Source organism: Gymnoscopelus microlampas (genome assembly GCF_963454915.1).
Source record: "Gymnoscopelus microlampas genome assembly, chromosome: 2".
NCBI lineage: Eukaryota > Metazoa > Chordata > Actinopteri > Myctophiformes > Myctophidae > Gymnoscopelus > Gymnoscopelus microlampas.
In genome coordinates, this window is record NC_139939.1 from 13,160,495 (window position 1) to 13,399,788 (window position 239,294).

Genomic DNA, 239,294 nt, shown 5'->3' on the forward strand with positions numbered 1-239,294 from the left:
CCAAGAGATCCTGAAAATCAGTGCTTATATTGTTTAGTTACAGAACTGTAAGGGTCCATTTGGTGGCCACTGGAATATTTGATCTTAAGTATTATGCATTTATATCTTCATTTCCCTCCCCCCTTTACAGGTTTCTTTCTTTGTCATTCATCACCTTGTTCCAGTGAGTACCAACAACTTAAAACACAATAACACAACCACACATCTTTAACTCACAGCAAATACATGACAGAAATTGGAATAATGTGTGTTCAGTGTTGGACAAACTAAACAAATGTAGCACTCTATTCTACTAAGTTATTCTTTATTAAAGCTATCTTACAAAATAAGTAGCTACACTTCTATTTGACTCTGAGTGATTGAATGAAACACAGAAATGTAAATGCTACAAATGGATGCACGTGGATAATTCTCTATGAATACCAACTGTACTCAACTCATTTGGTGTGCTGTTGAAGATGTATTGATGTAGCTTTTATCAACCTGGTGAAGAAAATAGATAGAAACTTGAAAGCTACATCATTCTGAAAATAGTTGTAAAGGTTTTGAATGCCAGACTCTCACTTACATATGTTTTTAATTAAAACATTTGAGTACTTTATCCACCACTGGTTCTACACACCCTGCTTTCAAGTTTAGTCCCATTGTCATACAAAGTGTTTTGTTTTGTGCAGCCATTGTTCTGCAACCTGTTAAGTACTGGGAGCTGATGGTACTGTAGGTGTTGCACGCTATATGAGCAAATCAAATAACAGCATTTATTTTAATTTTATTTATTATTATTTTCTAATCAAACTGATCCCAATCCTGTTTTTTGTTTTGATCCAGATTTGAGTAGGTTTTCCTGATCTCATCAGATATCAGAGTGCTCCCAATCCTGTTTTTTGGTTTTGAACTACCCAAAATCCAATCTAGATAGGGATTAAAAGTTTTTAACTTAATGAGAATTAACACTTTACCCAATTTTATTGTAGGGTTTTATCTTAAATAGCTGATCTAAAAGCTCACAACACATTGCTATGCAACATGTTGTGAGCTTGACGATCTGCTATTTCTGAATAGCAAATTAATATAATTTGGGGTCCTTGACATTAAACATTTACGGTGCCACAGCCAGAAGAGTGTATTTGGTTCCTTCTGTACATTCTTACAATTATTATGAATAAATACATTGTGTAAAATTCTGGTTATTTTCTTTGTCTCAACAGTTCCAAAAATGACACGACCGAAGAAAAAGACATGTCCCAAATGCCAAGCCAATATGGAGGCCAGGAGGATGTCCTGTGGGACATGTTATTCTCTCCAATCAAAACCAGCAGTGGCTGCCAAAGTACTCAAGTATGGCCCAGAGTGGGCCAAAAGAATTGTTAAAGACAAGAATGTGTCTCGCCAAGTGGACAATATGTGCAGTAAGTAAAACTATACATAGATCCTTCTAAAAAACATGTAAAAGTTGTAAGAAAATATATATTTTTACCTTGATGATTATCATATCAATACAGCTCATGAATAAATCTCAAAATATTAGAATATTACATAAGACCAATCATATAAACAATTTATAATATAGAAATATCAACCATCTTCAAGGTATGTTAATTTATGGACTCAATACAGTATTTTTAGGTTGGCTCAGACAGGGTGCCTTTTTTCCATGTGAATAATCGCATCCTGTGTGCAGTGGCCTTTATAGTGTCCCCCCCCCCAGCTGTCAGCTTATTACATGGTCTTAGCTAGGTAGATAGGTACTTTATTCTTCCCCGAGGGGAAAGGCAGCTCTCATAGAGACATCAATAAAAACACATTAGATGAAACAAAAAAAATGAATAATAAATAAATATGCATCTAAGCATCGTCAACCTACAATATTAAGAAGACAGACCAAACACTACTCAAGAGTCCGATGGCTTGCATCCCACATCCCCCATCCTAATCAGCCTGATCAAGCCAACCAGATGAGGACTTGTACAGTCTTATTGCTGCAGGCAGAAAATATCTCCTATAGCGCTCCTTCTTGCAACTTGGGACTGACTGTTACATGTAACAGTCTGTTGCTGAAGGAGCTTTTCTGCCCTGCCACAGTAGTAGGGAAGGAGAGGGATTGTCCATGATGGCCACAGTATCCAAAGTGGTACCGAGGACAGAACCAGCTTGATTCAGCCTCCTGCTGTCGCCTTCCTTGATACTACCCCTCCAACATACCGCCGCATACAGTACTGCGCTGGCCACTACTGATTGATAGAACATGTTCAGCAGAGTCCTACACACCAAAGGAGCTGAGCCACCTCAGGAAGTAAATCTGCCCCCCGCCCTTCTTGTATAGGACATCTGTGTTCCCAGTACAGTCAAGTTTATTGTCCAATTGCATGCCCAGATGCTCTGGACTACCTCCACATCTCCCTCGATGGAAATGGGAGACAATGGGGGAGCCACCATCTTCCTAAAATGCACCACCATCTGCTTTATTTGGCAATTTTAGTAACAGGTGGTTCTGTTTGCACCACCTGACAAAGCTGTTCACCAGTCCTCTGTACTCCATCTCTTAACCTCTACTGACACATGCCACAATAGCTGAATCATATTCTGCATATTTCTGCAAAGGACAAGTTGCTGGACTTATATACTTGGCTGTCCTGTATATTGCTATTCTGTGTTAAATGTTTGTTTTTATGTGAATATAAATGAATGTGTTAGTGTCATCCACATTGGCTTTTAAATGTTTTTATTTTATTTGTTTTTGTGAGCTTGCAGATCTGGTATTTTCTGCATCCAAGTATGTCATATGTTGTAGTATAAATGAGGCTTTTAAGAGTTTCAGAAATGAATGACTTAGACGTGTTCCCAGAGAACATATAGGTTATCCCGGTCTGAATGGGTTGTGTACATTCATTGAAATTAGCCAAACTATAATTATTGTCAGCGAAGATTTGTAGTGTAGAGTGGCAACAGGAGGGGGCCTAGTATAGAGCACTTTGGAATCAACTAAGTATAGGTTTTTTTTTTTTTAACTCAATTTTTATTGGAACAAAACATTTTCAAAAGACAGATACACATACTTGAAATAAAAAAACAAACAGAAAAACAGTACTAAAACACAAGAAACTAAGTATAGGTTTTAAGTGGTTAGGCACTTAAACCCTATATACTTTGTTGACTGGAGTCCCCCATGGATTTGTACTTGTTCCCTTTACACCCAATCACTACAGCATCACTAAAGACACATAGATTTGGCTAATTTGCCCAATTTTTGTCCACAGCTAGGCGTTTATCTTGTGCTGCTTGTTGTGACTCTGGCATAGTTGTACAACTTAACAGCATTACCCCACATTGTCATTGTTTTATAGTAAGACATTATGATGTCACGTGAAGGCTTGACCAATCATGGAGACACCTAGCCTGGGATCCAGCCTGATTCGCTACGTTCGGCGGACTTTTTTCTCTCTCTCCGCTTATCAGTCTGGAATGCCTCCTATCTCCAAGGGAGGCGGGACATGACAAACGTTTCGAGTCGTGCCGTGGCTTCTGATTGGTCTGTGGTGCGGGGCGGGACAAAAAAAACAGTGGGATCGTTGTGATTCGTCATTCGTTTGAACAACATCCAATCAGCAACGACGTTGCCTAACGTAACATATGTAGTTCCAGTGTAGTTCTGCAAAACGAGTCAATGGGGTGCGTTCCAGACTGAGAAGCGAAGAGAGAAAAAAAAGTCCGCCGAACGTAGCGAAGCAGGCTGGATACCAGGCTAGGAGACACCACCCTTTTCCCCTCTGATGGGCTATGGGCATAAACAGCCCCTCTCTGATTGGCTATGGGCATAAACACAGATGCATAGAGATTCAGAAAATGTATAGATAGATGTAAAATACTGCTGACATTTACAAAGCATCATGGCTTAATGAACTTGTCTTTTCATCCTTCAAGTTTACAAGAAATGTTCCCAGATGAAAAGGTCCCAGGTCTACCCATATAAGGAGATAACAGGGAGAAGGACAAATGAGGTAAAAAAATATAGAACCCTATCTGTCTGTGTGTGTCTCTCTCTCTCTCTCTCTACACACACACACACACACACACACACACACACACACACACACACACAGGCTACATACACACACATAGGGGACATTTCTGTTTGGTCGATTATTGCTCTATTGTAACAAAGGTTCTTGGCAATAACTGTTATACCGTTGGGACGCATGTTTATTTACTATTTAAATGGTTCCCCATTTGTAGTGAAGATGCAATTATGGGATGAGCATTTATGGGTTGTGGCCACTAAAAATGTGACAAATCAGTCAGGGGGTCAGGGTTCCTACAAGGGTTTATTAAAACAACCCACTGTTCCAGTAAGTTAACTTCACGTCACCAGGCTTTCTGCTTTTCAATAGTGTGAGGAACTGTGAGGTCATTTTACTGCTCAGTGCTCAGATCCTGTTCAGACTACTTTAACCAGTAATTTGCACAAACCAGTTCTACACAAAGAGAGGCCGTTTCTGTACCCGCTCTAGACTCCAAAAAGTCCTGATGCTATCGCACATCACAATGGTTTGATGTGCAGATGGCGATTTAATAGACATCGTCCAAGGCTAATAGTCTCACAGTGTATAGATAAAGGAAGCAGGGAGAGTATTGGAGCAAAGGTCTGACCTGCCCAGGAATCAACCTGGGGACTCAGTGTCAGGCGGTAGTATTTCCCATAACCACTTGGCTGTCGGCCCCACAGAACCATGTTAATTTGTATATTTGTCTTAAGGCTGATCATGACTGAGACAAGCAAAGGTACTAAAAATAATGGTATACCTTACCCAGTGATTTCTTATACTGTGTGTGTGTGTGTGTGTGTGTGTGTGTGTGTGTGTGTGTGTGTGTGTGTGTGTGTGTGTGTGTGTGTGTGTGTGTGTGTGTGTGTGTGTGTGTGTGTGTGTGTGTGTGTGTGTGTGTGTGTGTGTGTTTTTTTAGGGCAACAAAGAAGTGTTGGTGCATTGGGCGCCTTGTCCTGCATGGTAAGACATTTTTGATATTATTCAATTGACACTATTTGCCCTACCAGAGGCAGTTGTTTCTGGTTGATCCCACAATTCTTTCTTCCCTCTCAAATTTGCCTTACTATTTAGGAAGGTTACACCTCATCTGTGTGGTGTTGCAGACCTGCCGATGGCCCACATTTTCACATCAAAGTACGCTGGTACAACGTGTCCAGTTAAAGTAGGCAAAATGAAAAGCTGACGACCTAACTTCCAGGTGCTTTTATCTCTCTCCCTCACTCTCTGCTGTGTGCAGCTGTGTGCTGTTCAGCGTAGAGCTTAAGATCTCAGCCCGAGGCCGACGGGTCTGCGCGGCGAGGGCTGGGCCGGGCCCAATTGGTCACGTATTTGTCGGGCATTGGGTTGGGTCACTTTTTGCCAGATCTGAAAGGTATGGCCTACACGAGCCTTTGTCACCATTTTGTCCATACATGGTATGTCTGGTTGTGGTTATGTTTCTTCTGCATGAATAAATAGGCACAGACTACATGGTATGTCTGGTTGTGGTTAGGTTTCTTTGTCGGGTTGTGGTTAGGTTTCATCTGCATGAATAAATAGGCACAGACTACTCATGACATCACTATTATGTTACAAGTATAAATACAGATGGTATATATAAAACGTAAGACAAATATTTCAATTAGACCTTCAATGTCAAATATCCTGAAATATCGATCAATTACATTTTATTATCCATAAATTAGGGTTCCCCCTATCAGTATATCGAACAAAGTTCGATTCATTTAGCAAACCTTGCCGATGGAGTCCATTAAGAGGAAGAGGAAAAGAGAGATAGAACAGGGTACCTCCTTGACTGATGTTGATGTTGATTTGGTCTACCTCCCTAACGTCAAGGAAAAGCACCTTGATTTCTCTGAGATGAAAGGCGAAAGACGGAAAGACGAAAGTGAGGGAGACTTCACTTTCGTCTTGAGGGAGACTTTCGTCTCCCTCACTAACGAAAAGCACCTTATGTGAAGTCCGGCTTAGGTCTGGCAGAACCAGGTCTCCTGGTCTTGTTTTTATCAGGCAGGCAAGCGCAGCGCGGTATCATGATGTCTCTGTGACTATGTAAGCTGCGCTCATAACTGTGGCTGTGAGTTATGAGCTACTTGATACAGTTGAGCATGTGTGACTGTGTGTGCTGTGGCGCAACAGTTGAGCGTGTGTGTATGTGGCGGTGGCCGCTGTGGCGTCTGCATGCATGCAGTGCCCAAGTGGAGCGGAGGACATTGTTGAAACCATCCACGGTCACTTTTGTATATCCTAATAATATTATAGACGTGTGAACTTTGTAGCTATAATAGCCTGTACACCTGTTGCCTGATTTAGCGGCGGCCGTCAGCCGTGTTCTCCAGCGAGGCTCCGATGTTTATTGTTCCTTAATTAGGACGGTGCTTGCTACAAGCTGGGTTTTTGTTTATATATAAAGACAGTTGGAAAAGGGTAGAATGACTCTGTTCTTCGAATCACCAATATGTAATGACAAAAATATAAGGCTGCATGCAACAATTATACTTCTTTAGAATGTCAGGCTTCGGGCTGTGTTGGGCTCCAATTGTCAATTATGTATCGTTTCTGTCGGGCTGGGTTGGGCTGGGCTCACATATTTAGGCCCGATTAAAGCTCTAGCTCAGCGTATGGGCTTGATTGGCAGCTGCAGTCCACCGGCCTCAGCAGTTGAATTGGAAGCTTCTGTGTAATTTGCTTGTACAGCTTGAATGTACAGGAAGGTTACAAAATTCACATTGTTGGATTCTAGTAATTAATGACTGTTAGTCGACTAATGTTGTTAATGACTTCTCTTTCAGACTTCAGATATGGACTGTCTGTCACCAGTACTAGAGTAAATTGTTTTATGAGGAACTAATCTAAATTCACATCAGTCAAAATCAAAATAATGAAATTACCAGAAGTGGAATGTTGGCCGCTATGCTTCTTGTCTTATCTTTTTTACATGTAGGCATTAGGCAATAGACATACATGTGCATTAGGGCTGCATGATACTGATGCAAACACTTTTTCCCCTCGACACCAAATCTCGTCACCAAAAATTGATAATCTACAAACTCACGTCACGTCTCAGTGCGAGGCATTGTGAGGTTGTAGATCTTCTCTTAGAATGTTTCAGGTGGTTAATATAAAAATAAAAGGTGTCCCAGTGCCCCTTTTGAAGACCCATGGGATAAATGAATTTCTCTAAATAATGTATTTATACTTTACAGTGACAAAATCTGGGAAGACACATGGGAACCAGCCAAGAAGTTTCCAGAGGACAGGGCCAACCAGTAACCTCACGCCTAAAGGGTACGGTCCGATGAAAGTATGGCTGCCAGCTGATAACCCTCCCCGTATCCGCCTTCGTCTCACCCGATTGGACAGAGGTGGAAAACCAGCATCTACGCCATACTTTGAAACCACTACATCTCAGAGGACAATATTGTACTTTTACTTTGTGTTAATATTTATTTTGGAGATTTTGTTTATTATTAGAAAACATACATTAACCACTTCAGCCTTATTTCGGCCATTTGAAAATAGTCGATCTACAAGCTCACAATGGGTTGCGATGCGACACATTGTGATCTGTCTTGTAGATCTGCTATTTTCATATTACATTTGGAAACTTGAAATGGGACATTCTGCAAGATGAGCACTTTTAGTTTTGGAATACTTTGGAATACATGCCAATGCTTTTGCACTATTACTCAAGTCACATTTAACAGAGTATATTTCTACATTGCTGTATTGATTCTTTTACTTAAGTGAAACGTGAGTTCTTCCACTGCCTATTTTGTTCTGTGCAATATGTTTTCTTTGTTTCTTTCTTTGGTGTCATTAAAAGCCTTTTGCACTTTGAATGTTGTTTCTTCCAAGATGTCAATCTATACCAATCAACAGTGATATTAACTGTCTTTTGTCAATGAATGAATGTATCCTAGATATACTGGATATGAGCCAGATACTGTAAGTAGGCAATACAGTGTCAGCTGCAGATAGACTATACAACTGTATGGACAGTTGTTTATTCAGACTCATTATCCAAGAAAACATATGTTTTACAAAATGAAATGAAGGTGATGCAAGGAGATACACACTTTTGATAATACATCATTTGCCAACCATGGAAACAATGAGAATTTAAAGCCATACACCCAATAACTTAATGGTTCAGACAATGATGATAGTTATCTATAAGAGGCTATGCATCATATGCCACTCATCTAGACTGTGGCAAAACAAAGCATCATGAAGCTGGAGTTTGGAAGCGCTTGTTTGGAAAATCCTCCTAACTCCTCACTCCTACTGACTCCTCATACCCTCTTTTGTGTGTAGACTGCTAGCCATGCATGAAAATCAATGTTATTTCTATATTCCTGAGGGGTTAACGTGTAGACAATAAACTGAATGGGATCCAGGATTTGAAGCCTGGAGAAGAGGAAGATGCCTCAACAAGTGTTACAGAGAATGACCTGTTTGACAGATTTGTTTTGCATCATAGCCCACAAACAAACAAGGAACAGACTGAGAGGTGTTCGGACCTTTTTGATAAAAGGTAAAATGATTGTCATTTTAAAGCCCAAACCACACCAATGATTTGCGATGCAACTCCTTGCAACTAAACAGTTTTATGGACATGTCACACCAATGCAACTCCTTGGAACTGCCATTGGGGATAATGGTTGCGAGCAGTTGCAAGTAGTTGCATGAAACCGTTTGGTTGCAAGGAGTTGCATCATGCTAGCCAGGGGAATGAGGCTTAGGCTTAGGTAACCCTAACCTAACCCTAAACTACGTATCAGCTCCAACATGTAGTTTTCCTAATTGTAATGGATGACTATGTAAGTAAGGCACACATCAATATCTCAAACACATTTGGTTACTAAATAATTCCTGAAACATCTGTTTGACTGATTTTATCTAGGATGGCTCTGAAATGGTCTGAGAATGTATGACTGTTAGACTCATAGCTTGGAAGGAGATGGACATTAAACTTTGTCATAGGTCAACAGCAAATCCATAATTTGAAAGGCCTTGCCCTACATAGAAACATATTTCATTGTAAATATTATGGGTTGTTCCTGCTCATCACAGGTGCCCTTTGAACATTGTTCAAAGGGCAATAGACGATCTACAAGATCACAACGGGTTGCCGATGCTACTCATTTGAGCTTGTGTGAATCGGTTATTTCAGGCACAGTCCTATGTGTTATTATGGATCCCATCAACGTTATAGGATAGACCCGCCTCACCTGTGTCTTGATTGGCTCCTTGGCAGGCCTAGTTGTACTGAGGTTAGGGTTATGGTAAGGTTTAGGCATAGTCTTACTGAGGTTAAGGGTTAAGGTGCAGGTCAAGGGTATGCTTGTGACATCATTGTACCTGGAAGTTATGCATGAACGTCTATTGAGTGGCAAAATACAGCGTCAGTAGGAGTTTCCCAATGAGCTCTTCCAAACTCCAATGCTTCATGATGCTTTATGTTTTGGCACTCAGTGTAGATGAGTGGCATATGATGCCTACCCTTTATTACTTTTTTAAAAATTATTTGTTTTTGGGCTTTTATGCCTTTATTGATAGGACAGTATAGGCTGACAGGAAATGGGGAGAGAGATGGGGGGCGACACACAGCAAAGGCCGCCAGGATCGGGACTCCAACCCGCGACACGCTGCCAGGCATCAGAGCCTATGTGGTATGCACCTGGACCGCTAAGCCAGCACGCACCCCATACCCTCTATTACTTTATTAGTCTATTACACTATTACACTACTACACTATTACACTATTACACTAACCTTGGTGTCATGTTTGACACAGAGCTGTATTTTGACATTCCCAGGCCCCATGTGGCCAGCTTTCTGATACTCATTACTTTCATATACACCCACCTTGGTAACACTTGCTATGCATAATGTCTTATAACAGGGGTCTTCAACGTTTTCATCCCAAGGACCCCCTAGCTGAGAGAGAGATGAAGCAGGGACCTCCATACATTGCATACAATTGTGTTGCAGATTAAACGTTTTCATAGATTTCATAGATAGCTTCATTGACTATCATCAGTGCTGTGTAAATTAATATTTTTGGTTCATTTCATACATTTAACCACTTAAACATTCAATACTTGGTACTTGATTTGCTTCTTTTGCCCTCGACACCAAACCACTTTGCCGAAAATAGCCGATCTACAAGCTCACAACGCCTTGCAGCGTGAGGCGTTGTGAGCATGTAGATCTGCTATTTTCAGCTAATGTTCATAAGAATAGAGATGCTAGGGTTCAGGTTATTAATGTAAAAAAAAAAGATCCTATCACAAAGATTTGCCGGACCCCCTGGAGTAACTCTGAGGACACACTAGGGGTCCCGGGCCCCTTTATAAGACCCCTGTCTTATAAGCATAGTTATAATGCATTATAATCTGCTTATGAGTGCTACTATACTATTACACTGTACTATTACAGATTCATGGAATGTATTGTTGTAGTATATTCCCACTGCCAGCTAAAGCCAGTAATCACCTTTAAATGTAATATTTTGGCATCATGTGGTAATAGGCTGGTCTACAATGATTCACATAAAATATGTTTATTGTGCTCCAGAAATGTCCCAACTCTCCACCTTGAATGTCCACACATTTTGTCCTTCAGCTAGTGGGAATGAAAGCATGACTTGCGGTTTTGTATGAACAAAAATGTTCTGTGAACAAAATGCTTCATAAGAACATTCAACGGACATTTACTGAAAAATGTATTACTTGCATAGAATACAAACAATACACAAAGGCATTTCCTGGTGTTCTATAAGTAGCTTTAACTATCTTTTAATCAGAATCAGTGTTATTGGCACATTACATCAGTTACATCATTACGTCAGTTGCCCAGAGGCAGCACAGTCAGCCAGCAGTTACAAGATGACAGATACACAACAAGGACTGTCAGATACAGCAATAGAGATGAATACATTCCAGAAGGACCAATATAAGGAGGAGGCAATGGAATAACAAGGAAGGTTTAACTGCCTTTTATTAAGGTGCAGAGAACTATATATCAGACAGCATTTCCGTGTGAATCACACCTTCATATGGTCCAGAAGTACCATCAATAATAAACAGTATACAATATATACAAACATGTACCCTGCAAAACACAGATCACATTCGCACAATGGAAAAGAAGCCCCTGGGCCTTTTTATTTAATTTTTTTGTCATTACATTAGCATAAACGTACTGTACTGCCTGTACTGTTAAAAGTATTAACAGGAAAAGGGACCACTTCACCCATTCATACAAACATACAAACACTTCAGAAGCATTTCACCTGCCCCCGCTACTGTTCTCACAAAGACACAAAGGGACCCGCACACAGAACACATTCAAATGCATACTTCCCATTTTCTCAAATTCTAAGCCTGTGCACTAAAAAGGTCTGGCACAGACATTATCCTCTCAAACATCAAATGCGTAAATGTATGAAGCAGTCAGGATGTAACCATGTCCATTATGGTCATATAGTGGCCTACCTGCAGCACACACTGTGCAATCGACATACGTTTGTACTATAGCACAAAACACTGGTCAGTGGTCAGCATGCAAGCTGATGTAACAAGTTTTGGTGAACGGTTACGGAAAGCAAAAAAACGTTGTCATCCTGTACAACCAACCATCCAAAATATATTTTGGGTATATGGAATGTGTTCCAGGGCCACAAGAAAACTACACATTTGGCCCACAGGACTCCAGTTCTATAGACGGGTTTCATGTTTGTAAACATTGAGAGGATATGACCGCGCAGAGGAGGGGGTAAGCCTATGGGTGCGTTTGGAAATTACGCACCGGAGCACACTCGCCTATTAGTTTGTATTGGCCAGTGCGCTCACTGCCGCTCAGGGCTGTATTTTCGAACGCGCCTTTCCCCCAGGCATGCGCAGATTGCGCATTCTATGTTTACTATGATATCATGCTCTTGAAATATATATCTTATTTCAGGGGTTGACACTAAGGTGTCAGAGGCATTTGCCTGTCGGGCAAGGACAGGTCATGTTCTACTTTCCCAAAGGTCATTATGGAATGATACGTAACATTTTGATTACCGTTCATTTTTTACTTTCTGGGGCTGTGCGATAACAAATGTCATACCTCAATCTTTAAGCAAAATACATACATAGCTATGACTATGGGTTCACACTTGCCATTTTATATTTTTAAGTGTAGCAACAGTGAGAACAGCACATTATAGGCAAACAGTGCTCTTATTTTACATTCCACAGACCAGAAGAAAGAGTGCTCTGGCCACGTTCAGGTGTTTAGGCAGATATTGTGATGATTCCGTTGGCGTCCGCTCTCAAACAGCGGAGAGGGGACGTGCTCTCTGCATCCTCATACGTTCTTCATAAATGGTTGGATTGTGTTCCTTGCTGAGGGCCAGAGTCAATGGCCTCCTCTCTCCTTCTCCTACCCCATGCTCCATCTGACACAACACAGCCCTGCTGTCCCCAGTCGGGCAACCTGAAAGCAAACTCCACCTGACAGAAAGTTTTATTTACCTGCCAGGGGCAGTTTAGTAGTCCGCAAAGGGGAACAATCCACACAAATCGTGGTAATCCAACATTGGGAAAGTAGTCCATCAAAGTGGTCCAGTGTGGCTGTAAAAAAAGGCCTGTAGGTAGGAGTGGTTGAGAGAGAGCGAGATAGACATGACCAGAGGAGAGCCAAATGAAATGGTCTGCAATGGTTGCCTATTCCAATTCGTCCTCAGACATGTCTGAGTCACTGTCATCATCATCAGCATCATCTGTGTTGTCCAAAAAGGTGACGTTCTCTGCATCAGTTCATCAACTTGCATGTAATGTTCCCATGCCAGCATCATCCCTTTTCGGTTTTCCCACTGCTTACGGAGGATTATGCACTGCAGTCCTTTCAGACCCTCGAAACTTAGTTTCCACGGTGAGCCTTGGGGTAGAACACAAGACAAAACCTGTGTTAGTAACAGTCATCAGTGGTATGTATTATATTCATGAAATATTGTAACACTTGCTATGCATCCCATGCCTATAATGTGTTATAAACATACTTATACAGTTGTAAGTATAGCACTCATGAATAATGCCTTATAACAATAACAATAACACATTAGAGATTTGTATAATGACGTATAAGGCCATGTAAAATTAATTGGAGTAAGCTTCTAAAACTATAGTTACAGTTATAAGCAATCATAACTGCAATCATAAACCATTGTATGATGACACTTCCTAAGAATCCCATCTTAATTCTCATAGTAGTAATGCTTTATAATCACGCTTATAATGCATTATAATATTTGTTAAAATCCATTATACTGTCATAACTGTCTATGCAAGATCATAGAGACCTATAATACTTGACCTTAAGTCACCTTATAAGGGCCGATGCGTACTCCACTTTTAGAGCAGAGTTAAAATCGGTTTGGCTCTGTCCAAACAACGTCATTCAGAGGTTCGAAGGGTGCTGCCGAGATGTTGTGACACCCGAAACGAACCGATTTAAACTCGGCTCTAAAAGTGGAATATGCATCAGCCCCAAGTCATCATGTAATGCTATTTGTGTTATGATAACTGTTAAAATGCATTAAGATTATTTTGTGGGTGTTTATTATTATAATTATACAGTGTTATACGCAGATTAGAATATATTAGAAGTATGTTTATAATGAATTATAGACATGGAATGCATAGCAGTTGTTACAAAAATAATTTATTGCAAATACATACTCATTGGCCCAGAAGAAAAACTGCACGACAGCTCCTTCAGGTCATGGTCATACGCTGAAAGACTTTTCCAGTGATGTTCCATCTCAGTCACCAGGATTTTCTTCTCCTCTGTGAGTCGCCTTCCTGCCATGATGACGTCATAACGCCCGTCTCTTTGTTCTGAGATCGACAGAATCTGGAATGCATTTATGACAAAGATTCACAGGGAAAATGAGCAGTGTTAGCCACTTAGACACTTGTAAACACACCACTCAAAGTTGCCTCTCCCAAACTCAACAAGCAAGTGTGTATATTATGTGGAATTATGGGTCAGATTTGTTGGAAGCAGTCAACAGACTAGTGTACATACCACTGTGATGAAGCTGCCATGGCCATGCTGTATCAACAGATATGATGGTTTCCATGCTCAGGTGTTCTGCGCTAGGAACCAACCTGTTGTACTGTTCTACAACAGAAGCTAGGATCTCCTTCTCCTTCCTCATCTGTCGAAGGATCCTGGCACGAGCTTTTGTTCCGTCAGTGTCTTTATGCAGACGCTGAGACCTCCTTTTGAGCCCAAGCACCAGCATCTCTATCCTATTGGCCAAGGCATCAGGCTCATCAGCAGTAGTTGTTGGTGCTGCAGAAGAGAGGAAATAGGTGGGTACAAAACCACAGTATAAGACACAAGGATTAGGAACCCAATGTCAGTGAACTCCAGGTAACGTGACCATATCACCCCCATCTTAGCTGTCTTCACTGGTTACCCGTTCGATTTTAAGTTTTGACTTATAACTTTTAAAGCTGTCAGCAAATAATATGTGCATTAACAATAATCAATTCCTCACCTTCTGCCCACTCCTTCACCCAATCCTCCAACTGGCTCTCTGACACTGCTAATTCCACCTTTAGGGATTCCAGGTTCTGCTGTTGGCTTTGAAGACCTTTAACGGCCTACAATGACAAAGAATCAAAGACAAGAAAACAAATGTTGTCTCATACACGTAAAATACTGCCACATGTAATATTAAAAATCTTAAAGAACATCACTGATATCATTACCTTCTGATATTGGCGAGACAGCGATGTGGCTCAAACTGTACAACTTCCCACTGAAAGTAGCTCTTCTGGAAGGCATCTGTTGAGATCTTCCCTGTCTATTTCAAAATAAGGATATCAACAGTTTATAATGGGCAGGCAATAAATAAGAAACAAATTCAATGCACATGACAAAAAGAAAAAATATATACTGTTGGCTAACTAAATTAAATACTCACACGGCCAAAGTGAACAGTTCGCTGATCAAGCATTCTTAAAAATGCCTGGCAGGACAGTCCTGGTGCAGCCATCTTCATTTTCTCAAATGAGAAAAATATATCTGTGGCATAAACTGTTGCGAAATTAAGTGTAGCAGGCCAGCAGTTACTGCAAATGAGATCGTCCACTCCAGCAGTCCAAGTGGCTTGGCATGACTCGCAACTCAGGTCAGGCATGCTGAGATCATATCGCCCTAGAAAATCAAAGACACGCACACTGTAATGTAAAACCTAGCATGGCATAAATTAGTCAATAGGCATACGTTTGATTTCATAAATACACCTATGACAAGCCTTGTGGGTAAGTAAAAATACCAAGTAAAAATATATTTTTAAGATGCTTTAAAAAAAAAAAAAATCCTTACCATCCATTGTGATCACAGCAACAGCCTTTCCTGGGTTGACCCTCAATGCCTCCGATGCACAACCACAGATATTTGCAGGTATCCGCACAGGTACAAAGCACTCTGAAAAAGATCATTTGTGTCCAATAGGAAATAGAACATTACGATTGCTGGAACCACTTGAAGAGACTGAAAGAAGAGTGAGAAAGGTTAAAAAGATTCCATGACCGTAAGACAGGACAAAAAAATGCATTGTTTAGTGGTCAAAGTAATGAGATTAATGAGTCAGAGAGGATATGATATGGTGTACTCACAAACAAGAACTTACCACAACGGCAATGAGCCTCATCTACAATGCAGGTGGTTGGAGGCAAAGGCTGGAAGAACCCTGCATTCATGGCATCCCTGTTGTGCATCACGTTTCTAGTGTCTGTGTGCGTTTTGATGTCACATTCGGCACACAGGAATGGCCGTGGTTCACAGCCATGACAGCAGACAGCAGCTGGACTGATGGCACACTGTTGGCACATGTGTGTGCCTACATGTGCCCTCGCTGCAACACGGTTAATCAGCCAGGGTCTCTCTGCCCGCCATCTCTCTAAAAGAGAGTGGTTCCGCGTACTCCAGTCGGAGGAAGCCTGGAGAGGAGCTGGGGTTGGTGCTTCCTCGATGTCAGCCGATGCAACGCTCAGGGAGTGCTGGAGCTCTTGTATGAAACGCTCTGTTAAGATAGTATGGGATATTGAAAAACAACATTAGGTTATGTTTTACATTTACAATATAAAAAGTATAATAATGGCTGTGAAAAGGTTAGTTGCACATTTATTCTGGTAAATGTGCAATACAAACATATAATTAACATTCAAACTCATTGACAGATTATTAGAATATATCATGAACATATTGCTTTGCACTAATGAAATACACACCAACGGCATTTGGAGCAAAGGAGACCTCAGCATTAGTGTCAGGAAAATCGTTGGGAGGAACAGGTTTCTGACCACAACCACCTGGATGAGCCTTCCGACTTGGACCAGCTACAACAGGAAAAAAAAAACACTGTCATCAACATTTACTCTCTCCTCAACATTTACTCACTGGCCTGGCATGTGCACTTAAGCCTTTCCAAATTGTCTAGAATGCCGCAGCATGATTGGTCTTCAACCAGCCAAAAATGGCACGTCGCTCTGGATTAAGAGCATCTGCTAAATGCATGAATTGTAAAAACTATAACTAACTATATAACTACACTATCCTATTTGCTGTAACACTAGTGTCAGCCTGGTTATTATCATGAGGACTATTAGACTTTTCCCAAACCATAACGTGGACAGTTCAGTCGCCTATGAATATGCAATCAAATAGGAATGATTGCTGTAGGTTGATTTAAAAAAATGTCTAGCTGTCCATTGGCAAGGCACTCAGGACATCTTTTTTAAAGGAAGCCTTATCAAGTTAAATGTTGTTATATCCACAGTGATTTTCAATGTTTATTACATTCACACACATCAACACAGACGGCAAAGCAAGGCACCAATCTGCTCATCAGGAGCAGTTAGGGGTTCAGTGTCTTGCCCAAAGTCAAGTGGACACTTCACATGCTCTGAAAATGTATGCGATCCACACATATGACCACTGAACATGGCAGCTGAGATAGGCTGCCGGGTTTAGTGGTCAGATGGGTGGATCGCAAAAGCTTTTGAAATTTTAAAGTGGATTTTATAATCGGCCTCAGGTCTAAATGAGTTAATGGTATAACAATACTGACCCTGATTTCTGGTTGATCCTGGCAGGGATGACATTTCTATTGCTGTCTCTCTTTTTCCACCTTACGGTTGGTCCAGGTGCCTTTGCCTTCTTCGCTGGAGTTGGTGGTGCTCTCCATTGTGACTCTGGAGGAATCAAGGCATTTAGACTTCTGGCCACAGCTGCCGCTTTTGCGGCATTTAAACTCCTTTCAAGTTCCGTAACCATGGCTTTTGGATCACTCATGGTGACGGGTAACAACAAATAACAGACAAAGACAATGATAAGACAAACAAGGGTAAACACACACACACACACACACACACACACACACACACACACACACACACACACTAAGAGAAAGGTGTGGGGGGGGGGGGGGGGGGGGGGGGGGGGCGAGAGAGAGAGAGAGAGAGAGTGCGAGAGAGAGAGAGAGTGGCTCTTAAAAGTGCCTTTTGGGTTGTTTGTTTGTTTGTTTGTTTGTTTAGGAGAGTTTGGTTGGAAGGATCTGTAAGAGAAAGCAACATATTCAGAATTACAATGAACAAAAGGAGAAACAGCCCTAAACCAGATATACAGAATCTTATACTTGCCCAAAAACACATCACGATACCTTTAATAGCTGCATACACTGAAATCCTGAGATAAACTCTGAGAGTGTACAGAACCGAATAGAACAGGGGTCTTCAACGTTTTCAGGCCAAGGACCCCCTAGCTGAGAGAGAGATGAAGCAGGGACCCCCTCTATATTGTATAAAATTGTGTTTCAGATTAAACTTTTTTGGTTTACTTTGTCTGCTTTTTCCCCCTCTATACATATAGCCTCTTTGCCAAAAAATAGCCGATCTACAAGCTCTCAAGCGCGAGGCGTTGAGAGCTTGTAGATCTGCTATTTTCGGCTAATGTTCCCCTCAGAAAAGGAATTATAGGGTTCAAGTGGTTAATGTAAAAAAAAATCCTATCACACAAAGATTTGGCGGACCCCCCTATAGTAGCTCTAAGGACCCCCTGTTGAAGACCCCTGGAATAGACCCTTATAGACCATATCCACACAGCGGCCATATTGCCAATGAAATGCCACCCCAGTTGCCACAGCAACGCAATGTTAAATTCCAAAATGGCCGCCGTGTGAATATGGACTATGGCAGTGGTTCTGGTTCTGGCTAAGCTCACAACACGTCACATCGCAATGCTTTGTGAGCTTTTTGATCAGCTACTTTCGAATATCCAAACAACAACAACATTAACATCATAATACATTTAAATTAAGTGATTAAATAGTTCCTGTTTTAAAAAAATCTTTATTTAACTCCTGGTACCAGCTTTATAGTTGAATCCTCTGCCCCCCGCCCCCACCCATCTTCTCTTATTCAACTGACCTTTATCCCAACATGTTTTGCATTGCACCTCTGTATGGTATATATAATATGACTGTTCAATTGAGTACAATGGACCAAAATGTAAACAAGCCCCTGGGGCTTATTGTGTTCATATTTTAGCATAACATTTGACTGTACTACTAGTACTGATTGATTAATTGATTTAATACTTTATTAGCAGTACAGGACAGTAAAGTTCTATAGGATTTAAACCACAAGAAAGCACTATGGCTCAATAGGATCCTTTTGTATTCTATTCATAATAAAACATCCATTTGTACACTCAGAATGGGAAACACAAACAATGATTACATTTCGTTTTGCCTTTAGTGTTGTGCAAACAAACATGGCATATAGAATACATAACTACACACAAATGAAGAGGGACACACACAAATAGCCGAGCTCATGTTGTTGTGTTTGTTTGTTATGGCTTGTTAGCTTAGGGATATGTCCACTGTAAAACAGTTTTAAACTTATACAGACCAACCAACTTGCTACTGTACACACCCTAACATGTTAGCAACAACCCTGTGTTGTGGTTCTATGATTTAGTGGTGGTGGGGGTGCAGATTTAACATGTGTTTCTATTAAATAAATGAAAAAGTAACAAGACTTCACTTACCGCGATGTAGTTGAAAAACAATGCAATGCATCATGGGAGGCATAGACGCACATATGCATACCAGTGTTGCCAGGTATGCTTATTATAATTTCCCCAAAAAATGAATTTGAAAATAGCAGATCTACAAGCTCACAACGCGTCGCATCACGACACGTTGTGAGCTTGTAGATCTACTATTTTCAAGCAGCTGACGTATATGTTTGAAGTGCTCATGAGTCATGTGGCCCATAGTTGCTTCTTTTGGGCTTGTTTTCCTAGACCAGTGGTTGCTTGTTTCTCTCACAAAATCTGGCAACACTGGTAATGACGTTTTTGCTGCACAACTGCCCCTCAATATGATTGTTTACGTCCTAAATGTTACAAAAAACATGAAATCGTTTTGAGAAAAAATAAATGCTGCTATTTGTTTCTAAGCGACTGCAAAAGACTGCTGCTATTTGTTTCAAAAAGCTTTAAAAGAAGGCCAGAACCTTTACAGAACGTGAAATGTGCCTATAACCACATTTCCGGTTCAGAACGGATACGGAAACGTTATGTTTGTTTTCATGTATGTGGACGTGGTGAACATCCGGATGCAGTAGGCGGGATTTTATGAGTGCTAGGAATCAAGAAATTACAAATAATTATTTATTGCTAGAATTGTTCATACATTAGGCATTTAAGTGCCAGAATAATTGATTAGTGGACAAGCAGATCATTTATATAGATCTATTAGATTAAAATAAATAGTTTTGATCGGATCTTTACTACTGTCAATCAAGTCATACGGAAGTAATCTGACGTGACGTCACGGGTATACAAAAGTTAAATAAAAGTGTCGTTCTCAACAAATACTCATCGAAAAATGACCAAACTAGTATGTAAATACTCAGAATATTTACAGGTTTTTGTGGGTGGTGGCGTGTGGTCTGGTGCATTTCAAACAAGCTTCTTAGCGCACGTTTTGAAATGCCAATGCATTATCAATGGCCCGCCTGTGACGGCGCAATGTGTCGTCTTTGGACCTCAATGAATGTCTATGAGTGACCGTGGAAGGCACATAATTACGTCGCTGGCGTCCAGCGACGGCATTCGGCTCCGTCGCGGGGTTCTGACAAAAAGGCAACCGGCTACGTTTTCGGAGTGAGACCGTGTTGCAACGGATTCCCAGCCGCTAAATGGCACATTCTCACAAGGAGGCAGAGCATTTAAAGGGGAAGACCACTCATTTTCAACATTGAACTATGTCTTTAATACACCCGTATGTCACTGATCACATGACCTCAATCAATTATCCTTTTCTAGGCAACACAGAAGGGGGGGAGGGGGTGCTTTTTTTTATTTCCACACAACAGCTCTAAGATGTATTAAAGACATAGTCCAATGTTGAAAATGAGTGGTCTTTCCCTTTAAGTTTCAGGCACCTCAACTGTGGAACCTTCTCCCAGTTTCCGTCTGTGAAGCAGACCCACTGTGTATTTAAGACTAGATTAAAAACCTTTCTTTGATAAAGCCTACAGCTAGATTGATTTTCTCAGTTATAAAAGTCACTTTGCAAAGTTAATTAAAAAGTCAAAAACTAAGCAAACAAAAAACATTAAAAGTAAAGGGGGGAGGGGACCTACTCCCCTCTCCCTCTCCACCTCCCTCCCCATCCCCTCCCCTCTTCCTTCCATCCACTTCCTCTCTCTTCTCCTCCTCCCTTTGGTTGTGTGGGTTCATGTCTCATCTTATCTTACTATTATAATTAAAATGCCCACGCCGTGGTATTCGTCAGGGGTGGGCCAGCACACGAGACCTCCAATAGCCTCCAAACTTGCCACAGAATATTGATCAGTGCTCAGGTAAAAGGTAAAAGTAGCAATACCACAATGCAGAAATAATACTCTGCTACAAGTAAAAGGCCTTTGTTCAAAACGTTACTTGAGTAAAAGTACAAAATCAAAATATACTTGAAGTACCAAAAGTAAAAGTACAAAAATTGAAATAGTTGGAAAATAGCTTATGTATAGAATAGGGCTAAAGTGGTTAATGTATGTTTTATAATATAATCATTTATATAGTAAGTAAAGTTTTCAAATAATTGTAGTGGGGTAAAAGTATAATATTTGCTTCTGAGATGTTGTGGAGAAGTAAAAGTACTGAAAATTTGATATACTCCAGAAAAGTAAAGAAAATACCTCAAGATTGTACTTAAGTACAGTACTTGAGTATGACCCCATACAGGGACATCTGCTGTGGACCAAAAATAGTGAACATTGTGTTACCTAGCACGCCGACCTAGTCGTTTTTTCGTGCCAAAGAACCACCACATTAATACTAGTTATGTAGTCCAGGGGTCTTCAACCGGGGGTCCGGGACCCCTAGGGGGTCCTCAGAGTTACTACAGGGGGTCCGCCAAATCTTTGCGTGATTGGATTATTATTTTTACATTAACCAACCCTATTAGTATCCCTGTTCTGAAGAGCGAGGCGTTGTGAGCTTGTAGACCTGCTATTTTTGGCAAAGAGGTTTGGTGTTGGTCTATGAAATCTATGAAAATACAATTTGATACAATATGTAGTGGGGGTCCCTGCTTCATCTCTCTTTCAGCTAGGGGGTCTTTGGGCTTAAAACGTTGAAGACCCCTGCTGTAGTCCATACCTGGGGATGGTGCACACTAGAAGTAGTGATGTGTTATCAGCTACCCAAAGCAGTAGGCATGCAGCGGGAGTTCAGCACTTTATCAAATTAAATACGTATTTTTTTGAGGCAGGTGGGCACGGACCCCCAGTGAGGTCTCTGGACCCCTGTAGGGGTTCACTGAGCTAAGGTCTTTGTGCTAATAAGACGACAGCCGTGTGTTCCTCTGCCTCGATCTGTGCTCTGCACACGCACACACACACACACGCACACGGACGCACGCACGCACGCACGCACGCGCACACACACACACACACACACACACACACACACTAGGGTTTATCTGTAAGCATTTAATTGCAACAATTCACTCTGAACTCTAATCGTATACACATATCTCAGTCCCCCCTTATTTCAACTTCGGAAACCTCTGCCAATGACACAAAACAGCATTATTTATTTTGTATCCAGGATAATTAGATACAAGGGGATGTTTTTGAAATATTAATTAAACCTTTTAATTAATACCCAACAACAAGTTAGGTCATCTTTAGATTTATAGGTTTAACACATTCATATTTTTACAAGAGTAAAGCAGATCCTAATAGTGGTGGATATTCAATTATGATGCTTAAGAATACGATGTTTTAATAATTTGTTTCGCAGGTAAAAGTATTGAAGGAAATAATTTAAACCTAATATAATTTCAACATGATTTTCAGAATAGCAATAATCCAAATAATTCAAATTCCAGAGATCAATTCAGTCCTAATTCAGTCTAAATGATCACAAACATAATAACAATAAATAGTAAGAAAATAAAATGAAAATTGAATGAAATGATGTTGTAGTGAGAAGAAGGAATTATTGAATAACCTGTGTAGTTAATGAGACTTGTATTCCTTGTGTTTTAAGGCTATTTATATTCATGTATTTACTGTATGTTTAGTTAGGTATTTATTATAATGTCTTAGAACAACCCTGTGAATGGTGCAGTAATGGTATAGTCCAGACTGATTAGCTTCAGCTGGGTATAAAAGGCAGCTGCCATTTCAGCTGAGAGGAGAGATGAGGGTGAGAAGCCAAATGCTACCAGGTCTGGGTGTTTTCTCCTAAATGTCTGTCATGTTTTGTGAATAAATACACCTACAGGTTAAATCCTACTCCAGGCCTCTGTACTGATTCCAGCCGCTAAGACGGTCTTCTTCACAATTCTTATTACCCTCTCAAAGGTTAGAGATGCACAAAAAGGTTGATCATTCCCCTTCATACATCTATACAGAATTAAAATGGTTAATTCCGGGGGCTTTCTCTGTCAGATAAGGGCAGGAGGTTAAGCCCAATGTCTCCCCAAAATGAGGCGGTATACGTTTATCAGATTATCCTGAGTCATGTTCACTCATTTTGTGGTTGTTTGAGAGTTCAGTCAACTTCTGTTTTTGATGTTTGTCACACCTTTTGGGTTAGGGTGTGTGTGTGTGTGTGTGTGTGTGTGTGTGTGTGTGTGTGTGTGTGTGTGTGTGTGTGTGTGTGTGTGTGTGTGTGTGTGTGTGTGTGTGTGTGTGTGTGTGTGTGTGTGTGTGTGTGTGTGTGTGTGTGTGTGTGTGTGTGTGTGTGTGTCCTGGGCATGACGTTAAACTGCCCCGTTGTAACTACCATCGTCAATGTAGTAGGTGCAGTGGATGCATTTGCAACTTCTGTGGACAATGTAGCTTGCGTACAAGAAGGCACTACTCACCGGTGGAATCTACCAGCCGGCGCTACCTAACGGCCAGGTGGGACTTCCAGGCCCATGAGAACAACAACAGAGAGCGCTTTAACACCAAGCAGCAGTGCAAGACTAAGAACTTTGTTTCCTCTGGTGATCCAGCCTTGGACCTAACCACGGACTGGTCGTTGGAGGGTTTCGACAACTTGGGATGCCCAAAGACGAGGCAGAAAGGCTGGCACAAGTATTGTGCTGTCTCTGCTGCCATGTATGGCAGCGCCCCATGGAGTGCTGAGTTTCACGCGTGTTGTATCATGAGGACATATATCCATGAGTTTGTGAATGTAACCTCTAGCTGCACCTAAATAGTTGTGCCCCTGTATGCTTTCCCTGTGTGTGGACATACATAAATTGTTACTGTGTGTGTGTGTGTGTGTGTGTGTGTGTGTGTGTGTGTGTGTGTGTGTGTGTGTGTGTGTGTGTGTGTGTGTGTGTGTGTGTGTGTGTGTGTGTGTGTGTGTTTGAGCTTATAAGCAGAGTTTATGAGCAAAGCTGTTCTATACTCTTTTTCTTTTCATTCTTCTCTTCTTTACCCCTCGTTTAGCACGCCCGATAGGTCCAAATGGAGCCCTCAAATCCCCTGCCCTGGGCTGGAATTTGTCATAATGTAGCCAAGGTAGCAAAGGTTAAGGGAAGCAGGGTTGAAAGGCTGATCTTAAAGCCACGTCTTTCAACACTGTATTGACATATTTTGCTGGGGATGCCCTGGAACCCTCGCAAGGAACCTCGGGGTCCCTGCCGGACCCCACTTCGAGAACTTTACATATCTCTGCTGTCGGGCAGAAATCAGCTAACTCCAAAATATTAATTGTTCAGGAAATGAAAAAACAAAAACCATACATTTCTAAAACAAATACTGCCGCATCAAAGTTGGTATTGTGACTTTATATATTGTCAGATACTTGCATGTGTCATTATATTATCACCACTTTAGCAGCTCTGTGTCTGTGAGTCTGTGTGCTACGGAGAGGAGAGGGGGTGGAGCTGGGTGGCTTGACCAACAGTTTGGGGATGTAATGGAGTTGGGAGATTTTGTCAGAAGCGCTTTTTAATACTTTTCATTGGTTAAATTTTTTTAAAACGTGTTCAATAGCGTTGATTTATGAAAAAAAAAAGACGCTGAAAATGGAGTTGGCTGGTTCCCGCCCGACAGCGACAATATTAAATATTTATAACGTATTATGTATTATACGTATTATATATTGCATTACTTCAGTCATTCTTTTTTAAAGCTCTGCATATCGTATCTGTTGGGTGGAAACCAAAAATGTTACTTTTCAGGATTCAAATTCAAAAATAGCAAAAGTGGCACATCTACAAAGTCAAAACACTCTGTTACTTTTGATGCTTTTGTGTGACGCTGTAGTATGATTGTTCATTTTCGGAAAAAAAACACCAAAAGTTATATTATTGAGATAGGAGGTTTCTGCCCGATAGCAACAATACTTATTTTTTTACCAAGTTTAACCAAAGTTGGTTTGTAGACAGTCTCTGTTTGTTTTTCTTCAGGTTGAAGATAAAGCTTCTGAATATGAATTGAGACATCAAGTGAAACCAGTCGGGAACTGCTTTGGCACACAGAGCAGCTGCAGAGCGGAAGATAAACAACAACTATTTGTTTTTCCTTTTCGTTTGACTTCAATGACTTCTGTCATTGCTTTGTCAGTATCTGACAATGCGTAAAGTAACAATACCAACTTTGTTGAGGCAGTATTGATTGTGTTGGTTTGTTTTTTTCAATTCCTGATAAGGACATAGTTTGTTTCTGGCCGACAGCAGAGATATACTAAAAGTAGCAAGTAGTCACATCCAGTGGTGTAAAGCAGGGGTCTTCAACAGGGGGTCCGGGACCCCTAGGGGGTCCTCAGAGTTACTACAGGGGGTCCGCCAAATATTTGTGTGATGTGATTTATTTTTTTTACATTAACCACTCGAACCCTAGCATCCCTTTTCTGGCGAGAACTTTAGCCAAAAAATAGCAGATCTACAAGCTCACAACGCCTCGCGCTGCGAGGCGTTGTGAGCTTGTATATCGGCTATTTCTTGGCAAAGAGGTGTTTGGTGTAGAGGGAAAAAAGAGCAGACCAAGTAAACAAAAAAACTGAAACACAATTGTATACAATATAGAGGGGGGTCCCTGCTTCATCTCTCTCTCAGCTAGGGGTCCTTGGCCTGAAAACGTTGAAGACCCCTGGTGTAAAGTAGGCCTAAAGTAAAGAAGAGGCAGAGAGACTTTCACTTCTACTCCACTACATCCCAGCGACAAATACTGTACTTTTACTGAACTACAATCATTTGAACACTTTAGTTACTACGTTACTTTGTAGATTTTGATTATTATTACAAAACATACAGTAACCACTTCAGCCCTATATTTAAACTTTGGCTATTTGAAAATAGCCGATCTACAAGCTCAGTGTTTTGAGCCCAGTAGGCTAGTGCTGATAAGTCTCTCATTTTTGTCGTAAATAATGACTTGGACAGTTAGCCAAGTGGTGTTTTTGATTGGGAACACAGTGAGGGTGACAGAAAAACTTCCTACGGTACAATTCTGGCCATTTGTTCCTGTTCTACACATGAAAAACCGGGAGGGACTGTGTAACAGATGTAACCTTAATAAGGCATAAGGGTCACTTTCTTGTACGAGTGATAGCAAAAATAGCCGACCTACAAGGTCACAACGCATTACATTGCGACGCATTGTGAGCTGTAGACTTGAAAATGTTCGACTTTTTTTCTTTTCTTTTTTTGAAAACTTATTTTGTGAAACATTTAATCTATGACATGTAGATGAAAATAGTTCATTTTCATGAACATTGTTTGTGGCACGTTTGGAACAACGGTTGGCCCGTGACCCTTGGGGCGTGCATGTGGCGTCCGCCATTCAATGTCCGCTGTCCATGGTCCACGGGCGAAGTGGGGTTCCAGGGGTGGGGGGTGGGGGGGTTCCAGGGGGTCCCCATCCAAATGTGTTAAAATAGCATCACAATAATTTTACCTTTTGGATATTCAAAAATAGCAGATATACAAGCATCGAGTGCCACACTATGAACTTGTAGATCTGCTATTTTTGAAAAATCATGAAGATTTGTGCAAATCTTTGAATATAATATTTTTTACAGCGAACATTTGTAACTCAAATCTTTCCTTCTGGGGGGGTCCCTGGAACAAAATATTTTGACATGGGGGTCCGCGGCCAAATACATATCATTTTGGGGGTCCTTGACATGAAAAAGTTTGAGAACCACTGCTCTAGACAATTTTAATATAGGAAGGATTTAGGGGTTCATTTAAGGGTTTTACAGTGTAATAAAACCCCAGTAAGTAGTAATAAGCCTTTCCGAGCCATGTCAGGCCCATAGGTCAGGAGCCTATATCCTGTTTCAGCTTGATGTACGAGTGCACCCCCTCGACATGACGCTAGTATGTCCCCAATCCAACCCTTGATGCTGAGTACCAAGCAGGGAGGCACTGGGTCCCATTGTTATATAGCCTTTGGTATGACCCGACCGGGGATCGAACCCTAACCTGGACACTCTACCCACAAGGCCACTGAAACCCCAACTGCACATCATTTGGTACATGGCCTCTGGTGGTGCAGGGCATGACACACAGAGAGACACAAGGGGGGTAGGAGGGAGTGAAATTAAAAAGAAAGAAAAAAGAAAGAAAGAAAGACTAGACAAGAGGCAGAGGGACGAAAGAACCCAATCACAGTATAATGGTTGTCATTAAAGTGTCTCTGGGTACAGCGCCAAATCATCCCTGGACAATATGGTTTCAGGTCTGCAGGGATCCACTGACAAAACACTTCACTGCCCAATATGGGACAGCATTGGTAGCTATTACATATAGTACCTCTATCACCCACAGGATTGGAGTCAGCATGAGGGTCATGCTGTGTGTGTGTGTGTGTGTGTGTGTGTGTGTGTGTGTGTGTGTGTGTGTGTGTGTGTGTGTGTGTGTGTGTGTGTGTGCGTGCGTGCGTGCGTGCGTGCGTGTCTATAACACACACACAATCACCCTCTACCCCACAGCATGCAAGGTTATTATAAGTTTTGCATTTAACTCCAACAGGCTGGAACGGCCGGGAGGCGGGGATTATGTTTTACAAGCCTGTCCGTCTGTGTGTCTCTGTGTCTTTGTGTGCCTGTGAACGGCTAATCTCAGGCACGGCTGGACCCATCGGCGTGAACCTTATTTGTATGCGCATCCCCGGTGTAAGGGAGAACCCGAACCTCCACTTTTTCAAATCGGCCTCATGGTGGGCAGCTATGGGCAGCTACGAAGAGGATGAAAAATGGGACGGTCCAATTGGTCCAGACAACATGGTAGTGGAGGTGTGGAACTGTTTAGGAGAGACAGCGGTGGGGTTCTTCACTAGACTGTTCCACACAGTCTTGGAAAGCGATTGACAGAGCACTGGGTAGGCAACGCGGCTTGGTGGAGCTCTGCTCTCTGAGGAGCACACTTTTGTAGTTTATGTATATTTTGTTTTTACTTTGTTTTCAATCTCACAGGTTTCCATGGAGTGTTATGCAAGGGATAATTGACGGCGAGCCGGTTATTGTTAACAACAACAATTATTCGCCATCAATTATCCAGCTTATTACACGACTACTTAATATATTTATTAATAAATTGACCCAAAAGTAACAACAAAACAAAGTATTTCCTTTCTTATGGTTATAAAAGTATTCCATTAATGTCAGGTGCGGCCGTCCATCCAGCGCAACATGGTCGCCTCGGAAAACAACAGGAAGTGTTGATCAAATAGAAAACATTTTCGGCTACTGCATTGTCTATTTCTCGCTTCAAATGTTTTCAAAAACATTTGAAGCGATGTTTAGTTGTAAATGTGTTTGTTTTGCGTTTGGCACAAAATCAAGCAGCGCAGCCAGGTGTTCTGAGCCTTTGATTAGACAGAGGCCTGTTATTGAGCTCAGCGGTCATTATCCAGAAATAATACGCCACTGAATTCAGTCATTGACCAATCAGAATCAAGCATTCAACCAAGCCATGTAATAATTATGTTTATTTTGTTTTGACTTGTTTTCCATCTCGCAGCTTTCCATGGACTGTTGTTACAGACCCCCAGCTGCAGATCTAGAGTGTGATTGCGGACCGGGCCTCTACAGTACATGGACCACGACTGTGAATTGCTACTACATTATACTATACCACTATACTGTATATTATCTTAACATTCATATACTATACCATTATATACTATCTAACATTACTGTTATACTATATATTATTATATTCTATCTTACACTATTATATTTATTATTATTGTTATTGCTACTACTTGTGTTTGCTTGTATCTCCCTCTCTGTCTCTTTCTCTGTCTCTCTTTCTCTCAATTCAATTCAATTCAAAGGGCTTTATTGGCATGAGAAAACATATGTTAACATTGCCAAAGCAAAAGTGGAGCAATACAATCGAAACTAAATAATGTATGTATAATTGAAAGGGAATATAAATGATGTGTACACAGAGCTGTTACATTGCAACTGAGGCAAATCTAACTTACAAAACCATAAGAATTGTGCATTTGCTGTCAGGATTAGTTGGCCTACAGTATCCGCATAGGAAAGGTTAGCTTGAGATAAGCTGTTGTAAGGTTTGGTCAGATAGCTTTCCTTTTGCTTCTTTATAGTTTGGTTTAGTCCAGTGTGTTTTCTGTCTCGTGGCTCTGCTTGTGTTTGCGTTCCAGGACCAGCTGGCTGAGGGAGCATCTCTCTAGAGTTTCTCTGTGTGTGAGCTGTGAGTGCCTTGTTATGGAGTGCATCTGGGTCACTTTCTTTTAGGTGGTTATACAATTTAAATGCTCTCCTTTTTTATTTTGATTATGAGTGGGTATCGTCCTGATTCTGCCCTGCATGGATTATTTGGGGTTTTCGGCTGGATCCGGAGAATGGATTTGCAGAATTCTGCGTGTAGGGGCTCAATTTGGTGTTTATCCAATTTTTCAAGTTCTTGGTTTGAAAATGGTCCCCAGATCTCACAACCATAGAGGGAAATTGGTTCTATCACAGAGTCCAGTATTTTAAGCCAGGTTTTAATTAGGATGTCTATTTTGATGTTTCTTTTGATGGCATAGAAAGCCCTTCTTGAAAGTCCTTTACAGCTTGGTTGACATTTCCTGTGCTGCTGATGTTTAGGCAGAGGTAGGTATAGTTTTTTTTAATTGTTCTAATTGCTGGTTTTGCCGGCTGGATATTTTTTTAGAAATATCATGATTTTAGTCTTGGTCAAGTTCACTGTCAGGGCCCAGGCTGGGATAATGTTGTGCACGAAATCAGGTTGCTGCTGTAGTCCTTCCTTGGTTGGAGATAGCAGCAGCAGATCATCTGCAAAAAGTAATTTATTGCGACCGTAGGTCGCACTTACTACAGAAAGCTGCTCCAGGTGTCCGTCCGTCACTCCGTCACTCCGTCACACACGTCACACTTTTGCCCTGCTCATATCTCCGCACCCATTGCCCCGATCCATGCCACATTTTGCACACACACTCCTTACCTGCCAAACTACACCCTCCAAGGACCCCCAGCTGCCTCGGGGACCCCCAAGTGTAAAAAATGAGCACATGTGGACAAATTACCAAATGACCACCCCAACGGGGCTGCTCACGGGGCATTCCCGGGGACCACCCACTCCTGGTGCTCCAGAACGGATGCAAAAGTGGTGGCGCCCCCAGTGGAGGACCCCCTGCCACTGCAGCTCACATACACGTTTTCTGCCCACATAAACGCCACCATGTCACAGCTAACCCCACATTTAGACCACCAAACAAAACTATCCATTGCCCACACAACTAGGAACCAATCGCCGTTACAGCCCTCTTCTGTATACATGTGACCTACGGTCGCTTATCTCCCGATTAGGGAGTCTTACTGGTAATACATTTAGAATTCTGTGATTGATGATCATGCAGAGGATTTTTCCGAGGTTGCTGTTTACACAGATCTCCATATATCGTTTGTGCCTGTGTGGATTATTATGTGACGGTCAGCAGCTCCATTGCACGTTTGGTTTTTGGGCACCTGATATATTCAACTCTGTGCTTTGGGAAGAGCTTTCTTGTAGAAAGCTCTTCTTTGTAGATTTTTATTATTATTACTAAACATACATTAACCACTTCTCTATATATTTCGGCTATTTGAAAATAGCCGATCTACACGCTCACAACTAGCTGTGAGCTTGTAGATCTGCTATTTTGAAAAGATTTGTATACATTTTGAAAACTTGAAATGGGACATTCTGCGTAATGAGTACTTTTACTTTTGGTATATTTTGATGCCAATACTTTTGTACTTTTACTCAAGTAAATTCTGAATACCAGACTTTTACTTGTAACAGTATTTCTACATTGCAGTATTGATACTTTTACTTAAGTAACAAAAGTGAGTACTTTTTCCACCACTGCCCATTTCAGACCATCAGGAGTACAATTTGTGGATTTTGTGGCTGGCTGATTTCTGGAGGTGTGGTAGTGGGGGAGGGTTGGGGTGAGGGCTCTTCAGATTGAGAGGTTTCTTGGAAAAGCTCTTGGCTTGGAGGTGCCTCTGATTGGTAGAGGCTGCCATCTGGGTCTTTTTCTGCTGTCTCTACTCTTTCCTGCTGATCGCTGGTTAGAAATCTTGCCTCTCTCTCTCACTCTCTTTCGCCCACCCTAGAGCCTGTGTCTGCCTGACGTTTCTTCCAGTTAAGGGGGAGTTTTTCGTTGCAAATTGCTTGCTCAGGGTGGGACAATGTCGGGTCTTGAGACAACTTGTTGTGATTTGACTAATTTTTAAAGTGGTTTTGCTAGTTTAGTGCTGTTTTTATTTTGTGAAAAGGCTTAGTTTTAGTTGTGTTTATTAGGTTTAGTGTTTTTTGTAATATAGGATGTTTGTCAAGGGTGAGATTCAAAAAGGTCAGAAACAGTACTGTGTAATAAAAACCTCATTCCGTTTAAAAAATAAACGCACACACATATTCACAGTTAAACCTGTTTTCGATTTCATACTCACCGAATATGTATGACAAAAATTTGGATCAGGCTTTCATCACAGGATTAATAATCTCTGTTGAAACCTAAAGTGTAGATTAGAACCTCTCTGGATCGTATTTCACTCTAGCTCAGTGGTTTTCTATAGCTCTAGCTTTTCTGGATCAGGGCCCGCTTGAAAATCTCGAAAAGCGTTTGCGGCCCACCCACCTGACCACTCAACACTGCAGCCGATAGTGGTCAGATGGGTGGGCCGCGTGCTTTTTCAGAGCATGTTTGTTTCGATGATCAATCAATCGATTGTGTTCCTGCTTGGATCGATGGAACTAATGGCGTAAACACCATTAGTTACTTCAACAAAGCTGTGAATGACCTGAGAGAAAAGACAAGAAGGGGCATCTATGCCATCAAAATGTTAACTTTAAGCAAAAAATCTGGTTAATGTTGGTTCTAGTCTCCTCCTGAGACCAGATGGAGATAATTCACTACGTGACAAGACTGCACTTCTGGACACGTCTGGCCCAGACAGACTAGATTGGTGGAGGATAAGCCCCAACAATGCTGGATGAAGAAGAAACCAAACAACAAAAAGGACGAATTGATTTCGTCAGGGATGATGAGCTAGAGCAGCTGTGGGCCAGGGACCCACATTAAGACTTTATTTACTTATTTACTATCGACGTATCGACATGAATGTAAAAAAAAAAATGTCAATAAAACGATGAGGAGGAGTTTAAAGTAAACTTACTTTAAGCTCCTATTCATCGTTTTATAGAAATATATTTCTATACCCATCTAGTCTGTCTGGGCCAGACGTGTCCAGAGTGACGTGCAGTCTTGTCACGTAGTGAATTATCTCCATCTGGCCTCAGGAGGAGACTAGAACCAACATTAACCAGATTTTTAGCTTAGCGTTCCTTTTGATGGCATAGAAAGCCCTTCTTGCCTTTTCTCTCAGGTCGTTCACAGCTTTGTTGAAGTTTCCTGTACTACTGATGTTTAGGATGCTTGTGACATAGTATTTCTATATTGTCGTATTGCTACTTTTGCTTAAAATGAGTGGTTGTGGTCTAGTGTGCACTCTCTCTCTCTCTCTTTCTCTCTCTCTCGCTCTCTCTCACTCTCTCTCTCTCTCTCTCTCTCTCTCTTTCTGTCTCTCACGCACGCACACACACACACTCTGAGCCCCTCCACACACACACACAAACAAACACACTCTGAACCCCCGCCCACCATTGTTTGAAAAAATAGTCAATTTGAGCAGGAGGCAAACGAGTATTATATGTCACCTCTCAGGTGACCTGTGTATTGTTGTGCACACAGACACTTGCTACTAGATGTCTGCTTTCATCATGTGCTGGCATTGATACAACACAGCCATGTTTTATTCATTCACGTTTTTGTGCATGTTTGTGTGTGTGTGTGTGTGTGTGTGTGTGTGTGTGTGTGTGTGTGTGTGTGTGTGTGTCTCTGTGTGTGCGTGTGTGCATGCATGCGTGCGTGCGAGCAAGTGCACGTCCCCACACACTAATATCCCAACATTCTGCGGTCAAACATTAGCAGTCTGTGCTGTAACGCGGACTTTAAAACCTTTTCACGTGAGAAACAAACATGGTTAGAAGAACATTCAATAAAAACAGTAGACGCAGTGTGACAGCCCTGTTGTATTCTCCTCTTTTAAACAGAACAACCACAGACAGACACAAACAGTTTGTATAGCAGTCATTGAAGCTCTTGTGGCGCAATCAGCCTGTAAACATTGAAGGACCTATACCGCTACCATTCATTCCAAGGAACCGTGACAAGCGGCTAGCAGCAGCCCCGAGAATAAACGCTCGCTCAATCACTGCTCCACCTATGTAGCTCTAAGAAGCATCAGATTGACTGGTGTGAGCAGAAGCTCAACGACCGCCTGTCCTGAAGTATCATGCTATAATGGCAGACATGGTGAGGACACGTCGGGGAGAGAGGGAGAGATGGTGTTATCAAAGTAATGTAAAAGCCAGAAATAATGGCTTGAAAATGGGACTATGAGCCGTCAGTTACAAACTGTGAAGCAGCCAGTAATGGACAAAGCACTACAATACTTGAGTCAAAGTAGATATACTCCTGGTCAAATATTATTCAACCACAAGTGAAAGTTGCACAGTCAAATTTGTACTTGAGTTAAAGTATGTGAGTACTTTTTTAAATACTTGTATGCAGGGGTACATACACAAAGTACAAAGTACTCTTTTATATCAATGCGTTGCTCTGGGCCAAATTTTTTTTTTACGATTTTCCAGAAAGTTTCCAAAAAGATCAATAATAGTGAAAATAACAGATCGAGTCGCATTGCGACAAGTTTTGAGATTTGCTATTTTCACTGTTTGAAACAGTGAATGGTTAATTCATAATGTACCCGTTCTCCAAATGTAGTGGAGTCAAAAGTACACTGAGTCCTGGGTTCTCATGGCTCAATAGCAGCCCTGTGAGGGCTGTTTTTGTTTGTACATTTTTCATCCTTCGATTTATTTCAATGATGATATACCAACCAAAGAAAAAACCCTTCTTTAACAGTCGTCTAGCCTTGACGAACTTGCAGGATTATGCAAAGGCTAAAATGTAACTTAGATAGCATGTTATGTAGACAGATGCCAGGTCATTGTTGACCTGGCATCATATGGTGTGTAGGTTCTGGGTTTACGTATGTATTAGTTATTATTAGATTATTGGTTTACTTATGTAGTACTTTATTATTAGATTAATATGTTTATGTATTTGATGTATTATGCGTATTATGATGTATTATCTCGTGTCCTTGCTTACTCTAAATCGCTCTGGATTAAGAGCGTCTGCTAAATGCCTAAACTGTAAACTGTAAACAGTAAACCATGGTAAAAATGGATGTAAAATTTGGTTTAATTCCTGGAATCGATCTGCGTCACTGCGTGCCACACGATCTTATATATCTGCTATTTTTGAACATTTTTGAAAAATCTTGAAAGTGTTTGAAACATTTTGGCACAAAACCTTTTCAGATGGAGTTCCACGGCCAAATATATATGGGGGTCATTGGTACGAAAACGTTTGTGAACCACTGATCTATGTTGTCTTTTAATGTTTAGAGTTTAAAGAAAAATGTCTTTCTCCCCGCGAGAAATGTGTAATTTGTGTTCAAGTGCAACTGTATAACAGAAACAGGTGTTCTACAAAATCACCACCCATTTGTCATTCGCAACGTATAGCTTGTCATTCCATCATTCGCATCTACACGTATCACTGAATCGGTAGTGTTGGTAATGCTTGTCTACAAACATATTTCCTCTGTGGTAAGGTAACTGCTCTGCTCTCATGAGTATTTTATATCAGTGCAGTAAAAAAAAACAGACATGTTGCTGGGTCACAGCGCTGTCCTTCGGCAGTGGTGCTGAACCATTCGCCAAATCAATGCATGTAGAGTGACGATGTGTGCTGTCGTTGGTCTCTTAACTCGCAAACTGTTTTCTTTTTTTGTGAGTGTGTCCTTCAGGAGAAGCTTGTCTCGCGTCTCAATGTGACAATTTGTGTTTACGACAGGATATAAGAGTGAATTTTAAAACGATTTGATCATGAGGGCCCCTCGAGCGTGCTCTGACCCCTCTGTGCTGAGCATCTAGCTCTGCCCCTGCCTTCAGGGCCCACTAATTGAATCCCTCAGAGCAGTGGTTCTCAAAGTGAAGGGATTCTACGGGGTTTGAAGGGATTCTAATATAAATGGGGTCTGACGGGTCCATTTTGGTTCCATTTGTACACTCTCAGAGTTATAGGGGTCCTTGAAATTTCAATGTACCCGGGAAACCCTTAGAGGTTGCTGTCGCTTCCCCACTGATCAGTCACACAGGCTCGTTGCATCTGTGGTTCCATTCTCGCTGATGAATCCAGTGTTCTGCGGTGCTTAAAACCCATTCAAACCGGGAAAGCATCTGTGTCATTTCAGATTTTTGCGTTGGCTGTTGAAAAATAGCAGATGTACAAGCTCACAGCGCGGCACGCTTGTACATCTGCTATTTTTGAACATTTCTGAAAAATCTTAAAAGTGTGAGAACTACTGATTCAGAAGGCATTCGTAGAATCGGCCTCATGTCTTAATGGGTTAGAGGCTGGTCATGTGTGCTCTCTCATCGTTATCGTCAGTGTCTCCCACTACAGAGAAGGCCTGTGATGATTTGCTTCTATGCTGGGGAACTGCGGAGAGGAGGCCATCGTCCACGGTGAGTACGCCGCTGCTGCTGCTGCCGCCCGACAGAGCGTCTATTTTGCCCCCCGAATGCCTCCTCAAAGGCAACATGTTGATTTCCACTGACTCTATCCTTAAAGGCATTGAGCCCATTTTGACGTTCACGGAGAGTCTCCTCGTCGGCACGAAACCCGTGCTGTGCGCGGAGGAATACTGGAGGGCGTGGAGGTGGCCGTCGGCCACCAAGGAGGTGTCGCACACGCTGGGGTTGGACCTGTACCAGTCCGACATGCTGAGGTCCGAATCGTCGTCGTCGCAGTCGACGCCGTCGCCAAGAGACGGTCCCAGTCTCAGCCCGAGCGTCTGGCCCGCGGCCAGGTTCAGCAGCCGCGGAGTGGTTACCAGGGAGGCGGAGGCTGCCACCGTGGCTGCAGCTATACCGTGGTGCTGGGCAGCGCCTGGCCCCTTAGTGGCAGCAACGGATCCTGCGATTAGGGGTGCAACAATTAATCGAACCAATCTATTTAAGATATAAACAATATATATTAAGTCATTATAGGCAAGAAAAGTAACAAAGAAATGTCAAAACGTTTCAAAAATAGTGAAAATAGGCTATTTTCACTATTTTTGCGCGACAAAGTATAAAATTACGCTTGAGTGGTTGATCAAATCATTGAAATGCCCACCAAAAAAAGAAGCTTCTCGATTTTTCAATTCATTGAAAAAGTTATTGATTGAACAATCGCTAACAAAATAACGGATAGTTGCTTGCAGCATAGATACCTTGATACCTCATTGGCCTCTGCAGTTCATTGGAGCGATCTGTATCGCGGCCGCCATTTGGGAGAAGGCAAGCTTCCTGGCTACCGGCCCAATCACAGCGCGTCTTTTCCGGGACTTGGCAGAATCTATTTGTATAAAAATATCCTGTTATATTTCTATACAACTAGATTCTGCCAAGTCCCGGAAAAGACGCGCCGTGATTGGCCAGTAGTTTGTCTTCTCCAAAATGGCGCCCGAGATACAGACGCCTCAGAGCCGGAGGAGGCGTCTATACCTTTATATGTCTATGGCTTGCAGCCCCACCTGTGATGTCTGTCGTCGCTGTTGTGCTGGCGAAAGAGGAGGAGCCGAAGAGAGCGGCGACCTTCTGGCAATAGCGGGTCCGGATCCCCTTGGCCGAGCGGTATACGTCCCCGATGAAGCAGTAGCAGATGGGGTTGAGGCTGGAGTTGGTCAGACCCAGCCACTGAGCGAAGCAATGTGTCTGCAGGAGCCAATCCGGCGGGCTGTGCTCGAGGTCGAGCCAAAGGTCGGCCACGTAGAGGGGCAGCCAGGAGATGGCGAACAGCAGCACCAAGCACACCACCATTTTAGCGATCTTCTGGCGCATCTTGAGGCGGGAGGCGTGCAGCGCTTGGCTGCGGGGGTCGAGGTCGGAGAAAGCCGATCTCTTCCCACCCCAGAGCCGCCTGCCCGTCAGGAAGCTGATGGCGAGGTTAAAGGTCACTGGCAGACAGTAGAGTGCCACAAACAGAACCACATTGTACCTGTTGGACAGATGAAGACACACGGTAAAGAACACACAACTGTATTTATTCGCTATTACAGATCATCCATCAGGCAAGGTTGTTTTTTTGTTGGTATGGGCTCTGCAAGAGGATAGCCATCTTTAAGAGGGTTAACAGCGTCAACTTTCTTGTGTACAGTGCCAGTAGACCCACCTAGTGGAGGTACCTACCCAAGTACCTCCACTTGAATTTTTATAATTGTTTATACTTTTTCAGTCATACACCTAGATATGCCATAGAGCAGTGGTTCCCAAACTTTTTAGCCCCCAAAAGAGAAATTAACTTGCTTTTTTACTTTTTTACATTTCTTAAATATATATATTTTTAAATGGAAGACACAAAAAAGGGGATATTTACTCGCGACCCTTAAAAATTGGTCCGCGACCCTTAAAAATTGGTCCGCGACCCAAACATGAGTCCCGACCCACTGTTTGGGAAACAGTGTCATAGAGGACTGTCACAGGCTGGCCACATGTTGCCACGCCGTGTGATTTTGAGATCTAAATGATTCAATTCCTTTCTTTCTTTCTTACTTGAATATTACCTGCATTGATGGTGAGGAAAATGAAAGAGAATTGGGAATTGACAGATGTAGTCGTTGACTGTGGGCTCTGCTAAATCTGTGTTTGTCTTTAGAAGCATGAACAAGGAATGGACATGACATCATTCTAACAAGACTCATCGATCTAAGACATCTGAGGAATCATAGATAAATTGTCCCGGATGACATAGCTTCATTTGCAGAGCACTTTTTCAAAGAACAGACACAAACTGCTTCACAGACAATAAAACTGTCAGGATATGCATTTCTGTGTCTTGTTTTGAAGTGTTTCTGGTTCTTATTTTGTAGTTTTGTTCTATTGTTCCTGTCCGCCCCTGTAGTACTGTACCTGCCTTGTCTAACCTGTCTTGTGATTTGTCTGTGTTTCCACCTGTGTCCTCTTAGTCCTCGAGCCTATCCCAGTGTTGATTGTCAGTTGAGTCCACCTGTGTCCTTATCCCTGAGTCTATTTAAACCCTGTGTTTCAGTGTGTTCCTTGTTAGTTCCTCATATGTCTTCCATGCGTGTTCAGTGTTATTTGCCTGCCTTGTTTATGAGTTTGTTAATAAATTGCTGGATTTGACCTGCCTGCCTTCAGTGTCTGCATTTGGGTCCTCGTTCAACACCTAACCCTGACAAAAACATGTATGTACGCTCTAGCGCTACTGCGCATGTGCACAACTCTATGTATGTTCCCCGCTCCCCCCATTCATTCTTTTCAGTAAACAACCCGGCAACCACAGTACGCAGTGTCTCCGTCTCAGTTAATATATATGTGTATATACGAACCCGATATACTACAGCCGGTATGACAAACAAAAAGCACTGACATTAATTAACCATTAGGTTAAAATCCCCATGAAATTGAAATGGATGTTGCAGAGCTTTTGGAATGCTTTGGGTTTATGGGCATTTATAAAGCATCTGTCTAAACGAGGCCTCATTTATTTTATCGTTCTGGAAAATAAATCTTGATGAGTAAATCTGCCATGTAAATCAAAACAAGTTTTTCTTGGCATTAATCCTGCCTCAATAACCTGTTTTCCTGGAATTAAAGACATTTAACATTTAGCCTAGGGTCCTATAGACCCCTAAACAGACGTCACACTGTATGTGTGCAACCAGTATGCGCAAAATGAAACCCATTCTATCAGGTCTCGCTAGGACACACCTCACCAGCCAACACACAAGAGGGGGTTGGGGTGTGCTGAAACTAGCGCACCCCAAAACAACAGGTTGAGAATTGATTGCGTGAAACAATCACCCATGTGCATCCAGTCTCAATGTTGGTAAACAAATAATTGGTCTATGGGTTGCAACCATCGATTTTCTTCTTAGTAATTCTTATCGATTACTTTTTTTGATTAATCAATTAATCATTTATTTGCACGGTGTTGTGCGACTCATTGAAATCAACTTGATCGATTTTAGATAGCTCTCCTGAAACCTGTAAGCATACATACCCCGTTTTGAGGCGCGATTGAGGCCACACTTCGTGACAAACCAAGATGGCGAGTGTGTCGTCGATTGGAATCTCTTCTCGCCGGTTCATCACGGCGAGCGGCGCGCATATCGCCGACGACACGGTCCACACCACGACGACGGTCACCAGCGTCCGCCGGCGGGTGAACATGGAGCGGGCGCGGAGCGGCGAGCGGACGCTGTAGTAGCGGTTCACGCTGATCACGGTCAGCGTCAGCACGCTGGCCGAGACCGAGACGGCCTGCGTGAAGTGCACGGCGCGGCACATGAAGTCCCCGTACACCCAGGGGGTGTAGATCTTGCTCCCCAGGGTGATGGGCATGCACACGCACACCACGGCCAGGTCGCACACCGCCAGGTTGACCAGGAGGCTCCGCGTGGCGCTGACGCCGGCCAGGCGCCGGCTCCGGCGGTTGGTGAGGACGCGCAGGGACATGAGGTTCCCCACGAAGCCCAGGACGAAGGACAGGCAGTACATGACGGTCAGAGCGATGGTGCCGGGCTCGCCGAGGGTCCAGAGCAGTTCGTTTGGGGGAAAGAGATTGCCAGGGGACAGCGGGGAGGCAGGGGTGGACGGGCGGAGAGAGGGCGGCTGGCGAAGGGATTCGGCTGAGGTTCGGAAGAAGGGGAGAACAGAGGGCAGAGGCTGGTGCAGGGAGGAGGTGGAGGCGGAGGAGGAGGGCGATAGGAGAGAGTTGTGGAAGCCGCTGTGGGTGTGGTTGAATCTCGCCCGAGGGGCGGCGGCGCTGGCGGAGGAGGCATGGTGCCGCAGCAGTGGCGGGAAGCTGGACTGGGCCGAGGCCGTGCCTTGTAACAAGTGTCCCCAGGACATATCCATAGTGCTTCCGGGCCTGGCAGCAGGGAACATTGTCACAGTGGGAGAAACAGCAGGGAGGATGGAGGCAGGAAACGTCTGCAGGGGAAGGATAATGGGGAATTATTCCACCTCTCTTCATTCAGCATTTCATGCATCGGGGGGGTCGAAACTGAAAATTGAAACGGCACTGGGCGCTTAATGAATAAATCAAAAGAAGGATTTGTGTCCATGAGCAGGAATTCCTTTCATTCAATCAACGGGGAAAAAAAATGTCCAAACACCATCCATGTTCCAAAGTCAATATTGTTTGGAGGTTCTTACTGCTGGTTCGTAATCCACCAAGCTGTTGCACTGATGACTAATATGTTGAGTTATGTGACAGTCAGACATCGTAACTTTCGCCAATGGCCTGTGAGTCATCTGGACTGCTTGGCTGTGAACCACTGGTCCCAGTGCAGTCTTTTTATACGCCGTGCTTTTAACATGGTTATATTCCTCTGGGGAGAGAGTGACTCACTGAAGTCACTGATCTGAGTCCAGCTTCTAATAGAATCTCCCTCCTCCAAGGAAGGAAAGCCTGGCGTTGTGTGATCTCTCTCTCTCTCGCACTCCTCTCTAAGCCCTCAGCCCTTCGTCGTGGGAGGGAGTCCTCATCGGATCTGTGAACACAGACAGAAGAGCAGAGCTATCATTACAGCTGTGACCAGGGGCCACCAGGGCCGTCATTTGTGGCAGTGGTGGCTGCCTGGTGGGGGAAAGTACTCACATGTTTCACTTAAGTAAAAGTATCAATACTGCAATGTAGAAATACTACAAGTAAAAGTCTGGCATTCAAAATGTACTTGAAGTACCAAAAGTAGAAAGTACTCGTTATGCAGAATGTTCCATTTCACAAGTTTTCAAAAGTATAAAAAAATCTTTTGAAAATAGTAGATGTGTCGCATCACGACACATTGTGAGCTTGTAGATCGGCTATTTTCAAATAGCTAAAGTTTAAATAAGGCTAAAGTGGTTAATGTATGTTTTGTAATAATAATCAAAATCTACAAAGTAACTAGTGCCTAAAGTTTTCAAATAATTGCAGTGGAGTAAAAGTATAATATTTGCCTCTGAGATGTAGTGGAGTAGAAGTAAAAGTACAGAAAATTGGAAATACTCCAGTATTCAAGTAAAAATCAAGTAAAAATACCTCAAAATTGTACTTAAGTACAGTACTTGAGTAAATGTACTTAGTTACTTTACACCACTGATTTGTGGTTCCAGGGGATGGCAATTGCTAACCTCGCGTCCCCAGACTTTCCACCTCGGAGGAAAGGGTAATTGCGACTTCCAAAGCATTTGTCCATGTGTGGTCTAGCCCTATAAAATTTATGGAATGCATGTGCAAAAGAACATGTTTAAAATATTGATTTGATGCTCATATTAAGTTGTTTTTTATTGTCACATGCATTCCATAAATTCCATAGGGCTATAGACCACACATGGACAAATGACATCATCAACTTGCGATGGGCATTGCCCCTATTGAGTGAAAGATTAACTATTTCTAAAATAAATACAATATAAGGTGTTTTTCATATGCATTTTAGTTATAGAGGACAATTATAATATATTAAGGCATATTTGGTTTAATAGCCAGGGATCATTTTAAGTGGTCACTTGCTTTAGTGTTTTTATGAAATGATGCCTCTGGTTACCACCATCAGTATATGTTTTAAAAGCCTAGCTGAAGAAACAAGCAAACAAAACAACAACAAAAATAACCTTTCCAAAAAAATAAATAATAATAGTAACTAAAAATAAACAATAACATGCTTATGTGATCATTTATTCATGTGCTTGGCCAAGTCACACAAATACATTCCCCCATACAATAGACCACTGTACATGAGATCTGTCCCTTCACATAATGTGTGATGGATATTGCACTGGACATGTACATATCCAGAGGAATGTACTGTACAATAGGCTATAGCTTTGTAGCTCTTGGTGTCAAGCATCCAAAGGCTATTCCACTCACAACATTTTACACAGTATAAATCATATTTAACCCTTCCATTGTCTTAGGGTCATTTTTGACCCGTTTTCAAGTTTAAATAGGTAAAAAAGTACCCTTTACATTTCTTTATTGGAACGAGGCTTCATGATATCCTCAGAAATAGACATTTTAACGCAACAAATTCATTTATCATCGTTTTAATTCATTCTGATGGTCTCTATAAAAGAAAGTGACACTTGTGGTGTAGGGTCCGAAATGACCTGGAAGAGAAGTGTGGCTCAATTCCCCCCAAATTGTCAATAATCAATGTTTACATGTTTGAGAGTGAGAGATACGGTCAAAAATGACCCCTAACACCCCCTAACCCTTTTTAAGTGTGTTCTAATTATTATTCTTAATTATTCTATTATAGCTAGATAACATCATTATCCATTGCCTTCATTATAGGAAATTTAATGTGTGAATTTTAACATTTTCATAATAGAAAACGAGATATATTGAAAGATGAAACCCTATAGCCCTAACCCAACATAATATTTTTGTTGGGTTAAAAAATGCATTGCAAAAAAGCTAAATGATTGAAAATAATCACAGCCCTTTGGGGGAAATTATACAGGGTCAGTTACAGTATGTGTTCTAAGTAGATTTTAATAAATGACAGAATTATTATAGATAATAAAGATTATTTTGCCAATAACAATATCATATTTAACTAACAATCAAAGTTATTTATTTGATTTTACTTTTTACCTGGTCAGCATTAAAATGCATTAGGGTCAGTTACAGTGTAATTGACCCTGTATAATTACCCCATAGGCTGTGATGGTTTTCAATCATTTAGCTTTTTGCATTGTATGCTGACCAGGTTAAAAACAATGTTTTTGTTCAAATCTAATAAGAATCAAAACTGTTATGTGAGTCTAATTAGATTTGAATACATGACGAAATTGTCATTATAAAGATTAGATTGCCAATAACGATATACATTCCAGATGCTGTCTATACCTACCGTTTGAGACGGAAATCATTTCATCCTACAGTGATTTGATCAAAGATCAGGACACAGCCAGGTGCTTTAGCTCTGTGTATTATGCAGCAAAACGATCGTTCTGTTGGCGAGAGAATGCCACCGTGGGAAAGTTCTCTGTGGCAGCTCATCGACCTCAAATGAAGTGAAAAGACGACCATGTATTATTCCTCCTGTCTGAAGACCTGCACCCATGTCACCGATCCTCGTGTAATCTGTTGTGGAAACAGACTCTCTCTCTAGACTCCGCGGTCTGCGCTCCGGAGTCATGCGCGTCCTGGATGCGTCCAGCGCGCACTGCAGGACTGACGGATCATCATCATTCACATTTAAGAGGTGTTGATACTTTTACTTAAGTAAAAATAAGTAAAAGTATCAATACCTACTGCAATGTAGAAATGCTCTGTTACAAGTAAAAGTCCGAAATTCAAAAGTAGAAGTAGCCTATATTGACATCAAAATGTACCAAAAGTAAAAGTACTCCTTTTGCAGAATGTCCCATTTCACAAGTTTTCAAATGTATAAAATGTATTAAAAAAAACATTTGCAAATAGCAGATCTACAAGCTCACAAGGCCTTGCATCCCTATGTGTTGTGAGCTACCAAGTAACTACTATAGACTGACGTTTTCAAATAATTGTATGGAGTATTAATACTTGCCTCTGATATGTAGTGGAATAGAACTGAATAGAAGTAAAAGCACAGATAATTGGAAATAGGCCTACGCCAGTAAAGTAAAAAATACCTCAAAATTGTACTTAAGTACAGTACTTGTGTAAATGTACTTACTACACCACTGACAACATCCATGGGGGAACCATTGCCAAAAATAGCCAATCTACATAGATCGGCTGTTTTTGGAGAAGAGAGAGAGAGAGAGAGAGAGAGAGGGGGGGGGGGTAGTGTGCCAAATTCACTAGACTCTAGACTAGAGACCTGAATTTGGCAACAACAAAAAAAATCCCTCATAAAATAGGGTCGTGGTATAAAAAAGTTTGAGAACCCTCTATAGACCCCTTAACAGACGACGTCACACTGATAAGAACCAGTATGCGTGCAACCAGTATGCGCTAAATGAAACCCATTCTATCAGGTCTCGCCAGGACGTGCCACACTAGCCAACACACAAGAGGGGGTTGGGATGTGCTGAAACCAGCGCACCCCGAAACAACAGGTTGGAAATTGATTGCGTGAAACAATCACCTGCGCATCCAGTCTCAATGTTAGTAAACAATTAATTGGTCTATAGAGGGTGTAGCCCTGAAACATGACTGTCATGATATTGTGGTGGATATGCACACACAGGACAATCATTAAGTACAGTTATAATTCACAATGTTTACATTAGTTTTGTTCCACTTTACCAGAGGCAGTATTTCCTTTAAATGCATAACCTGTGCTGTTACCTTTAAGAGAAAATGCACACCTCCGAGGTGGTGACGTAATTACCTGCGCGACAGGTCTGTTGTTATTTGTTTTTTGTTTGAAATAAACGGAGTGCTACTTGGCTCTTCAAAGAGGAATAAATCTCCGTCGTTTCTCTGCCTGCACTCCTACAATATATGACAGTCATGGATGAACTTCAACCTGGTGTTTGCACTTTCTCTCTTTTTGGCCCATTATCGAGATAAACGTTCACATTTCAAATATAAAGTGCTTACCCCAGGGACACAGATGTTACAATACTGGAGGACGGCCTCTCAAAGCTAGTATGTTCCGCATATTGTTCAATAAAAAGCATTTTAATCCGATCGGTGGCAATTTTCTCCGCATTTTCTCCATTTGCTTTCAACTACGTGATTCGGTTGGGAGGTGTACTGCACTCTAATACATAACTATAAATGGCCACCGATCGGATTACAATGCTTTTCATTGAACAATACGGAAAATACTGTTACCTTTGAGGGCCCGTACAGTATGGTAACATCCGTAGCCATGACGTTAGTACTTTATATTTGAAATATGAACGTTTATGTAGGTGTGCAGGTCAAAAGGGGAGAAAGTGCAAACACCAGGATGAAGTTCATCCATGACGGTCGTGACAGACAGCTAGCTGTCCTCCGCGGCATTTAAATGTGTCTTGAGGGTTTTGTATTGTATAGCTGAAGTAAATTGGACATTGATTTTTATCTAATATAACTGCCTATTAGGCTCACCAAGGACAACACACCATGATGTATGAATATGATCCCAACGGCACGTTGCACTTGATTGATATTCACAGACACACTACTATAAGATACCTCGGAGCAAGGATATCAAATATTTGCCCGGAGACAGTATAGTGAGATATATGGGCTCTGCTGCTCCAGGGAAATATTTGGAGGATTTTTAGCCCCTGACGTGCGTAAACAAACAAAGTGTTTTCTCCTGTCAGAGATAGGCTAAATATGCAGTGGTGTAAAGTTACTAGGCTACATTTACAAGTACTGTAGCCTACTTAAGTACAATTTTGAGGTATTTTTTTACTTTACTGGAGTATTTCCAATTTCCAGTACTTTTACTTCTACTCCACTATATATCTCAGAGGCAAATATTGTACTTTTACTCCACTACAATTATTTGAAAACTTTATAGTGACTAGTTACATTGTAGATTTGATTTATTATTGCAAAAAAAAGAACTACTTTTTTTTAGCCCTATTTAAATTTTACTCAAGTAAAGTACAGATACTCAAAATCATGTACTTAATTACAGTACTCGTAAGTAAATGTACTTCATTACTGTCCACCCCTGCAGCTGATAGTAGATCACAATGAGAATGGATCTCAGTCATTATGAGGAACAAAGCAGAAGATGAGCAATGTGAAGCCACCAGGTTATCAATCTTTCAGACAATATCCTGCTTACTCACCAACCTTCAAAACTAATTCATCATGGTCCTCATTGCTCCATTTCTGCGATATCCTTTTCACTCAATAATTGGCACCAGAACTGAGAGAATGAAAGAAAGTACTAAGAAAAATGGCGTTTGACTACAAATCAAGCCGTAGAAATATGATGGAATCTATAGCCAAGAAGTGGATACAGGTGGTGGCATCTTTATTGACTTTACGTACATGCATATGTATAATTAAAGTATAGGGTAAGTGATATATTTTTTTTTTGTTAAAAAGGGTAAAGTAGGCCTACTATATTCTGATAGTAATTGCTACAGAGCATTTGTTCGGTCACAGGGGTCTCTCCAGCTCTTTAGTAAACAGAATATAGTACATTTTGAGGTATAGGTGACACCATTTAAGCCAATCAGGAGAGAGCACTGAAAATGCATTTTCTGTTTAATAAAGAGCTGGAAAGACATGGGAGACTTTATTTACTGAACAAACACTCTATAGCAATCAGTACTAACAGAATATAGAGCTATTTAACACTTATTTTAACCAAAGTAAATCACTTACCCTACCTTTAAATCTTTATATTTCTGTCAAAAGGATAACACAATAGAGCTTGATAGCTCATTTCCTTTGTGTTCCTTTGAAAAAGGAGTTGCACAGACTTGAAACCTGCTTGTCATAGGTCATCCAGCACCCCACATTGTATTGAGTCCAAGTCACATTAGCAACGTGTTTTTGGGGGGTATGTTCATGTAGATACACTTTTAAATGTACAGTACCTGTTAATAGCTCATGCACCATGCAAATCCAATCCCAGTCTGTCTGTCTGTCTGTCTGTCTGTCTGTCTGTCTGTCTGTCTGTCTGTCTGTCTGTCTCCATCCATCCATCCAGTCATCCATTGTTTAAATGCATTGTAAAGTGTAGATTCATTTGTAAAGTCTAGCCAAAAATAGTCACTGGAGAAAATGTATGGAAACAAACAAACAAAGAAACAAACAAACAAAAAACAGACAAGAAACAGACACATGTACATGCAATTATAAAACCTCTGTTTGAGGAGTAGACTATAAGTGCATAAAGGGACTATGGCTTAAATGTCAGACAGGCCTTTGGGCACATTTGGCATTTTTATGCAACCGGCTCCAGAGCACAATCAGTTCACTTTTCATAGGGCAGATGGGCCCCGGGATTAACAATGTTCTGTACCATATGGTAGAGCATCTGGGGAGCATCTGGGGGAATGTCTCATGGAAGGAGAAGTGAAGGCACTGAGACTGAAACTATCATCCCAAGATACAGTATATGGCTCTAAACCACTGTTTCCCAAACAGTGGGTCGCGTCTAATTTCTCGTTTGGGTCTCGAGCTAAAACGTTTTGGGAACCACAGTTTTAAAGGACCACTTCAGCCATTTTCAACCTATCTTCATATAGGTTGAAAATGGTCCTTACTAATGGTGGTCCTTACTAATGGTCCTTACTAATGGTCATTATAATATGGTACAATTTCTGTCTACTCACTCGTTGTTTCAGAGGGCTGTGGACAGTTCAGAAACCTGCGTACCATTGGCATCATCGGGAGGCAGGTTTGGTCATTTCAAACAGGATTTCAATTAATTTATTTAATTTTGTATTAATGCGAGAACAATTGCTTCTATTATAGCATGCTAACTTTCCAGGAAGAGAAAGCCTGCGGTTTCTAATAGCTTGGATTCCCCAGCGATGTCACTGGTTGGCAGATTTCTGAAGAAACAGACATGTTACCATATTATAATGATGATAATGAAAATGGACTACGTGGTCCTTTACCTACTTACTTTATTTTCCAATGGTGTCCCGCAGAGAAACAGCCTATGATTGTGAGCATGTAGATCAGCTTTTTAAATCTTACAGTACACACCATACACCAGTGTCCCAATAACCCCTGTAGTGTTGCCTTGCCAGGCTGAAGCCAAACAAGGCCACAGACAGATTCTGATTATTATTACAAATCATACAGTAACCACTTCAGTCTTATTTTAACTTTGGCTATTTGAAGTGTGCTGTGCTTTTGGATCTGCTATTTTCAAAGGATTTTGAAAACTTGAAATGGGACATTCTGCATAATGTGTAGGCTATATACTTTGTCTTTTACTTTTGGCACTCTTAGTATATTCTGATGCCAATATACTTTGTATACTTACCCGAGTAAATTTGGAATACCAGACTTTTACTTGTAACAGAGTATTTCTACATTGTGATAAATGTGAGTAAGAAATGTGTGAGTACTTCTTGCATCACTGCAGACCCTAGGGTGTGTTCTTAAAGACCGCATCTCACAGATGCTTCCCCTCTTCCCTTCCCCGTCCATCTGCACCCTCTCTTCTCCCTCCTTCTCCCTCATGTCCCATCAATGCATCTCATTAACGTTGGTTGTATGCAGCCAGTGGTGTAAAGTAACTAAGTACATTTACTGTGCTCAAGTACTGTGCTTAAAGAGGTGGTGCCATGGGTTTGCACTTTTTCTGTTTTTCATGTGTCTATGAGGTTGATAGAACTTCATTAAGCCCCCTGGTGGTGTTTGTATGGTGTTTTATGTCTTCTCTGACTATTTGGAGTTTCTACCTGGAGGCTGAAACCTTGAGGGTCAAACGTGCCAATAGAAAAACAGCGCTTTAGTCACAGAGTAAAATTATACCCTCCCCCTCATTATCATAACACAGCAGGTGTGGGCATGAGGAGGAGGAGGGACTAGGACAGGTGGGTGGTGCTAAGGTGGTGGAGGAGGTGCTAAGGTGAGAACCAGGTATACTTAATGAACTGGAGGCATGTCCACATAAAAACATAATTTTAACACTTTCTGTACACTTTTTTGAAAAAAATCTTCCTCCTAGTATAACATAATACCTGATGATTATGTTTTAGGGGGGGGGGGGATCACTGAAAATCACGGCATCCCGTCTTAAAAGCTGTACAGTGCGGATTTCAAAAAAACAATTTTTAGCAGCCTCTGCTGGTCATTACCGTCACTGCAGGCCGTTTGTTTATTACTGCGTTACCCAGAATTCCATTCGTTTTCACCGGAAGACGGAAGCGTTTCAAAAAGCGTTCTTTTAATTGTTTTATACGATCTGTGGAGCTGTGTTTTCTTTTTCTTTTTTTTTTTCGTTCTTCAAATCATACTATCTGTTAAAATCAGCGTGAGTTTCCTTTTTGTTATTAGCGCGGTAGTTCCTGGCCAAACAGGAAACCGGTGCAGTAGCTCCTGGCCAAACAGGAAACCGGTGCATTTCCGCTTCCATTTTCCGGCCAGATGACGTCATTTTCGCGGGACAGTCAACCCCGACCACGTTCAATAGAAAATATATAAATAAAAGGCTTTCGGGGGTACTTTTTACATTTTTATGCCAATACTTTTGTACTTTCACTCACTTTGTACTTTCATTCCGGGCTTTTACTTAACAGAGTACTTCTACATTGCAGTATTGATACTTTTACTTAAGTAAAGAATTTTAGTACTTTTTCCTCCACTGCCCTCATGTCCCAGTGCATCTCATTAACGTTGTATGCAGTCATATCCCATTAAGGCCTGTCACTAACTGAACCTTCGGGGGAACCCTCTTCCCCAGAGTGTCTGTGCATCTCACTTTGCAGAATTCCATGGACTCGGATCACGGACCCCACGCATACAGATCAAGCATGGAACACGACTGTGGACTGCTATTATGAAAATACTATTTGTGTTATTATAGCATTGCTAGTAGAAGGAAAATGTACTTGGTAATTTGTACTTTTGAATACTTATTTTTTCAAAGCAAGTACTTTGAGTTCACTTGTAGTGGATCTATTTTCTATACTCTAATCAGTTGAGTTCTTTGACCACCACTACTGATTCTCAGTGTGATCTATTATCAGCAGCATACCATTATCGTCTCTCGTTGCATTTCAAGCTTGTAGATTTGATACTTTTGTGTGACGCTGTAGTATGATCAAGTAGGGAATTTATTTACGAAAAAACGCAAAAAGTTAAAATATGGAGATAAGAGGTTTCTGCCCGACAGAAACAATATGTTGTTGGTTGTTACTATTGCCTGTATAACTCTCTCTCTCTCTCTCTCTCTCTCTCTCTCTCTCTCTCTCTCTCTCTCTCTCTCTCTCTCTCTCTCTCTCTCTCTCTGTCTGTCACTCTATCGTGAAGGAGTGTAAATCCCTACTCTCCTTCAAAACCGCTCTAAAAGAGCACTTACAGGTGGCTGCCATTCGAAACTGGGCCCTATAAAAGTCAAAGCCTAGCCCCTAGTTTCAGAAGAGATAATCGCAGGTTCGGGCAGGTGGGTCAACACTTGAAAATAGAAGTATTGTGGTATAGCTCCTGTCTCTGTTCCTCTCTCTCCTCTCTCTTTCTCTCTCTCTCTCGATCTGTCCGTCAGCCCCCGCCTCGCGCCCCTTCTCCTCCCCAATGTGCAGCATATTCTATTCCATAGCTATTCCAGGAATGTCAACAGGCTGGTCCAGGCTCTTATTTTTCAGCAAAACTAAAAAATAAAAGCCTGGAGATCGAGGCTAGTATCATCTCAGTATCATATGAGTATCATGGTCAGTATCATGGTTAGTACAGTATCATGGTCAATAGCTGGTCAATATCTGGTCAGTATGGACATGGTCAGTGTCATGTCAGTATCATGTCAGTATCATATCAGTATTGTGTCAGTATCCTAGGTAACATAGTAACATATTATAACATGTTACTGTCACGATCTGTGACTTGTTCTGTATCCCTGCTCTGTTTTCTTGTGTTCTTTGTTTCTGAGTTATAGTTAGTTTTTTACTTTACGGTTGTGTTCCTTTAATATTGAAGTAATGCATCGTCCTTGTTTCTTAGTTTTAGTAATGGTTTTCCTGGATATTCTAGTTACTGTAACTGTTACCTGTCTTGTCTAACCATAGACTGTAAAAATGAATGGACAAGGTGACGCCATTGGTTTCTAAGGACCGTAAAGGAAGCCGATTGTTCAGGAATTTCGAATCTGCCATCTTTCTATATCGCGTCGTATCTTGTCATATCCTGCGCATGCTATTGGTTAGGTAGCTTGTCAATCAAATCATCCCGCCCCTCCTACAGCATACCCCACTACTTTATCATCAATTCTAAAATAAATGGGACCATACCAAAACGGATATCATGGTGATTGAAAGAAGACTTTAGCGACTGGAAGCATATAGTATTTATGACAATGTTTATTAAGGTAAGAAAATCAAGTCTAAGGTTCGTCAAAAACCTACCCACTTCAATGGAGAAAAAAAAAAGTCTTTCTGACACCAGCAGGGGTAAAACAGCGAACCTACAGGCCATTCATATGAACTTTTACTTCCTATATAGACTCAATTTCAAAGCAGGAAGCTGGGCCCTTGTGTCTAACCAGTCTTGTGATTTGCCAGTGTTTCCCACCTATGTCCTCTTAGTCCCCGAGCCTATCCCAGTGTTGATTGTCATTTGAGTTCACCTGTGTCTAGTTAGTCCTTGTCTCCCCTGTGATTTCAGTATTATGTCAGTTTGTTGTATGAAGTCACTGTGTTCAGTCTAGAGCTTGAATTCCCAGTGCTAGTTTCCTAGTGATTCCTCGTGCCCGTTCCTAGTGTTTCCCTCGTCGCTTTTCTATGAATAAAACCCCTTACATCTGAACAGTCTGGCCTCCGCATCACTGTATGCACTTAGGTCCTTCACTCCTGCCTTGCACCGTGACAGTTACCATGACGACCCTGTGTCAGGGATGTCACATCCACATGCCAACAACGTGTCGCACGTGTTCTGTTTGGCAAGCGACACCGTCGTACGACAGAGTATAAATTAGGCTTTAGTAGCCTTTCCGGAGATGCTTCCACTCATTCAACACCGACACATCAATCTATGTCATCCAAATAAAAAACGTGCATGTCGGAATCCACACCTCATTTGACTGTAGAGTTAATGAAGGAACGTCTAGGATGAGATGAAGAAAATGTGCATTTGAATATACTAAACTGCCCCCCATCCCCCCGCCACCCCTCCCCAGAGAAACTCAGTGCCCCCCTTTACAAAAATATTGCTTCCGGCGCTCCATGAACTTCTCTGTACGCCCCCAGGGGAGCTGTACTGCCCCCGTTGAGAAACAGCGCAGGGAGATTACATACAGCAGTTACATCAATCGTTTCTCTCACACATGCGCACAATTACAAAGGATGAGTAGAAATAGATTAATTGTCCAAATTGTGCCTGCTGAGCACAGCTGAACAGCTGTTACCTTTCCTCGGCTGCTGACCATGGTCCAGTAGCCTGCGCAAATACATACTGTACATTACCAAAGGGAGGAGTGTGTGTGTGTGTGTGTATGTGTGTGTGTGCGTGCGTGCGTGCGTGCGCGCGTGCGTGCGTGCGCGCGTGCGCGTGTGCGTGTGTGTGTGGTGTGTGTGTGTGACATTTATTGGAAATTCTCTCTGTTTCTCTGAAAAGCAATTAAATGGACTCATTACTGCTGTAGGCGGCAACAAGCCAACACTTTGAATTTTTAATAATTAACCTGACTGAGGATAAAAAACATAGTTGACACGATTTAAGCGATTAACGATTTTTAGATTACAGAAATCTGTTTAGAATTACAGTACATGTGCTTCTGGAGACTGGGGACATGTTGTGCACACAAATTGATACAGGACAATATTATCATAATATTGTATTATAAACATGACACAGTAGGCTATGGCTCTGCGGCCCACCACAACACAATACATGTTGCTTCATAATAAACCACCCATCTTATTTACACACCCTGCAAGACCAGATCAATGTATTCTATACAAAACACAATACGATATAATAATACATGAAACGCATCAATATTTGTTCGCATCAATATTCGTTCATTCTTAACCTCCCGGGGGAGAACACTTGGGGTCATGTGGATCGAGTAGGTCTCTCATAGTGTTTCGGGTGGGTCAGGTATTAAAAACCCATCAGGTATTAAAAACCCAGCATCTCTATCGTCCACCCTAGTGCTTCTCAGGTTCTGCCTGAGGTTTCTTAGTTTTTTCTGTTGCCACCGTTACCTGCTCAAGGTGGTTGGCACTGTTGTAAGATGTAACTGAATTGAATTAAAAAGGGCCTTTACTAGGCCTTTAGTACTTGTTGAATACCCTGAAAAAAACGTAAAGATGTCTATAAGTATCGCTACCCCTCTGCTTTTTTAATTGAATGAGGAATAATACATTTGTCCAACCCTGCAGTCTCGTTTTAATTTTAAGCATTCAAGGTTTGTGAGATGGGTCTCCTGTAACAGAGCCACTTGTGCCTTTTTTAACCACTTGAACCCTAGTGTCCCTATTCTGTGCATGTCATAATAGGCCAAAAAAAAAGAAAAGCAGATCTACAAGCTCGGCAAAAAATATATTTTGCGTAGGGTGGGGGGAAAAGAGTGAAAAGGAGTGGAAAAAAGGAAAGGTATGGACAGTATTGTGCGCCTTGTCTGGACACAAGCCTGTTGTCTGTCTGCTTGTTTCACACACACACACACACACACACACACACACACACACACACACACACACACACACACACACACACACACATACACACACACACACACACACACATAGGCTACTCGTCTCTTTTATGAATTTCACTCTCTCTCCCCCGCCGTCGCTCGCTCACTCTGATTACCTGGCTTATCCCTTTTCGCCATCCTCTCATCAGTCGCATGTGATGTGACCTTCATGTTGTGAAGAGAGAGATTCAAGAGGGGGCAAGACAAAAGACACGCATGACTGCTTCTCTCTCTCTTTCTCTCTCTCTCTCTCTCTCTCTCTCTCTCTCTCTCTCTCTCTCTCTCTCTCTTCTCTCTCTCTCTCGTGCATGCACATACGCTATGTGCATGCATATAATATAGGCTACTGTATGTATATGCATAGCATATGTTATACGCATATACTGTATGGAGAGAGAGAGAGAGAGAGAGAGAGAGAGAGAGAGAGAGAGAGAGAGAGAGAGAGAGAGAGAGAAAGAAAGAGAGAAAGAGAGAGGAGGGGGGGGGGAGGTAAGACTTGTCACCCAGCACAGCAGATAACAAAGTCACCTCCCAGTGTGTAGCCTAATTGTTATTTTTGTGACTCCAGTCGTGGCTGGAGGCGTCATGTTCTTGGGTTACCGGGTTCTTATGTTTTGTTTATTTATTTTTGTTCGATTTATTCGCACAATAAATTACTATGTTAAACATAGCAATCAAACATAAGACACGACAAACAAGTACCTTGTGTGCAGTGTGTGTGTGTGTGTGTGTGTGTGTGTGTGTGTGTGTGTGTGAGTGTGAGTGTGAGTGTGCGCGTGAGCGTGTGTGCGTGCGTGCGTGCGTGCGGCTGTGCATGTGTGTGTGCTTGTGTCTGGCTGTCTGCACATGTGTGTCTGTGTGTATGTATGCTGAGATAAGGCTAAATTATTTGGTAGAAGCAAGTGGAGAGGCTTGATTCATCAGGCTGGCCTCAATCTATGTCTAAATTTACTGAGTGAAGATAAGGAGTTGGCAATAAGTATGTGTGTATTCCAGAGTAAAGAACCTCTGTGTTTAATGGAGAACTGGCTATGAGTGGTATGGCTGAAGGGAGGATGGAGATAATTGGATTGTCTAGATTCTTCTGACGATACCAAGTGATCTTGAAACTTTGTTGGTTACTGTATGAATGTGTTCTTTCCCAGACAATTTTTCATCGACTCGGATACCTAGACATTTTGATGGATGAAACTTGATTAATTTTGATCCCACCAACAGAAATCTTAGTTCTATGATGACATTTTTTTTTGTTTTTACTTGCTTTTACACAATAAAGTTGGATATCTTTTGTGATTTTATCTTATTTTCAAGAAACCATTCAGATAGCATAGCTATGCCAGACTTATCTTCCTTAATGAGTGATTAAAAATTATTGTGAGTTAAAATCAAATTTGTATCATCAGCAAACAGAATCGGCGTAAAGGAAGAGGATACAGCAGCCAGGCCATTGATGTAAATAAGAAATAATAGGGGCCAAAGTATAGACCCCTGAGGAACTCCACATGACATCATAACTGGATGAAAAACAACCATTAGCATACACATATTGTTTGTGGTTATAAACAAAACTAACTAGACAGCCATTTAAATGTTATATCTTGAAAACCATAGATATGTAATGTATCAAGTATATAGGTCAGATATGCCAAGAGCTAATTCTTTATTATTAATGGCTGAGTAGATATTTTCAACCAGCTGTAAGAGGGCCATAACGGTGGAGTGATTTTTCTACTGATGCTCACATAAGATATTGTGTTAATTTAAGTGGTGCGATATTCTTTCATAAACCAGTTTTTCTATTATTTCAGGGAAACATGGTAACACTGATATTGGCCTATCTTCTTCTGCATCTACTTTTCCTTTCGGCTGTTCCCTTCAGGGGTCGCCACAGCGAATCATCTGCCTCCATCTCGCCATGTCCTCTGGCTCCTCTTATTGGCCGATAATTATTAAAAAGTCTTAGATCTCCAGATTTATGCAGAGGAATAACTTTGGCTATTTTTAAATAAGTTAATTGAAACCACCCCAGATTGCAGAGATAGGTTGAATATGTGTGCAAGGGGTTTAATAATAGAAGAAGATACTGATTTAATCAATGAAGCACCAATATCATCATGACCAGCTGCTGATATCTTCAAGTTAGAAATTCATTCCACACCTCATTAGTTTCATTAGTATCTTCAAACTGTAAAAGGGTAGGGAAGTTACCCTTAATGTAATCTAAATGATTACTATTGGATATCCCCATATCCTTTGACCAAGATGAACCCATATTTGCAAAAATGTGGGGAATGTACGTATGTTCCAACCACATGAACAAGATATCTTAGGAACGCCTTGAGGGAATTTCATAACATTTGGCACAATTTTAAAAACATTTTCAGAACCCTAACCCTAACAAATCAAGATACTGACGATAGCTGATATACTATAGCCCACAATGCATTGCGATGCGATGAGTTGTGAGCTTGTTGATTGGCTATTTGTGTCATTTGTCGTATGGGCTTAAGTGGTTAAGAAAATACAAATGTAAATATGTAGATACCTACATTTATTTATTTATTTTTTGCACATGCACACATGCACATGCACATGCACATGCACATGCACATGCACATGCACATGCACATGCACATGCACATGCACATGCACATGCACATGCACATGCACTCGCACGCACACGCACACGCACACGCACACGCACACACACACACACACACACACACACAAACACACACACACACACACACACATACACGCATGGATATATGCACTCACTCTTAAGATCACTCATATGTGCACTCACTCATGCAGTCATGTAATTTGATTTCCGCCATAAATTGATTCTCTGAAATGGCATAATGAACCATGCGAGCCGTCAGGATGTGTGTACGAGGCCAATCAATTTAGTGAGCGATGATTAGGTATGCACGATATTGAAAGTTTGGCTGATATCCAACAAACCATTAATTGCATGGTCCAATCGTCTGATACCGATACCAAGTCCCCAGTAGGGTTTACCTTACACCAGTAATTGTGATGCTGGGTGTAGCTGCAGGCTACTAAAAAACAGTGCATTCTTATTGCCTGATTTATTAGGCCTAGTAATGCATTAGTTCAAACAACTTAGGTGACCTTTTTGAAAGCTGGACAACCTACAGCAGACATCTGAAAGCCCTGGGGTAGTACCAACAGTGATGCCTCTGCAGCCCAGGATCACCCAGGAAGATAAGCAAACCAACGTCATTGTCTTGGAGGAAGCATTCCCACAATCACCACAAGCATCACCCGACAGCAGTTGGGATGGACAGGCCACAACATATGCATGCCAAACAAACGCTGTATGGCCCCTGAAGGAATCATGGTCCGTATCATGTCAGTATCATGTCAATATCTGGTCAGTATCATGTCAGTATCACGGTCAGAATCATCGTCTGTATCATGTCAATATCTGGTCAGTATGTCAATATCTGGTCAGTATCATGTCAGTATCACGGTCAGTATCACCCAGGGGTGCAATGCTCACTGGACGGCCTTGCACGCCGTGCCGGAACCTATTTGACTAGGAGCACACGACACGCAGGCACATGCATAGATTTAAAACTACTTTAAATTCGCACCTCAAGGCTCCCGACTCACACCTAGCGAATTAACGGGAATAAGCCTAGATGCATATCCATTGTCCATTGTGTGACTTGCAGTGTAGGTGTTAAGCGACGTGCGCGTCACGTCATTGAAAATAGAGTGCAAGAACATACCAAATGAGCATTGCATGCCTGGTATCATCGTCTGTATCATGTCAATATCTGGTCAGTATCATGTCAATATCTGGTCAGTATCATGTCAATATCTGGTCAGTATCATGTCAGTATCATCGTCTGTATCATGTCAATATCTGGTCAGTATCATGTCAATATCTGGTCAGTATCATGTCAGTATCATCGTCTGTATCATGTCAATATCTGGTCAGTATCATGTCAGTATCATCGTCTGTATCATGTCAATATCTGGTCAGTATCATGTCAGTATCATCGTCTGTATCATCGTCTGTATCATGTCAGTATCACGGTCAGTATCATGTCAGTATCATCGTCTGTATCATGTCAATATCTGGTCAGTATCATGTCAGTATCATCGTCTGTATCATGTCAATATCTGGTCAGTATCATGTCAGTATCATCGTCTGTATCATGTCAATATCTGGTCAGTATCATGTCAGTATCATCGTCTGTATCATGTCAATATCTGGTCAGTATCATGTCAGTATCATCGTCTGTATCATGTCAATATCTGGTCAGTATCATGTCAGTATCATGGTCAGTATCATGTCAGTATCACGGTCAGTATCATGTCAGTATCACGGTCAGTATCATGTCAGTATCATTGTCTGTATCATGTCAGTATAATGGTCAGTAAGCTTGTGAACCTGTAGATTTGCAATTTAAATATTTTTTACGGTTACTTGAGTATATACTTTATCCACCACTGCTAACCCCAAGCCTAACCCTAAACTGAGGTACATAGGGCTGAGGGAACATAGGGCATGACCCCATACAGTATACATTATTGTAAGGATTTTTTTCCACATGCATTTTTTAGTAGTGCCCTTGGGCCTCCCCCACCACCTGCTATCAGCATTACTACTGTATGTATCTCTCAGCATATCTATTTTTCGCTCTCAGTGTCATTCTGTGCCTCAGTGACTCATATCCGTTCTTGATATGAACATGTGTGATGTGTAGCACTTCCCCCTTATCTATGCTGTACATATGTAGTGCATGTGTGTGTAACGCATTCACACATTTGTGTGTGTGTGTGTGTGTGTGTGTGTGTGTGTGTGTGTGTGTGTGTGTGTGTGTGTGTGTGTGTGTGTGTGTGTGTGTGTGTGTGTGTGTGTGTGTGTGTGTGTGTGTGTGTGTGTGTGTGTGTGTTTGTGTGTGTGTTTAGACAGGAAATGAAAGCTTTATAGAATACTCTGCAAGCTACTGCATTATAGCCGTAGGCAACTCTTCGTTCCCGTGCCTCTGCTTTGCTATACAGCATCATAAATGTTTGATTGACTGTATGCTTAAGTGACCTTTCTTCTCGACCTTCCTTGCATAATGTACCTGTGTGTGTGTTTTGTGTGCGCACACACACACACACACACTCAGAGAGAGAGAGTACTACAATGTCTGTCAGCACATAATCCGCTCATATCAATTCCTTATGTGAAAAATGATTTAAAAACATGAATATTCCCATGACAACCACATGCCAATTAAGACAAGAAGAAAATTTAGTTTCTCACTCACTCACACACGCACACGCACGCACGCACGCACGCACGCACGCACGCACACACACACACACACACACACACACACACACACACACACACACACACACACGTTATGGGTTGTTGTGGGAATATTCATGTTTAAAAATTATTCCTGGAATTTATATTAGGGGATTATGTTCCGACATTGTACCCAGCACTTCAGACACAGTCATGTAAAGTAACATTTACTAAAGTACTGTACTTCAGTACAATTTCAAGGTACTTTTATTTTACTTGAGTGTTTCAGTTTCTTTATACTTTATACCTCTACTCCACTACATCTCAGAGGCAAATGTTGTACTTTTTTACTCCACTACATTTATTTGACAGCTTTAGTTACTAGTTACTTTGCAGATTTAGATGATCAAATCTACAAGCTCAAAAATAGCAGATGTACAAGCTCTCAATGTGCAGCGACGTGACGTCAGCTATTTTCCAATAGCCAAATTGGACTTACGTGGTTAATGTCATTTGATCAATACTCCAATAACATGATACATAATGATTCTGAAATGGCCATTCTGCACAATGAGTTCTTAGCCCTGGCTAACCCCAATATAAAAGTGTGTTGCAGTAATCAAGACGGGTGGTAATAATAAAAATGTGAAGAACCTTTTCAAAAGGATATCTTTCAAAAAGATTTTAAAAAAAGGGCCCTAACCTTTGTAGATACAAGCTGGAAGAAAGCATATCAAGGCTCAGTCCTTGACGCAGCCGGCCCGGGTTTTAATCCGACACGAGGTCGTTACTGTGTGTGCCCCCCCCCTCCCCTTCTCTCTCCTGTCATTTCCTGTCTCTCTCCGGTGTTGTTATCAAATAAAGGCCAAGGACCCCTTACCTGAGAGAGAGATGAAGCACGTACCCCCCACTACATATTGTATACAATTATGGGTCGCAGCACAATTTACGGTACACTAATTTGACATAATAAGCCGTTATTACAAATAATGTGTTTCTTATTAGCAATAATATTTTTTTATTATTAAGAAACAAACGTTGATATACCCTCATTTTCCACTATTATCCCTTAATTATGTTCTAATTAGAAATTGAATGAAAAGTATACAAAAGGTGTTATTAGAAATGGTGTTCTCTGCTATTAGACAGAAACAAACACAGTTATACTCTAATTATGGAACATAATTCCTAGGAGTACGTTTCAGGCAATTTAGAGTTGATTGGTAATTTTCGTTTCGGTAAAATTTATTTTACCGAAACGAAAGTTAAATCCGAAAAAATCACTAAGTGTGGAGGCCAAAATCGTCCCCCCAAAAACCTGTTAGGAGTACGTTTCAGGCAATTTAGAGTTGATTGTTAGTATCATTTGTAGTAACTTTTTTTGGTCCCTAACATTCATCGAGCTCTGGACTTAGTAAATTTATTTTTTCACCATTGGGTCACTACCGAAACGAAAGTTGGTCACTACCGAAACGAAAGTTAAATCCGAAAAAATCACTAAGTGTGGAGGCCAAAATCGTCCCCCAAAAAAACTGTTAGGAGTACGTTTCAGGCAATTTAGAGTTGATTGGTAATTTTCGTTTCGGTAAAATTTATTTTACCGAAACGAAAGTTAAATCCCAAAAAATCACTAAGTGTGGAGGCCAAAATCGTCCCCCCAAAAACCTGTTAGGAGTACGTTTCAGGCAATTTAGAGTTGATTGGTAGTACCATTTGTAGTGACTTTTTTTGGTCCTTAACATTCATCGAGCTCTGGACTTAGTAAATTTATTTTTTCACCATTGGGTCACTACCGAAACGAAAGTTGGTCACTACCGAAACGAAAGTTAAATCAGAAAAAATCACTAAGTGTGGAGGCCAAAATCGTCCCCCAAAAAACCTGTTAGGAGTACGTTTCGGGCAATTTAGAGTTGATTGGTAATTTTCGTTTCGGTAAAATTTATTTTACCGAAACGAAAGTTAAATCCCAAAAAATCACTAAGTGTGGAGGCCAAAATCGTCCCCCCAAAAACCTGTTAGGAGTACGTTTCAGGCAATTTAGAGTTGATTGGTAATTTTCGTTTCCGTAAAATTTATTTTACCGAAACGAAAGTTAAATCCCAAAAAATCACTAAGTGTGGAGGCCAAAATCGTCCCCCCAAAAACCTGTTAGGAGTACGTTTCAGGCAATTTAGAGTTGATTGGTAATTTTCGTTTCGGTAAAATTTATTTTACCGAAACGAAAGTTAAATCTGAAAAAATCACTAAGTGTGGAGGCCAAAATCGTCCCCCCAAAAACCTGTTAGGAGTACGTTTCAGGCAATTTAGAGTTGATTGGTAATTTTCGTTTCGGTAATTTTTATTTTACCGAAACGAAAGTTAAATCCCAAAAAATCACTAAGTGTGGAGGCCAAAATCGTCCCCCCAAAAACCTGTTAGGAGTACGTTTCAGGCAATTTAGAGTTGATTGGTAATTTTCGTTTCGGTAAAATTTATTTTACCGAAACGAAAGTTAAATCCCAAAAAATCACTAAGTGTGGAGGCCAAAATCGTCCCCCCAAAAACCTGTTAGGAGTACGTTTCAGGCAATTTAGAGTTGATTGGTAATTTTCGTTTCGGTAAAATTTATTTTACCGAAACGAAAGTTAAATCTGAAAAAATCACTAAGTGTGGAGGCCAAAATCGTCCCCCAAAAAAACTGTTAGGAGTACGTTTCAGGCAATTTAGAGTTGATTGGTAATTTTCGTTTCGGTAAAATTTATTTTACCGAAACGAAAGTTAAATCCCAAAAAATCACTAAGTGTGGAGGCCAAAATCGTCCCCCCAAAAACCTGTTAGGAGTACGTTTCAGGCAATTTAGAGTTGATTGGTAGTACCATTTGTAGTGACTTTTTTTGGTCCTTAACATTCATCGAGCTCTGGACTTAGTAAATTTATTTTTTCACCATTGGGTCACTACCGAAACGAAAGTTGGTCACTACCGAAACGAAAGTTAAATCAGAAAAAATCACTAAGTGTGGAGGCCAAAATCGTCCCCCAAAAAACCTGTTAGGAGTACGTTTCGGGCAATTTAGAGTTGATTGGTAATTTTCGTTTCGGTAAAATTTATTTTACCGAAACGAAAGTTAAATCCCAAAAAATCACTAAGTGTGGAGGCCAAAATCGTCCCCCCAAAAACCTGTTAGGAGTACGTTTCAGGCAATTTAGAGTTGATTGGTAATTTTCGTTTCCGTAAAATTTATTTTACCGAAACGAAAGTTAAATCCCAAAAAATCACTAAGTGTGGAGGCCAAAATCGTCCCCCCAAAAACCTGTTAGGAGTACGTTTCAGGCAATTTAGAGTTGATTGGTAATTTTCGTTTCGGTAAAATTTATTTTACCGAAACGAAAGTTAAATCTGAAAAAATCACTAAGTGTGGAGGCCAAAATCGTCCCCCCAAAAACCTGTTAGGAGTACGTTTCAGGCAATTTAGAGTTGATTGGTAATTTTCGTTTCGGTAATTTTTATTTTACCGAAACGAAAGTTAAATCCCAAGAAATCACTAAGTGTGGAGGCCAAAATCGTCCCCCCAAAAACCTGTTAGGAGTACGTTTCAGGCAATTTAGAGTTGATTGGTAATTTTCGTTTCGGTAAAATTTATTTTACCGAAACGAAAGTTAAATCCCAAAAAATCACTAAGTGTGGAGGCCAAAATCGTCCCCCCAAAAACCTGTTAGGAGTACGTTTCAGGCAATTTAGAGTTGATTGGTAATTTTCGTTTCGGTAAAATTTATTTTACCGAAACGAAAGTTAAATCCGAAAAAATCACTAAGTGTGGAGGCCAAAATCGTCCCCCCAAAAACCTGTTAGGAGTACGTTTCAGGCAATTTAGAGTTGAGTGGTAGTACCATTTGTAGTGACTTTTTTTGGTCCTTGACATTCATCGAGCTCTGGACTTAGTACATTTATTTTTTCACCATTGGGTCACTACCGAAACGAAAGTTGGTCACTACCGAAACGAAAGTTAAATCCCAAAAAATCACTAAGTGTGGAGGCCAAAATCGTCCCCCCAAAAACCTGTTAGGAGTACGTTTCAGGCAATTTAGAGTTGATTGGTAATTTTCGTTTCGGTAAAATTTATTTTACCGAAACGAAAGTTAAATCTGAAAAAATCACTAAGTGTGGAGGCCAAAATCGTCCCCCCAAAAACCTGTTAGGAGTACGTTTCATGCAATTTAGAGTTGATTGGTAATTTTCGTTTCGGTAAAATTTATTTTACCGAAACAAAAGTTAAATCCGAAAAAATCACTAAGTGTGGAGGCCAAAATCGTCCCCCCAAAAACCTGTTAGGAGTACGTTTCAGGCAATTTAGAGTTGATTGGTAGTACCATTTGTAGTGACTTTTTTTGGTCCTTAACATTCATCGAGCTCTGGACTTAGTAAATTTATTTTTTCACCATTGGGTCACTACCGAAACGAAAGTTGGTCACTACCGAAACGAAAGTTAAATCTGAAAAAATCACTAAGTGTGGAGGCCAAAATCGTCCCCCCAAAAACCTGTTAGGAGTACGTTTCAGGCAATTTAGAGTTGATTGGTAATTTTCGTTTCGGTAAAATTTATTTTACAGAAACGAAAGTTAAATCCGAAAAAATCACTAAGTGTGGAGGCCAAAATCGTCCCCCCAAAAACCTGTTAGGAGTACGTTTCAAGCAATTTAGAGTTTATTGGTAGTACCATTTGTAGTGACTTTTTTTGGTCCTTACCATTCATCGAGCTCTGGACTTAGTAAATTTATTTTTTCACCATTGGTGAAATTTTCGGTAAAATTTTCGGTAAAATTTATTTTACCGAAACGAAAGTTAAATCCGAAAAAATCACTAAGTGTGGAGGCCAAAATCGTCCCCCCAAAAACCTGTTAGGAGTACGTTTCAGGCAATTTAGAGTTGATTGGTATTTGTAGTGACTTTTTTTGGTCCTTGACATTCATCGAGCTCTGGACTTAGTACATTTATTTTTTCACCATTGGGTCACTACCGAAACGAAAGTTGGTCACTACCGAAACGAAAGTTAAATCCGAAAAAATCACTAAGTGTGGAGGCCAAAATCGTCCCCCCAAAAACCTGTTAGGAGTACGTTTCAGGCAATTTAGAGTTGATTGGTAATTTTCGTTTTGTTAAAATTTATTTTACCGAAACGAAAGTTAAATCCCAAAAAATCACTAAGTGTGGAGGCCAAAATCGTCCCCCCAAAAACCTGTTAGGAGTACGTTTCAGGCAATTTAGAGTTGATTGGTAATTTTCGTTTCGGTAAAATTTATTTTACCGAAACGAAAGTTAAATCCCCAGAAATCACTAAGTGTGGAGGCCAAAATCGTCCCCCCAAAAACCTGTTAGGAGTACGTTTCAGGCAATTTAGAGTTGATTGGTTATTTTCGTTTCGGTAAAATTTATTTTACCGAAACGAAAGTTAAATCCGAAAAAAAATTTGTTGTCATTTTTCGTCACCAGCATTTTTCGTCATTTTTCGTCACCAGCATTTTTTCGTCACCATCATTTTTCGTCATTTTTCGTCACCAGCATTTTTCGTCACTTTTCGTCACCAGCATTTTTTCGTCACCAGCATTTTTCGTAATTTTTCGTCACCAGCATTTTTTCGTCACCAGCATTTTTTGTCGTTTTTTCGTCACCAGCATTTTTTCGTCACCAGCATTTTTCGTCATTTTTCGTCACCAGATTTTTTTTCGTCACCAGCATTTTTCGTCATTTTTCGTCACCAGCATTTTTCGTCATTTTTCGTCACCAGCATTTTTCGTAATGTTTCGTCACCAGCATTTTTTCGTCACCAGCATTTTTCGTCATTTTTCGTCACCAGAATTTTTTCGTCACCAGCATTTTTCGTAATTTTTCGTCACCAGAATTTTTTCGTCACCAGCATTTTTCGTCATTTTTCGTCACCAGCATTTTTCGTCATTTTTCGTCACCAGCATTTTTTCGTCACCAGCATTTTTTCGTCACCAGCATTTTTCGTCATTTTTCGTCACCAGCATTTTTTCGTCACCAGCATTTTTCGTCATTTTTCGTCACCAGCATTTTTTCGTCACCAGCATTTTTCGTCATTTTTCGTCACCAGCATTTTTTTCGTCACCAGCATTTTTCGTCATTTTTCGTCACCAGCATTTATCGTCACCAGCATCTTTTCGTCACCAGCATTTTTTGTCACCAGCATTTTTTCGTCACCAGCATTTTTTGTCATTTTTCGTCACCAGCATTTTTTCGTCACCAGCATTTTTCGTCATTTTTCGTCACCAGCATTTCTCGTCATTTTTCGTCACCAGCATTTTTTCGTCACCAGCATTTTTTGTCATTTTTCGTCACCAGCATTTTTTCGTCACCAGCATTTTTCGTCATTTTTCGTCACCAGCATTTTTTCGTCACCAGCATTTTTCGTAATTTTTCGTCACCAGCATTTTTTCGTCACCAGCATTTTTCGTCATTTTTCGTCACCAGCATTTTTTGTCATTTTTCGTCACCAGCATTTTTTGTCACTTTTCGTCACCAGCATTTTTCGTCATTTTTTGTCACCAGCATTTTTTCGTCACCATCATTTTTCGTCATTTTTCGTCACCAGCATTTTTCGTCATTTTTCGTCACCAGCATTTTTTCGTCACCATCATTTTTCGTCATTTTTCGTCACCAGCATTTTTTCGTCACCAGCATTTTTTGTCATTTTTCGTCACCAGCATTTTTTCGTCACCAGCATTTTTCGTCATTTTTCGTCACCAGCATTTTTTCGTCACCAGCATTTTTCGTAATTTTTCGTCACCAGCATTTTTTCATCACCAGCATTTTTTCGTCACCAGCATTTTTCGTCATTTTTCGTCACCAGAATTTTTTTCGTCACCAGCATTTTTCGTCATTTTTCGTCACCAGCATTTTTCGTCATTTTTCGTCACCAGCATTTTTCGTCACTTTTCGTCACCAGCATTTTTTCGTCACCAGCATTTTTCGTAATTTTTCGTCACCAGCATTTTTTCGTCACCAGCATTTTTTGTCATTTTTTCGTCACCAGCATTTTTTCGTCACCAGCATTTTTCGTCATTTTTCGTCACCAGAATTTTTTTCGTCACCAGCATTTTTCGTCATTTTTCGTCACCAGCATTTTTCGTCATTTTTCGTCACCAGCATTTTTCGTCATTTTTCGTCACCAGCATTTTTCGTAATGTTTCGTCACCAGCATTTTTTCGTCACCAGCATTTTTCGTCATTTTTCGTCACCAGCATTTTTTCGTCACCAGCATTTTTCGTCATTTTTCGTCACCAGCATTTTTTCGTCACCAGCATTTTTCGTCATTTTTCGTCACCAGCATTTTTTTCGTCACCAGCATTTTTCGTCATTTTTCGTCACCAGCATTTATCGTCACCAGCATCTTTTCGTCACCAGCATTTTTTGTCACCAGCATTTTTTCGTCACCAGCATTTTTTGTCATTTTTCGTCACCAGCATTTTTCGTCATTTTTCGTCACCAGCATTTTTCGTCATTTTTCGTCACCAGCATTTTTTCGTCACCAGCATTTTTTGTCATTTTTCGTCACCAGCATTTTTTCGTCACCAGCATTTTTCGTCATTTTTCGTCACCAGCATTTTTTCGTCACCAGCATTTTTCGTCATTTTTCGTCACCAGCATTTTTTGTCATTTTTCGTCACCAGCATTTTTTCGTCACCAGCATTTTTCGTAATTTTTCGTCACCAGCATTTTTCGTAATTTTTCGTCACCAGCATTTTTCGTAATTTTTCGTCACCAGCATTTTTCGTAATTTTTCGTCACCAGCATTTTTCGTCATTTTTCGTCACCAGCATTTTTCGTCACCAGCATTTTTCGTCATTTTTCGTCACCAGCATTTTTTCGTCACCAGCATTTTTCGTCATTTTTCGTCACCAGCATTTATCGTCACCAGCATTTTTCGTCATTTTTCGTCACCAGCATTTTTCGTCATTTTTCGTCACCAGCATTTTTCGTCATTTTTCGTCACCAGCATTTTTTCGTCACCAGCATTTTTTGTCATTTTTCGTCACCAGCATTTTTTCGTCACCAGCATTTTTTCGTCACCAGCATTTTTTCGTCACCAGCATTTTTCGTCATTTTTCGTCACCAGCATTTTTCGTCATTTTTCGTCACCAGCATTTTTCGTCATTTTTCGTCACCAGCATTTTTTGTCATTTTTCGTCACCAGCATTTTTCGTCACCAGCATTTTTCGTAATTTTTCGTCACCAGCATTTTTCGTAATTTTTCGTCACCAGCATTTTTCGTAATTTTTCGTCACCAGCATTTTTCGTAATTTTTCGTCACCAGCATTTATCGTCACCAGCATCTTTTCGTCACCAGCATTTTTTGTCACCAGCATTTTTTCGTCACCAGCATTTTTTGTCATTTTTCGTCACCAGCATTTTTCGTCATTTTTCGTCACCAGCATTTTTCGTCATTTTTCGTCACCAGCATTTTTTCGTCACCAGCATTTTTTGTCATTTTTCGTCACCAGCATTTTTTCGTCACCAGCATTTTTCGTCATTTTTCGTCACCAGCATTTTTTCGTCACCAGCATTTTTTCGTCACCAGCATTTTTTCGTCACCAGCATTTTTTCGTCACCAGCATTTTTCGTCATTTTTCGTCACCAGCATTTTTTGTCATTTTTCGTCACCAGCATTTTTTGTCATTTTTCGTCACCAGCATTTTTCGTCATTTTTTGTCACCAGCATTTTTTCGTCACCATCATTTTTCGTCATTTTTCGTCACCAGCATTTTTCGTCATTTTTCGTCACCAGCATTTTTTCGTCACCATCATTTTTCGTCATTTTTCGTCACCAGCATTTTTTCGTCACCAGCATTTTTTGTCATTTTTCGTCACCAGCATTTTTTCGTCACCAGCATTTTTCGTCATTTTTCGTCACCAGCATTTTTTCGTCACCAGCATTTTTCGTAATTTTTCGTCACCAGCATTTTTTCATCACCAGCATTTTTCGTCATTTTTCGTCACCAGCATTTTTTCGTCACCAGCATTTTTCGTAATTTTTCGTCACCAGCATTTTTTCGTCACCAGCATTTTTTGTCATTTTTTCGTCACCAGCATTTTTTCGTCACCAGCATTTTTCGTCATTTTTCGTCACCAGAATTTTTTTCGTCACCAGCATTTTTCGTCATTTTTCGTCACCAGCATTTTTCGTCATTTTTCGTCACCAGCATTTTTCGTAATGTTTCGTCACCATCTTTTTTTGTCACCAGCATTTTTCGTCATTTTTCGTCACCAGAATTTTTTCGTCACCAGCATTTTCCGTAATTTTTCGTCACCAGAATTTTTTCGTCACCAGCATTTTTTCGTCACCAGCATTTTTCGTCATTTTTCGTCACCAGCATTTTTTCGTCACCAGCATTTTTCGTCATTTTTCGTCACCAGAATTTATCGTCACCAGCATCTTTTCGTCACCAGCATTTTTCGTCATTTTTTGTCACCAGCATTTTTTCGTCACCAGCATTTTTTGTCATTTTTCGTCACCAGCATTTTTTCGTCACCAGCATTTTTCGTCATTTTTCGTCACCAGCATTTTTCGTCATTTTTCGTCACCAGCATTTTTTCGTCACCAGCATTTTATGTCATTTTTCGTCACCAGCATTTTTCGTCATTTTTCGTCACCAGCATTTTTTCGTCACCAGCATTTTTCGTCATTTTTCGTCACCAGCATTTTTTCGTCACCAGCATTTTTCGTAATTTTTCGTCACCAGCATTTTTTCATCACCAGCATTTTTCGTCATTTTTCGTCACCAGCATTTTTTCGTCACCAGCATTTTTCGTAATTTTTCGTCACCAGCATTTTTTCGTCACCAGCATTTTTTGTCATTTTTTCGTCACCAGCATTTTTTCGTCACCAGCATTTTTCGTCATTTTTCGTCACCAGAATTTTTTTCGTCACCAGCATTTTTCGTCATTTTTCGTCACCAGCATTTTTCGTCATTTTTCGTCACCAGCATTTTTTCGTCACCAGCATTTTTCGTCATTTTTCGTCACCAGCATTTTTTCGTCACCAGCATTTTTCGTAATTTTTCGTCACCAGCATTTTTTCGTCACCAGCATTTTTTGTCATTTTTTCGTCACCAGCATTTTTTCGTCACCAGCATTTTTCGTCATTTTTCGTCACCAGAATTTTTTTCTTCACCAGCATTTTTCGTCATTTTTCGTCACCAGCATTTTTCGTCATTTTTCGTCACCAGCATTTTTCGTAATGTTTCGTCACCATCTTTTTTTGTCACCAGCATTTTTCGTCATTTTTCGTCACCAGAATTTTTTCGTCACCAGCATTTTCCGTAATTTTTCGTCACCAGAATTTTTTCGTCACCAGCATTTTTCGTCATTTTTCGTCACCAGAATTTTTTCGTAACCAGCATTTTTTCGTCACCAGCATTTTTCGTCATTTTTCGTCACCAGCATTTTTTCGTCACCAGCATTTTTCGTCATTTTTCGTCACCAGCATTTTTCGTAATTTTTCGTCACCAGCATTTTTCGTCACCAGCATTTTTTGTCATTTTTCGTCACCAGCATTTTTCGTCATTTTTCGTCACCAGCATTTTTCGTCACCAGCATTTTTCGTCACCAGAATGTTTTCGTCACCAGCATTTTTCGTCATTTTTCGTCACCAGAATTTTTTCGTCACCAGCATTTTTCGTAATTTTTCGTCACCAGCATTTTTTCGTCACCAGCATTTTTCGTCATTTTTCGTCACCAGCATTTTTCGTAATTTTTCGTCACCAGCATTTTTTCGTCACCAGCATTTTTTCGTCACCAGCATTTTTCGTCATTTTTCGTCACCAGAATTTTTTCGTCACCAGCATTTTTCGTCATTTTTCGTCACCAGCATTTTTCGTCACCAGCATTTTTCGTCATTTTTCGTCACCAGCATTTTTTCGTCACCAGCATTTTTCGTCATTTTTCGTCACCAGCATTTATCGTCACCAGCATTTTTCGTCATTTTTCGTCACCAGCATTTTTCGTCATTTTTCGTCACCAGCATTTTTTGTCATTTTTCGTCACCAGCATTTTTTCGTCACCAGCATTTTTCGTCATTTTTCGTCACCATCATTTTTCGTAATTTTTCGTCACCAGCATTTTTCGTCACCAGCATTTTTTGTCATTTTTCGTCACCAGCATTTTTTGTCATTTTTCGTCACCAGCATTTTTCGTCACCAGCATTTTTCGTCACCAGCATTTTTCGTCACCAGCATTTTTCGTCACCAGAATGTTTTCGTCACCAGCATTTTTCGTCATTTTTCGTCACCAGCATTTTTCGTCATTTTTCGTCACCAGCATTTTTTCGTCACCAGCATTTTTCGTCATTTTTCGTCACCAGAATTTTTTCGTCACCAGCATTTTTCGTAATTTTTCGTCACCAGCATTTTTTCGTCACCAGCATTTTTCGTCATTTTTCGTCACCAGCATTTTTCGTAATTTTTCGTCACCAGCATTTTTCGTCACCAGCATTTTTTGTCACTTTTCGTCACCAGCATTTTTTGTCATTTTTCGTCACCAGAATTTTTTCGTCACCAGCATTTTTCGTAATTTTTCGTCACCAGCATTTTTTCGTCACCAGCATTTTTCGTCATTTTTCGTCACCAGCATTTTTCGTCATTTTTCGTCACCAGAATTTTTTCGTCACCAGCATTTTTCGTAATTTTTCGTCACCAGCATTTTTTCGTCACCAGCATTTTTCGTCATTTTTCGTCACCAGCATTTTTCGTAATTTTTCGTCACCAGCATTTTTCGTCACCAGCATTTTTTGTCATTTTTCGTCACCAGCATTTTTTGTCATTTTTCGTCACCAGCATTTTTCGTCGCCAGCATTTTTCGTCACCAGCATTTTTCGTCACCAGAATGTTTTCGTCACCAGCATTTTTCGTCATTTTTCGTCACCAGCATTTTTCGTCATTTTTCGTCACCAGCATTTTTTCGTCACCAGCATTTTTCGTCATTTTTCGTCACCAGAATTTTTTCGTCACCAGCATTTTTCGTAATTTTTCGTCACCAGAATTTTTTCGTCACCAGCATTTTTCGTCACCAGCATTTTTCGTCACCAGCATTTTTCGTCATTTTTCGTCACCAGCATTTTTTCATCACCAGCATTTTTTCGTCACCAGCATTTTTCGTCATTTTTCGTCACCAGCATTTTTTCGTCACCATCATTTTTCGTCATTTTTCGTCACCAGCATTTTTCGTCATTTTTCGTCACCAGCATTTTTCGTCACCAGCATTTTTCGTCATTTTTCGTCACCAGCATTTTTTCGTCACCAGCATTTTTTCGTCACCAGCATTTTTCGTCATTTTTCGTCACCAGAATTTTTTCGTCACCAGCACTTTTCGTAATTTTTCGTCACCAGATTTTTTTCGTCACCAGCATTTTTCGTCATTTTTCGTCACCAGCATTTTTCGTCATTTTTCGTCACCAGCATTTTTCGTCATTTTTCGTCACCAGCATTTTTTCGTCACCAGCATTTTTTGTCATTTTTCGTCACCAGCATTTTTTCGTCACCAGCATTTTTTCGTCACCAGCATTTTTCGTCATTTTTCGTCACCAGCATTTTTCGTCATTTTTCGTCACCAGCATTTTTTCGTCACCAGCATTTTTCGTCATTTTTCGTCACCAGCATTTTTTGTCATTTTTCGTCACCAGCATTTTTTCGTCACCAGCATTTTTCGTCATTTTTCGTCACCAGCATTTTTCGTAATTTTTCGTCACCAGCATTTTTCGTAATTTTTCGTCACCAGCATTTTTCGTAATTTTTCGTCACCAGCATTTTTCGTCATTTTTCGTCACCAGCATTTTTCGTCACCAGCATTTTTCGTCATTTTTCGTCACCAGCATGTTTTCGTCACCAGCATTTTTCGTCATTTTTCGTCACCAGCATTTATCGTCACCAGCATTTTTCGTCACCAGCATTTTTCGTCATTTTTCGTCACCAGCATTTTTCGTCATTTTTCGTCACCAGCATTTTTTCGTCACCAGCATTTTTTGTCATTTTTCGTCACCAGCATTTTTTGTCATTTTTCGTCACCAGCATTTTTCGTCACCAGCATTTTTTCGTCACCAGCATTTTTCGTCATTTTTCGTCACCAGAATGTTTTCGTCACCAGCATTTTTCGTCATTTTTCGTCACCAGCATTTTTCGTCATTTTTCGTCACCAGCATTTTTTCGTCACCAGCATTTTTTCGTCACCAGCATTTTTCGTCATTTTTCGTCACCAGAATTTTTTCGTCACCAGCATTTTTCGTCACCAGCATTTTTCGTCATTTTTCGTCACCAGCATTTTTCGTCATTTTTCGTCACCAGCATTTTTTCGTCACCAGCATTTTTTCGTCACCAGCATTTTTCGTCATTTTTCGTCACCAGCATTTTTTCGTCACCAGCACTTTTCGTAATTTTTCGTCACCAGATTTTTTTCGTCACCAGCATTTTTCGTCATTTTTCGTCACCAGCATTTTTCGTCATTTTTCGTCACCAGAATTTTTTCGTCACCAGCATTTTTCGTAATTTTTCGTCACCAGAATTTTTTCGTCACCAGCATTTTTCGTCATTTTTCGTCACCAGCATTTTTCGTCACCAGCATTTTTCGTCATTTTTCGTCACCAGCATTTTTTCGTCACCAGCATTTTTCGTCATTTTTCGTCACCAGAATTTTTTCGTCACCAGCATTTTTCGTAATTTTTCGTCACCAGCATTTTTTCGTCATTTTTCGTCACCAGCATTTTTCGTAATTTTTCGTCACCAGCATTTTTCGTCACCAGCATTTTTTGTCATTTTTCGTCACCAGCATTTTTTGTCATTTTTCGTCACCAGCATTTTTCGTCACCAGCATTTTTTCGTCACCAGCATTTTTCGTCATTTTTCGTCACCAGAATGTTTTCGTCACCAGCATTTTTCGTCATTTTTCGTCACCAGCATTTTTCGTCATTTTTCGTCACCAGCATTTTTTCGTCACCAGCATTTTTTCGTCACCAGCATTTTTCGTCATTTTTCGTCACCAGAATTTTTTCGTCACCAGCATTTTTCGTAATTTTTCGTCACCAGAATTTTTTCGTCACCAGCATTTTTCGTCACCAGCATTTTTCGTCATTTTTCGTCACCAGCATTTTTTCGTCACCAGCATTTTTTCGTCACCAGCATTTTTCGTCATTTTTCGTCACCAGCATTTTTTCGTCACCATCATTTTTCGTCATTTTTCGTCACCAGCATTTTTCGTCATTTTTCGTCACCAGCATTTTTTCGTCACCAGCATTTTTCGTCATTTTTCGTCACCAGCATTTTTTCGTCACCATCATTTTTCGTCATTTTTCGTCACCAGCATTTTTCGTCATTTTTCGTCACCAGCATTTTTTCGTCACCATCATTTTTCGTCATTTTTCGTCACCAGCATTTTTCGTCATTTTTCGTCACCAGCATTTTTTGTCATTTTTCGTCACCAGCATTTTTTCGTCACCAGCATTATTCGTCATTTTTCGTCACCAGCATTTTTCGTCATTTTTCGTCACCAGCATTTTTTCGTCACCAGCATTTTTTGTCATTTTTCGTCACCAGCATTTTTTCGTCACCAGCATTTTTTCGTCACCAGCATTTTTCGTCATTTTTCGTCACCAGCATTTTTCGTCATTTTTCGTCACCAGCATTTTTTCGTCACCAGCATTTTTCGTCATTTTTCGTCACCAGCATTTTTCGTCATTTTTCGTCACCAGCATTTTTTCGTCACCAGCATTTTTCGTAATTTTTCGTCACCAGCATTTTTTCGTCACCAGCATTTTTTGTCATTTTTCGTCACCAGCATTTTTTCGTCACCAGCATTTTTTCGTCACCAGCATTTTTCGTCATTTTTCGTCACCAGCATTTTTCGTCATTTTTCGTCACCAGCATTTTTTCGTCACCAGCATTTTTCGTCATTTTTCGTCACCAGCATTTTTCGTCATTTTTCGTCACCAGCATTTTTTCGTCACCAGCATTTTTCGTAATTTTTCGTCACCAGCATTTTTCGTCATTTTTCGTCACCAGCATTTTTCGTCACCAGCATTTTTCGTCATTTTTCGTCACCAGCATTTTTTGTCATTTTTCGTCACCAGCATTTTTTCGTCACCAGCATTTTTCGTAATTTTTCGTCACCAGCATTTTTCGTAATTTTTCGTCACCAGCATTTTTCGTAATTTTTCGTCACCAGCATTTTTCGTCACCAGCATTTTTTCGTCACCAGCATTTTTCGTCATTTTTCGTCACCAGAATTTTTTCGTCACCAGCACTTTTCGTAATTTTTCGTCACCAGATTTTTTTCGTCACCAGCATTTTTCGTCATTTTTCGTCACCAGCATTTTTCGTCATTTTTCGTCACCAGAATTTTTTCGTCACCAGCATTTTTCGTAATTTTTCGTCACCAGAATTTTTTCGTCACCAGCATTTTTCGTCATTTTTCGTCACCAGCATTTTTCGTCACCAGCATTTTTCGTCATTTTTCGTCACCAGCATTTTTTCGTCACCAGCATTTTTCGTCATTTTTCGTCACCAGAATTTTTTCGTCACCAGCATTTTTCGTAATTTTTCGTCACCAGCATTTTTTCGTCACCAGCATTTTTCGTCATTTTTCGTCACCAGCATTTTTCGTAATTTTTCGTCACCAGCATTTTTCGTCACCAGCATTTTTTGTCATTTTTCGTCACCAGCATTTTTTGTCATTTTTCGTCACCAGCATTTTTCGTCACCAGCATTTTTTCGTCACCAGCATTTTTCGTCATTTTTCGTCACCAGAATGTTTTCGTCACCAGCATTTTTCGTCATTTTTCGTCACCAGCATTTTTCGTCATTTTTCGTCACCAGCATTTTTTCGTCACCAGCATTTTTTCGTCACCAGCATTTTTCGTCATTTTTCGTCACCAGCATTTTTCGTCATTTTTCGTCACCAGCATTTTTTCGTCACCAGCATTTTTCGTCATTTTTCGTCACCAGCATTTTTCGTCATTTTTCGTCACCAGCATTTTTTCGTCACCAGCATTTTTCGTAATTTTTCGTCACCAGCATTTTTTCGTCACCAGCATTTTTTGTCATTTTTCGTCACCAGCATTTTTTCGTCACCAGCATTTTTTCGTCACCAGCATTTTTCGTCATTTTTCGTCACCAGCATTTTTCGTCATTTTTCGTCACCAGCATTTTTTCGTCACCAGCATTTTTCGTCATTTTTCGTCACCAGCATTTTTCGTCATTTTTCGTCACCAGCATTTTTTCGTCACCAGCATTTTTCGTAATTTTTCGTCACCAGCATTTTTCGTCATTTTTCGTCACCAGCATTTTTCGTCACCAGCATTTTTCGTCATTTTTCGTCACCAGCATTTTTTGTCATTTTTCGTCACCAGCATTTTTTCGTCACCAGCATTTTTCGTAATTTTTCGTCACCAGCATTTTTCGTAATTTTTCGTCACCAGCATTTTTCGTAATTTTTCGTCACCAGCATTTTTCGTAATTTTTCGTCACCAGCATTTTTTCGTCACCAGCATTTTTTGTCATTTTTCGTCACCAGCATTTTTCGTCATTTTTCGTCACCAGCATTTTTTCGTCACCAGCATTTTTTCGTCACCAGCATTTTTCGTCATTTTTCGTCACCAGAATTTTTTCGTCACCAGCACTTTTCGTAATTTTTCGTCACCAGATTTTTTTCGTCACCAGCATTTTTCGTCATTTTTCGTCACCAGCATTTTTCGTCATTTTTCGTCACCAGAATTTTTTCGTCACCAGCATTTTTCGTAATTTTTCGTCACCAGAATTTTTTCGTCACCAGCATTTTTCGTCATTTTTCGTCACCAGCATTTTTCGTCACCAGCATTTTTCGTCATTTTTCGTCACCAGCATTTTTTCGTCACCAGCATTTTTCGTCATTTTTCGTCACCAGCATTTTTTCGTCACCAGCATTTTTCGTCATTTTTCGTCACCAGCATTTTTCGTAATTTTTCGTCACCAGCATTTTTTCGTCACCAGCATTTTTCGTCATTTTTCGTCACCAGCATTTTTCGTAATTTTTCGTCACCAGCATTTTTCGTCACCAGCATTTTTCCGTCACCAGCATTTTTTCGTCACCAGCATTTTTCGTCATTTTTCCTCACCAGCATTTTTCGTCATTTTTCGTCACCAGCATTTTTTCGTCACCAGCATTTTTCGTCATTTTTCGTCACCAGCATTTTTCGTCATTTTTCGTCACCAGCATTTTTTCGTCACCAGCATTTTTCGTAATTTTTCGTCACCAGCATTTTTTCGTCACCAGCATTTTTTGTCATTTTTCGTCACCAGCATTTTTTCGTCACCAGCATTTTTTCGTCACCAGCATTTTTCGTCATTTTTCGTCACCAGCATTTTTCGTCATTTTTCGTCACCAGCATTTTTTCGTCACCAGCATTTTTCGTCATTTTTCGTCACCAGCATTTTTCGTCATTTTTCGTCACCAGCATTTTTTCGTCACCAGCATTTTTCGTCATTTTTCGTCACCAGCATTTTTTGTCATTTTTCGTCACCAGCATTTTTCGTCATTTTTCGTCACCAGCATTTTTTCGTCACCAGCATTTTTCGTCATTTTTCGTCACCAGCATTTTTCGTCATTTTTCGTCACCAGCATTTTTTCGTCACCAGCATTTTTCGTCATTTTTCGTCACCAGCATTTTTTCGTCACCAGCATTTTTCGTCATTTTTCGTCACCAGCATTTTTCGTCATTTTTCGTCACCAGCATTTTTTCGTCACCAGCATTTTTCGTAATTTTTCGTCACCAGCATTTTTCGTCATTTTTCGTCACCAGCATTTTTCGTCACCAGCATTTTTCGTCATTTTTCGTCACCAGCATTTTTTGTCATTTTTCGTCACCAGCATTTTTTCGTCACCAGCATTTTTCGTAATTTTTCGTCACCAGCATTTTTCGTAATTTTTCGTCACCAGCATTTTTCGTAATTTTTCGTCACCAGCATTTTTCGTAATTTTTCGTCACCAGCATTTTTTCGTCACCAGCATTTTTTGTCATTTTTCGTCACCAGCATTTTTCGTCATTTTTCGTCACCAGCATTTTTTCGTCACCAGCATTTTTTCGTCACCAGCATTTTTCGTCATTTTTCGTCACCAGAATTTTTTCGTCACCAGCACTTTTCGTAATTTTTCGTCACCAGATTTTTTTCGTCACCAGCATTTTTCGTCATTTTTCGTCACCAGCATTTTTCGTCATTTTTCGTCACCAGAATTTTTTCGTCACCAGCATTTTTCGTAATTTTTCGTCACCAGAATTTTTTCGTCACCAGCATTTTTCGTCATTTTTCGTCACCAGCATTTTTCGTCATTTTTCGTCACCAGCATTTTTCGTCATTTTTCGTCACCAGAATTTTTTCGTCACCAGCATTTTTCGTCATTTTTCGTCACCAGCATTTTTTCGTCACCAGCATTTTTCGTCACCAGCATTTTTTGTCATTTTTCGTCACCAGCATTTTTTGTCATTTTTCGTCACCAGCATTTTTCGTCGCCAGCATTTTTCGTCACCAGCATTTTTCGTCACCAGAATGTTTTCGTCACCAGCATTTTTCGTCATTTTTCGTCACCAGCATTTTTCGTCATTTTTCGTCACCAGCATTTTTTCGTCACCAGCATTTTTCGTCATTTTTCGTCACCAGAATTTTTTCGTCACCAGCATTTTTCGTAATTTTTCGTCACCAGAATTTTTTCGTCACCAGCATTTTTCGTCACCAGCATTTTTCGTCACCAGCATTTTTCGTCATTTTTCGTCACCAGCATTTTTTCATCACCAGCATTTTTTCGTCACCAGCATTTTTCGTCATTTTTCGTCACCAGCATTTTTTCGTCACCATCATTTTTCGTCATTTTTCGTCACCAGCATTTTTCGTCATTTTTCGTCACCAGCATTTTTCGTCACCAGCATTTTTCGTCATTTTTCGTCACCAGCATTTTTTCGTCACCAGCATTTTTTCGTCACCAGCATTTTTCGTCATTTTTCGTCACCAGAATTTTTTCGTCACCAGCACTTTTCGTAATTTTTCGTCACCAGATTTTTTTCGTCACCAGCATTTTTCGTCATTTTTCGTCACCAGCATTTTTCGTCATTTTTCGTCACCAGCATTTTTCGTCATTTTTCGTCACCAGCATTTTTTCGTCACCAGCATTTTTTGTCATTTTTCGTCACCAGCATTTTTTCGTCACCAGCATTTTTTCGTCACCAGCATTTTTCGTCATTTTTCGTCACCAGCATTTTTCGTCATTTTTCGTCACCAGCATTTTTTCGTCACCAGCATTTTTCGTCATTTTTCGTCACCAGCATTTTTTGTCATTTTTCGTCACCAGCATTTTTTCGTCACCAGCATTTTTCGTCATTTTTCGTCACCAGCATTTTTCGTAATTTTTCGTCACCAGCATTTTTCGTAATTTTTCGTCACCAGCATTTTTCGTAATTTTTCGTCACCAGCATTTTTCGTCATTTTTCGTCACCAGCATTTTTCGTCACCAGCATTTTTCGTCATTTTTCGTCACCAGCATGTTTTCGTCACCAGCATTTTTCGTCATTTTTCGTCACCAGCATTTATCGTCACCAGCATTTTTCGTCACCAGCATTTTTCGTCATTTTTCGTCACCAGCATTTTTCGTCATTTTTCGTCACCAGCATTTTTTCGTCACCAGCATTTTTTGTCATTTTTCGTCACCAGCATTTTTTGTCATTTTTCGTCACCAGCATTTTTCGTCACCAGCATTTTTTCGTCACCAGCATTTTTCGTCATTTTTCGTCACCAGAATGTTTTCGTCACCAGCATTTTTCGTCATTTTTCGTCACCAGCATTTTTCGTCATTTTTCGTCACCAGCATTTTTTCGTCACCAGCATTTTTTCGTCACCAGCATTTTTCGTCATTTTTCGTCACCAGAATTTTTTCGTCACCAGCATTTTTCGTCACCAGCATTTTTCGTCATTTTTCGTCACCAGCATTTTTCGTCATTTTTCGTCACCAGCATTTTTTCGTCACCAGCATTTTTTCGTCACCAGCATTTTTCGTCATTTTTCGTCACCAGCATTTTTTCGTCACCAGCACTTTTCGTAATTTTTCGTCACCAGATTTTTTTCGTCACCAGCATTTTTCGTCATTTTTCGTCACCAGCATTTTTCGTCATTTTTCGTCACCAGAATTTTTTCGTCACCAGCATTTTTCGTAATTTTTCGTCACCAGAATTTTTTCGTCACCAGCATTTTTCGTCATTTTTCGTCACCAGCATTTTTCGTCACCAGCATTTTTCGTCATTTTTCGTCACCAGCATTTTTTCGTCACCAGCATTTTTCGTCATTTTTCGTCACCAGAATTTTTTCGTCACCAGCATTTTTCGTAATTTTTCGTCACCAGCATTTTTTCGTCATTTTTCGTCACCAGCATTTTTCGTAATTTTTCGTCACCAGCATTTTTCGTCACCAGCATTTTTTGTCATTTTTCGTCACCAGCATTTTTTGTCATTTTTCGTCACCAGCATTTTTCGTCACCAGCATTTTTTCGTCACCAGCATTTTTCGTCATTTTTCGTCACCAGAATGTTTTCGTCACCAGCATTTTTCGTCATTTTTCGTCACCAGCATTTTTCGTCATTTTTCGTCACCAGCATTTTTTCGTCACCAGCATTTTTCGTCATTTTTCGTCACCAGAATTTTTTCGTCACCAGCATTTTTCGTAATTTTTCGTCACCAGAATTTTTTCGTCACCAGCATTTTTCGTCACCAGCATTTTTCGTCATTTTTCGTCACCAGCATTTTTTCGTCACCAGCATTTTTTCGTCACCAGCATTTTTCGTCATTTTTCGTCACCAGCATTTTTTCGTCACCATCATTTTTCGTCATTTTTCGTCACCAGCATTTTTCGTCATTTTTCGTCACCAGCATTTTTTCGTCACCAGCATTTTTCGTCATTTTTCGTCACCAGCATTTTTTCGTCACCATCATTTTTCGTCATTTTTCGTCACCAGCATTTTTCGTCATTTTTCGTCACCAGCATTTTTTCGTCACCATCATTTTTCGTCATTTTTCGTCACCAGCATTTTTCGTCATTTTTCGTCACCAGCATTTTTTGTCATTTTTCGTCACCAGCATTTTTTCGTCACCAGCATTATTCGTCATTTTTCGTCACCAGCATTTTTCGTCATTTTTCGTCACCAGCATTTTTTCGTCACCAGCATTTTTTGTCATTTTTCGTCACCAGCATTTTTTCGTCACCAGCATTTTTTCGTCACCAGCATTTTTCGTCATTTTTCGTCACCAGCATTTTTCGTCATTTTTCGTCACCAGCATTTTTTCGTCACCAGCATTTTTCGTCATTTTTCGTCACCAGAATGTTTTCGTCACCAGCATTTTTCGTCATTTTTCGTCACCAGCATTTTTCGTCATTTTTCGTCACCAGCATTTTTTCGTCACCAGCATTTTTTCGTCACCAGCATTTTTCGTCATTTTTCGTCACCAGCATTTTTCGTCATTTTTCGTCACCAGCATTTTTTCGTCACCAGCATTTTTCGTCATTTTTCGTCACCAGCATTTTTCGTCATTTTTCGTCACCAGCATTTTTTCGTCACCAGCATTTTTCGTAATTTTTCGTCACCAGCATTTTTTCGTCACCAGCATTTTTTGTCATTTTTCGTCACCAGCATTTTTTCGTCACCAGCATTTTTTCGTCACCAGCATTTTTCGTCATTTTTCGTCACCAGCATTTTTCGTCATTTTTCGTCACCAGCATTTTTTCGTCACCAGCATTTTTCGTCATTTTTCGTCACCAGCATTTTTCGTCATTTTTCGTCACCAGCATTTTTTCGTCACCAGCATTTTTCGTAATTTTTCGTCACCAGCATTTTTCGTCATTTTTCGTCACCAGCATTTTTCGTCACCAGCATTTTTCGTCATTTTTCGTCACCAGCATTTTTTGTCATTTTTCGTCACCAGCATTTTTTCGTCACCAGCATTATTCGTCATTTTTCGTCACCAGCATTTTTCGTCATTTTTCGTCACCAGCATTTTTTCGTCACCAGCATTTTTTGTCATTTTTCGTCACCAGCATTTTTTCGTCACCAGCATTTTTTCGTCACCAGCATTTTTCGTCATTTTTCGTCACCAGCATTTTTCGTCATTTTTCGTCACCAGCATTTTTTCGTCACCAGCATTTTTCGTCATTTTTCGTCACCAGCATTTTTCGTCATTTTTCGTCACCAGCATTTTTTCGTCACCAGCATTTTTCGTAATTTTTCGTCACCAGCATTTTTTCGTCACCAGCATTTTTTGTCATTTTTCGTCACCAGCATTTTTTCGTCACCAGCATTTTTTCGTCACCAGCATTTTTCGTCATTTTTCGTCACCAGCATTTTTTCGTCACCAGCATTTTTCGTCATTTTTCGTCACCAGCATTTTTCGTCATTTTTCGTCACCAGCATTTTTTCGTCACCAGCATTTTTCGTAATTTTTCGTCACCAGCATTTTTCGTCATTTTTCGTCACCAGCATTTTTCGTCACCAGCATTTTTCGTCATTTTTCGTCACCAGCATTTTTTGTCATTTTTCGTCACCAGCATTTTTTCGTCACCAGCATTTTTCGTAATTTTTCGTCACCAGCATTTTTCGTAATTTTTCGTCACCAGCATTTTTCGTAATTTTTCGTCACCAGCATTTTTCGTCACCAGCATTTTTTCGTCACCAGCATTTTTCGTCATTTTTCGTCACCAGAATTTTTTCGTCACCAGCACTTTTCGTAATTTTTCGTCACCAGATTTTTTTCGTCACCAGCATTTTTCGTCATTTTTCGTCACCAGCATTTTTCGTCATTTTTCGTCACCAGAATTTTTTCGTCACCAGCATTTTTCGTAATTTTTCGTCACCAGAATTTTTTCGTCACCAGCATTTTTCGTCATTTTTCGTCACCAGCATTTTTCGTCACCAGCATTTTTCGTCATTTTTCGTCACCAGCATTTTTTCGTCACCAGCATTTTTCGTCATTTTTCGTCACCAGAATTTTTTCGTCACCAGCATTTTTCGTAATTTTTCGTCACCAGCATTTTTTCGTCACCAGCATTTTTCGTCATTTTTCGTCACCAGCATTTTTCGTAATTTTTCGTCACCAGCATTTTTCGTCACCAGCATTTTTTGTCATTTTTCGTCACCAGCATTTTTTGTCATTTTTCGTCACCAGCATTTTTCGTCACCAGCATTTTTTCGTCACCAGCATTTTTCGTCATTTTTCGTCACCAGAATGTTTTCGTCACCAGCATTTTTCGTCATTTTTCGTCACCAGCATTTTTCGTCATTTTTCGTCACCAGCATTTTTTCGTCACCAGCATTTTTTCGTCACCAGCATTTTTCGTCATTTTTCGTCACCAGCATTTTTCGTCATTTTTCGTCACCAGCATTTTTTCGTCACCAGCATTTTTCGTCATTTTTCGTCACCAGCATTTTTCGTCATTTTTCGTCACCAGCATTTTTTCGTCACCAGCATTTTTCGTAATTTTTCGTCACCAGCATTTTTTCGTCACCAGCATTTTTTGTCATTTTTCGTCACCAGCATTTTTTCGTCACCAGCATTTTTTCGTCACCAGCATTTTTCGTCATTTTTCGTCACCAGCATTTTTCGTCATTTTTCGTCACCAGCATTTTTTCGTCACCAGCATTTTTCGTCATTTTTCGTCACCAGCATTTTTCGTCATTTTTCGTCACCAGCATTTTTTCGTCACCAGCATTTTTCGTAATTTTTCGTCACCAGCATTTTTCGTCATTTTTCGTCACCAGCATTTTTCGTCACCAGCATTTTTCGTCATTTTTCGTCACCAGCATTTTTTGTCATTTTTCGTCACCAGCATTTTTTCGTCACCAGCATTTTTCGTAATTTTTCGTCACCAGCATTTTTCGTAATTTTTCGTCACCAGCATTTTTCGTAATTTTTCGTCACCAGCATTTTTCGTAATTTTTCGTCACCAGCATTTTTTCGTCACCAGCATTTTTTGTCATTTTTCGTCACCAGCATTTTTCGTCATTTTTCGTCACCAGCATTTTTTCGTCACCAGCATTTTTTCGTCACCAGCATTTTTCGTCATTTTTCGTCACCAGAATTTTTTCGTCACCAGCACTTTTCGTAATTTTTCGTCACCAGATTTTTTTCGTCACCAGCATTTTTCGTCATTTTTCGTCACCAGCATTTTTCGTCATTTTTCGTCACCAGAATTTTTTCGTCACCAGCATTTTTCGTAATTTTTCGTCACCAGAATTTTTTCGTCACCAGCATTTTTCGTCATTTTTCGTCACCAGCATTTTTCGTCACCAGCATTTTTCGTCATTTTTCGTCACCAGCATTTTTTCGTCACCAGCATTTTTCGTCATTTTTCGTCACCAGCATTTTTTCGTCACCAGCATTTTTCGTCATTTTTCGTCACCAGCATTTTTCGTAATTTTTCGTCACCAGCATTTTTTCGTCACCAGCATTTTTCGTCATTTTTCGTCACCAGCATTTTTCGTAATTTTTCGTCACCAGCATTTTTCGTCACCAGCATTTTTCCGTCACCAGCATTTTTTCGTCACCAGCATTTTTCGTCATTTTTCCTCACCAGCATTTTTCGTCATTTTTCGTCACCAGCATTTTTTCGTCACCAGCATTTTTCGTCATTTTTCGTCACCAGCATTTTTCGTCATTTTTCGTCACCAGCATTTTTTCGTCACCAGCATTTTTCGTAATTTTTCGTCACCAGCATTTTTTCGTCACCAGCATTTTTTGTCATTTTTCGTCACCAGCATTTTTTCGTCACCAGCATTTTTTCGTCACCAGCATTTTTCGTCATTTTTCGTCACCAGCATTTTTCGTCATTTTTCGTCACCAGCATTTTTTCGTCACCAGCATTTTTCGTCATTTTTCGTCACCAGCATTTTTCGTCATTTTTCGTCACCAGCATTTTTTCGTCACCAGCATTTTTCGTCATTTTTCGTCACCAGCATTTTTTGTCATTTTTCGTCACCAGCATTTTTCGTCATTTTTCGTCACCAGCATTTTTTCGTCACCAGCATTTTTCGTCATTTTTCGTCACCAGCATTTTTCGTCATTTTTCGTCACCAGCATTTTTTCGTCACCAGCATTTTTCGTCATTTTTCGTCACCAGCATTTTTTCGTCACCAGCATTTTTCGTCATTTTTCGTCACCAGCATTTTTCGTCATTTTTCGTCACCAGCATTTTTTCGTCACCAGCATTTTTCGTAATTTTTCGTCACCAGCATTTTTCGTCATTTTTCGTCACCAGCATTTTTCGTCACCAGCATTTTTCGTCATTTTTCGTCACCAGCATTTTTTGTCATTTTTCGTCACCAGCATTTTTTCGTCACCAGCATTTTTCGTAATTTTTCGTCACCAGCATTTTTCGTAATTTTTCGTCACCAGCATTTTTCGTAATTTTTCGTCACCAGCATTTTTCGTAATTTTTCGTCACCAGCATTTTTTCGTCACCAGCATTTTTTGTCATTTTTCGTCACCAGCATTTTTCGTCATTTTTCGTCACCAGCATTTTTTCGTCACCAGCATTTTTTCGTCACCAGCATTTTTCGTCATTTTTCGTCACCAGAATTTTTTCGTCACCAGCACTTTTTCGTCACCAGCATTTTTCGTCATTTTTCGTCACCAGCATTTTTTCGTCACCAGCATTTTTCGTCATTTTTCGTCACCAGCATTTTTCGTCATTTTTCGTCACCAGCATTTTTTCGTCACCAGCATTTTTCGTAATTTTTCGTCACCAGCATTTTTTCGTCACCAGCATTTTTTGTCATTTTTCGTCACCAGCATTTTTTCGTCACCAGCATTTTTTCGTCACCAGCATTTTTCGTCATTTTTCGTCACCAGCATTTTTTCGTCACCAGCATTTTTCGTCATTTTTCGTCACCAGCATTTTTCGTCATTTTTCGTCACCAGCATTTTTTCGTCACCAGCATTTTTCGTAATTTTTCGTCACCAGCATTTTTCGTCATTTTTCGTCACCAGCATTTTTCGTCACCAGCATTTTTCGTCATTTTTCGTCACCAGCATTTTTTGTCATTTTTCGTCACCAGCATTTTTTCGTCACCAGCATTTTTCGTAATTTTTCGTCACCAGCATTTTTCGTAATTTTTCGTCACCAGCATTTTTCGTAATTTTTCGTCACCAGCATTTTTCGTCACCAGCATTTTTTCGTCACCAGCATTTTTCGTCATTTTTCGTCACCAGAATTTTTTCGTCACCAGCACTTTTCGTAATTTTTCGTCACCAGATTTTTTTCGTCACCAGCATTTTTCGTCATTTTTCGTCACCAGCATTTTTCGTCATTTTTCGTCACCAGAATTTTTTCGTCACCAGCATTTTTCGTAATTTTTCGTCACCAGAATTTTTTCGTCACCAGCATTTTTCGTCATTTTTCGTCACCAGCATTTTTCGTCACCAGCATTTTTCGTCATTTTTCGTCACCAGCATTTTTTCGTCACCAGCATTTTTCGTCATTTTTCGTCACCAGAATTTTTTCGTCACCAGCATTTTTCGTAATTTTTCGTCACCAGCATTTTTTCGTCACCAGCATTTTTCGTCATTTTTCGTCACCAGCATTTTTCGTAATTTTTCGTCACCAGCATTTTTCGTCACCAGCATTTTTTGTCATTTTTCGTCACCAGCATTTTTTGTCATTTTTCGTCACCAGCATTTTTCGTCACCAGCATTTTTTCGTCACCAGCATTTTTCGTCATTTTTCGTCACCAGAATGTTTTCGTCACCAGCATTTTTCGTCATTTTTCGTCACCAGCATTTTTCGTCATTTTTCGTCACCAGCATTTTTTCGTCACCAGCATTTTTTCGTCACCAGCATTTTTCGTCATTTTTCGTCACCAGCATTTTTCGTCATTTTTCGTCACCAGCATTTTTTCGTCACCAGCATTTTTCGTCATTTTTCGTCACCAGCATTTTTCGTCATTTTTCGTCACCAGCATTTTTTCGTCACCAGCATTTTTCGTAATTTTTCGTCACCAGCATTTTTTCGTCACCAGCATTTTTTGTCATTTTTCGTCACCAGCATTTTTTCGTCACCAGCATTTTTTCGTCACCAGCATTTTTCGTCATTTTTCGTCACCAGCATTTTTCGTCATTTTTCGTCACCAGCATTTTTTCGTCACCAGCATTTTTCGTCATTTTTCGTCACCAGCATTTTTCGTCATTTTTCGTCACCAGCATTTTTTCGTCACCAGCATTTTTCGTAATTTTTCGTCACCAGCATTTTTCGTCATTTTTCGTCACCAGCATTTTTCGTCACCAGCATTTTTCGTCATTTTTCGTCACCAGCATTTTTTGTCATTTTTCGTCACCAGCATTTTTTCGTCACCAGCATTTTTCGTAATTTTTCGTCACCAGCATTTTTCGTAATTTTTCGTCACCAGCATTTTTCGTAATTTTTCGTCACCAGCATTTTTCGTAATTTTTCGTCACCAGCATTTTTTCGTCACCAGCATTTTTTGTCATTTTTCGTCACCAGCATTTTTCGTCATTTTTCGTCACCAGCATTTTTTCGTCACCAGCATTTTTTCGTCACCAGCATTTTTCGTCATTTTTCGTCACCAGAATTTTTTCGTCACCAGCACTTTTCGTAATTTTTCGTCACCAGATTTTTTTCGTCACCAGCATTTTTCGTCATTTTTCGTCACCAGCATTTTTCGTCATTTTTCGTCACCAGAATTTTTTCGTCACCAGCATTTTTCGTAATTTTTCGTCACCAGAATTTTTTCGTCACCAGCATTTTTCGTCATTTTTCGTCACCAGCATTTTTCGTCACCAGCATTTTTCGTCATTTTTCGTCACCAGCATTTTTTCGTCACCAGCATTTTTCGTCATTTTTCGTCACCAGCATTTTTTCGTCACCAGCATTTTTCGTCATTTTTCGTCACCAGCATTTTTCGTAATTTTTCGTCACCAGCATTTTTTCGTCACCAGCATTTTTCGTCATTTTTCGTCACCAGCATTTTTCGTAATTTTTCGTCACCAGCATTTTTCGTCACCAGCATTTTTCCGTCACCAGCATTTTTTCGTCACCAGCATTTTTCGTCATTTTTCCTCACCAGCATTTTTCGTCATTTTTCGTCACCAGCATTTTTTCGTCACCAGCATTTTTCGTCATTTTTCGTCACCAGCATTTTTCGTCATTTTTCGTCACCAGCATTTTTTCGTCACCAGCATTTTTCGTAATTTTTCGTCACCAGCATTTTTTCGTCACCAGCATTTTTTGTCATTTTTCGTCACCAGCATTTTTTCGTCACCAGCATTTTTTCGTCACCAGCATTTTTCGTCATTTTTCGTCACCAGCATTTTTCGTCATTTTTCGTCACCAGCATTTTTTCGTCACCAGCATTTTTCGTCATTTTTCGTCACCAGCATTTTTCGTCATTTTTCGTCACCAGCATTTTTTCGTCACCAGCATTTTTCGTCATTTTTCGTCACCAGCATTTTTTGTCATTTTTCGTCACCAGCATTTTTCGTCATTTTTCGTCACCAGCATTTTTTCGTCACCAGCATTTTTCGTCATTTTTCGTCACCAGCATTTTTCGTCATTTTTCGTCACCAGCATTTTTTCGTCACCAGCATTTTTCGTCATTTTTCGTCACCAGCATTTTTTCGTCACCAGCATTTTTCGTCATTTTTCGTCACCAGCATTTTTCGTCATTTTTCGTCACCAGCATTTTTTCGTCACCAGCATTTTTCGTAATTTTTCGTCACCAGCATTTTTCGTCATTTTTCGTCACCAGCATTTTTCGTCACCAGCATTTTTCGTCATTTTTCGTCACCAGCATTTTTTGTCATTTTTCGTCACCAGCATTTTTTCGTCACCAGCATTTTTCGTAATTTTTCGTCACCAGCATTTTTCGTAATTTTTCGTCACCAGCATTTTTCGTAATTTTTCGTCACCAGCATTTTTCGTAATTTTTCGTCACCAGCATTTTTTCGTCACCAGCATTTTTTGTCATTTTTCGTCACCAGCATTTTTCGTCATTTTTCGTCACCAGCATTTTTTCGTCACCAGCATTTTTTCGTCACCAGCATTTTTCGTCATTTTTCGTCACCAGAATTTTTTCGTCACCAGCACTTTTCGTAATTTTTCGTCACCAGATTTTTTTCGTCACCAGCATTTTTCGTCATTTTTCGTCACCAGCATTTTTCGTCATTTTTCGTCACCAGAATTTTTTCGTCACCAGCATTTTTCGTAATTTTTCGTCACCAGCATTTTTCGTCATTTTTCGTCACCAGCATTTTTCGTCACCAGCATTTTTCGTCATTTTTCGTCACCAGCATTTTTTGTCATTTTTCGTCACCAGCATTTTTTCGTCACCAGCATTTTTCGTAATTTTTCGTCACCAGCATTTTTCGTAATTTTTCGTCACCAGCATTTTTCGTAATTTTTCGTCACCAGCATTTTTCGTAATTTTTCGTCACCAGCATTTTTTCGTCACCAGCATTTTTTGTCATTTTTCGTCACCAGCATTTTTCGTCATTTTTCGTCACCAGCATTTTTTCGTCACCAGCATTTTTTCGTCACCAGCATTTTTCGTCATTTTTCGTCACCAGAATTTTTTCGTCACCAGCACTTTTCGTAATTTTTCGTCACCAGATTTTTTTCGTCACCAGCATTTTTCGTCATTTTTCGTCACCAGCATTTTTCGTCATTTTTCGTCACCAGAATTTTTTCGTCACCAGCATTTTTCGTAATTTTTCGTCACCAGAATTTTTTCGTCACCAGCATTTTTCGTCATTTTTCGTCACCAGCATTTTTCGTCACCAGCATTTTTCGTCATTTTTCGTCACCAGCATTTTTTCGTCACCAGCATTTTTCGTCATTTTTCGTCACCAGCATTTTTTCGTCACCAGCATTTTTCGTCACCAGCATTTTTTGTCATTTTTCGTCACCAGCATTTTTTGTCATTTTTCGTCACCAGCATTTTTCGTCGCCAGCATTTTTCGTCACCAGCATTTTTCGTCACCAGAATGTTTTCGTCACCAGCATTTTTCGTCATTTTTCGTCACCAGCATTTTTCGTCATTTTTCGTCACCAGCATTTTTTCGTCACCAGCATTTTTCGTCATTTTTCGTCACCAGAATTTTTTCGTCACCAGCATTTTTCGTAATTTTTCGTCACCAGAATTTTTTCGTCACCAGCATTTTTCGTCACCAGCATTTTTCGTCACCAGCATTTTTCGTCATTTTTCGTCACCAGCATTTTTTCATCACCAGCATTTTTTCGTCACCAGCATTTTTCGTCATTTTTCGTCACCAGCATTTTTTCGTCACCATCATTTTTCGTCATTTTTCGTCACCAGCATTTTTCGTCATTTTTCGTCACCAGCATTTTTCGTCACCAGCATTTTTCGTCATTTTTCGTCACCAGCATTTTTTCGTCACCAGCATTTTTTCGTCACCAGCATTTTTCGTCATTTTTCGTCACCAGAATTTTTTCGTCACCAGCACTTTTCGTAATTTTTCGTCACCAGATTTTTTTCGTCACCAGCATTTTTCGTCATTTTTCGTCACCAGCATTTTTCGTCATTTTTCGTCACCAGCATTTTTCGTCATTTTTCGTCACCAGCATTTTTTCGTCACCAGCATTTTTTGTCATTTTTCGTCACCAGCATTTTTTCGTCACCAGCATTTTTTCGTCACCAGCATTTTTCGTCATTTTTCGTCACCAGCATTTTTCGTCATTTTTCGTCACCAGCATTTTTTCGTCACCAGCATTTTTCGTCATTTTTCGTCACCAGCATTTTTTGTCATTTTTCGTCACCAGCATTTTTTCGTCACCAGCATTTTTCGTCATTTTTCGTCACCAGCATTTTTCGTAATTTTTCGTCACCAGCATTTTTCGTAATTTTTCGTCACCAGCATTTTTCGTAATTTTTCGTCACCAGCATTTTTCGTCATTTTTCGTCACCAGCATTTTTCGTCACCAGCATTTTTCGTCATTTTTCGTCACCAGCATGTTTTCGTCACCAGCATTTTTCGTCATTTTTCGTCACCAGCATTTATCGTCACCAGCATTTTTCGTCACCAGCATTTTTCGTCATTTTTCGTCACCAGCATTTTTCGTCATTTTTCGTCACCAGCATTTTTTCGTCACCAGCATTTTTTGTCATTTTTCGTCACCAGCATTTTTTGTCATTTTTCGTCACCAGCATTTTTCGTCACCAGCATTTTTTCGTCACCAGCATTTTTCGTCATTTTTCGTCACCAGAATGTTTTCGTCACCAGCATTTTTCGTCATTTTTCGTCACCAGCATTTTTCGTCATTTTTCGTCACCAGCATTTTTTCGTCACCAGCATTTTTTCGTCACCAGCATTTTTCGTCATTTTTCGTCACCAGAATTTTTTCGTCACCAGCATTTTTCGTCACCAGCATTTTTCGTCATTTTTCGTCACCAGCATTTTTCGTCATTTTTCGTCACCAGCATTTTTTCGTCACCAGCATTTTTTCGTCACCAGCATTTTTCGTCATTTTTCGTCACCAGCATTTTTTCGTCACCAGCACTTTTCGTAATTTTTCGTCACCAGATTTTTTTCGTCACCAGCATTTTTCGTCATTTTTCGTCACCAGCATTTTTCGTCATTTTTCGTCACCAGAATTTTTTCGTCACCAGCATTTTTCGTAATTTTTCGTCACCAGAATTTTTTCGTCACCAGCATTTTTCGTCATTTTTCGTCACCAGCATTTTTCGTCACCAGCATTTTTCGTCATTTTTCGTCACCAGCATTTTTTCGTCACCAGCATTTTTCGTCATTTTTCGTCACCAGAATTTTTTCGTCACCAGCATTTTTCGTAATTTTTCGTCACCAGCATTTTTTCGTCATTTTTCGTCACCAGCATTTTTCGTAATTTTTCGTCACCAGCATTTTTCGTCACCAGCATTTTTTGTCATTTTTCGTCACCAGCATTTTTTGTCATTTTTCGTCACCAGCATTTTTCGTCACCAGCATTTTTTCGTCACCAGCATTTTTCGTCATTTTTCGTCACCAGAATGTTTTCGTCACCAGCATTTTTCGTCATTTTTCGTCACCAGCATTTTTCGTCATTTTTCGTCACCAGCATTTTTTCGTCACCAGCATTTTTCGTCATTTTTCGTCACCAGAATTTTTTCGTCACCAGCATTTTTCGTAATTTTTCGTCACCAGAATTTTTTCGTCACCAGCATTTTTCGTCACCAGCATTTTTCGTCATTTTTCGTCACCAGCATTTTTTCGTCACCAGCATTTTTTCGTCACCAGCATTTTTCGTCATTTTTCGTCACCAGCATTTTTTCGTCACCATCATTTTTCGTCATTTTTCGTCACCAGCATTTTTCGTCATTTTTCGTCACCAGCATTTTTTCGTCACCAGCATTTTTCGTCATTTTTCGTCACCAGCATTTTTTCGTCACCATCATTTTTCGTCATTTTTCGTCACCAGCATTTTTCGTCATTTTTCGTCACCAGCATTTTTTCGTCACCATCATTTTTCGTCATTTTTCGTCACCAGCATTTTTCGTCATTTTTCGTCACCAGCATTTTTTGTCATTTTTCGTCACCAGCATTTTTTCGTCACCAGCATTATTCGTCATTTTTCGTCACCAGCATTTTTCGTCATTTTTCGTCACCAGCATTTTTTCGTCACCAGCATTTTTTGTCATTTTTCGTCACCAGCATTTTTTCGTCACCAGCATTTTTTCGTCACCAGCATTTTTCGTCATTTTTCGTCACCAGCATTTTTCGTCATTTTTCGTCACCAGCATTTTTTCGTCACCAGCATTTTTCGTCATTTTTCGTCACCAGAATGTTTTCGTCACCAGCATTTTTCGTCATTTTTCGTCACCAGCATTTTTCGTCATTTTTCGTCACCAGCATTTTTTCGTCACCAGCATTTTTTCGTCACCAGCATTTTTCGTCATTTTTCGTCACCAGCATTTTTCGTCATTTTTCGTCACCAGCATTTTTTCGTCACCAGCATTTTTCGTCATTTTTCGTCACCAGCATTTTTCGTCATTTTTCGTCACCAGCATTTTTTCGTCACCAGCATTTTTCGTAATTTTTCGTCACCAGCATTTTTTCGTCACCAGCATTTTTTGTCATTTTTCGTCACCAGCATTTTTTCGTCACCAGCATTTTTTCGTCACCAGCATTTTTCGTCATTTTTCGTCACCAGCATTTTTCGTCATTTTTCGTCACCAGCATTTTTTCGTCACCAGCATTTTTCGTCATTTTTCGTCACCAGCATTTTTCGTCATTTTTCGTCACCAGCATTTTTTCGTCACCAGCATTTTTCGTAATTTTTCGTCACCAGCATTTTTCGTCATTTTTCGTCACCAGCATTTTTCGTCACCAGCATTTTTCGTCATTTTTCGTCACCAGCATTTTTTGTCATTTTTCGTCACCAGCATTTTTTCGTCACCAGCATTTTTCGTAATTTTTCGTCACCAGCATTTTTCGTAATTTTTCGTCACCAGCATTTTTCGTAATTTTTCGTCACCAGCATTTTTCGTAATTTTTCGTCACCAGCATTTTTTCGTCACCAGCATTTTTTGTCATTTTTCGTCACCAGCATTTTTCGTCATTTTTCGTCACCAGCATTTTTTCGTCACCAGCATTTTTTCGTCACCAGCATTTTTCGTCATTTTTCGTCACCAGAATTTTTTCGTCACCAGCACTTTTCGTAATTTTTCGTCACCAGATTTTTTTCGTCACCAGCATTTTTCGTCATTTTTCGTCACCAGCATTTTTCGTCATTTTTCGTCACCAGAATTTTTTCGTCACCAGCATTTTTCGTAATTTTTCGTCACCAGAATTTTTTCGTCACCAGCATTTTTCGTCATTTTTCGTCACCAGCATTTTTCGTCACCAGCATTTTTCGTCATTTTTCGTCACCAGCATTTTTTCGTCACCAGCATTTTTCGTCATTTTTCGTCACCAGCATTTTTTCGTCACCAGCATTTTTCGTCATTTTTCGTCACCAGCATTTTTCGTAATTTTTCGTCACCAGCATTTTTTCGTCACCAGCATTTTTCGTCATTTTTCGTCACCAGCATTTTTCGTAATTTTTCGTCACCAGCATTTTTCGTCACCAGCATTTTTCCGTCACCAGCATTTTTTCGTCACCAGCATTTTTCGTCATTTTTCCTCACCAGCATTTTTCGTCATTTTTCGTCACCAGCATTTTTTCGTCACCAGCATTTTTCGTCATTTTTCGTCACCAGCATTTTTCGTCATTTTTCGTCACCAGCATTTTTTCGTCACCAGCATTTTTCGTAATTTTTCGTCACCAGCATTTTTTCGTCACCAGCATTTTTTGTCATTTTTCGTCACCAGCATTTTTTCGTCACCAGCATTTTTTCGTCACCAGCATTTTTCGTCATTTTTCGTCACCAGCATTTTTCGTCATTTTTCGTCACCAGCATTTTTTCGTCACCAGCATTTTTCGTCATTTTTCGTCACCAGCATTTTTCGTCATTTTTCGTCACCAGCATTTTTTCGTCACCAGCATTTTTCGTAATTTTTCGTCACCAGCATTTTTCGTCATTTTTCGTCACCAGCATTTTTCGTCACCAGCATTTTTCGTCATTTTTCGTCACCAGCATTTTTTGTCATTTTTCGTCACCAGCATTTTTTCGTCACCAGCATTTTTCGTAATTTTTCGTCACCAGCATTTTTCGTAATTTTTCGTCACCAGCATTTTTCGTAATTTTTCGTCACCAGCATTTTTCGTAATTTTTCGTCACCAGCATTTTTTCGTCACCAGCATTTTTTGTCATTTTTCGTCACCAGCATTTTTCGTCATTTTTCGTCACCAGCATTTTTTCGTCACCAGCATTTTTTCGTCACCAGCATTTTTCGTCATTTTTCGTCACCAGAATTTTTTCGTCACCAGCACTTTTCGTAATTTTTCGTCACCAGATTTTTTTCGTCACCAGCATTTTTCGTCATTTTTCGTCACCAGCATTTTTCGTCATTTTTCGTCACCAGAATTTTTTCGTCACCAGCATTTTTCGTCATTTTTCGTCACCAGAATTTTTTCGTCACCAGCATTTTTCGTCATTTTTCGTCACCAGCATTTTTCGTCACCAGCATTTTTCGTCATTTTTCGTCACCAGCATTTTTTCGTCACCAGCATTTTTCGTCATTTTTCGTCAGCAGCATTTTTTCGTCACCAGCATTTTTCGTCATTTTTCGTCACCAGCATTTTTCGTAATTTTTCGTCACCAGCATTTTTTCGTCACCAGCATTTTTCGTCATTTTTCGTCACCAGCATTTTTCGTAATTTTTCGTCACCAGCATTTTTCGTCACCAGCATTTTTTGTCATTTTTCGTCACCAGCATTTTTTGTCATTTTTCGTCACCAGCATTTTTCGTCACCAGCATTTTTTCGTCACCAGCATTTTTCGTCATTTTTCGTCACCAGAATGTTTTCGTCACCAGCATTTTTCGTCATTTTTCGTCACCAGCATTTTTCGTCATTTTTCGTCACCAGCATTTTTTCGTCACCAGCATTTTTTCGTCACCAGCATTTTTCGTCATTTTTCGTCACCAGAATTTTTTCGTCACCAGCATTTTTCGTAATTTTTCGTCACCAGAATTTTTTCGTCACCAGCATTTTTCGTCACCAGCATTTTTCGTCATTTTTCGTCACCAGCATTTTTTCGTCACCAGCATTTTTTCGTCACCAGCATTTTTCGTCATTTTTCGTCACCAGCATTTTTTCGTCACCATCATTTTTCGTCATTTTTCGTCACCAGCATTTTTCGTCATTTTTCGTCACCAGCATTTTTTCGTCACCAGCATTTTTCGTCATTTTTCGTCACCAGCATTTTTTCGTCACCATCATTTTTCGTCATTTTTCGTCACCAGCATTTTTCGTCATTTTTCGTCACCAGCATTTTTTCGTCACCATCATTTTTCGTCATTTTTCGTCACCAGCATTTTTCGTCATTTTTCGTCACCAGCATTTTTTGTCATTTTTCGTCACCAGCATTTTTTCGTCACCAGCATTTTTCGTCATTTTTCGTCACCAGCATTTTTCGTCATTTTTCGTCACCAGCATTTTTTCGTCACCAGCATTTTTTGTCATTTTTCGTCACCAGCATTTTTTCGTCACCAGCATTTTTTCGTCACCAGCATTTTTCGTCATTTTTCGTCACCAGCATTTTTCGTCATTTTTCGTCACCAGCATTTTTTCGTCACCAGCATTTTTCGTCATTTTTCGTCACCAGCATTTTTCGTCATTTTTCGTCACCAGCATTTTTTCGTCACCAGCATTTTTCGTAATTTTTCGTCACCAGCATTTTTCGTCATTTTTCGTCACCAGCATTTTTTGTCATTTTTCGTCACCAGCATTTTTCGTCATTTTTCGTCACCAGCATTTTTTCGTCACCAGCATTTTTTCGTCACCAGCATTTTTCGTCATTTTTCGTCACCAGAATTTTTTCGTCACCAGCATTTTTCGTAATTTTTCGTCACCAGAATTTTTTCGTCACCAGCATTTTTCGTCACCAGCATTTTTCGTCATTTTTCGTCACCAGCATTTTTTCGTCACCAGCATTTTTTCGTCACCAGCATTTTTCGTCATTTTTCGTCACCAGCATTTTTTCGTCACCATCATTTTTCGTCATTTTTCGTCACCAGCATTTTTCGTCATTTTTCGTCACCAGCATTTTTTCGTCACCAGCATTTTTCGTCATTTTTCGTCACCAGCATTTTTTCGTCACCATCATTTTTCGTCATTTTTCGTCACCAGCATTTTTCGTCATTTTTCGTCACCAGCATTTTTTCGTCACCATCATTTTTCGTCATTTTTCGTCACCAGCATTTTTTGTCATTTTTCGTCACCAGCATTTTTTCGTCACCAGCATTATTCGTCATTTTTCGTCACCAGCATTTTTCGTCATTTTTCGTCACCAGCATTTTTTCGTCACCAGCATTTTTTGTCATTTTTCGTCACCAGCATTTTTTCGTCACCAGCATTTTTTCGTCACCAGCATTTTTCGTCATTTTTCGTCACCAGCATTTTTCGTCATTTTTCGTCACCAGCATTTTTCGTCATTTTTCGTCACCAGCATTTTTTCGTCACCAGCATTTTTTGTCATTTTTCGTCACCAGCATTTTTTCGTCACCAGCATTTTTCGTCATTTTTCGTCACCAGCATTTTTCGTCATTTTTCGTCACCAGCATTTTTCGTAATTTTTCGTCACCAGCATTTTTTCGTCACCAGCATTTTTTGTCATTTTTCGTCACCAGCATTTTTCGTCATTTTTCGTCACCAGCATTTTTTCGTCACCAGCATTTTTTCGTCACCAGCATTTTTCGTCATTTTTCGTCACCAGAATTTTTTCGTCACCAGCACTTTTTCGTCACCAGCATTTTTCGTCATTTTTCGTCACCAGCATTTTTTCGTCACCAGCATTTTTCGTCATTTTTCGTCACCAGCATTTTTCGTCACCAGCATTTTTTCGTCACCAGCATTTTTCGTCATTTTTCGTCACCAGAATGTTTTCGTCACCAGCATTTTTCGTCATTTTTCGTCACCAGCATTTTTCGTCATTTTTCGTCACCAGCATTTTTTCGTCACCAGCATTTTTTCGTCACCAGCATTTTTCGTCATTTTTCGTTACCAGCATTTTTTCGTCACCAGCATTTTCCGTCATTTTTCGTCACCAGCATTTTTTCGTCACCAGCATTTTTCGTAATTTTTCGTCACCAGCATTTTTCGTCATTTTTCGTCACCAGCATTTTTTCGTCACCAGCATTTTTTCGTCACCAGCATTTTTCGTCATTTTTCGTCACCAGCATTTTTCGTCATTTTTCGTCACCAGCATTTTTTGTCATTTTTCGTCACCAGCATTTTTTCGTCACCAGCATTTTTTGTCATTTTTCGTCACCAGCATTTTTTCGTCACCAGCATTTTTCGTCATTGGTGCGGGTCGCTCAAAGTGGGGTTCGGGGACCCCCAGGTGTCCTTGAGGGTGTTCTAGGGGGTCCCCAGCAAAATGTGTTAATATAGCTTCTAAATAAATAAAATAAATAATACACTTACATTTTACATTTAAAAAAATACATATTTTTGATACATTTACACACCAATCTTGTAATCATATATAGGGGTCCCTGGCAAAACATCTTTACAGTCGGCTGTCCATGACCAATACATATTAACGTGAATCTTGACATGAACAAGTTTGAGATCCACTGCTGTACACCATGATAGGAGATGGGGCCGTAGAGTTCTCCCATCGTGGGGTTTGGAGGTATACGTTTCATTGGAAATAAAGGAGAGATTGAATCTGAGACTTTCCTCTTCTGAACATTTGTCATCGACTGGAGCACAGTACAAGAGCACATAAAGAAAAGAAGGATGACAGTTTTCCTGCCCCTCCACAGCCCCTCTGTGCCAGGGGCCCAACATGACCCACACCCTGCAGCTGAGGGGAGTGGCTGTTGGCACTGTGTGTTGACTGCAAGCTCCTGTTTGGATGTCACTTGATTACAGTGGTGGAAAAAAAAACACTAAAATGTTTTTCTCAAGTAAAAGTATCAATACTGCAATGTAGAAATACTCTGTCACAAGTAAAAGGCTGGAATTTTACATTTACTTGAGTCAAAGTACAAAAGATTTACTTAAAGTACCAAAAGTAAAAGTACTCATTATGCAGAATGTCCCATTTCATGTTTTCAAATGTGTAAAAATCCTTTGAAAATAGCAGATCTACGAGCTCACATGCGTCGCATCGCGACACATTGTGAGCTTGTAGATCGGCTATTTTGAAATGGCTGAAATGTACAGTATATAGAGTTTAAAGTAAATAGAAAATAAAAATAAATAAAGTATATATAATATATAATGTACTGGTTTCTATAGTTTTAGCAATTTCCGCAATCTTTTTTATAGTGGGCGGGGGCATTCGGGCAGGTGGCTAAATAAGTCTTTTTTTACACAATAACCCGACGATTTCTTTATTATTATTTACAGTAGCGCTTCTAAAAATGACATATTTAGCCACCTGCCCGAATGCTCCCGCCCACTGTAAAAAAAGATCGCGAAAAATGCTAAAACTATAGAAAGCAGTAAATGAAAATGTTTTAACACTCATCTTTTATTTACTTGAATTACAAGCTAAAACATAAACCTTGGTTGTAAAAAAACAAAGTTGTCCTTTAATGTGGACTTTCTCCTTACCTGTTGCAAACTACCTGGCTTTCATGAATGCAGACACCAAACAATTACTAGAATCATCATTCATGTTAAGCAAATGATGCGTAAGACATTCGTAAAGAGTATGTAAACCATTTGTGGTGTTAGGGACCAAAAAAGTCACTACAAAGTACTACCAATCAACTCTAAATTGCCTGAAACGTACTCCTAACAGGTTTTTGGGGGGACGATTTTGGCCTCCACACTTAGTGATTATTTCGGATTTAACTTTCGTTTCGGTGGTGACCAACTTTCATTTCGGTAGTTTGATTACAAAATGTAAGTTGTGTAAAAGATAATCTGACTATACTAAGTTGTTATTTGTTTGTTTAAGTCAGGCTATACTCTACTCAGAGTCATAAGTTTACAAAATGTACTAAAGTACAGTGAACGTCTGTGCGGTTTGTCTTCCTCACTGAAAATAACGTACATGTAAACTGATGTCATGTGCAGTTGGGGTGAAGAAACACAACCAGTTCACTCCTAATAATACCTATTTGATTTGACATCCTGACTTGCTGCTGGAGCTTAGGCTTGAACCTGTTACCTGCGGCTCACTAGTCAGTGACTCTATCCATTCACCTACAGCTGTTTCCTTGGAATCTGTGGTTCTGAAACGTTTTGTTGTCAACCCCCCAAATTGACATGTATTTGGGCAGTGGACCCCAATGTGAAAAGATGTAGTGTCAGGGCCCCCCATGAAAAAGATTTATATTTATGCTGTAACACATTTTTTTAGAGTTATTTGTCTTGTTTGTTGTTCAAGTCAAACCACCAGGAAGGCTGTACTTGTCAGCCATCTGTTAGCTCAATGGGTTGAGACGCAGTATTCATGATCCAGAGGCCATGAGTTCAAATCCCATTGATGTCTTTCCTATGATTCTTTCCTTTGCAGACTGGCTTCCAGAAGATCAACTGAAAAGTACCAGGAAGGCTATATTGGTCATCCAACTGTTAGCTCAATGGGTTGAGACGCAGTATACATGATCCAGAGGCCATGAGTTCAAATCCCATTGATGTCTTTCCTTTGATATCCTCAGTGATGCTTCCCTTTGCAGACTAACTTCTAGAAAAACAAGTTAAAACCACCAAGAAACCTGTAACTCTCAGCCAACAGCTTAGCTCAACTGGTAGAGCGTCTGTCCAATAACATGACTTGACCTGACTTGAGTGGGTTCGATTCCCACTCCGAGTCATGTGTCCCCGGTAACTTGGGGCAACGGATAAATTGACTGATATCCTTCGTGATGCTTCCCTTTGCAGAATAACTTCTAGAAAAACAAGTTAAAACCACCAGGAAACCTGTAACTCTCAGCCAACAGCATAGCTCAACTGGTAGAGCGTCTGTCCAATAACATGACTTGACTTGACTTGAGTGGGTTCGATTCCCACTCGAGTCAAGTGTCCCAGGTAACTTGGGGCAACGGATAAATTGACTGATATCCGTAGAATAACTTGTAGGAGTATGCTGGTTCAAATCCAGTACAACCCAGGACCGAGCGGTCCTGGGTTCGATTCCCACTAACGTCAAGTCCCCGGTAAATTGGGGCAGCGGATAAATTGACTGATATCCGTAGAATAACTTGTAGGAGTGTCCTGGTTCAAATCCAGTCAACACCTTAGTAACTGAAACCGAATCTGGCCAATTCGGTCTCAGTTACTGAGATAGATAGAGGGTGTGTAGAGTAGGCGGAGTAGAGTAGTGAGTAGAGTAGTGGTAGAGTAAAGAGGGAATATAGTCGGGGAGTAGGAGTAGGAGTAGGTCCCAGAGTAGTCTATCTCAGTAACTGAGACCGAATTGGCCAGATTCGGTTTCAGTTACTAAGGTGGTGACTGGATTTGAACCAGGACACTCCTACAAGTTATTCTACGGATATCAGTCAATTTATCCGTTGCCCCAAGTTACCGGGGACACTGGCCTCGAGTGGGAATCGAACCCACTCAAGTCAAGTCAAGTCAAGTCATGTTATTGGACAGACGCTCTACCAGTTGAGCTATGCTGTTGGCTGAGAGTTACAGGTTTCCTGGTGGTTTTAACTTGTTTTTCTAGAAGTTATTCTGCAAAGGGAAGCATCACGAAGAATATCAGTCAATTTATCCGTTGCCCCAAGTTACCGGGGACACATGACTCGGAGTGGGAATCGAACCCACTCAAGTCAGGTCAAGTCATGTTATTGGACAGACGCTCTACCAGTTGAGCTAAGCTGTTGGCTGAGAGTTACAGGTTTCTTGGTGGTTTTAACTTGTTTTTCTAGAAGTTAGTCTGCAAAGGGAAGCATCACTAAGGATATCAGTCAATTTATCCGTTGCCTCAAGTTACCGGGGACACTTGACTCGAGTGGGAATCGAACCCACTCAAGTCAAGTCAAGTCATGTTATTGGACAGACGCTCTACCAGTTGAGCTAAGCTGTTGGCTGAGTTACAGGTTTCCTGGTGGTTTTAACTTGTTTTTCTAGAAGTTAGTCTGTAAAGGAAAGCATCACAGTAAAGACACCAGTGGGATTTGAACTCATGGCCTCTGGATCATGTATACTGCGTCTCAACCCATTGAGCTAACAGATGGCTGACAAGTACAGCCTTCCTGGTAGTTTTCAGTTGATCTTCTGGAAGCCAGTCTGCAAAGGAAAGAATCATAGGAAAGACATCAATGGGATTTGAACTCATGGCCTCTGGATCATGAATACTGCGTCTCAACCCATTGAGCTAACAGATGGCTGACAAGTACAGCCTTCCTGGTAGTTTTCAGTTGATCTTCTGGAAGCCAGTCTGCAAAGGAAAGAATTATAGGAAAGACATCAATGGGATTTGAACTCATGGCCTCTGGATCATGTATACTGCGTCTCAACCCATTGAGCTAACAGTTGGATGACAAATATAGCCTTCCTGGTACTTTTCAGTTGATCTTCTGGAAGCCAGTCTGCAAAGGAAAGAATCATAGGAAAGACATCAATGGGATTTGAACTCATGGCCTCTGGATCATGAATACTGCGTCTCAACCCATTGAGCTAACAGATGGCTGACAAGTACAGCCTTCCTGGTGCTTTGACTTGAACAACAAACAAGACAAATAACTTTAAAAAAAAAGTGTTACAGCATAAATATAAATCTTTTTCATGGGGGGCCCTGACACTACATCTTTTCACATTGGGGTCCACTGCCCAAATACATGTCAATTTGGGGGGTTGACAACAAAACGTTTCAGAACCACAGATTCCAAGGAAACAGCTGTAGGTGAATGGATAGAGTCACTGACTAGTGAGCCGCAGGTAACAGGTTCAAGCCTCAGCTACAGCAGCAAGTCAGGATGTCAAATCAAATAGGTATTATTGGGAGTGAAATGGTTGTGTTTCTTCACCCCAACTGCACATGACATCAGTTTACATGTACGTTATTTTCAGTGATTTAGACAAACCGCACAGACGTTCACTGTACTTTAGTACATTTTGTAAACTTATGACTCTGAGTAGAGTATAGCCTGACTTAAACAAACAAATAACAACTTAGTATAGTCAGATTATCTTTTACACAACTTACATTTTGTAATCAAACTACCGAAACGAAAGTTGGTCACCACCGAAACGAAAGTTAAATCCGAAATAATCACTAAGTGTGGAGGCCAAAATTGTCCCCCCAAAAACCTGTTAGGAGTACGTTTCAGGCAATTTAGAGTTGATTGGTAGTACTTTGTAGTGACTTTTTTGGTCCCTAACACCACAAATGGTTTACATACTCTTTACGAATGTCTTACGCATCATTTGCTTAACATGAATGATAATTCTAGTAATTGTTTGGTGTCTGCATTCATGAAAGCCAGGTAGTTTGCAACAGGTAAGGAGAAAGTCCACATTAACAGACAGTCATAAATGATGAACTGTCTTCACTTTACTGTAGGGCACATAATAACATGTACAAAGGATTTATAGATATTTTAGGAATGTTTTACAAAGCATGTTAAACATGAACAAACACATTAACAGACAGTTGTAAATGATGAGCTGTCTTCACTTTACTATAGGGCACATAAAAACATGTACTAAGGATTTATAGATACTTTAGGAATGTTTAACAAAGCATATGTTAAACATGAACAAGCTACCAATAGCTTGTATATATTATGTAACATCAGTTACAAATGATTTAATAATCATTTACAGATGTATTATACATGGCTTATTCATGAAAGTTACTAATACCTTTATAGATGATTTGTAACCGTAATTATAAAGGTTTTAGTAATCATTTACAAATGTCAATAAACAGGTTGTTAATGATTTGTTAATAGTCTACAAACTGCTTATAAACGTTTATAAATGCTTTAGAATGGGTCGTTACAAATGATTTAATAATCTTTTACAGATGTATATAAATGGCTTATTCATGAATAGTTCACTACTTACTAATACTTTACAAATGATTTGTAACTGTAGTTATAAAGGTTTTAGTAATCATTTACGAATGTCAACAAACAGGTTCTTAATGATTTGTTAATAGTCTACAAACTACTTATAAACGTTTATAAATGCTTTATAACGGGTCATTATTGTAAAGTGCTACCCAGCCGGAAACGTACTCCTAACAGGTTTTTGGGGGGACGATTTTGGCCTCCACACTTAGTGATTCTTTGGGATTTAACTTTCGTTTCGGTAAAATAAATTTTACCGAAACGAAAATTACCAATCAACTCTAAATTGCCTGAAACGTACTCCTAACAGGTTTTTGGGGGGACGATTTTGGCCTCTGCACTTAGTGATTTTTTCGGATTTAACTTTCGTTTCGGTAAAATAAATTTTACCGAAACGAAAATTACCAATCAACTCTAAATTGCCTGAAACGTACTCCTAACAGGTTTTTGGGGGGGACGATTTTGGCCTCCACACTTAGTGATTTTTTCGGATTTAACTTTCGTTTCGGTAGTGACCAACTTTCGTTTCGGTAATGACCCAATGGTGAAAAAATAAATTTACTAAGTCCAGAGCTCGATGAATGTTAGGGACCAAAAAAAGTCACTACAAATGGTACTACCAATCAACTCTAAATTGCCTGAAACGTACTCCTAACAGGTTTTAAGGGGGACGATTTTGGCCTCCACACTTTGTGATTTTTTCAGATTTAACTTTCGTTTCGGTAGTGACCAACTTTCGTTTCGGTGGTGACCCAATGGTGAAAAAATAAATTTACTAAGTCCAGAGCTCGATGAATGTTAAGGACCAAAAAAAGTCACTACAAATGGTACTACCAATCAACTCTAAATTGCCTGAAACGTACTCCTAACAGGTTTTTGGGGGGACGATTTTGGCCTCCACACTTAGTGATTTTTTGGGATTTAACTTTCGGAAACGAAAATTACCAATCAACTCTAAATTGCCTGAAACGTACTCCTAACAGGTTTTTGGGGGGACGATTTTGGCCTCCACACTTAGTGATTTTTCCGATTTAACTTTCGTTTCGGTAGTGACCCAATGGTGAGAAAATAAATTTACTAAGTCCAGCGCTCGATGAATGTTAAGGACCAAAAAAAGTCACTACAAATGGTACTACCAATCAACTCTAAACTGCCTGAAACGTACTCCTAACAGGTTTTTGGGGGGACGATTTTGGCCTCCACACTAGGTGATTTTTTCGGATTTAACTTTCGTTTCGGTAAAATACCTTTTACCGAAACGAAAATTACCAATCAACTCTAAATTGCCTGAAACGTACTCCTAACAGGTTTTTGGGGGGACGATTTTGGCCTCCACACTTAGTGATTTTTTGGGATTTAACTTTCGTTAAGGTAAAAGAAATTTTACCGAAACGAAAATTACCAATCAACTCTAAATTGCCTGAAACGTACTCCTAACAGGTTTTTGGGGGGACGATTTTGGCCTCCACACTTAGTGATTTTTTGGGATTTAACTTTCGTTTCGGTAAAATAAATTTTACCGAAACGAAAATTACCAATCAACTCTAAATTGCCTGAAACGTACTCCTAACAGGTTTTTGGGGGGACGATTTTGGCCTCCGCACTTAGTGATTTTTTGGGATTTAACTTTCGTTTCGGTAAAATAAATTTTACCGAAACGAAAATTACCAATCAACTCTAAATTGCCTGAAACGTACTCCTAACAGTTTTTTGGGGGACGATTTTGGCCTCCAGACTTAGTGATTTTTTCGGATTTAACTTTCGTTTCGGTAAAATACATTTTACCGAAACGAAAATTACCAATCAACTCTAAATTGCCTGAAACGTACTCCTAACAGGTTTTTGGGGGGACGATTTTGGCCTCCACACTTAGTGATTTTTCCGATTTAACTTTCGTTTCGGTAGTGACCCAATGGTGAGAAAATAAATTTACTAAGTCCAGCGCTCGATGAATGTTAAGGACCAAAAAAAGTCACTACAAATGGTACTACCAATCAACTCTAAATTGCCTGAAACGTACTCCTAACAGGTTTTTGGGGGGACGATTTTGGCCTCCACACTAGGTGATTTTTTCGGATTTAACTTTCGTTTCGGTAAAATACCTTTTACCGAAACGAAAATTACCAATCAACTCTAAATTGCCTGAAACGTACTCCTAACAGGTTTTTGGGGGGACGATTTTGGCCTCCACACTTAGTGATTTTTTGGGATTTAACTTTCGTTAAGGTAAAAGAAATTTTACCGAAACGAAAATTACCAATCAACTCTAAATTGCCTGAAACGTACTCCTAACAGGTTTTTGGGGGGACGATTTTGGCCTCCACACTTAGTGATTTTTTGGGATTTAACTTTCGTTTCGGTAGTGACACAAAAACGTTTCGGTAGTGACACAATGGTGAAAAAAAAAATACTCCACTACAAAATACTACCAATCAACTCTAAATTGCCTGAAACGTACTCCTAACAGGTTTTTGGGGGGACGATTTTGGCCTCCACACTTAGTGATTTTTTCGGATTTAACTTTTGTTTCGGTAGTGACAAAAACGTTTCGGTAGTGACACAATGGTAAAAAAAAAATATACTCCACTACAAAGTACTACCAATCAACTCTAAATTGCTTGAAACGTACTCTTAACAGGTTTTTGGGGGGACGATTTTGGCCTCCACACTTAGTGATTTTTTCAGATTTAACTTTCGTTTCGGTAGTGACAAACTTTCGTTTCGGTAGTGACACAATGGTGAAAAAATAAATTTACTAAGTCCAGAGCTCGATGAATGTTAGGGACCAAAAAAAGTCACTACAAAGTACTACCAATCAACTCTAAATTGCCTGAAACGTACTCCTAACAGGTTTTTGGGGGGACGATTTTGGCCTCCACACTTGGTGATTTTTTCGGATTTAACTTTCGTTTAGGTAGTGACAAACCTTCGTTTCGGTAGTGACACAATGGTGAAAAATAATTGTAGTGGAGTAAAAGTACAATATTTGCCACTGAGATTTAATGGAGTATAACTAAGTAAAAGTATTGAACATTACCTCCTTCCTCCAAATTGTATAAGTACAGTACTTGAGTACATTTACTTTGTTACTTCCTACCACTAACTACACTTATAAATACACTTTTAACCTGCAATCAGCAGACACCACAGGGAATTGAACCCCATCCCAGTAAACCAGGAGTTCCATACCAGCCTCTTTTGCTTCTTCACTTATATACAGGTTGAAGATAAAGTGTAATCATACTATCTGCACATTTCTAAAGTGACAAGTTAAACTTTTAACATCTTTTTAAAACCTGAAAGAAAATGCGACAAATGTGGAATGTTTTGGAAGTATTTTAAATATACAAGGGGGAGAAAATAAGGGAAATAAAATGAACAGTCCCTTTAGGGTTAAACCCTCAGTCTTTAATGTTTCCTTTTGAGGGACTAAAATGAAGTCGAGGGAGGGACTGGGGGGGCTCAACAGACAATGAGGATGGAGGGAGACACACTTGTTGTTGTGTGTGTGTACATGTTGTAGATCTTCGCGAAAAATAGCAGGTCTACAAGCTCACAACGGTACGAGCTTTTAGCCTTGTAGATCTGATATATCTGATATATTCCCCTTTTAAACCATTCATTTGCATTTCTAATTTATTTGATATGTAAATTATAACCATCCAGGTACTTCTAACTACAACAAACCATTAGCGTCTTAAGACACTCACACCAAATGGTTTTCATGTTACAAAATAAGCAGAATGACCCTTTAATGTCTCACTATGCTGCTGCCTCACTAACCAAGGCTAGCTAGCTAACTAGCTTAGAGCTTAGCATCTTGGTTAGCATTAAACGTAAACATCACTACAACCATGCAGAGTTTCACTAAAGTACATTTAAAACATTAAAACATTAACACAACCACTGGTTGGTTTTATCTGGACTTAAACAAGCAAATAAAGCATGTTATGCTAGCATTAGCAACAGGCTAATGCCTAGTGGTTTCACAACAACACTAAACTGAATTATCATTGGTCTCTGTGGACTCTAATAAGAGAATGTCTCATTAGCTCTTATTAGCTCTGATGTGTTATGGAAATAATCTACAATAAATTATCATTGTGTGTGTGTTTTCATACCAGTAAATAATGTACAATAAATGATTGTGTTTTCATACCAGTAGTTCTTCTTCACAGCAACCAAACAAAACCACCTGGCAGGAAGTGAAGCTTACAGAACAGGAAGCAGTTCACATCAAATCACATCTCTAGTAACCCTATGATCCATAGGGATACACTAACCTACATTATGTTACACATAGCAATACCAGTGGTGGAAAGTAACTATGTACATTTACTCAAGTACTGCGCTTAAGTACAATTTTGAGGTACTTTTACTTTACTGGAGTATTTCCAATTGTCTATGCTTTACTTTACAATTTACATAAAAATGATTTGAAAACTTTAGTTACTAGTTACTTTTCATTATTATTACTAAACATACATTAATCACTTCAGCCCTATATACATTTTGGCCATTTGAAAATAGCCGATCTACAAGCTCGCGATGCGACGCTTTGTGAGCTTGTAGATCTGCTATTTTCAAAAGATTTTTATACATTTTGTATATTTGAAAACTTGTGAAATGGGACATTCTGCACAATGACTACTTTCTACTTTTGGTGCTTTTTTAAGTACACTTTGATACCAATACTTTTACTCAGTAAATGTTGAATTCCGGACTTTTACTCGTAACAGTATTTCTACATTGCAGTATCGATACTTTTAATTAAGTAAAACATTTGAGTACTTTTTCCACCACTGATGATTACTATCAAAAATTCATAATATAGGAAGTCAAATTAAAGGACAACTTTGTTTTTTTTTTACAACCAAGGTTTATGTTTTAGCTTGTAATTAAAGTAAATAAAAGACGTGTTACATTTTTTTAAGCAGCAGCTTATTTCATGTCTCAACTTCTTTTTGGGTATTTAATTCTTTAACAGTGGCATATAAAAGTATTATTTTGTGAGGTCTAATAAACCATTCTGGTTTCATTCAATATTGATAGAATGTTTGGAGGAATGATGGCAAAAATGTCAATTGGTGCAACCGGGAAAAATAAATTCATTGGTGTAACATTTGTATACTTGTGAGGACATACACTCTATACTGCTTTTTGTGCTTGTTTGGGCTATTTTCAACTGGGCGAAGTTTAAAGTGCTCATGTGGCCATTGAAGCTTCTTTGTGGCTTGTTTTCGTAGTCCCTTGTTGCTTACTTCTCTCACAAAACTTTACAAGATGGTGCGTTAATTGCGATTGGTGTGGGGTTATTAATCACGCACCCTCCGTCCCTATATGTACGCCACGTTGTCCCAGAAGACGGCCGTGGCATCCCGCCGCTTCTCCAATGGACAGCGGATGTCTGTCCAGCTGGAGTCCTTGGGGTTGAAGTATAGCGACAGGACTGCAACAGTCATGTTTCTTACGTCGCAGTCGGCTGCTCTGGCCAAGGTCCTCACGGTCCTCTAGGGCCTAGTTTTTAGTGGCAGGCTAATGGCCATATACCTGCTGTCCCTAGAGTCTAGGGACAGCAGGTATATGGCCATTAGCCTGACACTAAAAACTGTATGCGTGTGTGCTCACCAGCCAGACTCACCAGCCAGAGGACCTACTGGTGAAACAGCACTCTCTGCAGGCTTACAGGATGCAGTGCATGCTGGAGCACAGAGGAGGAAAATGTACTGTACTGTACACATAACATTTCTACAATAGTATTATAGACCCCTTAACAGACGACGTCACACTGATAAGAACCAGTATGCGTGCAACCAGTATGCGCGCAATGAAACCCATTCTGTCAGGTCTCGCTAGGACGCGCCTCACTAGCCAACACACAAGAGGGGGTTGGGGTGTGCTGAAACCAGCGCACCCCGAAACAACAGGTTGAGAATTGATTGCGTGAAACAATCACCTGTGCATCCAGTCTCAATGTTAGTAAACAAATAATTGGTCTATGTGTGTGGTTTGTACATAGTGCAGCATATAGTGCATAGTGTAGCATGGATTCTCTTTTAATGGTTTTTACATTTAAGACTAAATGTTACATTTAAGACTAAATGTAGCATGGCATTTTCTATGTTTTTTACAATGGACGACATAGTATGCTTACCTGTTATCTGGTACTACCTGTTTTCTATGGTGCTTACTATGGTGCTTACCTGTTTTTGATTGGTTATTACTATGGCGCTTCCCTGTCGTCTATGGTGCTTCCTATGGTGCTTCCCTGTCTTGTGCTTCCTATGGTGCTTCCCTGTCATATGGTGTTTCCAATGGTGCTTTCGTGTCTTCTATGGTGCTTCCTATGATGCGTCCCTTGTCATCTATGGTGCTTCCTCCCCAAACAAAACCACTTTTCAAAAATGAAAAATAAATGAACTAAACTAGCAAACCCGCTTTACAGACTGATCAAAACTAAGCTGACATTGAAAACAAAAAACAAAATAAAAATAAAAACTAATGAAAAATGCAAAACTATTTAACCTTGGTTCCAGATGGCCCAAACAAAACCACAAAATCACTTTTTAATGTTTCAGTTCTCTGTTGTTTGGGCTCTTCCACCCCACACAGAAGAATAATGGTTCTTAAATGGTTCTTACAAAGGCTATATGGTTTCACAAAGAACCACCATCTACAAAACACCATTTTATCTAGTGAATGGTTCCTCATAGTGGTTCTAGAGAACCTTTTTTTTTGCCAAAGTTCTTTGAGTAACCAGTCCTCAAAGAACATTTTGTGATGGAGCACCTTCAACCACTTAATGTACCGATGTTAGGTATGTCTTATTAGGCTAACATTCGCCGAAAACAGCCAATCTACACTGGTCTGTGAAGTATATAGAGCTTAAGTGGTTAAGCGAACCAAAAATTGTTCTTCTATGGCATCACTCTGAAGAACGAGTTTCAGCTGGTAGGCCTACCTTTATTTTTCCATGTGTAGTTACCAAGTTGTCTCCATCTCATTGAATCCTCCTGGGCTTTTTCTCCGTGACATTTTAAGACCCACCCATAGACCCACCCTACCTGCCTCTGATTGCCTTCCTGGCAATGAGCAATAAAGCTGTGACCTAAAAAGTATGCAACTAACCAATAAAAGCAACAGCTGCACCCAAACAGAAAAAATAGAAAAAAGAAATAAGCACCTGAGGTGGTTTTGTACCTTTCCATGATGCACAAAACGGTCTTTGAAACAGCACTTTAAGAAACACTGCATCTGTACCTACTTTTTAACCCAGCCTCATGGCAGCACGTTATACCTGGATATGATGCTATTATGCTAATGTTTCTAAATGACATGTACACACCTGACAATGATGCTAATGTTTCTAAATGGCATGTACACACCTGACTATGATGCTAATGTTTCTAAATGACATGTACACACCTGCATATCACGACATCATATTATGGATTATGGAGAGTTTGCGTAGGATGTTCTGCATGTTGCGTGATTTGATTTCTAGCAAGGAATTGTGTCATACCCATGTCAAGCCATACCATAATCTATCTATAAATCCAGCAATCTGGAACATCCTACACATGAGTGAGAATCTCCAACTCCAAATATTGTTGACAATGATTTCTCCAGCTGGGTGACTGGTAGCTCAGCCAGTTGGTGCACAGGTCCTGTCCTGTCTTGCATGTCTCCCTTCTACCTGTCCTCGGTTTCCCGTCTCTCTAATTTACAATAATACATGGCACAACACATTTCACTCTCCAGTGTCTTTATAAGGGTATTGTTGCAGATCCATATTTCTGAGGCGCTGCAGATCCTTAGCCTGGAGGCTCATCATCTGGGACAGTTGATTAAATGCAATCTCTTTGGCTTTCAGGGTATCTTGGAAGTGGTGAAGTTGTTTCTGGAGTTGCCTGTTCTTAGCCAAAGCCTTGTTTTCTCGAGCTAGTTCCTGGTTGGGGTACAGTTGGTTCTGGAGTTGCCCATTATTCTTAACCAAAGGTTTGTTTTCTCCAGCTAGTCCCTGTGTCTCCTGAACCAATTTCTCCTCCTCCATTAAGGAAGGAGTCTCTTCGGTTCTCAGTTGCTCCTGGATGTGAAGTAGTTCATACTTAACCCGTCTATTCTCCTCTTTGTGGTGAAGTTGTTTCTGGAGTTGCCTGTTCTTAGCCAAAGCCTTGTTTTCTCGAGCTAGTTCCTGGTTGGGGTACAGTTGGTTCTGGAGCCCATTATTCTTAACCAAAGGTTTGTTTTCTCCAGCTAGTCCCTGTGTCTCCTGAACCAATTTCTCCTCCTCCATTAAGGAAGGAGTCTCTTCGGTTCTCAGTTGCTCCTGGATGTGAAGTAGTTCATACTTAACCCGTCTATTCTCCTCTTTGAGTGTTTCTGTCTGAGAGCTGTCGCCGACCATCTTTGCGTTCTCCTGCCAATACATCTGTTTTCTAATGCAACTAATTTAGCTTGTTGAGTATGAATGACTCAAAGTGCCACTGGATGTCATTACATATGCATTGGGTATGACGTAACACAGACCGTTGTCCAAATATGAAGTCTTCAATGCATTTCTGTCAACTCCGAGCACACCACGCCAGAGATCTAAACTCTGATGTTTGGGATTAATTCACTTTTGTTCCTGTAACTGAATGCCTCTCAGCAAAGCAAACAGCGACTGCCAGGAGCTTGACTACACCTATATACCTAATATTTTCGATGGACACCGTCTATTTACAGTAATGCCAACTTGTTTGCCAATATCAAATCCATATGAGAACTCGATGAATAGATTCATAAATGAATCAATAGAAAAATCTAAAAAATATATAATCAAATAATAATTTTAAAACTCTATATCAATCTGGCCAATCACGGGGGGCAAAGATTATGCAGGTCCTTAGCCTGGAGGCTTAATGTGTTAGAAAGGTTATTAAATGCATTCTCTTTGGTTTTCAGGGTATCGTGTAAGCGGTCAAGTTGTTTCTGGATTAGCCGATTCTTCTTAACCATACCCTCATTTTCTCTAACTAGTCCCTCTTTCTCCTCCCCCCATTTCTCTTCCAGGGTTTCCAGGGTATTGTGTAAGTCGTTCAGTTGTTTCTGGAGTTGTGTATTCTTCTTAGCCAAAGCCTCCTTCTCTTCAGCGCTAAGGGTCTCTATATTTCTCAGTTCTTCCTGAATGCAGGACAGTTTGTACTTGAGTTGAACATTCTCCTCTGTGATGAGTTTCCACATGTCATCTTTCTCTGCCAGTCTCCTCTCGTAGTCCTCCTTTTGAATGCGCAGACTCTCTTTAAGGGCGGTGATTTCTTCCTCTGCCTCCACCACTTTTTGGACTTGTAGCCTCCTACAATTAACCAGTTCATCCTGGATGTGACCCAGTTCGTACTTGAACTGTCTATTCTCCTCTTTGACGAGTGCTTCGGTCTGAGCGCTGTCACCGACCATCTTCACGTCCTCCTGCTCATACATCTGCTCTACAATGTTGTTAAGCCTAAGAGCTGAATATCTCAGATCCTTAACGGTTAATAGAGGTTATTTTGTACAAAAGACTCAAATTGTCACTGGATGTCCTTATTATGCATATTGGGTGTGACGTAATACAGACCTAGCACAGACTGTTGTCTTTCTTGCTTTGCTGTTAACTCTGAGTAAAATGTCTGCCAGAGATCTAAACTTTGACGTGATGCTGGAATTAACGTTTACATGTAAGGAAATGCCTTTTCAAATATTTTTCACACCTACATCGCACCACCGATCCAACTGATATGCCCATTTATGGAGATCTCTGCATCTGTTAGTCCTTGTCCCTTTTATGACCATATATGGAGATCCCTTATTTCATCAGGATATGCCCATATATGGGCAAGCCCCCTTTTGTGCCCATGTATGGAGCTGACTGATTTGTTTGCGCCTGATGCCATGACGACACATTGAGGTGTGCCTATTTGGGCGTAGCTGTATTGGGAACTCCTTATATGCTTATGGCTGAGTCATAGTGACATGAGCGTGATGACGTGGTCCGCCCGCTCCATTGGCCAATTTTAATATAGGAAGCAGAGCAGATGCTACTGTGGCAGCAAAGATGTTTGCAAATTAAACCACAAAGCTCTTAAGCAAAAAATGTAATAAACTATATCAAGGTTGTTGAATTACAAGGCTGCAATTGGCAGATTGTGCCTGATAATACACACCGGGGAGCCCTTGTACCTCCAGATAAATTGGCACTCCATCCCACGATTGTGTCACTTCACTTGCCAGAGAGAGGTGACCACTGCCCTTAATCCTAGTCCAGGGACGACCTGTCCAATAGATTTATTCCTACACAGTTAGTGCAAGTTAAGGAGGCTGCTTTTACATGTGATGTCTGGACCTTTGTGGCACAGGACCACTGTGTCACAGTTACTGTGCACTACATCAGTAATAATGGTCACATTAAATTAAGCAGAAGCGAAACCATTCCTCTATTGTTAATAATAAATAACATAGTGAAAATAGCACGATTAACATCCCCCATTGCTAATTGGGAATGTTAATGCGTTGTGAGCTTGTAGATCAGCCATTTGCATTATTTTTGTATGATGAAGCAGCATATTCATTTATTAATGTATGAGTCACAGACAGGCCTGGCAGTTGGAGATGAGATAATGGGCTTTTTGTAGGCATTACAGATAAACACTATAAAGTTGAAGTTGCCACAGTACACAATGCCAGCAATATGGATGTTGAATCTCAAGTTCATGAAAGTGGGCCGCTTCGCCCCTTTCCCTAAACCTGGCGGCACAGAAGGTTTAAAGCATCAGTGCCGTTACAAAGTGGTGTGCCAAACTCTGAGCTGTCGTGGTGTGGCTGAAGAGGTCCACCAAGTGTTGCTATAAGTGCAAATATCTCTACACCTTGCAATTCCTTCAGCATCAGGACACGGAGGAAGGAGCAGGTGACTGGACAAGGCAGGGGAACACGTAAGTTCCTGTTATATACAGTATGTGTGCAATTTAGGTTTTGGTGTGACTATTGTCATGGCAGACCCCAGAACAGTATTTGTGGCAAGTTTGGTGCAAACTGGAGCAATGGTGCGCCTGTGGCCTCCATGGACAGGGCCCCTGGGGGGCACACATGGACCCTGGTGTGACTACAGTATATGGCAGACCCCTAAACAGTGTTTGTGCCCAGTTTGGTGTGGATCACCTTCGTCACCCCCTTTTTACTCTTGTCATTTGCAGCGCTGCCGTTACACAGATTGTTTGAGCCAACAGTCTGTCTGGAGAGACTAAAGTTAAGCTAACAAAACCAGAAACTAAAGAGTTGGTTTGTTTACCTAATCATTCCCTTAAACCAAGGTTAACCATCCAAGTTTCAACTCATGCCTAGTTGTAGTAGTAGTAGTAATTGTACTTTTATTTCTATTTTGTATTATTTGTTTATCTGGGTGATAATACATTGATAACACTCAGGTGTTAGCTGCCTCATTCTGCTTTTAGGTTACTGATGCAGCCTGGTGGCCAGAGAGAAAAAAAAAACTATCATTCTATGTTTCCACAGATAGCATTGTAGCATTGTATTCCAGGAAAGGACAAACTCTAAAATACCATCGCAACTACATAACAACAACTATTTAAAAAAAAAAACTAAGTTCAGCACAAGACATGATGGCAAGGCAAGTTTATTTGTTTAGCACATTTCAACAACAAGGCAATTCAGTGTGCTTCACATGCAACAATATTAGCATACAGACAGGCCGGATCTACCATATGGGCACGTGCCCAGGGGCACCTGGGCATCAGGGGGCACAAAAAAAATGTTTTTTTGCAGTTATCTATTACAAATGAAATAAATAAATGTCAAATGTAAAAAAAAAAATCTCGAACGCGCGAATCGGGCACCCGCATGAGGGGGGGGGGGGGGGGGGGGCATTGCAGTTCCAATGAGGTGTTAATCCAGCCCTGCACCCAAAACAATATGTATTTGGCCGCGAACCCCCATATGAAATTGTTTTGATATGCCAGGGACCCCCAGAAGAGAAGATTTGTGTTCAAAATGCAAAAAAACGTTTTCAAACACTTTTTCAAAATTTTCAGTACAGTACAGTAGGCTACAAGCTCGCAGCGCGGCACGAAGTGACACTATGTGAGCTTGTCTGCTATTTTTGAGAACCACTGTTCTAAATCCTAACAGTTTTCTGAAAAACCTATGTTGCTATACAGTATATATAGTTAAAATCTAAAATGCTTTCCCGGTTTGAATGGATAAGGACATTTGTACACAACACAAATACAAATTAAAATAAGTTCAATGAAACAAAAATAAGAATTCAACACAAGAAATCAAACAGAAAAATCATCTGGCCATATTGGACACCTTCTCAGGCCACTTCTGGCCCCCTGATCTATCTAAATGGTATTAAAATGGAACAGATGGCTGTTAGATTATTAACATTCTATAGACTCCTCTTTAACTAAATAATACAAATATGAACATAAATTATTCATATTATATTACATTACATTTATTTAAAAATATAAATGAATGTAATGTCTGCATAAAGACCGTGGGCATGATTCTAAAATCACATTTATTAAAATTGCTATTGTTTTTTTTTGATCAATAGACTCAATTTGACGTTCCAATGTGTAACTTTACCAGTTGCTTAACACTAAATACAACAGACCAGTTGAATATAAAATCTGGTATTTGGCATTCAATGAGATGTTTTTTTTCCCTTTTTTTTTGCTTTTCTACCTTTATTGATAGTATTAAGTGGAGACGGACAGGAAACAGGGAGAGAGAGATGGGGAGAGACATGCAGTCGGGATCGGGACTCGAACACGCGATGCACTGTCAGGCTACATGAGAGTCTAGGTGAGATGTTTTCTAAGTTATATAATCAATACAGAATCATGAATAAATAATATTTCAGAGCAAACATTAACATTTCAATAGGTTCTATTCACAGCAGCCATATTATGAAGACATTCACAGGTGTTACCAATGATACTAATGAAGGCTCTGTTCCATTCTGGTCAAACAGAGTCAGGGTGCTGGTATTGTGCATGTTGGCTCACTGGAAACACTCTGTTACACCCTCTTCCAAATGGCCCCTTACGGGTGTGTAACTCTGAGAGTGTACAAATGGAACCAAATATTTGGTTCCATTTGTACACTCTCAGAGGTATGGGGCTCGTGGAAACCACTGTGCTAGACTAAATGGAACAGAGCCTTCATTAGTATCATTGGTAACACCTGTGAAGGAAGTGATAATATGGCTGCTGTGCATAGAGCCTATTGGGTGTAGGAGGTGGATAATGGATGGGGGAGCACTGTCCCAAAAAAGGTTGAGAACCACTGATCTAGCCTGGTAAACCCTCCCTCTGGAAATCGCATTCAAATGGAAATGCGATTTCCAGAGGGAGGGTTTACCAGGCTACCACTGATCTACTGTAACAGGAAACGTATATAACCTTGTTCCCAGACTTATATCATCTCACCCGGAGAAAACCCTGGAAAAGAACTACAATATAGGCGTATTCACAATACGTTGCGACTCATTGTTCAATTAAATTAGTTCAGTTCAATTCAGTTGACAGGGCTTTATTGGCATCAATATTTCAACAATAATGTTGCCAAAGCATCACAATACAATTTGTCCAATTAACTGTCATCATGTAGTTGTACCCACCCACCAGCTAGTTAATACAGTTCACTAGATAACTCTTTCACAGAGCCAACGTCTCAGAGTAATACATGATCTGTCGCTCCATCCACCCACATAGAGCACACCACAGTCTTCTTCTCCACAGTTATCACCACAGTTATTAGGCTCACGATGGCTCCAGTACCTGGAGTAGGAACATTTAATTCATTATAATACCTTTTACATTACATTTAACCATGACCTCAAATGATGTACTAGATATTAGATACAAACTAGAAAGTACTGTTCCTGAAGAAACAGTGTGGGATCGCTAAGAATGTTGATGGTATTGAGTATTTGTAGTTTTATAAGTGTTAAAGTATTAGTAGTGTTAAAGGTTTTAAGGTTTGAAAGGTTTACGGTTTGAAAGGTTTACAGTTTGAAAGGTTTGAAAGGTTTATATTCTAAAGGTTTTAAGAGTTTTAAATGTCTACGGTTCTAAAGGTTTGAAAGGTATTAAAGGTTTTGAAGGTGTTCAAAGTTTTAAAGGTGTTAAAGTATTAGTAGTTTTAAAGGTTTTGATAGTGTTAACAGTGTAAAATGTTGTTTTTAGGGTAAAACAGTGGTTGCAAGGGTCTAAGACGCGGTAGCTATGGTCTAATAAGCGGTTGCTAGGGTCTAATAGGCGTATAATGTTAGTTGAAATGTAGAGTAGAAGAATGTAGGTAAAGTCTTACTTTGGTGTGGTCAGTGGTGTTCCATCTACCCATTTCCACACTCCTTCCTCCTCTCTGTCAGTCAAACCCAGCCACACACTCTGGTCCCAGTTAACAGCTGTGTTACCAAAGTCCTGGACAGAAAAGCTGCTAGTTACTGAAGTACAATAGAGGTTACAATGCACGCACGCACGCACGCACGCACGCACGCACGCACGCACGCACACACACACACACACACACACACACACACACACACACACACACACACACACACACACACACACACACACACACACACACACACACACACACACACACACACACACACACACACACACACCTGTTTTTCTTTGCTGTTTATGACCATCAGGTCAGATTGTTTGGCTCTACAGTATTGTCTGCTCTCCTCCCAGGTTTTCTTCTCAGAAGAGATGTAATAACACACACCACCACCAAATGTAAATCCATGTGATTCTAGCAACAAGAGAATAAAGTTAGACACGGTTTCCCATTTACTCCGATTAATGACAAATTATTATAACAATGAATAAAAACAGTGATGTCTCACTGACCACAGAACCTCCTCTTCAGCTCATCTCGCTCTGCAGTTATGGTGTTATATCTGGACTGTATGTGGTCTAGGTCTTTGGTCAAGTTGTTATATTTGGACTGTAACTCATCATTCTGTTCAGTTATGTTGTTACATATGGACTGTAGATGGTCCAGGAGTTTGGTAAGGTTGTTGTTCTCTTTAGTCAGTTCTGAAACTGTAAGAAGGAAAATCAACAAACTGATGAGTTTTATTTACAACTTTGTTCTGATCTGACCTTCTTAATGAGGTTGTAGTAGCTACTTTTTAACGGCTCTGTCTGTTCATTAATGACGGGGTGCCGTGATTTTCAGTGATCCCCCCCCCCCCCCCCCTAAAACATGATTATCAGGTATTATGGTTGTACTAGGATGAGGATTTTTTTCAAAAAAGTGTACAGAAAGTGTTAAAATTATGTTTTTATGTGGACACGCCTCCAGTTCATTAAGTATACCTGGTTCTCACCTTAGCACCTAAGGTGAGAACTTCACTGAATGTCGCAAACGAGCCACCGTACGCTCAGAACGAGATGACGCAGGTTGCTTGTTTCTTCCATAGAATCTGGCGTCTATGGAAAAACAAGCAACCTGCGTCGTCTCGTTCTGCACGAATGGTCGCTCGTTCGCGACATTCAGTGCATGTTTGAGTATCATGACACTCAACAATGAGCAGGAGTAGAGAAAAAACTAACTTTGCATCTGTTATATTAGGAAAATTTCAGCCTTCCACAGGCTCCCATTATGCCAATAACTCAACGTCCCTTTCAATGTTGGTGAGTGATTAGCGACACATCAAAGATAACACTTAAAATGTGCGGATCTCTCCTTTAAGTGGACTTCACCAATCACATGTGATAACGTATAACTATCAGCTACTTAAAACCAGTCTGCTGTTAAAACCCAAACTAAATTAAAGTTTAGTTTAAAATGCACAACCGTCCACATACAACAAAACTAGAAAAAGTCCTCCTCGGAGCGCAGGTCTCCGCCAGGTCGGGTAGGTTTTTGTGGGCCAGAAATGTTCGGAATTCGCCAATCAGGATCAAAACGGGCCACTGCTGCAAATTTTTGATCTTGATGGAATATGAAAAATCGGACACATCTGTCTTGATCACATGATAGAGATCATGTGTACCGATTTAAGTGATATCTGGGTAAAATCTGAAGGAGTAATATCAAAAAATGTGTTCCACATAAGTCAGCCTCCTGATGGCGCTATAAAGGCAGATGTGAAAAATGCAGGGCAGAGGTTTTTCCTTGGCCTCTAGGGAGTGCACATACAAAGTTAGGTGCACCCTACGCACTGGCAGAGGCAGACACAGTCATACAAATCACTCTGAAACAGCACAAAACTACTGTCTGCGATATGTTTAATATGTTTATGTCATAGATATGACAAAACGTAAGTGTTCTTGTCAATTTAGGGAACCACGGCAGCAGCACAGAAAGTAGTACATCTAAAATACACATAACTCTAAAAAAGAATTCAACATAATAACCAGGGCATGGTCATTAAGCAAAAGAAAAAAGTTAAAGATGATACTTTTTTTTTTTAATCATGAAATGAACAAAATTGTTTAAATGTATTTCTGAATTTGTGTAAGTGAACTATTTTCTTTGTCTGTGTTTGTATCTGTAATGTTTGTTGTGTATGATGTGTATGTTGGGTGTTGGACCCCAGGAAGAATAGCCATGCTTAGTGCAAGTGCTAATGGGGATCCATAATAAAGTAAAGTAAAAGTAAAGTATCACATGATTCAGTCGTTCACTCTCTCTCTCTCTCTCGTCACTGGAAACAAAATAGTTGCACGCACGCACGCACGCACGCCCCCCCCCCCGCCCCCCCCCCCCTCTCTCTCTCTCGCAGTTTGTCTGTCTCGCTCTCTCTGTCCCTCTCAAAAATTGCACAGGGCAGATATGACAAATAAGTTAAATATACAAAGAAATGATTGACATTTGATAATTTTAAAAATAAAATAGCAGAAATAGTTGATCTACAAGCTTGTAGATCTGCTATTTCTGCTTTTATTTATATTGAAAATGTATGAAAATGTTTCAACATGGAAATGATTATGACGATTATGCAAAAATAATTGCGATTATCCCAAACAATTTAGACGATTATGTAATAATTGTGACAGGCCTACGCAGAGAGAGATATATTTTAACTGTTTAATGTTGGTGGTTTTGTTGTCTGTCTTCCTTACTCCTGTCTGTGTTGGGTAGCTAGGTAGAGAGCACAATAATGAAAATACATAATATGAAAATTGACTTACAGAGAGAGAGTCTGAGACCAATGTTGAGCAGAGCTTGAACAACACAAAGCAATCCAAGACCCAATCCAACCAGCCTGTACCGTTTTCTGACTGGACACACACACACACACACACACACACACACACACACACACACACACACACACACACACAGAATAAAGGGGGAGTTTAAAAAGTTGAAAAGTATATATATGCATGTATATATATTTGTACATGTAGTTGTGGTAACATCTCTTACCAGAATGCAGTTTTTGTGGATGTTTCTGCTGAGCCGTTGTCTTGGTCTCAACATTTGCATTGATTATATCATCATCTTCCTCCTCCTCATCATCACCACCATCTTCCTCTTGGATCTCAATGTTTTCGGAATGTAAAGCGACAGCCATTTCTACCTTTATGACTTTAATTCATCTTGCAGGCAGTTGAAATGGTTCACCTCTTCACAGCAGAATGAAAAATAGAGAAGTGTGGTCTTTATTTCATGAAATTATGAGTTGTCATGTCATCCATCCCCTCCCCCTCCTTCCTCCTGTTGTTTCCTCATTCACAGTAGTGGTGAGTTCACACCTCCTCCACCCTCCTCACCCTCCACCCTCTCGACCACTTTCAGTCTCACATAGTGTGATAAACTTCTGTGTAACACATATGTATCTTTTGGCATTTGTATTATTCTCTCTTTATATGAGACTTGTCAAAGTCCAGTCAAATTCATTTATTAAGCACATTTAAAAGCGACTCTCGTTGACCAAAGTGCTATACGGGGCAGGCGCTAAATCCACATACAGTACACTCTACACACACCATACATAAACCATACGACCCAGCTCAAAGACACAAATAAGCAATCAGCAATAAGCACAGTAAGAACATAAATAAACCGAAAAAGCAATAAAAACAAGCAATGTTATATATATATATATAATAATATCAGCCACATCAGGTGGAATCAAAAGCTGGTAAATAAAACAGAATGTTGAGTCTGGACTTAAAGGATCCAGTGTAGGGAGCAGATCTGACAGAGAGAGTAATGTTGATCCACTGTATAGACCCCTTAACATACGACGTCACACTGATAAGAACCAGTATGCGCGCGCAGGCCGGCACCAAATGAAACCCATTCTGTCAGGTCTCGCTAGGACGCGCCTCACTAGCCAACACACAAGGGGAGGTTGAATGAACTGAAACCAGCGCACCCCGAAACAATATGTTGGGAATTAATTGCATGAAACAATCACCTGTGCGTCCAGTCTCAATGGTGGTAAACAAATAATTGGTCGACAGTATAGGAGCTGAGACAGTAAAGGCATGGTCACTATAAGACTCAGTTTAGTCTGTGGGACAACTAGGAGCCCCAAGTCAGCTGTCCTGAGGGACCTGTATCATAACATACTGTAGGAGTGTTGTTTCCTCATAACTTTTTTTGTCAAGGACCCCCCAAATATGTATTTGGCTGCAGACCCCCCATCTGAAAATGTTTTGTACCATGTTTTTGTCAATTGTATGAGTATAGGGCCGGCATAGTGCGAACAAATCTGTCAGTGTCTTGGGCCTACTGGCAGCATGCGCAAGACGTTTGACCCTGATGAGTCTGCGAGATTTGCTCTCTCTCTCTCTCTCTCACACAATAAGTGTCATCTTCAACAGGATGTGGTCTGTCTTATGCTGCATGTCTGAACAATATCTCATATATCTCATATGAACATCAGCTAGAGTATCATTATAAAGTTATAACTTACTAATCATTATACTTTTATATCAATATAGTAAAACAACATTCTTCATGGTCATATATGATGGTGTCTCTTTAGACTGTAGGAAAATATACAGTACCACATGTCCAACTTTCTTTTTATTAATTTGGGACAATTTGAAGAAAATGAATGCCAGAAAATAATACAGTCATGCATATGCTGCAATTAACAGTTATCTATTTTTACAATTCATTTGGGGTTGGTTGGCTGTGGTACCATACAGTCCCACCCCCACCTGATTGCTGAAGTTAAACCTGCACCCATTGTCAAAACTTTGTATGATGTGCCAGTGAAAATGAAGTGATGTAGGTTTGTCACACACATGCTACTCAATGGTGAACAACAAAATGCTTGAACCCCAGCATCCCTATTCAGGGGGGAACGTTTGGCAAAAATAGCAGATCTATAAGCAGCAGATCTGCTATTGGATAAAGTTGCAACTCAGGGCAGTTTATACAAAATATACAACAGAGGGTTTAAGTGGTTGACTGCTTGAAAGCCACATCATTCAGGAAATAGTGAAGCTACCCACAAGCTACTGGGAAATGTAGTTCAGATACTTAGCTTGGTATAGTTAATTAGCTACTTTAGATATGTATCTCAAATTCTTTCCTGGTTTCAATGGGTTAAGGCTACGGCCACTAAAAGCTGCCTGTTGCTGAACGGGTCCAGAAAGAGATTGAGATCTATAAATGTCTGCCTTCTGTCCCACCAGGACAAGACCCTGTGTGTACAGGCCTTGTCAACACAATCTGAGAGGGTTTTCTCATGTGCAGAGGTGTCACATTTTGCCAGACAAAGCAAATATGGTCATATTTCTGCAATATAATTGCTGAAGTTTGAAGCTGTAGTTTGCAGAATAGCAAGAAGAACGCTACCTTGGACTTTATAATGTGAATTTGCATTTAAGTTACTGTAAACTGTTAACAGTTAACATACTGTAAATTTTCCTTGGCAATTAAAAAAAGTTCTGGCACCGTTTAGGGCCCTGGCACCATTTTTTAAAGTACCAGTTTAAGCACTGGTATTGGATAAAATCCAAATGATACCCAACCCCAACACATTATTGTGGGGGTATTTGGATGCAGTGGCCTAGGCTCAGAACCCAGGCGTTTGGTTTTTGTCTAAAATACAACAAAAAACAAATGCAATGGAGGCCTACCTTTTTCACCATTGGCCATGACTATCTATGTCAAAGTATTGCCTCATGCCTCTCTGCATTTAGGGTGATGCATTTCGGTCATTTTGCTAATGGGGGATGGTAAACCCCTTCAAATTCCATACTGGCTATACTGTATCTTGATTTACGGGAAAAACATGTAAAAAATATAAATAATGGAGATACAAAGTAGCTTTAACTTTAAGATTATAAGGCAAACATGTTATGTTTCGCCACACAATACTGACTGCTATTTGCACTACAACGTATTCATTCCACTGCATGAATGTACTTTGCAAATGTTTCATTGATTATTTTTCTGTATATTCTGTGTTTTGGCTGTAGATTATATCCCACCTCAATAACCAGGGAAGGTTCAATTAAATAAATAGATAAATGTTATGAAGGTGCAATTCAAACCACCCTTATTAAGTGTTACACTTTATTACGTACTAATATATCAGTAAATAATTAAGTAAAGAAATACTGCTGTTGGTCTATGAAGCCAAATCTGCAGTCGTATTTCTGCTGTTAGATATGCTGCACATATTCTAGGTAGATCTCTGCAAAATGTAAATCACTGCAGACATCCAATCAACATACTATTGAGTGGATCTGTAGTAAGTCCTATAGTTTGACTAATACCCCTGTTTTGTGTGCTAATGTGCCAACACTACATTAGCAGCATGAGATGAGCTGTGGTCTGCTTTTGTGGGGACACATACAATACAAACACACAACAAACAAAAAAGTAAACTATAGGCAAAGGACGAGGGGTAAGGCACTGACCATATCGAGTGCCATGAGTCATGAAATTTTGAATGCAACTCCTGGCATCTTGTATGTCTCCTCTCTGCCACCAGCTTGCTGACTTTCTACACATTCCCATCTAAAGAATTTGTAAACACCAATTAATATAGTTTGTTTTTAAAATACTTTCAGCCAAAGGGCAGCTTTGGTTATAGAAGAAAAGGATAATTCAGCCACCATACGGCTTTAGCGATGTGGATCTCTGCATCATGTTGCCAGGTTATGATGTCACTACTATAAGATCAGTTCTATAACATCATTTGGACAAAGTTTCAGTCCAATCCGTCAGACATCGATTCCAGTATAAATTTAAAGTTTTATTTTTTTATATATATTATACATTTCAAATTTCAAAACCGCACAGGAAATGTGGCGCTGATGGATCCAGCGTTTTGCGAAATGAGCCCTAGACAGACACACAGACAGACCCCCCACACACAGACAGCTCGCCTCGGAGGAGACACGCCGTAAAAAAGGCAGTGAATATTCAGCCATCAGACTTCGGCTTTGGTAAGAAAAAAGATAAAAGGCAGTGTATAGTTAGCGATAGGACAGTTTTTAATTTAAAAAAAAGGCAGGGGATAGCCTTCGGACGGCTTTGGTAAAGGGAAGATTATAAGTAAACAAACCTCATTCCTTAACCGAACCAAACTGCAACCTTTAACCATGGCGCCCTGACCAATCGAATGCAAAGGGCGCAATGGCTTAATATCCACTACCTACGAAAACAATGTGTGGACCACCAATTCTTTAGGGACTACCTGTCGGTTGTGGATAACAGTTGATAACGGGAGGCATGCGATAATCCGACAGACCTTTTCTCCGACTATGTGGCATCCGCGTGCGGTTAGGGTTAGGGTGCGGGTTTGGTTCGGGTTTAGTATTGAAACGTCGGAGCGCTGCGCTGTCGGAGGAATGCGCTGTCGGACTAACGTACTGCACCTGTTGATAACACCTGGGCTAGAAGGGTCGGAGCCCTTCATGTATGGCTCTTCTGAAGAGCTTCAGTCCAGATAATGAAGTGAGGCCAGTGCCACAGTTACAGGACACCACAAGGGGCTTTATCAAGCCCCCAGAGTCTCCTGGTGGCCGACTCTGGAAGTGCAGCTGAGGCCCTATACATGAACGAGCGAAAACGGTTTCCAATGGGCTCGACTCACAAGCTTGCATACGGAGGTGACACTACTGTGCCTGTGAGACATAACTCTAAACGAAACGACGCGGAAGGCCCCGTGACGTCATCGTCCTCAAACACGGCAGAATGGGGGAAAAGGGAGTATGCGCTGGGCGAGCAACTCCATAGAAGTGAATGGGTCGGGATTTCTGGTTACCACTCTAGTTCGTTTATAGCTCTATGGGCTTCATGCACACAGGCACAACGCAGCACGTCGGTGATGACTCATACTTTTCAGGAGGAAATCACGATAACCACATAGCCAACTTATTTTGGCTTTAGGATCGCGAGGCAGCAGGCCAACTTAAACACAGTGCTATGATGACTCTCCCGCAGGTCGATTAGATCAACAATTTGCCGTTATAGATCCTTAAACAGGCATGATATTCCGGCTGGGTGCATGGTGGCCCAGTCAGGACCCGAGTTCGAATGCATGTCCTGTAATGTCTTACATCTCTCTCTACACTAAGCTATCTAATAATAATGAAGCTGTCTTCATCTTCCTTCTTCCATTTGGCCATATGACACATACTCTCCAGTTTCTTCACACGGGTATTCTTGCAGATTTGCAAGATTATGCAGGTCCTTAGCCTGGAGGCTTAATTTCTTAGAAAGGTTATTAAATGCAGTCTCTTTGGTTTTCAGGGTTTCGTGTAAGCGGTCAAGTTGTTTCTGGATTAGCCTATTCTTCTTAACCATACCCTCATTTTTCTCTTCCAGCGTTCTCAGTTCTTCCTGGTTGGCGGATAGTTGATTCTGGAGTTGCCCATTCTTTTTAACCAAAGCCTCATTTTCTCCAGATAGTCCCTGTGTCCCTTTCCCCCATTTCTCCTCCTGCAATAAGAACATACTCTCTTTGTTTCTCAGTTCTTCCTGGATGCGGCCCAGTTTGTACTTTAGCTGTCTATTCTGCTCTGTGTTATCGGACAGTCTCCTCTTGTATTCCTCCGCTTGAATGTGCAGACTATCTTTAATGGTGGTGATTTTGTCCTCCTTCTCCTCCAACACCTTTTGGACTTGATGGAACATATCCTTTTTGGCTCTCAGTTCTTCCTGAAGGAGATCCAGTTGATTCTGGAGTTGCCTATTCGTCTTATCCAAAGCCTCCTTTTCTCCACGTGGTCCATGTCTCTCCTTGTCCGATCTCTCCTGGTCATTTGACCTGAAAGAATATTTGCTTCCCAGTTCTTCCTGAATGAGCTCCAATTGGTTCTGGAGTTGTCTATTCTTCTTAACCAAAGCCTGATTTTCTCCAGATAGTCCGTGTATTTCCTTCATCCATTTCTCTTGCTCTATGCGCCAAAGAGTATCTTTCACTCTCAGTTCTTCCTGGAAGAGTTCAAAATGGTTCTGGAGCTGTCTATTCTTCTTAATCAAGGCCTCACTTTCTCCAGCTACTCCGTGTCTCACCTTCCCCAACTTCTCCTGCTCTATGCGCAAAAGAGTATCTTTCCTCCTCAGTTCTTCTTGGATGAGGTCCAGTTGGCTCTGGAGTTGCCCATTCTTCTTAACCAAGGCCTCCTTTTCTCCAGCTACTCCCTGTCTCACCTTCTCCAACTTATCCTGCTCTATGCTCAAAAGAGTATCTTTGCTTTTCAGTTCCTCCTGGATGAGGTGCAGTTGGTTATCTTTGCTTCTCAGTTCTTCCTGGATGAGGTGCAGTTGATTATCTTTGCTTCTCAGTTCTTCCTGGATGAGGTGCAGTTGATTATCTTTGCTTCTCAGTTCTTCCTGGATCATGTACAGTTGGTTCTGGAGTTGCCCACTCTTCTTAAGCGAAGCCTCTTTGTCTGCAGCTATTCCCTGTCTCACCTTCTCCCATTTCTCCTCCTCCTTCAACTCCATGGTTCTCTGTTGTTCCTGGATAAGCTCCAGTTGGTTCTGGAGTTGCCCATTCTTCTTTACCAAAGCCTCCTTTTCTAAAACTAGTCCCTGTCTCACCTTCTCCCATTTCTCCTCCTCCTTCAACTCCATGGTTCGCAGTTTTTCCTGGATGAGCTCCAGTTGGTTATGGAGTTGCCCGTTCTGCTTAACCAGAGCCTCCTTTTCTACAACTAGTCCCTGTTTCTCCTTCCCCCGTTTGTCCTGCTCCATGGACAAAAGATTCTCTATGATTCTCAGTTCTTCCTGGATATGGCCCACCTGGTACTGGAGCTGTGTATTAGTATTATTATCCTCTGTGATGACTGCTTTTTTCTGATAACCGTCACTGATCTTCGAGTGCTCCTCCTGATACACATGTTTGTCTTTTTTCAACTGTTCCATTTCCTTTTTACAGGCTTCGTTTGTCTTCATCTGAATAGAGAGACTCTCTTTAAGGGAGATGATCTCTTCCTCCTTCTCAGTCAACAGCTTTTGGACTTGTAAGAACGTCTGGTGCTTGTGCTCTTTCATTGTACTCTCTTCCCCCATGGTTTTAATCATCGAGTAGAACTTCTCAGCCAGTGCCTGCATGTCTCCAACCAGTGTTGTTTTCTCCTCGTTCCATCCCATCCCATCCCTGTGCTGCTGTGCAAACATCTCTTCAACCAGTTGTGTTGTACTTTCTAAATGGTGTTGTACTAAGATGTAGTTCTCAGACATCTTTAGTTCCGTGAGGCACCCGTCTCTCTCATTGCCTGAAAAGTGTATGTGACTGTTGCCTGGCCTGTTCTGTTCGTCTGCCGTGTGTTTCAAAGTCTGAAAATCATACACATCCATGTCACTAAACTCTTTCACTGAAAACTGAAACTTTTCAACAGTACAAGTATTTTCGGTCATCATTTTAAAATACCAAAATACAAACCTTCTAGACTATTAAATTCAAATTATGAAATTATATTTTGTATCTCATGTAAGCATATCAGAATAGCTAGTTAACTATTAAATATTGTTAGTGTTGTTCACATATGCTTCAAATGTAGGCTAGTATAACCACTGTTATACCTGTGATACGTACGGTATACAAATGACTCAGATTGTCACTGGACGCCATTATATATGCATTGGGTGTGACGTAACAGACATAGCATAAACCATTGCCCAAATAAGAAGTCCAAGCTAATCAAGCTAAAACTCTGATCTGATGCTGCAAGCAATCAGGGCCGGATTAACCCTTCGTGGTGCCCTGTGCCACGACCCGTTTCGGTGCCCCCCGAGACAGTTGTGTCAGCGGGGAGGGAGGGGATTTACGCTTCACCAGCAGGTGGGGGGGGGGGGGGTTACGCTTCACAGGCACACTTCACTGGCGCATTTCATCGTTTTAACCCTCTTTCAACAGCAGCTGCTTCTAAATTTCGCCCCTTTTCGGTGATAGTCTTCTTTCACTTTCTCCACGCCGTTTTGTGCCCTCCCAAGGTTTGTGCCCTGTGCTTCAGCACCTAAAGCCATTCTGTTAAGCTGGCACTGCAAGCGATGCCTTTAAATTAATGTTGTTTTGACATGAGGATGGAGATATGAGACTTATAATGAATGACTCCAGTTGTGCTACAGTCAATTTGTTTTACATAATGAGGTATTCCTAATGATTTGACATTTATTATCTGTGTTCATACCGTTAGCTGAATAGTGTTACATTTGATTTGATCATCATGGATGAGGTCTTACAAATGTGTGCAAAATATTATATTTAAACACAGGTGACAAGAAGACCGCAAACAGGGACTTTGTCACTGATTGGAAAGGAGAGGGTCCTGGGGGAGGAGTATAAGCAGAAGAAAGAGCTACAAGTGTACGCAACACTACAACAACGTGAGCTGACTGAAAGGTCAAGGAGGTTGAAGAGGCACATGTTAACCAGAGGCATGGCCAGAGCTGGAATCTCATCATTGACATCTCTAGCGGAAACCTTTCTCAGCCTGCAAAGAGCTGGGCATTAAGAGCGGAGGAAAGTGTGGAGACTTGGTAATTGATTTCAAAAGAGCTCTCGTCTTCCACAAGCTACCCACACTTGACCGTTCACCATTCACCATGGATGAGTACCGGAAGGCCAAGGCCTATACCTGACATCAAGTGCGGCAAGAGCTGTGGGAGGATGGAGTAGTAATAGAGCATCAGCAAACTAGGTGAGATCCTGAGGGGGTAATTATGAGCTTAGAATCATGGGTTTAAATCAATCTCTCACCCAGGCAGCTTGTGACCTGATTTGATACAAAAGACGAATCAAGTGAGGGGAGTTTCCAATTCAATGACACTGTTCACAATGTTCGGAACATGATAAAAATAACCAAAATCACGATTTCCCAACGTTACAATGATAAAAACGTATTATACTAGAAAAAGATCTTGAATTGTAGACATTGTTGACTCATTCATTCACTGCAACCAAATTAATAGAGGAATTTAATTTATAAACATGAATATATTTGGCTAACAATACGGATGATAAATTGTATAGTATTAATTTCTTTAACTTTGAAATCCTGTGCTTGTGATTACTCACTGCAATTACTCATAATAAAAAGGCCAATCAAAAGTGGTTTGAGCAAAGTCACTAGTTTAATGACATTAAAAGACATACTGTACCTAGATTCAACATGAATTAGTACAGTTAAACACTGTACAGCTGAAGTGTTAAATCAATGCATAAACCTGGAGTTACAAGACTGACAGTCCTTCTCCTCTTAGAAAAAGTTTGACCAGAATTATTTACATTCAATTAGAATGTACTATACCATGTTCCACGAAGTCGCAACATAATGTTCACCCTCTTTTAATTAGTAGATGCAATACTGGTCTTTAGTCACTTATGGCAGTGGATTTGAAACGGTGTGCCTAGCCACAGTGGTGTGCCGAGACAAGTTCATTCAATATATCAGTACTCTATGTTCACTCATTTCCCAATACAGAGGCAAAGTCTATATCCTAAAAAATATTTTAACACATTTTCGAAAATTGTGAAGTAGCAGATCTGCAAGCTACACCCGGCCATAGTGAGCTTGTAGATTTGCCATTTTCGAAGGTTTAGAAAATATGAATTAGGGCTCAAGTGGTTAAACTTTGTATTTGGCATTAATAAATATAAGGCAAATGGTTACAGTGTGATAGAGGCCATTTATATGAATACAGGTGTGCCTTGAGATATTGACTTTCCCTTGTGTGTGCCTTGGGAACAATACGTTTTAAAACTACTGACTGAATCGTGCCTTGTTAGAACACAATATTAGCCTGGCTCCACCCCCTGAATCAATAGCCTCGCATTCAGGGTCTGGTGACGCTGTCGAAGGCGGGCTTTTCTCTGTTGAGAATCTGTACGACGAATCGGGATCAGGATAATCCAGTATGACCCAATCTCCAAAGAGTCCAACTTTGGCCACGCCCCCATCTCAGAAAACGGCTGCACTGAGAGGGCTTTCAGACTGAATAATGGAGTGAAACCAAATGAAAATTCAGGCTGAGTGTCAGGCTAACACAATATTGGACTAAAGCCCAATATTGCATCTACTAAAAGAGCTGATGCGTGTTCTCGGCTGATACCGACAATAAGCCTCTCCAACCTACTCACTTAGGCCTACTCAGAACCCTGGGGTAGTGTTGTCATCGTTAACTCAAAAGATAGTTAACACAAGCTCCTGACAGACCCCTCAGGTACACTTCCTCTGACCGTCACTTTAGCTGGCTTGTGAGACACACAATACACTACGCCCTGGACAGGTATCAGTGGTTTGGTTCAAACTAGTCTCGCGTAGCCAGACCCCACAGAAAATGAAAAACAGCGACCTCTGCTTTTCTGATATTCTGTGGAGTCTGGCAGGAGTATAATGTTAGACTAGAGCGCAGGGAAACACCGGTTTCATGTCTGCCTATAGCGCATCACTTCCGGTTGGTGCGACCATGTTTTCATTCCCACTAACAATATTTCTACACGGAACACTAACACCACTTCTCCCAGAGAACATGGATGGTTTTGGTTATAAGCCCACTTGTTTCTATGATGAAAGAGTAATTTAAAATGTGAATATCTTTCCGTGGTTTTGTCCGCTCCGAGGACGCTATTGTTAAATTAGTTTCGGCTAGTTTCGAGGGGGGGAGGGTGGATCATGGTGGATGGACACGTGAATCCCGCCCACTACATTTGATTGGGTAAAGCGCGGCCCACTTCCTGATCTGAAGGCACGCCCACTTTTAGCCAATGCGCACTGGTTAGGACGAACCGCTCCGACAGATTCCACCGCAGGTCGGAATCTGTTCTTGAGAGATTAGGTTCAAACAAACATGAATGTTAGTTTAAAGCGATAGTTCACCCCCAAAATACCTTTTTTTCTATCGATCAGTCACCCCATGGAGACTTGAATTCATAGAGATTTTTTCGTTTTTGTCGCATTCCTAAGCCAATAATTTGATGACCGGCAGCGGTTCCCTCCTTTGTGCCTCCTACCAGAACCGCTGCCTACCGGTCCCACTGGTCATCAAATTATTGGCTTAGGAATGCGAGAAAAAACAATAAATATTTTTTGGGTGAACTGTCCCTTTAACACATCCACTGCCAAGGGCTAATCTCAGAATGTACTCATCAGTGCCAAGGTTTTATTGTTGTTTTTTGTTTTTTTCACGTTAAAATCCTTTAGAATGCGCGATGGACTGTTTGTAAACAACGTGCACATGTCCCTGTGTCTACGAGTGCAGACCACGTGTCAAACGGAGCCGCCATGTTTGAATTCTGACCGTTTATGTTAACATGGGAAATGCGAGGAGAAAAAACTACACAGGCTAAACATGGGTTTTAGTGTGCGCCTTAGAATGGAGGCCGGAGGCCGGAGGTCGACTTCCGGTGGTGTTACACTGAAAATGGTCCGTCTAGAAAATAAATAAAAAAAATTAAAATTAAAAAAAAGGAAAAAGCACTACGGTCTCGGCGCTTAACAGTTGGATTTAACGGACCGTAGGACTACGTTCTTGGCGGTTAATGTGTTAAGGGTGGGTGATAGGGCAAAGATATCATATCACGTTTTTGTTTTCCAGCCGTGATCCACCATCTTATCACAATTATTTTTCATGTTGGTTTTTAAAACTTTTGTTTTTGTTTTTTGCAAGAATAACAGTGCTCCAGGGGGGTCCCCAGATAAATGATTGAGCGTTAAGAGCCAAATGGCCCCTTGAAAGGCCATTTGGTTCCATCTGTACACTCAAGAGTTAAAATAACACTGTGGATTTTACTGTGTAGATTGGGGTCCCAAGATGGTTTAAAAAGGTTTGTTGTGACGTTGCCGCCCGACATCAAACCTCATCTTTGCAAAACGAATGCTAAATACTGAGTCCCGAGCAGAAAATAGTCTCTGTGCATAACTATAGTCCCGGGTTTCCAGAAGGTGGAATGCTGTACCCGTTTCATGTTAATGTTCCCATTTTTTTAGAAGGTTCCAGGGGTCCCCAGCTAATTTTGTTCATGTAGAATTTAAATAAGTTGAACCACTTTAACCCTATATACATACAAGCTCTCCAAAAGTCTTGAAATAAATGTGAAACATTTTGATTATTTTTGAAACATTTTAACAACACAAATCTTGTATTGGGGTCCCTGGCACAAAATATGTTCAGATGAAGGTCCATGGTCAAATCCGTATTATTTTTGGTAGGTCCTTGACATGAAAAGGTTTGAGAACCACTGCTATGGAGCATAACAGAGTCTTCATGATGACGCTGGTTTGACCTCCATGAAGCACAGACCTGGCAGGTGGGTGTTGGAGCTGTGCAAGAGATAAGAAAAAAGGAAAAAAATATGTTTTACTCTATGTACAATGACTCTGACACCCCATCCACACTGCCAGCGACACGAGCGAGCGATCAAAAGTCATGGAGATACATTTCGCGTTTCCATAAGACTGTCCTGACTCGATTTGCGGCAATGTCGAACCACCCCTCCAACATTAGCTGGCAGTGTCTCTATTTTGGCGAGGTTTCGCGGTCATTTCTCCTCCCCAAACTATTTTTATTGGTTGAGATCTGGCACGCTGCTTTGTGCCTAGTCCCTGGAACACAGCTATTTTGATAGAGGAGAAGGAGTTCCAGCGTGCGCCGAACAATTAACCACTTAAACCACAGTGTCTGTATTGTGGGGAAAGCTTTCGCAGAAAATAGTCAATCGGCAAGCGTTGTGAGCTCGATCTCAGGAGCATCTCAGGAGCAGGATCATCAGCAGACAACAGATTTGATTTAGTTTTAGTCATAGTTTTTGGAAAGAAATCCCATTGAGTTATATTTTAGTCATCTGAAATGTTTTAGTTTTAGTTTAGTTTTAGTTGACTAATTAAGATCTTTGTAAGAGATCATAAGATCTTTGTACATTTTTGTTGACTAAAATAGGAAATGGCAACACTGATTGGGCCATAATGTAAAATCATATAATAGGAACAAATACTTCAGAAAAAAAGTTAGTTACTTCTTTATCCTGCAACCATATGGGTTGAACGTGGAATCGTGCATACTAGAGCCTATCCGATGCCATATTTTTGGGTACGATGCGACCGCCAATTACCAATGTTTGACCGATGTTTTGTCAATACCCTAAGTGCAACATGTTCTGATCACTTTGAAAAACTTTGATTTGATTAAAGTCTCTATTTGGGAACATTTAACTAACAAATATGTTTTAGATAGACACAAAGTGAGTACATGAACTGAACTTAATTGTGTTAACCACTAAAACAAAATCTAAAATAGCAGATCTACAAGCTCACAACATGTCGCACCACGACGCGCTGTGAGCTTGTAGATCTGCTATTCATGCCCAAATCAGGGACGCCAGATTGAAAGTGGGGACACATCGGCTGCAAACTGTATGCATACAGTACATACACGTGCCGATACAAGTGTTGTCAAAAAAGTTATAAATAGTGGCCTATATATTGTCCAGAACGATATTTTGATTGAACACTAGTGCACACCAATAACCTTTCTACCCTTCATGCCAAACACAGGTGTACCCAGAAACAGACTCTTCACCTGATATGTCCGGGCAGCACAACAACAGAGAGGGTGGACTCTGGAAGGCACCTGAAAAGCTTCCCCAGGCGGTGGTCCAACTTTCTTACAACACGTTCAGTTGTTTCCTGGTGGACACAAAAACTCATCAACACACACACACACACACATCACCCAAGCTCCTACTGTATGTGCTTCTAGCTAGGGAGGTAGCAAACATTTCTGAGCCCTGTCCATATGCAATCTCTGAGGGCCCCCTTCACATTGTTTAAAACCTTCAAACATACCCTAGGACCTAGGGTATGTTTGAAGGTTTTAAACAATGTGAAGGGGGCCTTGACCTAGGGCCCATGACCTAGGGCCTAGGTCATGGGTCTTCAACAGGGGGTCCGGGACCCCTAGGGGGTCCTCAGAGTTACTACAGGGGGTCCGCCAAATTTTTGTGTGATATGATTATTTTTTTTACCTTAACCACTTGAAACCTAGCATCCCTTTTCTGAGGAGAACTTTAGCCAAAAATAGCCGATCTACAAGCTCACAAGAGGCGTTGTGAGCTTGTAGATCTGCTATTTTTGGCAAAGAGGTATAGGTGTAGAGGGAAAAAAAGAGCAGACGAAGTAAACAAAAAAAGTTTAATCTGAAACACAATTTTATACAATATAGAGGGGGTCCCTGCTTCATCTCTCTCTCAGCTAGGGGGTCCTTGGCCTGAAAACGTTGAACCCCCTGCCCTAGGTCATATACTGTATACATACCCTGAACTAAGGGTGTTGTATGTTCGGAAATACGCATAAATTCTGAGTGGTCGGTGTGTTGCTGATGATTCAGTTCACTGACTGCGCCCTAGGTGCGCTGAGTGTGCACACTGACTGACCCTACTCAGGTGGTCCAGTGCGTTGACCTGGACCACCTGAGTAGGGTCGACACTGATGACTTTCCTTTTGAATAAAGCATTCGGTTAGCTATTCTGGTTTTACCCCCTAGGTTGTTTTTGCCCCCATGCTTTAAATAGTTTTTTTACACTCCTTTTTTTCAGATGTGTTTTTATGCAAATGTTTTTTATTCTGTACTGTAGCACTTTGAGTGCAAAGAGCAAAAAAAATAAAAAATGTTTTTTATTATTGATGAAAACAACAATGGTGGAAGAAGTCATTGTTAAATGCGTGCGAGACGAGGCTAAAATGTGTGAACAAGGCAAGAAGAGCCAGATGAGGCGAGTACTGCTACAGTCAGTAAACTGTTGTTTCTTATCAGGCAGGTATAGGAAGCAGTGAGGGATCAATAGAGACGGCAGGCACTGAGGCACGAAGCAACTACACATTCCACCCTCCACAGGGCAAGGTGTGTTTTAACCGACCGTTCGTAAATCAACTGAACTAAGCGCACACTATGACGTCACCGCCAGGGCACTCTGGAAACTGAGGAGATTCTCAGAGCGTATTTCCACACACACGGTTTGCAAAGTGGGGTCAACAGGGGGCACCAGCCCCCCCCCCCCCCCCCCTGGTGCCCCCTGTTGACCCCACTTTGCAAACCATTGGAAATATTTAATTTCAATTCAAATTGGGTGGGAGTAATGTTAAGTGTTTCCATTTGTCTGTTTTTTGTTCTGTTTTGCTTTGTGTTATTGTTTACTGTCATTTTATTTTTATCTTCTGATATTGTGTTTTGTCAATGTCTTTTTGCCAGACCCAAGGGATCGGGCTTACATGAGGCTTTGTATCTGTTTTCTCCATACATGGTATGTCACTTTGTCCCCCGGCCCCAGCCAAAAAAAAAACCTTTCGTCATAGAAGGGACATACTGTAGAAGGGACACACGTCATGCGAAGCCCGGCCATTCAGATTTCAACCACTAGGGGTCTGGCAGTACCAGGTCTCCTGGTTCTAGTTTTAAAAGAAAAAGAAAATCTATGGAGAGCTGTATTATTTAATGGCTGAATGTTAAAATTGTTACTAAGATTTTTTAGCGGCGCTAGCCGCTCTATACCTTTAGGTATAGAGCGGATCCTGCTCTATAAATGACTTTGTCCGTGTGCACCGTCAACGCTCTGATTGGTCAGACCCGTCAACGTTCTGATTGGTCAGACCCGTCAACGTTCTGATTGGTCAGACCCGTCAACAAAGTGATTGGTCAAGCTTCACGTGACACATGGCTATAAACACATTATAAACACATATCGATGACAAAATGTATCAAAGGCGCCGCTACCTTCACACAGGGTGTGATTTATTTTTAAATTCTTTATCATAGTTCAAATTCATATGATTATTGTGCCACTTTAACCACGTTGAACCTGGCGCCCCCTATTTTGGGCGTGTCATTGTTGTTCTTTTTTATTTGTTTTACTAGCAAAGAATAGCAGATCTACAGCAAGCAACGCGACGAGTTGTGAGCTTTTGTTTTAATATTTTGATCTCATATTCAGGTGCAATAAAAAGTGAAAAGGTTTTACAAGTGTGAAAATCTTCTGAAGACGCTTGAAGCAAGCTGGACATACGACGCCACAGTGAATCTCACCTGAGAGCCGTGCGTGACCGATTCCCCCTCACAGCCCGATGGAGCAGTGCCACGGGGAGCCCACGAACGCAAGTGTGGTGGTGTCAGGGATCGGCACACCAGGTACTTCTGGTTCCACAGGACTTGGGAAGAGCTAAGAGCCGCGTGCACACCCTCTGAACTCTCAAACTCTGTCTCGCACACGCACACACACACACACACACACACACACACACACACACACACACACATAAAAGAGACCGACATATGACTGTTAACCCATTAAGACCCGAGTCAGATGCTACAAATGCCATCTAAATCAGCAACATGTTGCTATATATCATGGCTGAATATCGTCGGGTAGAAACCTCTTATCTCCATATGTTAACTTTTGTGTTGTTTCGTAAATGAATGCTCTATACTTGTGTTAATACTACAGTGTCACACAAAAGTACCAAAAATAGTAGATGTACAAGCTCGAAACGCAGCGCAACGTGTTTTGAGCTTGTAGATCTGCTAGCTTTGCTATTTTTGAATTTGAATACTGAAGAGTAACAGTTTTGGACATATGAGGTTTCAACCCGACAGAGACGATATATAGCTAAAATCTAAAATGACACAGATGCTTTCCCGGTTTTAACGGGTTGAACATACCCAATGATAATCTACATTTAATAACGCGAGGCCATGTGTTGTTTTTGACTCACGTATGTAAGCATGTCTTGCACGTTTCCCAGAAGGCTTAGCAGGCAGGAGGATTCTCTTCACCGCGCCGAAGCGACTGAACGCCTCTCTGAGTTCGTCCTCGGACGTCCCAGGGGAGGCGGTGTGTTGAAACAACTGGCCCGACGCCGTCGTGGGCTTTGCTCCAGCGGTCCCATTCACAGTAGTACATAGTTGTTCTGAACAGAGTTCAACCATGGAGCCACCGTCTAGACTTGGCTGCAAGCCGTTAGTGGTTTTTATAGCGGTGATATCGGGCACGTGTCCGTTGGTCTTTGCGATCGCGTGGCCATCGTCGGGCCTCTGTGCAACGACATACAGCAGGTGGCTGTTGAGAGGGTCGTCTTGCAGAGCCTCTATGGTCACGTTCAGGTCCAACATTGACTCGTGACAAGGCCTCTGGACCTAGATGTGGTACACATAGATAGGGGCTGTGGTCACGATTATGACATTTTACATGACGATTAATTGTCACGCACATAATTGCGATCATCGATTTAATTGTGTTTTTTTGTCGTTGAACATTGGAACACGTGAATAAAAATTACATTTTCTTTTTAATTTTCTTTTATCCCACGATTTTGTAACCCTTTTTTATCACCCGGTGCCAATTTTCTAAGTGATCCTGGGCACTACACTCCCCCCACCAGCCTAGGGAGCCCAGTGCCGAGCTCATGCCTCCTTCAATGCATGAGAGCCAACTGACCTTCTTGTCACCTGACAGGGGGGAGTTTCCCTGGTAGGACGTAGCGCGTGGAAGGAACACGTTATTCCAACCAGTTCCCTTTCCCTCCATCAGGCGCCCCGGCTGTCATGGGGGAGGCGGTATAGCGACCAGGATTACTACATGTTTTTGTGAGGGTATAAACTACCCTAGGAGACACGGGGAGAACATGCAAACTCCACATAGGCCCTTTCACCAAACCCACCTAGGATATGGGCGCTGATGGCGCGAAGGAGAAGACACGCCCCCCAGTGCCCACAGCGTCCCCGGCAGAAATCAAACCACCCAAAAAATATATACATTTCTGTTTGGCTTTTAGGCTTTGAAGTTCACAATAACCTAAATATACAAAGAAATATTTAATACATATTTCATAACTTTATGCTTCAAAACAACATTGATAGTGGAAATAGCCGATCTACAAGCTCCGAGTGCCACGCTATGAGCTTGTAGATCTGCTATTTTTGAAAAATCGAGAAAATGTGTGCAAAACTTTGAATATATATATTTTTAAAAGCGAACATTTGTAACTCAAATCTTTGCTTCTGGGGGTCCCTGGAACAAATTATTGACATGAAAAAGTTTGAAAACCACTGACATAGCAACATAGGTTTTTTCAAAAAACTGTTAGGATTTAGAAGACATTTGTGGAATTGGAACCTCAGGCCTTAATGGGTTAAGGAAATATTTGAAAATTGTCGCCTTCAATGACATGCCCAAATTAGGGATCATGCCAAGTGGAAACAACTTCATGAATTATGATCTTCACATGCAGTGGGTGAGTGCACTGCCGTTTCTGTACCAATGAGAAGTTCAAAGCCATCAAAGGGCAATTTAGAAAGAGCAAAGACGAGGAAGAGAGGAAACAAAAGTACTAGTGAGTAATAAGTGTGTTTTTAATGGAAATTCTTAAAAGCATCATCTGTCCGTCTCTGGATTCCTTGATTGCTTTGAAAAGTTCAGAGCCATTAGGGCGGCAATTTAGAAAGAGGAAAGATGGTAGAAAAATGTCAAAAAGTACAGAGGTGGCCTTGGAGATAATCCTCCTATATTAAAATTGCTTAGTGAGGTGGACGTCACAAACATAACATACGGACCTGCGAGGCGCACCATTGCTCGGATCCGCACCAAACTTGGCACAAACACTGTTCAGGGGTCTACCATGAGAATAGTCATTCCCAAAAAACTAGAATGCACACGTGGGCCACTACAGCAGTGTTTAACACTTCAAATGGCCATAACTCGGTGACTATTGCTCTGATCAGCGCAATATTGGTCTGGATTTGAAGGCATGAAAATCTAGTAATACAAATGTACAGGGTTACAGTGCTCCTCGTATATGAGTATATGACATCCCTCTCAGTTTCCCTACCATCTAATTTCTTTTTTTTTGGGGGGTATTTTCAGACATATTTAAATATTAATAAATAAATACAACGTTACTATCAAACAATAACTTGGTGGCCCCCCCTGGGATGTCTCTGAGGACCCCCTAGGGGCCGCGGACCCCCTGTTGAATACCCATGGTCTAGATCAGTGGTTCCTAACTTTTTAGCTCAAGACCCAAAACAGAAATCATACGTTTGCCCGGGACACAAACTAGTGAAAATAGCAGATCTACAAGCCCACAATGCGTCCCGGTACTTCTTAAACATTTGTTTTCTAATTTATGGAATTTATTCGATTTCTTTTTTGATTTATTCATGGAATTATTTTTGAAAAATCATTGAATTTGTTTTTATTTCCTGAAAGGTTTTAGCCTCGTCTACCACGCATTTAACAATTACTTCTTCCACCATTGTTGTTTTCATCAATAATAATAATAATAATAATAATAGAAATACATTTTATTTATATTGCACTTTGCACTCAAGGTGCTACAGTACAGAATAAAAAAAAATCATAGGCTTTCTTGGGTTTAAAATCCTCTTAGCAGACCTTGTATTGAACTGCACTTTCCTGTGCTTTTTTTTGCAAACTGCTAATAAAGTAAGTTTGGGCCATTCATCCATCAAATAAAGATGTTTACGAGGCACATTCCGCTTCCCTAAAACCGCGAGCCTGAGAGGTCCGCTGAAAGTGCTGCGCTGAATGATCCGGTCAGTGAACGATCTGTCACTATGTTCAAAGAGGGAGAACACAGAGCGAGGCAGAAAGAGAAACCTAACAAAAGGAAAGGATGAAAGGCCAGAAGTTAGACGTACTGTATACCTTTATGCAGTGTCCGTGCACAGTCAGTCCATTCAGAGTCTGTACAGCCAGCTCAGCACCTTCCAGCAGCTTAAACTCAATTTCTGCATGAAGCTGGAGAGAGAAGTTCAGTTTTTAAAACCCATACTGGGATATACGTGTATATATATATCATATCGTTGCTGTCGGGCAAAAACCTTTTTTCCCGTAAATGAATACCTTACTCCATTGGTTCTCAAAGTGGTGTCCGGGGACCCCCAGGGGTACTTGAGGGGGTTCCAGGGGGTCCCCAGCTAAATGATGGACAGGAACCAAATGGACCCTTATGGGTCTGTAACTCTGAGAGTGTACAAATGGAACCAAATGGACCCTAACGGGTCCATTTGGTTCCATTTGTACACTCTCAGAGTTAAGATAACATTGATTTTATAACATGAATTGGGGTCCCAGAGATAGAAATGCCATTAAATGGGGGTCCGTAGCCCTAATGCATGTCAAACTGGGGGTGCTTAAAATGCATCTTTTCAAATGGGGGTCCGCGGGCTAATAAGTGTCCATTTGGGGGTCCTTGACATGAAAAAGTTTGAGAACCACTGCCTTACTCCATCATACTGTCACATAAAAGAAGTGAAAATAGCTGATCTGCGAAGTGATGCGTTGCAAACTTGTAGATCGGCTATTTTCACAATGTTACTTTCATAATAAAACGGAACGGGTTTGGACATACAAGGTTTCCACCCGACAGTGACGATATATATATCATTCTACAGGTATGATCAGAACCAGACTTTGTATGCACGCTGCCATAATAATACTTTATATACACTCAGGAAAATTGTAATAACATCTTAGATTAAATGATAGCTTTATGGTTGGTGTAAATGACTTTGTCTATTTCACTTTAATCCTTTCAGTTGCTGTTGTTTCTGTCTTTCTATCTTTTTAAAATCTATTTTCTTATGTGATAAATGACTGTGATATGCGGGTCCCGCCCCGCTGTGGAGGAGCGTGGGAGGTGAACTCGAAGAAAACGAGCACTCTTTGTTCAATCTGACTGTTTTTTCAATCATACTGTAACATATATATCCTAATTGTTCATGGATATTGTTGCCTTGGACCACAGGAAGACTAGCTGCCGTATATGCGGCAGCAAATGGGGATCCGTTCCAAATAAACAAATAACTAAACAAACTGTATCAAATGGGGGTCTGTGGCCTAATGCATATCGTCGTCGTCGGGCAGAAACCTCTTATCTCCCTCTATATTCTAACTTGTTGTGTTCTTTCGTCAATTAACGCCCTACTTGATCATAACTACAGCGTCACACAAAAGTAGCAGATCTACAAGCTCGAAACGCTCGAAATTTGAGCTTGTAGATCTGGTACTTTTGCCGTTTTTGAATTTGAATCCTGAAAAGGAATAGTCTTGCACATATGAGGTTTCCACCCGACAGAGACGATATCAAATTGCCCTTGAAATTCTAAAGGTTTAGAACCAGTGGTGTGGTGAGGTGTAGAAGTGGAAATGCAACTAGAGCTGTAGTAGTAATAGTAGCCCGGGGAAACGTGGTGGAAAGCAGCATTCCATCCCTGTCCTCCTCGCGGTGACAGAGAGGGTGCAGCAACCTACTCTGAGAGTGGCGTTCAGCATTCGGATGCTCCGCACGGCCCCGCAGCGGCGGAACAACCTCCGCACGTCTCTCTCGCCGTAACCTGCCGGGAACGACCCCGCAAACACTATGCACATCTCCCTCAGACGTGCCCACACCTGTGAGACACAAACACACACACACACAGTAAATGAACCGAACACACACAGTAGAGCTGCAACTAGCGATTATTTTCGAAGCGATTATCCTATCGATTTTCTCCCGGTTTAATCGGATAACCGAGAAGCGTAGAGAGAGAATAGCGCCAATAGCCTATTTTCGCTATTTTTCTTTTTTTTTTAAATTGTGATTGTTTGCATTTAAAAGGTAGGCTAAGTGATTTTCTTTGGTTAAAATAAGTGTTAAATAGCTATATATTCGGATAGTACTCATTGCCATAGAGTGTCAGTAAAAGGAGTCTCCTTGTCTATCCAGCTCTTTATTAAACAGAAAATGCATTTTCGTTTCAGTTTCATTTCCAATTTTATCCAATCAGGATAAAGAACTCAGAAACAAGTGAAATTGGAAGTGATGACACTAAGAAATGAGCAGGCAAAATTTGAACTGGAACACTATAAAAATGAAGCTTAAAAATGGGTACTTTCTCCTGATTGGCTGAGATTTTGACACCTACCGGAAAATGTATTTTCTGTTTATTAAAGAGCTGGAGAGACGGGGAGACTCCTGTTACTGAACAAACACTCTATAGCAATTATCAGAATATAGTGCTTTAACCTTTTAACAAAATACTTTTTGTTTTAACCAAATATCACTTACCCTACCTTTAAATTGTGAATACAACGATTTGATCGGCTTGTTGATCGGCTATTTTTGACTGAGACCTGATCAATTAAGTTTAGAGTCAGTCAATGGTTCTTAAACATTTTAATGTCAAGGACCCCATAACTCTGAGAGTGTACAAATGGAACCCAATGGACCCGAAAGGGTCCATTGGGTTCCATTTGTACACTCATAGAGTTACAGACCACTCATAGAGTTTGGACCCCCCCCTCAAGGAACCCTGAGGGTCCCTGGACCCCACTTTCAGAACCAGTGGTTTAAGCCGTTGTAACCAGTTGTTTTCGTACGAGAAGGACTGACCGTGTGGTGGAGCTGCTCCTGGTGGAAGAAGGAACTGTCGTTCAGGTGATCAGAGAACTGGAGGACAGAGAAGTACGGACATGTTGTCTTCCTCTTGAAAGACCACAGCACCTGAAACAACAACAGAGGGGATAACATGAGACACTTTAAAACCAGGCATCACTATTTTGGGCATGTCACAGGTGAACATTGTTCTAAAGTTATTTTTTAATTCAATTCAATCTTCATTTGAGACCCAGGAACATCCATATCACATGGATCACACACACACGCACACAGTATATTAACTCCAGTATAATCTCTCAAGAACAGATTCTGCTCTGCGTTGGAATCTGTCGGGGAGGTTCGTCATAACGTGTACGCACTGCCTACAAGTGGGCGTGCCTTCAGATCAGGAAGCAGGCCGCGCTTTACCCAATCAAATGTAGTGGGCGGGATTCACGTGTCCGTCGATCCTTCCCCCCTCGAAACAAACCAAAACTAATTGAACAATAGCGTCCTCCGAGCAGACAAAACCACGGAAAGATATTCACATTTTAACTTACTCTTTCATCATAGAAACAAGTGTGCTTATAACCAAAACGATCCATGTTCTCTTGGAGAAGTGGTGTTAGTGTTCCGTGTAGAAATATTGTTAGTGGGAATGAAAACATAGTCGCACCACCGGAAGTGATGCGCTGAAGGCAGACCAAAACCCCGGTTTCCTTGCGCACGGGTGCTCCGTTTTCTTCCTCCCAGAGCCAACTGACATAGTAACAAACAGCAGAGGTCGCTGCTTTTCCTTTTCAGTTGGCTCTGGGTTCCCAGATTGACTTCAGTATAATACTAACCCCGTGTGGAATGGATGTGGTATGATTGTCATCATCGTTGTAAGGGCTTAAACGCTAAACCCTTTGTAAAACATGAACCAATACATTACAGACGACGCTCGTGGCCATTTCGCAAATGGCGCGGCATGTGTACTAAACATGTGCTGCCGCTTGCCTGTGTAGTGCAAATCACCGGCTGCTCACTGCCATCCCTGGAGGACGTTGCCACCTCATCACACCGTCTCAGCAGAGCCACTGACATAATCATCAGGGGACCCCACAAATCCCAGGGACCACTTCTTAGAACTGCTGCCCTCTGGCAGGTGGTATGGATCAGTGGTTCTCAACCTTTTCAGGCCACAACCCCCCAAAATAATCATATTTAAACTGGGGACCACCCCCCCACCCTGACAAGCATTTGGAATGTAGAAGTTGAGCCATTCAATTTTGTTTGAATGTTGTTTTGTTGAAAAAGACAAATATTGTGATAATAGCCGATCTACAAGCTCACAACGCCTCACAACGCCTCTTTCTTATATAATTTGACAATTTGATGCAGTAATGGCCTTTTTTCTGGTATTAAAAAGGTCTTAAAAGTCCTTCAATTGTCACTTCACTGTTCTCTGGGGAGTGGGGACCCCCCAAAATCATGTGGAGGGGGTCCTGACCCACAGGTTGAGAACCACTGGTATAGATCAGTCACAACAACACGTACTGTACCACTAGATTCAGGTAGTGGTCGTCACGATTAAGACATTTTATTGTGACTCAAATAATTGTGATTAGCGATTTAATTGCGTTTCTGTGGTTGAACATTATTGGAACATTATGAATAAAACAGATCATTTTGGTTTTACGTTTCGTAAACAAAACGTGCACAGGGCACATATATGACAAATAACTTACATAACTCTACTACTTTAAAAAAAACTCTACTAACTATACTTTAAAACATATATATAGTGGAATATTATAGTGGAAATAGCCAATCCAAGCTCAAAACGCGTCACATGTTTTGAGCTTGTAGATCTGTAGATTTCCACTATTTTAGATTTTTTTTTTTTGAGAATTTTATTTTTATATTTACGATTATGCGAAAAATAATTACGAGTATCTCAAATAATTGTGATTAGGCGATTATGTAATAATTGTGACAGGTCTATACTAGACTCAGGAACGGTTTCTTTCCCAAATCCATAAGGAATAAACTAAGTTATGCTGCCCTGCACCTTGCACTTTAATATCAGTAATGCAATATTGACTTTACCTTGATATGAATGACAGGATATGGACATTACATTTTTCTCTCTCCCTTATCTCACAGTCAGGTGCGTGTGGTAAAGAAGAAAAAAGCAGGGACCCACGCATCACTAGACTGTGTTGCATTTGTGTGTGTGTGTGTGTGTGTGTGTGTGTGTGTGTGTGTGTGTGTGTGTGTGTGTGTGTGTGTGTGTGTGTGTGTGTGTGTGTGTGTGTGTGTGTGACATCATCAGCCAGCATGCAATGCTCTAAAACCGCTGTGTCCCGTCGTGAATCACTGGTCTGAACTAGGCTTAAAGGGATAGTGCACCCCCCAAAAAATCGATTAGTCACCCCATGGAGACTTGAATTCATGGCTATTTTTTTGTTTTTGTCGCATTCCTAAGCCAATAACTTGATGACCGGCAGCGGTTCCGGTAGGAGACACAAAGGAGACTCTTTGTGTCTCCTACCGGAACCGCTACCTACCGGTCCGCTGGTCTCCATGGGGTGACTAATCGATAGGAAAAAAAGTCATGTTGAGGGTGAACTATCCCTTTAAAGGTACATGGGCAAGACCCAAGAAAGGTACTGTGATAGAGCGTGATCTCATTACACAGTGTTCTGCAGCTATTATTGCTAAATAAATATCAGAAACAGACATCAAAAATACACGTAAATGCTTGAAAAAGTCACTAAACCATTGGTCCTTGGGGGGGTTCCAAGGGGGTCCCCAGCAAAAGTAGTTAATACGGCATCACAATCATTTTACCCACTTTATCCATTTATATGTTGGCTATTCAAAAACAGCAGACCTACAAGCTCACAGCGCGTCACTTCGTGCCGCGCTGTGAGCTTGTAGGTCTGCTGTTTTTGAAAATGTTTGAAAAATATCCAAAATGTTTGGACATTTTTTAATGATTTTGAAAATAATTTTACATAAATCTTCTCTTGTGGGGGTTCCTGGCAAAAAAAACAAAAAATACAAATGGGGGGTCCGTGGCCAAAAAGTTTGAGAACCAGTGACCTAAACAGTCAATGTACCAAATGTAAAATAGCATGTAAAAGGCTGACATGGCCATCTAGTGGTGGCATTGCATAACATCGTACATCGGCGTACAATGGTGACGCGAGCCAGAAATGTCAGTCCTACAAGCTCACAACACGTCGCGGTGCAGCGCGCTATGAGCTTGTACATCAGCGATTTCCGCTGCATAAAACTGTAAGTGAAGCAAAAAGGTATGTGGACAGAACACAGCACTGGGTAAGTTATCAGCAGTTTACCCTCAAACTACTACTAACAAGACCAGAGAAAGAAAGAGAGGAAGGACATGTGGGCATAACAGGAAAAAATGTAAGAAAGGAGCAGTTGATTTCACCTCAACTCTAAAGCAGTGGTTCCCAAACTGAGGGTCGGGACCCAAAATTATTTTGGGGGGTCCCCATATGATTAGCTTACTGTGCAACATTGTTTTCTCACTCAACAGTTAACAAACCAACATACAGTAATAAGTGTACACCGGGTATCTGCACATTTCTGAAGTTACAATTTAATAACTTTTAAGACCTTTTTATAATACCAAATTGGCCAAACTGTCAAATATTATGTAAGAAAGAGGCAAACATTGAGAAAATAGCCGATCTACAAGCTCACAGCCCCTCGCACTGAGCTTGCAGTTCGGCTATTTTCTCCATATTTATCTGTGGAACCGAGTCAAACTAAATGTAATGCCTACAATTCCAAGTGCTTGTCAGGATGGGGGGTTCAAAATTATGATTATTTTGGTGGGGGGGGCGGGGGGGTCGCTACCTGAAAAGTTTGGGAACCCTTGCTCTAAACCCGAACACAACTCACCTCTCGGTCAGAGCTGTGCCACTGCTGATTGGACAGAGCTAAGCTGACATCAGCACGCTTCCCCAGGTACGCTACCGACTGTCCAGACCTCCGCAACACATCCTCAAACCTGAGGGAGGGAGAGAGAGAGTTTTTGTTATTCTTAACAAATAATAATTTATTCATAATGTTTGCTACATTAGTTAATTTAACACATCCAAGTCCCCCCTTTTTTCATGGAAACTAGATTCTTGAAAACTGCAAAAATAATGCCAACTTTGCTTGCCCAAAGAGGAAATTGTGATGTCCTTTACTGTCAGAATCAGCGTTGTTTGCATTCGTTTACACCGTAAACAAATGCCTGTAAACTGCCGTTTACAGGCAGTTTACAGGCCGTAAACTACGGGCTGAAAAAGGCCTCCGGAGTGGTTTTGCCGTACAATGTCAATGATGAGCATATTTTGAATTATTATTATGTTTGATTTCTTGCCCACCTTTGTTACATCATCTTCACTATGAATTGAGTACAATGGAAACAAGGTAATAGCTTTCTTGGGTTTTTTAATTCCTATTAGCTGACCTTGTATTGAACTGTACTTCCATGTGCTTTTTTCTGCAAATTTCTAATAAAGTATTCAATCAATCAATCAATCAATCAATCAATCAATCAAGGCAAGGTAACTGCACAACCCAAACCTCTACTAAAGTGATCTCGCCCTTTAACACTGTAGATTCATGGTCCAGGAGATCAAAATATGTATCAAATGGGGGGTCACAATATATATTGAGAATCACTGATGTAGAGAGACCATACCTGTTACTGTGTGGAGGTTCAGGTTGGGTGGGGGTGGAGGCACCGACAGCATCTTTGTTGTGAGCGGTCGGACAAATTCCCCACAACTCCTCCAGATGGCGCTCCAAAACCTGCCAGCCAAAACAGAAGATGACATTTTATGTCGAGGGGGGGGTTGTAAAAGCTGGCTGCAGCATGCTCTAACCAACGCAGAGTTCTGCTCGGCCAGAGTAGGCAATAAGAACTAAATGACGTCATTAAGAACTTTGGCAGTGTCTTTCAGAACTTTGTTCGGTAGTTCTTAATAATAAAAATTAGAGCTATTTTATCCCAGCTGATTGCTGCCCAAGTGGTCAGAGTTGAGCGCAGTGGGAAGAGCAGTTACGGGTTAAGTGTCTTGCTCAGGGACACATCGTCGACACATTGCCGGGCCCGGGAATAAAACCTGGAGACTTTCCGTTTCCCAGGCGGCCTGCCTAGCCATTCAGCTATGGCCGCCCCCCATTGCGTGTGTGATTGTTCGGACAGTGGACACTCGACGCACTCGTGATTTATATAGTTGGATATTTCCGCAATCTGCTGGCATGGGACTGTTTTGTTGAAAGGTGGGCAGCAGATAATGCTTCACTTGTGCGAATACAAATGTATTATTGATATCGCCTCTGTCGGGTGGAAACCTCCAATGTTGAAAAAACACAAAAAGTTAGAATATGGAGATAAGAGGTTTCTGCCCAACAGCAACAATAAGCTTTTTTGTATTGGGCCAACGGCGTGTTGAGCCATTGAGCCATGCCGTCTGTATTGTCCCTCATTGCCCGTCCGCTCCGGCACCACACAATCAGAAAGTAAACAGTCTACTGGAGCACTCGTCTCGTCTGTGTCAATACACATTAATACATTAAAAAACAGACACCACCGCAACCAGATGGCAAAGACTTGACGGAGAGAGATAACACACAGGACATACTGGGTCTGTCTGCCAGAAATGTCAAACATCTCCGAGGCAAATTATGTCCAAGCAGTGAGTCTGAGATTGGTGAAAGTAAACAGAACAGACAGACATTCAGGCAGAATACTAAGAGGGTGGGGTGTCTGCCGTTCAGAACTCAGATCCAAGTTCTGAGGCGGTAGAAAACTTTCTTCAGTTTCGGCAAGTCCTTTCAGAGGCCGGAAAAACGTTTGGCGTCGACTCGTTTGTATGAGTCTGCCATAGCATTGGTTCTCAGAGTGGGGTCCGGGGACCCCCAGGGGTCCTTGGGGGCGGGGGTACCAGAGGGTCCCCAGCTAAATGAGTTACAATTAGTTACTAAATTAGCATCACAATCATTTTAACCACTTTAACCATATGTTATACTTTGGCTATTCAAAAACAGCAAATATATAAGCTCATTGTAGATCTGCGATTTTTGAAAAATCGTGAACATTTGTGCAAATCTTTGAATATATATATATTTTTTTAAAGCGAACATTTTTAACTCAAATCTTTGCTTCTGGGGGTCCCTGTCACAACATATGAGATGCAGCCAAATATGTATCATTTTAGGGGTCCTTCACATGAAAAACTTTGAAAACCACTGTGCTATAGTCTTTAGTGGTGTGCGTGTGTGTGTGCGTGTGCGTGTGCGTGTGCGTGTGCGTGTGTGTGTGTGCGTGCGTACAGAGCTATATTTACCTGTTGAGGTCCTGTTTTAATAAAATATTGCGCCAGCTCCAGGGCTGCCGCGGCGTCCTCTGTGGGGTCGTGGCCTATCATCTCATCACTCTGAATCTGCTTCCTGAGGCAGGGATGAGAGAATGGACAATCACATCATCACTGTCGGCCGCAAACCTTGTATCTCCATGTTTTAAACTTTTTTGTTTTTTTTTCATGAATCCCCAACTCGTCCTATGACAGTGTCGCGCAAGAGTTGCGGAAACAGCAGATCTACAAGCTCACACAGCGTGTCGTATCGCCTGGTATTCTCAGTACTTTTGAAAGATTTTGAATATCGTTGCTGTCGGGCAGAAACCTCGTATCTCCATATTTCAACGTTTAAATGTTTTTGTAAATGAATGCCCTACTTCATCATACAAGAGTGTCACACTTAAGTAATGAAAATGGCAGATCTATTGCTCTAGCAGATCTACAAGCTTGTAGATTGGCTATTTTCACTATTTCAAAATGTTTTAAAATTAAAAGGAACGGTTTTGAATATACTGTACAAGGTTTCCAACCGAGAGCAACGATGTAATGAGATGCCCAAAACAGGGACACCTGGTTTAAAGTGGTTAAGAGTGTCTGTGGGGTTCATACATATTTTAAAGACAAAGATGACGCACATCCTCCAGCTTCACTGCCGAGCCAAACTGCAAGGGCAGCAAAAATCATACGCCGAAAGAAAGGCTCGCAACTCACTTTTAACACTTGGGGTGCCAGAGTTTTATTAAAAAAGTGTACGTTGAGTGCCTGGATTTTTAACCATTTTTGAACCTTTTTCAAGTAGTCACAAAATATATTCATTGATCACCGACCTCACGGTGATCCCCTCATTACACACATAGAGGTCTCGTACAATCGGGGGAAAACAATTAAAAACATTCGGTAATCCGTTCCATAGTTGCAGCCAGTTGAAAATAGTCAAAAATACACAGGAGCAGAGATACAGGCTTTTGAAGTCATAAGTTAACCAGGAAGTGGATTAAAGTCTAAATCTTCGAAAAATCATATCTCCTGGTGCTGTGAAGGAAAAAAAAATGTGTTTTTTTAATTATTTTTTTTAATATATTTTTTTCAAATAACGTATATATATACGGTTTTGGCACTCAACGTCAGTTTTTGAAAAGAAGTATATACTGTATACGGTTTTGGCACCCAATGTGTTAAATGCAATAACGCTTTAACCTGGAGGTCTTCTTCAAGTCTAGTTGAAGTCTTTTATCAATATTTAACCAATGAAAGCATTAACAAGAACTTGTGACTAAATAATAACTACATTGGATCGGTTTTGGACATACAAGGTTTCTTATTAACGGTTTTGGACATGCAAGGTTTCTTATTAACGGTTTTGGACATACAAGGTTTCTTATTAACGGTTTTGGACATACAAGGTTTCTTATTAACGGTTTTGGACATGCAAGGTTTCTTATTAACGGTTTTGGACATGCAAGGTTTCTTATTAACGGTTTTGGACATACAAGGTTTCTTATTAACGGTTTTGGACATACAAGGTTTCTTATTAACGGTTTTGGACATGCAAGGTTTCTGCCTGGCAGCAACGAAGAGAGAGTTGTGTGGCACAAGGGGTTCGAATCCAATCATGGAGCTCGGCAAGAGTCGTCATGGGAACGGCGAGGCTCCAATGTGGACGGGTCAGGCTGTGACTCTGACATCAGCTTCTATGACAGTGGTTCTCAACCAGTGGTCCGGGGACCACCAGTGGTCCTTGAGGGGGTCCCAGGTGGACCCCAGCTAAATGATGGAGAGTTGGTAACCAAATGGACCCTTATAGATCTTTAGCTCTTGAGAGCGTAACATGAAACCAAATGGACCCGTTTACGCTCTCAAGAGTCAAATTATTGTCTGCATTACTTAATTAAAGAATTGTTATTTTGATCAACGTTTGCCTGTTATCTCTCCTATGGTACAAACATCAATACAGCATGGAATTGTGGACAAAATGTTATCCAACGGTAAGAAAATATCCTAAGTTTTGGGTCTGAGTGAGAGTCTAAATCTCATCAAACGGTGGTCCGTGGCTCAAATGTCGAATATATATCAAACCACTGATCTATGACATGTAATATTGTCGCTGTCAGGCGGAAACCTTGTCCATGTCCAAAACGGTTACTTTTCAGGAAATAGGAAAATTAACCTGTGCCCCAATGGGTCCAGTCAGTGTAGATATTATTTAAGCTAATAGGTTCATACTTTTAATTGGTTAAATATTTATTCCCTTTCAAACGTATTCAACAATAGCGAAAATAGCTGATCTGCAAGCTCACAATGTGTCGCATTGCGATGCGTTATGGGCTTGTAGATCGGCTATTGTCTCCGCCAGGCTGAAAGGCATGGCGAGAGTATGTTTTACCCCCTGTCCGTCCGCGTGTCCGTCCGTCTGCGAGCGGCTAATATCCGACACTGTTGGCCTGCTCACTCCGAAACTGTGCACACACACTCCCTGGATGCCTGGATGAACCTCTGTCCCAAATTTTTCCCATAGCCCTGTTATAGCTCCACCAGGAGGCCGATTTGTGCAAAACCCATTTACTCCTACAGATTTTATCCAAACGTCATGCAAATCAGTACACAGTATCTCTATAGTCATGTGATCAACATGGATCTGTCCGATTGTCCATATTCCATCCTCATTGGCTAAGCGTTGGATTCCAAAGTTTGCAGGATTGGTTCCGTTTTGAACAAAATGCCTCAAATCATGAACGCAGCTTGCGATTTCCGTGAAATAAACAAACAGACACACAGACGTATTAGATGGCTAGACTCCTGCAGAGCCACGCCGTAATATATGAGGTGTGTGTGCGTGTGCGTGTGTGTGTGTGTGTGTGTGTGTGTGTGTGTGTGTGTGTGTGTGTGTGTGTGTGTGTGTGTGTGTGTGTGTGTGTGTTAAGTAGGGGTAGAAGGAGAGAGAGAGAGAGAGGAATGGAGCCTGGTATCTTACTGGAGAATGATGTCAGCCAGGACCTTGAGCTTAAATTTTTGTCCAAACTCTTTCCTGTAGAGCAGCGAGGTGTCGACCACATGAGGATGGATGAGCTAAGAGAGGAACACAATGACAGTGACCCTTCTATGTCTATAAAGAATATACACATAACCACATTCAACCATAAACACATTTTCAAAATGTGAAATAATAATACAAATTTGAAAGAAAATCTTAGCTCACAACACATCATAATTCATAAATGTTAAAGAAGATAAAGCCTACTATCCATTACATTTTTTACATAGAATGGATATTTGCCACTGACATAACTGACATAAAACATAAAGACATAAAGTCGCTTGTAAATATTGGTGGTTGCGTTTTCTTGGGCTTGCTTCCTAAATGTTGTTTAAACCAGTGGTTCTCAAAAATGTTCATGGATCCCCAGATTAAGATGTAATTGTCCGTGGACCCCCATCTGAAACTATTTTGTGCCAGGGACCCCCATTGAGATTTGTGTCGTTAAAATGTTTCAAAAATATTCCACTTCTTTTTGTTTTGAAAATATCCGATGCATTAAAGTGCTCATGTAGCCTTTAGTCGGTTCTTTTGGGCTTGTTTTCGTAGAACCGGTTGCTTAATTCTCTCGCAGAAGACTGACCCTAGGCCTCCTGCCTGATGGTAGCAGCTCAAATGATGGATGAAGGGGTGGGTAGACTCATTATAGACCTGAATTGCCTTTTTTGTTACGGAGCGCTTGTGTTCCTGAAGGTATGTAGCACGTCCTGAAGGTGCATTTTGTTTGTCTCCTATGATCTTGCTGGCCTGGTTGGCTGCGTGGGTCAGCTTGTTCCAATCGCATACCAAGAGATGATGTTAAAAGTGAGAACACTCTCATTGAGTGACCTGTAGACCATAGTCAGTGTCTACTAGCACTAAAGCTCCTCAATTTCCTGAAATGATACAGCTGCTTTTTATAAATGCTGCCTGCACTGGTCTGAAAGGTCAGTGTGTGTTGTTGATTAATTGTTCCATGATATTTGAAGACATCCATCCCATACATAATACATGTAATGTATAATACAGACCCATTGGGGTATGTCTCTCTCAGAAATGTCCTGATCCAGAAAATAAGGTTACTATTAAAGGGATTGTAGGCGAGTTCAGACATAATCAAAGAAAAAAACTGTTGTCAAACACCGCCCCTCCAGCAGTTCTTTTCCGCAGGGGGGACTTTTTAAATGGGCCATGCTCAAAATAGGTTGCCTTATGCGGATACAATTCGCGGAACTGCCCGCCCCTACGGTTCTCTGAATTTATATTTTTAAATAGGCTCTTTCATGATAAATTGACCACATATATGAAGTTAAACAACTAAATTCTATCCAAACGATTTTTTTAAAGTAAATTCTGTGCCTCAAAAAAGAAGTTTGAGAGCGTTTTAAAACCGAAAGTAAAAAGTTCACACGGGCACGGACGCGCACGGACGCGCACATGCGTGCGTTAATTTACGACCCGGACAAACGTAACATAAACATAAACAGTAGGGAAAATACGTATTTGAGACAGAGGACTGTGTTTCAATGCAGGAAAACACCCCAGCATCATTATATAGTGGCTGATAGAGGGGAGAAAATGCAAAATATATATATATAAATATTTTTTGAATTTAGGCTTATTGGGCCGGATTCATAACGAGGGTCGTAAATATGGTGTAAATGAAGTTCGTAAAGGAGGTCGTATTTCTGGTACTCACTAACGGACGTGCAATTCAAAAAGGGGGTCGTATATGACAGAGACGTGCGTATGACCAGTTCTATATTATAATGACAGCCAGCTGGGCGTGATGATCCCGAGAGATTCATTTACATTGTTCCACGCCCCATTTTGCGCCATAAATAGCGTGAACCGTGACTCAGCAGTTTCTCTCTGATCAAATCTGTCACTTTACTGAACAGTGTTGCCATGTCCGCTTATTATAAGCGAATTTGCGCTTATTTTTCTGTAAAGTTGCTTGTAAATATTGGTATCAGTGGGGTGTGTTTTATTGGGCTTGTTTCTAAAGTGTAGTTGGTTATTTGGGCTTGCTTCACAATTGTTCAATTGCTTTAACCGGTGGTTCTCAAATATTTTTATGTCATGGACCCCCATGTTAATATGTAAGCTAATTTATCCCTATAAGCCCCATCTGAAAATGTTTTGTGCCAGCTGGAGGCAGATTTGTGTTGTGTTGTGTTGTGTTTAAAAAATCTTCCAAATATTCCACATTTTATTACAAGATTTTTTTTAAATATAGCAGATCTACAAGCTCACAACGGTTTAATTAAAGTGCTTATAATAAATGGCCTAAGTGCCAGTTGCTTCTTTTGGGCTTATTTTCATAGACCTGGTTGCTTATTTCTTTCACAAAATCTGGCAACACCGGAGTTTAACTTCTCGTCCAAACTTACAGCTGTCGGCCCGGCCGCAATGCCTTGACACTGACAGAGAACTTGAACATCATTCTGATCTGTCTGGAAGCGAGTCCCACTATTGCAGATGGATCAGCCGAACGTAATGTGTAATGTTTACAAGGTTTAACCCCGCCAGCAAATAATAGACTAATAACCTGGAAAGGATATAACATGCTCACGTTTACCAGGTAAAAAGATGATGTTGAGAATAAATCCAGGGCATACAAGTGGAACGCTATCCGATTATGGACCAGAGCTTATTGATTACATTAGTTAATTTTGGATTAATATATCACTGTCCTACGTCTGGATCTTCTGGACACAGCTTTCATCAATATAGTTTCCTCGTCAGATGGTAACATTTATTAGGCTGTTGTGTGTGGCGTTCATGTGGTCAATATACAGTAGAGTAGCCTACAGTAGGCTATTAGCCTACAAATTAATACCGCGGCACGGACACTGGTGCGTCAGTCCCTCCGCAGTTTCATTAAGGCATGAAGCCTATTTTCATTATTACATGACACTTTGGCTGAGATGGCCCGCTGGCAAACACACTCAGGGACCTAATAATTCAGCTCTAAATGCGACTCATAGCCTAGAAAATAAATAAAAAGCGGTGGAATCTACATCATGTCTATATTATGCATAGGCTACAAGCAATACATCGTTTGACATTTATTTTTTTATTTTTTATATATATGTGTTGACAAATGTTGGGCACATATACATTTTATTTGAGGTTTGCCACTGTTGTAATAGATTTTGGCATGAAGAATAAAGCATTCTAAAGACATACGCACATTTCAGCCCTGGCAAGACTGCCTCGGGGGTGACGTGAGAACGTGCGCACCTGACGCACAAGACACAGACCAAAAAATCTTTATGAATCAGGTGTATGTGTACGACTTGTCCTAAATGCCGGTACGTACAAAATATGGTCGTAAATCCCTTTATGAATCCGGCCCATTGTTCCCTACAATCCCTTTAACATTCAGGTCACACAGGCGTCTATGGAGAAGATGGGGCTGGAACGTATTAAAAGTGGAGTGGAAGTTCATAAAGGTTTTGTCTAGGTGACTGTGTATTTTATCCACACCTCACCTTGCGCTATAAGCCAGTGGTACTGGCAACTCAGTTGTTTTTTAATGTCTTGAAAATAGTAGATCTACCAGCGATGCGAGTTCCTTACTTTGCTAAACGGTCCATGCATTTGTGGGCCGATTGGTCCGAAATCATTAGTTAAGTGACTTTGCATGTGCAGCTTTAGGCACTGGGACTATGGTTGCCATTTTCCAGGCCTGGGGAACAAAACGGATCTGTACAGTTGTATATACTGCAATGATAAAGTGTGTGGCTGTCACAAAAGCCCAAGGCAACACATGGAATCACTGGTCTACACAACATGCTATCTACATAACGTTCTTAACACTTTGTCAAGTTAAAATAGATAACAAAACATATGAACAAGTAAGCAACATATCTGCCTAGTATAACTAGCTGTGCTGTCACTTTGTGCTAGCGAGTTTGTTATGGACTAAACTTTACCAAGGTTACCAATGTGAGATGTTGGAACCTCGCAGGGCTGGGTGATATGACCTTAAATATCATGATCGTTTCAAAAATTTGTCTCGATTACATTTTTTTACAGTGAAAATAGAAGATCTACAAGTGACCTTGTAGATCAGCAGCTATTTTCACATACACAGGTTTAAGTGGTTAACCCATTAAATCACCTGAGGTGATTCTTAAAAAAAAAGATTTTTCAAAAATAGCAGATCTACAAGCTGTGCCGCGCTATGAGCTTGTATATCTGCTATTTTTGAATAGCCAAATAAATCTAAAGAGACACAGATGCGTTCCAGGTATTAATGGGTTAATTAGACTAATCAATTTAATCGATTATAAAAACAATCTATCAGAAATGTTTGTGTCTAAATCATTGGTTGATATATAATAAATGAAAACAATAATATTGTTTTAAAACTGCTTCTGTATTTTTATCCGTTGTTGGTTCTAAATATCGTTTTTTTCGATATATTTTCGGCTAATTGCCCAGCCCTAGAAACTCGCTCCAGTCACTCACGTTGAGAGCCACCAGGTCGCTTTCGAGCGAATGGCCCACCAGAACCGCATCCGGCGGCAACAGCTTCCTGATCTTGGCTTGGACCTCCCGCAGGGTGGTGGTGATTGGCTGCAGCATGGCCGCGGTGATGCCAGAGTATCTATCGGTAGTAGATACGTGAACATTAGCACCGGTATATGCACCAGACACGTTCTTATCTGTCAACATTAGGCTCATGATTATAGCTATGAATATGATCTGTCGCCGTGGAAGAGAGTGTAAATGCATGTTCTTGTGTGTGGTTATGTGTGATTGTCTCCATGCTTGCGCCTGTATGTGATTCTATGTTTGCGTGTCCTTAACCCGTTAAGACCGGGAACGCATCTCTGTGTATCATTTTTAGATTTCTTTGGCTATTCAAAAATAGCAGGTATACAAGCTCATAGCGCTACGAGCTTGTAGATCTGCTATTTTCTTTCAAAATCGTTTTTTTAACTCAAACCTCTTCTAAATCCTAAGAGTTTTATTTGAAAAAGAAAAACGTATTTTGCTATAATATCAGTGGTTCTCAAACTTTTTTCATGTCAAGGACCCCCAAAATGATATGTATTTGTCCACGGACCCTATATTATTATTTTTTAAATAAAGCCAAAAAAATCTTAAAATGACAGATTCTTTCCCGGTCTAAATGGGTCAAGTGTGTGACTGTCTATACTTGTGCCAATAACAAAACGTTTAACTTTAGTTTAACTTTGCCACACCATTTCTGCTGTCGGAGGTTTTGAATTTGGTGTCTATGTGTGTGTGTGTGTGTGTGTGTGCGAGTATGTGTACCTGGTGAGGTAGTTGAGGATACGGTTCTGAGGTTTGACCAGGTCGTCCAGCAAGCATTTCCCATCGCTTCCCACCAGGGAGACGCGTGTCAGCTCGTAGCCCTTCACCGTGTAACACTGGAACACACAGCATCATACCGCATATTTGAATCAGACGGCGTGGATTGAAATGAAAACCCAACCAGATTGTTGTGTCCGATCACGATCACGATCACGATTTTGGAGAGTCCTAGACCACCAAATACAGATGTTTTGAACTAGATTTTCTTAAAAAGTGCAAAATATTTGAATTGAAACTTCGATTCGATTAACAATGATTGACAATTAACTTATCAGCAAGTGAATAAACACAAAACATTTTATAGATAGAAAATGCAAAACCTTTTATAGATAGAAAATAAACATAACTATGTTTTATTTAACCACTTAAGCCCTATTCAAACATTAAAAAGAAATTAGGAACGTCAGGTTGAAAGTCGTTAAGAATGGGGAGCGTGGGGCACGCCTCACCATCTCACAGTCGAGTCCGTACAGTGGACTGCTGTCTGTGACACGTTCGGCGCTGTCCGTACAGGCAAAGCCCTCGAAGCCTGGCAAACCTGGCACATACAATCAGATGGAAGTGGGGAGAGGAGGGGGAGAAAGAGGGAGAGACGCTCATGATATACATTGTTCTACTTCCAATTATCAGCATTTTTCTAATCTTATTTTTCCACCTGTATTGAAAATCTGAATTGGAGAGGGAGAGAGAGATAAACCACTTAAAGCTGCAATTTTGAGTGAATACAATGTTATGTTAACCTAATCTGTACATTACAGTATGTTAATACTTTACCACTGCGCCACCCGAGCGCTCTCCCTGCTCTTCTATTGAGAAATGCATTATTGTATGGTCGGGTACGACCACTACTGACAACAAATGGTGCTGACTGGAGATCAAAATGTAATTTCTCCCCTGAGCAAATACATGTAGGCAGGCTCTGTTACTGTAGCTCAGTGGTAGACATTCCGGTGCTCATGTGGGGGACCCGGGATCGAGTCTTTGGTCGGACATGAAATTCACGGATTGCAGCTTTAAGGCCTATATACTTTGTTGTACGATAGCAAAAACAGACAATCTACAAGCTTGGCTATTTATTTATTTTTTTTCATTCATTCATGCATTCATTCATGACGTGTTGTGAGCTTGTTGATCTACTATTTTCCCTTTTTTTTCAATCTTGATTCTTTTTATTTTGTGGGAAACTATCCAAAGTAGGGACGGCAGGTTGAAAGTGGTTAACGGAGGGGGAGAGATAAACAAAGGCAGAGAGGCAGACAGAGACTCACCTTTGACAGGGAAGCGTTTCTTGATCATCTCCTCCTCTGTCAGAGTGTAGGCTGTCAGTCCTCTGGTCTTTGTTCCAAACCTCCTGATTACTGGGTGCCAGGCCGCCGCTGCAACAGAGCACACATTTAATCAGTACTCTCAACATGCACACACGCACACGCGCACACACGCACACACGGCTAATAGGCGCTGAGTATAACTGTAGTCCTGGCTTTCCAGAAGATGGCATACCGTACTTGTTTCATGTTCAGGTTCATTATCCCATAGCTTAATTTGATTGGCTACTTTTATTGACTCAGCTGAGTGATCGCTGCTGAACATAAGTTGATTGGTTGTACCGTAACAGGAAACGGGTATGCCTATGCCAACTTCTGGAAACCCAGGACTAAAGTTATGCAGAGAGCTCAATGGCTGGGCACTGCCAGACTGTCAGTTTCCAGATAAAAAATAAATATAAATGCTGGCTGAAAGCATACATAAACCATAAGGACACAGCAACTGCTCCGGCTACTAGCAGGAGAAAGCAGAGTGGTGACTCATTCTAATTTTTTAATCTATTTTTATCCTCCCATTTTAGTTGTTATGACAACTGACCCTCCCCACACATTTCTCCTATTGCCACTGCAATTGCACCCTGCTGGCTCACCTGCCAGCGAGGAGCCTCCACTGGGAGGACACAGTGCCCCTGTCCGACTCCTCCCGTGGACACGAGAAACAAGCCATTCATTCAAAAACATTTTCAAGATTATTTTTGTCTGTCCGTTTCATTTTCAGTGGTGGATCCCCCGAACTACCATGAACACACAACTGGCTTGAACTCTATCAACTGCGATCCATTTAACACTCTGTTACTTTACAGTATGTATGTCTCAACGTGATCTGGGAATTGTACGTAATTATGATACGGCTATGAGAACCACTACTTAACTAACAAAAACTCACACGACCAACACCCCCCAGAATTATTAGGCGACTATGAGGAGTCAACCGTAATGCACCCACACAATTAAAACACATGGCTCAGAGAGATGCCCTTTCATCTCACCTTGATTGAGTTGACTGTTTTCCTGGCGGCTTTTGGAAACTGCTAAAGTGTCCGATTCAGGCACTTCACAGCTGAAGATTCCAGACGCTAGGTTGGTGGACGCTGGAGTGAAGCTGAGCCTCTGAAACATAAATAGAAACAAAAAACAAAGATAACTGAACATTTTTCCTGCATTTGATGCATTAGTTTGAAGCATTAGTTAGTTAGTATGTGAAAATACAGGCGATATACGTGTGTTTTCAGATGTGGTCACATGACTAGAGCCTGACCGATGCCAGATTGTTGGGTCTTATGCCGATCAGACCACCGATTACCAATGTTTCTAAAGATATTTTATCTAAACAATTTGAAAGCATTTTAATCAAAATTCTAAAATAGCCAATCTACAAGCTCACAGCTTGTGTTGAGCTTGTAGATTTGCTTTTTGCCAATGATAACATGCCTAAAATAGGTTACAAATGTGGACAGATCAGCTGCATAACGGCCGATACCTATGTCGTCAAATAAGTAAAATAATGGACGTTATGTCGCTCTGGCTCATGACCACTAGCAGACACTTTGCTTTCTACTGTACGTGAAAGTCAACAATGCAGTCTTCCTAACCCTTCCGATGCCTGAAGAGGAAAGAGGGCTCAATTCAGGCGCTGAGGTGGCGATATTAAAACTTAGGACATTTAAGCAGAGCAAATAATCCACAATGGATCGCTTGGCAAACAGCGTCTCCCGTCACTTACAGTACTGTAGTTGGCCCTCAGGTGGCGAAAGGTGACATAGTGTTTGTAGAAGTCGCTCTGCGTCAGGCCGTCAACGACCACAACGTTGACGCCTTTCAGCCTCCTCTGGTGACTCAGACGACACCAGCTGACACACACACGCACACACACGCGCGCGCGCGCGCACACACACACACACACACACACACACACACACACACACACACACACACACAAACACACCATTAATTGAATTAATCCATCAAAATCTATAATTAAAAAAAAAAACGTATCAATAAAGAATTGCAGAAAATGGCCAAAATAAATTTGTTGTGACACTTTGTTAAAAGGTCTATGAGCTTGTAGATCCGCTATTTTTGAAAAATCTTGAAAATGTGTGCAAATCTTTGAATGTATATATTTTTAAAGCGAACATTTGTAACGCAAATTGCCTCTGGGCAACATTTAGAGATGGGATAAGTTGGAGCACCACTGATATAACAACATACTAAAGCAAAGATTTGAGTTACAAATGTTCGCTTTAAAAAATATCTATTCAAAGATAGAAAGAAGATTTTTTTTTTGCAGATCTACAAGCTCGTAGCGCGGCACCAAGTGCCACGCTACCAGCTTGTATATCTGCTATTTTTAAACAGCCAAAGAAATCTAAAATGACACAGATGCGTTCCCGGATTGAATGGGGTTGAAATCGTCACGTAAAAAATGTCATTTATGATTCGTGACATGACAGCCCTATAATCCTACCTGGGCTTGTCCACGCCAAAACCTTTCCCCAGTGCTGCAAACTGCAAGAGCTCAGTCAGCTCCGTCAGCGTCACGGGCTCCTGGAGGCAGCTGAACGGCACAGAGATCCTCGGGGAGGCTGGAGGACGTTCACATTCAACCGGACCGCCACCGCCGCTGCTGCCGCTGCCGTTCAGCTCCTCGGTCTTCAACTTCTTGATGTTTTCTTGTGATGTCGTGGACATGCGGTCCTTCCTCTTCATGCCGTAGCATGACGTCGCTTCCATAATCGCCCCTGAAGGATCCACAGGAAGACAAAGAAGACGTCTCAATTGAGATGCACAGACAGACATAGATTATGTTGACAAAATAGCCTACTGTTCCTTTAGTACAGTGGTTCTCAAACTTTTTCATGTCAAGGACCCCCAAATTGATAAATATTTGGCCGCGGACCGCCTTCTGAAAATATGTTGTGCCAGGGACCCCCAGAGGCAAAGATTTGTGTTAAAAATGTTCACTAATGTTGAAGATTTTTTTAAATATGAGCTTGTAGATCTGCTATTTTTTGAGTATAAAGGTTAAAGTGGTTAAAATGATTGTGATGCTACATTAAATACTTTTGCTGGGGACTCCCTAGAACCAAGGACACCTGGGGGCCCCCGGACCACACTTTGAGAACCAACGCTTTAGTAGACATAATAGCTGTTGTGGATGTAGTAGCAGTAGTGGTATTCTGGACAGTGGTGAAAAGTACAGTACATCTACTCTAGTACTGCACTCAAATTTGAGCTATTTTTACAGTTTACTTCACTTGATTTGTATTTACCGTACATGTGTTATGTCTTTATACTTATTCCATAACATCTCAGTTCACAACTCAGTGAATATTGTACTTTTACTCCAGCTTTAGAATTGATACTAAACACACATTAACTTAAAATATGTATTGTTATAGGTTAAGCTACCTAGCAGCACATCAAGTCATTTAAATCAGCCCCACCGTTACCAGCTGCAAGATTAAAGTCATAAACACATTAATGCATTATTACAATCCAATAATATCATTGTGAAAAGGTCCATTAAAAAGGTATACAAATCTTTTGAAAATAGCAGATCTACAAGCTCACATCTATTTTCAAACAGCCAACGTTTATATAGGGCTGAAGTGGTTAATGTATGTTTTGTAATAATAATCAAAATCTACAAAGTAACTAGTACCTAAAGTTTTCAAATAATTGTAGTGGAGTAAGTGCAATGTTTGCCTCTGAGATGGAGTGGAGTTGAAGTATAAAGCATTGAAAATTGGAAATACTACAGTAAAGTAAAAACCTCAAAATGGTACTTAAGTACAGTACTTGAGTAAATATATTCAGTTACTTTACACCACTGTCTGATACAAGAGAGAACAGATGAGCACCCATGCTCTGTCTGTCTCCACTATAATAGAAATGTTTATCTAAAGGTGTGTTAAAGCATTGTATGGTGTATTGATTCAGAGGTAGACCTACAACAGTTATAGCCGATAACTTATAGCCGGTTATTTTAATGTTCTGAATATTGATAAGTGTATAATATAGATTTACCAGACAGTTAAACAGCCATCAGGTTCCAAACCCACATGGAGGCTCCACGCCGGATGTTATGGTTGTTTACTGTCTGCCGGATTTCCGGTTTGAAACTATGTTTGAGCTTTCAAAATAAAAGCATCGAGAACGTGCCAAAGTTACTAAGGCTTGAAGTTATTTGAAATCAGTGGTGGAAAAACGACACGATTTTTACAACTCACAAGTAAAAGTTGTGTGACAGAGTTCCGCTCTTGTGCAACTAAATACATATCAAAGTGCAGCAGATATTAAATATGTATAAAATGTATGGGAATGCAAACTAGAACGCTACTGTAGTAACCGATATATTATAACACTATGGTAGTAACCCTGAAACATCATTGTCATAGCGCAACTTGTACCTGTTTTAGCACTTTCTTCATTTACAACCCGTACATCTACATAAACGTTCAGATTTCAAATACAAAGTAGTGACCCTATAGGCCATGTATGTAACAAGTTGAAACGCTTAGGTCTAAGTACCCGTATCTTCTGTATTGTTCAATAAAAATAATTTTAATCCAATTGGTGGCCATTTTCTCAAAATGTCTTATTCTTTCAACTACGCAACCCTATCGGTTGGGAGGTGTATTGCACTCTGATAAATTACAACCCTGAAAATAATGGCCGCCAATCGTATTAAAATGCTTTTTATTGAACAATATGGAAGATACAGGTACCTAGACCCAAGCGTTTCAACTTGTTACATTTATGGCCGTGGGGTCCGCACTTTAAATTTGAAATCAGAACGTTTATGTAGATGTACGTGGAGAAATGGAGAAAGTGCCAAAACCAGGTACAAGTTGCGCCATGACGCTTGTGACAGACGAGCTTCATGTGAACCATGGCTACTACTGTAACATGTAAGGCTGACATTGCCATCTAGTGGTCACATTTAAAAAGTGCAGTTACTAATAATTATGTATTTACACAATTTACATACGTTTCTCATCTTTATCTACAGCCACACATGACAAGGATTGAGTTAAGTTGCTACCTTTGTTTTGCCTAAGTCAAAGCATTATGACAGTTGACAGTTATTATGACGGGGTAGAGATACAGTAAAACCATGTTCTTAAATTGACTGAAAAACAATATTAAAGTCATATCCATAGACTGTATAAAAGAGAGGTCATATCTGATGGCAATGTTGGTTACTATTATAATTATTTATACTCATATACTGTAAGTATAAACTAATGCTTATTATTACAACTGCTGCTGAAATGAGTAAAGATTGTTAACTTTCTATTAATCTTTACTTGACAAAAAATAGCACTCATACTGTATTTCCTGAAGTAAATAAGGTACTTCACACATGTGCAATAATTCAAACACAATTCATACACACATACAAATACAGTACATTTATTTTGTATCATTTCAGTAATGTGTGCATCAACTTACACACTGCATTTCATCACCTTTGCATCAACTCCACACCTGGTCGATGGGGGTCATAATCTGCACAGTTCACACTATGATTCCAGATCATAATGCACAATCATCAGATCATGTCTGATGAGATATATGACATCACATGAACATCTAATCATTTCAACTGTTACATTAATATTGGACTGTTAAGAGATTACAGTCACACTTAAGGTAAAGGGTGTTTAACCACTTATATAAGGAAGAATCATACGCACTCTTTGAAGCAGTTTAGAAGTTTAGGCTCGTCTGCCTTCCTCAGCGCCAGTGTTAATTTTGACAGCAGATTTTGATTTAGTTTTAGTCATAGTCTTTTGAATAAGATTCCATTGTAGTTTTAGTCATCTGAAATGTTTCAGTTTTAGTCTAGTTTTAGTCGACTAAATCTACAGTTAATTTAGTTGACTAAAAATGTATTTTGGCAGCCCTTGATGGCGTCATAATGCCCGATTTGAAGATTGGCGACTGAAAATAGCCAATCTACCAGCTCACGACGCGTTGTGAGCTTGTAGATCGGCTATTTTCGGAGCGTGACACCCACACGCAACCAAGCATAAAATGATTTGTCTTAGTTCTACTGGATCTCCTCTCCACTAGTCCCTATCTCTAGCTTTTATTTGATGACGAAATTGCAAATATATCATGTCATAGTTTTAGTCATCGTAGGTTAGTCAGTGAAAAAAGGCAGTCGACGAACATTTTTCATCATAGTTTCAGTCGACGAAATTAACACTGCTCAGCGTCACACACTTGAGCAACGCTGAGGAAGGCCGATGTGCCAAAACTTGTCCGTCCTTTTTGGTGGTCTACTGCTGCAGATCATCATCATTATTAAAGACTCCTAATCTTCTTCAGAGAGTGCAGATGTTTCTTCCTTATGTACAGTATATTGTCAAGAATCTGCACCCAGTTTATTCTCAAGACTAACTCAAGCTTGGCAATGTGGAAACAGATGACCAAAAGGCGGGTCCTGCCCACACAAACATCACTTGATATGGAACACCTTGGTTGATTGTAACTTTTGACCTTGAGCTGACCGTTTCGACAGAACATGTTAATCTTCAAGGCAGTCTATATGATCATGCTTCATGAACTGTTCTCAAGTTACTTTGTTCACAGACACACAGGAGATTAGAGCCCAACTGATCCAACGGTTTGGCCGTTATTTCGGACATTATTTGAGGTTTTTTTTACCACATCGGTATAAGCAATTATCTCATTTTTTTTACAGACGATCTACAAGCTTGTGAGCTTGCTATTCTTGAAAAGGTGTATTTTACATTTACTTGTTTGCTTGTTCATTGTATAATTATAGTTCAATGTTTTCATGATTTGATTTAGATTTTCTCTATCTATCAAGGTTATGTTTTTTTCTTTGTTTTATTGCTTATTAAATTCAATGTTCTCAAATAGAAAATGTAATTGAATCCAAGTTTTCAAAATGATTTCACCATTTTTTCATTTTTGACAACATATCAGCCAAAACACAAGTAATCGGTCGTCTAGGTAGGACTCTACAAAATCGGGATCGGCTTCGGATACAAATATCTGCCATTGGTCGGGCTCTATGCGGAGTTAATACAATAGCCTGCCACACATCACTGTGGGCAGAAGGGTGACAAACAAATCCATTCAAAGCTCAGACAAGAGGAGCTGGTTTGTTTGTCAAAAAGCACCGTAAAACGTGTATCAGCTGAGGTAGAGGAATCACAGCCACCACCATGACTATTTCCAACAGGTTATACAAAAAAGTCTGGATTCATTGCGTGTGTGTGTGTGTGTGTGTGTGTGTGTGTGTGTGTGTGTGTGTGTGTGTGTGTGTGTGTGTGTGTGTGTGTGTGTGTGTGTGTGTGTGTGTGTGTGTGTACATCAGTGGTTCACAAAGTGAGGTTCTCGAGGGGTCCTTGAGGGGGTTCCACGGGGTCCGCAGCTAAATGGAACCAAATGGAATCTTACGATTCTGTAACTCTGAGAGTGTACATTTGGTTCTGTTTGTACACTCTCAAGAGTTATGGGGGTCCCTGGCCCTAATGTATACCACACTGGGGGTCCTTGAGATGAAACCTTTTGAGAACCACTGCTCTACATCTTCTCATAGGTGAGTTCATGTCCACAGGTGGTGCAGGTCTTCTTGTAGAGGTCTTCCTCTTCATCCAGCAGCTCTTCCGGTCCATATTCATGTTTGTGAGCGCTGATGTCTTTGGTCCACATGCTGCTCCGTACCGCCCTGCGGAGCTCTAACACGCACACGCACACGCACACACGCACACACACACACACACACACACACACACATGAAAACTAACTGAAAGTGCACATTCGCAATAAGTCCACAACGTACACAAACTAGAAAGGCAATTGGAGGAATTCATCGATTTTAATTATTTTTCTTGTAATTAAGTACAGCCATCATGTTCTTCATGTTAAAGCACTAATGTTTCAAAGCCACAGTGCTTAAAAATGAAAGTTTGTCTGTTCATATCTACAATAATAATTTGTTGTGTAGGGTGTTGTTGAAACATCGGCATACGGGACAGCATACTTTATTCGACACGCCCCCGGTGTGTAAAGACCTAAGATTTTAATAAGCTGTGAAGTATTTGACCAGCGTAAGAAAACGTTGAGAAAGAGAGTGTGAGATGCGTTTGTGTACCGACCTTTGACCTTCTTGTTGAAGCGCCGTTGTTTGGTCACTTCTCTGTTCTCCTCCCTGGTCTCTCTAGCGGCCTCTAGAGCCTCCTCTGAGCCCCACACCTCCGTACACCTCTTCTCTACCTGCACAAGACAAACACACACAAACACACACACACACACACACACACACACACACACACACACACACACGACACATGCTAGTGATGAGCGGGTCGGGTTTTTTCATGACCCGCCCCGCCCCGCCCCGCGACGGAACCCAACCCGCCTCAACCCGCCCCGCGAACCCATATATAAATCTATGGCTCAACCCGCCCCGCGACCGGCGATTTTTTTTTTATTCTGTAAAATCATGGTTAGAAAATAATCCCCAAGTATATTCAAACTGTTTTATTGTTATTATTCTTATTCTTATTAGGAGTACAGACAAAACAAGAGCATGTGATTATTTTTATTTTTTTTGTGTGTGAGAGCGGCTGACCCGCTCACCCACAGCCCGCATAATTGCCATAAATTCTGACTCGACCCACCCGCGCCGCGGGTTGACCCGCGGGTCCCGCGGGTTACGGGTCGACCCGCTCATCACTAACACATGCTTATCTCTGCTGTCCGAGTTGGGAGATTTTGTTCATCATTGATAAGAACAGCTAAATGGACCTCCAAGCTCACAATGAGGTTGGAGGTCAAAAGGGGGTGGAGCCTGGAGACAGCAAAACCAGCTAACTCCACCCCCCTTTGGCGGAGTTAGCTGGTTTAGCAGAAAGTTTGAGGATCCAATGGAATTAGCTGGTTTTGTCAGAAGCGCTTTTTAATACTTCTCATTGGTTCAATATTTTTTAATCAACACACAGACGTAAAGGGTGTTCAATAGCACTGATTTATGGGGGAAAAAATGCAAAAGCGGGAAAATGGAGTTAGCTGGTTTCTGCCCAACAGCAACGTTATGCAAATTGATGCCAATTTCACAGAATCCAGGACAAGTAAATCACCATGGACAGCATTCAGCATCTGTGGTTGAATAAAGGCTATATTTTTTTCATTTCATGTCACCTTTATTAAATTCAGGGAAGGCCAATTGAGAGCAAGCTCTCTTATAAATGACACCCTGACTACAGCAAACACAAAAATGAAGCTGATATAAATGACAAAAGATAACAAATATATTAGAGATTTCATAAGGTACAAGTACAGAGTACAGACAGATGAAAACACATTGGATTCATGTTCATACCTGTAGTTTGAGGTAGAGCTTCATGTCTCCCCAGAGGGAGTTGTGGGGGTTTTTCCTCAGTGTAAACCTGAGTGGAGGTTCTCTCTGGTCCAGGTCACAGTCTTTGAGTAAGTACTGCTTCTTGGCTTCTGTACGGGAGATGAGCTTGTGTTTCTCATCGTTGTCTCTGAAAGGGACAGATGCAGGTACATCTTAATGCTGTTTCAACAGCCAGTGTTCAGTACAGTCCCTGGGTGCAGGTTAGAGCCCCAGCCCTCACCAAAAGAACAAACAATAAATAAATGAAATGAGCCTTTTAGTCCCATTTGCAACCCCATGCATGGTTTCAAACTCACTCCCTTAACCCATTTAAAGCCGGGAACGCATCTGTGTAACGACTTTAACCATTATCTTATACTTTGGCTATTCAAAAATAGCAGATATACAAGCTCATAGTGCCACACCGAGTGCCGCTATGAGCTTGTCGATCTGCTATTTTTGAAAAATCATGATTTGTTTTGTTATATATATATATATATATATATTTGTTATATATATATATATAGATATATATATATATATATATATAGATAGATAGATAGATAGATAGATAGAGAGAGAGAGAGAGAGAGAGAGAGAGAGAGAGAGAGAGAGAGAGAGAGAGAGAGAGAGAGAGAGAGAGAGAGAGAGAGAGAGAACATTTTTAACTCAAATCTTTACTTCTGGGGGGTCCCTGGAACAACATATTTTGAGATGGGGGTCTGTGGCCAAATGCATATCATTTTGGAGGTCCTTGATATAAAAACGTTTGAGAACCACTGATTATAGCAACATAAGTTTTTCAAAAAACTGTCAGGATTTAGAAGACATTTTGTAGAATACCCAAAAGCAAAGATTTGAGTTAAAAATATTTGCTTAAAAAAAAATATATACATATCCAAAGATTTGTACACATTTTCACGATTCTTCAAAAATAGCAGATCTACAAGCTCATAGCGTGGCACAGATGAGCTTGTATATCTAATATTTTTGAATAGCCTAAGAAATCAAAAAATGACACTGATTCTTTCCCGGTCTAAATGGGTTAAAAGTGAATGACCAACACTCCCCAAACATCCTCACCTTCATTATGTGTCTTAACATTATTCTGCATGACCTGCATTTTCTTTTTAACCACTTATATACTTGTTTGACAGCGGTTCCCCAAGGGTCTATCCGTGGCCCCTCCTTTTTTCCCCCAATGCTATCTATATAATAATGTTTTCTATTATGACATGCCCAGAATAGGGACACTAGGGTTCAAGTGGTTAATTAAAAGGGATAGTTCACCCCAAAAAAAACATTTTTTCTATCAATTAGTCACCCCATGGAGACTTGAATTCATGGATATTTTTTAGTTTTTGTCGCATTCTAAGCCAATAATTTGATGACCAGCGGACCGGTAGGCAGCGGTTCCGGTAGGAGACACAAAGGAGACTCTTTGTGTCTCCTACCGGAACAGCTGCCGGTAATCAAATTATTGGCTTAGGAATGCGACAAAAACATAGAAATATCCATGAATTCAAGTCTCCATGGGGTGACTAATCCATAGAAAAAAAAACATTTTGGGGGTGAACCCTTTAAGCAAAGCCCTGGACCAATGAAGCAGATGGGTTTTATATGAGTGTTTCTGTATGATACAGATTGTCATGTCATGCATGCACATGTCTATACTGTATAGTGTGTGTGTGTGTGTGTGTGTGTGTGTGTGTGTGTGTGTGTGTGTGTGTCTACTGTATGTAACGTCATGGGGTTTATGGGGCGAATATAGCTGAATGGTAGAAACAGAAGGTTGCGCCCCAGTTTGTGTGTGTCAAAGTGTCCCTGAGCAAGACACTTAACCCCTAACTGTCCCCTGGTTGTCTACCCACAGCTCGGAATAGCTAGAATGGGTTAAATTGGGACAATTGGAGTTACCTGCAGCTGTCACACACAGGCAGGTCAAACCCGTTGCTGAGGTAGGAGTCCATGAAACGTCTGTCACATTCGTCACATATCAAGTAGTCTGGTTCCATCACTGGAGCTGGAGATTACAAACACACACTGATGTCACATACAAAGACCTCACACACGCACACACCAGGGTTGCCAACATCGGACTGACTGAATCCAGGAGAATGGGGCGGGGGGGGCACCCTCACACATCCCATCAATGTATAACATTGCATTATACACTTTCTTTCACTGGAAAGGGCTTACAACAAAGCTTACTGTTATTAACTGTTCCACAGAAGTAACAGACTCTGACTGCATTACAATGATCAAAAACAGTCAACAGTAACAAAATAAACATTACAATATTTGGACTGTGAGAATCAAGGATTGATGGGTACCCCGAGCAGGGGGTCTGGGGGTCCTCCTGGATTCTCCCAAATCCAGGAGATTCTCTCTCTCTCTCTCTCTCTCTCTCTCTCTCTCTCTCTCTCTCTCTCTCTCTCTCTCTCTCTCTCTCTCTCTCTCTCTCTCTCTCTCTCTCTCTCTCTCTCTCTCTCCTACACACACTACGCACACGCACGCACACACACACACACACACACACACACACACACACACACACACACACACACACACACACACACACACACACACTCTCTACACCCACCGACCTGGCTCGTGCACCACTTTCTTGACCCTGTGCTCCTCCTCTCCGCCCTCCTCTTCTTCAATGAAGAACCCGGCACCAGAGTCGATGGTCCTGGCCACTTTGGCCGGGGTGGACGCGCCCTCCACCGCGGCCACGGAGCGGCTCGCCAGTCGGGCTTGACGGAGCATCAGCGCCCGCTGTCTGTTCCGCTCGATCTTCGCCCGGACCGCCGCAGACAGCTCGGTGGGTCTGGCGGCGGTACCGTTCACGTTGGCTGCATCGTCTGTCCCACATTCGGATTCGGCTGCATCCGAATGTGGGACAGACGATGCAGCCGATGGAGCCAGAGTCGGTTCTACCGTCAGATGGTGGTTCACCACCTCCGTTGATTCTACCGAATCCATCTTTGATCGCTTTGGAATGGCGTCAGCAAATGATAATCAATGTTGTGGAGTTGCTTTACATATGCATTGATTTGTTCTCGCTGCTTTTGTTCACTTGTTGTGTATAACTCCATGAAGCAGCCCACGACAGCTGTGTTACGTGAGCGACAATAACGGCTGTGTTCCGTAATCAACCGTAAGCTATCAAGTATGAGATTTCCGGTGGACGGTCTCTTCAGAATAAGAGTATCCTCTAGAGTAAAAAGAAGCCATTGAAAAACGATTCATTTGCACATTAAAACTGTAAATAAAGCATTTAAACGAAGTTAGACAACACACATTATGTTTATGTGTAACAATAACTGTCTTTTAACTTTTAATAACATTAAGAATGTATCTTAATGGATAAAATGCTGTTGCTATATATATATATCAGTGGTGCTCAAACTTTTTCATATCAAGGACCACCCCAAAGGGATATGTATTTGGCCGCCGACCCCATCTCTAAATATTTTGTTCGCTCTGAGAATATATTCATTAATTTAAAGATTTGCACAAATGTTCACTTTTTTTTTTAATTGCAGATCTACAAGCTCATAGTGCCACGCTATGAGCTTGTAGATCTGCTATTTTTTGAATAGCAAAAGTATAAAATAATGGTTATATCTAAAATCTAAAATGACACGTTCCCGGATTGAATATGAAGTTTCTTGATTAAATATTTGATATTCATTTTGATCCTACCACCCACCTCCTACAGTATATGAGCCCATATCGTAACTTCAAACTCCATTTTAACCATGTTCATTGAAAACAAAACAAAAAACACTTGGTTCTGGTGATTGATATTGTCCTTCTAATGAATGAGGAGGGGAAAAAAGAAGGAAAAAATACTTTTTAATTGTATTTATTTATTAAAACAAATTTAGAAAAAAAGGAAAGAAAGAGTAGACGTTAAAAACTTAAAATCATCCTTTGTTTTAGGTGGCGCCTGGCGCAGTCGGTGGCGCTGTCTTATCACAGCTAGAAGGTCCTGGGTTCGATTCCCGCCGGGGACGCTGTGGGCGTGTCCTATCCTCGGTGTCATCAGTGCCCATACCCTAGCTGGGGTTGGCGAAAGGGCCTTTCTGTGTGGAGTTTGCATGTTCTCCCCGTGTCCCCTAGGGTAGGTACCCTCACAAACAAAAACATGCAGTAATCCTGGTCTCTATACTACCTCCCCCTGGCTTGATGGAGGGGAAAGGAACTGGCTGGAATAACGTGTTCCTTCCTTCTTTTTTTCTTTTGTGGACATTTTATATTTTCTGTTGTGGTTGGTATTCATGGCTGCCAGTTCCCACCTGATGTCGTGTGGGAGTTCAGACTGCTCCAGACGGTACTGAATAACTGCTAGTTGGCATAGCGTCCTCAGACTAGGACTCAAGTCTAAGATGTGTGTGTTGTTTCCTCCGAGGAGGATGATACGATCTCCCACCATGCAACAGCAAATACTAGACATCTTGGGCGGGCCTTTCCCCTTGGGCTCAACCTTCCTCCAGGAGAAGGTCTCTGGACTGAATCTCCACAGATCGTTGAAGGTCTGGTTAAAATTGTGGCCACCAAATATGTACAGCTCTCCATTGTAGGCGAAGGCTGAGTGACCGTAGCGTTCCACTGGAAGAAGCTGTGCGGAAGGCGTGCTCATCCAGCAGTTGGTCTCTGTGTCAAACACTCTGATGTTGTTGTAGTGGTCCCGCTGGTCATAGCCCCCAAATACGAACATCTTTGTCCCGATGATGGTGGCAGAGTGGTGTGATGAAGCAGGCGGTGCAGTGCCTCTGGTGTTGATTAAAGACCAGACCATCGTGCTGGTGTCCAACTTGTAGATGTCATTAGTGGGTCCAGACAGCCGGGTCCATCCTCCATGGACGTACATGACCTTCCCTAAGACACAGGCTGAGTGGTGTTTTCTCGCCTCTGGAACAGTCCCAGAAACCTCAGGTTTAAACCAGTTGTGGGCGTGGGCGTCAAATGCATAAAGCACGTTGCAGCGAGGATTCCCTCCCCAGATGTAGATGATATCTTCTATCAGCACAGCTGTGGGGCTGTGTTTTCCTCTTCGTTTCCCTCTCACTGGGGGCAACTTCATCCAGCGCAGAGCCACTGTGTTGAAAACGTTCACATCAATCCACGTCAGACCCATGTAGCCATGATTGAATCGTCCAAAGGAGTACACCTTGCGCTCCACTGCAACAGCAGAGCAATGGTATCGTCCTCCGCTCAGGTGCAGCGTCCAGCAGAACATTTCTCACACTGAACAGCTGAAGTCTAGCTCCGTAAAAGGGTCCTAATGTGTGGGCTGTCCTTATATTGGATCAGTGGCACAAATGTCTCTCAAAGTTTGACAAATCCACAAAGCCGATGAGTTGGGTCGGCCAATCAAGGAAACCGATGACTGTGGAAAGTGCAAAACAGGACCGGAAACTCAACACTTTTTATTGTGTATATAATATCCAGAGTAGGCTACTAACCAGTTTAAACTCTAGCCTACACTTCTATGGGATTACAATAGACAGAATGGTATAAACATGTGTATGTGTAAAGTGCACCTTGAAAGGTTTGCATTCCACCTATTTCGATATCAAACAACTTGACGGCAGTTATCACATCGTGGTCATTGGACATGGGGCGGGGGAATGGAAAATGGGATTCAATAGCCCTTTTAAATCTGTAGTTTCAATAGCCATTTTAAATCTGTAACAACCTGTTAGGGCACTTAGAAGTACTCTAGTACTCTAGTATAAGCCAATTAAAATACATACATCATACATGTATTTGTAAAAGAAATGTATGTATTAAAAAAAAAACATTAATTAAGATGATCTCATTTTGAAGGCAACCAGAAACCTTATTGTTGCTAGCTCATAAACCAGAAGTGTTATTGTTGATAACGGAACGGAGCTGTACAACAATGACAGCTGGCTTCCGGAATGTGACGTTATTCTGTTCAAGGGGGTTGCCCTTCACATTAAAAGCTTTAGATTCATGGCAGCAGTAGCCCTGATACATGGTTGTCATATATATGATCGTCGATTATGGATGAACTTCAACATAGTGTTTACACTTTCTCCCTTTTTGGCCCGTACATCTATGTAAACGTTCAGATTTCAAACATAATTAATAAAGTGCTTACCCCATGGTCATTATGTTATAATTATGTTCGGCCCCTCAGAAGTACCCGTATCTTCCGTATTCTTCAATAAAAAAAACATTTTTAATCCGATCGGTGGCCATTTAACTCCGTACTTTTGCCTTATGCTTTCAACTACGCGACCCTATCGGTTGGGAGGTATATTACATCTCTGATACATTATAACTATGAGAAAATGGACACCGATCGGATTAAAATGCTTTTTATTGAACAATACGGAAGATGCGTATTTTTGAGGGACCGTATAATTGTAACATCCGTGGCCATGGGGTAAGTACTTTATATGTGAAATGTAAACGTTTATGTTGATGTTCGGGCTAAAAGGGGAGAAAGTGCAAACACTATGTTGAAGTTCATCCATGACGGTCATGACAGATGACCGTGATCCATGGCTAATGGAAGCAGTTGCGCAGTTGATTCTATCAGCAGTTAATCAGTTGATTCTATCAGCATACTTACTCTCATATTCATTTGGGATAAAACCCAAGGTATTTTCATGACTTTCATGAAAGAATACAACAAACAATCAATAATTGTAGCTTATTCTGAGTAGTATGTTATCATCTAGCCTTAGATGTGTCTGACTCTGAGCTATATTACATTTCATGGATTACAGATACTGTCTGGAATACATGAAATGTATGGAATATCACAGACAGACATTCTAGGGCTAGTTATCATCTAAGAACATTTCATGTGATACTGAGATAGGCATGACAATTTGAGCTTACTTTAACATACCTAGCCTATATATGATTGTAATGTCTTAGGCTACGTGTGGTGTGGTGTGGTGTGTGTGTGTGTGTGTGTGTGTGTGTGTGTGTGTGTGTGTGTGTGTGTGTGTGTGTGTGTGTGTGTGTGTGTGTGTGTGTGTGCGTGTGCGTGTGTGTGATCATATCCACTACTATTACTGAATGGCCTGCTCTTCCTCCCTATGGCCAGCAGAGATAAATACTATTCTGATATAATCAGTTACTTACACAGTAAACAAACTTTGGAATTTTGTATTTCAATATTTATTTATTTTATCATATGACACTTGACAAAGAATGACTGATATGACTGTTTTTACAGTATTAGACATGATTCAAATATGATAACAGACTTACACAGTGTAAATAAATAATGTAAATATAAAAGTAACAGCCATGAGTTGTTATGTCCCAACTGGTAACAGGTATAGCTCTGTAGTGGAGAGGTTTTCAACTCACTCATACACAATATTTTGGACATTCAGACAACCCAGCAAAACAATAAGGGATAAGGAACCATGGTCTAATCTACAGGATGGTTGCATCTGAAGATAGAGCATGTATACTGTAGGCCTATGCTGCATTTATTAGTTAGTTATTATAGTGTGTGTGAAATGGGATATTGATTATGATTTGTCAATGGTTTAGAGTACAAATCTTTTATACACATAGAAATCACTTACACAATAAAAGCATTGACAATGCAAAAAAATATATAGAGAGAAGCTGGGATTTTTTTCTTTATAGAAAATACAATTCTTAAAACATTTTTGAAAAAAAGAAGAAAGAAAAGTTAAAGGGATATTTCACTTTCCCCAAAAAATGGGTCATTTCGTCGTCTACTCAGGCTTTTGGGAGCAATCCAGGACAGTTTTTAAGTTGCTTGATTCAGTATTTAGATATTTGATATTAATTTTATCAGACACGCACCCTTCCTATAGGCCTACATACCCATTGTAACTTCAAACTCCATTTTAACCATGTTAGATTCATCAGAAACACCCATCCTTGGTTCTGATGAATTGATATTGTCCTTCTAATACGTGAGGAGACCGTGTTTTTTCAATTACTTTTTTCATTTATTTTTAATACTTTGTTTTTTAAATGAAAAACAAAATACAATAAATAAATGAAATTAAATAAATGAAAAAAAGTAATACAAAAGAACACGGCCCCCTCACGTATTAGGAGGGCAGTATGAGTCATCAGAACCAAGGACGGGTGTTTTTGATTAATCTACCATGTTAAAAATGGAGTTTGAAGTTATAACGGGTTTGTATAGGAAGGGGGCGTGTCTGATAAAATGAATTTCATTTCAAATATCTAAATAGTCAAGCAACTTAAAAACTGTCTGGGGGGCTCACAAAAGCCTGAATAGACGATAAAATGACCATGATCATTTTTTGGAAAGTGAAATATCCCTTTAAACAGGCTAAGTTGAGTTGAAAACAACCCAACATATCAAGTCATTTGTACATTTTGGGTTCACATATGACAGTAAATCTGAAAATTAATGTTTTTTTTATATTCCCAGCAGTGTCTTCATCAACAGATTTAAATGGGAGACGTTCACTTCCAGGGTTACACCAGACATTGATGCTTGCAAATTCATATTCAGGAAGAATATCAGCTTGCTCTAAAATTTGATTGGGAGAAAGATCAAGACCTTTTCATCATGTTGTCAGAATTTAATGTCTGCAAATAATATCCAAAATTAACAAATAACTATTGTACATGTATTCCCGCATACGGTTTACACTTGAAAGCTTGTGATACCTGAGATGTTTGTCTTTCCATAATATATTCAAGCACTACAATGTAACAAAATAAAAGGAAAAGGGATTGTTAATCACCTGTTTCTACAGTATCTTTGTTGTGCCTTTAGTAGGATTGTTTGTTGGGGTTCACATAGCATTATTTCAAGTATTAAAAAAATGCTTCACACATCCACTATACTTGCTTCTTCTTTTTTTTTTTTACATAGAACACAGGCAACATAACAATATTGAAGGATGAATTATTTAGCAACATTTATTTAGTAGCCAAAGATCAAAGTCATTCACATGCAATGCAAGTGTGCGGTGTTGCTTTAGTGTTGTTTAAAATATGCCGATCTGATGTTAGAATAGGCTTAAAGAAAATATACCTCAAATAAAATAAACATCTTCATAGCTCCCTTTGAGAGCTTTGTTTCGTTTGTGGGAACATGCAACAATATGTGATCGGTTACAAAAAAACAAAATGGTTCAAAACTTTGTCCATTTCAATATCTGTGCAACTCCACAAATCCAACTTATTTTCTTCAATCTGATCTTATGACTTGCAAGTGGTCAGATCGGATTTGTGTACACATTACATTACACCCAATCTGCATTAGTTGCTGTGATAACAATGTAACGACATAGGCGTGAATAATGCTGTCGTACGACAATGTCACTCACAACGCGTCGGAATGTGGTGCGCGGTGAACTTCCACATCTGCTATTTTAGGCAAGAAACACCTTCGTACGACAAAGTATAAATCAGGCTTCAGTGTCTAGACTGAGACACATCTTTAGAAATAAGTTTTGAATCGTATTTAAACCACCAAGGAATGTGGTTCCAATCAGATTCAAAACATCTCTTTCTACTGTTTTTCTGCTGTTCAGACTTGATAAAATCCAATCAGATTCCAATCTAAATAGGCCAAAGATCGTATTTGTGCTGCCAGTCTGAACACAACCTAATGTATTAGCTACTGTAGTGTCTTTGTGATTTAGTTTCAAAATTGGAGAAGTTTCCCTTTAAGGACAGATTACTATCCTATAATCTACTTACAAAATTGGTGTCAAAACACTTGTAAGCCTACTTTTTGTGTAAACTATTAATCTAGTATAGCAGAGGTGGACTTTTAGGGAACACATAATGGGCCTATTTGATTTGAATGAATACAAGAGCCCTACAGCGACCAAGATGGCCTGTGGAGAAGTGGAAACATACTTATTACATTTACTTGATATCAAAAAGTCCAAGAGAAAACAATTACTATAAATTGCTTTCATATGCAGTATATTGTGTCAATGGCTTTGCCTCAAAATACTGCAAAAGAAACCCAGTTACACTTTTTTACATGAAACATCCCCCTTTACAAATAACCAAGTTCGGGAAAAAGAAAAATAACCCACGCTTGTGGTTAACAATTTTAATAGATATATGTATACCGGTAATAGATAATGCTAATACATCTTCACTTGCTGTCCAGACTCCATACCCTCATAAGTTATCACTTGCTTGTGTCATGCACTGCAAACATGAACCAGCATTTTCTGTTTTTATCCATCGGGGCGCTTCGCTGATCTTTTCGTTACTGAGTGTGTTTGCATCATGCATGATAATGTTCCCATGTCATTGACAATCAAGTATTTAGTTTGTGCTGTTGGGGCCGGTGGATGATACAGCCCAAATGAGTTCATATTGCAATGACGAGGAAGCCAAGCTGAAACTGGTCAGTCAAATCAGATGAGTGACAGTTAAACATGTCACACATGAAGTGAAACAAAGCTAAAACTCATGCTTCCATCTTCTTCTCAATGTTACACTCTTTGGTCAAAATGTTTTCTTCAGTGTTTCAGTACCAGTACCAGTGGTATCCTGCTGGTTTCCTCACTGCCATCAAGTCCTCTGGACAAACATGAACACATCTTTGGTACTCTCAGGTTGAATGGCTGTGATTGGCTCACGCATCGCTTCCGTTCAGCAGCTGCTGACCAATGCAAGCGTGTGAGTGCAGTCAGATGATGGAGAGGGAACTCGCTCTTATTGGTTGACATAAAGATTAATGATTGAAAAGTCTTTCTATCACCATCTGAAGACGTCGATGTGTCCACTTCAACTTGGAGGGCTGATGAAGGTCAGTCCTTGTCCCTATAACTGTTATGTTCTCAACCTGTGATTGCTATAGGAAAGGGTGTGTATTGTGCGTGCCTGATGGGTGGGTGTATGTGGCCGGGTATAGGATTGTTGCTGAGTTCAACCCTCACAGCGGCTGGCATTTTGCTTTAAAATACAAAATGACAATAGTTTTCCCATGAATGAGACTCCAAGTGATATTAAATTGTCGTATACAAACGCATGTGCTCATGTGTACGTGCAAATGTGTCCGAAATATATTTCAGGTACAGCTAACAGTGTGTGTGTGTGTGTGTGTGTGTGTGTGTGTGTGTGTGTGTATGTGTGTGTGTGTGCGTGTGTTCGTGCGTGCATCTCTGTTCAGATCGGTGCGTGCCGTACATGCACACGCGTGTCTCAATCAGACGGAGATGGGACAGGTGATGATCTTGTCCTCCAGCATCACGCTGGTTATGAGGAAGACGAAGTAGAGCAGGAACATGAAGAAGCCCAGCAGCTTGCTCATCCTCCACTTGCACGCGGCGATGGAGATGATGACGAACAGGAGCATGAGGAAGAGGAGCACGATGGCACAGAAGAGGCCGTTGCTGCTCACCTGCACCGGCGCAAAATCGTTGATGAAGTGGTAGATCAGCCAGGGGAATGGCAACCTGAGAGAGGAAGAGGAAGAGGGAGAAGAGAAGAGAAGAGAAGAGAAGAGAAGAGAAGAGAAGAGAAGAGAAGAGAAGAGAAGAGAAGAGAAGAGAAGAGAAGAGAAGAGAAGAGAAGAGAAGAGAAGAGAAGAGAAGAGAAGGATTGATGGATTGATGGATTGATGGATTGATGGAACCTTCAATCAAAAATTGGCGAAAGTGGCCGTTTTCAAGATGTTTTGGCCATTATCTCTGGAACGGAAGGTCCAATCTGCTCAGTTCAAAGCTTGTTGGATGTGTGACTTTGAGGACATTAAGCACAGATTGACACCTTTTGGGGTTTTTGGGCCAAAAAGTATGGTCATTGTTCCGAGGCTCGGCCCGGCCCGGTAGGGCCCAGTTAGGGCCGGGCCTTAATTTTCAGGCCAGTTGAGAACTCTAATTGATGGATTGATGGATTGATGGATTGATGGATGCTGGACTCACCCCACAGTGATATCAAAGATGTTGGATCCCACAGAGCTGGACACAGCCATGTCACCCAGGCCCTTCCGAGCAACGATCACACTGGTGATGAGGTCAGGGATGGAGGTGCCGGCTGCTAATATGGTCAGGCCCATGATCTCCTCTGTGATCCAGAAGGTCTCTCCAACCTGGGTTCATCAAAAGAAGAAGTCAGTCAACCTGTTAGAGAGCCTACCATGATGGAACTATTTTCATCACGTGAAACAATCGGGTGTAACTTTTACAGCAGGTCAGGTAAATAGCATCTTTGACAGCAAAACCCAACCCAAGACCAAACTAATCTTCGTAATAGCTCCAATAAGCAACTTATAGAAGCATGAATTGAGAGTGAGAGAGAGAGAGAGACAGAGAGAGAGAGAGAGAGAGAGAGAGAGAGAGAGAGAGAGAGAGAGAGAGAGAGAGAGAGAGAGAGAGAGAGAGAGAGAGACAGAGAGACAGAGAGAGAGAGAGAGAGAGAGAGAGAGAGAGAGAGAGAGAGAGAGAGATCTTTTGAAACATCGGCTGAGAACCATGCAACTTTAAATTAAGATAATACCTTTTATTTGAAAGTAATGGGCACCTTTGATTAGTTTGTGAACTAGTAAGAGAGACAACATACAAAAAATAAAGTCAGATAAAGCTAGCAAGGTTAGCTTGTTATACTGAGTGAAAAATGCTGAGATATATTTGGGCCAGACTGAATTGGTTGAGTTGAGCTGAGCTGTACTGGCACTGTCCAGAATAGAATCTCATCTGGTCCTGGAGCCAGGCAGATTAGGTGGGATTAGCTGATCCCACATACAATGACCTGACTCCTGATGAGACCATTTTCAGAGAGGAGAGAAGAGAAGAGAAGAGAAGAGAAGAGAAGAGAAGAGAAGAGAAGAGAAGAGAAGAGAAGAGAAGAGAAGAGAAGAGAAGAGAAGATCCACAGATGCACTTAACGTGTGAGAGAGGAGATAGATGATGATGCCCATCGATCAAAATGTGTGTGTTACATGGGAATTATATTATAGCCCATTAATAAATGGTAAGTGTGCGTGTGAGAGAGACACTCTGTGTGTGTGTGTGTGTGTGTGTGTGTGTGTGTGTGTGTGTGTGTGTGTGTGTGTGTGTGTGTGTGTGTGTGTGTGTGTGTGTGTGTGTGTGTGTGTGTGTGTGTGTGTGTGTGTGTCTGTGTCTGTGTCTGTGTGTGTGTGTGTGTGTGTGTGCGTGTGAATTTTACCTGGTGAGCCCACCACACCATCAGATAAGAGAAGGCGGCGATCCAAGTGATGGAGCCGATAAAAGTGATTGGAAAAAACTTTGTGGCTGACTGAAAAAGAAAAGCGTAATCACCCATCAATCGATTATATATTATATACATGTGTTTTTAATTTATCTTCATAAATGTATTCAATTTAGTCATTAGGCCAATTACCCCCCTGTGTATTAGTCCCTGTCACTGCAAACTCCTACTGTGGTCTGGGGAGGGTCTAGACCAGTGGTTCTAAAAGTGGGGTCCCAAGGGTCCTTGATGATGGGGGGGGGGTTCCAGGGGGTCCATGCATGCGGAGGAACATACTGTCCCTCCCAGCTGCACTCCCTGCTGAACAGGCGCCCAGACCACCTGTAGGAGTCGCTATAGCACAGCGACAGGAAACGCCCTCCCCACCTGACTGGCTTCCCAGTTCGGGACTCCCTCTTCCTTTGATGTGGCGCCCAGGTGGCGCCTATAAACCCTAACCTTCACCAAAACTATGCCTAAACCTAACCTTAACCCTAACCTCACAAACACTATGCCTAACCCCAACCTGTCCTTAACCCTATAACCTCACAGAAACTATGCCTAAACCTCAAAACCATGTCGACCTGGGCGAAACACCTAACCAAAGATGAAAAAATGTGATGTATTGGACAATAAAAAAAAAAAGAAACTTGAAAATTTGAATGCCTGGCCAAGCCGGAGGCAGAACAGAGGATTTAACCCATTCAGTTTGGAAAGCCGGCTCAATGGCCTTCTGGTTGGAGTGTCCGCCCTGAGACTTGGAGATCGGAGTTCGATCCCCAGGCGGGTCACACCAAAGACTCTAATAATGGGATCCAGTGCCTCCCTCCCCCTTAAATCTACACATAAGATTGCGTAGCAGAGCAGGTGGGTACCCCAACACTAACAAACATCTGTCTATCTACATCTGGTACTTATATATATAGCAACATGTGTTTTTCAGAAAACGCTTAGGATTTAGAACAGTGGTTTTCAAAAATAGTAGATAAGCCTATATATATAAGCTCACAGCAAGCTTGTACATCTACTATTTTTGAACATTTTTGAAAGTGTTTTTCTTATAATTTATAATTTTTTAACAGGTCTTAATGGGTTAAACTCTGGTCTCCACGGAGGTGGACAGGATCTTTATCCCTGCACCACCCGCATGCCCTATCATGTGATTATTGAATCAGCTAATTAATGACTCCCTCACTACATCACTATAGCAATATTATCAGTTCTGCTTCTGACCCAGAAAATTAGACATCATCCCCTGACGAACCTTATGTCTATGTTTTTTAAGTCAATCTTTATGTTTTATGGATGTATACTGTATGTCACGGATTAGGAGGTGGGCTGGAATATCTGTTATTTCCAAATGTTCCATAATATGTTGGAGTTACTTTTCAATTCTAAAACCTCCTTTAGAAGTTCCCTACTTTAAAACCTTCTTGATTCTTATATGCTACCTTAAAAGTGTGTTTGTTGAAAATATTATTGGGGAGAAAAGGTGTTGTTAATTATGTCCCTTTGATCCAGTAGGCAATATGTCATATCGTTTTTGCGCGGGTGCGTGCGTGTGTGCGTACCTCTCTCCTGACATCAGGCAGTGTGAGCCACAGGGGCAGGACGAGGGGGAGGATGAAGAGGTACGTGATACGTTTCCTGTTGGTGTCTGGCCAGGCCAGGCTCAGAGGCTGATCCTCATCCTCCTCTTCATCATAAGCCTGAGGAAGAAAAACCCACAAAAAAAAAAACCTTTTAAAAAAGATATAAAATTCAAAGAGATTCAAAAGGTCTTCTTCACTGTGCATTGAGGAAAAGGCAACAATGAACTTGAGTAGGGGTGCAACAATTAATTGAAGGAATCGATTCCATCGATCATTCAAAATAATCGATAATTTAATAAAATAATTGATTTATAAGCTATCCCCATTTTGGGCATGTCATTACAGGTGAAAAGTTCCAATACATTTTTAGTTGAAAAAGAGTGAAAATAGGTGATATACAATCACCTATTTGTGAGTTTTCACTGTTTTTGCATGACACTGTTGTGCAACGAAGGAACCATTAACTGGTTAATCGAGTTGTTGCTATAGAATATTTTTTATTTACAGTATATATTAAAAAAAACTTCTCAATGATTCGATTAATCAAAAAAGTGATCGATAGAATAATCGCTAGGGATATAATCGATAGTTGCAGCCCTAAACTCAAGTGTGATGATAATAATAATGATGATGATGATGATGATAAGGAAGATGGAAGCCGCACCACGTCTCCTCCTCCTATGCTGCCGTTCATGGGTGGCGTGACCTCCACGGACACGTTGGACTTGGCGCTCTTAGAAATGTCTTTTGCCTCCACGCTGGAGCCTTTGTTTCCTAGAAGAGAGGAAGAGAATGAGGGAGGAAATAAAGAGGGAAGCTGCCAGTGACTTTTAGCAAAGCATTTCTATGGTAAAGGAGCGCAGTAGGAGTCAGGGTAAATAATAGCTGCGTGTGTGATAAAGAGGATTCTTCCTGATAAAGAACATACTGTAAGTGATTCAGAGTGTGATTGCATTCCAGACCAAATAGAACTGAGCACAGTGAAATGCGTCTCACGCTACCAGTGGTGGAAAGTAACTAAGTACATTTACTTAAGTACGGTACTTAAGTACACTTTTGAGGTATTTGTACTTTACTTTTTTCCAATAGTTTTACTTCTACTCCACTACATCTCAGGGGCAAATATTGTACTTTTACTCCACTACAATTATTCGAAAACTTTAGTTACTAGTTACTTTGTAGATTTTGATTATTAAAACAAAACTTACATTACCCATTTCGGCCATTTGAAAATAGCTGATCTACAAGCTCACAATGCGTGATTGCGACGCATTGTGAGCTTGTAGATCAGCTATTTTCAAATGATTTTAACAATTTATACATTTGAAAACTTGTGAAATGGGACATTCTGCATAATGAGAACTTTCTACTTTTGGCACTTTAAGTACATTTTGATACTAAAACTTTTGCACTTTTACTCAAGTAAATTTTGAATACCGGACTTTCACTTGTAACAGAGTATTTCTGCATTGCAGTATCGATATTTTACTTAAGTAAAACATTTACTTAAGACTTTTTCCACCACTGGACCACGCCCGGTGATCTCATCATGTGGGGCGAACTGTCAATCTACAGTAGGTGGGCCCAGGTTCAATCTGATCCCACCCAACACACCCATAGATCCGCCCCTGGTTGTACAATAACAGACCCCATGAAGTGGTTTGCTATAATATTATTCATATTTCAACAGAGGATGAATCAGCGCAGCAGTGGTGCACTCACCAACACCGTTGGCACCACCTTCGTCCTTACACTTCCTCTTAGCCATTCTGTGGAGGATTGATGCCTTCTCTTTGAATTGATCTAGAAAACACAACAACAATTAAGCTCTTGTTAATACTTTGACTGCGGTTGACTCGATAACGCGTCAATTGCTAGTTTCTCCAGTTGGCCGTCGACGCGTTAGACGCGTTGGACGCGCGTTCATTGTTTAATCTCTGATCGCGCTATGCTGCTTATTTTTCAATCTAGGTTTCGAGTTCCACTTACTTCACCCACACCTGCATCCGGTTTTATGACGCAGATTCCGTTTCTGGTTTTAATTTTTTCCCCCGGTCATTTTCGGCCAGAATAGGGAAACACACGGTTTTTCACACGGTATAAAAAACGAACGGACAGGTCCACTTCTATAATCTATAGTCTGGGTGACGAACAGTCATCGCCGCCGTGTATCACATCGTAATTTTGGCCGATCGGAGAATCTGAGAACACGTCACATCATCCGGTTTGACGTATTTGACTGGGTGTGGGGGGGGGGGGGGGCGAGTGAGTCAGCGAGCTGATCAAGCTGTCATTTGCTGCTCTCTAGTGGCAGATTTGTCGTATGTGTTTAAAACCGCACTCAGACAATTTATTTGAATGAAAAATTACAAAATAAAAAAATAAAAAACACAAAAATCGCTGGCACTGGGGGAGTACTTTATGAAAATACTCTGGCAGTCAAAGAGTTAATACTTTTCATTGGTTATATCTATGTTTATTACACGGCTTGGTTGAATGCTTGGTTCTGATTGGTCAATCGCTGAATTCAGCGGTCTGTTATTTCTTGATAATGACCGATGAGCTCAATAACAGACCGCTGTCTAATCAAAGTGCATGCGTGCGTGCATGTGTGTGTGTGTGTGTGTGTGTCAGTACCAGGGGGCGGCAGTGGCTTAGGGGTAGAGTGACCGGGTAGAGTGAACTGGAAACCTCAAGGTTCCCAGTTCGATTTCGGGCTCCCCCAGAGTTAGTGTCGAAGTATCCTTGAGCAAGACACTGAACCCCTAATTGCTCCCGATGAGCAGGCTGGTGCCTTTTGCATGGTTTCCTCCGCCATCGGTGTATGAATGTGTGTGTGAATGGGTGAATGTAATGCACAATCTATGAAAAGCGCTTTGGATAAAAGCGCTATATAAATGCACCATTTATTTTACCATTTACCATCGTCATCATTTGTAGTAGTACCATGTGAACTGAGTGGGTCGAGTGTGTGGATCATGAGTTGGAAGATGCTGTTTCTCATCAGGGAGTTGTGTAAAGATGCACAGCTGCCTTCCCTCTGCAGCCTGGGCTTGGTCTGAACACAGACAGACAGACAGACAGACAGACAGACAGACAGACAGAGGTAAGGCTGCAAGAAAGGCTCAGATGTGTGTTCAAGCAGGCTGTGCCAGGCACAACAAACTAGAGTGGGTGAAGTCATTGAGTCAGTGAGTGCTGGTCCTGACATCTAGTTAATTACAAGGTCCAAAACTAATTCAGTTTGCCCCCTTACAGTAACTTTAGTATTACTTGAGGATATCTAGGCCTACTTTTGTTTTTCAAGAGTAACTGTCATGACTGAGTAAATATCCCCCTTTTTTGTTTTCTTGCATTTAAAACAATATAATATATTAAGATTTAAAAAACTTTTCATCAATTAAAAACAATTCCAAAATTGTTCAAAAGTATTTCATAAATGAAATCATAACATACATAACATACAACGTTTAAGAAGTAGTGAAAATAGCAGATCTACAAGCTCACAACCCGGCGCCGAGTGCCGCGCTATGAGCTTGTAGATCTGCTATTTTTGTGCAACTCAAATCTTTGCTTCTGGGGGTCCCTGGAACAAAATATTTTGAGATGGGGGTCCGCGGCCAAATACATATTATTTTGGGGGTCCTTGACATGAAAAAGTTTCAGAACCACTGGTGTTGACCCCACGTGTCTCCTCTGATGCACTTGAAGTCACCATGACACTTCCCTAGCTGAACAGGCAGCCTGACCATATCTGTAGATTGCCGCGGCCATTTGTGTTCATTGGAGCACCCGGCAAAGCCGGAGGCACTGTGGATAATTCAAACCCCAATCCCCCCCTGGTGGTGGGCAGGAACTTTACCCTGCGCCACCCAGACCACGCACACATTCTTGCACATCACACATCATCTTACCGTCAGCTTGCCCTCATCCTCTCCAGCTCCGTTTGCCTTTAAGAAAAACACACAGTGAGACTTAAATACAACTGGATATGAAACAGATATATGTGAAACTATATATATATATAAAACAGATCGATATGAAACTATCTGCATAGAACATACAAAACTATTGTATATAGAACAGATTTATGTGCAAATGCATCTATCTATGAAGCCACTTGAAGACACTTGAAAATATAACACAATATAACATATAATTAAAAATGAACAAAGTCACAATAACTTGAAGAGTAATTTGAAACAAACTCATATAAGCTTTGCACATCTGAACCGATTAAACTGATTTAATTGTGTCAAGATTGATCACTTCAAATCAGTTTGAGCCTGTAGGTTATATGGCACACTAGAGCTTGGATCAGGCAAGGAATGGTAGTGATAGAAATAAGTCAGATGTAATGGGTCCAACTGATCAGTGACGTTTCTCCATTTCAGCATCATTAATATTAATTATTTTAATTAAAATACATATTTTGAATTAATTTGTAATTGAATAATAAGATATTTATAATCTTATATTAAATCTTCCAGTTCTGCAAAAGGTGGATGTACAGTACCAAAATGTATTTTCAAGCCAGTGTCAAACTGGAATGGAATTTTCTAGTTTTTGTAGTTTTAGTAAGAGAATCATTTGTGACACGGTACTTTTAAGTTAACAAATTGTTAACTTAGTTGTGCGCTGGTGTCAGGCTCCAACAGTAGCAGATTTACAAGCTCATAATGTGTTGCAGACACTTATCTAACTAATCTAACCCCAGCATTTCTTCAGAGGACATATTCTGCACAGGACAGCCATGTGGCCTCAAACAAATAACATACACATATAACATTTGAGTGGTTATGTTGCCAGTTTGTTTTGTGTTTTATGTGTGATGAGGAAGCTGAAGACTTTTATGACCTATCTATATTTTTATATAGATAGGTATATTTTATATCAAGCTTGGACAGCTAGATATTACACAGCTAATTTAGCAGCTTAGAGCTAGGTGCCCCCCACACACCACACGCACGCGCACGCGCGCGCACGCACACACACACACACACACACACACACACACACACACACACACACACACACACACACACACACACACACACACACACACACACACACACACACACACACACACACACACACACACACACACACACACACACACACACACACACACACACACACAGCTGTCCACTCATCCACACATTGCATATGAATAATTCTAATTTCTACTCCAACAGTATAGTATACTGATTTTGTACATTTTGATTGTTTTAGTCAAAATACAACATAGGTAGAAGGCTGCTATCCAGGGTCACTATTAAACAAATTTGCCTCCTTACATGTAGCTAGTTTTGGTTGTAAAGACACAACACACAGTGAATAATAATCTCTCATACTCTCAACCTAACATAATCGAGTACAGAGGTTAAGTTTAGAGAGAAACAAAAATGCCCACAAAGCTATATGGGATCTGGTTGGATTTCTGGGCTCCACAACAAAGTATCATCATTAATGAATTATCTTTAAAGGACGACTTCACTCATTTTCAACATATCTTCATAGAATGTGTCCTCTCCTCACTAATGCTCATGATAAAATGATTACATTGAGTGAGAACAATGGCTTCCATTATAGCATGCTAACTTTCCAGGAATAGAAAGCCCCATCGATGATGTCACTGGTAGGCGGGTTTCTGGACTGTCCACAGCCCTCCTCTGAGACACAAACCAAGTAGACAAACCATATTATAATGAGCATTAGTGAGGACCAATTATATAAAGATAGGTTGAACATGGGTGAAGTTGTCCTTTAAACAAAAACAAAAGTCCTTCTCAGAACCACTGCAGGGTCATCTAGTGGAGGGTTGTGGTTGTTGACATGATTTCTCGGTTCATTCTCAGACTTTTGAGCATAGATAATCCCTTTAAGATGAATCTGACACCTGACACCTGTTGCTGCTCGCAGCAGGGGGCGGGGTTCTATCCTCTGTTGTTAAGGTCTCATTATTACTCATCACTATTTACGTAAACAAACACTTACTAAAGATCTGTGCAGGACATTAAGAACAGAGCATGCAATCATCGTTCATGCCCTGTACACTTGTGTCATCCCTGGTATAGGTACACAAACACACATCATGTAGGCTGCATTATGTCAATGGTTTTAATCCAGTATAGGGTCCTTCTCCCCCCCCTATTGTCTATAAACCAACACAAAAAAACATATAGGCTATACCATCACCATTAAATCCAATCCCATTAGGAGTCAGTGCTACTGTATGTAAATGAAATAAGTAAATAAAAAGTTGAAAGCGGAAAAACACAGCGAGAAAGCAGAGGGTATTTAATTGTGTGTGTGTGAGAGAGAGAGAGAGAGAGAGAGAGAGAGAGAGAGAGAGAGAGAGAGAGAGAGAGAGAGAGAGAGAGAGAGAGAGAGAGAGAGAGAGAGAGAGAGAGAGAGAGAGATGTTCAGCATTAGGTTCACATGGCTCCTGGGACAGACACATGGCTGGAGACCCAGAGACTATTAGCCCTCAGCACCTGCTGCTCTGAGGCTTACTCATAGAAAGAGAGAGGGGGTGGGGGGGGGGGGGCTAACGCCGCACTTGGCTCATTTTTACACTCTCACAGAGTTACATTTCTCCCTATTGCTGGACTGCCAATATCTCGGTCTCTCTCACACTGTGAGAGTGAGTGGAACTGTAACAGAGCTTCTTTATCAGTCCAAGTGTCATAAACTCTGATCTATCAGTGTAACCTAAACATGTTGACAACAGCCAATCACTTTCTCTACATTGCTAATCCCTACATGTTAATCCCAGAGTTAAAATTTCACTTTAAAACACTTCTGGGGTCATATAGGCTCTAGGCACGGCAGCCATATTGGTTAGAAATTGGGCCTCTTCCTTACTTCCTTCACAGGCTTTACCAACGGTAGCCTACTAATGAAGGCTCCGTTCCATTTAGTGTAGCAAGTGGTTCTCAAAACTTCATTTCAATTGAGAGTGTACAAATGGACCCATAAGGGGCCATTTGGAAACCCCTCAAGGAACCCTGAGAGTGTTTCCAGTGAGCCAACATGCAACAATATCAGTACCCTGACCCTGTTTGACCAGAATGGAACAGAGCCTTCGTTAGTATCATTGGTAACACCTGTGAAGGAAGTAAGAGAAGAGGCCCAGTTTATTTCCAATATGGTTGCAGTGCATAGAGCCTATTCTGCTGTAATCTGAAGACTCACCTCTTCAGACTCCATCTCAGCCCATAGCACTTGCCCTAGCCCTGTAACTTAGATAGCATGTTATATGCCAGGTCATTGTTGACCTGGCATCCTATAGTATAGTGTGTATAGTTTCAATGTAGGCTGATGATAGGTTCTTGGTTTACGTATGTATTAGTTATTATTAGATTATTGGTTTACTTATGTATTACTTTATTATTAGACTACTAGTTTTATGAATTTGATGTACAGTATTATGATGTATTACCTTGTGTACTTGCTTACTGTAAATCGCTCTGGATTAAGAGCGTCTGCTAAATGCCTAAACTGTAAACTGTAAACTGTCATTATCCACAAGTTGATTCATTCAATATTAAGATGGTTGCTTCAATGGTTTAGTGGAACAAACACAGTCTGAATGAATTCATAATAACTTGTTACTGGTGTCAATTTGTTGCCTGGCAAGTGGCAACATTTACAGTTTTATAACTTTCCTGAATGATCTCACGCATTGGATTATAATTCTTTCTAGGCAGACATCTCTGCGTTTGGGTCAAACTCAGTCCTACTCCTAGCAACAATATCATATTGTTGCTTTTTTATGTTTTTAGTGGCTCAGGAGGTAGAGCGGCCGTGTTGTTATCAGATACTGTAGTTCCCGGTTCGATCCCAAGCTCCTCCTGGCTGCGTGTCGAAGTGTCCTTGAGCAAGATGTGTGTGTGAACGTGTGTGTGAATGGGTGAATGTAATGCATTGAAAGGTGCTACATAAATGCACAATGTACCATCAATCAACTTCAACACAACGTCTCACATCACAACGCATTGTGGGCTTGTAGATCTGCTATTTTTTAATTTTTGAAACATTTGGAAAGTGAAAGTGGTTAAGTCTGTCTGTGGGTTTCATGAACATTTAACCAATGAAAAGTATTAATAAGAGCTTGTGACTACCACATAATAATTACATTGGATCCACTAGAACACAAGTTATTTTTTCCGTTTCCTGAAAAGTAGTACGTTTTTGACATACTAGGTTTTCAACCGACAGCAACGATATGCAGAACAGGTCATTGTTTATTGAAACTCTCCTGTCTCCTCTAGAGGTTATTTATAATTGATTTCAGTCATATTAGATTCAAGGAGGTATTACTATTCAAAATAATAATAATTTCTAAAGCGTTTCAGTGGTCTCATCCCCAATCTAGAACAGTGGTTCTCAAACTTTTTAATGTCAAGACCTTCCTATACAAACCCATTGTAACTTCAAACTCCATTTTCACCATGTTAGATTAATCGGAAACACCCATCCTTGGTTCTGGTGACTCACCCTGCCCTCCTAATCCGTGAAGGGGCCGTGTTTTTTCGATTACTTTTTTCGTTTATTTTATTACAATTTTTTTTTTGTATTTCGTTTTTTCATTTCCCCCCCAAAAAATAAAAAATAAACGAAAAAGTAATTCTCCTCACGTATTAGAAGGATAATATCTGTCACCAGAACCAAGGACGGGTGTTTCCGATTAATCTAACATGGTTAAAATGGAGTTTGAAGTTACAATGGGTTTGTACAGGAAGGGGGCGTCTCTGATAAAATGAATATCAAATATCTAAATACTGACTCAAGCAACTTAAAAACTGTCTGGGGGGCTCCCAAAAGCCTGAGTAGACAATAAAATGACCCACATTTTTTTAAAGTGAAATAATAACCCTTTAACAAATATATATATATTCAAAGGTTTGCACAACTTTTCACCATTTTTCAAAAATAGCAGATCTACAAGCTCATAGCACTGGGTGACGTGCTATGAGCTTGTATATCTGCTATTTTGAATAGCCAAAGCATAAAAGGTTAAAGTGGTTAAAATTATTGTGATGCTATATGAACACATTTTGCTGGGGACACCCTGGAACTCCCCCACGGACTCCTGGGGGTCCCCGGACCCCACTTTGAGAACCAATGATCTACTGCAGAAGACATATGAAGACTGACAGAATCAGGCCTCGCCACTGAATATCATCATCATCGCTTCGAGAAGAGGTGATGGAGAAAACCTTTCGATGGACAATCGAGGGAGACATCTAAATACTAGACCTATTCTATTTTGGCTCCTTGTATTGCCTAAACTGCAATATAGCAGTGGTCCAGCTATTTCATTTTTTAGCTATTCAAAAAAAATAGTTGTTCTACAATGTTTGAGAACTATTACTATGCATTATAGGCTGGGGAACATGGTTGAATGACTGGAAACACCCATGTGTGTGCGCACATACACTCACATACACACGTTTGCACACTGTGTGCATAACTATATTCATATATTTCTATCACAAACCTGTGTTCATAAATACTGTAGTTTATGTGATTCTGTATGTGGTGGTCCAGTATATCAGCATTGAAAGAGAAGTCATTATGAACTATTCACATAACAATAAAGCCATGTTTTCTGTATACCACATGCACTGTAGAAATGATATGGTACACAAAATATGGTTTCCAAAACAAACCCATAAACTCTTTAATATAGCAAGAAGTCACTAACCACTTAAACTCAATATACTTAATTGACCGGGGCTCTACTAGATCCTAGTATTTCACTCCACTCTACACCAAATCTCTTGAGTGCCCAATAGGGTTCAAGTGGCTAAAAGTGAGCTAGAGCAGACAAACTTGGATGTGTTTCAACTTTTGCCTGCTCTCTTGATACTTTTACTTGAGTAAAAAAAAAATGGAGTACTTTTTCCACCACTGGTCTCTTGTCAACCAGAAGCATCTACAGTGTGCCTGTCCAGCGTCCACTTGACCGTTCGTCCGAGCTGTGGGACTTATCCGGGATTTAATCGGCAGAGATCTCCACTTTTAGAAACGGTGACTTTAATCCCTGCGTGTGAACTTCTCACAACAAACTTTGCATGCTGTCAGTGTTCAGGAGTTGTCCGTTTACTGCTTTCTTTCTCACTATGTAGACTATCATTTCCACTTTGATGGTTTCTTTTTCTAGCTTGTATATATCGAACATTCTCAAGTAACCTGTATTTTACAATGGCTCACACGGTCAGGACAGAACGGCGATAGCTCAGAGGCTCAGCCCCGGATTCAAGAGACTAAAAATAGATGGTTTCTTTTTACCTCATGCACGCTCCTTGCTTCACCTCACCGATGAAATCACTGGCACACTCTCGCTAACACTCTGCGACAGTTTTCTACCTTTTCCTGGTAGAAGCTGAAAACTTAGCTCAATGGCACCTTGACAGAAGCCGTTGATGGATGGGACAGAATTAGCCTAGTGAGTCTACTAATTCATTTTCCTTAGAGGCATAGTTCACCCAAAAAGGACTTTTTTTCGATCGATGTTTTTTAGTTTTTGTCGCATTCCTAACTGCTAAGCCAATGATTTGATGACCAGCGAACTGTTAGGCAGCGGTTCCGGTAGGAGATACAAAGGAGACTCTTTGTGTCTCCTAACGGAACCAAATTATTGGCTTAGGATTCAATGCGGCAAACAAAAAAATATCCATGAATTCAAGTCTCCATGGGTTGACTAATCGATAGAAAAAAAGTCATTTTGGGGGTGAACTATCCCTTTAACAAAACTGTTCTAGCCAATTTATTTCACTCACCTTTGAAATGAATCAACAAATCCCTATTTTATTCCCTACAGTATATGCCTCTGTTTTATCTGGCTTTTAATTTTACTGTCTTATTATTACCTACTTTTTATGTGTGCTCTTTCACCGAATGTAAATCACATTGAATTGTATTTGAATGTACATCATGTACTGATAGTGCTAATAAAGTAGGGTTGACTGACAGATTGATTCCAACTGATTGCTCATTGATACTATAGCATGTAGTACTGCAAAACAATCAGTGAGTGTCTATAATGACTATGTTTGGAGAGGATGAACCCTGTGAGACACGTGAGGTCAACCTGACAGAATCCTCAATGGAAAAGGCTTAGCAGCACTGGCCCCCGATCAGTGTCGGCCTGCTTTCTATTGGCCTGTATGAGGAAATGTGATATCATTATTGTTACGGAGCAACCCAGCCCTATAGACAATAACAGTGACTCTGCATGCACACAAACTATACAACTGCTTCCAGTTAACATCAAGCCGGCTTGGAAGTGTCTTAGTTCTGTATTGCATATTTCCTAGAATTCCTTGTATCTGTATAGTTTCCTTAAAATCATCTGTATGCATTGATAAAGATAACAGACTATTCATGGGTTTTAAGCTTTTCTATTTATTATTTGAACCTGTGTTTAATGAGCTGATTGTTTGTCACCTGTCTCTCCTCTGCAGTACAGGCAAGCCTGTTCGATTGGGAGGTGCCAAGTACTGTGGAAGAGGGGTGTTTTGTCTCTTGAGTTAAATGTGAATGAATTGATGCCTGGGAAATGCATTAGATTTTTTGGGTAAATTTGTTTATGTAATTGTGTAAATAAGTCATGGGCCATGAGTAGCTTTGTTTTAGTTAATTGATTACCAATTACAGGTAATTTTCTCTTGGTAGGATCCACCTGGTATAAAGAGCAGGTTGGGATGATCAAAGCTGAGTTTTTTGTTTTTTAGGGACAGAGAGCCAAAGGGCCTTAGTTAGAAGGTATAGCCTGGTATAGCACCGCCTGAGTTGGTTTGTCTTTTTGTCTGCCATTATCTGTTCTTTGTTTTGATGTCTTCATTTTTTTAAAGCTTATTTGGTAAAGCTACTGTATGATTTTTGTCTAGGCCTAGGGTTGGGACTCGTTAGGATTTTAACGGTTCCGATTCCTTACCAATTCCATCTTAACGATTCCGGTTCCTAACGATTCCGCTGCCCGATTCCTAATATCATTTTTTTTCCTTTTTTTTCTTCTGACATCCTATACTTATATATATATATACAAGTACATAATAAACACAAATTCGATCATACAAATGCAGCGTATCCACCCCACACACACTTGTAGGTGCCACGACGTCACCACAGGCGCTTGCATGCAGACAGCTGAGCCAAATGAAGACAGATGAGAAATTCCAGGAACCACTTGCGGGAGCCTTTAATGCAAATACGTTGGAACCGCTTCCGGCTCTTAAATCTCTTTGAAAAAGAACCGGTTCCGGGTCCGAACCCTATCTAGGCCTGCACTGTAAATACTGCACAGGACTTTTGGTGTTCATTTTTGGGGAGAAATAAATACACTCAAAACAACATTCTGGACTTTGTCAACTTTTTGGAGCCTTGGCCTGACTTTACCATAAACAAACTAATTTGATTGACTTTTTACAAGATTGATTACCATAAACAAACTCATTTGATTGACTTTTTACAAGATTGATTACCATAAACAAACTCATTTGATTGACTTTTTACAAGATTGATAATTCAAAACGAAAAGTGAACTAAACCACTGCTCAACCGAGATGCTGGAGCTGAATAAAATCAGGGTGAACAAAATAAAACGGCAACCGCACACTCAAAACTCAAAAACGTTTTACAAGCTTTGGACCTTCTTCAGGATGCCTGAAGATCAAACGAGCGAAAGCGTAGTACGAGTGTGCGGTTGCTGCTTTCTTATGGTCAACGAGATGAATTATTAACATTACAATGATGTTTATAGCTCTCTGTCAGTGGATGCTGCTCTGGACACTCAGAGATAGGGTGCATCGAGCAGGGTGATCCAGGCCTGGTACTCTAGAATCAGTAGCTCTCAAAGTGGGGTCCTTGAGGGGGTTCCAGGGGGTCCCCAGCAAACTTAGTACCATCAAAATCCGTTTAACCCTAGTAAATGCATCAGCTGTTTGAACAGAGCTGATCTACAAGCTCTCAACTGCTCAAAACACATGTGTTTTGAGCATCTGCTATTTTCAAAGCCTTGAAAAACCTTGAGCATTTTGGGATATTTTGGAAACATTTTAACAACAATAATCTTGTATGGGGGTCCCTGGCACCAAAACTCTTCAGATGGGGGTCCGTGCCCAAGTACATATTAATTTGGCGGTGCTTGACATGAAAACGTTTGAGAACCGCAGCTCTAGAGTTCAGATTTTTCTGCTGCATTTCAGCGGCACAATGTTGAATTGCATGTTTCGTAAGTCACCTGCCGAGGCGCACCGGGGGGTAGAAGTGACAGCGAGGAGATTGCTGTCCTGTGTGTTTGCTGTCGTCACAGCAGGTATAAGCAGGTGATCAGGGGATCAGAGAGGATTGGAGACTTTAGAGTGTTCAACCAACAGAACCAGCTCATGTCCCATATCACGGACACCGGCCATATCTGCCGTTAAATCGCCACAAACATAAGCTATGTGCTAAAAATGTACCATGAAAAATGTGCACGATGACATTAGAACTGAAGGGTTTTATTTCCACTCGGTGATGTGTTGATTTCTGGCCCCACCCTGCAGCCCTCTATTCTTAGTGGCTCTAATAGGATTGATGCAGATTAAACCCGGGGGATTAACACACGTTAATGAGGGCAAGCGAATCGTACATCAAGTGCCCGACGACAGAAACACAAAAGCTGTCGCCAAACTCATCAGACTCATCTTTGAGGTGAGACGGACAGAGGAACAGACAATGGACCTTTTTCATGGCAGCCATATTGACATGAAATATTAGGGTACAGGTTTACCCAATGAAAACATTAAGGCTCTGTTCAATTTAGTCTAGCAGAGCCTTTCCAGTGAGCTGTAACATGCACGACGATAGCAGCACCCTGACTTTGTTTGACCTGAATGGAACACAATCCTATTTAAAACCCTGTACACTTAGTTGAGCGGGGTCCCCCCTCGGCTCGGTCTAGGTCGGCTCCATTTTTCCCTGTACACCAAATCGCTTTGCAGAAAATAGCCATTGCTTGTAGATCCGGAGAATGTTATTTAATGTCAAAAATAGCTGCTGTGAAAAAGGTCTATTCCCAGAGATGCTAATGGAGGCGGTGAGAAGGGTGTGATGAGGATACAACCATTGTAAGTGCTGGGAGGTTTAAGAGACAAAGAGAAGCTACAGTATAAATGAACACCAGTGGCTCAGGTTTAAGATACAATAAACACAGTAAAATCTATTATCTATTTGTAACTCTCAGTGTACAATTGTAACCAAATGGAACATGTTGTACACTCTCAGAGTTAAATGAACACAGAGGCTTTCACTGTGTAGGGATTGATGTTTTAGGTTGTTGGGTGAATTCCTTTTTTCACACATCTGTCATTGTGCCAGGCCAATGTGGTGAATCGAAATGAGTCCTCTATGGCAGAGGTCTTCAACAGGTGGTCCGGGACCCCTAGGGGGTCCTCAGAGTTACTACAGGGGGGTTGCCAAATCTTCTTTAAGTGATGGAATTTTTCAACTGATCAACTGAACCCTGAAAATGTTAGATCTACAAGCTGCGAGCTTGTAGATCTGCTATTTTCGGCAAAGAGGATTGGTGTAGGGGGGAAAAAGAGCAGGCCAAGTACAAGTAAATACAAGTATTGAGTGGTTAACTGTCTATGAAGTCTATGAAACTACGGTATCTAGGAAATCTATGACAAAGTTTAATCTGCAACACAATTTTATACAATATGTAGCGGGGGTCCCTGCTTCATCTCTCTCTCTCAGCTAAGGGGTCCTTGGCCTGAAAAACGTTGAAGACCCCTGCTCTATGGAGTAAATAAAGTGAGTGGAGTGAATAAAGGCTAAGTTTAGTAGACCAATTTCAATATACTGTGTATATATTATTATTATTTTTATTTAAAGGAACCACTAAATGGAGCCAATTGAAAGGAAGTGAGAGTGGATCTACATTACTTCCTTATCAATGTAAATACAATAATACATAATAATGAAAACAAAATGACCTTTTTTTGTTTTTGGTGGTTTGACAGCATCTTAACCCCAAAAGTCTCAATAGTCATGGTAGGTAAATAATGGTACAGTGGGCTGACCATCTAATCACAAAGCAGTTGTGGTTAGCATAGCAGCACTCTTTCTAATCTTCTTAGAGTGACATTTTAATTGGACACAAGTTCAACATGTGTGTACCCTTGTTGACATGCAATGCGTCAATACAGGACCAGTGGACCACTTAACAGTCAATCAAACCTAATATTATATTTTAGATGCTCCTGTATGCAAGATCGGGCTGTTCATACAATGCTCTTATTTGTACATTTGTGACAAATAATTACTTCCAGTCACATTGGATTGCCAGGGTGGTCCCTATATCTACTTAAAGTACCAAGCGTAAAAGTACTAAAATGTTTGAAAATAGCAGATCTACAAGCTCCCAACGCGTCACCAGCGACGCGTTGTGAGCTTGTAGATCGGCTATTTTCAAATAGCCTATGTATGAAATAGGGCTGGAGTGGTTAATATATGTTTTATAATGTAATAATTTATATCTGCAAAGTAACTAGTAACTAAAGTTTTCAAATAATTGTAGTGGAGTAAAAGTACAATATTTTCCTCTGAGTAGGCCTAGAAGTAAAAGTATTGAAATGTGTAAATACTCCAGTAAAGTACCTTAAAATTGTACTTAAGTACAGTACTTGACCAAATGTACTTAGTTACTTTACACCACTGGATATGGCTCATAGTTAACCACTTACTAATACAGTCATTTTACAATTGCAACGAATGGGTAAACATTAAATGTCCAATTGAGAATGATCTCTGAAGCTGCTCAGTATATGCCCCTGAAGAACTGGTGATGGGTTATTTCACACCACTGTATACTACAGACATGCTGTGCTAGGAAGTGGCTACAATGTACAGTCGTTTGAGCAGGAATCACCTGACTTCCGTATGTGATTACAACATCAGAGAGCAACAGATCTGACTCCGACTGTGTGCACACAGACAGACAGAACAGACACAAGAGATGGAGACAAACGTGACAATAAACAAAATCATAAGCTTTACTTCTGTGTTTCTTTTTGCTAGTTTGACCGAATGCGCCACATCGTCACGTCTTTTCTCTCTCATGGTGATCAGGGTTGCCAGACCTGCTTATTATAATTTCCCCGCAAGATTTTATTTGAAAATAGCCGATCTACAAGCTCACAACACGTCGCATCGCGACGCGTTGTGAGCTTGTAGATCTGCTATTTTCAAATAGCTGATGTATATGTTAAAGTGCTCACATGGCCCATCTTTTGGGCTGGTTTTCCTATACCTGGTTGCTTGTTTCTCTCACAGAATCTGGCAACACTGATGGTGATGCTTGTATTGGCTTGTGGTCGGCTGCAAACATAGAAGAATATGAAACACAGATACTACTTAACCACTTTCAACCTGGCATCCCTATTTTGGGGATGTCATTACAGGCAAACATTTTCAGAAATGTTCGAAAATAGCAGGTCTACAAGCTCACAACGTGTTGCTTCGCACTGAGACATGTAAGCTTTAAAGATCAGCTATTGTAGCTATTTTAGAAAATTTGTGAAAGCATAAGATAGGGCTTAAGTGGTTCACTTCCAGAATATCAGACTTTCCCAAATGGCAAATGTCTTAATTAATGTATGGTTATGGCCATGTAGAGATCCATTTTTGATTCGAGCAACTTGTATATGACATGTATATGATATACTCGAGGCATTTTCACTTTCTTTCTGAACTCGCATTGGGCCGTTCCTTGACCTTCTAAAAAATACTGTGGCCCTCAAAACCATGGCCATGCTCCTTCCACCAGACTGAACCAGAGCAGACAGTGTGCAAATGTGTGCAAATGTCAAAGAAGATGTGCAAATATCAGAAGGTTTGCAAAGGTCAAGGAATTCTGTCTGGTTTTCTAACAGAAGAACTCCAATCTCAATCCAAACAGTGAAACCTGGTATAATTACGCCCTCTGATAAACCTTTTGGTCAAAATTAATCCACTGAAAATATGTATGTTTTATGACTGACTTTATAAACTGAGTACCATGTAGCTCTAAAACTAGAAACCGTTTTACAGTTGAATGATCACTGAATGAGGCGGTTAAAAGGAACTACATAGATGACGTTTATTAAAGCTCAAATAAAATAAAACATTTCATAGTTAAAAAGAAGAAGGCTGCCATTGATGTTACATTTGCTGCTTAACTATTTGAAACTATTTTTCATTGGAAAATAAGTCTGTGGAACCATGAAGAGCATGGTTGTGCACTGGCTCTGGTTTAAGGCTGCAGCAAACAATTATTTTCACAATCTGTCCATGACTCCCTACAGGAATAGACCATAACATGACTCAGAGATGACAGGATCACACACATCTCCATATCCTTCATGTGACAAAGTTAGGAAGGTTTTGGTGTCTGGTAGACTGCCAACAGGAACCGATTTACACAGTAAATCGGTTTCTGGCTGGCAAGCGATACCATCACACGATGGAGTAAATTAAGCTTAACCCATTGAATCCGGGAACGCATACAGTGTCATTTTAGATTTCTTTGGCTATTCAAAAATAGCAGATGTACAAGCTCATAGCTCATATGAGCTATTAGATCCGCTATTTTTGAGGGAAGAAATCGTGAAAATGTGTGCAAATCTTTAAATATATATATATATACACACTTTTAACTCAAATCTTTGCTTCTGAGGGGGTCCCTGGAACAAAATATTTTTTCCGTGGCGAAATACATATCATTTTGGGGGGTCCTTGACATGAAAATACTTTTAGGATTTAGAAGACATTTTGTAGAATCCCCAGAAGCAAACATTTGAGTAAAAAAAAATCGCTTTAAATATATATATATATATATTCAAAGAATTGCCTACAATTTAAAAAAATAAATAAAAAAAAAAAGCAGATCTCCAAGCTCGTACCGCAGCACTCGATCTGCTACTTTTTGAATAGCCAAATTATAAAATAATGGTTAAAGTGCGTTCCCGGTTTTAATGGGTTAAGACTGTTCTCCCATCTTCATGTAGAAGTGTTTCTGGGAACCAGGCATGGCCTGCGTCACAGCTTATGTATTCCTGTTCAAGGCATCACAACCCCTATGCTGTCATTCGTTCTAATAGGCTAATGGTTGAATTTAGATCTGTGCATGGCAAAATACTGAGTGGTAATTAATTTAACCCTGAGATGATCCGGACGGTTAACTGGCTCTGGTAATGGATTGGTTTCCAATAAGAAACGCTAACGCTAAGGCCAGTAAGCTGTTTGCTACAGAAAATAAATCTCCAATTTTCCAAGCAATCAAAAAAAAGAAAAAAACCTGTATCTAGTTCATGGAACAGAAAACCGTTGGAAAACTCTTACGAAAACTCCTGCATAATAAAGTGAAGGTGCGTGATGTTCCAATGAATGGTGTGTGTGTGTGTGTGTGTGTGTGTGTGTGTGTGTGTGTGTGTGTGTGTGTGTGTGTGTGTGTGTGTGTGTGATATATAATGACATTGTTATACAGAATTATATTTAAATGTTATATGTGTGTACTATAAATTGCATATATGTATGATTGCGAAGTGCTTCAGTCTTGGTTTGTTTCATGCTAAGATTTGTCAAACTAAGTGAATCTTTTGTAGGCAGTGTAGGCATAATAACCTTCGGCTTCAGCCTATACCTTTTCGGTGCTATTTTGTACTTGTAAACTAAACTGTAGTATCTATCCATGTTCTGTAAAAAGGACTGAAATAAACTATTCATTCATTCATTCATATGGATGGATGGATGGATGGATGAATGACGGTTGGATATATGGACTGATGGATGTGTCCACCCATGGATGGATGAATGAATGGATGATGAATATAGGTCTGATGTACAGTATGGATGGATGAAGGGATAATGAATAGGGATGCTGTATGGATGGATGCATACATGGAGGAAGTACAGGATGTATTGATGGAAGCGCCCGCCTGTCCATGGCTTCATCCATCCATGGTTTTGCCATGGTAGACGGACAGACAGACAGACAGACAGACAGACTAACGAGGTGGTGGAACAGGAGCACTCACCTTCGGTGGTCCGGGTGCTTCCAGCTCGTCCACCTGGTTGCTCCCCAGCAGGCCCTTGATGACTTGCTCCACGCTGGCGTTGAACTTCATGAAGGTCACGTAGCAGAAGTAGCACGACAGAAGGGCCGCGCTCTCAAACGTGGTGATCTCGTTATCCAGAAAGAAATAGATGAGCATCAATAGCCCAATGATGTAGAAGGAAACGTCCCGGAACAGAGGCCACCACGTGAGGTTCAGCACTTCCTTGGAAAATATCGCGCACATCCCAATCACAAACAGGATGTTGAAGACGGCCGAGCCCACGATGGTGCCGATGCCCACGTTGCTGTGGGAGACGAACACTCCGATGACGGAGGTGAAGAGCTCGGGGGCCGAGCCGCCGGCCGCCATGAAGGTGGCCCCCGCCACGTCGTCCGAGATCTCGAGCTTCTCCGTGATGACGGTGAGCGCCGGGACGAAAAACTCATCGCAGACGATGGCTAAGGCGATGAACATGTAGAGCATGCCTAACATGTGAAGCACCACGAAACCCTGGCGCCTCTCCTCCAGGGAGAAATAGTCCGTGGGGTAGTCGCCCTGGGGCATCTCTTCTGAATGACCGTGGTTGACCGTGGAAACAGCTTTCCTGGCAGAAGACACCGGCGTGTCTTCTGCCAGGAGAGTTCTCTGGGGCACCGGGGCGCCCTCGGCGCCGTCCGGCGCCCGCTCTGGGTTCGCCGTCGTGGCCAGCGTCAAGGCACTCCATGAGAATACTGTGCACACCACCGTCAGGCTGACGACGAAACCCAAGATCCGTCCTGGACGCAGCTTTCTCCTGACGTTCTGGTAATGGTGGTGCCGGGAGCAGCCGCCGTGAGCACCTCGGAGAGGAGCGGAGGAATGCGAAGAGGAAGGGAGGGCCTCACCGGGAGCCATGGCGTCCCGGCCGCGACTTCTGGTTGGTATTATCAGATCCATGGTGTCTGGTGCTGGCAGTCAGAGAGGACGCCTACCGGAGTCCCCCACAAGGCCAAGCTGCTGCTGCTGCTGAGGTGGCTACAAGGGTGGGGGGTTCGACAGGGCTGACAGTGGATCACCGGTGGGTTGGCATAGCGCTGCCCCTCAGCCGTCTAGACACAATGGAATCCCTGAGGTCTGATACCAGGGTCGAGCACGTTCACAGGCTTCCACATATTATTCACTGGAAGACAGGAGAAAAAAAACAGAGAAAATGGCACAGGAACAAATTACTTAGGTTTCAATGGGTACGCTGGAGAACATTAGAAATACGTGTTTCAGTTTCTGGTGAAGAACTGGGTATCGTGCAGTCATAAATGACCCTCTTGTTGCAATACATGAGTTCACTCTGGTAAATGGCATAATACTGTAACATCACTATATAACCATATTAACATAAACAGCATGACGTGCAATCCCCAGTGATGTTGAAGTGCAACAGGTGAAGCCCTGAAACCTGACCTAATAGTCTTGTATAAGACGCTAAAGGCAGTATAACCTTGTCCTCCATTCAGAGAAAGATTATAGTGATTAAGCTCACACGGCAGTGATAACTGAATCAAATTTCAGGCAACGAATGATTTCGAGACAAGCTGGGAATAAGAACTTAATTCTGAGATTATTAAGGTTTATATGATTAATTGATATTTATTTAAATATAGTGAATAAATAGGTTAACAATGATATCAGAACTGTAACTGACAGAATTTATGAGGTGAGATGTCATTGGCAACTGTATAAAAAATGCATTCCTTTTAAAATGTCTAATTATTATCTTTTTCAACTGAACACTATCCCAAATTGTTGCATCCAGGACTGAGTGGAGTTTAAATACACATACAGAAATTGTGGGGATTTTACATCACTGTAAAAAAAATCATACAAACCAATACATAACTATGCATTTGGAAAAACAAAAACACCACACACATTTAATTATAATGATGAAGAGTGGCCTGCTTGACATTGCCTTGAGCCCCTTCAGTGAGAGCTGCCCCTGACATTAGTGAAAAGCTCATTAGAGGGCCTGAGAAGATATACTTACAGTAGATTAGCGTCAGGCCCTGCACACTGCTTGCACTGCACAAAGTCAAAGACCAATAGATGTGTGTGAATCTTGTTTTGGAGGACGTAATACATAAACAACTATAGTGAGACTCGACCAGATAATTTTTTTGGTTTTGCAGTGTGACTGAGACAACTTGAACTTGGACCTGACCATTCGCACATGCATTCACCTCAAACAGAAAGACTTAAATCTATCACCAATGAACAAACTCACGAATACTGAAGACAGTTCACCAAACCAGATAACCGCGTACATTACAGCCAATGACTACACAGTTAAATCCTCCTCACGCTTACCAAAAGAAATACTTGAAATCGGCCCCTCGAGGCCTTATAGAATGACTCCCTGAAACCTTACAGTGACTACACATCACAGATACATCACACATGCAGAAGCAATGCATATTCAGATAAGATATATATATTATATTATGATCATACCACTCTTTGCAGTCTCCTGTCGTACGGTGGAGAATCCAGCAGGCAAATGAAGGAGCACGGGCCGGTCGGTGCGGGGTGGTTGGGGGGTTATTCCGGGGCTGAAAGGCTCAGCGGTTCATCAGAAGGTCCGAAAGGTAAAACCTTTGTGAGATGTTCCTGCCTCCGGCAGAGGTGGAGCTCCAAGACACCAGGTCAGAAGCCAAGGATCATGGCTCCTCCTTCGTTCTACCTCTCTCTCCCTCCCTCCCCTTTGCATCCCACTTTAGTACTTTAACCCCTACCTCCACCTCTCTCCCTCTCCCTCTCTCTCTCTCTCTCTCTCTCTCTCTCTGTATTTCAATGTCAGTCTCCAAGAGGAGAAATCAGAGCATCTCCCACCATTACTTAACTGTTACACCTCCTTTTATTTTTGCCCCACTGGCATCAACACTAGCAAAGAACAATGGCAACGTCGGTCGGTTCGATTGGTGGTCACTTTACTTCCAAATAACATATCTCTGCTGTCGGGCAGAAACCAGCTAACTCCAAAATGTTCATTTTTCAGGAAATGACAAAAACAAAACAAAAAGTGGAGTTAGGAGGTTTTGTTCATCATTGATAAGAACAGCTGAATGGACCTCCAAGCTCACAATGAGGTTGGAGGTCAAAAGGGGGTGGAGCTTGGAGTCAGCAAAACCAGCTAACTCCACCCCCCTTTGCTGGAGTTAGCTGGTTTAGCAGAAAGTTTGAGGATCCAATGGAGTTAGCTGGTTTTGTCAGAAGCGCTTTTTAATACTTTTCATTGGTTACATTTTCTTTTCCAACAGACGTAAAGGGTGTTCAATAGAATAGATTTATGGAAAAAAATGCAAAAGCGGAAAAATAGAGTTAGCTGGTTTCTACCGGACAGCAACGATATCTTGAACACGACTGGCTGGACTGTCATGGAATTTGCTGTGAGTGTTCATGCTCCCCAAAGGATGAACTTCCTAATCTTGGAAACTCCCATGGCCTTTGCCTCAGGCCAAAATGTCAACCGTGCATGCAAATTATCTGTTTAAGCCTCACCTTGCCCTGTGAGACATACTGTAAGCGTTAGCAAGCTCCTGATGGTGACCTCATCTGTTCTGTTATTGTAGTGAAGATTGTAGTGAATCTGAAATTCTGAATACACTCGAAATATTTTTGCCATTTGTCTCTAAGGTTCTATACCAAATGACGGCATAATCTTGAAATATTGCTATTCGTTCCCAAAGCTTTATACCACGTTATAACTGCTTACATGTATACTGTATATAATTGCCTCAAACAGCAAATGTACAATTCTTCTGGTTTCAAAAGCTAGTCCTTCTAATGCAATGTGACACGTCTGTATTCCCTTTTAATTGTACATACATTTATCTTGGCTTTGGATTTGTTTGTTTCGTATTTGCTTAAGCCTTAGGCAATGTAAACGTATGTTTTCTCATGCCACTGAAGTTACTATAAATTGAATTGAATCCCTTGAAGCGCATATCATGAATTGTGTCTCTGTACTGTACGTACAGTATGAGCAACAGAAGAACAGAGAGAATAGAAAGTCGTTCAGGGCTGAAGGTGCTCTGACCATAATTTATGCATGCCATAATCACCAATGTCTTATTATCGTAACCATGACCAGTAAGACAATTAAAACATTTGTATGAATGAATCGCTATTTTAATTGCTCCTCCATATGCCTGGATTGAGATTGATTGATTAGTACACTAACTACTGAACCTGCCTACTTCATTAGCCAGAATAGAATACCAGTTCAGCATTATAACACTGTTTCATGTTACATATCGTTGTTGTCGGGCAGAACCTCTTATCTCCATATTTTAACTTTTTGTGTTTTTTTGTATAGTAATGCCCTACGTGATCAAACTACAGCGTCACACTAAAGTAACAACAAAAAAAATGTTTAGCTACTTTTGCTATTTTTGAGTGGTGCCAGCCACTCCTACACTTGACCGTGTGTGTGGGTCCGTCCGTCCGTCCGTCCATCCGTTTGAGCACGGCCTCAACAGCTGCAGCTGATTGCAACACAAGGATGCAACCAGTTACACTAATTCAAAGGCACCACTCTCTTCACACTGGGTGTGATTTTTTAACTTGAATCCTGAAAAGTAACAGATTTGGACACATGAGGTTTCCAACCGACAGAGACGATATGATCTCAGCTTTGATAAGCCCATATCTTCACTTTACAACCACTTCACTTTATAGTTAATAAAGTACCGTATGCGTGTCCTTGAGCTTACTATGATGGATTTGGGCAGCAAAAAGTAATCGAATGATTGATGGGTTGTCGCCCATTAACAAAAACCTGTTCAGGAACTGAAAGACACTACATTTTTATACACCCTTGAAGAAGCCCACAAGCCTAAACATCAGGTTTTTTATCATTTAGCCTAGATCTGATTGGGATTTAATTAGCAATGATATTCATCAGTATGCCTGATGCATTTATTCTATCACAGCCCTCTCTTTTTGATAAGCCACTCATGTTATGCAACGTCAATGGGTATATTTTGATGTTTATAGCAAATCTGGCTAAAAGTTGGACTCAAGACTAAGTTTCAGTTTACCTTCATGTTAATGTAACTATCTCCAGACAGATCGTGTTTGTGGACCTCCGGCTGTGAATCGAAGGTTTTATGGATTATGTCTGCGGACTGCTAATGTTACTGTGCATCTTCCTCTCTTTTTCTCTATTTCTCTCCTTATGCACCTATCTCTCTCAACCTAACAAGTCATGGCAGAAGGCCACGTACCCAGGACCAGGTTCTATTACAGGTTTCTTCCTGTTAAAGGGGAGGTTTTTCCTAGCTGAGTATAAGCACCTCTACAGAGTAGGGGTTTGGATACATTTGGTGTTTCCCCAGGACCCAAACGTACAAAACAATTAATGAACCACTTAAGCACTATTAAATAGTGAAAATGTATTGTAGGGAATTAGATTTATACTTCAAAATGTGTCCGTAGCCCAAATATTTGGCCCATGTCAATATGGATGTAAATGTGTTGCATTGTTCCGTTTTTCGTATTATTTGTGTTAAGGACCCCCTAGAAAACTAGATGATACATCTCAAGGGGTTTATCCTTCTAATAAAGGTACTATATTTGACAGGTTGAAACGTCAGTCAGTCACCCGCTGCAATAAACATGCAGTACAGAGAGATTGCATGCTAGTCTCTCATGGCTCAGAGTAGAGAGATTGGCATGCAGTTTAATGGGTTTCTTTAGAAATGTCACTTATATATCAAACAACAACATTGTTTGTAAATAAATGATGTGAGAGAGATGAATGCTAATGCACAAGCTTTCTTTTAGTGCTGCCTGGAGGGCGTCTGAGATGTTGTCGTGTCCATGTAAATTAATTTCATGAATATCTACCATTTTGATTACATAGTGACAGTCAGTGTGTATATCAAGTATAAAACCCTACACAGTAAACTCCTCAGTGTTAATGTATCCATTAGTACAGAGTTAAATGAACACGTAGTCGTAGGATGTTACAGAGTGAGTTTATGTTGTCAGATGTGTGACTCTTTGGTTTCTGTTTGACCCGAGTAGGAGATCTGGATTGCTGGCTGCTATAAAAGGACTTGTCCTACAGTATATATACTGTGCCGTCCTCAACTGGATAAAGTTGTTACATGATCACCCAAGCCAACCGAGCGCTCCTTCTGTGTAGCAGAAGTGATGTATACATTGAAGTCAAATAAATCTACTGTCATGGAGAAAAAATAAATAAAATAAAGAACTTTTACACAGTGTTTCAAGTGGGCGTGCAGTAATTTACATGAATGTGGCCTGGCTGTTTAGATGAGATAAATTAGCTGACATTGAGTTCTTTTTTATTTTTTTTAATTATTAATAAAATAGGGGGGGAAATGATGTTGCAATAATGCATGACATTTCAGTAATTAATCAATTTAATTGTTGTACTAATTGCATTACACTCAGAGAAGGGCTGGGTTAGATGTGTTTTGTGTCAATGACACAATCAAAGTAAGGGTATTTATGTACCTGTGTGAAGGTAAGGTTACCAGCAGCAGCTTAATGCCTAAAGCCTCCGCTAAGTAAAGTGTACTATATATATCTATATGGTTAATGGGCTTGAGAAACCAAGGTAGACCGGGAGAGCGCATGCAGGCTCATGAATGGGTGCTTGTATTTAGATGGCTTTTCCCAGCAATTCACAGATGTTTACAGTGACACTGATGATATTTTTCATTTATTTATTGCCGTTGATTGCTTCTTTTTCTTTTAATTTATTTTCCTTTTTGCTATTTTTTATTTTATTTTCTTTATGTATTTATTTATTTGTTTGTTTATTTAGTTTGTTTTTATTTATGTATTATTTATATGATCCTAATCCTTGATGTGACATGTTTTGAAAAACTCAAAATATCAACAAAGATTAACCACATTCAACCTGGTAACCTCTTTTGGATACCATACATACATACTCTATGTACTTTAAAGAGAAATTACATTTTAAAAAAATGTTCAAGGACAAAATAGATAATGCAATGAATTAGCACCAAAGACTAATTCAATTAGCTTATTTTGCCATCATTTTTAAGCATGCTCGATTTGTCAGCTTTTAGAAGGTGAGGGGGCATTCTTCTCTCTGTCACGGTCTATGTTTCTCCTCCCAAAAGCCAGCAATTAGCTACAGTACAGTACTAAGCCTAGTCTCAGACTGCATGTCATAATCTTATGGAGATCCTCATATCATCCTTGGATCTTATGCCTTGTTTGTGGGGGCTGGTGGGATCCAACTATAGGCTGATTTATACTTTGTTGTACAACACCAACGGCGTATGATGGAGTATGAATTAAGATTTCACAGAACTATCAGCAGGGCGGGATTTGAAAAAAAAAAAAATCTTCTATATCCGCCAGTCCAGTGGTTATGTTTTTGCCCCCGTAGAATAATGATAAGAATAAGAATGGGTTACTGACTCCTCTCCCTGCGCGTCCATAGATGAATGGGCAGAGAGGCTGCCTGGGAAACAGAAGGTCCCAGGTTTGATTCCCAAGCCCCGATTATGTGTTTTGTTTTGTTTTATTTACTCTGCATTTCACTGACTTTATCAAACTTCTGTAATAATTACCTTTGATTGCAATGTTTTGTTTATAACCTCTTGATCTGTTTATTGCTTACTTTTGTTTCATCAAATAAATCATGTATTTGTTATTGTCAGCTAGTTTGGAAGCCATCAGAGCAGAAGTAAAGGCATAGATGACAATTTGAGCGTGAACATATCTTCTGACAATATATTGAACATATATTTTTGGTTGTTTTAGATACTTAAGTATATTTGATATCTCTGCTGTCGGGCAGAATCCAGCCAACTCCAAAATGTTCATTTTTTAAGGAAATGAAAAAATCTAAACAAAAAGTGGAGTTGGGAGGTTTTGTCCATCATTGATAAGAACAGATGAATGGACCTCCAAGCTCACAATGAGGTTGGAGGTCAAAAGGGGGTGGAGCGTGGAGTCAGCAAAACCAGCTAACTCCACCCCCCTTTGGTGGACTTAGCTGGTTTAGCAGAAAGTTTGAGGATCCAATGGAGTTAGCTGGTTTCTCAGAAGCTATGAGCTTCTGAGAAACTAGCTTTTTAATACTTTTCATTGGTTCAATATCTTTTTAACCAACACACAAACGTAAAGGGTGTTCAATGGCACTGATTTATGGGGGGAAAATGCAAAAGTGTCAAAATGGAGTTAGCTGGTTTCTGCCCGACAGCAACGATATACTTTATTGAATGTAAATTCATCTTTTTGATGTTATTTTTGGAGTATCACACAACAAGTGGGAAGAAGGGTTTGTCCAAGATAATTCTATCTATCTATATATATACAATTTGAATCCTGCGCCATGTCGGTTGTCCGTATGAGACGCCAGTGTGACGTAATCTGACATCACGCCAGTGTGACGTAATCTGACATCACGATGAGACGGTATATGACATCACATCCTACCTATAAATTCTAGGATGCCGTCAGATCGCACCAGTTCGACGGCTTCCATAGTGGGTTTTGGTCATTGGAGAGGTGATGCACGTCACCTCTTTCTGAAGTGGGTACTTTCAAAGCCTGCCGTGGATTTAGGAGAGCACAAAACTCTCTCTCACACTGTGAGGTGCCTGTAAGGTGGCACTGCAAAGTGAACGACGCGTCACGCTAGACGTTCGGGCCGCGTAGCGGCCCGAACTTCTAGTATATATACAATTTGAATCCTGCGCCATGTCGGTTGTCTGTAACGTTGTATGTAGCCAGTGTGACGTAATCTGACATCACGCCAGTGTGACGTAATCTGACATCACGATGAGACGGTCGTCCCGAATATGGACACAACGCCAGTGTGACGTAATCTCACGACAGCATGACATCACGCATGACATCACATCCTACCTATAAATTCTAGGATGCCGTCAGATCGCACCAGTTCGACGGCTTCCATAGTGGGTTTTGGTCATTGGAGAGGTGATGCACGTCACCTCTTTCTGAAGTGGGTACTTTCAAAGCCTGCCGTGGATTTAGGAGAGCACAAAACTCTCTCTCACACTGTGAGGTGCCTGTAAGGTGGCACTGCAAAGTGAACGACGCGTCACGCTAGACGTTCGGGCCGCATAGCGGCCCGAACTTCTAGTAAATATACAATTCCTTTACTGGCTGCAAGTCTCAGTGCTCTAATTAATAGAAAGATATTTTTATCTGTGACAAGCATCCCAGCAGGCCGTTATAAAATGAGGGTTAAGTGGTGGCTCAGCCAGTTAGCGCACAGACCATATTGCTCCGCATGAGCAAGGACCTCCCTTTTGTCTTCTTGAATGTCTCCTGTCGCACTATACTGACTGACCTGTCTAAAATAAGGCATAACATGTTTTTTTTTATAAAGAAAGTGAAAATAGCAGATCTACAAGCTCACAGCTATTTTCCCTATTTTATAAAACACTTCTCCATTATTTCATTAATCAAACCATTGATTGATAGAATAAATGCTAAGAAAATAATCGATAATTGTAGCCCTACCAGTGAGCCAACATGCCTAGCAGTGCTCATCCTATTGCATATCAAAATATGCAATATTATATGCAACCAAAGGTATGGCACCCCCATATCTTCAAAGCCTGATCCAACCCTACAACCCCTCCCGCTCTCTCAGATCAGCTAACACAGGGAAGCTGTCAGAACCTTCGCTAAAACATCTGGGACAACGCTCCACACGTCCCAGACTCTTCTCCCTTCTGGCTCCCAAACTATGGAATGAACTCCCCATTGCAATTAGAACTGCAGACTCACTCCCAATCTTCGGCCGTAATCTGAAGACTCACCTCTTCAGACTCCATCTCAGCCTGTAGCACTTGCCCTAGCCTTGACGACCTTGCAGGATTATGCAAAGGCTAAAATGTAACTTAGATAGCATGTTATGTAGACAGATGCCAGGTCATTGCTGACCTGGCCTGCTGTCCTATAGTGTGTATAGTTTCAATGTAGTCTGATGATAGGTTCTTGGTTTACGTATGTATTAGTTTATTATTAGATTACCATTTCTATGCATTTGATGTATTATTGATGTATTATGATGTATTACCTTGTGTCTGTGCTTACTGTAAATCGCTCTGAATTGAGAGCGTCTGCTAAATGCCTACACTGTAAACTGTAAAATGACTGCTCTGAAAAAGGGCTACAGTCCTAGCAAAGAAATAACAACCAACAGCTCTGCCTAGTGGTGCAAAAACAACATTACTTTTATTTCTGGTCCATTTACCCTCCAGTATACAGTACCAGTAGTCACCAGTTTATACTGACCTTTCCATACATGAAGATGCTACAAATAATGATTGGCACCCTGGATTTTCCAATCCACGCTAAGAAAACAAACCAAACTGTACTCACCGTGCAAATCAACACAAACATGTCAGTTATGAAGCACTACAAGCCCTTGTAGTACAGTACATTGAGGAGGTACGTTCCTATTCCATTTCATGACTCATTTTGAGTCAGGCACTTTACACAACAGATGAAGAACTATTGGAAAGAGGGACGCTTATGACCCAAAGATAGGACAGAGCTGTCATGATGATGATCAGATCAACCTATCCTCATGAAAACTACCAAACTACAACCCTTTCTGACAACATTGAATCTGTTTAACTTTGTTTTGGGTAAACCGTGTGGCATAGAAAAGTGTTTGATAGGCCTAGAAATTGCATTTCTCGGCTTAACCCATTAAAACCGGGAAAGCGTCTGTGTCATTCTAGGTTTTAGCGTTGCCTATTCAAAAATAGCAGATATACAAGCTCACAGCGCGCCACTTCGTGCCGCACTGTGAGCTTCTACATCTCCTATTTCTGAACATTTTCAAAAAATCTTGAAAGTGTTTGAACATTTTTGAATAATTTTGAATTACAAAAAAGTGTGAGAACTACTGAATTCGAAGGCATTTGTAGAATCGGCCTCAGGTCTTAACTCTTTGAATGCCGTTGACTCGATAATGCGTCAATTGCTAGTTTGTCCAGTTGGCCGCCGACACGTTAGACACGTTAGACGCGTTGGACGCGTGTTCATTGTTTAATCTCTGATCGCGCTATGCTGCTTAATTTTCAATCTTGGTTTCGAGTTCCACTTACTTCACCCACATCTGCATCCGGTTTCATGACGCAGATTCCGTTTCCGGTTTTCATTGTTTTTCCCCGGTCATTTTCGGCCAGAATAGGGAAACGAGGGAAAGAGGTTCTCTTCTATAATCTATAGTCTGGGTGACGAACAGTCATCGCCGTCGCGTATCACATCGTGCTTTTGGCCGATCGGACAATCTGAGAACACGTCACATCCGGTTTGATGTATTTGACTGTTAGACTGGGTGTGGGGGGGGGCGACTGAGTCAGCGAGCTGCTTAAAAAAGCACTCTGACAATTTATTTGAATGAAAAATTACAAAATAAAAAAAATAAAAAACACGAAAATCGCTGGCACTGGGGGAGTACTTTATGAAAATACTCTGGCAGTCAAAGAGTTAATGGGTTAAGAGTCTGACACCGCATTGTGAGTGCTCTCAGGAGTCATGTGACTTTATCAAGCATCCTGCGTAAGGGGCTCATGGTTAAAGCACTTGAGAAAAGGTCATGTGATAGGAGTTTGACTCTGACATCAAACACAAATAGTTAGCCTGGCCTTGTGACCTGACCTAAAATTCGGTCTTTCACTCGCTTTTAGGGTTGGTATATAAATTATAAGTCCAGTCCCATGAACCTATTTGAAAAAACATGTCAATGGCAATTGAGAAACAAAATCACTATTTTAGCCGCACTACATCAATGACTTCCCACCGAGGCTTTTTTTTAATTGGACCTGATCTCAGCACTTGGCCTTCTTGCCGTAGTTGTCCACCACCTCTGGCGTGATGCTCTCGTCCTCCTCGGTGTCTTCAATGACGGTCTTGCCGACCAGGGTGAAGATGTCCTCTGGCGGGACACCCTTGGGCTCGGCCACTTTCACCGCCAGCATGTCTAGAGTCAGGACAGTTTTTTTGGGGATCCGAACCTTGGCAACAACAGACTTCCCCAGCTGGGGGGGGGAGAGGGAGGGAGGGGGGGACGGAGAGAGAGAGAGAGAGAGAGAGAGAGAGAGAGAGAGAGAGAGAGAGTTTACATTTTAAGGTATTATTCACTGTAGATGTGTCATTGAACTCCTATTGGTCTGTGATCACTAAAAAGCGAAATATAAATACTGTAAACCAGTGGTTCCCAAATGTTTTAGCTCAAGACCCAAAAGAGAACTTTCCCGGGACCCAAACTAGTGAAAATAGCAGATCTACAAGCTTGCAACGCGCTGCGGCAGCAATTTTCACTACTTCTTAAGTAGTGCTAATTTATTGATAAATTAAATTATTAGATTTTTCGATTTTATTTGTGAATTGCTTTTGAAAAATGTTGGAATTGTTTTTAATTGATGAAAAGTTGTGACTTTAAACAATATATATTTTCAGATATATATATTTATTTATTTTTAATGTAGGAAACAAAGAAAAGGGGAAAAGGGGATGTATGTGACCCATACAAATTGGAGCCACTGTTTGAGAAACACTGCTGTATACCACTCATTACATTTTTTACCACATTAGGGTGTTTAACAATGACGTCTTTTGGTGGCTGTTTTAGTAAGCCCACACCGCCAATGACGTCTTTTGACGTCTCTTAAAATAAAAAAATAAAAATTAAACAATTTTTAATTCTTTTTTTTTATTTTTCCGTTTATCTCAAAGAACCAGGAGATAACACTATCCAAAGATTTATTGCTCCATTCACTTCCCTGTTAAAATAATAACGGAGAAAAAAATCCCTGTTTTCCTGTGTTTTACTAAGTATTTTTGAGCGAAACATTCTATTTTGAACTGGCAAGCAAACAGGATTTCTTTATTTCACGGAAGCACAGTGAAACCCTCCGTGATAAGCAACCATCTGGGGATCGATCATACTAGAGATAAATATTCTGTGACTACTTGAAAAGGTAAGAACATCGCAAAATCCTGGCAGTGGGACCACACAGCCAGAAATAAGTCTGGCAGTGAATTTGTTAACACGTATTCCAATCCCGTTTTACCTTATCATGACATGGCTTCTCACAGGGGAGCATGGTTTTGACACCGGTCCCCATGGCTCTCTCCACCAATCGGATGGATCGGACCAGTTCCGTCAGCTCTGCGGGCTCCAGGGAGGCCGCGTGGTCACTTCCTTTCCACGTCTTGTCTAAGGTCACGTGGCGCTCAATGACCTTTGCCCCCAGAGCTACGGCGGCCACTGAGATGCTAATCCCAGACTCGTGGCCAGAATATCCGATGGGAATATCGGGAAACTCCTTCTGGTACTCCTGTATATGAAGAGTGGAGGGAGAAAGGTGTTATGATACTTTCCCACACTGGAAGGTTTGGCTGTTGAAAACATACATGTCTATGCTAACCAAAGATTTGATCTCACCACTTCCTGTGAGCGGCCTCAATTTACTTTCTCACTTCTCTTTAACTCCTACATTGAATAAATACAATTTAAAATACAACTACCTAGAGACTTACTCTTGCATAACATCTTAAATTTTGACTGTTGCATGTGGGGAGAAAGAACTGCTGAATAAAGATCATTTTAATTGACTTTGCTTTTATCCCTCCATAAGGGGCTGTTCAAATTGTGGAACGTTTTCTGCTAGAATATCAAGGCCCTCTGTATTTTGTGCAGAGTGTTCAGGGATGCTTGCGGAACTCGTCTCCGCCTCGTTCCCGACCGCGTCACTGTCGTGCCAATAATCCCGGTAAAGCACACCCTCTTAATGTAAAATTTCTTCATTGTATTGTGTTCTGTCATCTTTACCGCGATGATTCGGAGGTTGACGTCCTCTGCTTCCAGAGGGTAGGCGCTGGTGCACTGCAGGATGGTGAAGTTTGGGTTGTGCTCCTTCACAGTCTGGTAGACCCGACGCATGGTGTCCATGGACTGCATTCCACTGGACACGACCATGGGACGCCCTGAGACACACACAAAGAGTTATGGGTCACCGCCTGATTGCTTAGAAGGTTCTTACAGAGCCAGACACTGCACTGCCAGAGAGCCACATTTCTAGAACCTACCCAAACTCTAACCCCAACCTTAACCCATTTAGGCCAGGGAAGCAGAAACTGTAGTGTGAGTGTGACTCAAGGAAAGTGGGTTCAAGGAAATTAATAGATTTGATAATAATAATGCAGTCACAACCAATAACCTAAGCTTGTGGAAGTTGTGGCAATGAATATACAATATAATGTTGCAAAATATCAATTGAAACATAAGAATAGTATGAAGGCAGTATACTTGTAGAGCACATTTCATATACAGAGGCAAATAAAAATGCACATTTCATATACAGATGCAAATACAAATGCTTTACATAAGACATAAAAAGGCAACATTAAGAACTACAAATGAGAAATGTAGGAGCACAAGAGCCCACACTGGCTCAAATAATAAATATATATTATATATTGTTTAGATGTATTTAAATAGGCTAGTAGATAGACAGGGAATGGGGGCTGAGATGGGGAGAGATAAGCAACACAGTCCCCCAGACTGGAGATGTTGTGATGTGGATGATGCACTATACACCAGCATATACATGCCTCAAATTATATTAAAAAACAATACATTAAAGTTTGAGTATTCAATCCTATGAGGCTTTATGTCTTCTCACCTTTCTTGGCTGTCTTCTCCAGATAAGGGAAGTTGTTGGTGTCCCCGGAGCCCACTTTGAAGAAAGGCACCTTGAGCTCATGGAGAAACTCCACAGCCATCTGAAAAAAAAGCAACACTTTAATCATTCCTCGTGAACCAGTATCCCACTTTCTATGACCTCCGAATGTGGAAGTTTGAGGTCACACAACCTCATTGGCTAACCACCCAAACAGTTCTGTATTCTGACCTTAACCTCAACATGACTATCTCCATCCCATCTAAACAAAATAATCATTTTAACTTTATATCTAAGCATAACAATATCGAACATAATGCAAACACAATTACCATTATAACCCATTAAGACCTGAAGCCAATTCTACATGTCTCCTAAATCTCAACAGTTTTCTGAAAAACATATGTTTCTATATCGGTGGTGCTCAAACTTTTTCATGTCAATGACCCCAACAATGATATGTATTTGGCCGCGGACCCCCATCAAAATATTTTGTTCCAGGGACCCCCAGAAGCAAAGATTTGAGTTAAAAACGGTTCGCTTTAAAAATATATATATTCAAAGATTTGCACACATTTTAACGATTTTTCAAAAATAGCAGATCTACAAGCTCGTAGCGCGGCACTCGGTGCCGCACTATGAGCTTGTATATCTGCTATTTTTGAATAGCCCAAAGTGTAAAATAATGCTTTTTAAATCTAAAAATGACACAGTTCCAGGTCAACCTCAACTTCAACTCAACTTCACGATCTCCATCCCATCTAAACAAAATAATCATTTTAACTTTATATCTAAGCATAACAATATCGAACATAATGCAAACACAATTACCATTTTAATAATTAACCTTAAATATAAACTTAACCATATCTAACATAATCCTTAATAAACACAACTATTTAACCTTAAATCTAAACTTTAACATTGGTAACATAATGCCTAAACACAAAAAAAAATTACATTATAACTGCATTTAGTTTGGCGTGTATTGCTCTGGCTGTTCGTGTAATGCATTGTGGGTAAGACACTGCTGGTTCAGGAGCCACATCAAACTTTAAATGTAGATCGATAGATCCTGCACTTCACCTTCACTTCACTTTTCATGAAACAAGCGCTAGTCGCTGATGCGAGTCAAAAACAGGATTTGTTGAACAGGTCACGGACTCTGGTGCATGCTGTGACCTCAGCAGTGCAAGAAAGAAAACAGTTCATGCCCTTGAGATGTCATGAGACTGAATCCAGACACTGTTATTGCAGCATGACTCCTCTCTCTCTCTCTGTCTCCCTGCTCCACATTCCCTGTCCTTATCTATGGTTTGTAAATAAATGCCATTACCCAGTGGTGGAAGAAGTATCACATTTTTTACTTGAGTAAAAGTATCAATACCACAATGTAGAAATAGTCTAGGTAAAAGTAAAAGTCTGGTATTCAAAATTTACTTTAGAAAAAAGTACAAAAGTATTGGCATCAAAATGTACTTAAAGTGCCAAAAGTAAAAGTACTCATTGTGCAGAATGTCACATTTCAAGTTTTCAAAATGTATAAAAATCTTTTGAATATAGCAGATCTACAAGCTCATTGTGAGCTCTCAGATCGTCTATTTTCAAATAGACTAAATATATATAGAACAGAAAATGTATATTTAGTAATAAAAATCTGAATCTAAAAAGAGTAGAAGTAAAAGTATTGAAAATTGGAAATACTCCACTAAAGTAAAAAAAATACCTCAAAATGTTACTTAAGTACAGTACTTAAGTAAATGTACTTAGTTACTTTACACCACTGCCATTACCTCATCCATTCCTGAGGCGGTGAAGAAGATTCCAACCTCCTTGGCGTACTTCTGCAGCTCTCTGTACTGCTCGTGGCTGAACTCCAGATGGCGCTTGTGCTCGCCATAGGTTTTGCCCCAGGAGTGCTTGGAGGTGTAAGGCCGCTCCAAGGCACGTTTGTTGAACTTGTGGTCCAGCTCACTCTTCTGGAACTTGGCACAGTCTGCACCGCAGTCCTGTACAGGTGGACGAGAAAGGATGAGAGAGAAAGACAATAGGCTCTATGCACAGCAGCCATTTTGGAGAAAAATTGGGCCTCTTTTTACTTCCTTCACAGGTGTTACCAATGATACCAATGAAGGCTCTGTTCCATTCTGGTCAAACGGAGTCAGGGTGCTGATATTGTGCATGTTGGCTCACTAGAAATACTAGTGGGTCTCAAAGTGTGGTCCGGGGACCCTCATGGTTCCTGGAGAGGGTGTAACTCTGAGAGTGTACAAATGGAACCAAATGGACCCTCCCGGGTCCATTTGGTTCCATTTGTACACTCTCAAGAGTTATGGGGGTCCTTGAAATTAAAAAGTTTGAGAACCACTGTGCTAGGAAGGAGCCCAATTTCTGTCCAATATGGCTGCTGTGCATAGAGCCTATTACAGCTGTAGGTATAAACCAGTGAAGGAGCTGGAAGCATTGCATTGGTGTATTATCTTTGTGTTACTAAATAAACACAGAAAATCATAATGATCTAGCCCAGTGGTTCTTTATGGAATATGGTAAAGCCTGTATAGTAGTGTAACAGTTCTTACATGACCTTAAAGGGATAGTTCACCCAAAATAAATATTTTTTTCTATTAGTTACCCCATGGAGACTTGAATTCATGGATATTGTTTTGTTTCTGTCGCATTCCTAAGCCAATAATTTGATGACCAGCGGATCAGTAGGCAGCGGTTCCGGTAGGAGACACAAAGGAGACTCTTTGTGTCTCCTACCGGAACCGATGCCGGTCATCAAATTATTGGCTTAAAATGTGACAAAAACAAAAAATATCGGTGAATTCAAGTCTCCATGGGGTGACTAATCGATAGGAAAAATGTCATTTTGGGGGTGAACTATCCCTTTAAAATGTTGTGATATATTCCTTAAACTTAATCCATGACAAAGACACACACAGCATTCAGTTACTTTTTCCAGCCCAAGTTTGACTTGACATTGCATGCATTAATGTCATCTGTGATTAAGTGACACCTTTAAAGATATTCACAACTTGAGAGCTGCATAGTCTTCAAAATAGCTCAATATGTGCTTTTACACAAGTCATTTTCAACAGAAGCAATCTTATTTGTACTTAACTTGAGTGATATTTAAGTCAAGTAACAGTATTTCTACTTGAGTAGGAAAGTGACTTACTCTTTCCACCCGTGCAGATACTTTCTGACTTTTACTTGCAGTATTGATACTTTTACTTGAAAAAACGTGAAAAATCAGAGTACTTTTTCCACCACTGTGAAATGGGCCGTTCTGCATAATGACAATGTTACATTTGGATGCCTGCCAATAATACATTTGTACTTTTCTCTCCAGTAAAAAAAAAAGAATGCAAGATTTTTCTTGTAATATGGTATTTCTACTTTAACTAAGTAAAAGATCCTAGTGCTTTGTAATCTGTACCTTTGCCATCTTAATCATTTTCTTGGCTATCTCGATGTCTCCCTGGTGGTTCTGTCCAATCTCTGCGATGATGAAACACGGGTTGGATCCTCCGATCATCCTCCCAGGACAGAGCTCAAACTTTAACGGCATTCTGACACTCAGACAGAGAGATTAACACTGACGGAATGGACTATAAAACAGCCTTAATGTTATTGTAACGTAACGTAACGTGGACACAACGAGAGAGGCTAGAGAGAGTGTATGCAAACTGCCATTCATCCGAATGCTGAAGGAACTAAAGGAAGTGCCGTTACGTAGCACAGCAGAGCGCACAACCGGGTTGGTTGTACGTCATAATGTCATTTCCGCTTTGCAGTTCTGCATATCCGGGTTAGAACGGATGCGGAAACCATCTGCGTGCGTGCGTGTAGTCCATAGACTGTGGGCGTGTAGTCCTTATTTTTTTAACTCTCTCTGTGGTGTACTAGTCAGAGCTCTGGTTGTTACTTGTTATCATAAAGTCCCAGTGGTGGAAAGTAACTAAGTACATGTCCTCAAGTACTGTAAGAAGTACAAATTTGAGTATTAATTTTTTTGGGTACTTTTACTTCTACTCCACTACATCTCAGAGGCAAATATTGTACTTTTACTCCACTACAACACAATTTGAAAACTTTAGTTACTAGTTACTTTTGATTATTATTACAAGACATGCATTAACTACTTCAGCCCTATGCATACATAGGATGCGTTCGGAAATTGCGCACCTGAGCACACTCGCCTATTAGTTTGTATTGGCCAGTGCACTCAGTGCTGTATTTCCGAACGCACCCTTAGGCTATTTGAAAATAGCCAATCTAGTGAATGAGTGAATTAGAGATGCTCCAATCAGGTTTTTGGGGTTCAGTGCCTTGCTGAAGGGCACCCAGAATTTTCCTGGCGGTCCAGGGAATCAAACCGGCAATCTTCCGGAAACAAGTGGGCTCCTCTAACCTTTAGGCCACCACTGCCCCTCCCATTTTAATGCGAGAACTTCTGGGAACTCAGATTACCACTGCGGCGCTCCCCCATCTGAGATCAAATGTGAGGAACTCATATATTGTGAATGTATTGGTGAATGATTTTTCCAACCAACTTGATCCCATGAATTTATAACATACCTGCTGTCAAATAATGATCATCTTGTTTAAGATTGAGGCACAAGCACTTCTACCGGTGAGAATATGTTTTGAAATAAAAACACAGAATCCTGTACAGTAAGTCAGATCTAAAGATACATTATGCTACAATCAGTCAGTGAGGAGCATCATTTGAAGGCCTATTCATTTTGTGTCAGTGCCGGTAATTTTGTAAAAGCAGGTATCACTCTATTTTTAGAAAGGTAAACATAACTTTGTAAGGCTTCTAAAGAGTCAGTGAATCTTAAGGTCAATAGCCTATATGACAGAGACATACAGTAAAGTGAAGCTAACAATGAATGGGTGTGAATGTGTGTGGTAGAGGTCAGATTAAGAGGGTGGAGTTTAATAAAGAAACACTGTCTGGCTGATGATTATTATTTGGACAGATTGTACATCTACCTTTGTTCAAAGTAAAAAATAAAGAAAAGAAACAAAGTAAGCTTCCACATTCAACTCTTTTACTGAAGCTGCTATTACAAGAAATGACAGTGGAAGTCTGAGAATTGTTGTGGTCAGGTTGATGTCGTTGTTTCCTGTTTCAGAGACTGAGTGAGGATTTTGTTCTCTGCCCTGAGACAACAGAACAAGTGGCTATACGATCCACACACTGTCAGTTATTATTACCATACAAAGACAAACTTTATCAGGAAATTGCGGCATTTACTAACTGACAATCAGAAGAAAATGTTTCATCTTTCACCTGATCTGTCACTAAGAAGAAATCATGCATGGGGACAGACATTTTTATGAAGTTGTTTATCTATGTATTTATTTTATATGGACAATTTGAGGATGGCAAATCAAACAATTCAGCAATTTAGTCCTATTTGTTACAGTCAGACCTTTGTCTATTATTAAAGTTTGTCTCTTTTATTCGTGAAAAACCCCAGGGTGTTAGCAGCGGTGATGCGGTTGAGTTTGCTCATACAGTATAGTCTCCCTATGTAGAAGTGATACGGGCTACGGCCATGCATGAGTCACATATCCTCTCCAAGCGGAACTTGACAAGTCATCTGCAGTTCATTTACAGTAGGTGTGCACGTGTGTGGTAGAGGGCAGAGGAACAGGGTGGAGCTTAATAAAGAGACATTGTCTGACAGATTGCAAAGATATCTAGATCTTTATTCAAAGTAGGTGTAGAATTGGGGGGTAAGGGTGCAACTTGTCCCCACAATGTTGATGTTCTTGAATTGTCGCCCCCAATAATAGCATGCTTGTAAAAATGAGCACAAAGACAAACTTTATCAGGAAATTGTAATTGTATCTGTTGATAACCAACAGAAGACAATGTTTCATCTTTCACCTGATCTATCTCTAATAAGAGATCACTGTGTTAAAACTCACTGTCACTGTATGTTTACAATCTCATGTTTGTTTACCTCAGATACTCAGGTACTTCTTAGGCTGTATGACAACATGTACATGTCTTTGTTTACATGTTTATTAAATGTATTATATATATATAAAAAAAGAATTACAGATAATTTGAGGATAATACATGGGCCTACTTATATAGCTGCAATTTACGATTATTTGTTACAGACAGACCCTTTGTGAAAAATCACAGGGGGTTTTCAGGGGCGATGGGGTTGGGTTTGGTTGGCTGTACCATATAGCGTTCCTCCCACTGTAAAAGTGAAACCCACACTCCTGCACTGTACAGTAGGAGCAAGTCACAAATCGTCTCCTACCAGAACTGGACAATTAAGTCATCTTCAGCTCGTTGTCATCATGAGAAATGTCTACATTTACTGTTTGCTTTCTGGTGAGTGGCCTCTGCTTGTTTTCATGTGTCTCTCTGCCTGTGTGGTAGTCTCTGTCATTGAGCGTCTGTATGATGCTCTCAATGTCTCTGTCTCATCCTTTGTCTGTCCACTGTTGTGTAGAGCATCTAGAAACCTTCTGCAAAAATACACTCCTCACATCATGTTGTCAATTAATAAGTTGTGTTACAGTGTTTACTGATGAGCTGTTTTCTTACTTTCTTGTATTGTAGTGTGGAGTATTGTGGAGACAATCCCTCTCACCATAACCGGCCATGTTGGGGGTGAAGTGTCTTTCACCTGCTCAAACTGGAATGTCTGGACCTCCACTGAGGATGAAACAAAGTTCCTCTGTAAAGTTCCATGCAGAACAGACACCATTGCCGAGGCAAAATCTGGGAAAACTACAAAAAAAGATAGAATATGTTTGATAAACGCAGGAAAAGACTTATTAGTATCCATCACTAAACTCAAGAAGTCAGACTCTGGAACATACATATGCGGACTGCAGAGGGAACTCTTGGCTGATTCACATATACAAGTGTACCTTATTGTTAAAGATGGTAAGTGTACGTGTAACTACTGTGCTTCATGTTTACACCGTAAGTTATTTCCTGCCACTGTGTTATATATTTTCTGCCTGTGTTATATATTATATTCTCCATATCTTGAAAGTACATTATTGATGTGGCAAAATGACTTCATAAAACTCTGGTTCCAGCTCCTGTTACAACAGCTAAGATGACCATTTCTGTTACAACAACTAAGAGGACCACCGCCGTTAAAACAACTACGATGACCTCTCCCATTACAACAGCTGCGATGACCACTACCACATCTACGCTTCAAAACCCTGATGTTTCTACAACGATCTCCATCGTTTCAACCATGCTTCAGGAATCCTCTTCCTCCTCGTCTTTAGGAACTGGTATGCAGACTGTTTACTCAACAGGTGGTGTTCATAGTCAATATAACATTTCCACCACAGGTCATACATGGTGTTGGATCCATAGTTTCAATATTTAGACAGTGATGGACTTATTTAAAGAGTAATGTCAAGTGTTGCACTGTTTCAAGTGTTCTATATTATACTATAGGCTGTCAAGGAGGATGTGCATTAAAGAGGAAACTGTGGTCATGGGATTTATGATGATGGCGGTAGCCTACATATCTTTTGTTAGGGAATTACTTAATCGGGATTCTGAATTTCTTTAATTAGTTTGGTCCATAGCTGTATTGAACCGAATGTGTTACACTCCTAATGAGGATATGACAGACACAGGAAATGGTTCTGGGACCAGCTATAGGGTGGACAGGTCAGTGTAAGTGTAAAATAGTGCATGTAAAAACATAAGAGAACAGGTTGTGGTCAAAAGTGCAGCAGGTATATGGGTGAATATGTACAGTCATGCTACAGGGAGGCCTGGCAGTGGAAACTGTCCCTTAGTCTGTTTGTACAGCATTCGATACTGTAAGTGTAATATCACCTGCATGATGTTCATATTCTTACTATTACTTGAGCCACAAAGTGATGCAAAACTTTGCTTGCTTCAAAAATGATTTGCATATTTTTAATTGTCCTGCATAACGGAGATACCATCCTTTTACTTGCTTGCAAGAACATGAGGCTATAGTCAGGGGATATTAAAAAAGTCTTGGAATAAATTCCTTACCAAAAAAAAATCTTCACCAATGTGTTTGCAAAGGTGTCTAGTAACACATCTCACAAAGACTGAAATTCAGTATCCCTAGGAGAATTTTTGACAGCTCCTTAAAGTTGGGGTACCCACCATAACCTTGGTTAAAAAAAAATCCCCCCAAAAAAAACAAAATTTAATTCTGTTTTAAGTAGCATGTGAGGTGTCAAACTAGGGTGTTTTTATGATTCTGAATCCATTGCAATCATTTGTTTTGCACCAAAACCACTCCTTTGGCTAAAAACGGTTTTGGTGCAAAACAAATGATTGCAATGGATTCAGAATCATAAAAACACCCTAGTTTGACCCCTCACATACTTAAAACAGAATTAAATTTTGTTTTTTGTTTTTTGTTTTTTTTTTAACCAAGGTTATGGTGGGTACCCCAACTTTAAGGAGCTGTCAAAAATTATCCCAGGGATACTGAATTTCAGTCTTTGTGAGAAGTGTTACTAGACACCTTTGCAAACACATTGGTGAAGATTTTTTTTGGTAAGGAATTTATTCCAAGATTGGAAAATATTCTGCTAATATCCCCTGACTACTAGTACACCATGAAGGTGACATGTCCTTCTGACCTGTGTAATCATTTTTTTCTTAAACGGATATACAACATAAAAGTGCTTTTTAGTAAAACAATGCCTACCTGAGTGTTACAGTATGCAATGCTTTTCAAGATGGATTCGGAATGTTGGAATGTGCAACATTGATCGATTCATGCATACTACTATACAGTTCCCTCTTTATATTTGATAGACTAAATGAATAGATAATAAAAGGCAATTACTGTGCATATGCCTGTCATGATGTCTGAAAGGTTGTCCACCAGAGGCTGCTGATGTAACTCAATTATGCACACTTCTAGGTTTGCTTGTTGGTCTGACTGTTGCACTAGCTGTGACAGTGGTGGCAGCGCTGATGTTCTACATAAAGAGGATCAGAAAACCACAAGGTGACACACACACACACACACACACACACACACACACACACACACACACACACACACACACACACACACACACACACACACACACACACACACACACACACACACACACACACACACACACACACACACACACACACACACACACACACATTTAACCATTATGTATGTCCACATAAAGGAGAATACATAGAGGGACACAAATATTATAGGTGCAGTAGGGTTACATTGACAACATCATGGCATTATGTTTTCATGATACAATAGGCATGTCACTCAGTACACTATGGGTATAAGTAACAACGTCTCTGCCATATATGGCGGCTGCCAATTATAGCAGAGATAGCACAATATTTTGCCAGCCTTTTTGCCTCCTTTTTGGGCATCCTAAGTTGTTGAAGCCAGTCTGTGGGTATGTCCCAGGCTGCCAAATATAAAAACAAATAGTCTGCACCTATAACCCAGCTCTGAGATGGTATGTAGGAGTGGTTGGTATTTAATGACCTTGGTCATAAAGGCCTCCTCTAGGCTAAGGTCAAAGGTGCATGCTATCTCTAAAACAGACACTTCCCTGGACTCTTCATCAACCACAACAACATCTGGTGTATTAGCTGTCAAAGATGTAAATCACACACACACACACACACACACACACGCGCGCACGCGCACGCACGCACACACACACACACACACACACACACACACACACACACACACCTATATTATCTCTTTCTGCCAGGAGGGATTCCTCTTTGACTCACACAGAAACAAATAACTCATTTATTTTCCAGTGGTCATCATCAGTGCCAGTAAGCCCACTGAAGATGATGGAGAAGTGAGTATTATGATTCTTCATTGTTCTTTGTTCTGGTGTAACCTGTGTATTGTTGCGTTGTTTTCACTCTACATTAACATTAAATGAAAGTTGAATTAAACCTCTTTTTCCTAGTGGGTGTCCTCATTGCACTTGTGTTAATAATTGCACTTACATAATTTGGAGTTGGGACAATCCAGGAGGAAAGACCACAACTGAAGACAACGCCTGCTAACTAAATACTTCCCTTGAACCAGTTACTGTATGAGAAGCATATTGCCACAGGCCAGATTAAAACCCTGGTTCGATCCCAGCTCCTCCTAACCTGACTCCGTCAAATTGAAGAACATTGCGACACACATTTTGTGTCACAGCCTGAAATCAATGGCAAATGAGATTTCCGGAGGGAGGGGGGTTTACCAGGCTAAGCTCCTCCTGGCATCACATTTAAGTCCTTGAGCAAGACACTGAACCACTAACTATTCCCTGGACGTTGATCCATACAGTAGCTTAATGGCAAACAGTTAGGATAGGTTAAATGCAGAGGACAAATTCTGGGTATGTGCAAATTACCAATGAAACGTTTCTCTCCGCGTGTGTCAGACCACAGGTCCAGACTCCATCTATCAGAGCCTCAAACCAGCCACTATGTATCAGGATCATAACTATGGCGTCATAACACAAAAACAACAAGGTTAGTGAGTCACACAAACATACGCACATGCACACACGCACGCAAACATGTACCAGAAGCTACATTCCCTTTGGAATCACACAGAATTATTTTATCAGTTAGATGAACAGCAGACTCTTAACAGTAAAGATTTTGCACTATTTTACTGGGGGGGGGTATTATAGTTTTTTGTGCTTTTAGGTTTTAGGTTGTATCTTCATATATCCTGTATTGTAGTGGAGCGTCCGAGCTAAGGTTTTTCCACATATGTACCTAACCAGTGCAAGTGACAAATGAAGTGAATCCGTTTCATTTATATTATCGGTTAGATGTACATGTTTTGCATATATTTTTCAGTCTCCATCATCAGTGCCAGGAGGAACCCCACTGAAGATGATAGAGAGGTATTATGACAGTTTTCTTATGATTCTGCATTGTTCTTTATTCTTGTGTAACTTGTGTGTTGTTTTCATTGTAGTAGGTGTTCAACAGTTAATTGATATAAAATAACAATCGTTAATTGATTTTAATGAACAATAATCGGGAGAAAATTACATTATTTTTTTCATTATATTTAAAATAATGTATTTCTATAAACTCACAATGCGCATTGTTAGTTGCTGATATTTTCATTATTTTCATTTAGTTGATTATAAAAAAATCTATCACACGCTTACCACAATTACCACGCAATTATTTGATGAATCAAAAAAGTCTGAAACAGATATTCAGGATTATGTGCAAAGGTACTTGACCAATGAAACCTTCTCTTCCCCTCCCCTTTATCTGTCAGATCACAGATCCAGACTCCATCTATCAGAGCCTCCAACTAGCCAATATGGATCAGAATCAAGTCTATGGTGTCATAACACCACCTACAGTACATCACCCATGAAGAGTATGACCTTATATTCACCTCGCTCTCTCTCTTTCTCTCTCTCTCTCTCTCTCTCTCTCTCTCTCTCTCTCTCTCTCTCTCTCTCTCTCTCTCTCTCTCTCTCTCTCTCTCTCTCTCTCTCTCTCTCTCCATGTTCACGTCAGGATACCAATTTCATCTAATCAGGAGGAGAGAGAACTCAAACAGGTTTCAGGATAAGCAAGTGGATTTGGAAGTGATGAAATACAAATATGAGCAGACAAAATTGGAACTGGAACACAAAACTGGACAAATGGTTCCCCTCTCCTGATTGGATTAAACTGGTGTCACACCTGAAAATGTATCTGTTTACTAAAGAGCTGGAGAGTCAGAGAGATCCCTGTTACTGAACAGTCTATATAGCAATGATTCCTATCAAAGATATAGAGCTTTGACTTTTTAACACAAACCTTTTGTTTTAACAAAAAATAACAGCTAACTAATAAACAGTGTTCGTTTGATGATAACCTTTTATGCATTGTCCATCCTATTTCTGTCTAAACAGTAAGTTAGTTCATCATTGATTGGATCATTGATTGATTTTGGGTAACTGACTATTAAAACGCACACACGCACACAGACTAAATACATCTATGAAAATGACTAACGTTGGAACAGTTATAGTCAAAGTCAAGGAAGCCTGGGGAGGCTGTCAGGCCCAGCCCTTACGGTTTCCGAGAAGAAAATACTTGAATGGGAGTTTTTGCAGTTCCCATTATAAGTCAATGGGGAAATTGAATGCACTAATACATTAATATCAATTAAACTATGCAACCTATCTCTTAGCAAAGTACAAGCAGTCTATTCTCGGTGAAGCCGGTCAATTTGACATATGGCACGAGTGTGGGAAAAATAAACTGTGGGAGAAATAGCAATCTAGAATAAGAAAGTCGGAAGAGTATAGGTTGCCCTATTCGGGCAACCACACTAATTACTTGTCAACAGTGAGTGCAGGTGCAGCATTGTCAACAAAGGAGTGAAATCAGTTGATAAAAACACAAGAAATTCCCCAAAAACATAAAAAACAAAGAACAAAATTGAACAAGCAATGTCTATACTGCCTAAATTAGATACATATTTTGCCTGCTCTCCTCCTCCTCCTGTTGCAACTCCAGATGAGCCTGACTAGCTCTGCGATGCATCCCCACTACTAATGTTACATTCATTGGGGTCAGGGAGATTAGACAGATTAGCAGGTATAGTGCCACTCTGTCTAAACCTTCTAGCTATTGATAATTGATATGTTCTAAAATTCTCAACTCAACTTCAAAATTACACGATCGCTGTCCGTGGTGCTGAACTCTTAATTTGTGTAAGAAAAACATTTTTGCGTTCGGAAAATGGAGGTGTGGAGGTGTCATGAGTGTTTCCAGTTTCCAAGCGTGCTTGAAAAAAAGAAAAAGAAGGTAAAATCACTCAAATCAACTGTCAACTGTTGACAAATATGCATTCAGCTTCTGAAGCTGCTGATTAAAATAAGTGTGAGGTGTGATGTTGGTGGTTCCTCTTTCAGAGGCTGAGTGAAGTTTTACTGCCCCTTAAACAACAAAAAACTCCTACGATCCACAATGACACGAAAAAGACTCAACGATGCTGCTGTCAGCTATGAGCACAAAGACAGTATCAGGGAATTGGTTGTGTTGCTTGTCAATCAAATCATCCCGCCCATCCTACAGCATACCCTACTTTATCATCGAATTTAAATTAAATGGGACCATAATTTAGCAAGTCTAAAGAAACTACAGGCCATTCATATGAACTGTCACTTCCTATATAGACTAAATTTCAAAGCCGGATGCTGGGCCCTTGGGTACCATATGTAATCGTATCCTCCCTGTATAAAATTAAAGCCAACGCCTATGTATGAGGAAGTCACATACTCTCTCCTACCAGAACTGGACAAGTCATCTTCAGCTCGTTGTCATCATGAGAAATGTCTACATTTACTGTTTTCTTTCTGGTGAGTAACCTCTGCTTATTTTCATGTGTCTCTTCGCCTGTGTGGTTATCTCTTTCTTAGAGTGTCTGTATGATGCTCTCAATGTCTCTGTCTCATCCTTTGTCTGTCTACTGTTGTGTAGAGCATCTAGAAACCTTCTGCAAAAATACAATCCTAACATCATGTAGTGAATTAATAAGTTGTTTGTCATACTAATGAGCTGTTTCCTTGGTTATCTCTTATACTGTAGTGTGGAGTATCATGGAGACAACACCTTTCAACATAACTGGCCATGTTGGGGGTGAAGTGTCTTTCAACTGCTCCTGGAAGGCTCCTGCCTGGAGTTTGCACAACATAGAGAGTTATACAAAGTACCTCTGTAAAGGTCCATGCAGCACAGATGAAGACATCATTGTCAAGGCAGAATCTGGAGAAACTAAAATATATGATAGAATAAGTTTAACAAACTCAGGAAGATACTTAATTGTATCCATCACTAAACTCAAAAAGTCAGACTCTGGAACATATGCATGTGGACTGGATATACCTTTCTCCAAGGATTCATATATACAAGTGCACCTTGATGTTAAAGATGGTAAGTGTGTAACTACTGTGCTTCACTACTGAACAGTACAATAATATTGCCTGTGCTCTGTATTTTATTCTCTATATCTTACACGTTATAGATGTGTCGATATAATACTAGAATTTCTTAGACATAAATAAATGACTTGATAAATATATTGCTCTTTTGTTCTCAAACATGCTTCCAGCTCCCGATACAGCAGCTAAGATGACCACTCCCGCTTCTACACTTCATGAAACCTCTTCCTCCTCGTCTTTAGGGGCTGGTATGCAGTCTGTTTACTCAAATCCTTTGTGTGCAGTGCGTACTGCAATAGTAATTCAGCAGATAGTCAAAAAGAGTTAGTTTATTATTGTCTTTTTCTGTTTGATTCAGAGAGAACACACTGCAACATTCTCAAACAATAAAACACTTTTAAACATCACGTTTGTAGGAAATTGGCTGTATGGGATGACTAACCAATAAATTAATAGAAATTTCGCAAAACATTACTACCTGCTTCAGAAATGATTTGCATGTTTTTGAATTGTCCTGCATGATGGAGATAAGATTATTTTAATTATAATTAGACCCCTGTGCATGTGCCTGTTCTTCTGCAAATGTGTCCACCAGGTGCTGATGTAACTCAATTATGCACACTTCTAGGTTTGATTGTTGGCTTACCTGTTACACTAGCTGTGACAGTGGTGGCAGCAGCGCTGATGTTCTACATAAAGAGGATAAAAAAACCACAAGGTGAGACACACACACGCACGCACGCACGCACGCACGCACGCACATACACAAAAATAGCAGAGTAGCCCTGCCTGTTAGCCACACGTCTAATATCTTAGCCTTGAAACCAGACGAATCTGCCAAAGCTAAAAAGAAATAGCCCTGGACAGATTGGTCTGGCACTCCTCAGTTTGAATTACATTTTGCTTACCCCAGAGTTATGGGTGACCAATCAGAGCCCACTATTCAAAGTGGGACATTTTTTTGCAGTGACGTTTGAATCTGTTTGTAACCGCCCCTTGGATGTGATATTAGTCTGACCATGTCAGGCTACTAATATCTCCCTCTGTCAGAGGGGGATTCCCCTTTGACTCGTACAGGAACAAATAACACATCATTTTGTATATATTTTCCAGTGGTCATCATCAGTGCCAGGACGCCCACTGTAGATGGTGGAGAGGTGAGTATTATCACAGTTTTCTTATGATTCTTCATTGTTCTTTGTTCTGGTGTAACTTGTTTTCACTGTACATTGTTTTTCGTTTTGGTTGAAATGTGTTTGTGTTCGAAGCTCTTTCTTGGTCAAATCTCTTGGTCTCTAGGAACACTTAATTGTTCCATGGACACTGAATAGCTCTCTACTGATGGGTTAAATGCAGAATTTTAAATACCATTTACATATACGCCACTACATCTCAGAGGCAAATATTGTACTTCTACTCCATTACAATTTGAAAACTTTAGTTTCTAGTTATTATCCATGCCTTAACCATTATTTTATACTTTGGCTGTTTGAAAATAGCAGATCTACAAGACGTTACAACACGTTGTAGATCTGCTATTTCCAAAAGATTTTTATACATTAAAAAGAAGAGGAAAAAAAACTTGTGAAACGGGAGATTCTACGTAATGAGTACTTTTTCTTTTGGTACTTTAAGTATATTTTGATGCCAATAATTTTGTACCTTTACTCAAGTAAATGTTTACAGGACTTGTACTATCTCTATAAATTGCGGTATTGATACATACTTGTACCTAAGTAAATAAATACTTTTTACACCACTGTGACCAATTAAACTTTCTCCTTACTTGTCAGATCACAGGTCCAGACTCCATCCATCAGAGCCTCCAACGAGCCACTATGTATGACAATCAAGTCTATGATGTCATAACACAAGGTGAGTGAGTCACACACACACACACGCACGCACGCACGCACGCACGCACGCACGCACGCACGCACGCACGCACGCACGCACACACACACACACACACACACACACACACACACACACACACACACACACACACACACACACACACACACACACACACACACACACACACACACACACACACACACACACACACAGTATTTATATATAATTTATATTATCAGTTACGTGAGCATATTTTGTATATTATTTATTATTTTCCAGTGTCCATCCCCAGAGCCAGGAACCCCACTGAAGATGATGGAGAGGTGAGTATCATGACAGTGTTAATATGATTCTTCATTGTTCTTTTATAGTGCAACTCTTGTGTTGTGTTGTTTTCAACTGGTGCAACAGTTCATTGAACTAATTGATTTAATCGATAATAAAAAACTAAAAAAAACAATAATTGAATTTAATACAAAATAATTCATTTGGGGGGGATTTAGCTTTTTTGCTTTCATATTTTATTTATTTATTATAATGTGTTTTTTATTGATGTCTCTATGAGAGCTGCTGCTAACAAATTCATTTCCCCTTGGGGATGAATAAAGTACATTTTTTTGTTGCAGCCTTATACTGAAGGCTATTTATGTTGTTCTTATGTTGTTTTCTCTGAAATTCTCCCTCCCCTCCCCTATATATCTCAGATCACAGGTCCAGACTATGAGAACCTCCAACCAGCCACTATGGATCAGAATCAAGTCTATTGGATCATAACACCATCTACAGTACCACATCACCCATGAGAGTGTGGCCTTATAATCACCACATTCTCTCTCACTCGCTCAGCTCCTACATGTGCTCCTTTCTGTTTGTTTGACCCATGAACTTCCCTACATCACTGATTTATACTGATGTTGTTAAAATGTACTCCACCTACTTTTGTACATGTTTTTAATAAAAGATCTTCTTTGGATGACAACCTTTTGTGTATTTTCTCTGCAATTATCACAGCCTTGAACCCAGTTACTGAGACAGTGCTCAGACTGATGAGAGAACCATGTGTTCATTTAAAAAATGATATTGTCCGTTTTTTCCATGCGAAAAATCGCACCCTGCTGTAAAGGCCTTTATGGGTGACCAATCAGAGCCCACTATTCAAAGTGGGACATTTTTTTGCAGTGACGTTTGAATCTGTTTGTAACCGCCCCTTGGATGTGATATTAGTCTGACCATGTCAGGCTACTAATATCTCCCTCTGTCAGAGGGGGATTCCCCTTTGACTCGTACAGGAACAAATAACACATCATTTTGTATATATTTTCCAGTGGTCATCATCAGTGCCAGGACGCCCACTGTAGATGGTGGAGAGGTGAGTATTATCACAGTTTTCTTATGATTCTTCATTGTTCTTTGTTCTGGTGTAACTTGTTTTCACTGTACATTGTTTTTCGTTTTGGTTGAAATGTGTTTGTGTTCGAAGCTCTTTCTTGGTCAAATCTCTTGGTCTCTAGGAACACTTAATTGTTCCATGGACACTGAATAGCTCTCTACTGATGGGTTAAATGCAGAATTTTAAATACCATTTACATATACGCCACTACATCTCAGAGGCAAATATTGTACTTCTACTCCATTACAATTTGAAAACTTTAGTTTCTAGTTATTATCCATGCCTTAACCATTATTTTATACTTTGGCTGTTTGAAAATAGCAGATCTACAAGACGTTACAACACGTTGTAGATCTGCTATTTCCAAAAGATTTTTATACATTAAAAAGAAGAGGAAAAAAAACTTGTGAAACGGGAGATTCTACGTAATGAGTACTTTTTCTTTTGGTACTTTAAGTATATTTTGATGCCAATAATTTTGTACCTTTACTCAAGTAAATGTTTACAGGACTTGTACTATCTCTATAAATTGCGGTATTGATACATACTTGTACCTAAGTAAATAAATACTTTTTACACCACTGTGACCAATTAAACTTTCTCCTTACTTGTCAGATCACAGGTCCAGACTCCATCCATCAGAGCCTCCAACGAGCCACTATGTATGACAATCAAGTCTATGATGTCATAACACAAGGTGAGTGAGTCACACACACACACGCACGCACGCACGCACGCACGCACGCACGCACGCACGCACGCACGCACGCACGCACGCACACACACACACACACACACACACACACACACACACACACACACACACACACACACACACACACACACACACACACACACACACACACACACACACACACACACACAGTATTTATATATAATTTATATTATCAGTTACGTGAGCATATTTTGTATATTATTTATTATTTTCCAGTGTCCATCCCCAGAGCCAGGAACCCCACTGAAGATGATGGAGAGGTGAGTATCATGACAGTGTTAATATGATTCTTCATTGTTCTTTTATAGTGCAACTCTTGTGTTGTGTTGTTTTCAACTGGTGCAACAGTTCATTGAACTAATTGATTTAATCGATAATAAAAAACTAAAAAAAACAATAATTGAATTTAATACAAAATAATTCATTTGGGGGGGATTTAGCTTTTTTGCTTTCATATTTTATTTATTTATTATAATGTGTTTTTTATTGATGTCTCTATGAGAGCTGCTGCTAACAAATTCATTTCCCCTTGGGGATGAATAAAGTACATTTTTTTGTTGCAGCCTTATACTGAAGGCTATTTATGTTGTTCTTATGTTGTTTTCTCTGAAATTCTCCCTCCCCTCCCCTATATATCTCAGATCACAGGTCCAGACTATGAGAACCTCCAACCAGCCACTATGGATCAGAATCAAGTCTATTGGATCATAACACCATCTACAGTACCACATCACCCATGAGAGTGTGGCCTTATAATCACCACATTCTCTCTCACTCGCTCAGCTCCTACATGTGCTCCTTTCTGTTTGTTTGACCCATGAACTTCCCTACATCACTGATTTATACTGATGTTGTTAAAATGTACTCCACCTACTTTTGTACATGTTTTTAATAAAAGATCTTCTTTGGATGACAACCTTTTGTGTGTTTTCTCTGCAATTATCACAGCCTTGAACCCAGTTACTGAGACAGTGCTCAGACTGATGAGAGTGGCCAAGCTGTCACAGTATGAGAGTCCACCTTAGTGTGTTAAGCAGCACTTTGAGAATTATTGTACAACTTTAGACTTAAGTTAGTTCCTTGCATTGTGCACTCCAGTTACAATTAATTCAATGTTTTTTAATCTAATTTAGATGACTATTTTGCCACTTTTTTTTGTACATTCACATTGGGTCTTCAGTGGTTCCTTAAAGGTGGTTGAAGTGCTATATAGCACCGCTGCTATACAAAGAACCTGTTCAGATGCTGTATGGTTCTTTAGAGGTTCTCTACTGGTTCTTCGGCTTCTATATAGCACCATTTGACAAAGGTGCCATATAGCACATTTACGATAGGTGCTATATAGTACCAACAGTGGTTCCCATTATGATTATGAGCGAAATAACCTATTTTAGTGCTGCTATTTAGTATCATGTTTGTTTAGAGTGAGATTTTATCTACTCCTTTCAACATGTTCACGATTAAACTGTCAGGTTACTTAGTCATGCTTCTCTCTTTTTTTTATCTTTTTGTCATCAGTTTCCTTCCATAGATTCACAAAAAAGGAAGTATTGTCAAGCCTGTAATGCTGTATTATGCAAAACAGACTGTAGGGGTCTGGTCCCATGCTGAGGCCCTTTAGTTTATATTATTTCTTTGATAGACTGACTGATCAGCTGATTGATGTGCTTTCACTACTATATCATTTTTTACACATGCAATTAATACATTGTGGCTGTCGGGTGGAAACCTCATACTGTATGTCCAAAACTATTACTTAGGATTCGAATGACAAAATAACAAAAATAGCAGATCAAAACGCGTGCAATGCGATGCGTTTTGAGCTTGTAGATCTGCCATTTTCACTTCATTTGTGTGACACTGTAGTATAACAAAGGCATTCATTTATGAAAAAAACATTAAAAAGTTAAAGGTAGGGTAAGTGATATTCCTTTGTTAAAAGAAGTGTTAAATAACTATATATTCTGACAAAATTGGAACAGGAACAATATCAAATTGAAGCTGATAAATGAATGGGTACTCTCTCCTGATTGGTTGAACATGGGGGACCCTGTTATTGAGCAAACACGCTATAGCAATGCACACCATCAAAATACAGTACTTTAACCTTTTAACAAAAAGAAAACACTTACCCTACCTTTAAAATAATTTATGGAGATACCAGGTTTCTGCCTGACAGCAACGAAATATAAGGGCAGCCATCCTTTAAATTCACAAGCTGATTGAAGTTACTGATACAACTGACCGCTTCTGTAACTTAGTCATACTTCTCTTTTTTTGTCATCCGTTTCTTCCCATAGAGTGAAAAAAGTAAGTTGGCCTGGTCTCAAAATATAGTTTCATAATCCTGTACAATACAATACTGTATGGTTTGTAAAACAGATTGTATAGGGTCTGGTCTGAGGCCCTTTAGTCTGTATTTATTTGATATATTAACTCATCAGCTGACTTGTGTTCTTTAAATACTTTATCATTTTTATATATAACAATAACACATATGAGGGACAGACACACACAAAGTCATGAATGCAGGCTGACATACAGTACAATTGCACACATATATATGGAATAGATGAATGAATGCACACCACTGTGCATTAACAGACGTGTACAAATGTACAATTGCATGAATGCATAAAGACAGACGCTCTCTCACACACACACACACACACACACACGCACACGCACACGCACACGCACACGCACACGCACACGCACACGCACACCACACGCACACGCACACACACACACACACACACACACACACCCCTCCCAATGTAAATGTAAAAGTGAAACCTACACCCGTGTATGAGGCAGTCACTAATCGTCTCCTGCCAGAACTAGACAAGTCATCTTCAGCTCGTTGTCATCATGAGAAATGTCTACATTTACTGTTTGCTTTCTGGTGAGTGACCTCTGCTTGTTTTCATGTGTCTCTCTGCCTGTGTGGTTGTCTCTGTCTCTGAGCGTCTGTATGATGCTCTCAATGTCTCTGTCTCATCCTTTGTCTGTCCACTGTTGTGTAGAGCACCTAGAAACCCTCTGCGAAAATACACTCCTCACATCATGTTGTGAATTAATAAGTTGTGTGTCATACTCATGAGCTGTTTCCTTGGTTATCTCTTGTACTGTAGTGTTGAGTATTGTGGAGACAACACCTCTCAACATAACAGGCCATGTTGGGGGTGAAGTGTCTTTCACCTGCTCCTGGGAGGATGCCTGGAGTCTGCACAACAAAGAGAGTTATACAAAGTACCTCTGTAAAGGTCCATGCAGCACAGATGAAGACATCATTGCCAAGGCAGAATCTGGAGAAACTAGAAGATATGATAGAATAAGTTTAAGAAATTCAGGAAAATACTTAGTTGTATCTATCACTAAACTCAAGAAGTCAGATTCTGGAACGTATCAATGTGTAATGGAGAAAAGAATTGTGATGGATTCATTCATACAAGTGCACCTTAATGTTAAAGATGGTAATGTCTGTAGCTACTGTACTTACATTTTTAAAATCATATTTACACTAATTTAAAATATGTTCTGTATTTTATTATACATATCTTGAAAGTTACGAATGTGTGAAAAAAATACTAAAAATGCATTGCTTAGACATAAATACGTAACTGGATAAAATATATTCCTCTTTGTTCTCAAACATGCTTCCAGCTCCCGTTACAACACCTCAGATGATCACTACAGCATCTACACTTCAACATGCTGATGTTTCTACAACGATCTCCATCGTATTCACAACCCCCATGCTTCATGAATCCTCTTCCTCCTCGTCTTCAGGGGCTGGTATGCGCAATCTATGCTAAGTATTTATGCAGCTTATTATTTCCCAATCAAAATAGACTGATTGATTGATTGATTGTTTGATTGATTGAAACTAACACTAACAAAAGTGGGGGACTAAACAATGCACTACCAACACTAGGCAAAATGTATAACTACGTGCTTCAGAAATGAATGGCATATTTGTATATTGTTCTGCATGATGGAGATAACATTGTTTTAATTACAGTGTAATTAGTTTAGCTTGACTTGCTCGCGAGTACAGAGGTTAGTAATGACACAATTACAGCACTGAACTTCATACTGATACAATTTTAATTTAAACAGATATAACATAAACTTATTGTTTAATCCTGGTATCATAAATTTAAAAAAGTGCCTAACTGAGTGATATGCAGTGCTATTGCTATTGACATGACAAGATGGATTCTGAAGCAGATGTGACTTATAGTCATATGCAACATACTGATATTGATATGGTATATTTCTTCATGGATACTTGTCAAAAAACAACACTTTTCGACTCTGAGGACAAAAGGGCAGGGCCCCTATATTCATTATGTACTGTGTCATGATGTCTGAAAGGTTGTCCTCCAGAGAGTGCTGATGTAACTCAATTATGCACACTTCTAGGTTTGCTTGTTGGCTTACCAGTTGCACTAGCTGTGACAGTGGTGGTGGCAGTGCTGATGTTCTACATAAAGAGGATCAGAAAACCACAAGGTGATCACCCCCCTGCACCCCCCCCACACACACGCACGCACGCACGCACGCACGCACGCACGCACGCACGCACGCACGCACACACACACACACACACACACACACACACACACACACACACACACACACACACACACACACACACACACACACACACACACACACACACACACACACACACACACACACACACACACACACACCCCTCCCAATGTAAAAGTGAAACCTCTTAAGTCACACACACACACACACACTCTCAAGTCCTTAAGCTACCGTGATTCCATTTGGAATCACACAGGAACACAATTATTTTATATTATCAGTTAAATTAACTCATGTTTCACATTTATTTTCCAGTGTCTGTCCTCAGTGCCAGGAACCCCACTAAAAATGATGGAGAGGTGAGTATTATGACAGTTTTCATGTTATTCTTCCAC

General features: G+C 40.5%; 8 protein-coding genes and 2 long non-coding RNA genes across 11 annotated transcripts in view; 3 read left to right on the forward strand and 7 right to left on the reverse strand.

Annotated features, from left to right (window-relative positions):
- LOC311064121 (uncharacterized protein) overlaps positions 1-7,885 on the forward strand; it is an 8,508-nt gene extending 623 nt beyond the window's left edge. The window contains exons 2-6 of the mRNA XM_084083885.1: positions 131-163; positions 1,209-1,409; positions 3,922-3,998; positions 4,960-5,003; positions 7,250-7,885. Coding sequence (XP_083940011.1) covers positions 1,217-1,409; positions 3,922-3,998; positions 4,960-5,003; positions 7,250-7,316 — 381 coding nt within the window. The 5' untranslated portion in view covers positions 131-163; positions 1,209-1,216 and the 3' untranslated portion in view covers positions 7,317-7,885. The remainder of the gene's footprint in view (positions 1-130; positions 164-1,208; positions 1,410-3,921; positions 3,999-4,959; positions 5,004-7,249) is intronic.
- Positions 7,886-12,015: 4,130 nt separating this feature from the next.
- On the reverse strand, positions 12,016-15,947 carry LOC311064108 (uncharacterized protein). The gene is made up of 8 exons (XM_084083861.1): positions 15,742-15,947; positions 15,435-15,536; positions 15,031-15,263; positions 14,816-14,910; positions 14,602-14,707; positions 14,124-14,393; positions 13,775-13,949; positions 12,016-12,974 (listed from the first exon to the last, which is right to left on the reverse strand). Exons 1-5 carry the CDS (start codon positions 15,941-15,943, stop codon positions 14,662-14,664), a joined length of 678 nt encoding a protein of 225 aa, XP_083939987.1. The 5' UTR covers positions 15,944-15,947; the 3' UTR covers positions 12,016-12,974; positions 13,775-13,949; positions 14,124-14,393; positions 14,602-14,661.
- A 41-nt stretch (positions 15,948-15,988) lies between these two features.
- LOC311035301 lies at positions 15,989-17,460 on the reverse strand. Its single transcript, XR_014599692.1, has 3 exons — positions 17,182-17,460; positions 16,343-16,450; positions 15,989-16,134 (listed from the first exon to the last, which is right to left on the reverse strand). It is a non-coding gene; the product is annotated as an uncharacterized lncRNA (long non-coding RNA).
- Positions 17,461-115,905: 98,445 nt separating this feature from the next.
- Positions 115,906-120,110, reverse strand: LOC311061545 (uncharacterized protein). Its single transcript, XM_084080202.1, has 6 exons — positions 119,925-120,110; positions 119,687-119,776; positions 117,395-117,589; positions 117,163-117,296; positions 116,841-116,953; positions 115,906-116,308 (listed from the first exon to the last, which is right to left on the reverse strand). The coding sequence occupies exons 1-6, from the start codon at positions 120,070-120,072 to the stop codon at positions 116,173-116,175; spliced, it is 816 nt and encodes a 271-aa protein (XP_083936328.1). The 5' UTR covers positions 120,073-120,110; the 3' UTR covers positions 115,906-116,172.
- Positions 120,111-130,918: 10,808 nt separating this feature from the next.
- rexo5 (RNA exonuclease 5) lies at positions 130,919-162,501 on the reverse strand. Of its 2 annotated transcripts, XM_084075388.1 has the most exons (19): positions 162,442-162,501; positions 160,880-161,153; positions 160,136-160,262; positions 159,402-159,522; positions 158,356-158,463; positions 157,537-157,625; positions 157,028-157,143; positions 156,215-156,353; positions 151,694-151,788; positions 148,711-148,813; positions 147,060-147,169; positions 146,267-146,375; positions 142,364-142,474; positions 141,244-141,381; positions 139,636-139,728; positions 136,685-137,105; positions 135,999-136,168; positions 133,500-133,606; positions 130,920-132,244 (listed from the first exon to the last, which is right to left on the reverse strand). In XM_084075388.1, the coding sequence occupies exons 2-19, from the start codon at positions 161,143-161,145 to the stop codon at positions 132,187-132,189; spliced, it is 2,481 nt and encodes an 826-aa protein (XP_083931514.1). In that variant the 5' UTR covers positions 161,146-161,153; positions 162,442-162,501; the 3' UTR covers positions 130,920-132,186. The 2 variants fall into 2 exon arrangements, with proteins under 2 accessions (XP_083931515.1, XP_083931514.1); XM_084075389.1 differs by lacking the exon at positions 141,244-141,381 and having other exon boundaries at positions 130,919-132,244.
- Positions 162,502-163,878: 1,377 nt separating this feature from the next.
- On the reverse strand, positions 163,879-170,785 carry xpa (xeroderma pigmentosum, complementation group A; the record flags this gene model as incomplete). The annotated part of the gene is made up of 5 exons (XM_084075616.1): positions 163,879-166,133; positions 166,554-166,671; positions 167,780-167,945; positions 169,715-169,820; positions 170,404-170,785. The coding sequence occupies 5 exons, from the start codon at positions 170,783-170,785 to the stop codon at positions 165,979-165,981; spliced, it is 927 nt and encodes a 308-aa protein (XP_083931742.1). The 3' UTR covers positions 163,879-165,978.
- An 8,209-nt stretch (positions 170,786-178,994) lies between these two features.
- Positions 178,995-202,616, reverse strand: LOC311064678 (solute carrier family 24 member 2; the record flags this gene model as incomplete). The annotated part of the gene is made up of 9 exons (XM_084084590.1): positions 178,995-179,244; positions 179,713-179,879; positions 180,956-181,045; positions 182,569-182,706; positions 183,254-183,363; positions 184,312-184,392; positions 185,512-185,647; positions 186,504-186,539; positions 201,660-202,616. 9 exons carry the CDS (start codon positions 202,614-202,616, stop codon positions 178,995-178,997), a joined length of 1,965 nt encoding a protein of 654 aa, XP_083940716.1.
- Positions 202,617-211,907: 9,291 nt separating this feature from the next.
- On the reverse strand, positions 211,908-220,099 carry nansa (N-acetylneuraminic acid synthase a). The gene is made up of 6 exons (XM_084079843.1): positions 219,840-220,099; positions 218,191-218,406; positions 216,401-216,500; positions 215,548-215,702; positions 214,787-215,053; positions 211,908-213,751 (listed from the first exon to the last, which is right to left on the reverse strand). Exons 1-6 carry the CDS (start codon positions 219,969-219,971, stop codon positions 213,542-213,544), a joined length of 1,080 nt encoding a protein of 359 aa, XP_083935969.1. The 5' UTR covers positions 219,972-220,099; the 3' UTR covers positions 211,908-213,541.
- A 10,129-nt stretch (positions 220,100-230,228) lies between these two features.
- Positions 230,229-233,052, forward strand: LOC311057700 (uncharacterized protein). The gene is made up of 7 exons (XM_084074735.1): positions 230,229-230,348; positions 230,527-230,604; positions 230,952-231,074; positions 231,470-231,513; positions 232,150-232,231; positions 232,493-232,536; positions 232,918-233,052. Exons 2-7 carry the CDS (start codon positions 230,547-230,549, stop codon positions 233,014-233,016), a joined length of 450 nt encoding a protein of 149 aa, XP_083930861.1. The 5' UTR covers positions 230,229-230,348; positions 230,527-230,546; the 3' UTR covers positions 233,017-233,052.
- A 483-nt stretch (positions 233,053-233,535) lies between these two features.
- LOC311057711 lies at positions 233,536-235,075 on the forward strand. Its single transcript, XR_014601997.1, has 4 exons — positions 233,536-233,582; positions 234,219-234,300; positions 234,556-234,599; positions 234,981-235,075. It is a non-coding gene; the product is annotated as an uncharacterized lncRNA (long non-coding RNA).
- The last annotated feature ends 4,219 nt before the right edge of the window (positions 235,076-239,294 follow it).

What these genes read in the sequence shown, in the direction of transcription:
- LOC311064108 (XM_084083861.1), bottom strand. Translation starts at nt 15,943, where the DNA reads ATGTGCCAACAGTGTGCCATCAGTCCAGCTGCTGTCTGCTGTCATGGC. An exon ending in TGCTGTGATCACAATGGATG is followed by an intron (nt 15,264 to 15,434) that starts GTAAGGATTTTT and finishes TTGATTTTCTAG; the next exon opens with GGCGATATGATCTCAGCATG. An exon ending in GAACTGTTCACTTTGGCCGT is followed by an intron (nt 14,911 to 15,030) that starts GTGAGTATTTAA and finishes ATTTTGAAATAG; the next exon opens with ACAGGGAAGATCTCAACAGA.
- rexo5 (XM_084075388.1), bottom strand. Translation starts at nt 161,145, where the DNA reads ATGGAAGCGACGTCATGCTACGGCATGAAGAGGAAGGACCGCATGTCC. An exon ending in GGCACAGCTCTGACCGAGAG is followed by an intron (nt 142,475 to 146,266) that starts GTGAGTTGTGTT and finishes TTGTTGTTTCAG; the next exon opens with GTGCTGTGGTCTTTCAAGAG. An exon ending in TGCACGGACACTGCATAAAG is followed by an intron (nt 137,106 to 139,635) that starts GTATACAGTACG and finishes TACCACATCTAG; the next exon opens with GTCCAGAGGCCTTGTCACGA.
- LOC311057700 (XM_084074735.1), top strand. Translation starts at nt 230,547, where the DNA reads ATGACCACTCCCGCTTCTACACTTCATGAAACCTCTTCCTCCTCGTCT. An exon ending in CTATGATGTCATAACACAAG is followed by an intron (nt 232,232 to 232,492) that starts GTGAGTGAGTCA and finishes ATTATTTTCCAG; the next exon opens with TGTCCATCCCCAGAGCCAGG. An exon ending in CCACTGAAGATGATGGAGAG is followed by an intron (nt 232,537 to 232,917) that starts GTGAGTATCATG and finishes TATATATCTCAG; the next exon opens with ATCACAGGTCCAGACTATGA.
- LOC311061545 (XM_084080202.1), bottom strand. Translation starts at nt 120,072, where the DNA reads ATGGCTGTCGCTTTACATTCCGAAAACATTGAGATCCAAGAGGAAGAT. An exon ending in TCCACAAAAACTGCATTCTG is followed by an intron (nt 119,777 to 119,924) that starts GTAAGAGATGTT and finishes GTGTGTGTCCAG; the next exon opens with TCAGAAAACGGTACAGGCTG. An exon ending in TGGTCTCAGACTCTCTCTCT is followed by an intron (nt 117,590 to 119,686) that starts GTAAGTCAATTT and finishes TCCTTCTTACAG; the next exon opens with TTTCAGAACTGACTAAAGAG.
- nansa (XM_084079843.1), bottom strand. Translation starts at nt 219,971, where the DNA reads ATGCCGTTAAAGTTTGAGCTCTGTCCTGGGAGGATGATCGGAGGATCC. An exon ending in AAATGATTAAGATGGCAAAG is followed by an intron (nt 218,407 to 219,839) that starts GTACAGATTACA and finishes CCACCTGTACAG; the next exon opens with GACTGCGGTGCAGACTGTGC. An exon ending in AGAAGCCATGTCATGATAAG is followed by an intron (nt 213,752 to 214,786) that starts GTAAAACGGGAT and finishes TCCCCCCCCCAG; the next exon opens with CTGGGGAAGTCTGTTGTTGC.